At 45.0% G+C, this 288,358-nt stretch overlaps 1 protein-coding gene and 1 pseudogene across 1 annotated transcript; both read left to right on the top strand.

The window, feature by feature from the left end:
* Nucleotides 1-58,401: 58,401 nt before the first annotated feature.
* Nucleotides 58,402-278,678, top strand: MAPKAPK2 (MAPK activated protein kinase 2). The gene is made up of 10 exons (XM_086923409.1): nucleotides 58,402-59,057; nucleotides 213,300-213,439; nucleotides 223,756-223,820; nucleotides 224,070-224,149; nucleotides 230,398-230,524; nucleotides 231,056-231,131; nucleotides 256,689-256,813; nucleotides 264,907-264,992; nucleotides 265,234-265,314; nucleotides 274,789-278,678. The coding sequence occupies exons 1-10, from the start codon at nucleotides 58,821-58,823 to the stop codon at nucleotides 274,930-274,932; spliced, it is 1,161 nt and encodes a 386-aa protein (XP_086779535.1). The 5' UTR covers nucleotides 58,402-58,820; the 3' UTR covers nucleotides 274,933-278,678.
* LOC147712752 (uncharacterized) lies at nucleotides 168,061-200,013 on the top strand (annotated as a pseudogene).
* Nucleotides 278,679-288,358: the final 9,680 nt, after the last annotated feature.

Raw genomic sequence — 288,358 nt, 5'->3', positions numbered from 1 at the left:
TCACAACACACAAGGAATTCTTTTTCTCAAATAACCAACATGTCCTTCCAAAGATCCATAAGGATGACATCAACCCCCCTGGTGTCATGAAATTCTAGTCATTGTCAGTATTTTAGTAAGCTTGCCTGTGTTTCTTTCTTTACATGAAACATAATTGGTTTAGGAAGTGCTTGTTGGTTGCTTGGTACTTTGGTTGGGACAATGCTTGTTGATTTCAGGATACTGTTGTTCCGTAACGCCGCTCCGTATGCAAATTCATGAGCACACGTTGGACAGGTGCGCTAAACTGTCATTATTCCACACGTGCCTAAAAGACTATAAAAGTCTTCCTAGCAGAAGGCAGAGCGCTTCGCTTCTTGGGCAGACCAAGCGTCACTCGAGAGTTCCAGCCTTCGATTCCAGCCCCGCCCGCCGACTTCTTCTCCCGCTCTGCTTTCGGATCGGAGTTGGTAAAGTCGCCGCGCCACTCACCTGATTCCTCCTTCGGACCCTGCAATCTTCGGCGGCCTTCTTCGGAGTCGCTCTTTCCTGGGCTCCGAGATTCTTCTTCAGTTCCGGTCTCCGGTCTTCACTGCTCGGCGGACTTCCGCTTCCTGAACTGCCTTGGTCCTCGGCTAAAGCAATCCTACTAGCAACAAGCAAGTAAGATTAACTCTTAAACGCCGATGCACAGAGAACACCGGGGTAAGAACAAGCCTTGCTAAAGGCAAGAGTAAACTAATGCAAAGACTTGAGACTTTAAACAAACCTTGCTAAAACCTAGGGGGAAACTCATTTAAGGACACTGTCGTGCTATTGTTTCCTTGTATGTAAATGCTCATGATAATTTAGGAGAGTTCAATGCATGTGAGTAACTAGCAGTGAAGTTAACTGCTTTACAAATTGAACTATCGCTCTTTTAACCGATTGTATTTCTGGAGGTTATTTGGTGGTTCTGTGTTCTGTTCTTTCGTTTTCTAAATTCACAGAACCAGTTACAATTACAGAGTTAGGTGCAGAGGTGTATAAGGTAAGACCGAGTTATTGCATGCTGCTGATTTGCTTGTGTGTACTAACCAGTTGGGGACAAGTTGGGACTTGGTGGTCAAAACTGAAGAAACGATCGCTTACAGAATATCTTATTGTTTCAAGGTGATAATACGATTGCATATAAGAAAAGACCTTGAATTGCACCACGAAGTTAGGATTGGGCTATCTCTCTCTATTGGTATGTATGCCCTGAATTGTAAAAGTTAGAACCTCAGGAGGTAAGAGGAAGAGTAAGTTAAAGATAATTGTTATTTTCTGCATTCTCTTTACTCAACAGTATCAGTGTATCTATAACTGTTCTGAGAAGCCCGGTAAACTTCAGGAGAGACGAACAGATTTCTCAAGAAGAGATCCTGTGTTGTTTTTCTCTCTCTCGCTTTCCCATCCCCATCCACCACCCCTTTCCGTCCCCTTTTCCCTTTCCCTTTAGGGGCCAACTGGTTGTGCCAAGTGTCTGTAATTCTTGCTACACTAGTTGGCTCTTGGAGGTTTTGGGATTGATCAGCTACAGGACGGAAACATCTGGACTCTTGCAGTGGCGCTCCTGACACCTGGACGCCCCATTGTGTCAGGGTGTGGCTCCATTTTGGAACCCATTGGCAAATATATTGATGCCATCCTCAAGGAGTTTGTACCCATTACCGATACCTTCATCAGGGACACTACAGACATAATCAACACCGTTGAAGACCGACCTTCCAAAATTGAGACCGACCTCATGGTCGGGTTGGACATCGAATCCCTGTACACGAACATTCCACACTCTGAAGGATTACAGGTGATCAAATCCCTTCTCCTTGCTAGACCCTTGCCAACCATGATCCCCACCGATTTCATCATGGATCTCCTACGAATTGCCCTCCAGAATAACTATTTTCTCTACCGAGAAACTTTTTATTTACAGATCAAAGGAGTATCTATGGGCGCCTGCTTTGCCCCAAATTTTGCGATTCTCTTTGTGCATCAGATGGAAAAACCACACATTTTGCATACCAACAACCCCTTCTCAAGCAACATCAATTAATGGCGTCGCTACATAGACGACATCCTTGTCCTTTGGAACGGAACAAGAGAGTCTTTAACCTCCTTTGTGGATTGGCTAAATCTTTCCCATCAACATCTACGCTTCACCAGTGATTGCAGAAACAATGACTTACCCTTTTTAGATGTAGGCATGAGCGGATTTTGCGGATTGGCAATCCGCGAATTTGCGGATTTGCGAACTCGCAATCCGCAAAATCCGCGAATTCCCGCGAATTTGCGGATTTTTTTTTTTTTGTGTTCGCCCGTGTTTCTGCCAGTTCGCGAGGGTTTTTACAATTTCGCAATTTGCGAACTTACCTGTCGGGTCGCAAGTTTTGCGAACTTGTTGTTTCTACGTGTCCAACCTGTTTGGGACACTCTTCTTCATCACTGCCACTCTCTGTCACCACTGCCACTCTCTGACTACTCATGCCACCCTCTGGCCCACCCATGCCACCCTCTGTTTCATCACCACACCCTCTGGTTGTCCAGTGTACATTATTTTCGGCAAAGCAAAGCACACCTTCCCTGCCTCAAGTGACCTGAATTAATTTGGGGCTGATTAATGTGTCACAGAATATTTTTTTAGCTGGCACCTGCTTCCTTAGTGCGCCCTGATTAGTGATCTTTTGCACTTGCTAAGTGCTTTCATTGTTGCAAAATTAGTTACAACACCTGCCCTGCCCCAACTGACAATAATGAATTAGGGGCTGATTAATGGATTTTAACTTCCAGCCTGGCTCCTGCTTGTCTCCCTTAGCTGTAATTCATGACCTTTGTGGCATATGTGTAACTATTCTGAGGTTCAGAGCAGGGTCACATAATAGTTTCAACTGGCAACTGAACTCTGGAGGGGCCCCTCAGGAAGCACTACAGGAAATGGCTACTAATGATGTGCCTGAACTTTTGAACCTGGTAAGTAGTTACTTTCAGTTTTGCTTAGATCGTATTTCTGCAATTTCGCACTTATTCGCGGGGCGCGAACTCACGCGAACAGTGCGAGCAGTGCGAGCAAAATCCGCTGCTCGCGGATTTGCGGATTTTGCAGGAAATTCGCAAATCTCGCGGATTGCGGATTTCCCGAAAATCCGCAAAATCCGCGAGCGGAACGGATTTTCCGCCCATGCCTATTTAGATGTTACAATACACGCTGGGGAAGGCAAATTGGGTACTTGCTTCTTCCGGAAACCGACTGAGAGGAACACTGACTACAAGAGGGTACCCCAAACGTCTCATATCAAGAGCCCGAAAAAGAGCCTGGTACTGCCACGGAGAACACCTTCTAACCACCCAAACAAAGAAACCCATGAAAAGAATTCCCTTCGTATCCAGATTTAGCCCAAGCAGCAACCAAGTGGCGAAAATCATAAGGAAGAACTGGTCGATACTTCGCCCCTTCGAACCATTCAAAGAGGAACCACTTTTTTCCTACCAACGTGGAGATAACTTAGCATCGCACCTCATGCACACCATCACCACTGCTGCATGGGGGCTCAATCAATCAATCAATCAGTGACACTTATAGAGCGCGCTACATACCCGTAGGGTCTCAAGGCGCTGGGGGGTGGGGGGGTGCCGCTACTGCTCGAACAGCCAGGTCTTCAGCTTCTTCCTGAAGGAGAGGTGGTCTTGGGTCAGGCGCAGGTCGGTCGGGAGGGAGTTCCAGGTCTTGGCGGCCAGGTAGGAGAAGGACCTTCCTCCTGTAGTCGCTCTTCGGATGCGGGGGACGGCGGCGAGGGCGTGGTTGGCTGATCGGAGGTGGCGTTTGGGAGCGTAGAAGTTGATCCGGCTGTTGAGGTAGCTCGGGCCTTGGTCGTGTAGGGCTTTGTGTGCGTGGGTGAGGAGGCGGAAGGTGATTCTTTTGTTGACGGGGAGCCAGTGAAGGTCTCTCAGATGTCCGGTGATGTGGCTGGTTCGTGGGATGTCGAGGATGAGTCTGGCTGAGGCGTTCTGGATCCGCTGGAGTCTCTTCTGGAGCTTGGCGGTGGTACCGGCGTAGAGGGCGTTGCCGTAGTCCAGTCGGCTGGTGACGAGGGCCTGGGTGACGGTCTTCCTGGTCTCGGTGGGGATCCACCGGAAGATCTTCCGTAGCATGCGTAGGATGTTGAAGCACGCCGAGGAGACGTTGTTGACTTGCCTGGTCATGGAGAGGGAGGAGTCCAGGATGAAGCCCAGGTTGCGTGCATGGTCTGTCGGTTTGGGTGCGGTGCCCAGGGCGGGAGGCCACCAGGAGTCGTCCCAGGCGGAGGGGGAAGAGCCCAGGATGAGGACCTCCGTCTTGTTAGAGTTCAGTTTCAGGCGGCTGGTCGTCATCCACTCGGCTACCTCTTTCATCCCTTCGTGCAGGTTGGCTCTGGCGGAGGCGGGGTCGTTGGTCAGGGAGAGGATCAGCTGGGTGTCGTCGGCGTAGGAGATTATGCTGAGGTTGTGTTTGCGTACGATGGCCGCGAGGGGGCTCATGTAGACGTTGAAGAGGGTGGGGCTCAGAGATGATCCTTGAGGGACGCCGCAGATGACTTCGGAGGCCTCTGACTTGTACGGTGGTAGGCGGACTCTCTGTGTTCTCCCGTCGAGGAAGGAGATGATCCATTCCAGCGCCTTGTCCTGGATTCCGATGTTGCTGAGGCGCTGTACTAGGGTGCGGTGGCAGACCGTGTCGAAAGCCGCGGAGAGGTCTAGGAGGATGAGGGCCGCTGTTTCTCCATTGTCCATCAGGGCTCGGATGTCATCGGTGGCGGCGATGAGGGCGGTCTCGGTGCTGTGATTGGCTCAGAAGCCGGACTGTGAGGGGTCGAGGGATCCGTTCGTCTCAAGGAAGGCGGCCATCTGCTTGTTGACGGGCTCCCACCATTCGAGTCGATTCGATTAGCTTTATTCGATTTCAATGTAAAATCATAAAAGCAACAGCGACACATATATATACATCAACACATCAAAGACATTTCATTTCGCAAGAGATTAACAAACATTTTAAAAAAGTGATTAAATCAATAAAAGAATTTAAAATGTAGCTAATCACTAGACAACAAAAGAAATGAACAAAAATTAAAAATAGGGGGAAATGGGGTCATTCAGTACAGGACCACTTCTAGCCGTCCGAAAGTTACTCTGAGTTACTTAACGGTGCGGCGGGACATATAAATATCTAGGGTAAAAATCGCTTAAACTCCAAGTAGATATTGGACCATCACCTATTTGCGGCTGCCAAGATTTGAGGTATGGGACGACATATTTATTGCTGAATTTTACAAGAACCAAATCGCCCACAGTATTTTTTACAAGGGGTCCTAGCCAGCCCACCCTTCTGACGCTTAGAATAGTGCCATCTATATTAGCGGGCAATGGTCTATTCTTAGTTAACCAGAACGCTACCTTGTTCCTTAGATCCTGCTGACTTTCATGTTTCCCCTTTGGGAGTTCTGGTATACCTGCGAGGACAGACACAATGGGGGCTGCCTCTGGTGGCAAATGAAGGTGATTAGTTTTACGTGGGATGGTGTTATGACTAGCCGCTATTCTATTTTGGGATGGCATTTCTTTATTTTGCCCAACCCTGAGGTAAGAACACTGTGGTGTCGTGGCTGCTTTCGAGTTTTTTAAAGTGTTCACGGGTGGGGCAGCTATTTGTTTACAGATGGATGTGTTTTGTATAATAGAAACAGGTGTATCTATGGGGGGTGGGCACTGTAGTGGTACTGGTCCTCCCAAGGTTTTTGTAGGTAGCGAGTTAGCCTTTATTGCTTCTTCAAGTCCCGTTAGTCTATCCCCTAGTCTAGTTATTTTTTCGAGCAATGGTGATATACTAGATTTCATGATATTTTCAAGCGCGGATAATAAGGAATCCTGTACAAGTACATTCAAATTTTTAGTGCTAAGGGTATTGTGTACTGGTCGCTGTCGGCCTAATTTTTGTTTCTTAACCTGACTGCCTGTTTGGTTAATTTTATCTCTCTTCCTTTTGGCCGAGGGCACCTGGGTAGAGACGATGGGTAGGAGTTTAGATGTTGGGTGAGTTGTGTCCTGTAAAATTTGGGTCGGTTGGGAAGAACGACTGGGACCAGGACTAGTCATAGCTATAGGGGAGATTGGAATGGGAGTTAGCACATTTTCTATATTCACAGGGATATACGAGGCTTTACACATTAGATTGAGTTCTTCCAATAATGATATAGGTGGCGCTATATCAGCAGTCTGTGAGAGAGAACCCTTAATAAGAGAACTGTCCATGGCAGGAGATCGTTCAAGTCTTTCCAATTCGCTAGCAATGGGCCCTAGAGCACTCTTGAAGTAATAGTCCATTCTTCCCCTGAGCAAGTCACCCTCCAAGGAGTGTTTTCTACAGACCCCCTTACAAGACATAGTGTAACAGCTTGTAACAATCAAAACAAAAACAATGTCGGGAGTCAAGCCACAGTGACCCTTGGCAAGAACCTGAGAATAACAAAAATATAATCAGTTGGTACCTTAAGTCAGTGTTCCTCATAGCACGTAATCAATCAATTCACATGCAAGGGGGGATGACCCGACCCGGCCTCCTCTGGCCTATGATGGCCTTAGATGGTCCCGCCCTTGTCCCGGCCTTCTCCCGACGCTACCCGCGCTCTACCCGCGACGCGGAGGGCAGTCCTTCTTTTAAAGCGCCTTCGGGCGCTCCCTGGTTGCTGGAGGCGGCGTCCTGCCGCTAAGGATGTTGGGGGATGTAGTCCCCTATCCCGGCTGCCGCGCTGCGGTGTCCTGGCAGCTGCGGCGATGGCGGGGACGAAGGAGTGCGAATGTCTGGGGCGCGAGTCTGTTGGTAAGGGACAGCAGCTTTGGCCCCACTGGAAATGCGCTAGAGCCCCCCGCTCCCATTAAGGCAGTCCTTCTTTTAAAGCGCCTTCGGGTGCTCCCTGGTTGCTGGAGGCGGCGTCCTGCCGCTAAGGATGTTGGGGGATGTAGTCCCCTATCCCGGCTGCCGCGCTGTGGTGTCCTGGCAGCTGCGGCGATGGCGGGGATGAAGGAGCGCAAATGTCTGGGGCACGAGTCTGTTGGTAAGGGACAGCAGCTTTGGCCCCACTGGAAATGCGCTAGAGCTCCCACCAGTAGTTGGACATTTTAAATGCCAGTTTCTCCGTTTGCGACCTGACAACCAACACCAAAGTTTTTTTCTACAAAAACAGAACCCATAAATTGAGAAATCACACAAACTATAGATCTCAAAATGTGGTTTACGCTATCCAATGCCCCTGTGCCTTGCTCTACGTCAGCCAGACTACCCAGACAATCAAAAACAGAATCATCCAACAGAAGAGTCGGATCAACTGCAAAGTAACCACTGGCCCCTTGATTTCTCACTACCTGGAGAAAAACCATCTAGACACCGAGATCACATAGCAGGTGATAGAACAGGTCACACTACCCCCGAGGGATGGAGACATTAAATTTCTCCTGAACAGATGTGAGTGCAAATGGATGACATTATGTGACTCTGTCAACAATGGACTTAACACGATAGATGAATGGAATAGTTACCATTGCCATCTAAACCGAGCCCTGCCACTCTCGCTCTATCCCTGATGCGATCTCTTGTATACCCCAACTTATACTGCACTTACTTTCCTATTGTTTCCCTTGTACTTCTAAACTTGTTTTTCCTCCTCTACCTCTCCTAAACGCTATTCTCTCTTCCTGCACTATTCACACTGTTTGTACTGCATACTGCCAGACTGTACCTCTGTTTACATACGTGTTAATATGTTGGTGCTAAATTGCCTGATCGCAACTGTCCCGTATTATGACTTACATACTGCACCGGCCCTAAACCTGTCCATATGCAGTGGTTATCACATTGTCCCCCTGTCTGATTATACACATATACCCATGTTGTTTGTCAACTTGACTCTAAATAGACATCTTGATCTGTCACCATGATAACCATTTTCCCCTTCGTGATTGATATACTTCCTTATATGTATACAGTTAGACTATACCTCCACTGCCACATGTTTTTATTTTTTTATTGTTAAAGTGTTCCGTTACAATTGTTTCCCATTCTAACTAACATGCATCAGTTCCAAATGTATTCTGCCACAATGCATGTTTGTGTTCATATGTAGTTTATTTTAATTTATTTTATTTTAAAGGTTTATATAGGGCTGGCTAGACCCGGAGGTATCAGAGCGCTTTACAGGAGTATCAGATCATAGTTACAGGTTACATCGTTACAAAGGTTAAAAAGTTATTAGAGTATGGCAACATAGTTACTTGTAAGGTTGAGATAAACAATAAGCACAAATACGTAAGGGGAAAAGCAAGCAAGGGGAGAGATTCAGGGGAGGGGGGTAGGAGCAGGGGAAGTAGGCAGATAATGAAGGCAGGAAAGAGGAGGGGAGAGTGAGAGACACAGCATGAAAAGAGATGGGTAAGGGCTACGGGGACACAAACCGGTAGACGAGTTAAAGCAACGTCCAAAGTCCAGTAAGCTGTGATCCCAGGGGAAGTGGTATCAATTCCCTATCTCTGTTGCGAGAGGCTCCCTTTACGCTGTGGACTCTCTCAGCGGGGTCTCTGAGACTCCAAGGCCTACAAACTGGATCCTTCCCCAAAAAGGGGAGAGGAAGTGCTTTGGCAAGGGATGCCATACCATACCTCAACTGTGAGTGGCTCCCTAGGCGCTATGGACTCTCTCAGCGGGTTCGCTGAGACTCCAGAGTATAAATATTGGATCTTTCCCCAACAAGGGGAGAAGATGTGCTTAATCAAAGGGCACAAAGGACAGGGGGCTAGGCAGAGTAGCAGGCAAGGGGAGAGATTCAGGGGAGGGAGGATAGGAGCTAGGGAAGTAGACAAAGAGAGAAAGAGTACTCAATGGTAACATGATTAATTAATGAGTTTTAAATAGCGCTGGCTAGACCCGAAGGAATCAGAGCGCTTTACATGAGGAACAATAATGTTGCAATTTACATTAGCTAAAAGTTACATAAGTATCAAGAAAAGCATTTAAAGAACATAGGGGACAAGGTGGATGGAGCAAGGAAGGGTAAGGGGCAGATTTGAAGGCATCGAGAAGAAGCGCTGATGTTGGCTTTAATGTTTTCACATAGCTCACTTATAGAGTCCCTAAATGTGGAGAGGAGATCATCGCGGGTCAGCCCCATATTCTCCTTTGGATGTTTATGCCCTAGTTCTTGTCCCGTGTTAGAGATTCCAAAGTAGCTTAAGACCTTGTTGGTTTGTGATTTTTTTGGGAGGCATATGGGCAATTCCCGGGGCCAAGCCGCACGTTGGTGCGATCGTGTTTTTCGCTGTGTTCTCCATGCGGCCGCGCTCCATCGAGACCACAACGTCAGGACCAATGCCCCCCGGGCTCCTTATAACTTGAAAAAGTTCCCCAAACTTTCCTTGTATGATGCTTTCATCGGCCCTTCGTTTTCGCAGCTAAAGGTCTCAATGGCAGCATTAAGGAGGATTCCCGTGCGGGAGCCGGACGAGATCACATCCGTGCATGATGGCTGGATGATTCATTGAACCACATACTCATTACTTACTTTCACCCTTCTCTCCATTCAATATTCCTTTCATCATTCCCTTTTCTATGTATCCATCTTTTGTTATTCCTTACTACTGCTTGTTCTTCTTTTGAGGCTTCATTCCTTAGGCCGGTGCCTCAAGATCACCATGTTAGGGTCAGGCATAACATGATCAGTGAAGGCGGTGATCGGATAGCCCCCTCCGCCGCCCAGAATAGGGCCACCTGGCTTATGCTGATGTTGGGCAGGCGCGCTGGGCCCCAATTTAAGAAATCCCAGGTCTGTGCAGTTTCCTGGGCGCGATAGTGCAGTTGCCTATCCGCTAGCGCTGCATGAAAAAGTAGCTCTCTCCATCAGGCTGACCAGGCAGGACACGCAGCACATCCGCCATGGTGGGTCTCCCCTCCCGCTTGCCTTGCGTGGGACCCAACTACACCCTATCCGGGGAGCCGTCTACATCTTTCTGAGATCACCACCAGTCCGCCATTTTGGAGTCAGGCAAGGCGGGAGAGCCGGCAGTTGGGATGCCCTCAGCGCTCAGGCATGAACTTCAGTGAGGTATGTCCAAGGAAGTGGTTTTTGGGTTTTGTGCTCTGCGAGTTTAAGTGACCACACTCTAGGCACGCACCTGGTAATGGTAGTGTAAGGATTAAAGCCAAAGCTGTGCCGTGGTACAAACAGACAGTGTGCCCATTACATAATACAGTCCTTGAAGTCTATAAAGTTTAGTGCAAACACAGTTGCATTTGTTGTGTGGCTGCACAGAGAGTGACTGAATGGTTACTCTGTTTCGACTCCGCCATCTTGTCTATGATCAAAAACGTGCACCATACCCACTGTGGGAAACCGGAAAACTGGGTAGACTGAGCAGCAGCAAAGGCTTTAAGCAATGGGACACAAAAGTAATCTTAAAGGTGGGTGACCTCTGGATCAAGAGAGAGGTCATCACATTTGCTCAGCTCCAAGACCAGTAGGATATGGCACCCACAGAAATGTTCCAATACCTGCAGATCAGACATGCACTCAAGGCCACCTTCCCACCAGATACTAGCCTCCCAGAGGCCTTACCATTAGAGGATAGACTCCTAACGGAATATATGGATAAAAAAGCCATATCCCTAACTTACTGCAAAAACATCAATAATCAACCAGACCCAACACAGAATCTCCGTAAAAAATGACAGGCCAATATTGGGGAATTAGATGAGACTGACTGGCAGGATGCACTAGAATCCCAGCAAGAAGTGGTGATACCCTCAAAATTACGCTTAATACAACTTAAAGTTCTCCACAGAACCTATTTCACTGGGGTAATCTTGCATTAAATGGGGTCCAGACTGAAAGCCAACTCGGCTTGCGAAATTGTGGTGCAGTGGGCATGTTTTACCACATGATATGGGAATGCCCATAGATATTGACATACTGGGAAACAATTATGCACACAATAACACAAGTTAGTTATTACGTTATGCCACATCTGTTTCCTGGTCCGATGACACATATCTATCCATGTTTAATTGATGCAGTACTGCTGTTGAAGCAGACCGTTCACTGTGCCTAATATGTGATTGCACCAGTAAGACCAATTGTCACACTTTATCTATTCCATAGGCACGGCCAGTTAGCTTTCTCTCTTTTTTACCCCCGGCCGCTGGTTAATCCATAACCACGCGCATCCACCCATAGCCTTACACATATGAGCCTTGCATTACTGACACTGGCCATGCCCCGATTCACGCCGCCCTATTACATGCATCCTCTCTTGTATCGACCACCCTCCATGTCAACACGTGACCCAGCCACTCCCCCGTCCAATCCGCCTTAGTCTTCCTGTTTCTTCAGCGGTCTCCAAGGAAACGCTCAATTTGCACGAAGACCGCTCTGCTAACTTCGAACGCCAGAGGTATGCTTTTCACCCTCGCTCGGGCTCCCAGTGCCAGACCTTCCCTCTGTATTTTTCCCATTAACCCCCGCTCCCCGCCCCCCGCCACCCCTCCCTCCCGATCACACCGTCCGATGCGATGGTGGCCTTTCGGTAATTGTGGTCCAATCATTGCTCTTTCAGATTAAATCTTCCCACAACGATCACTGTCAGATCGGCTGACGGATTCTTCCTACCTTTACTTCCAGATTCACCCGTGCCCCCAGGTGAGTCTCCGCTTCATTTGCGCCGCTACTATGCCCCCTGCCGCATTTAGTACTTATGCCTCCCTTTTTCTCCCACAGACCAAACGCGACTACAAAGGTTTAATGGATTCCGGACCTCAGCATGTCTGAAATCTCTGCCTCCTCCTACACCCGCGCTCCCAGCACACAGACCTTCCCCAGGACCCCTCCATCTATATTATCACATGCCCATAGCTTCCCGACCATGCACACATTGTCCACACCGAGATATCTGCCAGTATGGATGTAGCAGGCACTCCTGGCGCTGCCCTGCACTAGGCGCCTCTCACAACTGTCATTAATGGTACGCCCATCCAGACCTTGGAACCTTTCGCTCCAAGAGACCTGCAGTACTTTCCTTTCACCTCCTGAGTGAACATTAATTTATTCTTCCACAATGATCCACCAGACTTCTTTCCACCGTGTACCGGGCCATCAGCCAGTGTCCTCCATAAGTAATTCATGGATTCCCCTCTTTAGCTTGTCTATAGTCTCTGCCAGGGATTATTTCAGTCTCCCTCTATACCCGTGCTCCTAGCACACAAACCACTCTGCCTAGGTACCCTTCAGCGCCAATGCACCCCTGTTCACATGCTACCAGACGGCTTACATCACGCGCCGCCCCCCAAGTGTGCCACCAGCTAGTTTCCTTTATTAATCAGTGCAATTATCCCTTTGTAACTACTTAGTACTAGAACCTTGTTACCTTCCTTCCCAGTGACTTACGTGATTTCCACAGCACCCAGTCCTTAGGCCCCACTCACACCACCCAGCCTCCACTCACCCTACATCCCACCACCCTCCTCACCCTCTTTCTTTTACCCCCCATGTACACAGCAGTGTCGCCAACCCGACCCAGTCCTGATGAAGATCCCGAATAATGAGGATCGAAACGCCGTCGACCATTCAGCGCGATCATAGGCGCTACATACAAAGTGGTTCGCAAAAACTACAGCAAGCCCAAAGTAGAACAAAACTCCTCAATTCAGCTGGAACAACATTGTCTCGTCCATTCACTATATATATTTATGCACCAGTCACCATGCGCCGTTTACGCTGATCACATTGTCACTTGCGTCGCCACCGTGAATTTCACTAGCACATTCTGAGCACCAAGTACAATTAGGGTTGTTTTATTTGTTTATTGCAGTGCTGCTACAACTGCTATTTGCCCTTTCTTATTTCGATATATATATGATGCCATGATCACATGTAATAATCTAACAGAGTCTCCTTGTGTCCTTTCTGATAATGTTGTATACATATTCTCTCTAATTGCCTTTAAATAAGACCAGTTGGGATATCATATGTTTATATCGGAGTCTGAAGTGGTTACCAAACCAGGATTATCGGCACTGCGGCCATTAGTGATCGCCGCTTTATCCTGGTTCCGGGTTTGCGTGCGCTTCACGCCCTGCGTGACCCGCGAGTGTTGCTGGGAACTGTAGTTCCTGTTCCTGGATCGCTCCGATCACCGTCGCAAAGGCAGGCAGTGAATTACCGGCTGGGCAATCGTGACAGAACATCCCTCTCTTAGGGTTCACTGACTGCTAGAAGGTTTGTCCGGATGCAGACGATGGAACTTGGCAACCAGACGAGGGGCGGGTAGGGCAGCAACCGGCTCCCACGAGTCCTCCTCCGGACCATAGCCCTTCCAGGAGACCAAATACCACAGCCTACCACGCACCACCTTGACATCCAATATATTCCCTTCACCTCATACTCCTGATCCTGTTGAACCCAAATGGGCTTGGGAAGTTTCCTCACAGGGCGGACAGAGGGTTTGAGGAGAGAAACATGGAAAACAGGGTGTATCCGAAAGTGTCTGCAGGGAGCCATATTTTAACTGCTACAGGGTTTAAGTGTTTGATCACCCGATAGGCGCCTATGTACTTGGGATTAAACTCACTGTACTTCCGAAACCTGATGTGCTTGGTGGACAACCACACCCAATCCCCATGTTTGCAGATCAGCCCTGGCCTGCGGTGCTTGTCTGCTTGTGCCTTGTACCTCTCCTTGGCTTTTAACAAGTTATTTCTAGCCTCTAACAGAGTCTTATGCATAACCTGTATTCTAGTGCGCAACTCAGGTAACTTGGTGTTTGTGTCAGGTAAGATCATGGGGGTAAACCTTGGATGGAATCCATAGGTGCAGAAAAAAAGGAGAGTGTTTTGTTGATGTGTGTATGGCATAATTGTAGGCTACCTCAGCTGCCCATAACCAATCATCCCAAGCATCAGTAGTGGTATCAACATAGCATCTCAGATACTGCTTTAGAGTTTGGTTTAACCTCTCCGTCTGGCCATCGTTTTGAGGGTGGAAGCTCATGGAGAGGGAGGAGGTAATGTGTAACAGGGAACACCAAGTCTTCCAGAACCAAGCTGTAAACTGGGGTCCCCTGTCAGACACTATGAATTGGGGAAGACCATGGAGATGGACTATGTGGGTGAGCAACAACTGTGCCAGTTGGCTTGCTGTGGGGGCTTGTTAACATGCAATAAAATGGCCCATCTTGGACAGGTAGTCTATCACCACTATGATAGCGGTCATTCCCTGGTCTTTAGGTAGCCCTACCACAAAGTCTACAGAAAACCTTTCCCATGGCCTCCGAGGTGTGGGCATGATCTGAAGCAATCCCTGTGCCTGGCGGTGATCCGTCTTCATTTGTGCACAGGTACTGCAGTTGCGCACCCACGAAAGGACATCAGGTCAAATAGTAGGCCACCAGAATTGTCTCAACATCCTTTCCAGAGTCTTTTCTCCTCCCCCATGACCAGCGCATGGTAGGTCATGGCACCAAGCAAACGCAAGTTTTTGTAGGGTTACATTCGGAACAAGCACTAGTGTACCTTTCATCGGAATACCTTGACGCACCTGCCACTCGGGATGACGTTTGAGCCAGTTCCTCCACTCAAAGGTCTGTATTCCTCTTCTGGTTCTTTGTAGGAAATCATCGGTTTGTACCACACCTAGAACTCTGCCAGCCTCGATGATGGCTCTATCAGGGGATCCCTCTGGTTGAAGAGCGTGTTCTTGGCGTGTGGGAGCGTCGGCTTTCTTGTTATCGATGCCAGGGCGAAATGTGACAATGAACTGGAACTCAGCAAAAAATAACATCCACCTCAATTGTCATGGAGTTAGGTGATGAGCTGATCTCATGAACTGGAGATTACGGTGGTCTGTATACACCGTCACTTGATGAGACGCATCCCTGATAGCCAAAAGCTCTTTTTCGGCTATCGTGTAGTTTTGTTCGGTGGAGTTCAACTTCCGAGACATGAAAGCGATGGGATGGAGATATCCTGTTATCTCATGTCTTTGTGACAGAACTGCTCCTATAGCGACTTCGGAAGCGTCTGCCTCGACTATGAAGGGCAACCCAGGGTTAGCATGAGTGAGAACAGGAGCCGTAGTGAAGGCCTCTTTTAGTTGATCAAATGCCACTTGCTCCTTGGTTGTCCATACAAATGGTGTCTTCTTCCTAGTCAATCTGGTTAGAGGTGCTACCATACTCAAGAAATGTCCAATGAACCTCCGATAAAAGTTCGCAAAACCTAAAAGGCTTTGGATGTCTTTAACGCTCTGGGGACGTGGCCAATCCACTATGGCCTTGACCTTCCTCTCTGCCATAACCTGACCAGAGGGGGTGAGCATATCTCCCAAGAATTCTACGGTGGTCACATGAAACTCACATTTTGTGAGTTTACAAAACAAAAGATTTGTCTGTAGTGCCTGCAGGACTTGGTGCACATGAAAGATGTGCTTCTCTTCTGTTGTTGAGTAGATGAGGATGTCGGCGATGTAAACGACTACGAAAATATTCAGATATTCCCTCAGAACCTCTTTGAGGAAAAACTGAAACGCGGCAGGGCATTGCATAGCCCAAAGGGCATCACAAGGTATTCAAACAGACCATACCGCGTCTTAAAGGCTGTCTTCCATTCATCACCTTTGCGCATCCGCACAAGGTGGTATGCCCCTCTTAAATCCAGCTTTGTATAAACGCTTGCCGCTCGAACTTGCTCCAATAAGACGGGGATCAATGGGAGCGGATACTGATTTTTTATCGTAATGACATTCAATGCCCTGAAGTCAATGCAACACCGCAATTCCCCATTGGCTTTAGGAATAAAGAACAGGGGAGAGGCTGCCGGTGATCGTGAAGGATGAATGAATCCCAATTTCAGTAGTTTGTCCAGATAACTCCTTAGGTGTTGATTTTCAGGTTGGGTCAGAGCGTAAATCCGGCCGCAAGGTATCACTGCTCCAGGAACCTGGTCGATGCGACAGTCATAATCCCTATGAGGGGGAAACTCTTCAACCTTGACGTCACTGAATACCTCGATGTTGGCTCTATAGCAATCTGGAAGCACTACCTCTTTTTCAGCTGCGGTTGCGATATGATACAATGTGGCTAATACCGTTGAAGGTCGAGTAAACAACTTGTCGCAATACTCCTGGCAGTAGTTGGACTGTAATTGTAAGGTCTTTTTGGCCCAGTTAATGAGGGGCACATGTTTCCGTAGCCACGGAAGTCCCAGAATCACCCCATAATTGGGAGCTTGGATGATATTAAAGGAGATCGATTCTCGATGATAACCCTCATAGGTGAGCTCATATGCAGGGGTGCTATGACAAATCAGTCCTGATTCCAATTCTTGGCCATCCACCGCATAAACCAGTTCAGGTGTGTCTTTGTTGATGAGCAACACTACCAGTCGGGTGGCTTCGTCTTTGTCCATGAAACAGCCAGTAGCCCCTGAATCTATCATAGCTCTGATGGGCTTCCTTTCTTGATTTATTTCTATCTCCATAGCAATAAAAAAAAAATCAGAGTCATGAAAAACCTCACGGTTAACTGAAGGGATGGACTTTTTGCTTGAGAGGTTCCCTTCTGCTGAACTCAAGCGCTGTAGTTTTCCGCCCCTTTCTCCGCTGTGACTACAGCCAGTTGACCAGAGCGAAACCTATCAGATTTGGGCTTCACAGGACATTCCCTAAGGAAATGACCCTTCTTACCGCAATATAAGCATAAGCCCTGCTTGCATCGATGGTCCCTCTCGCTGAGCGTTAAAGATGCTCTTACTGTTCCAATTTCCATTGGTTCGGGCCTTGCTTCTGTCTTCTCCATGGGATACCCTCAGTCGCCTAAGGAGGCAGGCTTCTCCTTCTTTTTGTGATCCCCTTTTCTTTCTCGCAATCTGTAGTCCAAACGGAGTGTCAGCCCGCACAAGTACTGGGCTGTGGTTCTATCTGGGCAAGGACGTCCTTCAATTAATCTGTGAGGCCTTGGTAAAAGATAACCAATGGTTTGGCTTCTTGCCAGTTTGTTTCTGCTGTTAGCCTTCGGAAATGATTTAGATAGCTGACCAAATCCAAGGAGCCTTGTTTGAGTCAGCTGAAAATGTCTCTGCGCTTCGATCAAAAGTTTTCTCAAACTCGCTTCGAAAGCGGTCCCAATCATAAAGCAACAGGTCACCTCCCCTGACTATGGGGACCTCCCACTGAGCTGCCTCACCACCCAAATAGGAGATTAGGAATGCCACCCTAGCCTGATTCGTAAGAAACATCTTTGGTTTACACGTAAAATGCAGTAAGACCTGGGTCATAAACACCAGAACCTTTTTTCTATCCCCATGAAACCTTTCTGGCGGGGCCAATGGTACTTGGGACGGAATCTCCACCACCACTGATGTTGGATGAGGGGTACCCGCATTGAACGGGTTTCTCTGTAACAAGTCCACCCTTGTTTGTAAGACAGCTGTCTCTTGACGAGAAGCAGCGAATTCTGCCTGTACTAATACTAATGCTGCCATTACATCATCCAAGGTGGCCATCCTTGACTTCACCACAGCCGGGAGGAAATAAAATTTGTGGGCCGATAATTCTGTCATGGTCCTCCACATGAATTCTCAGGGCTGTGTTGATGCTCTAAAGGGGCCCACCTCTGGACAACCCCAAATCTGGCATTGGATAAAACACAGACTATTGGGGTAATCGGATGGGGGAAGAAGGAAAGGTTAGGGACTGCGGGGAAGGAGTTCTGAGGAGAATAGAAGAACACAGTATAACTATAGACATTATAGAATTCAGTCTGCAGAAACATTAAACAATAAGTAATGCAGCATAAAATCTTTCTCCTTACTCCCCTCACCTGAAAGAAAAAATAAGTGTAGCCTTATACATAGAAGAGAGCAGAGGGCAGCGGCAAGATCACCCCAATACCAAAATGTATGAAGTGAGAACGAACGCCTAGCCTAGATGGCAACACACCCTCTCCGAATCTCTCTCCTAGAATGAATTCAAGAGCCAAAAAAAAGCCAATAGCGAGTGAGGTTACAAAATCCAGTACTAAGAACAATGAACTTGTGTCTTTGTATTCTGGTCAAAAACGGTTTGTGCAAAGAAAGTACCAAGTCACAATAATAGCCACGTGAAGAAGTAGCCCACTGAATTAATCCAAGTAAATCACGTCTTTACCGGACTCTTTATGATAAAAAAATGCAAAAGTCTAATCACACAGCTTTGCTATTAGAAAGGTCAAAATTAACAGAGACTCCTCTGCACGAGACTTAGCGTAGCCAGTCTCATCCAACAGAGGAGTAACCAGAAAGGGGGAGAACACAATAAAGGACAACAAAGCTCCTCTGCACGAGACCCAAGGAAGATGGGGTCTCCTCCAACAGAGGAGCGTTGGGCTGAGATAGAACCATCAAGAAAGAAGCAGTGTTACCTCCGTGAAGGTCGGAGTGCGCGCTGCTCGCACAAAAGGGTAGGCGAGTCCAAGAAGCAGTGCAAGAGCACTCTTACCGCCTTTAACTGAAGCAAGAACGCAGGAACGCTGGAGTCTGAAGTGGGCACCAAACCAGGATTAATGGCACCGCGGCTATTAGCGATCGCCGCTATATCCTGGTTCTGGGTTTACGTGCGTGTCACGCGCTGATTGACCCGCAAGTGTTGCTGGGAACTGTAGTTCCTGTTCCCGGATCGCTCCGATCACCGTCGCAAAGTCAGGCAGTGAATTACCGGCTGGGCAATCGTGACAACCATAATGCTCTCCCTCCAAGATTTTGGTATTTTGCCAGTTTCAAAACAATATTGAAAGAGAGGGGTTAAAAATTTGCTCCAATCATCACCATTTGCATAGCTACAATACTCCAGAATGCCTTGTTATTTTTTACCTTTTACTGCAGTTTGCATATCAACACAGTTTTTGTCTATTTTATCTTGTTTTTCTTTCTCTTTTTTCTGTTGGAGTTTTTTCAACTTTCTTATTTCTCTTTGTCTTGTTGTACAGAAAGATTGCTATTGCATTCTGGTCAAGGTATTTAGGTGTAAAAACAGATGGTCTGTTCGCTTTCCATTTTGAAGGATTTTGCCTCTATCTTGCCTTGTTATATTTGCCAGAAGGGAAGCCACGACTGATTGTACTGTATCTTCGCAACTGGTTATGGGATCACCTTCTTCGCTTATAAGTACTGGCAAAAATCAAGAAACCACAGTATTCATTTTATTGATTGCTTTGGAATTCCAATGGATCCTGCATGATTTTTGGTTTACATTTGCCAGACCATTTAAAAGAATGTAAAGACCAAGGGGAAGTAAATTGTGTTGAAATTTCAAATCCCATAGTCAAAAATGCATGATTGCTTTTGTGTGTGTACTGAATGTTTCCTGACTGAACTTTCACATAAAGAGCTATACTACAAATTACGTAATCGAAAACAGAATAACTACAAATCCCTATTCTAGTAAATGCGGATGGGATATCTCCTTTTATACTTTCTTTTAGAATTATGCCATTAATTGCTGCAATATGAGAAAGAAGCAGTATCCTTCGTTTGTCTGCTCTTATCTTGACTCGTTTGTCTGCTCTTATCTTGAGTGGGAATATGGGGGTTGGAAGTGAACAAGCTGCTTCTTGTGCTGACTTCCCCTGTTGTTCAATAAGGCGTTCAAGATTTTTCGATTATAGTCCCCAGCTATTATTATCAGAGGAAACCCCCTAGATTCTTAAGTTTGATTGATATTCTCGAAGGATTTTTCCAATAGGGGATCGTTTGAAGAACTGGGTGGAATGTATATATTAAACAGTAGTTGATCTAGGGCAGGCTCTGTACTTTCTTTACGGCACTTGATGTTGACGCATTACATGTTCGGGAGAGAGAGCTCTATTTCGTCAGGGTCCCAGTCGATTTCTTCTTTTAGGAGAATTGCGAGGCCTCCTTGGCATGGCCCTTCTTGTGGCCTCTGCTGCAGTGGCAAACACAAAGTAATCTTTTTGGAAGAAAGGGGCCGGGGACCATGTTTCTTGAAGCAACACTATGGACGGGAAGTTTTCCAGAATAAAATGTAACTTTTCTGAGGTTTTTCCGGCTATGTTTAATTATACTATTTTTGAGTTCCTGCTAAAAAGGGAGTTTTAGATCTTTGCCTGATTTGTTGCTGTTTAAGGAGCCAGAAATCCACACCGAGGTATTTTCATCAGGTTGGGGCGTCTTTTTTATATCAGAACAGTCCCAACCTGGCGCACTCCGTCTTCAAGTGAAGTCATTAGTTCAGTATATTCCTAAATGTTTCGCAGCCCATGAGTTGCTGGCTATTATTATTGTGGAGAATATCATCCCCTACTATCTCTTTTGAATATTTGTATTGGACTTCGATGTCTTTAACTCGGATATGTCAAATCCATTTTTATGGAGAGGGTCTCCTTCTTTTATAACTATAGATGGAATTACATTAGACCAGAACTCGACAGTTGCCACCGAAAAGAGCAATTTATTTTGGAAAGTGACTAATTTTATTTGTGCAGTGGTGAGAGATTGAAATGAGTGAATTTTATGCAAGAGGTCTACTTTTCTACCATGATTTAGTGGAACATTGTCACTGGGGAATACATCTGTTAATTCCAAGATACTTGATACTGGTTTTTCCCCACTGTCCTGTGTGTTCTTATTGGCCAAATTCTTTACAGTATCAGGATTATTGTGCTTTACTAATTAGTGTCACAAAATTTGGTGCAAGAGGTTTTAAAAGGTTGTAATCTTCTTGGGTTTCAAATGGAGCGGGCTGCTGAACTGTAATTTGTACTGTAACTGTAATTTGAGTTACGTTTAGAGCTTTCGTGGCGCAACTAATTGCCTCGTTGATTTGGGGGTACTCTCTGGCGGGCGGTCCTCGAATAATTTATGGAGAGAATAGATTTTTTTCGCCGTTGGTATTGTTAGTTTTCTGTTTAATAGGAGAGCCCCCGCTCTGAGTCGCCCTCTGCTTTTTTTGAGTAAGAGAAACTAGGCGCTGGAGGAATATGAGAGCACATCTTCTCTTCCCTTATCGGTCTCTGAGTTTGTATGTAGGATTTGGGCATTTTAAATAGATTGTTGTTTCTTCTTTTTACCATGAGATGTTGCAATATTCTTGGTTGCACTTCGAATATCTGATCTGTATTTTCCATATTCTTTTCTAAAAGTGATAATATAGATTCCATGATTCTCTGCAGAGACAGGATGGTGCTTGAAATGTGGTCTTGTGTGTTCCATAATAATAGGGGGCTCCCTTCTGTTTAATGGTTGCACAATAGTGCAAGTGAGAGACCTTGGGCAGACAGCAAGCCGCACCTGGTCCTAGCCTGGTCGCCTCCGGAATCACCCAGGGGCTCGCTCTTAGCTTGCAGCTTTGGTGACAATTCTGTCAATTGCGAAAATGGTGAGCCGGGTAGACCTGAAATGACAATTCCTATAGGTTTACCGCTAAGTCGGGAGCTCTGTGCTCGAGCTCCGGGGTTGGGAATACTACATTCGGTTTAAATCTGCATGCAAACCCCGCCATCCACCCGTCTTGTCACCCGCCTGTCGTTAAGGAAATCTTGGTTTACCTAGAAGATCTTCAAGTGAGCCTTCCATCTCCAGCGCGACGCGTGGTGGGATACGGGCAGGAAGCTGCAGAGCAATAGGGATTGCCTGGTAGCCAGCTGACCCCCTCTTACAGCAAATTGGAGAGGACCATCCGTTCGATATAGGACAGTGAGGAGAACGTGGAGGACTTTCTGAGCCATGTCTAATCCCTGGACTTGATGCAGAAAATCATCTCGCTGGACCTGACGACGGTAAGCTCCCCTGCTGGAGCCAGGACCCATCTGCAGCGGAGCAATGTGGCAAATTGTGGGGGTCCCCTGCCAGTGGATGTGGTAACAGCGGGTTTCACGCTGGAGGCACATCTCTTCGACCTGGAGGCTTCACCCTCCTGTGGGGCCAATAGGGTCTGGCGATCTTGTACCGGCTGCAGGCAACGTAAGCAGCTCTCGCGCCTTCGTACTCATACTGGCCCTGCCACTGGTGAATGTGGTGTTTTTAACAGTTGATCGCGCTGCAGTTGACCTGCATGTTGGTGCGGGGCCATGTGGAGCCAGCCTTACCTGACTTTAAAATGGCAGCCGCAGCTGCCGTATGGAAGTTTTAAACACGAGGCAAGAGGCAATTGATGTCACAGGCAAACGGGCACCGCACAGAGGGTTGGCTGACTCCAAAATAGCGGCCGCAATGATCTTATTTATGTAACAAATTGAGGCAAGCTGAAGTAATTGTTTTTTCAGTAAACGTGCAGTGGGACATCCATCCAATGTACCTCTCTACTTATTTTTGCCCCGACCATCTTAGGAGTTCTCCACCTTAAAATTCTTAAACTTAACTCAACTTCCAAAATGGCATCATCATTAAAAGAGCAACTGAAAGAGGACTGGGCTCGGAAATAGAAAAGGTCCCCACAGCCTTGTGTGAGCCTGAGCAACTAAGACGGCAGCCATCTTGGAAGGGCTCAATGTAATGAGTTTCTATAGGGAATTTTAAGACCGAGGGAGCGAAAAGTGACCCTAAGCAACTAAGACAGCGTCCATCTTGGAAGGGCTCATTGTAATGATTTTATAAGGAAGTATAAGACCAAGGAAGAGAAGAGGAACCAACAATGACAAATAGTCCTGCAAGTAGCGAGAGACAGATTGTCTAACAAGACTAACCCCGGGCGTAGTGGGCGTAGTGGGCGTAGTGGGGTTCCGCGGAGCAACGCGAAATGGGCAAGAAGCTACGCCCACTCCCGCACTCCGCGTAGCCCCACTACGCACCTCCCTCCCGCTCTCCAATACATACGTTATTTAAGCAAAATACCCTAAATAAACAAGTTTAAAGCAGTTACCGTGTCCGGGGCTCGTCCGGGGCTCCCTATTGGAATAGCGTCCCGTCAAAGATACCAATGCGCATGCGCGGCCGCCCGCGCATGCGCATTTCTCCCGAGAAATGCGCATGCACGGGCGGCCGCGCATGCGCATTGATGTCTATGACGGGGCGCTATTCCAATAGGGAGCCCCGGAGGAGCCCCGGACACGGTAACTGCTTTAAACTTGTTTATTTAGGGTATTTTGCTTAAATAATGTATGTAGGGGAGGGCGGGAGGGAGGCGGGTGGCGGCCGACTCGGCTACGCACACGGAGTGGGCATAGTTTTGCCCGGCTATGCTGTCTACGCAAAATGCGTAGGAGGCAACACTACGCCTACTCCGCGGGCGTAGCCGATTCGGACGCCCAGGGCTAAACAAGACCCATTGAGCAAAGAAGATACAGCAACGACAAATACTCCGGCAAACAGGTACTGTAATTCAAGTGAGGTCAATTACTTTTTTTCACATTTTTTTAATATGGCGGGGACCAACTTAGAATCTACAGGCACAAACACCTTTGTCATAAACAACTCTACTAACCTATCTAAGAATGCTGCAAAAAAATTCAAACACAACCTTATTAGAAAACACCCAGACACGCTGATTTCTGACCCCTACTTCAACCTAAACAAAGGCATAATTATTAATGACTTGATATTTTTCACCAGAAAAACGGCTAAATGGCGCATCGCCATTACGAAGATGCTTAACGTGAAAAACACAAACAACATACCACATGGCACAACATTTGTGATTTTCCCATCACCAAAATTAGAGCGGATTTATGAATAACGATCTACAAGAACGGCATTGTACTTATACAAGCAGCTAACAATGATCTAGAAAAATACGACAACCTATTTTCAACGCTAAAAGAGTGGGTAGATAAACCTAATACCGCTAATCAGCAACGGACCATACAATAAGCCACCCTACTCACCTCCAACATGACCACTACATACGTCGCAACAATTAGAGACCATCTAGTTCCACAAAATACAATGACATCAGGAGGCACAACGATAACAAGAGGCTATTTTGGATGGAAATGAGTCTGAGACAGATGAAAACGCTACACCATATGCCAATACACCCCCGACGCCACCGCAGCGAGTAGCATCAACGCTTCCATCTCCTTCAGCTTCACAAAGTTCAACAAGGACTTCACGAAATTCATATCCTCAGAACGTAAGACCAAAAGACCAGGTCTCAGGAAAGGCACCTCAACCAACAAATAGTGGAGGCACTACCTCCCGAGCCATTGACAATATTATAAAAAATGAAGAATCCAAGGCTCTAAAACTTCAGGACACAAGCAAAACCCGAAACAGGCAGACACATACTCCCAAAATACCTTCACATCCGGTAAGAAATCGAAGATGTTCAAACAAAAGTGGATAAGCTATCACTAGACATTTCAAACGCATTACAAGCTTTAGAAACAATACTAGAAATCACGGTATGCACCCACGCCAAAGTCGAACACGTCCAAAAATTAGGGCATAGCTCTCAAGAAAAGAGTAGAAAGACAGTCATTCCAGTATCAAATAGACTTAACAGACCAGACAGAAATATTAAATACCTATCAGACGATGAAACCTTAACCATATTACGATCATATGAGCCAGAAACTTGCTGCAAAGAGGAGGTAATTAAGTCAGTCCCGATCGATGCCAATAGAAAACTCTGGCCAAGACTAGGAACCTCAACAACCTACAACAAGTCCAGCTAACCGCCAATACTCGAGAAATGTACTCTATTAGCGCAGAGAAACCTCTACTATGCCTACTGGTCAGCTGTCTGTCCGCAGCAAACACGCCTCGAACATCGCAGCCCTCATCCTTAGTCAAGAAATAGACTTAACAATCCTAACAGAAACATGGCTTACGGAATCTTCTTCCCCATACATGGATCTTCTAGTGCCCCCTAACTACAACTTTGTGAGATTAGACAGACAAAAAAAGACAGGCGGCGGTATAGCTTGAATACACCGGTCGGATATAGAGATCAAACAAATTCAGTCAGACCCTTTAGAATCATGTGAATACCTAAGCCTTAATGTAAGAACAGCAGGCAATCAAAGAAGCAACCTGCATGCGCTTTATCACCCACCAGGCAATAATGCTACTTTCATAGAACAATTAATGGAGATCATCACGGCTAAGTCTAACAGTAACACTAATAACATATTCCTGGGCGATTTCTATTTACACTGGGATGACAATAACGAAAAATGGATCAACGCATTTAAAGACTTTCTAACAGATTTAAACCTCACTCAAACTTGCCCACAACCAACCCACCTGAAAGGGGTTACCTTAGATTGGGTAATTTCTAGGAGTAAAGATGTTTCAATCCAAACAATTGTTCCTTGTGATTGGTCAGATCACCATGCCATAACTTTCCTGATACCCACAATAAAAAAGAGCAAAAGCACGCAGCCTGTCAAATTGAAAAAATGGACCAGGGACATCAAAGATCCTAATATAGATCTACTAGTAGCAAGATGCGAGAAGGAACTAAACCCGCCTAACAACTTGCTGAACACTAATGAACTCACTGAGCACTACACTAAATCAATGACAAATATGACAAATATAGTCAACTCCACCATGCCACTAAAACTAAAAAGAATATCTGAAAAGGATAAAAATCCATGGTTTAATGAGACACTGAATGAAGATACGCGTAAACTAAGACTTGCAGAAAAAAAATGGTGACAGCACCCATCATCCCCTCAGCTTAAAACAACTCAGAAAGACCAGAAACGAATACAACAAGAAAGTACTCAACTCCAAGAAAGAATTCTTTAGAACGGAACTAGACAGCGCCAAAAACAGACCATGGAAACTATTCGAGATATTAAAGCAACATTCAAATAAGCATACCAAATCCGCACAAGAAACTACTAAAACTCAACTGAGTTGTGAAGAATTCTCTGCATTCTTCACTGACAAGGCCAACAAGCTAGAAAGAGAGCTCAGGTTGGCAGCAGACAACCTTCTTAGTCAACTACCTAAAAAAAAAAAGGATAGCTCGACAATCGATCAAGATAGATTGAAAAACAATGTACAATGGGCAACCTTCAAGCTATATGACCAGAATACCATTAACAAAACGCTTTCGGAGATTAAACCTAACAACCACTACAATGACCCCCTTCCCTCTAAATGCTTAAAAATGACCAATCACATTGTCGTTCCAGTATGGACAAAAATAATAAATGCCTCACTTTCTCACGGGATCCTACCAGATTGCCTAAAAACAGGTCAAGTCCTCCCTATCATAAAAAACATACAGCGGACACGGCAGACCCAAATAACTTCTGCCCAGTAACTAATATTCCTATACTTGCCAAAATAATCGAGAAATGTGTACAAAATCAACTGAGCAACCACATCGCCAATTTCAATCTGCTGGGTGACTGTCAATCCGGATTCAGACCAAGCCACGGCACGGAATCAGCAATCTTACGCTTAGTGGATGACGCGCTGCAGGCCTTAGACCACATTCCAACATGCCTACTAGTACTTCTTGACCTGTCGTCTGCCTTTGACACAGTAAACCATGAAAAATTACTAGCCAGGCTTCAAGACAGGATTGGACTATCTGGAATTGTTCTGAAATGGTTTGAATACTTCCTTCAAAACAGAAAGCAAAGGTTCCTAGTCAACCAGATGCTCTCCCCTTCATGCCCAAATTCAATTGGAGTCCCTCAAGGATCAACACTATCCCCTTCACTATTCAACTTATATGTCGAACCCCTCACAGAAATTCTCTGAGACGCATGCATATCTTATCACATGCACACTGATGACACTCAGCTATACGTCAAGATAACATCACTGGAAGGCATAATGAAAATGAATGAGGCCTTAAAAATTTCATTAAACTGGCTAACTAGTAATCATCTGAAACTTAACGCACAAAAAACGGAATTCCTATTAATATCACTACCGAAGAAACCCACAGAAGTGAAAGAAAGGTCCAAAGTGATCACAGCACTAAACTGCACCCAGACACTAGTTGAATCCGCAAAATCATTGGGAATCACTATTGATAAGAACCTAGGGCTAGATGTAGGTAATTCTGATTTACCTACTCTTAAATACCGAATTTTACCGATTCGGTATTTAAGAGTAGGTAAATATGAAGGAGGCAGATGTAGGTAATTATTATTTTACAACTACCGAATCTGTAAGATTCGGTATTTACCGATTCGGTAAATACCGAATCGGTATTTCCCATTGAATCCTATAGGCCTTGAAGCCCATAGGAATCAATGGGAAATACCGATTCTGTATTTACCGAATCTGTAAATACCGAATCCTGCAGGGGGGAACGGGGTGTCACTTTGACACCCTGTAGCACCCCAATTCCAGGCTTGTGTGCCATGTGGCACATATACATGCCCTAAGGGCATGTCTGTGTGTCACATGGCACAGGTGTACATGCACAGATGTGCATCTACACCTGAATTCGTTATTTACCATGCAATAGTATTACATGGTAAATACCGAATTCTAAAGGGCATGTGGCACACTTAAAAGCTCCACCTACATCTGCATTTACAGATTCAGTATTTTTACCGAGTCTGTATTTACCGATTCAGTAATTTTACCGATTCGGTAAATACAGAATCGGTAAAAATACAGATTCTGTGAATGCATGCCCCCTACATAGGAAAAGGCATTTACCGGTCGGTAACAGCCGAATTCGGCCGTTACCGACCGGTAAATGCCTACCTACATCGGGCCCCTAGACATGAAAACACACTTCAAATCAATGACAAAAAGTGCCCAGTTCATCTGAATATTAGAAAAATGAAACCTCTCATCGCCACTGCAGACCTCAAACTAGAAGTCCAATCCTTAGTTATCTCAAGGATTGAATATGGATGTACAACTCTAGCAGGTCTCTCAAAAATTTCAACAGCCTCATTAAAAGCATGTCTAAATGCTGCAGCAAGACTCATTACGGGATCCAGAAAATACGACTATATCTCTCCTTACGTGAAAGCATTAAACTGGTTACCGTACGAAGCCAGAATGTAAAACTCACATGTACTACACACAAAGCGCTACACTACAAAACTCCAAGGTACCTAGCCCAGAAAAGCGAGATATCAGGGGGAAGCAGACCAGCTAGGAGAGCCAGAAAACTGCTTCTGAAACCACCCATCTTTCAGAAGAAGAAACATATGACAGAGCATTCTCTGGAGCAGTCCCCACAATCTTGAACTCACTTCCTCCAAACATTCAAAAAATTCCAAACATAGCAACATTCAAGAAGGAAGCGAAGAGCTACTTAATGAGCAAGTTCTTTCCATAAGGCTAGACGGTTATTTAGCATTAAGACTAATACCAAACGTCGATCACGAACCGGTCAATCAGTCAATCAATCAATCAATCAGAGTACTTGTAAATTGTACATACAGTAATGCTACTACTTTATGGAAACTGTTAAGAAAATCATGTACAGGAACTATATATAGCTATTTGCATTGTATCAAAATTGTATCACAAATGTTCCAAATGTACAGGTTAAGCGCTCTGATACCGAAGGGTCAAGTCTGCACTATATAAAACTCTTTAAATAAAAAATAAATAAAAAATAAATAAAGAATTTAGATTTTATTAAAGAGATGGAGGCTAGCAAAATGCATAACCTTTTATTAACTCCTTCTGAGCAGCAACACCACTTAAAAGCTCCCAGAATGGAACTTAGGAGCATCACAATTAAAAAGAATGTTCAACCATATAAATTCTCTGTGTCTTCCATCTTCTTCCTCTTTTGTTCATCTTTATTCAGTAAACTTATAAGAATCGTCCTTTTGTGGCAAGATAGGAGGCTAGCATTATGCATGCTCAAAGCTTTCATAAAACATATTATGAAACATGATCTACATCCTTTAAAATAGAACTTCCTAAAGGTCTCTGTAAAGGCCAATATGCTGCCTTCAAGATCTCTTCCATTCTACCCCCCAACATACATACCTTATTAGCCATCGTACCCCTTGCACTATGAGCAGTGAAGTTGGACAAATCCACACCTGCCTCTTTCATAGTCGCTGTAACCCACCTTGCAATAGTCGCATTTCTTACTGTTTTAAATGGCTTCACATAAGAAATCAACAGTTGATCCACACCATCACTCCTCTTATCCATCATTCGCAATTCATACTCTTTAATACAATGCACCACACAAAGTTTTGTATCATCAAATCTCTGATAAAAATTTCGACCTTGACATAGTCATGGTTTTCTTACAAATCTCAAAAACCACAGCATCCAGCTGACACAGACGTCTAGACACCTCCCCTCAAGGCTTTAACATCTGAACCCTTCTGTAAGAAATCAAACCTAGAAGTGTAGCCAACTTCCATGACAATTATCTTGCCTCAAGGTACTTATTATCTGGCCAATCCTGAAATAACTTCAATACTGAATCGATATCCCATAAAGTTTTGTATTTTGACAAGGGAGGTCTCATTAAACGTTTACCCTTCATGACCCTACATACTAGGGGACATTTCCCCACTGACAGTCCTTGTACTAAAGAATGCCCAGCTGCCACAGCTGATCTATAACAATTCACTGTTCTGTAAGACATTCCTTTTTCAAATAGATTAGCCAAGAAATGTGCCAACTCTACGTCATACGCCTCCACCGGAACCAAACCCCTTTCAATGCACCAAAGAAACTATACCCTCCAAGATCCTCTGAACCTTTTCTTGGTTTTTGGAGCCCAAGATTCATTGAGCAAGTTAGAAGCTGTTATCGAAAGTCCTGACATTCCTCTTGAATACCTGATATCCTCCATACTAGAGGGTTGAGAGAACCTAATTCCACTAGTGGATGGTCCACCCCATCTACTCCTATTAATAGGCCCTTTACCACATCTACCAGAAGGGGTTTCTCCACTGCTAACTCCATCACTGTCGGAAACCATGGTTGACACTTCCAAAAAGGAGTCACCAGTACCAAACGACATCCTTGTCTCCTGACTTGGACCAATTCCCTCTAAAATCGAGAACGGTGGAAAAGCAATCCTTTTATTTCCTTCCAATCCTGCAAAAAAGCATCTGTCGCTATGGCTCCTGGATCCTGCCTCCAACTCACGTACCTTGGCAACGGTAAGGTGAGTTGTGAAACAAACAGATCCACCTCCAAAGGGCCAAATACCTCCACAATATTCCTGAAAATCCTCCTGTTCAGCTTCCAGTCGCTGTAGTCTGCCACAGTGGTTCCCAAACTTATGACTCCTGAGGACCCCCATTGAGTCACCACTGGAAGCCGGGGACCCCCAAGCTATGTGTATGAGTTAAATTTCAAACATTAAAACAGTAATTCGAAAAAGATACACACGTGTGCACACAAAACAAATACTCAAAGTACTAAGGATTTTGGGGCCAGATGTACGACCATTTCATTTAGCGCCTCGCAATTGGCGACACATTGCGAGTTGCTAAATGAAATGTACAACAGTGTGTTTAACACTGTTTGGGATTCCCAATGGGGTTGCAAATTGCGAGGTTTATTAATATTAATGAGCTTCTCGCAATTTGCAAGCCCATTGGGAATGCCAGCCCTCCCAGCAATGGTGGCCTGCTGGGCTCTGCAGGCCACCATGTCTCGGACTGCTTTTAAATAAAGCAGTTTTAAAAAAAATGCAGCCTGTTTACCATGCATTTTAAAAGAAAAGCCAAATGAAACGTTTTCGTTTCATTTTCTAAGGGCAGGCAGAGGTCCCTGGGACCACTGCCTGCCCTTAAAAAATTATTTTGCATGAATTTGGAAAGGGAAAGGGGTCCCCTGGCGACCCCTTCCCATTTGCGAATGCATTACCATCTACTTGAAGTAGGTGGTAATTGTGACTGTTTTGAGACCGCAAAACATTTGTACATGGTTTTGAGACTCGCTATTTGGAAGGGAATGCCCCTTCCAAATAGCAAGTTGCAAAATCTATTTAGAGAGTCGCAAACAAATTGTGACTCGCGAAATAGGCTATGTACATGGCCCAATAGGTTTTTGCATGCGCAAACGGGTTCGCGAACACGTTCGCGCATATTAAAACTGATCGTACATCTGGCCCTTAGTATTTTATATTGAAGTAATAGCCCCTCTGTCACATGTATTTCATTTGTTTTAAAGCATCCCTAATACCATTGTAGGAAGTCAGAGCACTTTACATCACACACATATAAAGACATTGAATCATACATGTAAATCAGTGCGTATATAAAACCTTTAAAGAGTGCTTGGTCTGGAAAAGCACAAACTCAGGATTCAGAACATAACACAATGGCTAGCATTGACTTTAACATTAAAAATGTATTTCCACCCAAATATATATTTTTAGCAGCATCAGGATAATGAATAATTGGGACAAAATATAAGTTACTAACTGGTACCATGCAGTTTGCGAGCAGCTCTTTGATGAAAGTTTATAGGTCCCTCTGCTAGATTACGATTGTCACTTATGAAGTGCACAGTAACAAAAGAATCTCTGTGACAAAAGCAGTAACCACCTACCTAGGCACATAAAACACTGCTTTTTAAGATGCAGGTTACACGTTCTTTGCAGTTGGCACATTAACCCTCTGTGCTACATTAGTTAAATCAAAGCTGCCACTGAACAAAACTCTCCTCGCTTACCAGCAGGTACAATAATGACTGGCATTCTCTTGACACTTTTTTTGTTGCTGGAAAGCTGCTAATTATCCAAGAAACGTTTCTGTGTTTTTAAAACTGTTGCCTGCGGACCCCCTGGGAATGTGTCACAGACCCCTGGGGGTCCATGGACCACAGTTTGGGAAACACTGGTCTACCACATTCCTTGAATACCAATCAGCATCTACATTTAACTTCCCTGGCAAATATTCCGCTTTCAATTCTATTTTTTGTTCTATGCAAAATTGCCAAATTTCCTTCACCTGCTTCCTCCCAATTTGTTCACATACGTAACCGCTGTCACATTGTCCATATGCACAAGAACTGACCTTCCTTTCAGATCCCTCCAAAAACTTTGTAGTGCTAACAAACCTGCCTGTATCTTCAAACAATTTACATGTTCTAATCTCTCCTCCATTATCCAGGCATCACCTGTCTTCCTTGTTAAACAAGATGCCCCCCCAACCTAAGCTGTTCGCATCGCTCTCCAATACAAAATCCGGTTGATTCCCAAATATAGCCTTTCCGTTCCAAGCCTCCAAATTCTCCTTTCACCAAATCAATTCCTCCTTTGCACCCTTATTCAAAAGAACAATATCCCCATACCAGAAACCTTCCGCCAACCTCTGAGCCTTCAAACATTGATACGGCTTGTAATGAAGGGGAACTGGGAATACCGCCTGAATCGATGATGACTAAAGACCGAGTACTCTTGCCAATTCTCTTAACTTTACAGAGTCCCCCTTTGACATTGAAAAAACTTCCTGTTTGATTTTCTTTACCTTCTTTTCTGGCAAAACACAACTAACTTTCCCTTGTGTCCACCACAAACCTTAGAAACTCCAAACTCTGAAATGGTGACATTACAGACTTCTCTAGATTTATCACAAAACCCACATTCTTCAACAAATCTGTCATCACTTTAACTCCTGCAAAAGAATCTCCACATCCTGATTCATCAGTAAAATATTGTCCAGATAAACTATTAATCTCATTCCTCTCTCTCTTAGATAACCAACCACTGAGCGCATCACCTCGGTGAAACACTATGGCGCTGTTGACAATCCGAAATGTAGGCATGAAACTGAAATAACTGAGACTTCCATCTGAACTGAAGAAAACTTTGACTTACCTTTGCCACTGGAATGGTGAAATAGGCATCCTTTAAATTTTCCTACGGCTTCATTGACCTTTAAACCCACAAATATATGACCTGATCTGGGTGCCTGCGACCTGTACCCTTCTTCACTTCAGGGCAGCTGTCTGCTGTAAGTGAGCTGCATGGTGATGCAGCGCTATTCCGGAAATATTTTCTAAAACCTCGTCACCTTTCCCTGAAGTTTCAAATCACACATTTACTCATCAGTGGGGCCTATAACACTGTGAGTCACTCGTACACACTTTTCTCTACTTCATGGATTGGTGAGACTCAAAGGAGACCTACTGGATCATAGCGGAGTGTCTAAATCAAGCTAAATATTTATAATATATTTATATACACCTGCAGTTTAAATTGTTTTACCATGGTTTTATCAATGAGACGATTTATTCAGACACACCACCATTATTTGCCAATGGATCTGCTAGTAAAAATGAGGCTAAGGATGAACAAGACCTGCTTAATTCGCCATTTATCTAATTTTTTATTTTAAGAAAATCTTTTAGCATGACCTTTATTTATTCACATATACATTTGTTTAATGTAAATAGATTTAAGAGAAAGAAAGAATTTTAACTCATACATTTATATTTTATTTTAATGCAAAGTTCAGAATATAAGTACATTATTATTGATTTATAGGACATGAATATTAGCAAAAGACATAATAGTTCCCAAAGTTCATCTCTCTATTCTCCCTAGCTATTAAAATCATCTTAAGACTCCTTACTCATTCAAGTAAAGTTAAAGTTCCGAAAATGTCAAAGTTCTTACGTCTCAGGAAAATTCAGCATTCGGCAGCATGTCAGGATACACAGATGGAAATCGAAGAAGAGAGTTTTTCTTAAGTCCGACACACTCTTTTATACCCTTTTTCTCTACTTAATCTATCTATAAAAGTAACTATCAGTGTTTTTTAACAGTTCTGATTGGTCAATTCAAGGGGTCGATGAACATAACCTCATCATCTTATTGTTTAATTTCCGCAAGATCAGCTCAATGAATATGGTCTTTGTCCTTATTATATCTGCTTCGCTCATGTCCTTTAAATTGTAAGTTTTAGTTCTTTTCCCATGTTTCTCAGCACGTATGTCCATTTTGTTGGCACTCAGCTGGACTTTCAGGGCACGTTGTCCTTGACCCATTCTGCACAGGCACAAGCAGTTCATACTCATCTGCAGTTTACTTCACCATTCACATGCGTACTGCACTTGAATCTCGGAGTCACAGAAACATCCATTTTGTTCTAGGCCTCATAGGTTAGAATGGGAACTATTATAGAAACAAACACAATCAAACGTAAATTGTTGAATTATAACCTTTATGTTTACCTCCCCCCTTACTAAGGTATCCCTTTTAGTTATTACCTAACAAAATAAGCAACATATATGCGTGATTTATCTATTTATTTATTTATTACATTTGTATGGCGCAACAGCTACCCTGAGAGTTTCCCGGCGCCTTGGATCTGTTTAACTGAACAAAGAGTACTGTGGACGCTACTGATTAAAAAGCCAGGCTTGGACTCCCCTCCGGTATTGGAGGTAACTAGGTTACTCACCAGTCTTCATGTTTTTGCCACAAATAAACAAACAGAAAGCACATTCATGCCGCTTTTGGTTAGTATATAGCTGCTGCATTAATTTTGAATGTAACAACATCACTTAGTTAGTTGATTATAGCTTGCAACATGAGCAAATTAGTTTCCCACGTGTGCTTGTGTGTGCATTCTATTCTATGTTGATTATACTCTAGTATCTTCCATTTTTCTGCATTCTTGATCTGCATCTCTATATCACCCTTTTCACGTTCTCTTTCTTGTTTTTCTTGAATCACCTTCTTTATTGACTTTTTAACATTTCTTCTCTTTCTAATAATGCAACATAATCTTAATATCAGAATCACTACTATTATTATTGTTACTGGAATTAATACTTTATCTATAATAGAACTAACTATTTCATGCAACCAATGTTTAACTGCTGAAAAACTTCTACCAAGTCGTTCAAGGACACCATCAACCTCCAGTGGTTCAACTTCTTTGTGCAATTCTGTAAGATTTGTAATATATATTTCAATGTTTTGACTTTTATCTGGAATGTAAGTGCAACAGTGCTGTACTTTCAAAACTACACAAACTCGTCCTTCTTTTGATAAAAGTATATCAAGAGCAAGACGATTTTGCATTACCATAGCCGTCATAGCAATCATTGCAGTATTTACCAATAAAAATCCACCTGCAGTGTCTCTTGACAAGCGATCTACTATCGTTGACAATTTCCGAATTCCTTTTGCATTAAAAGATATCCCCACTGCGGATATCAGTGCTCCAAAAACATCACCTATTATTTCTACTACACTCTCTCTTTTTCTACGACTTAAAGGTTTTCCTATCTCATGTATCCCATTAGTACCTCTATCTACATGAAAAATTTTAGGAAAAACCAGGCCTACATAACAGGACCCATACCAATGATCAGGCAACTTATGATAAGATTTGTTCCCACAAATCAAATAGATCCAAGGAAAAACTGGGTCATTACCACCTTTAAATCCCCAACCCCCATTATACGATTAGTGTCTTTACATTGACTCACTCCCACAAAATAATTGTCATACACAGTATTGTCACTACGAATACATAATTTCGCTAATGATAGGGTATCTATGCTTATGTCCACATTTACATTTTGTCCATCAAATTTATCATCCTCAGGTTCCCAATATTTAGATTTAGCATGTTTCACTTTTTCATTTCTTTTATGTACACTCCTCCTTTCTTCAACCATATCTAAAAATGCTTTTTCTTCATTCCTCATTTTACAAGTCAAATGATGTCTAAAAGCATAATCATGAGTCAATTCTTGAGTTTCTAAGAATAATTCTCCCATAACTTTTGCAGGCTTAACTTTGTTCATTTCATTTATAACTTTCAATTTTGCAAAAACAACATCAGAATTTGAATAATAATACTCTAATGTTCCTGTTTTGTAAAATAAACTTGCTATTACACTACATGTAATTCCATATGTAAGTGGAAGATGATGATAGGTCACCCCTTCTGAAACTGAGGCTGGCAATTTTACACAAACGTGACAGTCACTAGCATCCATGGTTCTAACATACTCAGATAATAACCTTGAAAAAGTAATCTTTGAAAAGTCACTAATAGACTTATCCTTATGAATCGCTGGCTTATACACATGTACTTTATCAGTTTTGTAAATCATTATTTCGTCCATTCATAGTCCCATTTGCTTCCATCTTCTCAAAATTTTCTCTAAAGGGAATAATAATAGCTGAAATCAACCATACAAACATTAATAGTCCAATACATATTAACCACATTCTACACCATTTTCTAAAAATAGAACATTTCGTAGTTACATCATTAGTAGCCATTTTTTTTTTACAGTTCTGTCTGCTCTGATTTTTGTCTTTAATAGACTTTCACTTTACACTCATGGCGTTTTTTCTTATACCAATGTTTCACGTGTTTCAAGTCTTGCTTTTACTTTGCAATTTCAGATCAAATATTTATTTTTCTTTCTTTGAGTCTTTTTACTTACTTTCTTTCTCTTGACTTGTGAAATTCAAGTTCTCTTGGCTGCTGTTTACTGCCTCAATAGGAGGCAAAACATGCAAGTTCATTCAGGTGATTTATATTTCTGGTTTGGTCTCCTCACTCTTTTTGGCATTTGAACATCTCTATTCTCTTTCCCAACAACTCTTTCTGACTTGTTATTTCATTTACTTGATCTTCTGGTTTTCTTGCTTTGTTAACCAGTTTGAATTTCAGTCCATCATTTTCTCTAGGCCAATTATCTCCTTTACGAACCCTTTTTGTCTTTGGTTCTGTAGTGTTATGTTCCACTCTCCAAGCTCTTTTCCTTGAACTCTTTCTCAATTGAGTTTCATCTCCACTGTCATCAGTTTCACATTCAGTATTTTCAACAGTTTCATTTATGATGACCTTTATAATGTCTGTTTCTTTTTCAGAATCTGTTTTTTCTTTACCCAGCAGTTTCACTCTGTTAGGAATATCTCCATAACTGGTACTTGGAATCTCATCCTTGTCATGAGTTATTTCTTCTTTTCCAGTGTCATGATTTTGGTTCCTGCTTTCAGGGCTTTCTGACTGTTCTTCAGTATTTTCTTGATTGCCAGTTTTATCTCCACTTTGTTCAATATCCTTACTGGTATCAGTCCTTACCAAATCTCGACTTTCAGGTCGATGTTCAAAATTTGGTATTTCAACAGTTTTACCTTCTCCTTCAGATGCAGAACTAGCATCCGATACTTCCAGATGTCGACGTTCTTGTCAAGCTTCAATATCTGGGTTTCTCTTTGGTTCTCCTTCAGAATCACAATCAGTTGTGCTTTCCCCTTCCTCGTGTGGATTTTCAGGTTCAGGCACATGGATGGTGTGACTGGCATGCACCCATCTTTTTACTCCAGCACATTTAACTGCAGTCGTGCTGACCAAAATAACCTGTCTCGGTCTTTGCCAGCGAGGTACTAAGCAATTTCTTCTTCGGTGTACCTTTATTCGGACCCAATCTCCATGGACTAGATCATGAGCTGGATGTTTCTCTTTCGTGTTTGACTCAGTTCCCACCTGATGGAACCCAGAAGTTACCACGAAACACAGGTTTTTGCAGTAATCCAGTATGATGTCATCATTAATAGTTAACAGTTTATCAACTGGTATAAACCCTTGTCTCCTCACTCTGCCCATCAAAATCTCATGTGGATTCAGCCCTTGTCTTTCTGTCTGGTATACTCCTTAAGGTCATCAGAACAAGTGGCAATGCGTTTGGCAATTTCAGTCCTGTTGCCAAAAACATTTTTGCAATTCTGTTTTTTATTGTTCCATTCACTTGTTCAACTACCCCTAAAGCCTCGGTCTGTAAGCATAATGCAGTTTCTGACGAATGTCCAATGTTTCACAAATAATTTGTAATAGTTCATTCTGAAAATGGCTTCCACGATCTGTTTCAATTGTTACTGGAAAACCGTATTGTTGTATGATTTCACGCAAAAGCTGTTTTGCAACAGTTACTCCATCATTTCTCCGGGTGGGGAATGCTTCTACCCATCTAGAGAATAGGCAAATAATTACAAGCACGTATCTGAGTCTGTTACATGGTGGCAGTTCGATGAAATTCAACTGCATTCGTGTGAATGGACCTCCCTCCAGTCCTATGGTTCCCAAGCTCACAACTGTTTTTCTTCTTGGATTAAACTGTTGACACACTAGACACCTCTGACGCAAGCTCTCTGCGATCATTCTAAACTTAGGATTATACCATGTCTGTCTGAACATTCTGATCATGGCATCCCTCCCAACATTCGCTTGACCATGGCGCAATCGAGCCATATTTGAAATCATGCTATCAGGCATTACTGGTCTTTCATCTTTGTAAACCCAGATGTCATCTTGTTCCCTTTGTCTACACCCTGCTTTTAGCCAAATGTTTTTCTCCTCATCACTAGCTTCTTCCTGCATCTGTCTCACTTCCTGCCAAGTCTCAACTACTGTGGTTAGCATTAAAGGACTTGAAATATGTTCTTCTTTTCTGTCCCGATTTATGGATGCAAGATTTATGGCACAGTATTTTGCAATGGAATCGACATACCTATTTCCTTTAGTGATGTAGTCATCTCCCCTTTTGTGAACAGCACATTTTACCACTGCAATTTTATCAGGCAACTGAATAGCATCAATCAACATTTTTACAAATTCAGCATTCCTAATGGGGGATCCTGCAGAAGTTAAATAACCTCTTTGGGACCACAATTGTCCTTAATCATGGACAACCCCAAATCCGTACTGGCTGTCAGTCACATGGTGAATCTTATCTCCTTTCCTAGTTCACATGCTCGAATCAAAGCAATCAATTCCGCTATTTGAGCAGAACGAGTTTCTTTCAGACAAGATGATTCCAGGACATCTGCCACTGTACACACAGAATATGCAGCACTCAAAGCACCCTCCTCTGTTCTCAAGCTTGAACCATCAACAAACATCACATAATCAGATTCAGGCAATGGTTCATCCTTGATGTCAGATCTTGGTTTGGTACAGTATTCAAGAACATCTAAACATTTGTGACCAACCCCATTTCTTACTTCAGCTTCCATAGCATTAGGGAACAATGTAGATGGATTTATATTCACACATCATGAAATTGTCACATTATCTGCACCTAGAATTGTTTTCTCATATTTTGTCATTCTGTTATTTGTAAGGTATTGTGTTTTTGTCCTAGTGAGGAGAATCTCCACAGAATGAGGTACATATACCCTCACAGGAAAATCCCATCACTATGCCTTCACTCTGTTCCAAACTCACACCTGTACCTGCTACTGCTTTCAGACAACCTGGCAAGGCTTTTGCAACTGGATCCTAAACAGCCGAGAAATACGCAATTGGTTTCCTCAGTTTTCCATGTCTTTGAATTAATACTGACAATGCACATCCTTCCCGCTCACTGCAATACAGCTCAAACTCTTTGTCATAGTCAGGCATTCCTAAAGCTGGAGCTTCACATAAACGTGTTTTTAGCTGTTCAAATGCTTTCATTTCAGTCGTATTCAGTACAATTGGGTCTCTGATGTCTGCTTTAGTTAGTCTCGTAAGGGTTTAGCTATAAGTGAGAATCCACTAATCCACTGTCTATAGTAACCCACCATTCCTAAGAATGTTCTAACTTGTCTTTGTGTTTTTGGTGGTTGCATTCCTTGTATCATTTTGATTCTTTCTGCAGTGACTTGCCTAGTTCATTTAGCAATCTTATGACCTAAGTATTGCACTTCTTTCTGACAAAATTGTAATTTTGATGGAGACACTTTATGCCCCTCTCCTGCTAAATGGTTCAACAATGCAACAGTATCTGGTATGCATTCATCTTTTGTCTTTGATGCCACTAACAGTTCATCAATATATTTAACTAATACAGATTCTCCAGCAAGCTCAAACTTTCTAATGATTTCTTTAACAGTTGATTAAAAATAGATGAACTCTCAGTATACCCCTGAGGAATTCGGCACCTTGCCAAAATGCGATCTCCAAACCGGAACGCAAATATTGGCTGGCTTTCTGGGTGTAATGGAACCGTAAAGAATGCATTAAATGGATCAATCATGGTATACCATTCTGCATCATGTGGAATTTGATATAGAATTACTGCTGGATTTGGTACAATCGGACAACATGGGACCACAATCTTATCAATATTTCCAAGATCTTGTACAATCCTAAATGTTCAGTTAGGCTTTTTCAATCCCATTATCGGTGAGTTACAAGGACTGCTTTCTATCTCTCTTAAAATGCCTTGTTCAATCATCTTGTTTATTACTGGTGTTTTTCCGTCAATTACTTCTGCTGTCATTTTATATTGGGAAATGTTTGGATAACTTACTCCTTCCTTTACAGAAATTTTCACAGGATCTACATCTTTCATTAATCCAATATCTTCTCTTGTAAAATCCCATACTTTCTTTCAATTCAGCAGATATCTTTTCTCGATCAAACACAGGAAACAATTCATTCTTTTCTGATTCAATCATTGATATGATCATTTTATACAAGCTGTCTTCATCTGGGCTTTGGAGCTCTATGCCATCTGGTGAACAATATATGGCACAGTTCATTTTGCATAGAATGTCTCTGCCTAACAGGTTAACTGGAGTACAGTCACACACCACAAATCGGTGCATATTTTTGAAATTTCCAATTCCTACTTCAACTGGTTTTGTTAAGGAGGTTTTAATCTGTCTATTAGCTACACCTACAACTTGAATTTGTTCTCCCGAGAGAGGAAGGTTTTGAACTTCTACTGATATAACAGTAGAACAGGTAGCACCAGTGTCCACTAGAAAAATTCACCTTTTCATTCACAAACGGACCAGACTGATCTACCTCAAGAATGGCTCCAAGCACACACTCTTCTTCCTCTCTCAGGCACCGTCAGAAACTATCATCCGACTCACTCCCGCCATCCTCTTGTAACCAATACTGAGGACTCACATTTACTCTGGGAGATCGGTTTACCTGCTCGCCCCCACTGAATCCTGTCTCTTCACTGTATCTCTTCAGATTTACACTGTGTGGTAGTGGCGGTTGTGGCACCTAACTTTGCTGAGTAACTACCTGCTGCTGTTGCGATATTTGTTGAGTTACCTCATTCTGCACCTGTGGATTCAATTATGTTTTTTCAGGATTAACTCTTGGTGGACACTTACACTCTTTCTTCCAATGCCCTCTCCGGCTGCAATTATGGCAATATTTTTTCTTAAGCTCCTCTATGTTCCCTACTAATTTAGGTTTATTGAATTTTCCCTTCACTTTACCTTGTCTCCCGTCTGTATTTTTGTTTTCCATTTGTGCCACTTGATGTTCTGCTACCTTCACTTGTGCCCACATGGCTTTCTCTTTGAGCTTTCTCTGCTTAACTTCAATTTCATAACTACAGTATTTTGCATGTCTCAATACCTCGTCTACAGAACATGACTGCCATCCCATCAAATTATGCTTAATCATGTCTCCCATTTCTGGTCTTAATCCGAATACAAATCGATACACAAAATGACTCATATCTTTTTCATTTAGTTCCTCATATCCACTATATTGTTTAAACACTAACAACAGTCTCTCATAAAATGCATGTATAGATTCTTTCGGTTCTTGCAAAGTCCAGTCAATTTTTACCCAATCTGTCTCTTTCGGTGGAATTTCATTTTTAAAAAACACTATTACTTGTTCATGTTTTCTCATCACTTCAGGCGAAGGAGCACCTGTCACTTTGTCTCGAGGATACTCTGTTTTCGGCCAGTTCACTGTTATTTTACACTCAGACCATAGGTCTTCTGGTACTACTATGTCAAATAATCCATCTAAATCTTCCCATAGTACCTTTGAAACTTTTACAAATCGATCCACCTGTCAATACCATTCTACTGGTTTTTCTCTCAATCTGGGGAAATCATTAGTAAATGACAATATGTCCTGTCTAGTCCAAGGAACATGTACATATCCTCCTCCCGGTATTTCTCTAATAGGAAATTCATTCACTACTGTTTCCTTTTCTCTCACAGGGAACGCTAATGTAGATTTATCACTGGCTTCTTATTTTTTCTTTGCCCATTTTGCTTTCCATTTATTCACATCTCCCCATCTTCTTAGTAAAACAATTAGCTCTTTTATTTGGGTGAATCTTCCTGCAGTATTCATATTTTCAATATCCTTTTCTGTACAATCTACTCTGCAGGGTTTCTGTAATAGTTTATTATTCGCAAGATCTACATCAATTCACTAGCAAATCCTTCCAAATGGTCATGTATAGATTTTGCTTTCCAAGTAATACTTTTACACATGAACATCAGTTCATCGTCCTGATATGTTTTTAGTCTATCCATTCCGATAGTGCTAATAATTAATTCCTCCATGTCAACTTTTAGTCTAGCTACATCTAATACTTTAGGTTCATGTTCTTTTACTTTCAGAGTTTTAATCCAATCACTTAATTCTTGTTCTGTTGGTCCTACTGGGGTTTGTGTTAAATCTATTTTCTCTACATTTCTTTCGGGTGTCGCAGAATCAGATTCTGCTCCAGTTGGAAACTTATATGGTAGGCTCTGATTAAACGTCAAGTCAGGCGGTAATATGTTACTTGTTCACCTAATTTCAGACAAATCTAGATAAATCTTTTCACTTACTTTTTGCAAACTCTGGTTTAAAGGAATCGTCAAAGTTGGTTCTTTTATTTTCTGATTTTCGAACACTGGAATGACAGGATCTATTGTTACTGGGACTGTTACAGCTTCTATATTTTTAGTAAGTTCCTGTATCTTTTCGGTTAATTAATTTGTAGAACGTATATATTCAGAAGTACTTGGGTGTTCTTCAATTTGTCTCTCTACTCTTGCTACACTTTTCCTGATTTCATCATTTTGCTTAGGAGTACCGGTAAGACTAGTTTCTACCACTAGGGTGTTTGAATCATATCTCATTTCTACCCTTTCTGGAAGGTCTCTAAAATTTGAAAATCGTTTTGGGGTTTCAGCAAACCTATCCTCTACTGGTGGAGCATTTGGAGTGGTCCATACAGAACCCGGTTGATTTGGTGGTGGTCTCCTATTTAATATCTCCTCCAGCACCGTATGCTCTGATTCACCATCTCCATAATTTTTTCTTCCTGATTCCACATTATTCCTTTTCTCTGTGCATTTTCGCCCTTCTATTTCATCTGCCAATCTAACCAGATACATTCCATCACACATATCAGCATTTCTCCATCTTCGCATTCTACTCTCATGTGTTTCTACCCATAATCCACGTAATCTACCTCTTGGTCCTCGATGATTTTCCAACCTTTCTCGCTCTAACTCATGCACCTCATCTTCCCACTCAACTAGTGCCTCAAATTGAGTCTTCCCTAGCAAATATTCCGCTTTCAATTCTATTTTTTGTTCTATGCAAAATTGCCAAATTGCCTTCACCTGCTTCCTCCCAATTTGTTAACATACGTAACCGCTGTCACATTGTCCATACGCACAGGAACTGACCTTCCTTTCAGATCCCTCCGAAAACTTTGTAGTGCTAACAAACCAGCCTGCATCTCCAAACAATTTACATGTTCTAACCTCTCCTCCATTGTCCAGGCATCACCTGTCTTCCTTGTTAAACAAGATGCCCCCCAACCTAGGCTGCTCGCATCGCTCTCCAATATAAAATCCGGTTGATTCCCAAATATAGCCTTTCTGTTCCAAGCCTCCAAATTCTCCTTCCACCAAATCAATTCCTCCTTTGCACCCTTGTTCAAAAGAACAATATCCCCACACCAGAAACCTTCCGCGAACCTCTGAGCCTTCAAAAATTGATGCGACTGGTAATGAAGTGGAACTGGGAATACCACCTGAATCGATGATGACAAGAGACCGAGTACTCTTGCCAACTCTCTTAACTTTACAGAGTCCCCATTTGACATTGAAAGAACTTCCTGTTTGATTTTCTTTACCTTCTTTTCTGGCAAAACACAACTAACTTTCCCTTGTGTTCACCACAAACCTTAGAAATTCCATACTCTGAGATGGTGACATTACAGACTTCTCTAGATTTATCACAAAACCCACATTCTTCACCAAATCTGTCATCACCTTCAACTCCTCCAAAAGAATCTCCACATCCTGATTCATTAGTAAAATATTGTCCAGATAAACTGTCATTCTCATTCCTCTCTCTCTTAGATAACCAACTACTGGGCGCATCACCTTGGTGAAACACTATGGCGCTGTTGACAATCCGATCAGTAGGCATGAAACTGAAATAATTGAGACTTCCATCTGAACTGAAGAAAACTTTGCCTTACCTTTGCCATTGGAATGGAATGGTGAAATAGGCATCATTTAAATTTTCCCATGGCTTCATTGACCTTTGAACCCACAAATATATGACCTGATCTGGGTGCCTGCGACCTGTACTATTCTATGCTTCAGGGAGCTGTTTGTTTCACTTCAGGGCAGCTGTCTGCTGTAAGTGAGCTGCATGGTGATGCAGCGCTACTCCAGAAATATTTTCTAAAACCTCGTCACCTTTCCCTGAAGTTTCAAGTCACACATTTACTCATCAGTGGGGCCCATAACACTATGAGTCACTCGTACACACTTTTCTCTACTTCATGGATTGGTGAGACTCAAAGGAGAGCTGCTAGATCATAGCGGAGTGTCTAAATTAAGCTAAATATTTATCATGAATTTATATACACCTGCAGTTTAAATTGTTTTACCATGGTTTTATCAATGAGACAATTTATTCAGACACACCACCATTATTTGTCAATGGATATGCTAGTAAAAAGTAGGCTAAGGATGAACAAGACCTGCTTAATTCTCCATTTATCTAATTTTTATTTAAAGAAAATCCTTTAGCATGACCTTTACTTATTCACTTATAAATGTGTTTAATGTAAATAGATTTAAGAGAAAGAAAGAATTTTAACTCATACATAAATATTTCATTTTAATGCAAAGCTCAGAAATAAGTACATTATTATTGAATTATAGGACATGAATATTAGCAAAAGACATAATAGTTCCCAAAGTTCATGTCTCTATTCTCCCTAGCTATTAAAATCATCTAAAGACTCCTTACTCATTCAAGTAAAGTTAAAGTTCCGGAAATTTCAAAGTTCTTACGCCTCAGGAAAATTCAGCATTCCGGCAGCATGTCAGGATACACAGATGGAAATTGAAGAAGAGAGTTTTTTCTTAAGTCCGGACACACTCTTTTATACCCTTTTTCTCTACTTAATCTATCTATAAAAGTAACTATCAGTGCTCTTTAACAGTTCTGATTGGTCAATTCAAGGGGTGGATGAGCATAACCTCATCATCCTATTGTTTAATATCCGCAAGATCAGCTCAATGAAAATGGTCTTTGTCCTTATTATATCCGCTTCACTCGTGTCCTTTAAATGGTAAGTTACAGTTCTTTTCCCACGTTTCTCAGCATGGATGTCCATTTTGTTGGCACTCAGCTGGACTTTCAGGGCACGTTGTCCTTGACCCATTCTGCACAGGCACAAGCAGTTCATACTCATCTGCAGTTCATTTCACCATGTGCATGCGTACTGCACTTCAATCTTGGAGTCACAGAAACGTCCATTTTGTTCTAGGCCTCATAGGCCAGAACGGGAACTATTAAGGAAACAAACACAATCAAACGTAAATTGTTGAATTATAACCTTTCTGTTTACCTTCCCCCTTACTAAGGTATCCCTGTTAGTTATTACCTAGCAAAATAAGCAAAATATATGTGTGATTTACTCACCAGTCTTCTTGTTTTTGCCACAAATAAACAAAAGCACATTTGTGCCGCTTTTGGTTAGTATATAGCTGCTGCATTAATTTTGAACGTAACAACATCACTTATTTGATTATAGCTTACAACATGAGCCAATTCGTTTCCCACGTGTACTTGTGTGTGCATTCTATTCTATGTTGATTAATTTTCAAAACCACATGATTAATTCATGGTATTGTTATGAGTAAGGCACTTCACAAGGGTTATACAAAATTTTGTTTTTCCATCTCGCTCCATCAATGGCTAAACACTTATAAGGTTCAAAGGTGAGACCTATAGGCTATGCCAATGCTTGTTTTGTAGACATTTACCACCTGAGCCTCTATTTTCTGAATCATCATCAGAAATCAAAAAATATTCCTCTTCATCCAGGACCTATCAATCTCTGTACCCCAAAACTTACTTAAATGTCTCTTTAACCACCGCCTGAACTTCCTCACATACTGATTTCCTTAACCTATCCACCTTTAATTCCTCCATGTCCATATCCATATTTAAGCCAACTCAATGAATCTTGTGAAATCAAAATCTTTTAAAATTAACTCCCAATTTTCTCCTTTCTTTAAACCAAATATTTTAATCACTTAACTCTTCTCACCGATCGTCTAACGATCGTCTCAACTGACAAAGAGCATGTGTTGAGAAACGCTCCGTTGCCTGGATACCGATTACATCAACCGACCTTGAAAACAGTTCGTAATGTTCAAAACAACCTTGATTTCCCTCTGAAACATCTGCTGCACACACAACGATGCAGATCGAATATACGTGTGTGGACTATGCGACTCCATTTTGCCCACTGATACCTCGCTTTCTGCCCGCGCAAGCTCCTTCCCGTAATAATGTGAAGGTTAGTTAAGAGGCTTTCCAATACTCCTAGCTTACCTAAATGAATAGCAAATTACCACATTCTCAATGTACCACCATCGAACCACTCGTACAAGAAAAAAAAAACGTATTAAACATTTCCCTTTCTTGTACCCTTCTTGTACCTTATTAATCACTAAACATTTAAAACAATAACTTTATACAAACATTATTATCCAAAAGTCATCACTCAATCAAAAATACCCATAAATTGGGTAACATTCCTACAACTTAACAAAAATCATAACCATGTACTTAGCTTGCTCAGAAACAGCAACAAAAGAGGAAGAAGATGGAGGACACAGAGACTTTATATGGTTGAACATTCTTTTAAAGTATGATGTTTCTAAGTTCCATTCTGGGAGGCGTTTCAGCGGTGTTACAAGGAGGCGGATGTTACAAGGTGCTCAGAGGCATAGGCGCAGCTTGCGACTTACGAGACTGTGTTGGCTCTGAGGAAAAAATCTGCTGCAGAGTGATGCCCCCTGGCCGAACTTCTCTGCTTAATCTGGGAGGTAACGCCACATCACACACATAAGGACACTCCAAACGACTCTGCTAAACAACATATAACACAAAAGGAGACTGTCAATACTGCCCTAAAGTGACATCTTTTCTCTCTTTTTTTTGTTTTTTTGTTGTTAAAAAAACAGGACAAGAATAACATCTACAATGGACAACATAAAACACCCTTCACAACCTCTTTGAAGGCTAGGGTGGGTGGGTGGGCCAAAAACACGACGCCACCGCTCCTTCACTTGAGCTGAGTGACGTCGCACCTCCCGCTCCTTCCCCGCGCCTGAACAGCCCCTCCCAACACCCAAACAGCCAATCAGAGCGCATGGGGATATCCCATTGCGCGAAATATCCCAGGGGGACATCAGCTCTTGCCAAGTCCCCCTGGGACCCATTGCGCAAATAAGAACACTCCAAACGACTCTGCTAAATAGCATAAAAGGTCACTTTTATTATTAGGACAGCCAAAGACAGACTCCGCAACATTACCTTTATTCAACAAACCTTTGTAAAATGTCCTCAAAACCTTTTTCTCAATTGGTATACATCACCATTCCCAAATGCTTTATTATTTTCCAACAATCCATAACTTCAAGTTCAAGTTCAAGAATTTATATAGCGCACTACTCACCCAGAGGGTCTCAAGGCGCTTGGGGAGGGGGTTCATTATTTATCGAATAGCCAGGCTTTAAGTTCTTTTCTGAAGGAGATGTGGTTCTGTGTAAGGCGGAGGTGAGTGGGGAGTGAGTTCCAGGTCTTGGCCGCCAAGTAGGAGAAGGATCTACATCCCATGGTGGATCTTTGGATACAAGGAACTGCAGCTAGGCCTTGATTGGATGATCTTAGTTGGCGAGTGGGTGTGTAGAAGGACAGTCGAGTGTTGAGGCATTCGGGCCCTAGTTTGTAGAGGGCCGTGTGTGCATGGGTGAGAAGACGGAACGTTATTCTCTTGTTGACGGGAAGCCAGTGGAGGTCTTTCAGGTGGCCGGTGATGTGGTCTTGGCGAGGGATGTCTAAAATGAGTCTTGCTGATGCGTTTTGGATGCGTTTAAGTTTTTTCTGTAATTTGGCTGTAATTCCGGCGTAGAGGGTGTTTCCGTAGTCTAGCCGACTCGTAACCAGTGCATGGGTGACAGTCTTTCTTGTCTCGGCGGGGATCCAGCGGAAGATTTTTTTGAGCATAGGAAGTACGTTGAAGCAGGAGGACGAGACGGCATTGACTTGATTGGTCATCGAGAGTGAAGAGTCTAGGATGAAGCCAAGGTTACGTGCATGGTCCGTGGGTATGGGTGCTTGCCCCAGATCTGAAGGCCACCATGAGTCGTCCCAGGCAGAGGGGGATGATCCTAGGATGAGCACTTCCGTTTTGTCTGAGTTAAGTTTAAGGCGGCTGTCTTTCATCCATACGGCTACTTCTTTCATGCCTTCGTGAAGATTGGTTTTGGCGGTTTTGGGGTCTTTGGTGAGAGAAAGGATCAGTTGAGTGTCGTCAGCGTAGGAGATGATGTTTAGGTTGTGTTGACGTGCGATGGAGGCGAGTGGGCTCATGTATACGTTGAAGAGGGTGGGACTGAGTGATGATCCTTGTGGTACACCGCAGATGACTTCGGTGGCTTCTGATTTGAAGGGGGGAAGTCGGACTCTCTGAGTTCTCCCGGCTAGGAACGAGATGATCCAGTCCAAGGCTTTTCCTTTTATGCCGACGTTGTTGAGGCGTTGTATGAGGGTGCAGTGACAAACAGTGTTGAAGGCGGCGGAGAGGTCCAGTAGAATGAGGGTCACTGTTTCTCCGTTGTCCAGTAGAGTTCGGATGTCGTCTGTTGCTGCGATGAGGGCGGTTTCAGTGCTGTGTTTGGCTCGAAAGCCGGACTGTGAGGGATCGAGGGAGTTGTTGGATTCGAGGAAGGCGGCGAGTTGGCTATTGACGGCTTTCTCAATAACTTTGGCCGGGAATGGGAGGAGGGATATGGGGCGGTAGTTTTTAAGTTCGGAGGGGTCTGCTGTGGGTTTCTTCAGGAGGGCGCTGACTTCGGCATGTTTCCAGCTTTCGGGGAAGGTAGCAGAGATGAAGGAGCAATTGATGACATCGCGGAGAAGGGGAGCGATGATGGAGTCTGCTTTGTTGAAGATGTGGTGGGGACATGGGTCGGTTGGCGAGCCCGAGTGGATGGAATTCATGAGGCGGATGGTGTCTTCAGTGGTGATTGTGTTCCATGCGCTGAGGTTGTTAGAGGGCGGTTTAGGTTCTGAGGGGGGTGGAGAGGAATGTTTGTTGGAATTGTGTTCGAAGCTGTTATGTATGTCGGCAATTTTGTTGTAGAAGAAGGAGGATAACGAATCGCAGAGGTTTTGGGAGGGAGTGATGTCGTTTGAGGCAGCGGTGGGGTTGGTGAATTCTTTGACGATGTTGAATAGTTCCTTGCTGTTATGAGCGTTGTTGTTGAGTCGATTCTTGAGTGCTGATTTCTTGGTGGCTCGGATCAGCTGGTGGTGTTTACGGGTGGCTGCCTTGAAGGTGGACATGTTGTCGGTGGTCGGGTTTTTACTCCATGCTTTCTCGAGAGTGCGGCATAACTTTTTGGATTTCTTAAGATCGTCGTTGAACCAGGAGGCCTTTTTGTTGTCTTGTTTGGTGTGATGGTTTTTCAAGGGTGCTAATTTATCAGCGCTGTGAGTGATCCATTGTTTGAATTTGATGGCAGCTTGGTTTGGGTCCGCTGAGAGGGTGGGTGGGTTTTGGTTGAGCGAAGTGAGGAGTTGGTCGGTGGTGATTTTGTTCCATTTTCTTCGGGGGATAGGTTGTGGGGGGTTGTGGGTCGAGGTGGTTTTGTAGCTGAAGTGAACACATCTGTGGTCCGTCCAGTGGAGAGCTGTGGTGCGATCGAAGGAGATTTGTTTGCTGGAGGTGAAGATTGGGTTGAGCGTATGTCCGGCTACATGGGTGGGGGTGTCAACAAGTTGTTTGAGGTCGAGATTGGCCAAGTTGTCGAGAAGGGTGGTGGTGTTGCTGTCGTTTTTCTTGTCCAGGTGGAAGTTGAGGTCTCCTAATAGAATGTAGTTCTCGGATGCGAGGGCATGTGGACTGATGAAGTCAGTGATGTCTTCGCTGAATTGTTTACGGGTTCCTGGAGGCCTGTAGATGAGGGTGCCTCTAAGTGTGTTTCTAGGTTGGGTGTAGACCTGGAAGTGAAGGTGTTCGGCGGTTGTGAGGTTATCGTTGGAGCTGGTCGTGATTTTGATGGTGTTCTTATGGACGATGGCGATGCCTCCTCCTGTTTGGTTGGTGCGGTCTTTTCGGATAATTTTGTAGTTGTCCGGGATGGCTATGGCGATGTCGGGTGTTGATGATGCGTTCATCCATGTTTCAGTTAGGAAGGCGACGTCCGGTGATGTAGTGTAGAGTAGATCCCAGAGTTCGGTGGCGTGCCTGTGGACCGAGCGGGTGTTCAGCAGGATGCACTTCAGGTGGTTAGAGTCGGAGCTGTGTTCGGGGTTAGTGGGTGTGGTGTGGGTCTTGATGCTGGTAACTTTGCAGGAGTGGCAGGCGAAGGGTCCATGGGTGAGTCCTGGACCAGCTACGCAGCATAGAAGTGTGCGTCCGCGGTTAATGGCAAGGAGGCTGGTGGCGTCATATGTTCTGCTGGAGGAGTGCGCTTTGCGGGGGTCAGGGGGTCTGGCGCTGGGCTTGTTTATACCAAACCAATATTGTTTCCAACTTTTCCTTTTTCTTCCCACCTACCCTCTCAACCCCCACCCATAGAGAAAGGATGAATCCGCTCTAGATTATCCTATCCCCTAAGAACACGCCACCTAGGAAAACCCCAGAGTTTTCCTGCCCCACCCAACTTCTTAAAATAGCACAATTTGTTGTAGATGTGTATATTTTTTTAATATATTTCCTTCTGTGAACACCATAAATCCACACACCACAAGTTGGCCAATGCATCTCGTAGCTCCATAAGGTAGTACGCTTGCCCCATCTGTGACAGGTGCACACCATCACTTCTGAATAAATGAAGCATTTCGCTGGAAAAATGCTCATGAGCCAGAACAGTTATGCCCATAGCTGTGCAGAAAATTTGTAAAGCTCTGTTCAACTTGCAGCGAGCTTTTTCCACAGCCGCATGTACTCGGGCACCTCTCCATTGATGTCTATATACAAATTCAGCCCAAACCACCCTTGTTTCCACCCAATTGGATTTAATCACCGCCAGATCCAGTTTCATTTGTTTAATCAGGGCTAGCCCTGATAATTCCACCAAATCATTTTCACCAAGGTGTATTATTAGTAGGTCTGGAATTCCCCAAGCCGCAGCCAATTTAGAAAGCAAGGGAAATAAGTCATTCCATTTCATTCCCCCCACTCCTTTCCACAACACTTCATGTTCTTTGCCATACAAACCTCAACCCCTTCCACAGATTTGCTGTTCAGCAAAAATTGATGACCATTTAACTATGGAATGTCCCACAATCGAAGTCCTCTTTTTTGAGGGAAATCCAAAACTCGACCTGTGATACAAAAACCAACATTACTACCATACCACATACCACAATTGTATTTACAATCTCACATATCTGTAACAACAGTTAGATTTCCAACGTCCTATGCGTTGTAACTCTTCCTTCCCCCAACCCAATCTAGCGGCCTCCGTAGTCGCGCCTATTCTAAAGGAATGGGTTCCAAAACATTTTGGATTTTCCCCCACCAATGAAAGAGTTTTCCTCAAAACTGACAAAAATTGAAAACAAGTCAACTGGTCCCCTTTTTTATGACAAAAAATTGTTCCGGAACGGAAAACGTTGGACTGTAAAAATGATCCCCACTCTTCAAAGGGGCAACAACCCACCACCCCACTCCCTCCCAACTTTACCCAAGTCCCAATCCCTGTTTGGTCTGTCTTTGACTGTCTCAGCCTGATCTGTAACATTTTCCCCTCCAAAATGTGGATATCCGACGTCTGGTTCCCAGCTTGGTTCCTTAACCCAATTAGTTCCGAAATGCGGAACGCTCCAAAGAAAAGCCAAACCATACACAACCTAAACCTAACTAACTCCCATTTGTTGTAACAACAACCAGGCAGAACTCCTAAAATCCGTTGTAACAAGTCAAATGTGATAGGGTCCCTCAATGATTTAGCATGCACTTTGCTTTTCACAAACCCTTTCAGCATCTTCCTCAAAATGAACCCTATCTGTACCGTCTTTCCCAACAATAACTGGCTGTAAAATGAAATATCTGCAAGTTTGCCTGAAATCGTTGTATGAGACAAACCTTTGTCCATCAAATATAATACAAAATCCAACATAAACTGTTCACTCTCAACTGCTGTACCGTCCCACTCAAGATCCGCAGCATAAAGTAAAAAGTCAGACCACGCTTGCTGGTAACTCCTTCTCGTGGACTTAGCTATAGAATGCTCCACCAGCTCCGCAATCCTCACTCCCCCAGGTCCCAAATGGTCGAAGGGATCGCCGTCTTGTGTCTGTCTGCTCTTGGCGCCAACTCCCGGAACTTCTGCCAATTGCAACGAGATAGAGCGTTGGCTATTGAGTTGTTCACCCCAGGAATATGTTTAGCCTTGAAAACAATATTCAACTTAAGGATTTGCAACATGAATGCCTTTAACAAGTGTAGAACCCTCACATCTTTCGCTCGTTGCCCATTAACCAGACTTACCACCGCCATGTTGTCTATATGGAACAGTACACAGCGATCCTTGAACTCTTCTCCCCACACTTGCAATGCAACCAAAAGCGGGAAAAATTCCAGGAAGGCGATGCTACGGCCCTGTTCTAACCAATGAGCCGGCCAAAGCTCCGCGCACCAACGCCCTTCCCAGAATAACCCAAATCCTTGGGCTCCCGCAGCATCCGAGAAAATCTGGACCTGCCACAACGTGTCTTCATCCACAAAATTGACAGACACTCCATTAAACTCATCCAAAAACTTCAACCAAATGAGCAAATCCTCTTTAACTTTGTTCGTCAGTCTTATGTGATGATGCGGCAATGAAGCCCCCGCCATAGCAGAACCGAGGCGTCTGCAAAAGGTTCTGCCTGCCCTCACTACTCTGCAGGCAAAATTGAGACAACCCAGAAGCCTCTGGACCTGACGGAGTTGCAACTTCTTTTCACCGGTAATTTCCTGCAGAAAAGACTTTATCTCTTGCACCTTAGCCAAGGGCAAATGAGCTACCATTGCTGCGGTATCGATCTCTATACCTAAGAAGACTAACTTCGATGTCGGACCTTCCGTTTTGTCTGCAGGCAATGGTACTCCAAATTCACCTGCCATCTCTTGAAAACAAGCCAGAACCTTATTGCATTGATCACTTCCTGCCTGACCAACAAACAAAAAATCATCCAGGTAGTGGCAAACTGCTGCATGCCCAGACTTACGTATAATACACCATCCCAAAAACTTGCTAAAAGTCTCGAAAGGGGAACAGGAAATAGAACATCCCATTGGTAACACACGGTCCACATAATATGCGTTTTCAAAGTACATGCCCAATAATTCAAAATCCATGGGATGGATGGGTAACAACCGAAAAGCCGCCTAAATATCACATTTTGCAAGTTGCGCTCCCATACCAGCCCTGCGAACCATCTGTAAAGCATCGTCAACTGAAGCATATGACACCGCCGTGTCATCCGTCGAGATGAAGTCGTTTACTGATTGCCCTTCCGGACAAGACAAACGGTGAATAAGCCGGAACTCACCTTCGGCCTTCTTTGGAATAACTCCCATGGGTGAGACCATAAAGTTAGGCTGGGGACAATGTGAGAAAGGACCCACTATTCTACCCAATTCCAGTTCTTTCTGCAATTTAGCTCGTACCACATTAGGCAACTCCTTTGCTGACTTTAAGTTTTCAGCCCAGCGCGGAACGCGAGGACCTTGATACCCAATGCGAAAGCCTAACCTAAAACCCCAGATCAATTTAGCTGCAGCCTCATTATCCGGGTAGGCCTCCAGACACGGCAGCATCCCTTGAAGTCTAATTGGGGTAGGAGCCTTTTGGTATAAGCAGTGGAAGGGTACCCCATCCTCTCTGCCCCCTCCCATGGTCCCCTTGGAATTGATTGGGAAAGCATTGGAAAATAGCGTGTCTACCCCCACACTGCGGACATTCATGTTTGAATTTGCAATATTGATGCAGACAGGAGCCCCGATCGAAACCCCAACAAGCTCCCGTGGTAGGCAACTGTTCTCTCCCAAATCCACCCGCCCCCATTGTGGCGGGACGCTACAGAAAGGGCCGGTATGTTATTGGTAAACCACTGGCCGTATGTAACGTGTTTGATGACGGGTGCCCTGACAGCCATTGGAGCCACAACTCCTGGTCCCCCTCCCCCCACGGTTTATCGTTAAAGAGACTCACCCTAGCCCGAAACTCTTCGTCGTAATTCAACCAAGCATATCCTCCCGCCTGTAGATGTGCCCTCCTGGTGATATCTATGTATTTAAAAAGTGCTACCGCCCTCTCTGGATAACTCTCACAATAGACACTTGCATGTATAAGGAAAGCAGCCGGCCAGTTCTATATTGTTTTAGGCACCTTTGGGCAGCGGGACAATTCCAGCTCTTCCTCCTTAGAACCTTCTCTAGCCCGCAGATCTCTATGTAAAAGTCGAAAAATATCCACATAATCGTGGCTCCAAATTCTCTGTCTTGTCCTTTGCGATAAGTGAGTGCCCAAGGGCATGGCCACACCCATATAAGGTAATTTTGTACGACCACTCACCTGATTCTCACTCCACAAAGAACTACTTACCGATGACACAGGGCTTACCCCTCCCTCCCTTTCCTTCTGACCCCCAGACCAAAAAATTGCCTGTGGAGTATCCTATGGCACTGTACCCAATTCTTCTTGACCTTTTGCCCTCCTGTCAGTGCCACCCTCCCCAGGCCCCACACGTGGGCCGCTTGCCAAAGGCTGTGTCCATGCAGCCCACCAGTCTTCCTTACCTGATGGCAGCTGTGTAGCCCTTTGTTGAAATTCCTTAAGACCATCACGCTGATGATGTCCGCCATGCCTTGCACGATCCGAAGAGAGAACCGCTCCAGATCTCTGAAATACACTAGAAGAGGTGAGATGACCTTCCCCCTTCACCCCAAACTCCTGGCCGCCTAAACCAGAAGCCGCTTCATTAGACACCCAAGCCCTTGAATAAACCCTATTTTCTTTGTCAAATTCATCATATTCACCACCATCCACCTCCTGAAATTCAGTATTCTCAAAACTAGTGCTCGGCATAGCGCAATTTCCAGTGTCAACGTCATAATTTGGCACATCAGCCACGGGCCTCCGTGTAAAGCGCCCGGCCGATGACCCAAAATCCGCACCAGATTCGCTTTGGGTATCCCGCCCTGACCCCAAAGCCGCACTTTGCTTCGCTATAATAGGAATAGAACTCTGTACCACAGAACCGCGACCAGAGCCCTTTGCAAAGTTCCCACCGCTCCAGCGAGGAACCGCTCTTAACCTACCTTTTACCTGATCCATAGGAATTCCAGATAAGTGCTTCTTGCGAATATCAGCGTGGTTCACCCAAACCCACTGCCCCTGGTGTGGACCCATATCAGAATCAAACTCCACGCATGGGTGACGCGGGGAGGTCTGGACTCCGGAAAAAACTCAAACATCTCACTGTCCCTACTGCAAACCCCACTCCCACTCTGGCCCTCCGCCCAACAAGAACTTTCCCCACCTTGTGTTTCCCACAAACCCCCCCAACAGCTTGGAAGTCATATCTGTCACCAGAGGAATGTGGCTCCTCATAAAAGAAGTCTGTGTCAATCAAAGCCTGTGGAGGGCCTCTAGGCTGAGGTAACAAAACTTCTTGACAGTCTGAATACACTCGCTCCATGGTGTGCTCCATCAGCGCAGTCTCTCCGCTCACCGCACCTTCAAACTCAACAGCTTCCAACTGGCCAAAATCTTCCTCTTCGCTGTCACTGGAATAATCCACTGATGCATTCTTTTGTCCCCCAAAGCAAACCTCTGGCGCAATTTCAATTCTATTTCTAGCCTTGGCAACAGCATAGCTCGTTGGGGGTATTCCTCCTGAAAATGACGCTTCCTTTTGAAGAAAAGAAACTCCTGGCGCCTGTGCCACCTTGTCAACTCCTGCGTTGCTCTCACTGCATAGAGCCTCCTCACTTAACTGCACATTACGAACTCTAGTATCTAGCGCAAAGCTGGCTCTGCCTCCGCGCTTTCCTGCCCTCTTCCTAGCTTGTGGTTCAAAAGCCAGCTGACCTCCCCTCACAACACATGGGGCTGAGGCTGAACGCAAAGGGGGGGGGGGGGTTCCCTCGAGTACTCCTGCCTGAGGAGCGCGCTCTCCGTGGTCTCACAGCTGGCATTTTTTCCTCACACACAGACTCTGTGGAACTGCCTGCTACGGACCTATAAGCAGCGACACCGCAACTCACCCCCTCTGCTGCTAGACGCCGAGGACGCTTCACCTCGACAGAGCCTTCCATCACAGCACCTGGGCGCAATAAATCAGAGCGCCCGACCGCCACCAGTGCTCTTACAGCCTCTCTGGCAATATCCTCCGCCGACATTGCCGTGCTGCTCTTTACGCCGTCGAAGAAACCAGCAACCTGTCACTATTGAAAACAGCTGACAGGAATTCCACTCAGCTGCTCCAAAAACACGACGCCACCGCTCCTTCACTCGAGCTGAGTGACGTCGCACCTCCCGCTCCCTCCCCGCGCCTGAACAGCCCCTCCCAACACCCAAACAGCCAATCAGAGCGCATGGGGATATCCCATTGCGCGAAATACCCCAGGGGGACACCGGCTCTTGCCAAGTCCCCCTGGGACCCATTCGGCACTCTGTGGTTTAATTTAGCGAAAGCAGAAAAGTGCAGAGAAGAAAAGAAGTGAAAAAGACGAACTTGAACCACTTCAGGATTATTGGTGTCCCATCATTGCACATTCAAGTACCCAGTGTCATCCTCTGGGATTCCAAATAACAACAGTCTTACGTCCGCCCTTGATTTAATCGGGGGAACAATAAGATCATGTTGTATCCTCTCATGTAGAGGATACAACTTGATCAAGATCAAGTTGTATCCTCTTATGCACACTTTTCTGCTTTCACTAAATTAAACCATAGAGTGCCGAATGTGGCGTTACCTCCCAGATTAATTCTCTGAGGATCTGTGTTTTTAAGACCTAGGGATTCCTGTGTTGTATATGTACAAGTAATTGGGGGATTGAATCCTTTCAGGCCTTTATAAAATTTCCCTCTGACCCTCTGAATAGTGTTTTTTTTCGAATTTCTCTGCTCCCTGCAGTGCCTCCACCTTGCTCCACCTCACTCACTCGCTTGGCCCAGTGTTGTTGCTGCGTACTTCCTGTTCCTACGTACTTCTTTAATTCTTTTTCTTGTATTTACAAGAGTTTGAGCTATTGGCATTAAAAATTACAATGCCTTTTGTTTATGTGTTAATTTGCAAAACAGATAAATAAAAGGCATTGTCATTTGCAATGCCAATAGCTTAAACTTTCGCAAATGAGAGACCTATTGCATTGCAAATGCTTGGTTTAGTTATATGCACTTAGTTACAAGTAGGAGAAGTGGTTGACAGGTGATCGGAGGTGAGTACTGTCAAAATTAGTAATGTAATCAATCTAAGAAGTGGAGCCAATTTACTGTGCTTCCTGGTAGAACAACACTACATCACATCGAACCCACCAAACTCGGCAATATTCTATTTTGAAGATGGAAGGTTGTTTACAATAGCCAGATTCGCCACTGCATTGCCATATACATTAGACTGATTAACAATTTTGTATTTAATATTTTTTATTTTAACAATGACACTGGCTCATCATTCAGGCGAAGAGAATGCCTTTCCTGAAGAAATAACCTCTTTATCGGCCATGTCTGAGTGGAAATGTGTATCGTCATTTTAAAGACAACATGCAAGAAGCAAAATGTATTTTGTTATGTTAAATAATTAAGTAAATTACTTTATAGTATTTTGCGAAATATAATTCCGCTCAACGCATATCAATAACATTTAGATATTAGGATTTTGATGTTAAAATGATATACATTATAGTCTATAATTTTTCTATACTTTTCCGTCGATTCTAGACTGTGCCATTTCCATGACTGTTTCTTTAGCTACCCTGTACCTTGTAAGTGGTTTGTTTAGGGATATAGGTGGTCGTCTCGTTTACTCACCATTTTATACTATTAGTTGCCACGTGTAAATCTAAGCAAGATCCCTATCCAAAATGGTCACCAAATGTTTGAGTAAGGAGCATCTCGTTCTGGGCTTAGATGCGAGACCTCCCCATTTGAGTCCCTCTTCTGTGTCTATGGGATTTGCCGAAGCAGTCCTTTCTCTTCCTCATACCTCCTCTTTCTTTCCTTTTAAGAGCTGTGCGACCAGCCATTGGCCACCCGGCTAGGGTAGTGACGTCACGGTGAAACCGATTAAGGGGAAGCTAGGTTTAGAAAGAACGTTCAACCTTTTAACGTTCCGGCAGTTCCCGAAGGAGGAAACATATTTAAGAAATACCGAAATAAAGGTCGGGTTAAAAGAGCACATGTCGGATCCCTTTGCGATCGGTCTTAAAAGCGGGTGAAAAGGCTTTAAAAAAGACCTGATCACGAAAGAGAGAAAGGAAACACCGGGACTGCCAGGAAAAGGAGGGAGAAGAGACACCGTTCACCTTTTGTGTATGTTGGTGGGCCAAGCCAACCATTGCGCCCGGCTTCGAGGGTCTCGGGGCCCGAGAGGGTCAACATTGGACGGATTACTGGCACTGTTGAAACATGCTGTCCAACTCTCAAAACCAGAACCCCCAAGGGGCCCTGCCACCCATCCCCATGCAGCAGCAAGCCCCACAGCTCTCCCAATTCCCCCAGTTCAATGTCAAGTCGGCCTTTCAGATCAAGAAAAACGCAATCACTGACGACTACAAGGTCACCACGCAGGTCCTCGGGCTGGGCATCAACGGTAAAGTGCTGGAGATCTTTAGCAAGAGCACCGGAGAAAAGTACGCCCTCAAGGTAAGACGGCTGGGAAGGGGAGGTATGGCTAAACGTGTGGGGAATCCTACACATTAAAGACTGTTCGAAGTTGTTATCTCGGTGACTTCATTTGTTGTACTTGTAATCTCCCAGTAGTGAGTAAGCAATGAAGGCTACGCGTATCAGGATGTGATAGGATATGAGTTTAATAGACAGGAATAAGACGTCTGTAGTAAATCCATGTCACACCCCACAGATAACACTGGAATTGGCCCTCTTCGTCACATGGAATCCAAGTGTCCCTAGCCTTTTTGATGTCTTGACGTATCTTTACTAAATCTGCAGTCTTTGCTTTTCTTCCTGAAAAAGATTTGGGGAATACATTTATAGACGGCAGATTTCCTTGGCACTAGATGTCATTCTGTATCCTTATACGGAGCGTCGGGTATCACATGTCCCTTTTCTTTTCTAACCTCGAACGAATGCTGTTTATAGCAGTGCCCATAAAGTGTTTCTTGCTTACTCCTGCCGACTTTTTCTCTTTTATCGTTACACTTAATGAGAAGGAAATGCTGCCCACATTTAATGAGACTTTTTGTGTTGCTATTTACGTGTTTTTTTGTTACTAGAGGCCACTTGAAATGGGTGACATAACTTGTTTTTAATGATGCCACTAAATGGCACCCACAATCGTGGGTTTTCATTGCGGTGAACGTAACGTTTTTTTTATACCCCATCTTATTTGTTCATCTGTGTACACTGAATGATGAAAAGTCTGAGCCTGGGATTGCCCGTATTTCACAACGTGTTTATTTACAGATGGCGATGTGGAGTCAACACTAGACAACCCGCTGAGCACCTAGTAATATAGTCCAGCTCTAAAGAGTACTAGGGCTTTTTTTTAAAAATAGGAAACAGTTCGTATGATTAAATGTATGACAGTGTGACAACTCTCCAATTAGATTTAAATTATAATTATTTTTTACCTGGGGGTTTACCCAGTTAAGGCTGCCTACATAATCGAGCAGTGGAAACGAGCCTGTAGGCCTGTGTACTACTAGACCACTTTGATTGGTGCCAAACGCCTAGGTAAGGAGTTGGCATGCCAATCCACAAAAGTGATAATCCTATAGTAGACCCCAATAGATTCCTCCAGCGTGGTTCTGCAGGTGACATGCTGAGGTTTAAAAACATTTTTTACAGCTATATCTGATAAAATCCTCTCTGCAAGCCAATCCCTGATGTCTATTCTGTATTTATGGGAGTGGGTTCAGTGGTATTAGGCCCACAGTGTGTTGCTTGCATTCTATTGATTGAGGAAGTGAGTATCAACTTTATTTAGTTTTGGCGTTAACCAAGGCCTTTTGATTTCACTAAAATCAATATTTTATAATAGCTAGGGTGTTTTATCCACCCCATTCATCCATTTATCTGTTATTGTGTCATTCACATGTTGTTCCTCACCCTCTGCAATACTTTAGCGGCATCTACTTACGCTCTCCCACTTTCTGTTCGCGACCAATGTCCCCTGAAGAAGACCTGTGATACGGCTCGAAATGCATTGGGGTACTCTATGAACGGATTACATTTTGAGACCTGTGATTATATTGCCACCATTTGAATCGAATTCACAATTGGAATTTTGAATCATATGAAGTAATATGACTCATTGCAAAAACCAAATCTAATAGATTGGTATTAAAATATCAGAATATTCAATTTTCAACCGTTTGACAATTTATTTACAGTCACATCACAGCAATTAATTTTGCCTACAGGCGTGCTCAAGTCATTTTCCCTACATCTGTAAGGTTTCCTGCAGTTTATTTATTTGTACGCCTCTCCGGACAGGAGGCAATCTCCTTGAGCACCCTAACCACGTATAAATATTTACCTGAGTATCTACACAGCTTAATTCGGAGTGCAGCGGTTTCTTCGTTCATATACCTCACCCTACAGCAGAGTGTAGTATATCAGCCCACATTAGCCATTGGCTGAGACTGCATTCTGTCCTTTTTCATGGAGCACATCCACACGTCTAGCAATTCCCTTTGTTATCGAGAAGTTCAATTATGGCTATGTGTGCTGTTTGAGAAGGCAAACGTATTCTTTTTTGTCATTTTTGATTTACGTTGACATGGGCCTGGCAGCTTCCCCCCCCAATAATAAAGTTGCAAAAAATGTCTGTCAAATCAAAACAAACTCACACAGCCATCTCAGTGTATTTTGTGTGTGCTGTTTTTTTGGGAGGGGAGCTGTACTGGTGGGCAATGAATTGAAGGATTACAAGTTCATTCTTGTGTAATGGAAGTGTGTTTGCTTCGGTTTTTAGGAATATGTTCACTGTGTGCCGTTGTTGCGGAATAATGAACTTTCGAAGGGTGAAGAATGAATGCCTGTTGATGTACTAGGTTAGTGAGTTCACTGTGGATGTATTTGGAAGCTTGTTCATATTTGTAATCTTATCGTGCGAAATATTAGCACCTGCTGTTATCCTGCTAGTGAGTTGTTATGCGAGTACCCACAATTGTCTGGTTGAGATGTTCATGAGGCTGAAAGATGGCATGTGTCATTGGTATGTTTCCTAAGGATGAGAATAAACCTGGGTTTGTGTAAGAGTCCTAGTACTTTTCAGTGTTGCGTCATAGACTGTGTGTACTCTTGGGTGGTATATGACCGTAGATTCTCACGGTGTACTCCTGTTAGGAGCTTTTACACTGATAATGGAGCAGCACTTTGCTGTTGTATACTGTCGATGCGTCTTACCTTTTTTATTGTTAAGCTCCAAGGTGATGTACTTGCTATTTATTATTCGTGTGCTTTGGTTGATGTTTCTAGCGCTTTTTTTGTTACAAGGGATATGTCCCTATCTTTGTAGCTTCACTGTCACTATGCCCTTCTAATGTAGTGATTGTTCCATGCAAAAAGAACAATTGATGGCAAGAATGCTGAAAATTGTCAAAACGTTAACCCCAGTCCTGAGATCTGGTCCCAAATCCATTGTTTTTTGCTCTCCATGCCATTCCAGTTGAAACCCAGCCATATACAAATCAGTCTTGACCCTGCTAGCCATGGGAACAGTCCAGCCCGAATTGCCAGGCCCTCCCTGGACTGGAAACAAGCACTCCGGGACCGGTTTTGGGGTACTATCCTTTCATCAGCCCGGTTAGCTTGACTCCAGTGGCATGGAGGGCAAGATAACCAAATCTGGGCATATCCGTCACACTTGGGTGACAAATGCAAAAAGAACAATTGTATGACTATGCCAAACATTCACCTCAGTACAGAGATCCAGGCTTAAATCCATAATTTTATTGCTACCCATGACATTCCAGTTTTAACAGTCCATCCTTTGTGTCTTTTGTAGTGAAGGTTCAATGTATGTATGATGTTTTGCTTTGAGTGTTGTGTTCTGAATTGTGTGGAGCATTTGTTTTTTTGCACTATAATGAAGTTCACTCTTTCACTGATTATCAGCACATTGTATTCATGTAAATATATATATTTCATAACCTAAAGAAAGATAAAATGCTCAGAAGGGAACAATGGCAACTTAGGTGAGGACTCTGTAGGTGGGAGAAAGGAGGTAGCCTGGAATAGAAGTAGTAAGGCATAGGGAGAGCAAAAGGTAGAAAGGTATATGTAATTATAGTGGACTTAACAGCATAATAGGGCTAGTTGAAGGTTATTCGACGTAGAGCTTAAAATTTGAGTGATGATTCTTTGTAGTCCAAACCTATTGCGAGCAGACTCCAAAATTCTGCTCCTGCCCTAGAGTTTGATTTGCTGCCTTTTGGGTATATGTTTCCACGTTTAAAACACTTTGCAGATTTCTTAGGGTGGGGTATCATCTCACCATTTGCTTCTGATGTATCTTTTACATTCTCACTAACGCTGACAATAACTGGAATAAGCCTCATCTGCTGAAGCTACCAGTCTCCAAATCTGGGGTGTAACCTTTGGCTGCTACACCCCACATTAGAGGCTTCGCCAAGTGCTTTACATGTCTCTCGTTGCACTAAATCTCTTGAGACATCTGCTGGAAATACCGGAAATGTCTGGTACACCATGCCTTCCCACAACTGAGAACAATAGTGATCTTGATGCTTAGCTAGCCTTCATAGGTAGTCTTAGTGAGTGAGTGGTTGGAGGATAAAAAGAATGGAAAAATGTCATTTCTACTTTCTATCTCAAGGATCGGACCATCCAGGTCTCCTCAGCCATGGCCTGCTCTAATCCTCATACATCCCCCTTATGGTGTTCCACAGGCCTCCTGTTCGCAGAGGTGGTTGAAAAATGCAGTACTGTCTCTGGTTTCCTCTGCTGCCGACACATAGACTATCTTTACTCTCTCCTCGTCACAAGGACAGAAGCCCTCAGATCTTAACCTAGGACTAAGTAAAGTGGCCTCATGGATGCAAAATAACCTGCTCAAATTAAATGGCGACAAGACAGAAGTTACGATCCTAGGCAAAAGACATGACCTCCGGGGTCCTCAACATTGGCCCCCCCAAATTAGGTTCTCTTCCCACGCCATTGAACAGTGTTCAGAACCTGGGTTTCATTATTGATGAACATCTATTGATGAAACAGAAAGTGGCTAAGATATCTTCCACCTGCTTTGCTGTCTTGCGTTGGCTAAAGAATATCTTATGGCTGATTCCTCTCTGTCCAGAGAACTGTGGTCCATGCTCCTTGTTATTTCAAGACTGGACCACAGCAATGCCCTCCATCTTGGAGCAGATAAATCAACCATCGAGAGGCTGAAATTGGTACAAAACGCAGCTGAGAGACTACCTTTTCGACTGCCTGTTTTCTTCTGTGTCTGTGTCCTCATGAGTCACACTGGTTATCTGCGTTCAATCAGGTCAAATTTAAAGCAATGTGTTATATGTTTAAAATTAAAACAGGTTTGGCCCCAAAGAATCTGCAAGATTTTATGAAGCGGCCCAGCCCGCTTCTCCCCTTGTGTTCTGCTCAACAAATATGCTTCAATGTTCCGAAATTTAGACAGGCCCTTATGAGAGGCCGGTCATTAGCCTACCTGGCACTGACCTTATGGAATTCCTTACCAGCCGCTTTTTGAGCTGAAACCTCTCTGCTCTCCTTTCGATAGGGTCTGAAAACCTAGCTGTTCTTAAATTAGTTTTCTTCATAACCTCTTTTTACTGGCCTACCTTCCCGGCACCGGAGAACCCTTCGGGGTAGCTGTGCGCCATTCAAATTCTAAATAAATAAATTCTATTACTGTGTTGGCTTGTTTGAGGCAAGTGGTCCGTGGTATTGTTCATCAATCACTCCACAGTGTTCTTGTAAGGTGCCTTGTCCCCTTTTAGAATCATAGTGCTTTATGCATAGTACTAGAACAGGTTTTTTAAGTTGGAACTGACGGTGCCTGCTCTTGTGTAGTAAGCTCATACAGCAAATTGCTGCATTGTAAAGAGAGTCCGGGTTTTTGCTATTGTCCCCACCAAATCTGTCACAAGCACCCTTGGGACGTTGTTGAAATGGCATGTGTGTAGTTATCCATATGCCATGGCTGTGTGACTGCAGCACTGCTACCTTCAAGGCCAACAGGAGACATCCTTATAAGGCATTCGTAAAATTAACTAGCCTACCAGCCGCATAATCTCGTACACATGGTCCTAAATTTCTTCCTTCCTTGCAAGAATGTCTTCATTCATATCAGTCGGTCAAAAATCCTCATTCTGTTAATGCAAACTATAAAAGATACAAAAACTGCTTGAATTGCAATTAATGAAACACATCTCCTAAAATTAAAGATCTTGAAATTCACGTTATACATTTACGCAATAATAAAGTACACTGTGCTAATGTGGCTTACTACGGTCAAGCCAGGTGAGGACTTGCCCAAAAAGCAAAACCACAACCACCATAGATCTTATTGGTACTCTGACATTTCTTTTATAATTTGTCATCCTCTATAGTCCTCTGGCTCCGAATAAACCAGCGGCTCTTTCCATGATAATACTTCATGATGCTTTGGTTCTGAAGGCAGTAAACTACTTAAGACAAATGAATGTTCTAGTTTTCTTGTTGGTGATATACAATTGTTAAGAATACTAATTTTTTCCAAGCAGGTGGCCCCCATCAGGGCCCGGACCAAACCTTTAGAGAAGTTCTCTTCTCCAAACCACCAGTCCTGCGCAATCCATGATTGCCCACTGAGGATTACTGCTATCCCCATTCATTTCATCTCAGATTAATGAGGACTTTGTTCCGGGATGGAAAGTATATTTATTTTGCGTCAGTAGGTGAAGATGTGGTCTAGTGTCGGTAGTTTAGTCATTGGCTAGCTGGGTTTGGAAATTAGAGACATGGATTCTAGTCCTCGCTTCACCTCGTGACTAAAAATCATGTAATTCTTACCACTTGACTCCCTAATTTAAAATGTCCGCATGTAAGATGTGTGTGTATAATGGTAAATGAAAGCAGAACGTTTTCTTCTCCACTCTGATTCATAAATCGTTCTGACTCCGCACTAGATCAGCCCCCTCTCCCCGAACCAACACTGCATTCTTGCAGCACTTTGTGTTTGAAGTGTTGCTAGGTTTCATTTTTAAACTTTGTACTTGCCCTTCAGGTCGCTCACTTTTGGGGTTGGAGCTGAATTGGGAGCCTTAATGTAAATGTTTAAATACAATCACGCTTCACAGCAATCTGTCATTCTGGCACCTTACAAATCAAAAATAAGATGCTTAGTAAGGCCCTTCACTCCTTCTCACCATTCAAACGTACATTCACCTTATTGTGTCCTTGCCTAATCATTGGTGCCATCCAAACTTAAAGGGTTGTGTCCCTCGAAATAACACTGTTTCCTATAGAAGAGATGCAGGCAGATATTACTTTACACAGCCAGGTTACCCCCACGGGCAGTGGCTCCCCAGCGCAGCCATGATGTCCAGCACAGAACCAGACTGTGTCCTTTGCATGTTTCAGTGCCCATACATGACCACCCGCAATGTGTGAGGCAAAAACTATGGCGCTACGCAGTGTAAAAGCAGAGTAACCTGTTTTTTGAAATCCACTGCATTGTTTTTTATTTTTTTTATATTTTTTTATATATATATATATATATATATATATATATATATATATTTTGGCAACCTAATTTGGTTTAAAGCTGCAAAGTTTAATGGTAAATGCTGCTCTGGGACATTAAGAGAAACATTTAGTTTAATTGACTGCTTGGTGCGGTGTGCACCACATATTGAATTGTCATTTGTCGCTCAAAAAAGTTACTTTATGAATTACAGGTTCCTAAGTTCAACCTCCGATGGATTAGACTATGGGACTACATATTACACACCGATTTTAAAAGTAGACCGCTAACCCCAAGGAACTTGCACAGTTTTTTCCTGAATTCTGACAAATTAATGTAAGAAGCTTTCTTCTCGGATTGCTTTCTTCTCCGATTGCTTTCTGTTCACCCCCTATATTTCCTTTAGCTGTATGGTGGTGTCCAAAGATTGTAAATAATTTCTTCAGAGATGCGTGTGCCGTGCTTTCAGTTGTCTAACGATAATTAGCCTGGCTTTCAAGAATTGCACCAGCGCTCACAGTCTATAAATGCATATTGCTTACTTTTAAGTCAGACTTTCAAGTGCTTCATATGGTGGAGCATGAGGCAAATATTGCTTGATATATTGTAATTACAGAAGCTAAGTTAACAGAGCAGAATTTGAAGATGCGAGGGACCCGAGGCTGAATCAAAAGGGACCCTTTTGAATGCGGACAGCTGGCTGCAGGGGATTGAACAATAGCGTGGTTTTATTGCTGTTTTGTGAAAGCCCGGCTGAGGTGATCCGGCTATTTTCTGAAAAGGGGTAATGTCAAGCCAGAAAATGGTTGTGGGAGGAGGGTGGCTGTCTTCTTGGGGCAATATCGAATCCTTGATTTGTGGATACTCTACCATCTGTCTGATCCATGGAGATTTGCTGCCTCCCATTGCCAAGTACCTTTTCCGAAAAGAGACTGTTTACTAAGATACGCTTACCGGCTTGAAATAGCCATATGCATGTAGAACCTTTCTTTTGTTTCCTAGTACGTCGAATGGTAGCAGTAAATAACTGAATTCAGAATCTGGTACTTGCACACCAGGATCTCTGCTGACCAGATTCAACATCCGGAAGCAGTTACTTAAATGAAGCTGCTCGTGATGGTGTCTGGACAATGGTGGGACTGCTTCAGAACATGGAAAAATAACCAAGCGGAAACCGCTTGCCCTTTACGCACTGTTGCGATCGCAACCTAACTAGGTTGGAATATTTCTATACATTAATTTACTTGTTTGAAAAAATCATGAATCATTTTATATGATGAGTATTAAGTTTTACTAGCATTTCAAATTCAACAGAACATGAAATTCACTTGAATATCAGTGAGTATCACGATTCATAAGTTTATAAAGACTCATATACACAAATTGCTTTTCTTAATGCATCATGAACAATCAGAGATTTCTTGTCCAAACATATAGCCCTGCCCAATGCATTTCGGGCCTGTTGGGCCCTTCTTCAGGGGCGATACCTGTAATCAAAAAATATACAAAAACTGGGTCACATAAATGACATCTGGGTCTCCAGATACAAAGTACTTAGAATGTTCCTTGCTTAGCAAATCCCAATGGCAATTGATACTTCTTTTAATCGCTTGTGAACTAGTCGAGTATTTTGAAACAAATACCTGTCTTTGTAAAGGCTGCTTCATTTTTTTCTCCAACAAGGTTTCTCTGGATAGCTTGTCAGTTTTCTCTTTTGCTGTTTGAAGTACATCAACAGGATATTTTTTGGATAAAAATCTTTTTTGTATCATGTCTAGATTGGTTTGTAAGGTTTCCTCTTGGGAACAGATTCTTTTGGCCCTTAGCATAAGAGAATAAGGCAGATTATTTATCAAGTTTCTTGAATGAAAACTGTTGTACGACAGAGCTGTATTTTTATCAGTTGGCTTGTGATACACCTCTGTGTCAATGGTGTTATCTCCAATAAACGCGTTAATGTAAGTGAAATAGTGTAACATAGATGTTGTAGATGTCGGTTGTTCGTTGTATCATTGGGTCTAGAAATTACTCCTGATGGGGTGTTTATTTACACGCTCTTTCTAGGCTTCAAATAGTCACTGTCCTTAGACGCGAACGAGCACATGGGCACGCACGAACCTTGTGGACCTCGCCAGTCTTCCTAATTGTACCACGCCGTGTTTACCAGCAGTAAGTGCTATCTCAGGCTTTCAGTATGTGTCATTTCCCATTTTTTGATATCCACAACTCTCTAATGAGAGCGCTTGTTTTTTAGGTACAGCGGACCACACTCTTTCACTTTTCACCGTTTTCACGAAATCAAATCTTCTTTCCCACACGCCTTTCCATGAACACAAGTGAGTGTGTAATTTTAAGATGATGTTTGTGATCATATTACAATCGCTTAGGACTAAGTGACATTGAACAAAATTCATGCTTTATTATTTAAACAGTGACATTCTAAGTACTTTGTATCTGGAGACCCAGATGTCATTTATGTGACCCAGTTTTTGTATATTTTTTGATTACAGGTATCGCCCCTGAAGAAGGGCCCAACAGGCCCGAAATGCATTGGGCAGGGCTATATGTTTGGACAAGAAATCTCTGATTGTTCATGATGCATTAAGAAAAGCAATTTGTGTATATGAGTCTTTATAAACTTATGAATCGTGATACTCACTGATATTCAAGTGAATTTCATGTTCTGTTGAATTTGAAATGCTAGTAAAACTTAATACTCATCATATAAAATGATTCATGATTTTTTCAAACAAGTAAATTAATGTATAGAAATATTCCAACCTAGTTAGGTTGCGATCGCAACAGTGCGTAAAGGGCAAGCGGTTTCCGCTTGGTTATTTTTCCATGTTAATATATCAACACACATTGGACAGTGTGTCTCCCTTCTCAGCACGCGTATCTACTGATGTTTAATATCCACAAAGAAAGTGTTTATTGTTTAAATTGATAGGAGTGCCTCTCCCATTACTAATTACTGCTTCAGAACATGCCACACCATCTTAAATTCAGAAAAACACGTAATACAGAACATATAAAAGTATGAAGCACCCTGGCGCCAAATTGCACTAACAGCGCCCTGAGTACTTATCTACAAAAACCTTTATGCGGGTAGGTCAAACTCACTTGAGAATTTCGAGGAAAACCTACTCAAGGGAATTAAAGCTTTTGAAACTAGCCATGGGACTTCTCAGATTTTAAGTGCCAGTACGCCTCTAACTGAAACTAAACCCCAACCTTTTATCCATAGATATATTGAAAGCCTGCGATTCATTATTTTATTAGCATATCTCTTAGTTTGCACATATATTTTTATGCTCAAACCTTACGGTCACTAAAGCGATGAGCGAGAGGGGAGATCATGGTACCTGGGCAGTGGGAGTGAATACTGTGTGATGCACGTTCAAACAAATCCTGTGAAAGTTTTGCACACACATTTTCAAAGTTAAGTGTTCAGCTTTCAGTGTTCCTCTTAGTGTAGCAGATTTGCCAGTTTCAATGGGCTTTCTATATTGATGGATAAGGGATCTGAGGGAGATTGAAATGCTTTTTGTCCGAATCACACACTTTGGAAAATTGTGATTAGGATACAAATTATCTTGATGGCCCTCAGCCAGTAAAGATGTCTCTCTTTGAAAAGGTGAACATGTTCTCCCTTTTATGGTAATGCATAGTGTGCACTGTTCCACACGTGATATGATCTATAACTCAACAAATGCTTTATTTGAGGTTTGGAGGAAGGTGTTATGTTGTATGTACAGACTGATACATTCTTTCCAAATCTCCTTTTCCGTTGGGAAACCTCCATGCAGCTGCTTGTTCTGAGGAATGTGTTGTCGCGACGTCCCGGGAGAGCATCCCTTGCCAGTAAAAAGCGACGTGTGCGTAAGCCTTCCTACATGGTCTCTCTCCCTGCTGAGATCTCGTTGTAGCAGACTCCCCTGACACTGGCTTATTTTGCCTTTCAGCACTGAAGCCGGTCTTCTGGTGCCGGGTTCATCCTGTGATGTAATGTGTTCCGAGCTCTTCTGCAATTGCATAATTATTGGGCTAGGGAATTGTTCCTGGAAGCTGAATTCGATAAATACTGTTTGGCAGATAGTCCTAGTTATTAAGCCGCCAGACGCTGTAAGTATGCTATTTTGATGATGCTTGTGATCTCTAGTGGAATAAACACTAGTTGGTAGCTGGCATGATGTCTGACCTGGAAGGATGAGACCGGACACGTTTCTCTGGAGTTATTTTGACTGAGCACGAGTTTTAATTGCAGCCAGTGTAATTTTGTTGTGTGCTATGACTGTATACATGGGGTGAATTTATCGGTTGATGAGTTTCCTGAACAAAAAAACTAAACATAAAAGACTTCTATTTTCGTGGTTGTACGTGATGTAGACTGACTTTTGTTCCCTCCAGTGCTGTGTTTTGTACTGTAGATGGAATGCATTGGTCAATTTAGGCAGTTTTAGCTGGGTTAGATATCTGGAGGGTCATTTGGCCTTGCTTGAGGTTGGGATATAGTGGGTCCAAGTTAGTTTGTCTAATAGAACAAAGAGGGCGATAGTGTTATTGCGGCTGGTGAAGTAGAGGAGCCACCGAGGAACTGACTTGAATGCTACTCTGTTGCCCCATTGATGATAGAAGTTACGTAGTTGATGGCTTCTTTCAATTTAGCCGTTTTACAGAGGTCTCTGAAATGAACAATGAATTTTCCTTTCCCCCCCTCAATATAGAGGCCAGACAGACCCTATTCAGAGGGTCACTCTCCTGTGTTTTTGCTGCTTGTATGTGAGTTGGCTGGATGTCTGGAATATGCCTGTTTTGAGGGTTCAGGATAGTGTATTTCGTGCTGCTCGCAGAAGTAGGAGCAAGTATTGCTGCTGTGATGGGCTCTTCCTCCAGTAGTTCTTCTGCAAGTGCTAAGTGCTTTGGATGTATTTCTGAATTTAGGTAAATCAGTCTGTGCTCCTGATATTCCCCACCGCCTCCATGTTTAGAAGTAAAATAGCTCTAGTTTTTCAATTGCCATACCCTGTTCACAAGAACTCTTGTGAGGTTTTGTCTTGGTATGTCCCAATCGCATAAAAACTGCTTCCAGGTGAAGATGCTCATGACTAGATTTTTTGCTAGTATACAGTTATGGTCTGGGCTATCCGAAGCACAGCCTTGACTTTTTGGTGGCATTTTTTTATATGTATGTACCTATATGTGTGTGTGTGTATGTCTGTGCACAAAATTTAACTTTGTTCAATGTCCAACTTTTATCTTTATTGTATCACTCTATTTGCTCACATCCAGATGTAAGATTTCAACTTGTCCCCAGGTGTGGTGGGAGTTTTATCTGTTGGCAGTCAGATCACATGCTCTTTTGTCAAAGCTAATATAAGAGTCAGGATGAACTGTTTACTGAGTGGAAACCAAACAATGGGGTGTCTGGTTTGCCATGCTTTACACTATCCCTGAACTCTACAAATGTTCATGGAGGCGCCTGAATCAAAATAATAGATTTGGCAGCAATTCTGGCCTGAGATGCGGGTTAGAGGAAATTTCAGGTCTGATGGGTGGGCTACAAATTGTTGTAGCCCGGTGCAAACATGCATGTCTGTCTCTTACACAGCATTGAGTGTGGGATTCTGTGTCTGGATGGACACATAATTTAAGAACCCAAGGCCTTAGACACGGGACCTCCAGTATACAGGATTGCCAGTCTAGGTTGTAAAGGAGTTCTTTTCTACCCATTACCAGCAGTTGGAGTCTGAAGGGGAAATGACCAGTAAGTCGCTTGTGAATGTTATGCCTGGTATATGCCAGAAGTAACTTACCTTGGAAGGTGCTGCCGCGTTCTGCACAGTTCTGAGACCTCGAGTTTGACCTCAGAACACTCGGCTTACAAACATGCGGAGGTCCTTGCTCTGTCATTTGATATGTCCAGTTGCCTGTGGAGTTCTGTTACTCTTGGCCAGTCCCACTGTATTCTCATGTTAAGAAATCATCAACTTTTATGCTCAAATATTAGTCTCTAAAAAAACATTCATGTCTTGCTCTTTGTTCGTGGTGGAACGGAATCCTACTCTGTTACTACAGATAGCCCATATCGAAGCAAAACCTACCCGCCAAAGGCCCGTGTTTTCTGGTCCAACCTTCGAGACTGCATCTCGCCAGACTTGTTTTTCCACCAAATTCATAAATAATATACATACGTAGTGAGACTTTTAGTAAACGTTAAGTCCATTGGCCAGTTAAATTAACATTAACATTTTGCTTTCACCCGCCACAGATTACAGGATGAGGCAGTGGGTCAGCCCACCACGCCCATCAGCTCCTTTCACTTTGAGGGACTGACTGCATGATTTTCACAGCCGCCTAAAATTAGTTCGTTCCTCTTCGGTGAATAAGTAGATTCACGGGCCTGGTTTTTATTTTAGTTCTTATTTATAGTAACTTTAAATATCTAGCTTTTCCTTTTGCCTAGACTTTCCTGAATTATTTTCCTCCTTTTTGAAATGGTGTTGCGTTTTTTTTTAAGCTGCCTGCGATTTGAGCAGTTTGCTGGTGGTGTTTTATTTCTATGTCTTTGACAAATAATAAAAAGCATGGCACATCTGTGCTATGAACACATCACTTCTAGAGCGCCCCCAACATGGGTGTGTGTGTAATATATTTTTATTGTCTATTGCGGGCACATGCCACATAAATGTGAGATGTATATGTATTTCACATTTTTGTGGCATGTGTTTACATTTGACAATAAAAGGAAAAACAAATGCACCTGCTTGCCAAGGCTTTACCGGTTGCATCTGGCAATGCTTATTAAGCAGTGACTCACGCAGAGAGAAAGGAGTGTTAGACTCTGGTGACTTATGGAAAGCACTACCATGACTAAATGGCTTACTTGCCTCTCTGCCATGTGGAAGAGGGTTGTACTCCTTCATTGCCCCCCCCCCCCCCCTCATTTTTTTTTTAAGTCCGATGCCGTGCTGCGGTCAGTATGGGCGATTTGCACAGCATATTTCTGTTTTGGTTTCAAAAGGATAGGTGACACTGTTGAAGATTATCTTAAAATGTCGAATGGGGTTATTTCTATTGTACAGCGGGAATTTTCATTTAGGTGCAATTCTTTCAACAACGCACCGCAACCAGTCTTGAGATTTCTGCATGATTGCAATGTAACTTTTGACTTAGTGGGGGAGGGAGTTGACCCTGCAAAATATAGGTTTGAATGCCAGCGAGGTCAGGTCGGCTTTTCCTTCAGAAATGTGTAAACCGGGCAGGGTTATCTAATAAAAACCTGTTTTAAACCAGTCATTTTTTGGGCTGCAAAGTATTGCTGAATGAACCTGGCTGGGTTGTAGGACGAAATTTCATATTTCTATTTCACAATTTAAATGTTGCTACCCTCACAGTAAAAGCTTTTTTTCTTTTTGAAGATGTAGTTTCTGGTAATTCAGGTGGATCGTTTATCTTGAGGGCGCAACTTGATTGTATAGGGTTGCTGTTCGTTTATTTTTTCACTCTACTAGGTGTACTTCAGGAAATCACTTCAACTGTTTTCGTTGTGGAGATATTATGTTTGAAATTCAACGGGAGTCTGTCCTTTTCATACACCGTCTTAGCACTCAAAAGATATGTGTGACTATCCAGTAAAATACGAACCCATAACATTCAGGCAAAAAATAGAAGGCCGCATAGAGCACCTGATGCTGGAGCGCCTTCCTGCACAGACCACTGATTGCCTCCTTTTCACCCCAGCCTGATTCGTTACTGAGCTTCCGTCTCATTGAATGAGTGTCGCTTGGTGATTGCCTCTACGGCCATGGTCGCCCTATGTCCTGTAGCATCTAGTTACTTAACTGCTTCTTTCTGTATGCCCTATTTCCAAAGATCATTTAAAATAGTTCCATATGCAAAGGCTAAAGAGTGTAGGGGTTTCTACCTAGCACACAGGTTGTTTTTCAGGCCAAACGTTCCAGGCTTCCCTAGTGCCCAGCCTCTTCTTTGTGCTGCCCTCCTGCATGCTTGGGCTGTAAAGACAATGATCATGTGCTGAAGAATGTGGACCTTTAGTTCTTGCTGAGGGAATCTGAGTCTCCGCCTCTAGGACTGCCACTACAGGACTGCCCTGCCACGTCTCTTGAACCAGGCTCGGTTTAGGCCTGCAAATGGAATGGCTCCAGGACTAAGGGCCCATTCCCACTCATGACCTGCTGAATGGCTGCCTGATTACGAGACTCGCCCATGAGGTTGGTGGCCTGCGCACCTGTCCTGTTACTGCTCTGCGTCCAAGTGTGAGGGGTTCCATTTCGATAGGGCGGAGGGTCCAATTTCCTTCAGTGATGGTGCACCAGCCTGCTATTGGAAAAGTATCCAGAGGCACAGGCTGTTACCAGTGCCCTCTATTTTGGTACCCACTAGGGCTTGCTCTAGTCTGACCCCTTCAAGACATTGATATCCAGTGGATCCTCCGTACATGTGCCAATACCATCCTCCTGGAAGCTTCCTCTCTGCAACCTCTCGTGCAAGATGCTGCATCCTCACAGGACATTCTAATTTCTTTTGTAGTCTAGGGGCGTTCATCTGTCTACTGTGACAATCGCACCCTCCGAATTGTGGCCAGGAAAGCCCTCTACAGCATATTGAGTCAGGCTTCAGTATCCTGCCCCTTTTGAGGTCATATGTAACCATGCCACCCCCAGGAGTCAACGGGAGCTTGACTGTGGGCATCCATCCAATATATAATAGCACTTTATTGGCCTCACCATTGCATTCCCTGTGGAGGGAAGCTTCAGCATCCAGCCTTTGCACCGTGTCTCAAGTTTTGACCTCTTTCTCTGACTTTATTCCAACCAATAATTCCCCCCCCGTCACCCAACGTTTCGCTCTCCCACAGGGTTGCGAAGAACTTCGAAGTAGTAGAACGGTATGTTCGTACAAAAGTGTATTATTAACCGCTTCTGTTCCACGACCTTCCCACTTTTTACAAAATGCTGTTTGACATCCTAGACGAGCTCTTCTGTACCACTCGGTCGTCACAGAACATTGATACCACAATTGCTAACGTCTGAGTTTCCAGGCTACCTATCTCCACTCCACTCCACCCCCCACCCCTCCGCTGTATTAGTTTGCGTTGTGCGCACTGCTTTGCGCTTCTGTCTTTATGTGGATATGACCTGTTCTCTGTAGATGATAATGTTTACTCAAGCAGTCTGTTAGGCCATCTGTCCTGGGTTCGTAATGAGTATTCGCCCACGTTAAATATGAACACTTGCGTAAGCACACGGGCCTAATAAATGCCTATTTTTAGAGGCCTGGATGGAGTTTGGGTCGCGCGGCGTTTGAGATGCGGATATGACTGAGCTGGCTCAGAAGTACTTCGTGCTCGTGCACCCGCTGCTGGCGGCACTTGTATGCCGAAGTGCAAGGGGGCCTTCGGAATTCCGGTTGCATCATGAGACTGGTTTCTAAAGTAATTAATTCTGTTTTATTGCCGTCTGTGAGTGTTCGTTTTTCCCTTTCAGTTAACTCCTGTATTTTGGGCACTTTATTCTCCGGTGTCCAAAGCCATGGGTTTTGGAACTCTTCTACAGACCGCTTTATCGTTTGTGGTTGAAAAACCTTTTCCGCACAATACTTATAGTGGACTCTGGGTTTGCCTGTTGCTGACCATTGGTTGGCTTTCTTGTTGTACTCCTATGCTTGCTTCCTATTAAGTTGATTTCCTTCCTTTTCTTGTGTTGGCCCCTCCTCGAAGTATGGCTCCCATGCATTGTTTCTGATTGGAGGAGTGGTACCCTTACATTGAGCAACATACTTTTTTCCTTTTTTATTTTTTTTAAAAACAACTTTTATCAGTACATGGGAGTGAACTACTGGTATTACCCCCCACCCCCCAGTTTTGCTTTCCTTCCCACTTCCTTTGTTGCTCTTCTACCCCTTTCTCCGCTCTTCAGTTTGTTTTTGTTTCTCCTCTGTTCTGCCGCTTTTCTCCGCTCTAACATTGCTTTTAGTCTCTCCCTTACCAGTTCCACTGTTGGTCTCTAATCACTCTCTAGATTTGTGCTTCACACTGCAACTGTTTTCTTCTAGTGTCCATACATATTTGGCACATCTTTCTAATGCGTGTTTTCTAGTGAGGGTTCTTCAGTAGGCAATATGCAAATATTTCTCCTTAAGTTGGTCCATTTTCTCCCACACCCGTTCCCACTTCTTGGGACATCCTCTATGTATATATACTGCCTTCTCCGCCACCATTACGTTAAAGAAAGGGTCGATGTAGTCCCTATATAATTACATTAGCATTAACAGTTCACCACAATTGATTGAAAAATAAATGTGTGTTCCTGATGAACTCAATCAAGTATTCAATAAATGCTCTTGCAGTTCAGAGTATTCATATTGGTCCATGTGGTTTCAATACACTTTCATTATATACAATATATACAGTGCTCTCAGTGTAAAAAGAGAAAAAGGTTTTAAGGGGAACATGTGGGTGATTGGATAAGTGAGGGACAGGGTAAATGTGGTGTGACAGACACTATTCAATTATGTACAGGGAACCCTTACAGCCTAGTATAGGTCTATAGTTCCCTTTTATTCATCACACATAGGGCCAAACAGATTGATTTCCTTAATTCCTATGGTTTGCGTGTGTATGGTAGTCGTATGGTAGTCTACGTTTCGACCCCTGGTAGAGAAGGGTTGTTAGTTCCTCATTGTGGGGTCTTCGTCAGGGTTAGATGGTATATGGAACACTTAAGAAGCAGCTCAGAATGACCGATCCAGAGGGGCAGCAAAAACGCTCCTTGGTATTGGGAGCTGTGTCTTACTCGTTTCAAGGTTCAAAATGACAAGTTTTGTCATTGGGAACCTTGAAACGAGTAAGACACTGCTGTTGACTAATTAGCAAACAAAACAGGTGATGGACCGAATGTGGATCAATGTCACACATTCATCCCAGTCCAAAGATCTGGGCCCAAATCCATTGTTTTTTTGCACTCCACACCACCCTGGGTTAGACAATGGCGATATGCAAATCAGCTCTGACCCTGTGCCCCATGGGAACAGTCCAGTCCGAACTACAAAAGCCATGTCCTTCCCAGAACGGAATCAAGCATCCGAGGACCGGACTGGTTTCGAGGTAACACCTCTCATCAGCCCGGCTAGCTTGACTCCAGTGGTGTGGAGTGCCTGGGACCCACGTCTGAGCATCCCCAGCGCACTTATGGCGGAATTTGCAAACAAAACAGGTGATGGACCGAATGTGGATCAATGTCACACATTCATCCCAGTCCAAAGATCTGGGCCCAAATCCATCGTTTTTTGGGGCACAGGGTCAGAGCTGATTTGCATAAAGCCATTATCTAACCCAGGGTGGTGTGGAGTGCAAAAAACGATGGATTTAGGCCCAGATCCTTGTACTGGGGTGAATGTAAGACATTGATCTACATTCTGTCCATCAAATTGTTTTTTGTAATTTTCTCCCTGAGTGTCCTGGGGTAGCTCAGACGTGGGTCCCAGAGCCTCCACACCACTGGAGTCAAGCTAGCCGGGCTGATGAGAGGTGTTACCTCGAAACCGGTCCGGTCCTCGGATGCTTGATTCCGGTCTGGGAAAGATATGGCTGTGTAGTTCGGACTGGACTGTTCCCATGGGGTACAGGGTCAGAGCTGATTTGCATAAAGCCATTATCTAACCCAGGGTGGTGTGGAGTGCAAAAAACGATGGATTTAGGCCCAGATCCTTGTACTGGGGTGAATGTAAGACATTGATCTACATTCTGTCCATCAAATTGTTTTTTGTAGTTGACTAATTAGCAACACACTACGAAAGAGTTAAGAAAACGGATTGGTTCCTACTACAGACTATAAAAGATTATTCAAATACAACAATGGGAGAGTAATTATCCCATAGAGTGCACGTCCATTCCAATACCAAGGAGCGTTTTTGCTGCCCCTCGGGATCGGTCATTCTGAGCCGCTTCTAAGTGCTCCATATACCAGCTTGTCCTGACGAAGACCCCACGATGAGGAACTAACAACCCTTCTCTACCAGGGGTCGAAACGTAGACTACCATACGACTACCATACACACGCAAAAAATACGCCAAATATTGAATAACTTACTAAAAGTAACTATGGCACAAATATCTATGGACACTAGAAGAAAACAGTTGCAGTGTGAAGTACAAATCTAGAGAGTGATTAGAGACTACCCACTTTTCCGGTTTCCCACAGTGGGTATGGTGCACGTTTTTGATCATAGACAAGATGGCGGAGTCGTAACAGAGTAACCATTTAGTCACTCTCCGTGCAGCCACACAACAAATGCAACTGTGTTTGCACTAGACTTTATAGACTTCAAGGACTGAATTATGTAATGGGCACACTGTCTGTTTGTACCACGGCACAGCTTCGGCTTTAATCCTTACACTACCATTACCAGGTGCGTGCCTAGAGTGTGGTCACTTAAATTCGCAGAGCACAAAACCCAAAAACCCCTTCCATGGACATACCTGACTGAAGTTCATGCCTGAGCGCTGCGGGCATCCCGACTGCCGGCTCTCCCGCCTTGCCTGACTCCAAAATTGCCGACTGGCGGTGATCTCAGGCAGATGTAGACGGCTCCCCAGACAGGGTGTAGTTGGGTCCCACGCAAGGCAAGCATGAGCGGGAGGGGAGACCTACCATTGCGGACGTGCCACGTGTCCTGCCTGGTCCGCCTGATGGAGAGAGCTACTTTTTCATGCAGCGCTAGCGGATAGGCAACTGCACTATTGTGCCCAGGAAACTGCACAGATCTGGGATTTCTTAAATTGGGGCCCCGCACGCCTGCCCAACATCAGCATAAGCCAGGCACCCCTATTCTGGGCGGCGGAGGGGGCTATCCGATCACCGCCTTCACTGATCACGTTATGCCTGACCCTAGCATGGAGATCTTGAGGCACCGGGCCTAAGGAATGAAGCCTAAAAAGAACAAGCAGTAGCAAGGAATAACAAAAGATGGGTACATAGAAAAGGGAATGATGAAAGGAATATTGAATGGAGGGAAGGGTGAAAGTAAGTAAGTAAGGAAGGATGGATGAATGAGTAGGTGGTTCAATGAATCAGCCAGCCATCCTGCACGGATGTGATCCCGTCCGGCTCCTGCACCGGAATCCGCCTTAATGCTGCCATTGAGGCCTTTAGCCGTGAAAACGAAGGGCCGATGAAAGCAACATACACGGAAAGCTTGGGGAACTTTTTCAAGTTATAAAGAGCCCGGGGGCATTGGTCCTGATGTTGTGGTCTCGATGGAGCGCGGCAGCGAGGAGAACATAGCGAACACACAAGCGCACCAATGTGCGGCTTGGCCCCGGGAATCGCCCATATGCCTCCCCAAAAAATCACAAGCCAACAAGGTCTAAAGCTACTTTGGAATCTCTAACACGGGACAAGAACTAGGGCATAAACATCCAAAGGAGAATATGGGGCTGACCCGCGATGATCTGCTCTCCACATTTAGGGACTTTATAAGTGAGCTGCGTGAAAACATTAAAGCCGACATCAGCGCTTCTTCTCGATGCCTTCAAATCTGCCCCTTACCCTTCCCTGCTCCATCCACCTTGTCCCCTATGTTCTTTAAATGCTTTTCTTGATACTTATGTAACTTTTAACTAATGTAAATTGCAACATTATTGTTCCTCATGTAAAGCGCTCAGATTCCTTCGTGTCTAGCCAGCGCTATTTAAAACTCATTAATTAATCATGTTACCATTGAGTACTCTTTCTCTCTTTGTCTACTTCCCTAGCTCCTATCCTCCCTCCCCTGAATCTCTCCCCTTGCCTGCTACTCTGCCTTGCCCCCTGTCCTTTGTGCCCTTTGATTAAGCACACCTTCTCCCCTTGTTGGGGAAAGATCCACTATTTATACTCTGGAGACTCGGCGAACCCGCTGAGAGAGTCCATAGCGCCTAGGGAGACACTCACAGTTTAGGTATGGTATGGAATCCCTTGCCAAAGTTCTCCCTCTCCCCTTTTTGGGGAAGGATCCAGTTTGTAGGCCTTGGAGTCTGAGTCCCCTCTGAGAGAGTCCACAGCGTAAAGGGAGCCTCTCGCAACAGAGATCAAAGAGATAGGGAATTGATACCACTTCCCCTGGGATCACAGCTTAATGGACTTTAGATGTTGCTTTGACTTGTCTACCGGTTTGTGTCCCATTCGCCCTTCCCCATCTCTTTTCATGCTGTGTCTCTCACTCTCCCCTCCTCTTTCCCGCCTTCATTATCTGTCTACTTCCCCTGCTCCTACCCCCCCCCTGAATCTCTCCCCTTGCTTGCTTCTCCCCTTATGTATTTTTGCTTATTGTTTTTCTCTACCTTACAAGTAACTATGTTGCCATACTCTAATAACTGTTTAACCTTTGTAACAATGTAACCTGTAACTATGATCTGATACTCTTGTAAAGCGCTCTGATACCCCCGGGTCTAGCCAGCGCTATATAAAACCTTTAAAATAAATAAATAAATAAACTTTTGTCAAATTTCCTATAAACTACTCGACAAAGAGAATAACAATGCTTTATTGATGTTTTTGATATATACGACCACCATGCCTCATAATGGTCGAAGTGGGAAATTGGTATAAAAAGGGAACATCGAAGATGGACTATCTCTGTCCCGTGACCAAGACCTGTGTGGTTGAAATGTGTATGTGGTGGAGTAAGGTGGCTTGAAAAATGAAGAAAAGAGAACCCCTGGGAGAGTGCTGCATTATATTTTGAAATTGGTGGAAAATATATATTTTAAGGAGCAGTCCAGCCTTTCCTTCTCATATCTGTAAAAACCCACATTTGTAATCCTTTTGTATTGTGTCCTGTGAGAGCATCTTTACACAAGATAGAATGTGTGGGATTTTAGGCAGTTTCATGTTTTGGTCCTCTTGTTCGTTTATTGAGGAAAATTGTAAGGCACATATTAAATGCTTGTATGGAGTCGGGAAATGAAAAACTTATGATGTTTTGTTGCTTACTTTCTATAGAATTGTAAGGATATTGTTCTCCACTGTTGGTGTGCTGTTAAGTGTGAAAACTTTAAGCAGGCAATTTCAGAATATTTCTTTCAAAATACAAAACTTTGTTTTTTACTGTCCAGATAAATAAACTGTCAAATATTCTATTGAGTGGAATTCACATGTCAAATATAAGAAAGTTATAGCTGATTAAAGGATTTTTTTGACGTATAGAGATGGAGTACTTGTGTTGTAATTGTGCATTAGCATATTAATGCACAGTCACCCTTTATTATGATAATGCAGTGCCTAGCTGTCGCCCTGGGTATTACTTTTCAAACTTATCCATCACAAACAGGTGTCAAATTCACTTGGTGGGGTTGTGCGGCCATTATTAAAGAATTTTTGATGGGTAAGATCAACCGATTGTAGTAAATTGCTACATATTTCCTTGGTTGGCATGGGTGGCCATTCCCACCAGATTGTAAATGTGTGGTAAGAAGCTGACAATATGTGATGTTGGATATTTGGGCTGTGTTTAGTATATGTTAAGATAACTTTCAATGTGCACTGCTCCAAGATGAGGTGCGATAGATCTTGATTGCCAATGCTCTTGAAAATGTGTTGATTCCAATGTGCCATATCTATGCAGTACTGGATGTACATACAGCCACTGTTTTGACTAATGTGTCCTGTTAGATGTTGCACATGCAGTCATTTGATGTTCGATATTAGATTAGTGTTCTCCTATTTGCGTATCGATATCCAGTTATGTGGCCTATCGATGTTGCGTTGTTGGATGAATACACCGGTTTCTATTGTGTACGGTCTATTATCACAAGACTGGGGGAGGGCTGATAAAAGGGTGTTAAGATGCCATGGTGCGTTATTTTAGAGTCCTTGCCTTGAAACTAAGCCTGGAGGAAAAGGTAATTATGCTATAGTAATTGGAGTAATTTGTACACCAAATCACCATTAATTGCACATGTTCCGCATAATTGTGAGTGCTTTTAACTAAAAAAAATCCAGCTGCAGGAGCAACAAACTTAGCACGAGTGAGTAGCTGCTGCTGTTTGTTTTCTGTTGCATTTTGAATGATATTCTTTGCACAAAAAGGATCCTTGAGTCCATTTTGGAAGCAACGGTGCATTTTGCACCAAGAAAATGGCGCTCAGTGCTGGGTTACTTTCCTCGCTCAGACTCTCTACCTCCTACTTGAAAGCATGGTTTTTAACCCATGCTGTAGTATAAGTTTGGTTATTTGTTTTCTTCTTAGCAGCAGAAGGCCAATAAACTGTATTTATAGTACTGCAGTCCTTCGTCTGGAGAAGTTTCAATTGTATACACTGCAACGTGCACCTATTTTACTTTCATGTCTGTCCTTTAATCTCTTTAATTGCACGTGCCTCCTATCCGGCCATTTAGACATTATCTTGTTGGTTCAAATCCTAACATTTTTCATGTTTACGGTCCGTTTAATGAGTGACTGTTAAATTTGCTGCCAATGCTATGAAAGTGATGGAGGACCCAAAACCTTGCATACCGGCATTGTTCTGGGTTCCCCCTTCCCGGTGGAGGTGATCCCCTCTGCAGGGTGGCCTGGAGTAGGGAGCTTTATCGGCTGGGACAGCAGAGGTGCTAAATATAGAAGTGTTGGCTGCTGGGAAACATTTAAGACTGTAATCCCATCTCTCCCCGTTGCACAGTGTTCCAGCCTTGCGGTTTGATGTAATGGAAATCCTTTGGTGGAATTGCAACCTCACATTCTTCACGGCGCAGAGAATGTGCTGTCTGTCATGTTAAAGTAGCCGTCGGACAGCGACTGTGGTCGGATACATAATTTATACCGCGGATTACAGCACTATAGTTACTTTGAACGCAAAATATCATATTTTTCCTACAACTTTAACAATTTTAGCTACTGTCTACCAAATCACGAGTAGTCACTTAGAATCGCATGTGGAATGTGGCAAACCTTCGCTTTTTTTTCATTGGTTTTGACCCTTGGAAAAATCTCAAATGGAAAAAAACCGTTTGCAACACATGTGATATACATACATTTAGACGTGCTCTAAAAATGTGTACAAAGAAAAAAACATGTTGTTCTGGTTATTATTAAAGGAGTGTTCATCAAACGAGATGTGGGTTCATCTATTAGTAGCTGGTGTGGCTTGCCCACCCCTAATCGGCAAGCATCCAGTTGAGAAAATTACTCTGAAAACCGTTATAAATGCATGCTTCAATAAAATCAGACACCATAAAATGCTACGATAAAGGTAGTAGGCGTGACCCATTTATTGTGAAAATCATATGTATGTTAACCAAAAATCTAGTTAAAGGATGGTTGTCATGGATTTTGTTATGTGGTGTGTCACGGTTTAATATCGCAGACAAGGGTTTTGGTGTTGGTTACTCACTGTGGCTACAGAAGATATGCTATGCTTAACCAACTGTAATTTTGTATACCTTTTTGTATTTTTATGGAAGTCCCTCATGGTTGTCTTGTGGGAAAGCTTATGGTCAAAACAGATCGGAGTCAGTTACTGTGACAACTATAGGCCGATTGAGTGCACCAGGAAAAGTTATGGCTGAAGCCATTGGTCTGATCTGCTTAACATTGAAGGTTATGACAACGGCAGTAGGCGTAGCTTGTTAAAATAATTTGTTACAACTAACAAGTCTTGAACAATGGGTTGTTAAAATGTCCTGTTACATGTAATCTAACAGATTCCATAGAAGGCAAGGGATTTTGTGTTGACTAACCACTCTGACAAGCCCTGGGGTTTGTCACTGTGACAAATCTTGTTAGGCATTTGTTGAGAGGGCTTGTATATTCTGCAAACTGTATTTCCATACATATTTGTAATTTTATAATTGTATGCATGTTGTTTGCCAGTGTAACTGCACATCAGTAGGCCTATGGTGGTTCTGGTAATGGTAAAGGATCTATGTCATATTGGTTCATGGGGAAAAGCTTTGCCACGTTCCATAGGCTTTATCTGTTTTATTATGAACGGTTATGTCAAAGCCAGGAGGCCTAACTCAATCTGAAAAACATTTGTTAAAGGCTGGCAGCTTTTAAGGATGGATTGGTATTGTGCTGTATTAAAGCCTATAAAGCACACACAAGGAGATAATGGAAGGAGTGCTCCCCCCCCCCCGTCACAGATCTGGGTTGAATCCATTATCGCTCTTTACCTCACTTCACTCGTTCAGACCCAGCTATATGCAAATCAGTCTTGACCCTGTGCCTCATGGAAACAGTCCAGCCCAAACTGCCAGGCATGATCTTCCCTGGAGCTGAAACTAACATCTTGGGACCAGTTTTGCTGTAACACCCCTCATCAGTCAAGCTAGTTTGAATCCAGTGGCAAAGTGAGCGAGGGACCCACGTCTGGGCATACCCTGCCAACTTGGGGCGAACAAAGCAAACACAGGGAGAAAATGGATGGAGCGCTGAAACATTTTAGACACTCGCGTCCAGTGACAGATCTGGTATTAAAGCCAATAGGACATGGAACTCTCACATTTATGTGGTATGCACCGTTTTTTTTTGTGTTGCTTACCCCCCTCTGACATACCATGAGTATAGAATCCTTGTTGGACCCTCTTAGGGGAGATAGCATTTTGCTTTACGTACTGTAATGTATATTATGATTGTATGCCTGATGGTTACCTTGTGGGAAAGATTATACTAACTACAGTAGGCCTGAGTTGGTTATGGTGGCAAGCCAATGGAATGTTTACAGGGTGCTGAAGAATGTTGGAAGGTATTTTGTTACATGGAATATCTCCGATTACTGTAGTACGCAAGGGATTTGGTGTTAATGACATACCTGAACAAACCATGGGGATAGAGCTGTGTAAGGATTACCTTAGTGAAAATCTTCTATTAGGAGGGATTTTATATTGTTTTGCCAACTGCAATTTTGTACATGTGTTGTTTTAGTATGGTATACATGATGATTGTATTGTTGGAAAGCCCAGACGTGCCTAGGAGTCATTACCACCCATTAGCTTGTGTCATGCATAAATGTGGCACCTCCAGGCACCCATTTAGGAACACTCCTGGACCTAAGAAAAGTCTGAATAGGACTGAACCTGTTGTCTGTGACTGAGAAGAGACCCGCAGGACTGCACCTGCTGCCTTTTGTGCGCTGGACAAATGAGTGGACTCCAAGGGTCATAAGGCTGGCCTCATGTTAAAGCTATAGGGCTACAGGTGTCTACCCACCTGACCAGTGGCAACTGGGCCCTGCCGTATTGCCTCTGCCGGACACCCTGTGAGGGTCTAAGTGCCTCTAGAGGTCCGGAGGGAGCTTTAGAAGTGCACTTCTGTGATGGATTGGAACTTAAAGAACTAAAGTCAGAAGGCCAACTCTTTGACTAGGACAAACTTGGTTGGTGTATCTGACCTGTGCTCCATCGCGGTCATTGTCAAATTGCGTCTAGGTACTAGACTACCATGACCATTGACTATCATTAGCGCTTTGCGCATCTTGGTGCTATTCATGATTAACATTTTAAAACCACATGTCTCTGGTTCCCCCTTATCGGATTTTTGACGTTTTGGTGCAATTAGTTTATTACATTTTACTTCTATTTTTCGAATTTGGTTTGGGATTTATTTTGGGTTGCATTTTGACTTTATTACAAAATGTTATTTAAAAATGTATCCAGAGATCCCTGCAGACAATTTGTTACAAAGGTTTGCGTAAGGAATTGCTAGTGCACAAGCTGCTTTCTTTTTAGAAATGAACTGAAATCAAATATTGAGTCATATTAGGCAATTGTGGTGTTTACAATTATTCTGAAGTATGTTTTTTTTTTTCCTGATTGATGTATCTAACTGCATATTCCTCACCACGTGAATATTCCCCAGGCATCGGATTGTATCCGGAAACTTTTCAGCAGAACCTCTGTGCGTCAGTAGATGGCTCGGCACTGACTTTCCTTTCTTTCTCTTCTTTAGCCACAAATCCAAATTTTCTCTGTGGTGGTCTTTGAACAGACTTTTTTCTTCAAAATGTATCCAGTGTGCAAGAAAATTGTCACCCTAAAACCACATGGTTCAAACCATGCAAGGACTATTGCAAATAAATGTCTTTGACGCACCTGCAGTGTCTGTTTGTTATGCCTGGGGTAGAACCATGACTCAAAGACCTGTGGTGATTTGGCCCAGATGAACCATGAAAGGTATATGGGAATGCAAACCCAAACTTAATGTTGCAAACCGCAAGAAGACTCCTTGCCGTGATGTTGAAAGGTTGGTCCCATACCTGCTTCTGAAGTCGTTCTGTTAGCAGTTCCTTGCCCCAGTTGAAGTCTTTGTGTAAGACAAAGAAGAAGCATAAGTAACTCAGGAACAGATATGGCTCCTTCCCTCCACCCTTTAACCCCAGAGAGGGCACAAGGGCCTCCCAGTCTCCTTTACGATCTCAGTTGTACCGATTCCATCTCTGGTCTCTGCACCCTGGCTTTTCTGGTCTAGCGGCAATGTTGCAGCAAATAGAAGCCTTCAGGGAGGCTATGCTGCAGATTTTCAGCACTTTACTGGTTATCACTGGCACGCCTTCAGGCCCTAAGGAACAGCAGGGACTTCCAGTCAGACTTCTGCCACCATGTTTGCCCTCTGCACCTTCGGTGCCCATGGGTCCACATAGGCCCTAGCTCTGACTTTGGGGCTTACTTCGCTCTCTGGCACTACCCCTTGCACCTTTTCGGCTTGCATGAACACTGGATGATGATGATTTACAGCCTATAGTGCCTTCAAACTCTAAACTACATATGGCACACCCTCGGGCAAAGTTGCGCCCGGCACCAACTAGTGCACATCCTCTAAGCAATCCCTCTGACTCTGATACCTTGCATATACCAAACGGTAAGGCTAGGCTTCACATAACTTATTTGGCACAGATTCTGAAAAAGACCACTGTGATGCCCAGGGCGATTACATTCATATAATTATTTGTTCATATAATGATGACCACTGATCTGGATAGTTCCAAGATGGGCTTGTGTCAAAGTGCCTCTTTTGCTGTTGTAATACAGATGGCAGCTGAAGTATTTGACTAACAACTGGCAACAATGAAAGTGAAAACCACTGGTTTGACTAAAGTTGTGCACTTGGCCAGGCTCAGACTGAGTCACTCTTACCATTCAACAAGGTGCTTACTGACACCCCTTTTGGGTAACTGGGCCAAGCCCTATTCAGGGTCACCAGTCACCATTACCCTGCAGACCGTGACTTCCTAACACAACATCCCACACCGGACAGCCTGGTGGTTCAAGCATCCACGAGCTTGGTCAATACAGACAATTTCCCTACCTCTCTTGACCATACGTCCAAACAAATATGCTTTTGGAAAATGACTGTTCTCCTCCATGAGCTCTACAATTGGTCATTGCCAGTTGCTTCTTTGGCTCTTTCTTCTATGCCCTTTGTGATATGGTGGGACACATTTTACTGGCTGCTCCGGATTACCTTGGGGCATCTCTCATGCAGAATATTCATAATCTCTTCAATGCGGCAACATTTGTAATGCATTCAGTACTGGGCATAACTGATTACCTAAGAGAAGCCATGAGCACCAACTTGGCTATCCAGGGATGTCTAAGCATCTTTAATGGACATTACTTTTGACAGCCTTTTTTAAGGATAAAGTGAATATCGCCTTGGAGCTTTATAAAGAGAGCAGAGTCACAGCGTGTTCTTTGGACCTATCTGCCCCCACCAGGCAATTCCACCAGTAATTTAGATACCTTTTGTGAATATTATAGAGGTTTTCTGAAATGGTAGATTGCCCAGTCCGTCAGTGTGAGACACTTTCTCCAGCACATCAGGCTTTTTTGCCCTTTTGTGGCTGAGGCTGCAGTTTTGAGAGTCCTGGAGCACAGTAGGGACAAAGTGCAGCTCAGTTCCCCAGGCCCCTTCAGAAGCTGCAACCATAAACTCCCATAGTGTGTCCTTACCAACACACAGCAATGCTGTCAGAGGCAGGATCAGACAGTTGGGCCCAATAAATTGTTTGCGGGCTATGCCTCTTCCTTTGTTTCTACCTCGCAGCCACTTCCACTGCTTTCAGGGTGGCTGACGGAGCACCGTCTATTTCAGCTAAGGGTGCCATGGAGACTGTTCTGGCCTTGGAAATTGGACCCAGGTGCTACTCCTGCTACTTACTTATACTGAAGGATGGATGCCTTCATCCTGTTCTACATCATTGTCCTTTCAGCACATTCTTGTGGAAGGATAGATTCAAGATAATCGTGCTAGCCCAGGCCTTGTCTGTCCTGGAGACTGGCAGATGGTGTTTGCCCTGAAGGATTCTAGCACCCTTCGGCGTTCATGAAAGTGATGGAGGTGGTCGCAACACACCTACGGCGATCAGGGTACTGGAATTCCCTACCTAGGAGACTGGCTGCAGTAGCCAAGCTCGACATAAGCAGCCATCATCCACCTCCAGATGATGGCTGGCCTCAACATCATCGAGGTTTATGATCGAGTCCAAATCACACCTGATTGCTTCGCATATGCTCCTTTTCACATGAACCGTTATGGATATGGTATGGTTTTATGCCTTCTCCCAAATCTGAGAGTCCAAGACATTTGGGCTACGATCCCGATGTTTCAGCCTCTATCCTGGATCTCAGTGCAGATAAATCTGAGGCTACTGGGTTGTTGGTCTCCAGCATCATGCTGGTGTCTCATGCCAAATGGCACACGTAGGCACTGCAATAGGACCTGAAACTTCAGTGGGCACAACATAAAGGAAAATAGCGGGATTGTATCTAGATTTTGTAGGATACTGCAAAGTATCTGCAGTTGTGGCTACTGTACTGCATAGGATTAGTTTTGGCTACTGTACTGCAATGGATTAGTGGCAGACCCCTCTTCTTACTTCAGCCAGAGCTGACTATTTTCACGGATGCATCAATACTGGCTTGGGGGAAGTCAGATATCTAGATCAGAGGCCTCTGCTCTGCCAGAAGCTCATGTCTATGTCAATTTGATGGAGTTTAGAGTGGTTCACCTGGCGTCAAAAGCCTTCTTGACCATCATCAAAGGAAGGCTGGTACAGGTGCTAATGGACTAGTATACCATCATGTACTGCTGCAGTGAGCAGGGCAGCATGGGTTCCTGGATCCTGTGCCAAGAGGCCATGTGCTAATGGAAATGGCTGGACCGCCAAAAGATTTTCCTGCTGGTGAACCACTTTGCGGAAAACTTAAAATGCCTGGCTGATAAAACTAAGCTGCAGGCATCTGATGGATCATGAATGGCAGTTACACCCAGAATCTCTGAGCAGAGGGGGAACCTGGTTTCTTTTCAACACGCGGTGTCAGCACTTCTGCGCATTAGTGTTTTTAAAATCCGCGCTTGCTCAGAGACACCTTTACTCTAGAGTAGAGTTCAGAAATCTGATTTTCCTCCCCACCACTTCCTCTTCTGCCCCAGGTTCAGAAGATCAGGGGTGACAGGACCCCAGTCCTATTGGCACTAGATTGGACCAAGAGTGTGGTACTCCTGGGCATGAGCATCAGTCCTCCAATCGAGCTGCAGCTTTGGAAGTATCTTCTGTGGGTGTCTCACTCAGGCCTGCCCACTTTGCGTCTCCATGATTGGAAATCGAGTAGCGACAGTTGATGTCCTTCACTCTGCACCTTGAAGTCATTGATGTGTTCTTGGCAGTAAGGCATCCTTCTACTAAATGAGTGTAGACCAGCCGTTTGGAACAAAATGGCGATTGGTGCGGCACATGACAAATTGTCCTATTGCTGGCTATGTTCCTGCTTGTTTTATCTCTTGCCCTGCAAGGACTAACCTTTGGCACTGTCAATGGCTACTTATTGGCTTATTTGGCTTTCTACTTGTTGCTGGAGCAGCCTTTATTCTTTAAATCACCAGTTGTTGCAAGGTTTTTTAAAGGTCTGCAACGTTTGTTTTCATTAAAACCCTTTGTGATACCCCAGTGGACCTTTAACTTAGTCCTCACATTCTTGATGTGGATCCCCCTTGAGCCATTGCGCAATTGTCCACTGAGACTTCTGACCTTAGACACTTCCTCATCGCCACCATATCATCTAGATGTGAGCAAACCTCAGGGTCTTTGTGTATATCCACCTTACACTAACTTTGTTTCTTGATAAGTTAGTTTTGAGGACACAAGCTACTTTTCTTCCAGAAGTAGTCACTCCCTTTTCATATCAGAAAGGCTATCACCCTTCCAGCATTGTTTGCTCCATCTCATCCCTCCAAGGAGGAAGCGTACCTCATAATTTCTATCTGAGTGGACGATTAGCTATTTTGTAGATTTTTCTAGAGCAAAGAAGGGTAAAGCAGCGCAAAACAGACCTCTCCGGATGGATTATTATTTGCATAAAGATTTGCTACTCAGTAGTGAAAAATCAGCCCCCCCAGAACGCTTAAAGGCTCATTATACTGTGGTTAAAGCTGTTACTGCTGCTTTAGCATGCGAAGAGCTTAACTGGGTATCTAAACAAACATTCACAAAACACTACTGCTGCGACAGTTAGGCCCGATGGGCATTTTGCCTGCTTGCAGACTTTGTTGTCTGAACCATTTCACTGATCAGTCACCTTGGGTATCTTTTCACAAGTTGAGGAATCTGTGGTTAGATGTACCCATCAACAGAACAAGTTACTTACCTTCAGCAACAATCCTTCCTGGTGGATTCTTTATCTAACTGCAGATTCCTCACTGAAAGTCCCATGTATGAACTGGACTCTTTTCCATCTAAAAAGGCCACAATCTAGAGATCTGAACATTTTCTGTCTGAGGCCGCGGGTAGCCTAGAAAGCAACTGAAATGAGCACCCATTGGTGCCGCTTAAATGTGGCTCTGTACATTACTTCTGAGCTGAACAACCTTGATGCGCAGCCGTATGACTCCACCAACCAGCGCACACAGGTATTGTTGAAAATGTTCCAGATCAGATCTAGATGCCTGGGCAATAGTCACAAGGTGAGCAATCTGGGGTTAGAGTACCCAACAGAAATATAGTTACTGATGGTAACCTGTTCATCTGTGTTATGGTTCGTGTTTTTCTCAGACGTTTACATTTTTACACAGTAAAACAATTCTCCTCTCCTGGTTAGAAAATCATCATTTTAAGCAACAGATAGTTTTAATATCACTTAATTTTCTTGATGCTGAAATAGGATCCTTTTTTGGGGGAGGTGAGGGTGGGCATTTAGGCCGTTTCATTAAACGTTGCCAAAGAGGGGAAAATCAAACGGCCATCGTCGTCCTGAAAACAAACGAAGCTTATAGCATTAGAAGCGTAATTATAGACCTGTGCCTTGAATAAAATTAATGTTAAATGTATTTTTTATTGTATTAAAGTTTATTCTGACTGTGTGTATTTGGATCTAAAAATGCATGCAATTAATTTGTATGATTTATGTTAATTACGCAGTATTTATTTGCCATTTTGGATGAATAAAACCTAGCTTGATTTCACTTTTACAGCCTTTAGATATGGTTTACTATGTGGTCTGCCTTTCTGTTTAAGTTTATTTGGATGCAAAGAGTATCAAAGCACTGTGTCTGCCCTATGGAGGTAGGTTTCAGAGCCTGAGATATCTAAGTTATTTTAGCTTAGTTTTGCAGAACGATCCATTGGGTCTAGTGGAATCTACAGGGGGAGGAGACTGCCATAGCAAATATGAAGGGAATGTATTTTTTATACTTGGACCGGAAACATATGACTATCCTTCCTTTTTTCATTTTTGGAAGAGTTGACATTGAGAAAATTGCTTATAAAACGTAGCTTGAATAGTTTGAAGGGATCCTTGTGAAGTTGTAATTCTCTAGGTTTCTGTGAAACACAGGATATTTTTGCATTTCTCCTCTTTTAGTGCCAGGAAGCCATGTTTCTGATAAAGGTTTAGAGGAGACAATGCATAGTGTCCATTAATATATTGCTTAAGAGAGGAAGCCATGTGCCTATTGCAGTTTCTCTAATAAATCATGAGGACAGTCCTCAATGCACATCCCCATAACATTTCACTATCTTGTCCATCCAAAAGGGCAACCCACCGATAACGGTCTGCAGTCCAAAACAAGCAACATCCTGAAGTGGCCAAGGAATTGTTGAACAGTTGTGCTATACAAAGATGCATTGCAGAAGCCCCCCTTAGCACTATGTAAGTATGCATGTTAAATGCATTGCAGGATTGAGGTCCATCGAGGGTCCTGAAGGACATTTTATGATAACTGACTATGTAAATTCTGTTTAGATAACTTTTCTGGATTTTCTGCCAAACTGGCATGTTTTTTTTTCTCTCCCGTACGTGTGGGACACCCATCTAGTTTAATATTGCTTTTGTACTCTAAGGTACTTGCTATCTACTATACGGCACAGTTGATTATTGACAGCAAAGTATTTGAGAGAGCAATACGAGGCGAAGGATGGAATCGGTAGGTGTTTGTCTGGGAAAGAAGACTTGATGATTGCCTTTAAGAGTGTTGGGTGCTCAGCTGTCAAGTGAACGTCTGTGATTTGAGTGTAGGTTAGTGCTGGGGTATATGAATCATTGAGTTGATGAGCCACCATGGAAGTAATTTACTTGCTATTTTCGTAGTTTTGTTAGACCTGGCTTGGCAGCGCAGCTGTCTGTGTGACCTGTGGATTCTTTGAAATTGTACTTCGAGTGCTTTGCCCATAGAAGTGTTTCTTTCTCACCCCATGAGATTGGCTGTTTGGCTTCTCAGTCTTGTTTAGAATGTCTTCGTTGCAGTGCAGGAGGTTCTGACTATTTTACATCTCAAAAGTGGTCTAAACCATTCCACATTCAATTCTTTCTAAGTGATTCACTGCAGAAATCTTTTTTTTTTTTCTCGCTGATGGAGGCTTTTTACATTTTTTAAAAAGATTTTTGTTGTCACAAAAGGTAACCCCAACCCATTGGGTTTGCAAGTGTTTATTTTAATGGCAAGTGATCGATAGGAAGAGTTAGTGTTTTGATGAAAGTTTGTTACTGATAGAGTTGACGGGAAATGTAGGTAGTCAGTATATTTTTGGGTGAGCCAATGAATTTGTGAGCTAGTGAGACTCTTGTTGGACGAGAGAGACTGAATATCAAAGTAGGATTTTCCAAAGTTCCTTTTCCCGGTTCGGTCTCAAAAGTAAGCCTTGGGTTATCGGATCTCGATCAGGCACTAGGGATCTCCTAATTTTATTGCACCGTACTTTACTTTCAGAGATTTCAGAAATCTGATCGATTGGGGTTTAAATGAAAGTACAGCACTGCTCTTACTCCTTTTCAAAATGTACTACTGAGGAAGGAAAATGTCTTGCTTATTGGTCAAATGGGTCTTAAGTCTTAACAGTAACTCTGGGAACTCTTATCTGAAAGACCATTCAACCGTAACAGTGGCTGTAAAATATATACATGTTTACACTTTGCTAGATTGTGGTAGCCTTTACTTCAGAACATTGTACCAATTTTGCATAAACATGCTTTGTTTTGGAGTCCTTGCGAAACTGTGTGATTCTGGCTGAAACATGGGATTTTGGTTGGCGTGTGTGTTGTCACTGTTGCCCTACCATAGGTCTAGGTGAAAGTGAACATTACCATCCGCTTACATCAGACATTGACTTGGGTCACAAAACTGCTCAAATATTCTACTACATTCTCTTATACATGGAAAGCATTGTGGTACGATACGATGCGCGCTGCAGTTTTGACTGAAATTTGACATGGATTTAAAGCCCTGCAGCATTCAAGACCAGAGACTGGACAGATGCTTGTAGAGTCTTTCTGTACACAAAATCTCTATGCGCTAACATTCAGGCAGACTTACTGATGGTATTTGCCCATCACTGCCTGGAAAGGGCTGCTACTACTTGGCTTCCGTGGTCATCTGAATGTCGTAGTGAACTACCAAAGTTAAGCACTAATACCTGCTTTTCGAAATTGTCTGTTTCTTTTAAACTTTACCAAAGTAAATGTACATCCTCAAACCAGGTTTGTAACCCCATAACTCAGAAAACTCCCTGCCTTTCTAAGTTCTGGATAGACTTATGGGGCTGTCATCTACCCAAACGCTTGCTCACATTGCTATGATGTAAAAATCTAAATGTCATCCATTTTTAAGTGCTTTTGTGAAATGCAGCAGTAAAACGGTTTGTAAGTCATTTCAATTGAAAATGTGTTCTCTGTAATGCCAGTGTGTAACCACATTGTGCATACCATACTCCACTCCCTCCCCTCGACGTGCCGCTCCCCTCTGCCCCTCGACGTGCCGCTCCCCTCTGCCCCTCGACGTGCCGCTCCCCTCTGCCCCTCGACGTGGCGCTCCCCTCTGCCTCTCGACGTGGCGCTCCCCGACTCTGTCCATACCCCTTTACACCGCCCTTTCACTCCCCTCTGCCCCTCGACGTGCCGCTCCCCGACTCTGCCCATACACATTTCACTCCCCCTTTACGCCGCCCTTTCACTCCCCCTTTACGCCGCCCTTTCACTCCCCCTTTACGCCGCCTTTTCACTCCCCCCTCTACTTTACGCCACTCTACTCGACGACCCTAACTTTTAGCCATACTGAACAGCAGCCACACTTGTGTTCAACTTGGCTAAGTCAGTAGCTCTTGCATAGACAGAGCCTATTCGCTTTTCCAATGCTTGTTACATCTTGCTGCAGAGTGATACATAGGATGCAGGGTTAGTTCCCGCGAGTGACTGTGTGCTGTCAAAAACTGACACGGCCCTCCCATGCAGCCATGCTAGACCTTAGTGGCTCCAGAGTCTTACTATATATTGCTGCAGAATACCAGCAGATGCAAAGGTATGTAGTCATGAGGGCTCAGCGACCTTCAAGAGCAACGGCCCAGGCCTGTCTCCTCTTCGCCTAGGCTCTGCTCGTTTTAATATCAAACCCTTTAAGTCAGATTTTTTCTTGCTTTCCTTCTCTCGTTCTCCTTGGTCAGTGGTTCATTTATGAATTCCGAGGACGTATGATCAGGTTTGTGCGTCTAAACAGGCCTCTGTTCACCATGTGAGGTCTTGGTGTCTAGAGGGGGAGGTGACTCGAAGCAGGGAGTTACGTAAGCCTGGTGACGTGGCCCAGCCTGGAATGTGCTGTAAATTTCCAGGAGTTCCGCTTCTGTGGTGCAGCGATGAGGTCACTCAAGGAAATTAAAGGCAAGAGGTGCCTGCCGAGGCGCTCGGGGTACCAGTGATAGGAACTGCTTAGTAAAGTCGAATCCAGTGATAAGAATGTCAATTGAGGCCATGTGAGTTAGGCCATAATTTAAGCACTCTATCACACCAGAGTTTTAATCACAGAGCCAACTTAGAGCTGAAAGTACACCACCTCGCTTCGTTAACGCCTCTTAAACTCACAGGCTAGGTCCTTGACCTAAAGTTAAGAGGTTAGCTCACTAGATGTATGTGCAGGCTGTACTCTTTGGCAGCTATAGATTAATATAAAATGCCTGTGAAGGAGGTAAGGCACCTTTAAACCCTAAAGAGAGGGATAGAAGGAGCGCCACTGAATTAGGAAACGGTAAACTCTTGTGTTCTGTGAACCCAATTGTCCGCATGAAAGATCCATGTACTGTTTAGGAATTTTTTTTCATACTAAATGTATTACATTGTAAGTGCATATAAAATGTATCAAAAGTGTTTTCTTATGTGAGAAAATATGAACTCTTAAATGGCTTACCAATTTTACTGAGTTGAGTGATCCTGGGCAACTTATTTGTCCCCCAGTGCTTCAACCTCCTGACCTGTCCATGTTGGGAGCACGGGTTCTTGTGTGTGTGTGTATGTATATGTATGTATATATATATATATATATATATATATATATATATATATATATATATATATATATATATATATATATTCCTCACAAAGAACGTATTCCAGCACTCCGTTAGTTATCAAAGTTTGATTTATTCAGCGCAAAAAGTACAAGCCTACGCGTTTCGAACCCACTGGTTCCTTCTCACGGCGGCATAAACAATTGTCCTACTTCACTTTCCATATTTAAGTGATTGTAGTTACTTTGTGCATTGTGGGACATGTAGTTGGTTGTGGAAAAAGTTCCAACCAACACCACTTGAAATAATAACATTTACACTAGGTTCAGTGTTAATACAAATGAAGCATATGTATATAGCTTTTGAGTCACAATTATGGCTAAGTGCCTTAATTATTTGATTTATGTCCCAATATTAGCACATTTCTGGCAGCCTGGCAGTGTTCACATTTTGCAACTAATATGGATAAGCATTTTCCAATTTAAAGGGGAGAGTTGGTGGTTTCTAACATTCCCGTGTGCAAATTGTTTTGTTTCTAGGGCTGAGTGCCCTTGCCACCGCCAATGAATGGTTGCCAATAAACTAATTTTACAAAACATACCGATCAAAATATAAATGAACAAAAAAGGTGAAAGGAAGGTACAATTCTGAGAAATGTCATCCCCTTTCACTGAAATGTCTCTTAGTAGTGAACAAGTTCCTAGTTATACTTTATCATTTGCAGTACATAGGAAGTGTCAAATTATAATTACAGGTGGAAATAAAGTTCCTCATCTCCGTTCAGGCCTGTGGGGATTTTGGTCTTGAACAGCATAATTAATTTTGATTCCAATCTGCGTAGTTATAATTTTCTATTTCCGCCACGCTCATGTTGTGGAATCGTTGCTAGACCAAAGAATTGCGTGTCTTGCCATGTCTTGTTGGTGTGATTTCCTATATGTTTGGCCATTGCATATGTCAAGTCCCCATTTTGTATCGCACGGATGTGCTCTAGGATACGCTTTTTCAAAGGGCATGTTGTGCTGCCTATATATCTTTTTCCGCAGTAGCACTGAAGCATATATACTGCGAAGCTGGTTTCACAGGTTATGTGTTCCCGTATTGTAAATGCTTTGCCTGCTGGATCTGTAATGGTCTTTGTATTCTTTCCTATTTTGCAAGCCTTGCAAATGTTACATCTTACAAAACCTTTGTTTCTATCTGTCAGCCAATTGTTTTTTTTTTTGATGTTTTCAAAGTGACTATGCACCAGATGGTCGGAAAGATTGAGTGCTCTCCTATAGGTTATTATTGGTCTCTCTCCTATGTTTTTGCCTATATCAGGATCCTTCTGGATTAGATGCCAATATTTTTTTTTTTTAGTATTGTCTGTATCTTGTAGCTCTCTTTGCTATACGTGATGACCATCCTTGGTGGTTCTTTGTCATTGTCTTTATCCTGTTTGTTTAATTTTTCCTGCGAGGGCAGCAAAGTTTCAGCTCTTGTTTTGTTTCTGGCCTTCTCTTCACCTTTCTTGATATCTTGGTATTTGTATCCTCTTTGTGTGAATCTCACCGCGGTCTCATTGAAGTTCTTTTCCATTTCTGTGTCCTCCGAACAATTTCTCCGCATTCTTAGTAGTTCACCATACGGAATGCTTTGTTTCAATTTCTGAGGATGGAAGCTACGTCCGTGCAGTAGACTGTTGGTTGCCGTTTCCTTCCTGTGAGTTGTTGTTTGAATTTGGTTGTTATTGACATAAACTTTCGTGTCCAGGAATACCACTTCCTTATTGCTAATGGTGTGTGTGAACCTCAGGCCTACATTATTATTGTTGAGTTCATCAAAGAAGATTTGGAATTCAGAACTTGTTCCCTTCCATAATAGGAAGAGATCATCGATGAAACGCAGCCATAGCGCTACGTTGGCCATGTGATGGTCGTTTTCTTCTCTCCAAGCTATGCTCCTCTCCCACCACCCCATCATGAGGTTAGCATAGCTTGGAGAGAAGGAAACTCCCATCGCTGTCCCACATTTCTGTCTGTATACCTTCTTATTAAAAAGAAACACATTGTTGTAGAGGCATAGTCTGATCATTTCGATCAACATCTTAGAATGTTCTCGTTCTTTCACTGGGCATTGTTGTAAGAAGTACTGTACTGCTTTTACGCCTATCTCGTGCTCTATTGAGGTGTGTAACGAGATGACGTCTATTGTCACTAATAAGTAATTGGGCTGCCATTCAGTATTCATCAAAATACGCATGAAATCCCCGGTGTCTCTGATATAGGAACTCAAAGTAGGGACTATCGGGGCCAAAAAATGATCAACGAAGATGGACACATGCTCATACAGGCTGCCACAGCTGGAGATTATGGGTCTCCCAGGAGGTTTTGTCAGAGTCTTATGGACCTTTGGGAGGAAGTATATGGTGGGCGTGGTTGGATGTTCCACCATAAGGAATTTCCTTTCTTCCTCAGATATGAGTCCATTTTCCTTCCAGTCATTCAGTTTATTACCATGTTCTATTTTGTAATTCAGTGTAGGGTCCTTGGGCAAGCATTCATAATTTTTGATGTCTTTCAGCTGGCGCATGGCTTCTTCGATGTAATCTGTTTTCTCCATGATTACTATATTTCCGCCTTTGTCGGCTGGTTTTATCTCTATAGCTGGATTATTTTTCAAAGTTTGTATGGCCAGACGTTCCTGTTTGCTGAGATTTTCTTTGCTTTCTGTTGTAATTGGTTTCATTTTGTCCAATTCGCCTAATACCAATTCATAAAAGATATCAATCTTATTGCCAGGATTCATAATTGGGCAAAATTTGGACTTGTTTTTGAACCCAGCTAGCGTTGAATATATATATATATATATATATATAATTACCTACTGGGGGTCGCCAGTAGGTTTATATAGTTAGGATTTTTTCTCTATGGGATTTTTGAAAATTTTATGTCTAATAACTTTGGCGTTTGTGGACGGAATTGGCTGAAATTTTCAGGAAGATGGGACATTTTGTTTCTGAGCAGCCCCTGACAATTTGGGGGGGTTTCATCAAAGGGGGGGCCGAGAAAAAAGGGGGGTCCCAAAACACGTTTTTCCCATGTTAGTTTCCATAGGGCGGTTGGCCTCACTTTTAGCTCGAACGGCTGAATGGATTTGCACAAAACTTGGCAAAATTGTAGGGACTGTTAGCCCGATGTGCCTTTGCTAGGTCTCAATATATGTGCTCCAGTGGATTTTGAGTAATTTAGGTTCAAAAAAAGATATATATCTGGGCGTAGCCTAACCACACATCTGATCTGATTGGCTGTCAGCACTTCATCCAAGAAGTGTTGGCAGCCATCTTGGGACCAATATACATGATAGCACCTCATTAAAAAGCATTGTAGTTAATAGAGGGTTTTAGGACTTTAGTTACATTATAAATCATTTGTTGATGGTACCATACTCGTTTTAGGAATTGTGGTGGGTTCTAAGGTGATTTTACCATGTGAAAAAACCTTCTGCTGTGATATCATGAATATTGTTTGAAAGAAAACTAATATCTCATGATTTTCCCACAGTGGTTTGGAAGGGGATCTATAAGCTAAACTGAAAGCATATTTTCTGTAAATTCACATTATCTTTCTCAGTCATGTGAAAATGAAGTCTGACATTCTCAGTAAAACATGTACATCCAACAAGGACAGACACTGTCAGTTGATTCCTTTGTGTTCTACTGCAGCCTCCTAGAGTGTTCTAAAGAACAACTAGAGCACTAACAGTCCTACTTATTACAAAGGTATGGCACACCTGAAGCCATCTTGATTGGAATAAAGTGGTAACTCTTAAAACATTTAATTTAAAAAGAAACAACATGAGGGGGTATATTTTGCCATAGAAAGTATGATTAGTGCTGCAGAATGAAAAATTAGGGCACATTTTGAGTGACTTCTCAAATCCTTTTCTATTTCATTAAAACTTTCTGACATGCAGTCTCCCAAAATGGCCACCAGAGACAAAAGAGCCCAAATGTAGCCCAAATATCACCCAGATGTAGCCCAAGTATAGCCCAATGACAGAATGTCCCAGAGTGTTCTAAAGAACAACTAGAGCGCTAACAGTCCTACTTATTACAAAGGTATGGCACACCTGAAGCCATCTTGATTGGAATAAAGTGGTAACTCTTAAAACATTTAATTTAAAAAGAAACAACATGAGGGGGTATACTTTGCCATAGAAAGTATGATTAGTGCTGCAGAATGAAAAATTAGGGCACATTTTGAGTGACTTCTCAAATCCTTTTCTATTTCATTAAAACATTCTGACACGCAGTCTCCCAAAATGGCCACCAGAGACAAAAGAGCCCAAATGTAGCCCAAATATCACCCAGATGTAGCCCAAGTATAGCCCAATGACAGAATGTCCCAGAGTGTTCTAAAGAACAACTAGAGCGCTAACAGTCCTACTTATTACAAAGGTATAGCACACCTGGAGCCATCATGATGGGAATAAAGTGGTAACTCTTAAAACATTTAATTTAAAAAGGAACAAAATGAGGGGGTATATTATGCAATAGAAGGTATTAGTGCTGCAGAAAGAAAAATTAGGGCACATTTTGAGTGACTTTTCAAATCCTCTTCTATTTCATTAAAAAATTCTGACATGCAGTCTCCCAAAATGGCCACCAGAGACAAAAGAGCCCAAATCTACCCCAAATATCACCCAGATGTAGCCCAAGTATAGCCCTTGACAGAATGTCCCAGAGTGTTCTAAAGAACAACTAGAGCGCTAACAGTCCTACTTATTACAAAGGTATGGCACACCTGAAGCCATCTTGATTGGAATAAAGTGGTAACTCTTAAAACATTTAATTTAAAAAGGAACAAAATGAGGGGGTATATTTTGCCATATGAATTATGATTAGTGCTGCAGAAAGAAAAATTAGGGCACATTTTGAGTGACTTCTCAAACCCTCTTCAATTTCATTAAAAAATTCTGACATACAGTCTCCCAAGATGGCCACCAGAGACAAAAGAGCCTAAATGTAGCCCAAATATCACCCAGATGTAGCCCAAGTATAGCCCTTGACAGAATGTCCCAGAGTGTTCTAAAGAACAACTAGAGTGCTAACAGTCTTACTTATGACAAAAGTATGGCACACCAGAAGCCATCTTGATTGGAATGAAGTGGTAAGTCTGAAAACACTCAATTTAAAAAGGAACAACATGAGGGGGTTAAGTTTGCCATATAAAGTATGACTAGTGCTTCAGAAAGAAAAGTTAGGGATCATTTTGAGTGACTTCTCAAATCCTCTTCTATTTCATTAAAAAAATTCTGACATGCAGACTGAAACATGCACTTTGAATACCAGCAGCAGACGTCCCTGGTGAGCAGTAGCTTTACTACAGTGATCTAATGTGCAACTAGAGTGCTAACATTCAGAATTTATGGCAAATGTGTGACACATCTGAATGCCTTCTTGATGGAACCAAAGTAAACAAGCATTGAAAATGCAATAGATCTCGCCCTCGTTTAAGTTAAAGCCATTCTGTTTGTAATGAGGTGGCTTTTTAGCTTTGCTTTTATTAGTGTTTTTTCAACTTTCATGTAAATAACACGCATCTGTATGCATATAAGTATATGTATGCATGCATTTATGTTTGTATTTATATAGATATACAGATGATATATGTTTATATATGTATGTATATATATATATTCACTGAAAAAACCATAGGTTATAGACCATATATAGTTAGGAATTAGCATTTACAAAACCTTGAAAATTCACTGAAAAAACCATAGGTTATAGACCATATATAGTTAGGAATTCGCATTTACAAAACCTTATTTTACTCACACAAAACCATTGAAATTCCATATATAGTTAGTTGCACTAACTATATATCGCGCACCCGCAATCCACTGCTGATGATGTCACATATTACATCATTCATGACATGGTCAGTGACATCACTGATGACATCACTGATGTCATCAGTGATGCCATTTGAGATGTCATCACTGATGACCACATCCAGTGACTGTATGTTTCTGTAAAGTTAAAATATGTCTTACATATTGAAGAATGAGTGGATGTATAAGTGTCTGGATGAAGGATTTAGTAGGTGCATGACTGACTGTATGAGTGAGTGATTAAATGTGTCTCACTGAGTGCATGGGTTAGTGACTAAACTGTCTTAATTTGTGCATCATTATGTCTGTTGTTCTGTAAACTGTTGCATGTGTTGATAAGTAGCTATATGAGTAACTATATGGGTTATTGATTGGTTGCCCAAGTATTTGTATGGGAGACTGAGTGTGTGTATGGGTGGCTGGGAGGTGTATGACTCTGTGCATAGATGTGTGAGCAGTTGATTCACTAGATGTATGGTTTCAAAAGTGCATGTGGAAACAGCTGTATGGGCGGTTGACTGTGTGCATGAGTTTATTGGTGAGTGAATGGATATCTCAGTGCTACATGTCAAAGTAAGTACATATGTAAAACACAGTACATGTGAGAGTTGACATATATAAATAACTGTGCATAAGAGCCAGTGAATGTGTGAGTGGCTGTATGGATCATTGTGAACTTGTATCCGGGATTGTATAAGAGAGTAAATATGTGTTAGTATATGTTTGAATAAGTAAAGTTTGTATAACTGTATAGTTGAGGAAATGGAGGTGTGATTGATTCTTTGCATGACTGACTAGGTGTGTGAGTAACTCCATGGATGAGTGACAGTCTGTGAGTGTCTGTTTACACTGATTGTATCTAAGGTTATATTAGAGTCTGAAGAGGTTCATCGTATTATCACATGAATGATATCATCAGTGATGTGATCAGTAATGTCAAATGAGATGTCATCAGTGATGTCATCAGTGATGTCATTTGAGATGTCATCAGTGATGTCACTGACCATGTCATGAATGATGTAATATGTGACATCATCAGCAGTGGATTGCGGGTGCGCGATATATAGTTAGTGCAACTAACTATATATGGAATTTCAATGGTTTTGTGTGAGTAAAATAAGGTTTTGTAAATGCGAATTCCTAACTATATATGGTCTATAACCTATGGTTTTTTCAGTGAATATATATATATATATATATATATATATATATATATATATATATATATATATATATATATATATATATATATATATATATATATATATATATTCTCAACACACAGTTCCCATCCGTGGAGCTGCTACGCAAATGAGGACACTCCAGCCCAGTTTTTCGATCTCCGCTTATAAATTTATTTTCCTGCGCACACACACAGCTAACAAGCAAACGCGTTTCGGCGTTGCCGCCTTCGTCAGTGCTCGCCAACGGAATCATTTTTTAGTGTTTAAATAAAGTTAACATTCAAAAAACATCACGTGTTAAAAAATAGTAAACATAAAAGAGGCACACTAAATTCATTTGCATTCGGCAGCCATCTTTGAATGGTTAATTCACCATCCGCATTCTCATATGCTGCTAAGCATGTTTCCTCATTAACTAGAGTTGCGTTATTTTATATAGCATGTTAAGATTTATATACATTTTTATAATCTCATTAAGGAACACTTTATCCATATTGCTCTTATTGTATATCTGCGGTATGTTTCCTCGTGTTCCTTATGCCTAGTTGAGGATACAGTCTCATTGTTCCAGCCCTGGATGGGCATACTAACCCATTCTTAATGCAGAATGCGTTAGAGAACATTTTAAGGATTGTGCCTCAGGGTATCCTAGTGATTATGATGCCCTGGATGGGCTTTTAATAAACTCCATCTATCTTGGAGAGATACCCTCAAAAAAGGTGGTTGGGGCAGCGTGCAGTGTCATAATTTCTAGATGAATTTTACAAAGAGTATTCAGCACGGGGGGTTCTATACAATTAATGAAGTTGGGCCAATCCTATAGATGTGCCCACATCTCCTCTTCATTGTTCAGGCCTGTTGGGGTCTTAGTCTGCAGCATGATTATGTAGCGAGATTCCAACATTCTCAGCTTCCTAACCCAGTCTCCTCCTCTTTCTGTTCTCACCAGCTGATCCAGTATGAAAAAGGATAGCAAGTTGTTATTGCTTTGGTGTTCTTTTTCATAGTGGCGAGCCACTGGGTATGCCTGGTCTTTTAGGTTGATGGCCCTCATGTGCTCGAGGACCCTCAACTTGGTTTGCTTGATGGTACTGCCCACGTATTTCTTTCCACATGGGCATACCAAGCAATAAACCGTAAACTCAGAATTGCAGTTTAACAGTTTTGAAATTTTCTTCTTCTTTTGCCCCCTTCCCGGTACCTCATACTCTTTCACTTTCTGGGAATTTTTGCAGGCCTTGCACTTCATGCATGGGTAAAAACCCAGTGCAGGAGCTTTCTTCTTGCTCTCGAAGTGGCTACTCACTAGATGGTCCTTCAATGAGTGACTTCTACGGTAGGTAACCAGTGGGTAATCAGATAGTGACTTCCCCACTATATTGTCTGATTTCAATATGTTCCAATTCCTGCGTAGGATTTGGAATACCTCCGATGACTTATCATTGAAGTTGGTTATTAACCTCAACGATGTATCTCCTCTCTTAACTTTATCTACCAGGAGTTCCTGGTAAAATTGATGAAGATATTTAAATTACACCCTAGAGGGCCGACAGTGATAACCACCACAGAAGAGGCGAATACGGATTCTTTGGTGGGAACAGACATTGAAACACTGATCACGGCACAGGGACTACTCGAAGGAGCGGGATCTCAGGATGACCCAAGGGAAGCCTTGACACAATTCCTGGAGGAAGGAGGAATTACACAGAAAGGTTGCAAGAGCAGTATGAAGATCAAGTCAAGAATCAACCCGAGAGGAACACATGACTCAATAGACAGCAAGAAGAAGAAGAAAGCTCCTGCACTGGGTTTTTACCCATGCATGAAGTGCAAGGCCTGCAAAAATTCCCAGAAAGTGAAAGAGTATGAGGTACCGGGAAGGGGGCAAAAGAAGAAGAAAATTTCAAAACTGTTAAACTGCAATTCTGAGTTTACGGTTTATTGCTTGGTATGCCCATGTGGAAAGAAATACGTGGGCAGTACCATCAAGCAAACCAAGTTGAGGGTCCTCGAGCACATGAGGGCCATCAACCTAAAAGACCAGGCATACCCAGTGGCTCGCCACTATGAAAAAGAACACCAAAGCAATAACAACTTGCTATCCTTTTTCATACTGGATCAGCTGGTGAGAACAGAAAGAGGAGGAGACTGGGTTAGGAAGCTGAGAATGTTGGAATCTCGCTACATAATCATGCTGCAGACTAAGACCCCAACAGGCCTGAACAATGAAGAGGAGATGTGGGCACATCTATAGGATTGGCCCAACTTCATTAATTGTATAGAACCCCCCGTGCTGAATACTCTTTGTAAAATTCATCTAGAAATTATGACACTGCACGCTGCCCCAACCACCTTTTTTGAGGGTATCTCTCCAAGATAGATGGAGTTTATTAAAAGCCCATCCAGGGCATCATAATCACTAGGATACCCTGAGGCACAATCCTTAAAATGTTCTCTAACGCATTCTGCATTAAGAATGGGTTAGTATGCCCATCCAGGGCTGGAACAATGAGACTGTATCCTCAACTAGGCATAAGGAACACGAGGAAACATACCGCAGATATACAATAAGAGCAATATGGATAAAGTGTTCCTTAATGAGATTATAAAAATGTATATAAATCTTAACATGCTATATAAAATAACGCAACTCTAGTTAATGAGGAAACATGCTTAGCAGCATATGAGAATGCGGATGGTGAATTAACCATTCAAAGATGGCTGCCGAATGCAAATGAATTTAGTGTGCCTCTTTTATGTTTACTATTTTTTAACACGTGATGTTTTTTGAATGTTAACTTTATTTAAACACTAAAAAATGATTCCGTTGGCGAGCACTGACGAAGGCGGCAACGCCGAAACGCGTTTGCTTGTTAGCTGTGTGTGTGCGCAGGAAAATAAATTTATAAGCGGAGATCGAAAAACTGGGCTGGAGTGTCCTCATTTGCGTAGCAGCTCCACGGATGGGAACTGTGTGTTGAGAATATATTACGCGCCCCACCGCGCGTTGAGGAGGCACCCGGAGTAAAGTGGAGCGGTAGGAGGTGGTTGGAGTTATGGATATATATATATATATATATATATATATATATATATATATATATATATATATATATATATATATATATATATATATATATATATATATATATATATATATATATACATATATACACATTCAACACGGTTGATCATAACATCTTATTGAACTGTGTCGAACAAGCAGGTATACAAGGCGTTGCTTTCAACTGGATTACGTCCTTTCTTACAGGTAGAACTCAAGCAGTACAACTTGGCACATTCACGACCCCCAAAGTATCCATCTTGTGTGGGGTTCCACAGGGTTCCTCCCTGTCCCCTTTGTTGTTTAATCTCTACCTTAGGCCATTGATCCACTCACTAAAGGACAGGAAGGTCACCGTCTTTAATTACGACTACTATCTCCAGCTGATTTTTTTTCTCTGGATTCTCCTAACTCTGCCATGGAATTTAAAACCACGATGCTTTATATCCAACGTTGGATGGACCTTAACCATCTAAAGCTCAACCCTGGCAAGACTGAACTTATATTGCCTGGGAATTGTGATATCAGCTGGGGCCCACACTTCTGGCCAAGGGAATTTGGTCCTTCCCCTACCCCTTCGCCCTTTGTGAAAAGTCTAGGGGTCATTATAAACGCAGATCTCTCTCTTAGAGGCCAAGTGGGTTCGGTGGTATCCACTAGTCTCTTCCAACTGCGAAAAATCAGAAAGATCTCCTGTTAACCCACGCAGCCCTTGTGCAGGCGGTGCTTGCACTGGTCTTGTCCCGCCTTGATTTTTCAAGTGCTCTTTACATAGGCATGCCACTATGTTTGCTCAAATAGTCCAGAACCAAGCGGCAAGACTAATCTACAAACAGCCGAGATGGCAATCAGCTAGACCTTGTTTGCAAAAACTCCATTGGTTGCCGGTGGAGCAACGGGCTGCATTTAAAGCTAGCTGCCTTGCTTTCAAGACGTTGCATTGCAAGAGCCCTAAGTTCATCAATGACATTGTCCTAAAGCATGTCCCCAGACGTAACTTACGCTCCTCCCACCTACACCTACTGTCCACCCCAGCCATCAAACTCAAGAGACAGGGAGGTCGCAGGTTCTCCTACTTAGCCCCCAAATTCTGGAATTCACTTCCATTGTCAATCGGGAGCTGTGCTTCAGAGAGGCCTTGAAAACCTGGCTGTTTAAACAAGCTTACTAACAACCTGCACGCTACGCAATCATACAGCATTAGCTCCATGAGACCTTTGGTGACCGTGCGCTTTACAAGCTTCTGATAACATAACATATATATATATATATAGCGCTACCGTTGTGCACCTAGATGCCGAGGCACTCGCAGGCAGGTGCTTTTCCGTGGCGCCCCGCGTTTTATCAGCGCTTCCCAAACTTCATCGTCCCTTGGAACAAAGTATAGCAATCACGGGGGTGTCGTATGAACTTGTCTTTAATCAGCAAACAAACAAAACAGATGCGTTTCGGAAAATCCTTCGTCCATGTCTAATTCGATCACTGCGAGGAGCCATTTAAATTCATTTATGTCACTCATGCAACAACATAGAGGACAGTATATCTGGAACGTGCATTTACACTTTCCATGGCGGCCATCTTTAAACGATAAATTTCACATATTTCAAACCACCTTGATTAATTACATCTCGGAATTCATTCCCATTCTGATGCTTAGTTTGATTATGGAATTGTAGGATTATGTTATGTTATTAAAATTTCTATAGCGCACAGCTGCCCCAGCAAAGTGGCGTCCCGGCGCTTAATTATCTTAATACATGCAATGAGCGTACTGTGCTAGCATTATACAGTAGCGGAGTCACGCCACGTATCGGCGCAACCTGCACCAATAGTTTCATCACGTTGCAGTGCCTGATCACATGAATGCCATTGCAAAATACGGTGATTACAAAGACAAGACTTAATTCTCCATTTCAATAAAAAAAGAATCTGTTGAACTCTCACTCGGACATCTGGCCGTGTATCTGCCCTGTCTACCCAAATTGCTGACACCTATTGCCAACTAATACACCATCAAGACACTGCAATGTGGTGATGAACGCTGCTTAAAAGGCATAAAGCTGTGGATCGGCAGATTCAGAATCCTTACTGCTCTTTGTCATATAACCCTATCTAACTCATTATGTCCGAACTAGCAAAAAAAGAAAAATGCAAGTGACAATGACTATATATACAGTGTGCAGTGTAGGGTCTAGTATTCTCAACATGAGTCCGAATTCATTATACTGAAGTCATCTACCTAAATGGAATGCTAGCTCTTCTCCACTATTGAGCCCATGTGGCACCTAAGTCTGTAAATCAATGATGTAGCAGGATTCTAACCTCCGCAACCTTTGTAACCTGTCTCCGCCCCTTGGACTCATAGGTACATGGTCCACAACAAAGTATAGCAACAGCTCCCTTTTACTCTGGTGCTTTGAGGAGAAATGCCTAGCCACTGGGTAATTCACATCCTTGTTCGCGATAGTGCGTTGGTGTTCAAGGATGCAAATTTTGACATTATGAATAGTACTCCCTAAGCCCACAGGGACACGTCTGGCAGTATACAACATGTGTTGTCCTGCACGTGATAAATGTAACTATCACCCTTGGTTTCTTCACACCTGTGATATTGTAATTAGGACTCTTCTGCTGTTGACACAAGCCCTGCATTAACCGCAGGGGAAAAAGCCCTTCATGTCTTTTAGTGTCCCTGTTTTATGTACAGTGGGTGACAAGTGACTCTGGACCAATTTATCTTTGAGCGATCTTGATTTACGAAAGGTGATCAACGGTACTGGTGGAATGTCCTTACCTATTACTGAATCTGTCTGGAGGATATGCCAATTTCTTTTTAGCATCCCTCTCAAGGTATTGGCATCACCGGAATATGTAGTTATCATCTGGAATTTGCCAGCATCTTTGTCTTTGTCCCTTCCGCCTAGACTCGCATCCTTCACCGTCAAGAGTTATTTTCACTGAGTTCTCTGCACTTTCTCAAGTATGGTTGCCAGTAGATCTTGATCATATCCTCTGGCTATAAATCTGGCTATACAACTGTCTGCAGCTTCTCTGAAATTGGTATCTCTCGCAGTTACGCTTGAGCCGGAGAAGCTCACCGTATGGTATACTGTTGATGAGTTTAGGAGGGTGATTGCTGCCGGCATGCAAGATAGAATTGCCTGCAGTGGGTTTCCTGTACAATTCTGTCTCCAAAACTCCATCCTTTACATATACCCTGAGATCTAGGTAGTTCACTGCCACTGAACTTCTCATGTGTGAATTTAAGGTTGAGATTGTTGTATTTGAGCTGTTGGATTAATTCCTCTGCTTGTTCGATCGACCCCCTCCATACCAGGAAGAGGTTGTCGATAGATCTATGGCAGGCTACCACATACTTGGCCCAATTCTCCTTATCTCGGGCAAGGGCCACCTGCTCCTCCCACCAGCCAACAAATAAATGTGCATAGCTGAGGGCGAAGCAGGTGCCCATAGCAGCACCCGAGATTTGTCTATAGAGTTCTCCCTTGAATAAAAAGATGTTATGCAATAAATAAAATTCAATAAACTCAATCAACATATTGCTATGTTCCATACATTTCAGGGGCCTTTTGTTAAGAAATTTCTTAATCGCCTCAATTCTTTGAGTGTGGTCGATACATGTGTATAAGCTGGTGATATCTCTAGCAATTGATACATATGTAGATTCCCACTGGATGCTGCTAATCTGGATGATAAAGTCTTTGGTGTCTTTGACATAAGATGCTAGTTGTAATACCATCTGAAAAAGAAAAAGGTCTATGTAAGTAGACCTATTCTCAGTAAGCCCTCCTTTTGAGCAAACAATAGGCCTCCCTGGTGGATCAATTTGGTCTTTATGAATTTTCTGGAGTTGGTAAAAAATGGGTATGATCGGATCACTGTTTCTGAAAAATAAAAGTTCATTGGTGTCCAGCATCAATTTGTTACGCCACTTGTCAATAAGGCTGTGGCACGAGGTAATACTCTCATAGTATTGGTCTTTATTTGTCTTTTCATATTGTGTGTCATTGAGTTGGCGCAATGATTCCTGGCAATATTGTTCTCTGGTTAATAGCACAATATTTCCTCCTTTGTCTGAGGGTTTGCATATTATTCCATCATCCTTACTAAGATTCATGTGGATTGTTTCTTGTTCCAAATGCAGGTTCTTTTGCTTCATATGTCTGGGCTTGCCCTTTCCTCTAAATTTTTTGAGGTCATGCAGTACTGCGTCCGAAAAAGTCAATCGCATCGTATGGCGTTTGCGGATTAAATTGTGATGGAGGTTTGAAGGCAGTAACTGGTGCTTTCTGTTCAATGCCCACCAGCCGGGTTCTAGCCGCCACATCTCCACTCTGATTGTCCTCACTCTCTTGTTCTGAGCGCAACTCTTCCAACATTTCAAGCATGCTTAAATCCTATACTGCAAGGATATCAGTATCCCTCATTTGAGGTTTAAACTTAAGCCGCTGTGCCTCAGTTACTGATGGTTTCAACGTAAAAAGTTTGTGCAATTTAATTTTTTGTACAAATTTGAACAGATCAATCCTGGTCTGCGTGGATTCCAGGCAGTCATTCGGACAAAATGTTATTTCTAGTTTAAGGGCTGATTCTTCTGCTGCTGTCAATATCCGGGGTGTGAGATTGATGATGGTAAGGTTGTCTATTGCCTCTACCATCTGCTGCCCTTCTTGCTGCGTGTTACTCATGGTGTGGTTATATAGTCTGCTTTCTCATGTATGCACTAGCACTTTGCTGCGAACTGGAAAAAATACTCAAAAAAAAGAATACATCGTTACCTAGGAAATACGGATCCTGCTGTCTTTTGACCTGCTCGTGCGGTCTTCCTGCGCCCTTGGCAAACAGTTGGTGATGCAAAGGAGGGTGAATGTGTGATATCCGAATCCTTATATGTGTGTGTATGTATGTATGTATATATATGTATGTATGTATGTATGTATGTATATATATATTATAATATAATTTTAGGTTGTGTGCTGGGAAAAACAAGTTACAACTGCAATTTCTTCTGGTATATATGTCCAATAATTCAAACCGGCTGTACCCACACACTGATAGAGAGCCGTGAATGAAGGTGCTGCTGTCTCAGGTGGAAGATTTCACTTATGAAACAGATGATTTTGAAGCTGCTGACTATGTTAGTCTGGACCTGAAACCTGATTAAGTCACAAATTGTCTTTCAGGTCCTTTCAAACCTGGTGGAGTACCAAAAGGCGCACAGGTACTAGTGACTTTTAAACGTCAAAAATGGTTTGTTATACTTGTGGGCAATTGAAACCAAACTAAGGATACTGCAGAGAAGGGCAATACTGAACAACTTGAAAAAGCAAAGGATATTGCATTAGATATGGGCATCTGACAATAGAAAAAAGGAAAAGGATCATAGTTCTAGTTGAAAAGTGATGATGATGATAAAGTATAATAAATTCAAGTTATCTGAAAGAAAAAGTAAATGCGAAAATAATCTAATACCGATAGAAAAAGCAGGGTTTAGGAAGGGTCAAATAACAGGGTTTTTGCTTTTGAGAGCTAGCATAGAAGGATTGAGGGAAGTTTGATCTGCTGTTCTGTTGACGTATATGCTACTTTAGGTCTCGCAGTTACCCTTGTGGTTGAAAGAGTAGGTCATGTGAGTTTTATATAGGGTGGATGTCCTGTGTGTTTTTATGTTTGTTTTATTTCTCCATTGTTCTTTTTATTTATTGTTATTTTGTAAGGGGGGGATGTGTTATGTTGCTATCTTTTAGATTGTAAGTTACTTTAAGGCTCGTGGGAGCTCGAGCCTAGAATTGTAGGGTGTTCCACGAAGACGGGCAGTTATTGCCTGGCTGCAGACCCCTTCGGATGTGTTCCTGGCACTACCTGTCCTTTACTTATTTGCTTAATAAAGTTACTTAAGCAATCCAACTGTTTGCGTACTTAACACTTCCACAGTCGTGAATACTCAATTGGCGGCTTCCTTTTATGAATTTTAGAATTCTTTAATGTTATGTCACTACTGATGGGTTATTTAGGGCATCTGTAGTTTTTACACAGGGGACCCAGAGCTTCCAGTTTGAGGGCCTATGGCAACTCATTCAGACTCTCTGCTACACAGTCGAATTTCATGATGAGATATGTTTCTTTATTTTTCAGCAGAGCATCGATGTCACCACCCCTATGTTGAGTTTTTACAGCAGATAACACTGTCCAAACAAAGTCCTTTTTAACAAAGTGAGAGACCATAGGTGCTGTTAGAATTCTTTGTTTAATTCTTTATTTGTGCTGTCATTCTGAGGTGGACTTGCTGCGTGGTTTTGCCAATATATACTTTAGGGCAAGGGCATGTTATGGCGTATACCACGTTCCGAGTTTTGCAATTTGGGAATTCAGTGTGTTTCCGTTTAACATTATTGAACACAAACTCTGAGCCTTCCATGGTATTGCTACAGGAGGAACATGAGCCACACTTATGATGGCCGACTACTGGTGCTAAATTCCACAATTCTCGTAGGTCTGGCTGCACTCTATTTGTACATAGATTGGCACTTATAATTTGTTGGCCGACGCTTTTATTGCGTTTTAATGCAAAAAGAGGTTTTTCCAACGGACATGATAGATTTGTGAGTAAATGCCAATTGCTCAAAATTATTTTTAAATTTGTTGGTATGTGGGCCATAGGTTGACACAAATACAAGTTGTTCAGAGGGCTTCTTGATCTTTTTAGTCAGCAACTCCTCTTTGGGTGTGTACCAGGCCCGCTTTGTGGAATGTTTAAGCAGATTCTTTGGGTAGTCTCTCTTCTGAAGTTGTTCACATATGTCTGCTTGGATCACAAAGTCTTCCTTCCATGCACAATTGCGTCGTACTCTCAGCAGTTGGCTGTATGGTAATTTGTCTTTTAAACTCCGGGGGTGGTAGCTCGTATAATGTAAGATGGAATTTTTATCTGTTGCCTTACGATGTAAGGTGGTGATTAGTTTACTGTCTTGTACCAACAATTCCACATCCAAGAAGGTCAGTCACATTTTGTCTTTAGTCATTCTGAATGTTATATCCACATGTCGGTTGTTGAGCCTTTCATGAAATGCTTCTAGTTGTTCTTCAGTGCCTTCCCATTGGCACCAAACATCTCCAATATAGCGGTACCACGATAAAAGGTGACCGCTATATGGGTTTTTTCTGTAGATAAAACGTTCCTCAAACAGTGCCATAAAGAGCACTGCCATTTCTGGGGCATAAGGACACCCCATGGCAGTGCCATTTACCTGCATGAAGAACGTATCTTCAAACCTTAAATAGTTACGTTTTAGGGCAATCTTTGCCAAATCAAGGATGAAATCAGTCGGGACTCTTTGTGGTCTGGGTCTTGTATCCAGGAAATGTTCCATCGATTCCAAGCCTTCATCTTGGGGGATCTGGGTGTAAAGGGAATTCACATCAAAGGATACCATTTGTGTGTGTGTGTGTGTGTGTGGTGCTGTGTGTGTGTGTGTGTGGGGGGGTGCAAATGCAATAGGTCTCGCATTTGCGAGAGATTAAGCTATTGGCATTGTAAATGACAATGCCATTTATTTATCTGATTTTAAAAACCAACACATAAATAAAAAAGTTGTCTTTTACAATGCTAATAGCTCTAACTTTTGCAAAGGCGAGACCGTTGCATTGTAAATGCTTGTTCTCAAAGCTAGGCAGGGATCAGTTATTAATTCGCAATTTAATTTAGACTACATTACCCAGGATGCACTAGTATGTTAAACATCTCGGATATCACTTCTGGAGCCATGGGCACGTATAGCCATCCTTCATAGTGGGATCCTCTAGTTTCAAAAGTATAATTAGATTTCTGCTTCCGCTTCTGGCTGAGTATGATTTATAATGCCTCAAGCAAACCCAGCCTACATGAGCGTTGGATTGGGTTCTGGGAAGAGGATGGGAGCTCGGGACTGCAGGAATCCTTGGGCGGATACAAGCAACCTGTGGGAATCGAGCATGCTTTCTGGTGTTGGCGGTTCAGTGGATTGTAGGAGGCCCTGGGGTCGGTGTTGCAGCGAGGCATGCCGTTGTGTAAGAGTTCGACGCAGGTCACTTGTGCGTTGCCGTGCAGTCTGTTCCACCTTCTGCTCACGGCAGCCATGCTTGCTCTATCTACATTATTCATGTTTTTCAGAGGAAGCGTCAGACAGTGGCTGCCAAGAGTAGCTTGTCCTTTATTGGGTTTAAAGTTGCATTCTAGTGCTTCTTGTACCGAAATTCACAAGAAATGCAGATTTCTAGGTCACCAAATGTAAACCATGAACGAGCAGAAAGAGGAAAACCGCTTAAACATAGCGCCGGAGAGCTTTGAAAGTAGTGTTTTTTTTCAGGCTATTTAGTTTTAAACAGGAGCTTGGCCTTTAAAAAAATGTAGTACTTGAGTCACTTTTAGTAAAATAAAATCATTGCAGTGGGTTTGTCTAGCGTCAGATCTGTGGACTGTATTATTTCGCCCCTGGTTAACCAGGCGGATTTGTATCGCAATTCCGATGACGTGGACGATCCGAGGCCAGTGGTAGCCTCTGTAGCGTCGAAGGTGGTCGTGGATGTGACGTCATGTTTTGTAGAAATCATTACGGCCATTTAGCGTACATAGACACCAGGTTCCAAATTGCCACCTTCTGGATGGGAGTGTGACACTGTTGGCTAGAGGTATGTACGTCCGGTGTGGTGGGGAGCTTAGTGAGGTGAAGATGTTGCCATAGAGCAAAGGCACACCGTTTGGCAAGGGGTGCACATGGGGATCGTGGGGGAAGAGGGGTTCTGGGATAAGCACAGTATTAAGTGGGTTGAAAAAACTGGGGGGGGGGGTGTCTTAAAGGGACCGATGTCATTAAAGGCGTGCCTTAAAAGGACGTAAGCTGAAAATCTATGTTTAGCCTATTGTACCTCCCGACTGGTATTTTCCTACTTCTGTCATTAGATCCAGATATATAATGCTGCAAGTAACATTACACTTGCAACAAGCTCTGACTATTGCCTTTGTCACTGATTTGTAGTTGCATAACATAAATAAGCCACAGCCATAGCTTGTACTATAGCATGTTGAAAATGCTTCAGTTCTGAAATGGTGAGACTGAAAGAACTATAACGAGTCTCTTTGAAGTTAAATGAAAGGTGGTGAAGGGTGGTACTGCTGCAGAGTTAAGCTATATTATTTTTATCCAGAGGGTGAGGGCAAAAATGGAAAGCCCGATAAGGACCTTTCTCAGCACCTGCTTTTTAGAATTGGCGGTGCTGAACACCGGCAGGACCCGGCCCACTTAAAGCCCTGGGGATAAGCATAAGCCTTTACCAAACTAAAACAGATTAACATGTAATGGCCCTCCTTACGTCTGGAGCGGTGTCGGATAATGTTGGACGTAGAAGTTAGAAAACCTGGGTGAGGTGGGAAATCTTAGTAGAAAAGCAAAGACCGTGTTGGAGACTCAGCAGAGATTTAAGGTGTCTTGGACGTGTTCAGTAGGTGACAGCCTCCGCACCCTTTTGGAACACCAGTCTTTCGAGGGTGTGGCCGTAGTGACTGTCTTTAGTATATCCTCAAACGATTCAGAAACCCCACCGCTCTCTTCATGCACTCTCGGGACCAGGAACAAACAGGTCTTGCGTCAACAAACACCTACGGCCCATTTCTAACGATGGACCATTGCAGTGAGTAGAATTTGATGTCCGATGTTTGAGGTGTTCAACACACCTGGTTGTTCACATCCTTGAGTTCACGGTTTTGGCCAGGCTGGCCAAGGTCCCTTTGAAGTTAATTCCTTATTTTGACATCCCGCTTGGGCCTTTGCCTGCACTTAGTGAAGATTAAACGTGAGCAGCCCTCAACGTCTGCTTCTGTTTGTTCCTCGATGCTGGGATGACCCAATCCCACCCACTTCCCCACTGTTCGGCCTTTGTGAATGAAGAGGAAACTATTACAGGCTGCTGGGGATTTTTCACTGTGTCAACAGTCCCGTCCGTGAGGGCCGGATGTGACTCAGCTCTGCCCATGACACTTCTGAGAAGAAGGGGGTTTATCAAGCTGGCCTGTCTGAAGAACGGAGCAGCATCTTTGTTGTATTTGATATATATCATCTTCCCTCTTTCGGACTCTTCAGAGAAGAGGACTCTGGCAGCTAGCTGTGAGTGACGAAATGGGTAGGGATTCTGTTTCTTGGCCCGGTTGTTTCTTTCACTCTCACACTACCCCCAGATGCTGCCGTGTCTTGCATCATGGCGTGCGTGGAGGGCGCGGAGAGGGGCTGTGCTACCGGGCCTGTCCTTCAGTTCACTCTAACGCTGCCCCCAGATGCCGCTGTGTCTTGCATCATGGTGTGTGTGGGGGACTGAAGAGGGGTTGCGCTACTGGCCTGTCCTTCCCTTTACTCTCACGCTACCCCCAGATTGTGCGTGTCTTGCATCATGGCATGTGTGGAGGACTGATGAGGGGCTGTGGTACTGGGCCCTGTCCGTCCCTTCACTCCAGAGCTACCCCCAGATGGTGCGTGTCTTGCATCATGGCGTGCGTGGAGGGCCGGAGCGGTGTTGTGCTACTGGGCCTGTCCTTCAGTTTACTCTAACGCTGCCCCCAGATGCTGCCGTGTCTTGCATCATGGTGTGCTGCGGCTCCAGCCCTGTGCTCGGGCATCTCTCCAAGCTGGCACACCCGTCCGGCAGTGGTCAGTGAATAGTTATGCAGCTGCATATCCGACTTCCTCTGCCCGACTGGTGTCCTGTGTGTGGACGTAAGCAGGGTGATGGGGCTGGTCCGGGCGTCTGCTGCTTGTTGCTGTACGTGGGGGTAAAATACACAGATCAGACGCACAGTCTCTCTCTCACATTCTCTAACCCTCATACACACACTCGTACTCGCTCTCACAAACCTACTCTTCCCCAGGGCACAAGTCCTAATAAAAGAAGTGGGGGGACGCTGACTTCACAACAGAAAGTGACGTCGCGAAAGGTGGCTTGCACACAGTTGCAGTTTATAGTTATCGAGCTCCTGGTAAAATAAGTGGGGGGACGCCGTCCACCTGCGTGGTACCCCGACTCGAGCCCTGCTCTTCCCCCCACATCCTACTTGAGGCCGCTCTTACATGTCTACCCTGCCTATACTTCATCCCGTGTAACATAACTCCCGCCCCTCAGTGTAACTAGTTTTGTTTATTAACCAGTACATGTGCCGCCAGCTTGTGCTGTCCCGTGCATATGATTTAACGATATAAACTGTTTCTGTGGTTCTTATGGCCGTTTTTATTCAGTGCAACATTTGTCGAAAAAAAAATTAATCTGGAAGAATTATCAATCTGATTTCTTAATACAAGAATAACCGCTGATGGCACCCTCTTCAGGTGATGTCATCTTTGGAAATGTTCTCCTATAATCCGAAGGGCGATTTTATGTGCTCAGGACAATTCTTTAAACGCTACAATTACCTCCTCGTCCCTCTTGCTGATTTATTTTCATTACACAGTAAGGCCTCCGTGTAATGGAAATACGCGAGACTAGGACTGGGATAATGCAATTACTGTGTAGGTTTAAAATAGTTACCCACATTTTTAGCGCTCCTCTTAGTAATGTAGCTGTTTTTTAATTTATTTACACTTGACGTTGAACGTCACGAGGTTCAAGATATGTAATGTAGCTGTTTTTTAATTTATTTATACTTGACGTTGAACGTCACGAGGTTCAAGATATGTATAGCGTGCTCGACACTCATTTGAACAGCATAGCATGCAATTAATTTAATGTGTCATCGGGTCTTACACTTTCAGAAAGTCTGCATCCCGGGTAGATGGTTCCGGGGGCCAGTGTTTGACCAACGACCCCAGGCCTTTGTTCCTATGGTAGGTGTAGTTTAGAGGGTAGGCATTTTCTCCACAGTGGTGATTAGCAAGTGGGTGAGGACATACTTGCTAAATCTGGGTGGGGTTATATACACGTTCCTGCGGCGCCTCCCAGTCCTTCATTTACCAAACCATACACCTTAAACCATATCAGTTGTTTGTAGCGGAACGCTTTAAATGTTTGAGCGACCTGAGGTGTAGGGAGGATAGGAAGGAAGAGCAGGAAATAGAAGCTGTGGAGGGCGAATAGGGTAGAAGGTTGAAAGAAGGAGGGGCTGGGGTTGAAAGGAGGAGGGGCTGGGGCATAAGTGTCATGGAGGCACTTGTTTTATTTGGGCAGCACAGTCTTTTAGTGTTGGCCACTTCGCGTCCTGTATCCCTTACCAGCAAGCTGGTGTGGGTAAGTCCTGCCCCATCACTAACCTATGCTTGTTCGACTGCTCTTTACCCTGGCTCTAGCCCCATTCTTGCTCATGTAGTTGATGGCATAAGCACACTAAAGAGCTGTCCCGTCCTGCAGGAGGTTGTAGTTGCTTGAACCATGCTGGGTCTGTTTGGATGGAACCGAGGTGGAAAGATTGCCTGTCTCGGGCGGCGCTAGAGGCCTGGTACAGGCCTGTATTTTGGTGCGGTGAGGAGGGTCTGGCCTACTCGTTTTAAAGCCTCTTCAGTATTTATGATACAGTGAATACGGCACTTTAGCCGCATAGGCTTTGGTATCAGAAAGGTGACACATGGGTGGAGGGGGCTACAGGTGACTCGGTAAGCTTGTTGCTACTTCATAAGCAACTCCCATTTTTTTCTTTTCCATCTAGTCCCTTTCAGTTTTCTTTGCATGTCTGTTATGTTGGAGGTTAGGTATTTATTCTTAGTTTTTGTAAGGTATTACATACTGCGAGTAACCGAATCCATGGGCTGTGCAAACTGCTTTAAAATGTGATCTGCACTGGTATCTGACCATTATTCCCCCTGACCGATAGCTTTTGTAGTGTTTAGGGACTTTGTCTCCTGCTTGGGACTCCAGGATGAAGCGGTGCAGGAAAGGTGCGCTATACCCTAATGGTGGCAGGGTTAATGTCCGCCCTCTTCTCTGTTTGGGTAGTAAAATACAGCCTTATGTGAGGCGCATCGAACCTCTCACATCATGGTGCCACTGCACTAAGACTATTAATGCCCCTGAAAACATGCTCTAAACGAGCATTGGCAAAATCGATAGGTCTCGTCTTTGGGACTCTTTTGCGATGCCATTTTTTTGTCATGAAGTACAGCTCAGATTCTCTGCAGCATGGCTAAGGGAACTAAATAAGCAAAAAGGTGCTATGACGTGATAGTTTTGTTGTTTTGTGGGTGTGTAATTCATGCACGCTTGAGCCTGCAAAAGCACATGAGTGTTTTTCTATTGGAGCGCAAATGGGGGGGATGAGAGGCAAGTAACACTGAGGCCCGGGGTGGAGGGTAAGGAACATGGCAGCAGGCTTGAAAGCAAGGTGCGGAAGAAGCAGGGCATGTGTAGGGGGAAGCTCCATAGGGGGGTGGTAAGACGTTTGAGGGTGCCACTGGGCACAGAGAATCATGGAGCGGGCTGGGAAAAGAAACACATGGATGAGAAAGTAGTGTGGGGAGGAAGAAGTCATGCGATGGTGAGCACATCACAGAAGTGGATGGGGAGAAGCAGCACACCGAAAGTGTGCTCACTCGGCGTTGGGCAGAGTAAGAGAAGCACTGAAGAAAGACAGTTGGAAAATGCATGTACTCTTGTGCAGTGCTTAGCTCAAAATAAACAAGCATTGGCATAGCCAATAGGTCTCGCCTTTGGGACCATATAATTATTTAGTTATGCAGCACAATATCCTTGGTGCAACAACATTAACTGTTGCATGGTTAAACACTTATAAGGTCCCAAAGGCGAGACCTATTGGCTATGCCAATGCTTACTCACCCTTCGTCCATCCACGCACCCTTCCATTCATCCACCATTTGAGTACATCTTGCTTTCCCCAAAGCACATGTGGGAAATTGCCAATCCATGCAATTCCAATAAAAAGAGGGAATGCCAGCTCCATTGGCAGCTTCGTATGGCTTGCAGAAGGACTTTGATGTGTGTTTGTGATGGTGACCGGGTCACTCCTGTGTTTGTGGTGGTTACGGGTCACTCCTGTGTTTGTGGTGTTGAGCTGGTCACTCCTGTGTTTGTAATGGTGACCGGGTCACTCGTGTTTCAGGAGTGGAATGTCCTGGACTCAGCTGTTGTATTTCAGAAACAAATACATATTTATGTTTAAACTGAGAGTGGCATTCCATACACTGTGTGCCAGAGGCAGATTGTTTTTTCAGAGAAGTTTCATTTTCATATTGCCATGACATTGTTAATTTTATTTGCATCTGACTGTGCTTTCTGCATGTTTATTCTTAGATTGAATGAAAACAGAATAAGACAGATGGGTGGTTTGTGGGAGAAGCCGCGCTTCGAACATTCTGCTCAGTTCCACTGCATTCAGAGTTCATATTTTTCAAGGTCACTTCTCTGATATAAATGCTTCTTTTCACCTGTCACAAAGAAGCTTTACCCAAAGCAAACACTCTCTCCCTCCTCTCTGGAGTTGAGTTCTGTTGAACAGCGCGTTCGGCCGGGAAGGGGGGAGGAGAAGTCTGGTAAATAAATAATTGCATGATGTTCTCGCCCTGTGTGATTTGAAGACCGAGTTCTGGAAACTTCTGAACCTTCTGTACCCCAGAGACGGAAGTGAAACATCTGCCTGAGGTGATAAGGTGCAGAGAGGGTGCGCTTGGAGTGGGACGTCCTCGAAATGCTAAGGCGTCACCGACTCATAGGGGCAGTGAAGGGGCTCACACGAGCTGTGAAAAGTCTTAATTCATGTGTCTTAAGAGATGTGAGGTGCAGGGACCGGTGGGAAGGGTGAGAATGCGCATAACCCTGAGGGCGGGCACGAGCGGCGCAGCGGGAGGATGCACAATGGGTCTGCACTGCTTCCGGGTAGGAAAGCTGAGGTTTATCACCATTGGAAGGTCTAACAAGCATTGGCCGCTCCGCCTTGAAATTAAGGCGGCCATGAAAGTGAAAATGATCACGCTCGCACGCTGTAAGGGTGCCCAATGAGTGAATGAGCCATGCCGAGAGAGGTAATCCAGATTGCGCCTGTGCGTGTAACTATGCGCGTAAGCGCACGCTCTAGGCCACACAACAATCGTGTGGTGAGCTTTTTCGAAGCCCACTTACTAAAAGTCTCGCCAGGGCAACGCATGCGCTGACTCAGGCGAGACCTAAAAAGTAAACCCCTAAAATTGAGAGGAGAAAGGACACAAGTTAGGGGCAATGCTCCAGGGGAATGGCAGGCACAAAATGGACGAGGCTAGCCTTCGAATAAGAAGCAAGTGAATGAGTGACAATGGTCTCCAGTCGTCTGTATGTTCTTGGTAATTCCAAAATGTTTCACATGCACCATCTAGTAGGCCCGACCTAAAAAGTCAGGTAAAACCCGGTATTCTATAAGGGAACTGGATAAACGCAAGGATGATAATATTGCCCTGAAACTCATACAATGGTTTTTGGGAACGCCATATTACTGTGTGGTTGCTGGTGGAATTGGACCACTTGGCTCAGTTATTATTTTAAAGGCTGTATAGCAGTGTGCAGCCAATATTTTCCAAAGATTATCCATTTGTAGCCCAACCTTCCATGGAAATGACTATTCATGTGTGATTTATTGTCAACAATGCTGCTGGTAGACTGACTGTTGGTGACGGCGGAAGCACTTGATGAAGAATAAGTTAAGAACAACCCAGTATTTTTATTCAAGAACAACAAACCTTTTGTGGATAGTATAGAAATCCAGCATTTTTTTTAAAATCTGATGATTTCTTGAGATAATATACTCTGAAGTTGTTTTGACCTTCTGGTCATGCGATGGGGTCATCAAGATGAGATAGCGGTGCAAGTTATATGCATAAGTGACCCTTTCTATAGGAACATATGTCTAGGCATCATTGACCAGGCAGAAACTAATTTAGGTACAGCAACCTGTCAACCATATGCTAACAACACCCATCACGTACACAGCAAGGCAATGCTTAACTGCCACTTTCAGTGAAGGCTTCAGAAGGAATGCTCCGCAGAGGGCTCCACTCATTTGAATGTCTCATTTGTCATAATGCAAACCGTGCAAGAGATGTCCGCTTACTGCGATCAATGGCTCCTAAACCATTAAGTGTGTGTTTTGCTATATTTGGCTGCATTATGTGCTAAAACGCGACAGGCAGCAAAGTATGAGGGCATGTTTATAAGTTAAATGTGGAAATATGCCATTTTATGACTCCATATATTTGCAAAACACAAAATAAATATGGATAAATACCAACAAGATGGGCAAATAATAAATATGGATAAATACAGACGGAAATGTTGGGTCCCGGCTGTCGTAAGCAGCGCATGCGCTGCTCTCGGCATTCAAGAGCTTCTTGGAATCAATACAGATTCCGAAGCTCTCAGAGGCGGAGTTGAAGCCCCACCCATCTTTTTAATAGGCCAGCGTCATCTGCAATGCAAAACGCTGGCTTCTGATTGAAAAGGAGGCTTCTTTGTCCCTCCTTGTTACCGCCTTGTCTCCTTTTGATCTCGCCCACCGGGTGTTGATCTTTTACCAGTGGTGTGACACACTCTCCATCCTTAGGTGGTGCACACTTTTTTTTTTCACATTCGGCTTTAGCAGAGTCAGCGGTGTGTTTATTTTTCGCATCGCGCTTTCACTTCAAGTGAAAGCGCAATGCGAAAAATAAACATGCGGCAACCTTTGCAGTACCGCGCTTGTTTTTCATTGTAAATGGTAAACTTTAAACAGTGATAAAGGATCTTGTTGGTGTTTAGAGCCGCCCCCACATGAGCAGACCGGCGGCTGAGAGGAACAGAGATTTGTAACGTAGGTAAGGATGTGTACGTTGCTGAGGGTTGTAGACCAACAAACGGGGCTGAGATTACTTCATTAAGTGACACTTGATCTTCCGGAGCTAATCAAGCTGAGTGCGACTGCTGTATTTAATGGGGAGGCCCTATTGATCCTCTCTAGAGTTACGGGCTAAGATTTGCTTCCGTAGTTTTTCACCACCCACGCTCAGCTCCTTATGATGGTCGCCGTGAATAAAAAACTTGGCCTATCCCCTTCCAGCCGAGCCGTTCGCTTTTCTCTTTGCTACACCGCTTGTTTTACTTGTTACATACTGTCCTGTGGGAACGCTGCAGTGGCGGAACTTCCGGCTGGTGTGGTCATAAAGGATCCTGTTGGTGTTTATAGCCGACCCCATGTGAACAGACCGGCGGCCGAGAGGAACGGAGATATCTGACATGGATAAGGTGGTGTACGTTGCTGAGGGTTGTAGACCGACAAACTGGGCTGAGCGGGACTACCTCACAATCACAGTACGAGGTGGCTTGGAGAGTTGAACACTCGTTGCTGAAATCGGATGTTCTGGGCAGGCCATCCTTCTGAGGTCGGTCAGTTACCATAAATTTAGTAACAGTAACGTCTAATATTTACAGTGCTTTGAAGTGACAAGCGATGTTATCAAGTTTGTTGCTGTTAGTAGTGCTCTCCGTTACAGGCAGGAACACTCCCAGTAACCACGGCCCCTCCTGGTGGAACAGGATGTGCATTCAGTGGCTGGACTCTGGTTGGGGCACTCACAGCTGTGTGCATAGGACAGGACGAGGGAACTGGACTGCGGGTTGCCCTCTCCAGGGCGATGCATGTCTTTGCCAGGCCTAGTATTATTAATTAAACATCCCCAGAGCCAGGGGCAAAGCTTTTCCTGTGGCTTCACATACCGATGGGCGAAGGGGTCAAGACGGAGCGAGAACCCTGATCTGCACAGGATCACACGATGCCGGTAGGGATTTTGGAACACATGTGACTGGAGAGCTGGCCGCCCGTTTCTACTGGTGACGCTTGGGCAACTCGGCCACAATTTCTTCTCACGGATTTTAACACGAGGATCTCTTACACGTCCAAGATACACCTTCTTGATGTTACAGCCCGTTAGAACCATGCACACTTTTCGTATTGTTATGTGTATATTTACACATGCCTACGTCCTATATATATTTCTCAGAGTACACAAGTGGCTACAGAGATGCCAAAAAAGAAAGCCCCTAGCCACGCGGCCCTTTACATAAAACAAACTAACACATAATTCTGACAATTCCCAACGCGTTTTTTGGCATAAACTTACTGACCCCCTGCTACTTCCAAAATACAATGTATTCCCTGTGCAGCTACTGCCCTTTTAAGTGTGATAAACAATTTCACCTTGCCATGCATTTATTTTTCTCTGTTTTGGTTTCCACTGTGTAGGACGGCCCTTCCGGTATTCCTCCAACCTCAGGGCGCTGTATTCCTCCAACCTCAGGGCGCTGTATATCACTGTGCCTGTATAAGGGTGCGCGTTTGTCTTGGGAGCGCCCTTGATGGGGTGTTGCTTAAAGTCACCCTGACACACCCCCCCTCTCCGGCCGGTAGGGGTGAGAGTTTTCAGAAAACTACAAAAGGCGGCTATTCTGTTTGGAAAACAGAGCCACATGTGGAAAACTGTTAAATAAACCTCATTAAAGATTCTTGCCTCATTATTCCAGAGTCTCCCATATGCTGTTTAATGAAATGGGACATAGCTTCTAGTAGTGCAGCAGGTGCAGTGGCACCGGGGCTCTGGAATGTCAAGGGATGCAAAGCATCAACATTATTCTTACACTTCGCAACCACAATGGGAGAGCCAGTTCCTGTGCTTTGGCCCTCACATTCCGAAGACTTCCTCCTTTAGTGGCGAATAATGTTCCTTCAGAGGGCCCTCTGTGACCCCCATACACTGACCGTGTCTTCAGACTCTGAGACCCTTTGCGCCCGCCACCCAAATTTTGAACGCCACCCGACATTTTCGCTGATAAACTTGTAGAGGATCACAGTGGCACACTGTCAGCACTCCCTGAAAAATTTCACGAATGCGCAGGCTTAGTAGTACATTTTTACTCCTGAAAAATTTCACGAATGCGCAGGCTTAGTAGTACATTTTTACTCCTATTTGGTACGAATTTAGGAGGCTTCAGTGTTCCGATGGTGCAAAGTACACATTGGGATCCCCGCCCATCCCTCCTGCTTGATTAATTGTAACTAATGTACTCTTGTCAGCTTTCAACTTTTTTTTTTTCTACTTTCGGAATTTCTGCCTGACCTGTAGTTTACTCTTACGCGCAATCCCTGTTTGCAGCAGAAGGCTTCTTTCACTTGCTGCTACATTAATGAGTTCAGTCTTCTGTCGTTCTCCTTGTCCTTTTTAGGTCTTGGCCTGCGTAGGCTGCGCTTTTGCAGTCTCGCCGGCGAGATCGTATGTCTTAGTGTGGGGCTCGAACCCGCCCCTCTTCTCCATTGGCTGGCTTCCTAAACGGAGGCCAGTCATTGAAGAAGAGGGGCGTCTTTCAGTTTAAGCCCCGTCATTTTGTGATTCGGGGCGTGTTTTTCATATTCTTTCTCTCCTCTTCCCATTGGCTGGAATTTTACATTCCAGCCAATGGGAAGAGGAGAGAAAGAAAAACACACCCCCGAATCCGAAAATCACGGGTCGTTTCTCCGAGGCATTTCTGCTTCACCTCAGAGAAACATGGTGGTGTTCGACTGCCCTCCTGACGGCTTGTTGTTTAAAGAAATCCTTGAGTCTCCCGAATCGGGTCAGTTGGCATGCATGCACGCAAATGTATAATGGCTGGGTAATGTAGTTCGTATTATTATTAACAGCAGTGAGATTGAAGTAAAGAAAGTTCATTATCATTTTCGCCTCCGTGCCCTTAATAGAATGAAACATTTCCTTCACAATAGTTTTTCGTTTAGTATATATCCTTTGTCTATCTTTGAAAAAAAAATGCCTTCCCATTGAGTGTACTCCTTTGTAGTCCTTCTTTCACTTCTATGTACTGGAGGGCGAACGTTCGTAGCGCGACTACGTCACGGGACGCAGGACGTCCATTCGCCCTCTAGCACTACGTGCTGCCCTTTCTGTGTCTGTCATTGCAGCCGGCGTGAACGTCTGTACTTCCGGTTAGCGTGTGGTGCAACCACTGAGCAGGAACATGCGTGGGTCATCTTTGAGGCGCGTTCCTGTGTATCGTGAAGTCGAAGCCAGACACAATTTGCCTTCCGTCCGTACGCAGCCATGCTCGTAGTCTCGCTTGTCCGTTGCTGCGCTTTAAGCGGGGCAGTAGGTGGCCTGCTCTGGGGTCGCCAGATGGCTTTGTCTAACCCCAGCTGAGAGCCGGTGCTTCATATGGCCTTGAAAGAAGTGGCATTCAAGGGCAACCTGCGGCCTATCCCATGGAAGCGTGAATACCCACTAAGTATGATACAAGGACATGGGAAAGAATTGATGTCTCGCTGAAGCGGGATGAAATCTTTGGATTCTGGGAAGTAGATCAGTGGGTGTTAGTAGCCTGCTGAGGGATTGCAAGGTGCTCTGGACAAGCGTGGGATAACTGGGTTTTCACTTCAGGCATTAATGTTAGCCTGTTGGGTCGCTGTCGGGGTGTTCCTAGTCGCTGGGAAGCGGTGTTCCTGAATAAGAGTAGTCATTGGGGGAGTTGTTGGTAGTTGTCAATCTGTTCTTGGTGGTAGGTTTGCCAGGCGGGTTTGAAGGGGTCGCTGCACGTGATGGGTTAGCCACTGCTCTTAATTCGGGAAGGGTGCATGAGAGGCCTTTGTCTTCAGGTGCATCACCAAAGGTGCGTGGTAGTCAGAGAGGTGGTGCTGGTGGTAATTGTAGAAGGATTGGCGGAGTTTGGTCTTTGCAGGGGTCTACTCTTTATGGTGATACAAGAGGGCAGTGGGTATTCTCAGCTCAATGGTCAGCGAAGAAGGAGCGACTGTCTAGGTCTTTGTCACTGAGCAGTTTTACTGGGGTACTAGTATAGACTCGCTGCCCGAGTGTGGCTCAGCCGTAACTTGCTATAAAGTAGACGTACAGGTCTTGGGTGTAGGTCAGCGAGATCGCATAGCACCAGGTATGGTGTTATTGGGCTTCACTAGTGTGGATCGAAGGGGGTAGATATCACAGGCGGTTTTTGTGAGGGCGGAAGATGGACGAGAGGTTTTCGTTGCTCACTACAAGCCAAAACGAATCCTCTGCTAACAGAATATGCTCACTGGGAGGAGTGTGCACTGGACTGGACTAGATGTGTTGAATAGGTTGAAGGTACCGTGAGGGTTTTGAAATGTGCCGTGTATGCTCAGGATGCATGGATGCCATAACTTTAGGTTCACTGGAGTTTTCTGTCAGTGCACTCTGACACGTTGGAGTGTGTAGTTGAGGTCATAGGTGTCTAGGATCAAAGAAAAAGGGCCTGTGCGCTATGAAGGTGTCTAGCATTGTTATGGGCTCTAGCAAGATGTCATATGGTTCCTAATGTTGGGAGACGTGGTTAGAAAATTCCAAAAATGTTTTAAAATTGTGCTCAAGAGTACTCTTTTGGGTTACAATGTTATGAGTACAGAGGGCAGTATTTTAAACGCCCAAGGTTTGATGCAGCCAGGTACATTCATGAGTAGAATGCGGTGCCGATTGCAGAATGTATCAGCATACTTCATTCATGTGTTAATAAATGGTATACAGTTGTAATGTTTTTAAAACATTTTTTTTTATATGTAACCTAGGAATGGTTTAGATCAGCGTTTCCCAAACTGTGGTCCGCGGTCCCCCAGGGGTCTGTGACACATTCCCAGGGGATCCGCAGGACTTGAGTGCCTAACATAAGAGGTGTGAATGTACTTGGCGCCTAGGTGGCAAGACTGCAATACAATCTGACCCCCAGGCTCACAGCACATGAGGTGTGAATGTTGCTGGGGCCGGGGCGGCAAGACTGCAATGAAATCTGGCCAATCACCCTTCAGCTATAAGTGCAAGCTGAAGGATGATTGCCCTTATATTGTGTTATTCACTTCTGCCCATCACCCGATGCTGAGATTGAAGAGCATTGGAGGCTGGAGCACGTCTAATAGGCAGGAGGGCTCTTCTTCTGGAACTACATGTAAGTGTTTAATTTGTGTGTGCGTGTTTGTGTGTGTTTCCCTTGTTTTTTGTGCCCTTCTGTCCTTTGTGCCACTCGCTTTTCCCTCGTTTTTTGTGCCTTTCTGCCCCACTCGTTTTTTGTGCCTTTATGCCCTCTGTTCCACTCGTTTTCCCTAATTTTTTGTGACTTTCTGCCCTCTGTTCTACTCGTTTTTTTGTGCCCTTCTGCCTTCTGTACCACTCGTTTACCCCGCCACTGTGCCCCCCTGCGGCCCGCACCCTGACTGCCCATTTGCTGCCCCTTATCACGATAACTATAACTTATTATAGTTATCGTTGGATTGTAGTTGTTGCACTTTTGCATATTTTTCAATATAAAATAATAAAAGCTTTAGTAAAGCAAGTATTTGTTTGGTGTGTACTTTGTGTATTTTTTGCGAATTACTGCTTTAATTTTTTGAAACTGAAATTGTACAAATTGCTTGGGGGTTTCCAGTAGTGATTCAGTGGGGGTCCTCAGGAGTCAAAAGTTTGGGAACAACTGGTTTAGATAACTCAAGGGGGAAACCTGTGGATGTGCCTAGCTTGGTTTTTGCACTCTAACATTTGTTGTGGTAGTAAGACTAGATGGGATTAGTAAACGGCCAAAACCATTGGTAACTATATTACTTGATCTAATCACGTTGCCAAGTATGTTAGGTTACCATGCGTGCAGTAACCTCTGTCCGTGGTACTCTCTCTCCATGGTGTCCCACAATACTGGCGCTCTCGGGTGCGTAGCTGAGTGACTCACCTTTAGCATTTCATTTACTCATGCGTTCAGAGCAGTAGTAAGAGTGTCATTTATTAGTACCATTAGGCTGGTTCTGTCTGTGTACGTGTGTTTCTGTCTGTGTGCATGTGTTTCTGTCTGTGTGCATGTGTTTCTGTCTGTGTGCATGTGTTTCTGTCTGTGTGCGTGTGTTTCTGTCTGTGTGCGTGTGTTTCTGTGTGCGTGTGGTTCTGCCTGTGTGCATGTGGTTCTGTCTGTGTGCGTGTGGTTGTGGTTCTGTCTGTGTGCGTGTGGTTCTGTCTGTGTGGTTCTGTCTGTCTGTGTGTGTGTGTGGTTCTGTCTGTCTGTGTGTGTGTGGTTCTGTCTGTCTGTGTGTGTGTGTGTGGTTCTGTCTGTCTGTGTGTGTGTGTGGTTCTGTCTGTCTGTGTGTGTGTGTGGCTCTGTCTGTGTGTGGCTCTGTCTGTGTGTGGCTCTCTGTGTGTGGCTCTGTGTGTGTGTGTGTGGCTCTGTGTGTGTGTGTGTGGCTCTGTGTGTGTGTGTGTGGCTCTGTGTGTGTGTGTGTGGCTCTGTGTGTGTGTGTGTGGCTCTGTGTGTGTGTGGCTCTGTCTGTGTGTGTGTGTGTGTGGCTCTCTGTGTGGCTCTGTCTGTGTGTGGCGCTCTGTCTGTGTGGCGCTCTGTCTGTGTGGCGCTCTGTCTGTGTGGCGCTCTGTCTGTGTGGCGCTCTGTCTGTGTGGCGCTCTGTCTGTGTGGCGCTCTGTCTGTGTGGCGCTCTGTCTGTGTGGCGCTCTGTCTGTGTGGCGCTCTGTCTGTGTGGCGCTCTGTCTGTGTGGCGCTCTGTCTGTGTGGCGCTCTGTCTGTGTGGCGCTCTGTCTGTGTGGCGCTCTGTCTGTGTGGCGCTCTGTCTGTGTGGCGCTCTGTGTGTGTGTGTGTGTGGCGCTCTGTGTGTGTGTGTGTGTGTGTGTGTGTGTGGCGCTCTGTCTGTGTGTGTGTGTGTGTGTGGCGCTCTATCTGCCTGTGTGTGTGTGGCTCTATCTGCCTGTGTGTGTGTGGCTCTATCTGTCTGTGTGTGTGTGTGTAGCTCTGTCTGTGTGTGTGTGTAGCTCTGTCTGTGTGTGTGTGTAGCTCTGTCTGTGTGTGTGTGTGTGTGTAGCTCTGTCTGTGTGTGTGTGGCTCTGTGTGTGTGCCTGGCTCTGTCTGACTCTGTCTGTGTGTGTGTGTGCCTGACTCTGTCTGTGTGTGTGTGTGCCTGACTCTGTCTGTGTGTGTGTGCGTGTGTCTCTGTCTGTGCGTGGCTCTGTCTGTCTGTGTGTGTGCATGTGTCTCTGTCTGTGCGTGGCTCTGTCTGTCTGTGTGTGTGCGTGTCTCTGCGTGTAGCTATGTGTGTGGGGTGCGTGTGGCTGTGTGTGTGTGTGTGTGTGTGTGTGAAAATGCAATAGGTCTCGCATTTGCGAGAGATTAAGCTATTGGCATTGACAATGCCATTTATTTATATTTTAAAATCAAAAATGTCATGAGCAATGCCCAATAGCTCTAACTTTAACAAAGATGAGACCATTGCATTGTAAATGCTTGTTTTTAACTGCCTTTAGCTTTGGCTTTTGTCAGCTCCATTAGACTCTCAGGCCTTTGCAGCATGTCAAGATTTTTCTGTAGTGGCTTACTTCACTCGTGCAGCTTGTTTACATTTCTGCTCTGAATACTATGTTCCTGGGGATTCTTTTTTCGTTTTCTGTAGATGTCACGCTCAATGCTCCAAAACAATTGCATGTTTTTGGAAATGTGTTTTTAAAAAAAGGTGGCACGCCTCATTTATTTCACTGCTTGTAGGATGCCTCTCGAACATTACATTGGCAAAGCCAAAAGACGAGGTCTATAGACCGTGCCAATGCTTGTTGCTATTTGTTAGCTCTCGTAGTTCTTTGAGTCTATGCGCCTCTTACGGTTTTGGCTTTCTCGTTGACCGGAGTCCAGGTCATCAGTTGTCATTGTGCTTGGTTAGTGATAATCTATCAGCCCAAAGTGTTCTTTAGTATTAGTTTTTCTTGGGTAGTTGACCCAATATCATCAATTGCTTCATAATCCATTGTGTATGTGGATTTGTCTGCGCAGGACATAGGCACGTATTGAGCTCTACTGGCATGGCACGTTGTCATTTGCAATAATCAGTGGGTAACACTGTGTTCCTCCGAATCTGGGCCACTAACAGTACAAATCATACGTTTACTACTAGCCTTTTACCTTCTCCATAGGAGGTTATCCAATTCTCTCTTAAATACATTATAGTAAGAACGCCCAAGTCTTAAAGGCACTTGCAGAGTATATATATTGCTTTGTAGCAGTTCATGTAATGTCATCAACAATACAGTACAATTCAACTCGAGCAATGTGCTTCGTGGGCTGTGGGGAGAAGCAATGCTTGTCCCTAGGGCTGGCTGACCTTCTTTGAGGTTGGTAAAATGTTAGTGAACCTATTCCGACAGAACCGCTGGTGATTTATGCGGTTGTCAGTTGTTCAGCCTGAGAGTGCCGTTTCCTTCGAAGGCATCAGTAGACATTCACATGACGTTGATGCCGTGTTAAGCATGTACTTCTGGGTGTGGTGACCTTCAGTGTAATCTTTCCAGAATTATATTTATATTGAGTTTTTTGGACACCTGGATGTGCTGTTGAGATAGCGACGCCTAGTCAACTTTTGATTTAAAGTGCCATTTTGTGCGTATAGTGGCACCAGGTGATGTAGAAAAATTCTAAATATTTCTGGCTTCGATAGGTAGTTTGTCAGAGGATATTGATGCTCTTTTTGAGCTGCTAACTATGCTTCTGGTGCAGTGTTGTATACATGATGGCACCACAGTGTGTGTTAAGTTTTCTGAGCAATGACACACATTGTTTTAGGTCTCGACCTGCCAATGCGCTTGCGCATTGCAGCTCGAGACATATAGAGGTGCATCAGGAAAGCTTACCAAGAGGGCTTTGGCAGGCGGATTACGCACAGTGCATGTGCTCCATGCACGCGCTTCCCGTTTGCTTCCAGAGCCTCGGCATGTGCCTCGCATCAATGCATCAAACCCGCTACAGCAATGCCGAGAGCTTCAGATTTCAAAGGAATGCTCTCCCCCGCCCCCCTCTGCGCAATGCCAGAGCTTGTCACTTCACGCGCTCCGCAGAATCAGCCTTCCTCCGAATACTTGTTTACAGTGCTGCCAGCCTATCGCGTGCCCGCCGCATCAGACTTCAAAGAAAGGCTGCCGACCCCCCCCCCCCGCCACAGCAATGCCGAGAGCTTCTATGGCTCTTTACGATCCTCGGCAGGGTCTCTTTTAGTGTCCTCTTTCTGTGCTTTTTTTCCCTCAGTCTCTGTACCGTCCCTTGCCGTTTCCCCATTCTACTACCCACTCCCTATTCACCCCTCGTGCCCCCGTCTTCTTCGAACTCCTCTGTCCCAGTTGTAAGACCTTCATACTGCTTTCCCTTTACCGAGCCGCAGCGCTTCATTTTGGGTTTGTGCCTTTTCGATCTTCAGAGCGATTTTGCTTTACCAACACCAGGCATTGTATCAGGTCGCCTCATGCTACAGTTCTACCTAGTGTTCTACTGTGTGTGGCTTCTTCCATTTTCATGGCGCTTCCATTTATACACATCCCGGCCACAAAATATTTTGTAGCAGCCTCTTAGATCTTTTTGCCGCTTTCACTTTACCAAACCGCGGCGCTTCATTTTGGGTTTGCGGCTTGCTTTTTTAGGTCTCGACCTGCCAATGCGCTTGCGCATTGCAGCTCGAGACATATAGAGATGCATCAGGAAAGTTTACCAAGAGTGCTTTGGCAGGCGGATTACGCACCGTGCATATGCTCCGTGTACGCGCTTACCATTTGCTTCCCGAGCCTCGGCAGACCCGCCATAGCAATGCTGAGAGCTTAAGATTTCAAAGGAATGCTCTCCCCCGCCCCCTCTGTGCAATGCCAGAGCTTGCCACTTCACGCGCTCCGCAGAATCAGCCCTTCTCCGAAGACTTGTTTACAGTGCTGCCAGCCTATCGCGTGCCCGCCGCATCAGACTTCAAAGAAAGGCTGCCACTCCCCGCCCCACTCGGACCGAACATATTTCAGCACGGCGACCTATTGGCTCCTATTAAATACTTGTTTTTTGTGTGCTCGGACCAAAACAGAGGAAAGTGAACTGCCACTAAGCAGCCTCCCACCCTACCTTACCCTGACATCCCTCATTCAGTCTCACGTACATTCATAAACATCAAAGCCATTTGCCAGCATCCACTTCACGTGCTCCGCAGGTCATAAACAGGACCATCTGCTCGTGTCTAGCCCCCCCCCCTCCCAGCGCTGCCTTTTCTCTGCTCAGGCTTCAACTGGTACCCGACATCGCACCCCTGCTGCCCCGCGAGGCTTGTTCTCTTTCCTTTTCACTCCGTGTTCTCCTGTTTGTTCATCATTTTCCGTTCTCTCTTTCCATTCTTTGTCTGCGCCCACACCCCTTTGTCATGGTATTTCGTATTTATTTGTATTTATTTATGAAGTAAAGGGCATAGGTAAGTATAGGGGTTCCACTGCACACAAAAAATGCAAAACCGGCACGAACAGACAAACCTCGCCCCAGGGGGATGTCGTCGCTCTTGACCAGCGCAGCCAAAGAGTCGTGGTTTGTGTCTCTGCTTTTTCTCAACCGCAGGTGATTTTCCGCAGGTCTCTCTTGATTGAAGGGCACATTTAAGATAAAACTGGTGTTCGGGAATTATTTGGCGCATAGCTGCGTCATTTAACATGTTATGTTTTGATGCACGCTGAATGCTACGCTTTCGTTTCTGTATTGTGTGGTCCATGCTTATCCTTCAGCAAAGCTCGCCTCCATTCAATAAGGATATTTATACCCTACATAACACCGAAAATGTAATCTTTACTTCTCACCACAACAGTCTCTTTTCAATACTTGTGTCTGTAGAACATTCTGCTCCCCCCAATAACATTGACCATCATCCTTTTACTTCTGAGGAAATAATCCCTTCGCATCGTGAGTGAACACAATACAATGAGCAGCTCCAAACGTCAAAGAGCGCCAGTAATGGAACACACCCATGATTTGCACACAATCCCAGGATGCTTGAGCCAACGCCAGATTCGCACCTGGTTCCCAATCAATCAATCAATCAGTGACACTTATAAAGCGCGCTACATACCCGTAGGGTCTCAAGGCGCTGGGGGGGGGGGGGGGGGGGGGGGTGCCGCTACTGCTCGAACAGCCAGGTCTTCAGCTTCTTCCTGAAGGAGAGGTGGTCTTGGGTCAGGCGCAGGTCGGACGGGAGGGAGTTCCAGGTCTTGGCGGCCAGGTAGGAGAAGGACCTTCCTCCTGTAGTCGCTCTTCGGATGCGGGGGACGGCGGCGAGGGCGTGGTTGGCTGATCGGAGGTGGCGTTTGGGAGCGTAGAAGTTGACTCGGCTGTTGAGGTAGCTCGGGCCTTGGTCGTGTAGGGCTTTGTGTGCGTGGGTGAGGAGGCGGAAGGTGATTCTCTTGTTGACGGGGAGCCAGTGAAGGTCTCTCAGATGTCCGGAGATGTGGCTGGATCGTGGGATGTCGAGGATGAGTCTGGCTGAGGCGTTTTGGATCCGCTGGAGTCTCTTCTGGAGCTTGGCGGTGGTCCCGGCGTAGAGGGCGTTGCCGTAGTCCAGTCGGCTGGTGACGAGGGCCTGGGTGACGGTCTTCTTGGTCTCTGTGGGGATCCACCAGAAGATCTTCCGTAGCATGCGTAGGATGTTGAAGCACGCCGAGGAGACGCTGTTGACTTGCCTGGTCATGGAGAGGGAGGAGTCCAGGATGAAGCCCAGGTTTCGTGCATGGTCTGTCGGTTTGGGTGCGGTGCCCAGGGCGGGAGGCCACCAGGAGTCGTCCCAGGCAGAGGGTGAGGAGCCCAGGATGAGGACCTCCGTCTTGTCCGAGTTCAGTTTCAGGCGGCTGGTCGTCATCCACTCGGCTACCTCTTTCATCCCTTCGTGCAGGTTGGCTCTGGCGGCGGCGGGGTCGTTGGTCAGGGAGAGGATCAGCTGGGTGTCGTCGGCGTAGGAGATTATGCTGAGGTGGTGTTTGCGTACGATGGCCGCGAGGGGGCTCATGTAGACGTTGAAGAGGGTGGGGCTCAGGGATGATCCTTGGGGGACGCCGCAGATGACTTCGGAGGCCTCTGACTTGTACGGTGGTAGGCGGACTCTCTGTGTTCTTCCGTCGAGGAAGGAGATGATCCATTCCAGCGCCTTGTCCTGGATTCCGATGTTGCTGAGGCGCCGTACTAGGGTGCGGTGGCAGACCGTGTCGAATGCCGCGGAGAGGTCTAGGAGGATGAGGGCCGCTGTTTCTCCATTGTCCATCAGGGCTCGGATGTCATCGGTGGCGGCGATGAGGGCGGTCTCGGTGCTGTGTTTGGCTCAGAAGCCGGACTGTGAGGGGTCGAGGGATCCGTTCGTCTCGAGGAAGGCGGCCATCTGCTTGTTGACGGTCTTCTCGATGACTTTGGCTGGAAACGGGAGAAGCGAGATGGGGCGGTAATTCTTGAGGTCGGTGGGGTCCGCTGTTGGTTTCTTGAGTAAAGCGCTGAGTTCGGCGTGTTTCCAGCTTTCAGGGAAGATGGCGGTGTCGAAGGAGGTGTTGATGATGTCTCGCAGGTGGGGTGCGATGACAGCGTCGGCCTTGTTGAAGACGTGGTGAGGGCAGGGGTCGGTCGGTGATCCGGAGTGGATGGAGTTCATCGTGCGGATGGTGTCTTCGGTGCTGATCGGGGACCAGGCGTGGAGGGTGGTGGTGGGGGGGGGTGGCTGGTCGGTCGTGGTGTGCGTTGGTTGGTTGTTGAAACTGCTGTGTATGTCCGTGATCTTGTTGTGGAAGTATGAGGCGAGGGAGTTGCAGAGGTCTTGCGATGGGGTGATGTCGTTGTTTCCTGCGCTGGGGTTGGAAAGCTCTTTCACGATGTTGAAGAGTTCCTTGCAGTTGTGTGCGTTGTTGTCCAACCGGTCCTTGAATGCTGTTTTCTTGGCGGCGCGGATCAGCTGGTGGTGTTTCCGGGTGGCAAGTTTGTAGGAGGTCCTGTTGTCCGGTGTCGGTTCCCTTTTCCAGACTTTCTCGAGGGCTCGGCAGTTCTTCTTGGAGCTCTTGAGTTCGTCGGTGAACCATGGGGCCTTCTTGCTGCCGGGTCTGCTAGGCGGGGTCCTCAGCGGGGCGAGTTCGTCCGCGCAGTTGCTGATCCACTTCGTGAGGTTGTCGGCGGCCTGGCTGGGGTTCGCTGAGCTGGCAGGAGGGTGTTGGCTCAGGGAGGTGGCGAGCTGGTCTGCTGTGATCTTGTTCCAGCTTCTGCGGGCGGTCTGTTGCTGGTGTTGGTGGGTCGTCGTTCTCTTGAAGGTGAAGTGGACGCAGCTGTGGTCCGTCCATTGAAGCTCTGTGGCGTGGCTGAAGTCGATGTCTGTGCTGGATGAGAAGACGGCGTCGAGTGTGTGTCCGGCGAGGTGGGTGGGGGTGGACACCAGTTGCTTGAGTCCCAGGTTGGCGAGGTTGTCGAGCAGGGTGCTGGTGTTGTGGTCGTTGTTTTTCTCCAGATGGAAGTTGAGGTCTCCCAGGAGGATGTAGTCAGCGGAGGGGAGGGCATGCGGGCTGATGAAGTCGGCGATGTCCTCGCTGAATTGCGTGCGTGGTCCAGGGGGTCGGTAGATCAGGGTGCCTCTGAGGGTGGTGTTCGGGTTGGTGTGGATCTGGAAATGCAGGTGTTCGGCGCTGGTCAGGGTGTTGTCGGTGCTGGTCGTGAGACGGATGGTGTTCCTGTGGATGATGGCGATGCCTCCTCCCATCTGGTTGGCGTTTCGGTCCCTCCGGACGATCTTGAAGCCCTCTGGGATAGCGATGGCGATGTCGGGAGCTGAAGAGGCGTTCATCCAGGTCTCCGTGAGGAAGGCAACGTCAGGGGCTGTGGCGTCTAGGAGGTTCCAGAGTTCGATGGCGTGTCTGTGGACGGAGCGGGTGTTGAGCAGGATGCACTTGAGGTGGGTGCTGCTGGAGTTCGACTTGGCGGGTGCTGGTGCGGGGCTGGTCCGGATGCAGGAGAACTTGCAGGCGTGGCAGCTGAAAGGTCGGTGGGTGCGTCTTGGAGTGGCTTGGTGGCATTCTGGGAGTCGGCCGGTGTTGAGAGCGATGAGGGTGGCGGCTGAGTACGTCAGGCGGGTAGGTCGAGGTCTTCGAGGTCCAGGGGTCCTGGCGCTGGTCGCGATCCGGTCGCGGACGGGCGCAGACGGGCTTACCTTTGGCGCGCCTTCGGCGCACAATCGGCGCTCCCGCTGCGCGTGACCGCTGCGCGTTCGCACGGTCGCCATTTAAGGCGAAGTGCGCGGGTGGGCGGAGCAGCTGGGAGGCGGGAGCGGGGAGGGTTACAGAAGACAAAAAAGGGGCGGGGACAAGCGGCGGTGGCGGGAAGGGAGGGCGGGGGGCGGCGAGGTAGGCGGACAACAAGGAAGGAGAGCAAACACGGGGAAAATGCGAATACAATGAAACAGGCACAAATAAACGCAAAAACAGGGGAAAAAAAGAGTTAACCAAGCAAGCACAAAAAACCGTCAAAACAAGGGCAAAAACACTCGCAGCGGCGGCAGCCGGCAAACGAGGCAGCAGCGAGGCAGAGGGCAGGCAAGGGGCACACGCAGCAGCTTCCCTAGCTTCAAGGTCGGACGCTTTGGCTGTTACGCCACATCTGGTCGCTGCTCCCTCCTCTCCTGTTCCTCCCTCCTCTCCTGTTCCTACTCCTTATGTAGTCACTCAATCTAGGCACACCTACCTCATCATTTGCCAATGCTTGTTATGTATGCTTTTTATGTGCATATTTGCGTGCTCATTTAAATAGTAAGCATAGTTTGTTGCATACTTTTCAATAGTATTATATTGCTTTACAGGAAAACACATATATTATGTCCGTGCACTTAACTTTTCAACTGCTTCTGTCATAATGCACCACGTGCTTCTTAGCTAAAGTTCTGTTAATTCTGTCGTCAAAATACAGTACTGCAGCGTATTATGTATGTATTTGCTGTATGTGTTTACCTATCATCCCTAAGGGGTGTAACATGCTTCTGGAATCGATCCTTCACCAAGGCCTTGTCCTTGATTAACATTTTTGTGGGGTTATTAAAAATGTCTGCAAATCCCATGTCTGTTAGTCTCCTTAACGTACTTAAGCCATGGGATATTCAGCTCCCGGTCACAGGCAAGGCAATCTTTTATAATCTGCTTACTAAGTGAGGCCTCTGGGTTTGTCCAAATTTTGACACAACAGGTTAGGGGTTTGACTTCCAACCTGTGTCTGACATAACTGACCCCAAGTTCTTCATGAATAATGTGGGACAATGTACTCTGGGGCTCTTTAAGTAATCGCCAAAGACACTTATTTTCTTCGGTTTGTAAGTGATTTGTGTCAATAAAACCCCATACCTCACTTCCATAGAGGATTTTAGCACAGCACATAGAACTATCAAGTCTCAGAATATGCTCCGGGGACCAATAACCCAGCCTTCGTGCAAAATTCATGATCGACCCGGAGCAACTAACTAATGTGCTGCACTTTTCTTCTAATAAAGCTTTAAAAGTGAGCCGTGTATCAAATAAAATCCCCAGATATGAGAATGAATGCACCTTTTCTAAGTGATGAGAACCAATCAAATAGTCATATTTCTTACTTGTTTTTTTCTCCCACTTCCATCATGTACGACTTGGATAGGTTGGGGGACAGGTCTAGGTTCTCCATAAAGGAGACAAAACCGTCTATCAAGCCCTGTTGGGGTACGTGCGATGAGAAACGCGTCATCCACGTAAAGCAGGACGGGGATCCCTCTTGAGCCAATCCGAGTACTTGATCCAGGCCATTTATATACAGAGTAAACCAGAAGGGGTCCAGGATACAGCCCTGTCTCACCCCACTTGAGCACGGAAAAGGGTCGGTGGCGCTTCCCTCCTGGTTGTATCTGACTGTAGCAGTAGTGTTCTGATGTAGGACTCTTAGAATATTAATCAATCCAGGATCAATGCCAAAACCACCCATAATTGCTCACAACTTCCTGCGATTAACTCGGTTAAAAGCCGCCGTCAAGTCCATGAAAGCCAAGTACACAGTTTCATGGCTGGCAATGGTGTACTTGGCGACCAATAAATATAGATTGAGACATTGATCGATGGTTGACTTCCCTGGCCTAAAGCCATATTGAGCGTCAGTGAATATATGATGATCCTCAGCCCAGTCCATTTACCGGCTAAGGATAGCCCTTCCTAATACTTTCGCTGACACATCGATTAAGGAAATAGGACGATAACAGAGTGGGCTTTCCTTGTTTCCCTTTTTAAAAATGGGAACAATTGTGGCTGTGGACCAGGATGGTGGCATGCCTATGTCTACTGCCGCATTAATTACTCTGGTCAGGATTGGTGCCCAAAGATCTACCTGGCTCAAGAAAAGGTCGGAAGGGATCCCATCAGGACCCGGGGCCTTATTGCGTGTCAGGCCCTCAATACCTGCCTTAATCTCACCCAATAAGGTCTGGACAATAGGCTCCCCCCTCCCCTCAACTTCCAACTGGGCGTCAGTCGGGCAGTGATTATAAAGGCTACGGAAGTGCTCGTACCATGACTCCGACAAAATATGGCATGTGTACTTAGTAACTTGCCTAACTTGTATGCTCCATATGCGGGACCTCTTCCAGGGTGCACCATGACCAGTCCCCCCCCCATTTTCTTTCAAATGTGGGCACAAATGGCTTTTGAAATCGCCAAGTAACACCAACTGGGGCATCAACGCCCCTTGCTTATGTATCCCTGCCAACCTACTCTCCAACTCGTCCATTCTTATGGTGCTCTGACCTGGTAAAATAGCATTATAAAAATATATAAAATTTCGCTTGTGGCCCTTATTATGAAATCTGATCCCCTGCATAAAATCTGAGTTCCAACCCAGATCAGTCCATCTGCCCTGTAACTTGACATCCACATATGTAATCAGTCCTCCCCTTGCTCTCCCGGATACGACCTTACGTGCTGGTACAAAATACATTTTTATAGCCTTCTAAATGAAACGCGCTACTTTCCACCTCCCACGTTTCCTGTAAACAAATAAATTAAAATGTCTTGATATAGGCTAGCCAATCCTCATTTTTAAATTCGGCAGACAAGCCTGCTATATTCCAGGAGATTATCTCAAAATCACCCTGACTAAGTCCATCTAAGCTATCTGATATAGGGCAAGATTGTGAATACATGGGGGGAGGAGCTTCACGGGCGACCAAGATGGCCGCGTAAGCTCGGAGCTCCGTGGACCGTCCGATCCACCGCAATCATCCTGCTTGAAATCCTGACCCACGTTGGTGGAACTGTAATGCTGGTGGCCTACTGAGGCGGGGACTGCAATCGGCTTCCAAATCGGTTGCTCCTGAGCAAAGTTACGTCGAGCTGAACTCCGCTCCGTGACGGTGCCATGGTCCCTCCGGACTTCGTCACTTCGCCACTTCGCCACTTCGCATGATCGGACTGCGTGGTGCCCGCCTGCCGCCTCCTTGGTGAAGACACTGCGTTCCTGTCTTGCCCTCGTCGACCTGGTCGAGACTTCTTGATCCGTCTGTCTCACGGCTGTGGACCCAGACCTGCTGCCGCTCTGCCTTTGTTCTCCCTTACCCATCATGGCGGGCAGAGGCGATCCGGACAGAGCATCGAATAAAGGTGGTCGGGGCAAATCGCAAACACAGAACAATCGCATGGAGCGATATGTAAGCCTCAAGTCACCACCTACATCTGGGGCCGTCTCTAAAGGGACGCCATCGACTAGCCCGCCGGATGGCTCGGATCCTACCCTCATGGACATCATGGGTGCCATTACTAGCCTCCGTGCCGACGTGCAGCAGCAGCACGAGACTCTGTCCCATAAAGTGGACTCCATGGCTATTGACGTTACCCTTATCAGGGCCGACTTGGGCAAGACCAACGAGCGTGTGAAAACTCTTGATATTAAGACCGCCAGTCTGACCACGGATGTCTCCGAACTGCAGATTGAGGTTCGCAATCTGCGGTCGACTACTGATCTGTTCTCAAAGCGGCTGGAGGACTTTGAGGGGCGAGCCAGGCGGCAGAACGTCCGCATAGTAGGGGTACCGGAAGGGTCCGAGAATGGCGCAGCGGACCTGTTTGTGGAGGACTTGGTCAAGACTCACTTGGCGCCCTCTGGACTGAGTAATTTCTTTTCAGTGGAACGGGCTCACCGTGTACCAGGGGGCCCACCTAAAACGGGAGCGTCACCGCGACCGATCGTGGCGCGCCTCCTCAATTTCAGAGACCGGGATGCGATCCTCCAAGCATCTAGATCGCATGGGCCGCTCCACTACCAAAATGCGGAGGTGCACTTCTACCCGGACTTTACCAGGTTGGTACAGCGTCAGCGGTTGAGCTACGCGGGGGTGAAACGACGCCTCAGAGACATGGGTCTCAAGTACTCCATGCAGTTTCCTGCGAAGCTCCGCGTTGAATACAAGGGACGTGCCTTGTTTTTTGACTATCCTGAGAACGTCAGCGAGTGGCTGGACACTGTTTCGCCTGCGCGTGATGAGCAAGAAGATGATGTTGGGGGCGCCTCGGGCGGAGCGGAGCGGCAAGAATGAACTGGGAGCTGATGCTACCCCTGCCTCGAATGACCGCCGGACTGGTGCTATTGTTGCTTATTATTCTCTCCTTTATTTTCATGGTGGGTGGCGGGACGATTTCACGGGGATTCCTCACTCCTCTGGGTCTTTTGTAGAGTAGTTAATGGGGCGACAGGCACACTGCTGGTTGGGGGGGCTTTTTAGTCTAATGCAGGGGTGCAGGGTGGGGGGTTTGTTGGGCACGTTTAATGTTTGGGTTGTTTTCCTTTCTCTTTCTCTGGTGTGGCACTGGGACAATGTTGCTTCTGAACTGTTTCTGATGCGGGTGTCTCTGGGTTTTGGGTGGGGCGGGCAGTGGAGGGATGAGGGGTAGGATGTTAAGAATTCTCAGTTGGAATGTTAACGGGTTGGGGAATCGGATCAAGAGAGGGGTGGTGATACAACTGATTAAACGGCATATGCCAGATATTGTCCTTCTTCAGGAGACACACTTGGTGGGCAACGCTTGCAAAGCTCTGAATCGTAAAGGTTATAAAATGGTGGCACATTCGGGGTTCTCTTCCGGCTCCCGGGGGGCGGGCATACTTGTGCGCGCGTCCCTTCCCCTAGTGATAGATACCACCTTGATTGACGACAGGGGGCGGTACGCCGCCGTAGCTGGTAGATGGGAAGGGCGTTCCCTCACGTTGTTTTCTGTGTACGTCCCCCCTGGGCTCCAGTCTAGTACTTTTCATGACCTTGGTGGTGCCATCTTGTCTATGCCGGCTGGTCGTTTGATAGTGGGAGGTGACTTTAATTCCGTTTGCTCCGGTTTACTTGATCGCCAACCGCCTCGCGACCTACGTGGCCCGCAGCTGTGGCTGCCGTCCTTCCTTGAGTCTATTGGGCTGGTGGACGGGTGGCGACTTTTACATCCCACGCTCCGCCAATTTTCCTTCCTGTCGGGTGCACACGGGAGCCTTTCGCGCATAGACTATGTTCTCACGTTAGCTTCGGACGCACTTGCCGTTTCCGAAGCCCGCTTCCTGGCGCGGGGCATATCCGATCACTCCCCTTTGTGGGTCTCCTTTGATTTTGGAGTGACTCTGTCGGAACGACCGGCAGTGATCAACCCATGGTATTTCCGGGATTTCAAGACCCGCTCCCTCCTGGCCAAAGCCATTGATCTTTACTTCTCCGAGAACGTGGGCTCGGTGAGGTCGGCCGTTACACTCTGGGAGGCCTTTAAGACGGTGCTCCGTGGCGAGGCCCAGGCGCTCATCGCTGAGACCCGTCGAACTAGAGACTCTGACATGCTGACCATCGAGCAGGAAGTACTGCGCCTCGAGGCCCAATTGGGACCCGAGCCTGACCCCTCGGTCCTCCATGCTCTCTCGTTGAAACAGGCGGAGTACCACGCCCTGACTACTGATGCCGCTCTCATCCTGGCCAAGGAACAGCGAGGCCGTATTTACGATGTGGGCGATAAGGCTGGGAAGTTGTTGGCTTGGCTCGACAGGAGGGAAATGGCCAGTCGTGTGGTGCCCGAGCTCGTTGGAGACGACGGTGTGGTCCTCACGGACCCTAGCGCTATTGTTGACTCGTTCGCTGGCTACTTTCAGGGGGTCTATGAGTCTGCCTCTGACTTTTCGGAGGCGGACTCGTCGGCCTTCCTCTCCGATATTGACCTGCCCAGTCTTTCCGAGGAGGAGAGAGAGGACTTGGATAGGGACATCTCTGCTGAAGAGATTGACCTTGCGATCCGCTCCTTAAGGACCGGGAAGGCCTCCGGGCCTAACGGTATACCGGTGGAATTGTACAAAATCCGTTCGGACGCGGTCTCCCCTCACCTTCGTAAAATGTTCTTGGAGTCCTTTGAGAAAGGCTCTCTCCCCCTGGATCAACGACTAGCTACCATCGTGGTCATCCACAAGGAGGGTAAGCCGCGGGACGTTTGTCGCTCGTACCGTCCCATTTCTCTCCTTAACGTGGAACCCAAGGTCCTCGCCAAGTTGCTGGCTAATCGCTTGGTTGGAGTTATCAGCGATCTCGTGCACCCCGACCAATCTGGATTCATCCCCCACCGAAACACTGCCCTTAACTTGCGACGCCTCCATGGTGTCATGGCCAGGGCCCATACTCTCGAGGAGCCGGCTGTCCTGGCGTCCCTAGATGCCACTATGGCCTTCGACTCGCTCGAATGGCCGTACCTGTGGGCAGTGCTGACCAAACTTGGGTTTGGACCTGTTTTTGTGAGCTGGGTGAAGCTCTTGTATGCGGACCCGATGGCCAATGTCACGGTCAACGGTCGCCTTTCGGCGCCATTCCCCCTGCGTCGAGGTACCAGACAGGGCTGCCCCCTGTCCCCCCTCTTGTTTGCCTTGGCCCTTGAACCACTTGCGGCACTATTGCGTGCGCATCCTGACTTGCGAGGCATTACATGGGCCCCTGGCTTTGAAGACAGGGTCTCCCTTTATGCCGACGATATACTGCTTTACCTGACTTCCCCCTGCAGATCCCTCATTGTGGCCTGTGATGTCATCAGACTTTTTGGGCGCTACTCTGGCCTGATTATCAACTGGGCCAAGTCCTCCCTTTATGTCCTCAAGGGGGATACTCCGCGTCTCCCCAGAGGCTGCGGTATCCAGATTGCCACGCGCGGTTTCAAATACCTGGGCATTTACATCTCTGGTAATCCCAAGTTGAGACACGACAACAACCTGATTCCTCCTCTGCAGCGGTTGCGGCGTGACGTGGACAGTTGGCGTAAACTGCCACTTTCCCTACTTGGCCGCGCCGCTCTTTTCAAGATGATGGCCCTGCCCAGATTCCTGTACGCACTCCAAAACGCCCAAGACCCTGTCCCGGCCCGTTATTTTCGTGACCTCGAAGGCCTTCTCCGTACTCTCCTCTGGGAGGGTCGCCCCCGCGTTGCCTTCCACAAACTCACACTCCCCTGGTATGATGGGGGCATCGCCCTCCCAGACGTGCGCCGTTACTATTGGTCCTCGCAGTTAGCTGCCCTGAACCATGGTTTCTATGGCCCAGTGGCGAGTCCCGGTTATGCCATGGATAGGTGGCTGATGGGCGATGGCAATTATTATCGGGCCCTATACTCGAAGTCCTTCGACCGACGGTTGACGGGCCCCACCCGCACGGCGGTCCGCACCTGGCGAGCGATTACTAAGGCACAAGGATGGCAGGGCAGACTCACGAAGTTCACTCCCCTCTTTGATTCCGACATCCTGGGTAGACTGTGGCACACCAAGGGATTTGATAGGTGGGACCTTATCGGCATTAGTAGGGTTGATGATATGCTCTCTAAGGGCTCGATTAAGACCTTCCCCCAGTTGCAAGCTGAGTACCAGCTGGGCGCGACGGAGTTTTTCCGCTACACTCAGCTGCGTCATGCGCTGCTTTCGGCCTATCCGCCGGACGGCGTCATTCCCGAAAGTTCCCCCTTGGAAGACAGGATCCTAGATGGGCACATGCCGGACAGTGCAATCTCACTCTCCTATAAAAAATTAATCAATGCACGCACGGACCTCCTCCTTAGTTTGAGAGACCAGTGGGTAGCAGATGGCCTTGAGTTGGACGATGAGGATTGGCAGAGTGCGGTTTCCTCTCCTAAGGAGGTTGCCGTTTCTTCCCGTCTTCGCCTCGTACAATTTAAGGTCTTGCACCGGGTTTATATGACAGGGCCCCGATTGATGCGCATGGGTTTCTCGCCTGACGGTCTCTGTCGCAGGGGCTGTGGGGCTCCTGCCACTTTTTTACACATCCTCTGGGACTGTCCGGTGATCGCCTCCTACTGGAGAAGGGTACACCGCGTTATGGAGGAGGTGACTGGCGTGGCTGCCCAGGCGGAGGCCCGTCGATGCCTCTTGAACATATGGGAGCCTTCTGACCATAACGTTGCACAGACTAGGTGGGTTACCCTTGGGAACATGGTAGCTAAGAGGGACATAGCCCAGAGATGGGGTGTGGCCGAGGCCCCCCTGCTGGTTCAGTGGAAGGCCAACATGGACTGGTGCATGTTCAGGGAGAAGACAGTCTATGTGGCTAGAGGGAGACCTCGAACTTGGACTAAAATCTGGGGAGCATGGAATGACTACAGGGGGGATGTGTGCTTACCGCCTGAACCAATCAGTCAAAATGACAATGTTTCTCCCTAACCTGTGACGCCAACTGAGCTCTACTGTAATATATTCTCCTGATACCTTCCCCCTCCCTCCTCTTTCCCCATCCTGCTACCTATCCTCGACACGTGTTTCCCTGCCTCATACCCTACCCATCCCTGACACCCAGCATCGCATTACTCACGCTGCCACTTTCGCGCCCGCGGGCGCTTGTTGTTGTGTTTATATCATGTAAAATTAACCTTCGATGATTATGTCTCAATTGTTTGACACTATTTTTCTCCTTCCGTATTGCTGCCTTTTCTCCGGGATGTCAGGCTGAATAGCTGTGTGTTCTGATTTCAATAAAGGTTTTCAAAAATTTAAAAAAAAAAAAAAAAGATTGTGAATACATGACTATACTCCTGTATGCCGGGCCCCCAAGGCTCTAGATGTAATGGATTTGTTGTGTCCTCGTGTGGATTTTCCTGACTGTCCCTCCCATGTCTGCATTGATGGGGACACTCCTCAAACTATGAGCACCCCTAGTTATCATCATCCAGTCCAGTCAGTCCATGTCATTTAGAACCATTGCATTGTTGAGAGGGGCACACCAGTTTATTACCGGAGCTGTTAGTTCCCCCACCTCCCCCGTGCGCTCCCACTGGTTGACCCTTTTAATCATCACAGTCATTTAGGGACATAATATGCCTGTAAAAGAAACCCAGGGGGAGCAATTTATTACTGGAGTCACCTTCAACATAGTGAGACCCCTTGCTCTGGAGGAGTAGGTTATGTACAAGCTCAGAGTACCTTAGGTTTACAATCACACTATCCCCTGGGAAACATTTCCTGCTACTTCCAATCCAGGACACCCTTCTCTGGCTATTAAAATATGCCTGTGATTGGAAATATTAAGTCCTACATTTCTGTTCATTCAATGGGCCGCTTTGTTAATCAACATTAGTGGGGTTTCCTCTCCATCTCTTGTACAGGCCGGGACCCCTGTCAAGACCACTGTGTGTGGGCACGATGCGGGGGGGGTAAATCTTAAACCGGTAAATCTCGGGTACCCCAAACAGAATGGGCTAACATGTGCTCCGTGTCTTGGGTTATGTGCGATCTTCCCGGTGTGTTAGTGGAGGCTACATTTTGGTTGGTGTTATGAACTAAAATCCCTCCCCTCCTGAAAGAGTATAGCTGTTTAACAGGCCAGATATGGGCCGTCCATGTGGACTTGTTAATCCGGTGCAGTCCATGTCTAGTTGCAATTTGTCAAGTTGTATCACAGTATGTATTATATTGTGTAATTCTAAAGCACGCTCATTCCACTGGTGCATCTAACAGATTCTCTGTCTGATACCAGGGGCCGGTCTTGTTATATACATTGAGCCCAGTTGGAGTAAAGGGCATGTGAGCCACGTTTGTGCTCCCCTATGGCACACTGGTATTACAAAAGAGGCAGCATAGTTTGCGCATCTCTTTCTGTAATACTAATAGCGCTGGTGCACATGCAGCGCCAACGGTATCATGAGGATGTCCCCTTATTTGTATGGGAGTGTGGCCCCCTACAAATGAGGTAACCTCTGCACCCCTGCTGTATTCTACCTGGGGGTGCAGGGCAAAGCGGTCCATAGGAAGAATACTCACAGTACCCCACAATAAGGTGGCACACTATCAGTGTGCCCCCTGAGGTCAGCTTTCTGGAGTGGTGTTTTGTGTAAAGGTGTCCCATGGATCCCCAAACATCCCCCTTGCGGGCAGGTGCAGTCATGGATCTCTCTCTCTCTCTCTCTCCCCGCCTTCAAAGTGCAGGCGGACTGCACTGTGAAACTCAAAGCATCTGCTCTGATTTCACTGACGCTGCTCTGGGGGCAGCACATTTATTGTAATAGGGCACACTGTCCCTGTTTGCACCCTGTATAAAGGTGCGCTGTGGCGCAAACTGGCAATGCCCCATTCCATAATACAAGTCCAGGTGGGTTATGTGTAGCCGAAATGACAAAGGTTTATAATATAACCTATTGAGCATGTATTTGGTGTAGCGTGTAAAGGTGTTGCTCCAATTGTATTGCAGAGGACTCTGTGTTCTGCAACACAACAAAGCATGACTGCGATATCTTTTTGTGGTGTATGTGGGAAGGTTTTCATGTTTTGAGCAATAGCCAGAGAGGTGCTTCAGTCCTGTTGCATATGGCTTGGTGCTGGGCTGGGGCATATCAGTGATGCAGCCGAATATGAGGAAGATGAGTTGCGCAATATTATGCTGTTTGATTTTTACAGTGTGTATGGTGTGTCTTTTGTGAGAAGGGTTTGGTGGGAAGCATGGGGTCTGGAGGTGTGTACATAACTTGTCAATAGTTAACATCACAAACGGGTATGGTGGGTGCATTTTGGTTTGCCTTAATGGTGGAGCTTATGCTGTTTAGTGATCGAGGTTGGGTGGTCAGGTTATTCAGATGAGTTTCACCAGAAGTGAATAGGGAGGTTTCTGAGTCTTGCTTGGAGAGAATCCTAGAGTTAGGCTGTCTGTTAAGCAAAGAAGGCCCCATTGATGTGGGGCTTCTCAAACATGGGTGTTTGCTTAAAGATGGCGTGCTGGGAAAATTTCTATCTCCATCCCTGTCTGTGCAATGTGGGGTCCCTCAAGGGTCGGCGCTTAGTCCCACCCTTTTTAACATCTATGTGACCCCCCTTGCCAGACTTATCAGATCTTTTGGGATGGAGGTAGTTTCCTATGCGGACGACACTCAGATCCTCGTGTCTCTCTCCCAGTCAATTGAGCTGACCGCCTCCAGATTTAGATCCTGTATGGAGGCCGTCGGCCAGTGGATGATTTACAATTCACTCAAATTGAATGGGGAGAAGACCGAGGTGATGGTGTTCGGCGGAAGGGAAGATATCTGGTCCATGGAGTGGTGGCCTGACTCGCTCGGTCTTTGCCCTAAACCTACTTCTTCGGCTAAAAATCTTGGGGTAATGATTGACCCTACCCTGGACATGCGCCAGCAAGTCAATAGGACGGTATCGACCTGTTGGGGCATAATTCATGTTCTTAGGAAAATTAGGAACTATCTTTCCCAGCCGGCAAGAAGGCAACTTGCTGTCGCCCTCTTGGGATCGCGTCTGGACTACTGTAATGCGCTGTATGCTGGACTGAATAAGAGTCAGATGCAGCGCTTGCAGGTAGTCCAGAATGCGGCAGCTAGATTTGTCCTCGATCTTCCCCGTCGCTCTTCGGCCACGCTGGCCAGGAAGCAGCTGCATTGGCTTCCGATAAAGGAGCGGATTGTTTTCAAATCCATGTGTATGGTCTATAAGGCCTTGGCTAAAAGCAGCCCCACAGGGATTAGAGCCATCTTGACCTATTACAACCCTGGCAGGAGCCTCCGCTCCTCCAATCACTCTTTCCTCCACATCCCTCGCATTCGGAAAGCCAGATGGGGTGGTAAGGCTTTTTCCCTCTTGGCCCCTAAATGGTGGAACGATCTTCCATTAGAACTTAGGTCCCTCCCTTCCCTCCAAACCTTCAGAGCTGCCCTTAAGACACGCCTCTTTGTTCAAGCGTACATGTAAGTGCATGAGTGCCCGCTTTCTGATCTTTTTTGTTAGGCGCCTTGACACCTTCGGGTTTTAGTTTGCGCGGTACAAGATGCAAAAATAAATAAAATAAATAAATGGCGTATGTGTTGAGTTATATTGGCGTTGGTCACAAATTAGTTACACAGACATCTAAGTGTTCCAGCTCTTGGGGCTTCTCGTATATAGGAAATGTTGATTTATGCTGGATTAGAGATCCAGAGCCGTACTGCACAGGAGGTCTTAGTGACTATGGTCTTTCTTAACCTGGGGACAGTCAGTAGCAGTTAGGGTCCTTGTTTATTTAGTGTATAGGTTTATCTAGCGCCACTCTACCAGAAAGGGCTCTAGCACCTAGTTTAAAAAAAAATAAAGCAGAGGGCGGTCTGAAAATTACAACTAACGGGCATTACACACAAACGTAGTGTCAAATCAAAATCTAAATCTAAAAAGGTGCCGCATTTAAATAATAAAGTCTAGGTGGCGAGGTTGTTTTTTTACAAATATCAGGTCGGTTCCATGGATAGATCGATGGGCATTGCGAAGGCCTGAAGGAAATAAACCTGCCCATTGGAAACTGTCTAATGAAGGGAGTGATGCGAACAGAATTACGAAGGTGTTGTGGTTGTCTAGCAGCAGCGTTCTGGATTCACTGTAGACTGCGAAGGAAGGAACGTTTGGTGTAATCCAGATTTGAGTGAACTATGGCTATGGTTGCGATGGTGACTTGGACTCCCTGGGATAACTCAGTATTTTGGAAGGTGCAACTTACTCTTCACAGCAGGGTAATTTGATTATTACCAGAGTTAGAGGAACCCAGTGTGTGTCCACACGCATCACAAGGGTTTCCACCTTGCAGTGTACAGCCAGGGTGGGGTGTCCTATTTCCTGGGGCACCTGAAAAGTAGGGGGTTGTGTCTATACTGGTTGACCTTGTAGGGCTCTCCGAGTCCTGCATTGATCCTTCTGTGAGGCGGGAGTCTAGTTCCGAAGGCCTTTCCAGTTTTAAGATGATCTAAGTATTTGCAAGCATTCCAGCAAATGTGCTCTTGGTAAATATTTCACAAGCTTTTAAAATGTAACTGCCACCATGTGCTTTTGCAACTGCAGCCTGTACGGGATTTTTTGTTATTCAGTAAACAAAGCAAGCTTTGGATGGAGCGCTGACCACATACCAAAAACTGACCTCTGTTGTGTGTGAAAAGAAGCTCTCCCTTCTCTTGTGCTATAACCAGTGGTCTTGGTGTTCAAGCGCTCCTGCCAGACATAAAAAAACAAGCATTTACAATGCAATGGTCTCGGCATTATTAAAGGTAGAGCTATTGGCATTGCTCATGACATTTTTTTTTTTTTAAAATCATGAATAAATAGCATTGTCATTTACATTGCCAATAGCTCAATCGTTAAATAAATGGCATTGTCATTTACAATGCCAATAGCTTAATCGCTCGCATATGCATGACCTATTGCATTTACACCCACACAGATATTTGGATATGTATATTTGGATTATGTATATTTCACATTGTATAATGAAAATTTAAAAAATATATAAAAAAAATAAAAATAAAGGGACAAAGCGGTGCGCCCAGGAGATAAAATGATTTGCCAAGAAACACACAGTTATATCCAGTGGAGGAGTGGCATTAGAATGCTGGTGTTCTGGTTCCACAGACAACAATTAATTGACTCCTCACATCTAATCTGAAATGTTTACAGCTGTATCAGAAACAGCAGTACAACCTTCGTAAATGGGCCCTCGTTAGCACAGTCTGGTCCGTTAACTACATACTGTGGCCTGAGGGGTGAGACATAGGGCAGATACTGCAGAAGAAAACACCATGCGCTTACCCGTGAATGAAAGCCTGGTGGAAAGCACCCTGGCTACTGCCAAATGTCAGAATAATTCCCCAAACCACCAAAGTGGATCCAAGGGTTGCATTACACTTGTAAGGCCAAGGTGCCAGCAAACCCACACAGCGGGACAATAATAATAAAGGGTCCTCACCAGGAAAAACTAACGTGTATGTGTAGAGGCACTTTTACATCTAACTAGTTTTAAAATGGATGTGCTGTTGGTGTACACCTGACTGTCAAGGCTGGGAAAGTTTTCAGTCCTAGACTTTCCATGAGACTGCCTACTGCATTTTGGGTATTGTAGTCCTGGTTTGTTTCAATTGAACTAATAGACCAATACACCTGAACGCCGTTATTTGAATGTGAGACATCCAGGACTGGAAATGGGTTGTGGCTGAACCACCACGCGTTCAACAACAACTCCAGCATTTTTAAAGAACATTGCTAATAGTGTATCTCGCCCACTCCATGCTTAGTATTGTTGCCCTTTAACAGGTTAGCAAAGAGACACAACTTCTTGAGATATTCCCCCGCTGGGGGTGCTCTTCTCTATCTCCCCCGAGTACCGCTCTTCCCCAGCCTGCAAGCAGCCAGCTCGGGCCCTGGTCGGACCGCTCTGTTTACCCCGCACGCCCGGGCCGTGGCACACACGACTCCCACCCCAGCAAGATGTGCGGCCTCGGCCGGCTCCGCGCAGAGTGTGAAGGTTATCGGGGGAGCCGGACCACCCACGTGGAGACGATGGGGCTGCTTAATAGGAACAGGCATGTACTTGTGCGCGCTCCCCGCATTTATATAGGTTCTAGCACACGTTACCCAGCCGCATGAAAACGAATACATGTATGTGTCTTCATGGCGAATTCTGTCGTGCAACGCGTTCAGCGAGGTCCGGGAGGGGATCCGTCCTTTTCAGACTGGGGGGCGTGTTTTTTAGGTTTGAGTGACTGAAGACGTCACAGATAGAAAGAACCTAAAAACACGCCCCGAATCCGAAAGACAGGGCTTAAAGGGAGTGACGCCCCTCTCCTCCAATGGCTGGCCAGCATTTATGTGGCCAGCCAATGGAGAAGAGGGGCAGGTTCAAGCCCCCTAACTAAAAATCATTAAATCTTCGGACCGAACTGCGCAAGCGCAACCTACGGTCCTCGACCTAAAAATAGGGGATTTGCTAGAAATTAATTTCTGGGAGTGGGATACAGAAGGGGAAAGGTAGACTAGAGGTGGGGTGGATTTGCAAGAGTAGGTAAAAAGGTGGGGAGCTGGGATATTTTTGGAGGGAAAGCGTTTGCTTGATCCTGTTATGGAACTTTTGCAAGCTTGATGAGAGTTTAGCTGTACGTGTTGAAATTCTGTGTAGCGATTTTACAAGGTTGGTGTAGTGGGGGCGAAAAATGTTAGCCGGTAACCTGATGACGTTTTATACTTTAAAGTTTACAAAGGATGCAAAACTCTACTAGAAGGAACCATTTTGCCCACTATCTCTTGAAGTAGTTAGGAGGAGCCTATTTTTTTCTCCAATTGACTGATTTTTAAGACGCTGGGTTAATTTGACACATTTCATAATACTCATTGGATAGCCTGATGAAAGGTCGAAACTACCCTCTGACAACTGGGGACTAGTGATCTGTGTAAGTGGTGGGTTGAAATACTTGCCGCGATTTCCAGAGAGTGAGTCCTACTTCTTATAGGAAGGTTGGAGGGTGCTCCCCACCTGAAGTACATTTTGAAAAAATTTGGTTAAAAGGTTAATTGTAAGGCATGGTCTTAACATTAATGTGCTCAACAGCCACAGGCTTTGAAATTGCACGAATTAAACATTCAGGAACAACCATTTTTTTACCAAGGCAATGAAGTCTAACCCTCTTCCGGAGTTGACAAAATGTGGACTGGATGCCATCATATAGGTCAGTAACTACTGCGATTATGCCAGGATCATGTGTGTCCCTTTTTATGCCAAGATTTACACACATATATGCCAATGGCAAAATTCTGGTATTGACTTAATCTGTAGATCATGTGTAACTTATTTCACAAAAGTGATATTTAGTTTGTCATGACCAGCGTTTTGTCATTGTGGCCTGCCCCCTCCCCATATGCCATGGGCTGTCCTTCCCAGCGCCAAGAAGTACTTCCAGTGTGTCGGGATCAGTGGCAAATTCGCAAGCGTAACACGTTCACTCGTGCTTACTGACACTCACACATTCTTACTCGCTTATTTTCACACATTCTTTTGTCTTCTCTCACACCTTCTTTCTGTCTTTGCACACACACACTTATCCTCACTTTCATACTCCTTCTCACTCACTTGCACTGTCTGCCACCTAATTTCATTCAATACCCATCGCTCCCTTTCACTCACAAGGCTCATGTGCTGTCAGACCCCGTTAGGCTGCTATGCCAAAACTGTGGTGGATGTTTTTTTTACCATTCGTATCTTAAGGTCGTTCCTACTATGGCTATGTACACTAGGCCAAGTACAATCCTTTCCTCACTTCACTCAGGGAAGCAAGAGTGAGCAGTCAAAGGATTCTTTCTGTGGTTATGTGTTCGACAGGATCTCAGAACAAAAATCAACTAACAGACAGTGTGTTGTCCAGCCCAATCCTTATCTTTTTTTTAGGTCTCGCAGACGTAAAAAGCGGGCGTAAGCCTGCTGTCTGCGAGACATCTGTTGCTGGCGTGTTAGAAGGAATCTGAGACGGAGCTCACGCACGAGCGTCGCAGTCTCAGATTCCTCTTCGGGGGCGCGCACGGCACCACACACGCATGCGCATACACAGACTCAATCACACACAGTCACGCATGCGCTCACACATTCCCACACGCACACACTCGCCCCCCTCCCCCCTCAGGCATACACACAGGCAGGCAGGCAGGCACGCACGCGCGCACACACACACACACACACACGCGCACCCCCCTCCCTCCCCCACCACCACCACCACTCCTCACGGGGCTCACACACACACGCACGCGCGCCACACACACATATACACATATCCCCCCTCCACTCACCGTGCTCGAGTCGCCTCGCTGAGCTCCTTTTCTCCACACGCGGGGCACTTCTGTGGATCTTCACGCTACCTCGGCGCTCTCCCTCCATGATGGGAGCCCGCATCAACGCGCAACACCGGCCTCTTCCGGCCGCGTCACAGGCCCCGCCCATGTCACGGGCAAGGATGCCTGACTTCCTGGTTTCGCCCCCGCCAGCAACTCTGCTTCCTGAAAGCGTGCAGCAACCTAGACCGGTAACTTGGGATTGCGGGCAAATTACTTGTTTTTCTTGTGTTTGTTGTTTCAAGAGTTATGTTTCAAAAGGAAAAATACTTAAATTCCTTTCTCAAGTTTTCTAATGACATGGACATAAATAAGCAGGCAAGGTTGATAAAATACTAGCCGGGTGGCAAGTGTACGGCTGGGCCGGGCTGCTTTCACCACAAGAAGGGCTCCCACGACCTAAATATGTACTCCTAGCCGCATTCTGTCTCGTTGACCTTGAGGGTGACTCACGCTGGTTTGGGACAGGGAGGGGTTTCGGGGTGGCTTGGGGCTGGTGTGAATGGAGGGCAAAATTGTCTCCAGAGCAGGTAGGGACCAAACTGCGGTCATGGCTGCGATGCATAGAGCCGCATTCCCTGCATTCCTACCCTGACCACAATAGAGGGGAAAGTTGCCCTGCTGCTGCCTGCCCTGACAAACAGCATTGTCTAACAATTAGGCAGAGAAGGCAGCATCTGACTTCTATTAGTCTCAGGTGAAAAAGATGAGGTAATTTGCTGCTTCGTTCGCGGTGGATCCACTTATTAAAACTCCCCCACCACCACGGAGAAACTGGAAAAAGGCAAATAAATAATAAAAGATCTAAAGTAAACATGCTTTTTTAATCGTATTTCGGTTCCTGTTGTTGTCTTTCTTTTGATGCTGCCAAGAAGCCTTTCTGACTTGGCTCCAAGAGCAAAAGGCTTGGAAACTTGAACTGTGCCGCTCTGTTGGCAGCCAGCACGAGAGCTGAACTTCGAGGCCGCCGAGGTGTCCTTCCCGCCAGTCACGGCACCGAGCCGTGAGAAGACTGGTGCCGCACATGCTGGGCCCCGAGGCGGCAGGAGGAAGAAGGCCTGGGAGGGAGCAAAATAAACAACTCCGCTGTTTGCTTGCTGCTGGGAGAAAAAAATATATATCATTTTGTGTTTGTTATCATAAAGGGAAAGGCTCCTGACAATCAGAAACTCGAGGCGGGAAAGCGTCCAGCAAGCGAGCGGCCTCAGCCATTGAAATGCAACCCCCCTCCTGCCTCTCGACGGGGCCCTAGGAACACAGCCAACCCTCAAAACTGCAGCGACCGACCGAAAACATTCTCTCCACATCCTCGTCAATAATACTAAACCAAAGCATCAATATAAAACTTTTCTGCGCCGCCGGGTCCGGCTGCCCTCTTGGGAGTTGCATTTCTGGTTTTGTAAAGGTCCTCAGTGTTTTTTTGATGTCTCCATAAATATGAACCACACTCGCGAATTGTGGAATAACTTCAGACTGCGGTGATGATGTTCTGGTTTTTATTAGCTTTGTGCAAGGCAGTGAGGCCAGTTGCCAACTCTATGCTCTGGTAAATAGTGTTACTGCTTCAAACACTACATCAAAAGGAGCTGACCAGATCCCTGGGTGGGATACAGTTGGACTGTTTATTTGCAGTCTCCACCAGCCCTCCAAAAAGTTGATCGACCATATTTTAAAATCACACATTCAGTTTGACCTACAATCTGAACAAAACAACCACAGCAACCCTGCCCTAGCAACAACAACCATCAGAATCTAAGATCCATTTGGAAGTACTCTGCACTGTGTACAAACTGTTTTAAGGTCTCGCCAGAGCCAATGTGCTTGCGCATTGCTCCGACGAGATTATAGTAAGCAGAAAAGAAAAGTCTAACAAAACGGCTGCGGACCGCATACAGTTCATGTGATCTATGCGCGTGCACACCATTGCCAGCCACATAACACACCACCATTTGTCTGTGCCTCGGCATCAGACTTCAAGGGCTGCTGCTCCCCCGCTCCCCGAGTGCACATCGCGCACCACCATTTGTCTGTGCCTCGGCATCAGACTTCAAAGGCTGCTGCGCCCCCGCATCAGACTTCAAAGGAATGCGCTCCCGCTCCCCCGCCCCCCTCCGCCACAGCAATGGCGAGAGCTTGTTTCTGGATGAAAGTGAAAGTTTAACGTGCTTGTTTACAGTAGCCTTGCTCCTCAAATGCTGTTGCTGGGTTGCCATCTCTCTAGGGACACTCAGCTTGATCGACTCGACTTGCTAGCTGCAATGCTACATCCGCTATGCTTTGCCTCTAGACATGTTGATCCCTCGCAGACTGTGCTGACTCTATCCCTCCTGATTCTGAAACTGACCAACGCAGTCACCACGCAGTCTCTTCCCTCTGTCTTATGATGTCTGCCATGTCACCATTTACTTCAGACCCTCACCCTCACACCTCCTCACCCTCACATACCCTCACACCCTCTCACCCTCACACACCCTCACACACCCTCACTCACCCTCACCCACCCTCACTCACCCTCACCCACCCTCACTCACCCTCACCCCCACCCCTCACAACCCTCTCACCCTCCACACCCCCACACCCTCACACACCCCCTCACCCTCGCACACCCTCACCCCCATTATGCTCAACCCTGTCACTCTCACCCTCCCTCACCCTCACCCACCCTCACACACCCTCACTAACCCTCACAACCTCAAACCCCTCACCCTCACAACCCTCTCACCCTCACTCACTTTCACCCCCACACACACCCTCACCCTCACACACCACATCACTCAGGAACACCACCACATCACTCAGGAACACCACCACATCACTCAGGAACACCACCACATCACTCAGGGACACCACCACATCACTCAGGGGACACCACTCAGGGGCACCACCACATCACTCAGGGGCACCACCACATCACTCAGGGGCACCACCACATCACTCAGGGGCACCACCACATCACTCAGGGGCACCACCACATCACTCAGGGGCACCACCACATCACTCGGGGACACCACCACATCACTCGGGGACACCACCACAGCACTCTGGGACACCACCACATCACTCTGGGACACCACCACATCACTCAGCCCAACCACATCATCACTCAGCAACACAACAGGACCGTCCTTGCTTGCTACCAACAAGCATTGCCATAGCCAATAGGACTCGTATTAGGAAAGTGTAAGCTATTGGATTTGTGAATAACAATGCTATTAATTAATATATTTTCAAAGCCAACACACATTAAAAAAGTGTGTCATTTACAATACCAATAGCTCACACTTTCCTAATGCGAGACCTATTGCATTGCAAATGCTTGTTTTTTTTTAAAGAAAGTGCTTGAATCACACAAGGTAACTCAATGTTACTGTGCGCCATTAGGGAACCCTGACAAAAGGACTATTCCTATTTACAGTTTTCCTTGACATGCTATGACTTTGTAACGCCCCCTCCCCCCCCCTCCTCCCCCCAACCCCCTGCTAACTGAGTTTCACTCCCAATCGTGCCATATTCTCGAATCATCCTCGGGTGTAGATGTGCCTAAAAGTTCAGTTCAAGGTCGCCTCTTGGTGCTTAATCACCTAAAGCTTCTGTGGAATGTGGCTCTGTCTCATTCTCTCACAGTTCTGAAGCCCCTCGGTTACCTCCATGTTGGTGTTGTAGCCCGCTGCAGTGCAGGTGGCTATCTTTCTCCTGCATTGTCTTGCTCCTGCATTGGAAGCTCTTGAGCTGTTGGGTCTGCGACTTCTCTTGGAAATTGACGACATGGTGGTCTAAGTGCAGTAGCTCCTGTAGCGGCTTATTCCTTATACAGTCTCGTCCTCCTGAGGCTGGCTGCAGATGTGTCACTGGTACGACAGCTGCTACCTTTTGGGCTGATCATGGGCCCCATTTTGGCTTTGGCATAGCTTTACGTCTGTATTGGCTATACCAGTCTCTCAGTCATGGCAGGCTGCCAATCTCAGATAATGCTTTGTATTTGCTGAGGTATACAAAAAAGTGATGGATGGAATGCTTGAATTAATCTCTGCCATTGGTAAATTCTCGGGGATCATCCCAATCCATTGTTATTTTGCACACTGTGCCATCTCATTTTGGACCCTACCATACGGAGATTAGTATTTACCCTGATTCAGTGGGAGCAGTCCAGCCTGAACTTCCATGTCTTAAATGAACCGGAGCACAAGTGACCCCAGACCGGTTTCACCCTTGTTGGGGTTCATCTGCCAGGTATAATGTGGTTCCAGTGATACCATGTACACGGGACCTACATCTGGGCATAACGGCCCCACTTTGGGTGACACACTAAAGTATACAAAAAAGTGATGAAAAGTGAAATACTTGGGGCTGCATTCATATCCATCATTTTGCGCACTATGCCACCTCAGCCATATGCAAATCAGTCTTGACCCTTCTCCAATGGAAACAGTCCAGCCCGAACTTCCAGGCCAGTTCCTGATTCCTGGACTGAATACAAGCATCTCGGGAGCAGACTGAGTGGCATATGACTGGGTCCAATCTAAGGTAACTAAAGTAGGTAAACGAACTGTGGGTTGGATTGAGTGATTGCCAGTGGTTAGACTCATTGCAAACATTGTCCCTTCACCATATGAATGTTTGTCATATTTGCTGAGGGCTTGATGTGACTCATTCTACACATGGGTTGTTTATATATTTGCTCCATTGCAGACTCTCTCCCTTGCTATTCCCCAAACTGGGAATTTGCTGGGCGAACTCATTTGTTATTAGTACTCCTCAAAATTGGGCTAGGCTTAAAGTTACTGGGTTGGGTGAAGCTGCGGTACTCTCTGCCTCTGGTGCACGCGAAGGTCCGAAATGGGTGTTAAATGTAGTAGGAAGGTGGCAAATAATATCTCTATATGCAGATGATGACCTGATCTATCTTCGAAGCAATGGTGACCGGTTATTCTTATTGATTAATTTACCAAGGAAATTTGGAGCAATTTCAGGTTGAAGTTTAATTGGAACAAATATCTGTTTCCGTTGGTTAGGTTATCCGAGGAATAAGGTAATTTTTTTGCCTGCTACAGGGCTACAATGGCAAATAAATGCAATGACATACTGCAGGGTGAATGTGTATCATTGAGTGTGCCTTCGTCGAGGGGAGCCTGGGGCAGACGTTGACGACAAGGCAGTCCAATCCATTCTGGGGCACACTCCCACTTTCCCCGATGAGCAGAACAGTTGGTTTTGCCCTGACTTCTGTCCTTTTTGCGGGCAACCCTGTGGTGCCTAAAAATAGTGCCTTTAGGGAACTGCAGCTACTACTTGTCTCATTGATATTGGGCACAGGAAGGTGCCGAGTGGCTATAACAAAGCTGTGTGCCTCTTTGGCGGAAGGTGGGCTGGGCGCCCCAACTACAAGATTAATCTGCAGAGGCCAGTGGCTGATGCATTGGGTATCTGGGGGACGATCTCCAGGACTAAAGGTTTTAACTACAGGAGTGCAGAATCTGACTTTGTTGGAATGGTTAATGAGGAAAAATGTGAACAACGAACACCGTAATATACCTATGAAAGCAACAAAGAGGTGCTGGAAATCGTACGTACAGAGTCAAAGCAAACTCCATATGCTCCCACACTTCCCCTCTGGTCCTTAACCAACAATGCTATACTGAAGACCTCGTACAATATGACCCTTGGATTGCAGTAAGTATGACGGCCTGTGATTACCTTTTTCATAATGGAACATTGGGACCATTTGAAAATGTGATGGAAATATAAGAATTGGGGCCCTCATCATTTTCTAATCTACAGGGTTCTAACACGCCCCATGTTCCACAAGATCCACTAGGCCCCTAAGGTCTCCCTCCCCTGGTTCTATTGGCACAAGGACATGACAGTAAGGCTGTTACCTGTTTGTAAGGTGCCTAACAAACCCACAAAGTACAAGGCTGTCTGGACTCAGGGAGTTGTGGGAGACCTGCCTAGGATTGGCCGACTAGTGGGTAAAGTGTCGAAATGGAGTGATATAGATTTCTATAAAGCTCAGATTAAAATGTACCCAATTAATTTTTCTCACCACACTTGACACCTAAAATGATTTGACCAAAGTACACTGGCGCTTCAGACATTTGTCCGAAATGTGCAATAGACAAAGCCGATTTTTAGGTCTCGCCTAGCTTAGCAGCGTGCATGCGCTGCTCGCTCTGCGATGCATATTGTAGATGGGTATGTTTTAGAAGTAGAGTGGAAGCCCCGCCCATCTTTTCCTTTGGCTGGCTTCTTAGTCCCTCCTTGTTACCGCCCATCCGGACTGGATCCATTAGTTGCGTTGTTACTGTCTCCTTCTATTTAGTCAGTAAGGGCTTTTTTCTTTTCATTCGCTCAATGGCAACAGCTTGTTTTTTTAATCCATATTGTACAGCAGCAAGGCTGAAAGTTTTTTTTATTTTTAAAGCGCTATGAGGCAGTCAACGACTGCGCGTCGCAGCTTAAATATAATGTAAAACAAAATATAAAGTTAGAAAAAAAACGGTATGCCAAGGATAGTGGTGTCTGTGTTACAGCGCTTTTTAAAATTCTGATCCGGGGGTGACCTACCAGTGCGCTCGTACTTCACACCCTTCCCATCAAGGCAGGCATGTCCACGGGCTGCAGTTATTAACGAGCACACACAAGGTCGCCAAGTAACACAGGGCCCCTCAGCGCGCTGGGCGATAAGAGCTACTTCTCGGGAAAGGCTGATGGACATTGAGGGTTGCGACTATTCTGTGCACCTGCTCTTTCTCTGCCTTCAATTGACTTCTTCCTGTTAGTGACTGAACACCGCTGCTCTGTGGCAATAATGACCCAGCTTTGTAACCGACTGATCTGCGATGAAATACCCATGGCTGTTGTGGGAGTGACAGGCGACTGTGTGACTGAGGTCATGCGAGTGCTCCGTGAGTGACTTTGTTTTGACTGACTGCAGATTGACTGCTAGCTAAGTGGCTGACTGCACACCGCTGCTTCTCCTGCGTGTTTGTGATTGGTTTGTGATTATCTGCACATGAATGCACTGTCACTGCGAAAATGCAACAGCTCTGACACGGCTTACACACAAATGCTCTGTCACGGTGTATGGGCGGGTTATGATGACCGCACACAACAGAGCTCAATTTGGAAACCTCACACAGTGAGCTTTGTAATATGTATCTTCCTGCACTCACGTACTCTCTAACAACTGCTCACAGCTACTGTGCAGGACTCTCCACAGCTCACTGTCATGAGGATTTCACTTTAAGCGACTAAGTACCTCTCTGTGCTTACCTGCACACCACTGGTTTGTGAATAAGGCTTGGATGCTGCCATGTGCCTTTGCTACAGCGTTTTGTGTATTGTTTTGCTGCGAGCAGTACTCTAATAGCAGCACCAGTGAGAGGGGCACAATCATCTCCATGAAAAAAAACTACAAGACATCGAGACACTTGATGCTAACGAAAGAGGTGACGCCGTGCCGAGGGATGCTTCTTTACCACATTTTAGGACAGAGTCTAGTTCTCTCGGATCTGTGGGTGCTAGGGGTGTGTACTCCCTCCCAACATTTGTAAGGGCAAAGTAAAACAAAAGAACATGCAGGGGCGATTAGTGAGTAATCTTAGCCTGAGAAAGGCAAATAGTAGGCTCTTCCTACACAGTTGCTGATTGTGTACAAACAAGACTATCTAACGGCTCCTCAGGATGTAACTATTAACAAATACTACTTTCTTTAATTCGGGTTGTTATTTTACTGACCAAACGTTATGGCTGCTCCCACAACACTGCTCTGGACTGCATACCACATTACTGTCTGCAAGTACACAATATTGCTCTTGCGCATACAAAGTGACTGCCCAGCAAGGACCAAGCTGTGAATGGCAGTTCTGTCACTTTGTGATATGTTGCCTCTGCAAAGCTATTTGAGGCCAACCTTGTAAGTAAGTGACTGGCAGGCCAAGCACGAAAGAGTGGGCATTGTTGGCCAGTTCAAGAGAGGCTGCTAGTGTACCAGATTTATCATAATATCAACAAAAGATACATTTACAAACGATAAGTCAAAACAGAACTAATTTACAAAGTAGTTTTCCTAGAAATCTGGCATGGATCTCAATCTCCGGCATCTGCGTTGGATAACACTTTGCCTTCCACTGCCCTCCCCTCCCAGTAGATGTTCTGAAGCTTATGTTCAGCTCCCTCAAAGTCCATGTCCAGTAGTTCAAAGAGGAAGGGGCAGGTCAGAAGCTGGGCCTGACTGTCCATTGCAGGCACCAGGCGTTCTCGGTGGTCCGGAAGGGTAGGGGCCAGTTTTGGACTGGCGGGCCGTTTTTAGTTCGAGCCTGGGCTGCGCACGCGCTGCTCTGCGAGGCATGCTGTATTGAGGTATGGCATAGGATCTCCATCCATTTACCACCCATCTTTTCAATTGGCACCTGTGACAGTCCTTTTAAAATCGGTGCTTTTCATTCGTGACTAGGCTTAGTAGTCCCTTCCTGGTACCGCCTTGTAGGCATTTGTAACATTCCATAACAGCTGGACTTTTTTACTTGTGTTGTTACACAGTCTGCTTTCTACTCGCTGGGCACTATTTACTTTAATAATCTTTTGTATTCCACCCATGACGTCGCAGCATGCCACCACATTTTATATTGTTACTAGTCATGTATTTTTAAACTTCGAACACGGTCTGCTTTAACTATAGAGTCCGCGCTCATTTAATTAATTTTCAGCGTGGTCTGCTTTCACTTTAGCAGCACACTTCTTTATTTATTTAATTTAGACTGCTCGCCACTTTCACTTTAGCTGCCGTGCTTATTTATTTAACATACATCGCAACTGCTATATCTTCAGCGGCCTCGCTACAAAAGCCTTATGTATTTATTTTTAAACTTTCTGTAAAAGTGCACCCTACGCGCTTTCACTTTAAGGTTGGCTGCACCCATTTAGATGCTGCTTACTGTAACCTAAATACGGCTAGCAGCGTCTAAAGAAAGGGGCACGGTCATCATTAAAGTGGTCTCGCATTTTGCAAGAGTTTAAGCTATTCGCATTAGAAATGACAATGCCTTTTATATAATATGTATATGTTGCTTTGAAAAACACATACTTAAAAGGCATTATCATTTACAATGTCAATAGCTTAAAATATCGCAACTGCGGGACCTATTGCGTCGAAAATTATTGTTATAAAATTATATGGCAATGACCAGTGATGTGCAGATACTGGGGGGAGGTTCTGGAGTGTGTGTGGACAGTCTGACCAGCAGACAAATACCGAGAGAGGTCCTACATTGTATACTGGGGTTATTGGGCCCTACGTAGAAAACAAAAATGGTACATTTATTGACCTTTCATTAGGTCGGCCAAATCCTGGATAGCAGTGTCTTGGAAATCCCTAGCGGCACTGCCCATAGGGACACGGTCTTCAGGCCTAAAGAAATGGGTGTATGCAGATATTAAATTGTTGTCTAGAACACAATATACGGGCTCAAGATGAAAAGAAAGGAGAAAATTATATAGAAATACTTGAAGCCAAAACAGATGACAAACGTCTATAAGGAAAATGTCATCAGATTGAATTATCCCTTCATTCAGAACCCTGAGGTAACTAAACACTCTCCTGTGTCCCAACAAATATAGCCGGGTGACAATGGGATGTATGTCTGTAGAGCATGCTATGGTAGTGTCTCGTTTACCTGCATGGTGGAAATTTTCGTTATACTATTTGCTTTTTTACTTTATTGAATCTTACAAACAAAAGTTGTAGAAAAACTGTATATTGTGGTCTTGATTACAAAAGCTTGAATATGTACTGTACACGTGTGTATGTGTATATAATATATTTATATAATATACACACACTGACCCTTGCTTCCAAAACGTTGAATGCTGCGTGTATTATTAACTAGATGTGATACTGTTTTTTCTGTCCTGTATTTTATGTATATGGCATTTCTATATCTAATGCTTTTTGTCAACAAAAACTGAGAAAATACAATAAAATACTGGGGGGAAACTAACACTGTAGGCCCATACTTGTCTACTATTTTAAAGGTTTACTGGGAGGCTTTTGGATTTTAGAGATTTAAAAACGAAGCCAGTCATCTTCGCCTCCAGTGAGGTTGTACAGATCTGAATTAGATATAAACTCCTGATTCTGGGAACGTTGCTCCTTGAGTTCAGACAACTATTCTCCTCCGCTCAAGCAGTGCAGGCCCAGACTTGTTTCGCTGTGACATTCAATTCGCCCCACCACAGTCCAAGCATCTGCTGCTACTACACATGTTCATTTGTTTGCTTCAGGGGAGGATTGGGTTTATTCTTTTTAGTCTTGTAGGTGATGCCGAAACATGGAAAGATATCACATAGCAAAAATACATTTGATTTTTAGTATTTTCCTATTTCTGCAAGTCAGATGGTTCAGTGAATCGATCGTTATAGCAGGTGTTTGTAATGTAATCTACAGATGAACATGCCAAGTCTTTTCATGGCCAAATCAGTCTGTCACCCTTCAAGGGTTGATGCATTCACTGGCATCAGATGAGACCATTTTTAGTTCTGGTTGCAAATTTAGGAAATAAAGCAGGAGAACGGATTGTTGAAAAAAGCTGATTCTTGTACTCTGCTTGAGTTTGAGTAAAAGAAAAACAGTAAGTCACTATCCCAGAGTACCTGTTTACTCTTGAAAAGTTCTGGTTGTGTCTCCCCTTATTGCACCCTTTCTGAGATATGCTGGCTCTCTTCTTTCCCACTTCAAAAATTGCATTTAGTAAGCATCTTGGTATGTCCCCTTTTAAAGAACTGGTTTTACTTAATTCTGATAGACACTTAAAGCCCCAGATTCTTTTTTCTTTGGACTATTCCACAGGTGTCAGACTGGATCTGGGTTCTTTTCACCTGTTTCTCTGTACCAGTAGGTGGCGCGTGCAGCTCCATATTAATGCTGTTCCGCTCCGGATTTGACTTGTGGAGCCTATATAGGCAGCACACTGACATCTGTCCTTTCCTTGATCGGGAGCTACCTCTCATCTGTTTAAGTCACTAACCTTGATCAAAATATTGCTTTAGTGTGCCAGGGGCTTTCTGGTCTGGGTCCATTCATACACCCACCACCATATAGTTACTGCTTTGGTATCTATTTAAAAGATGAGTAATCCACTGCTAGTAGTTTCTATCAGTAGAACAAGTTACTTACCTTGGAGAAAGCTGTTGTTGGCAGAGACTCTGGCAAGCTGCAGATTTCTCCCTTCCTGTGGTTGGCCTCTATCCTCAATAAGATCTCAAGTCAAGGGATCTGCACACTGGTCACACAAGTTTGCTTTTGGAGCTCTGTGTCTGGGGGATGCAGACACACTCAGAAGCAACTGACCGCACGCGGAGTGGGGCCTATATAGGCTCCGTACATCTTTTCTGGAGTGGAACGGCATCAGTGTGCAGCGCCATTACACCACCTACTGGCACGCAAAGGTGCTGCTGGAAAGTTGTCAGATCCAGTCTGATGCTTGGGGAGGATTCAAAAGGGTAGAAATCTGCAGGTGTAGATAGTCCCTACCAGAAAGAGTATTATCAAAGGTAAGCAACTTTTTCTATGAAATCTTGATGACTGCTTGACTTTGCTCCACTATAAGCCCCCCGTTAGTCACAGCTGTATCTCGAATTGCTGCTCAAGCCCCTTTGTCAGGACTTGCTCTACAGGTACAGTCATGATTCCCGATCCATATAACTATTCTCTTTCATGCTATTTGTAAAATGTTACGCTGCCGTACATTACCATTTCAAAGTCTGAGATCTACTAGCTTATTTATTGCCATGGTAGATGGATGTTTTTCCTGTGCTATGCATCTGTGCCGGTCTGGTGACATTTTTCTGATTTGTCAAGACCTGCCCTGTTTTGCTTCAAAATGCCAAGGCTTAGTTGCATGTGCCTTTATAGTTTGTTGTTAATTTACCTACAGTTCTTTTCATGCCCCAGATTGCCAGCTCATCTGTAAGTGATAGCTGCACAAAATATAATATACAGGTTTCAAAAGGATGTTTTTTTGCATTGTCAAAACAAAAAGAGAAAACTGAGGTCCTATTCGAGCTCACTAAGAGAATTCCAAAGTCAATGTAGTAGACACAGGTGAAGTTGTAGTCCATTTTTAATCCAAAACGATCAGTTTGGGTCACACGATATCCAATTATTTTACAGCCAGTGTTCAATACAAATTCTGTACATAAGTAGTCCGTTAATCCAATTCACGGGTTCAGCATACATTCCTTCAGTATTTTATACTTAATGAAGCCAACATGTGTTTCTTCGCTCGGTAATTCATAGCTCAACTTCTTCAGGGCTGTAAGTTATGAATATATAACATCAGAAACGATATCCCATCAATTTGAGATAGACCGTCACCCACCAAGGTGCAACACAGTCACAAAATTGAAGATAGATCTGGTCCCATTATAGTAAATCATGATGCCAAAAAGAGTCTAAGGAGAATAGGAGAAAGTAGAAGAAAGAAGAAACGTGTGGAACAATAAAAAAAAAAGTGCGCTGGAGAAAGAAACTTTGTAACCGCAGTCATAGTATGTGGTCAATGCTAGTCCACAAATTTGGGGAAGTTATCCAACACCAGAAAATAGCGAAGCAGTGAACAATACATGTAATGAACAAGACTTATGTGAGTAAGTAAATGAAAGAAACCTGGGTCCCTCAATACCACGCATGCCCTACGATGGCATAGAGGGGGAGGAAATTAGAAAGAGTACCACCTGTATAATAATGACCTGTTAAGGATAATGAAAGGCTTTATGGAGTATGTCTGTCTGTAAAAAGGTCTTGTGATACACACAACAAAGTAAAAATAGGTGGTTTCTGGTAAAATGAAGAGACAATATGTTCTAACAATGTGAATGTTAAAACTACATAAAAACGATCAAAACTTCTGAGAAATAACACCATAGTGACAAAACATCCTGTAACCTTAGTCTACATTGAATAGTGACACCCTTATGACAGGTAAAACATACCCTGTAAAGAATAGAGAGCCTTAAGGCGAAATACCAACATAATGTACCTGGTTAAAGCACCAGTACAGTTCTTTCCTCAGCCAACAGAAATAACATAGAGCGTGCTGTACATACATTCATCCGTACCTAGCAGTTGCGTATAGTAAGTATCAGTCAGTAATCTGTGGTAGAAAAACCGACAAATTAGTCAAATCAAAAAACTTAGCTGAGGAACGATTATAACAAGTCCCCAACACAAATGATTGTTCAACCTATAGCCTTTATTCTATGTGGCAAGGACGTTCCTCCCTACCTTGCACAAAAGATCTATCTTCACTTTTTTGACTGTTGCCCCTTGATGGGTGACGGTCCGTCTCAAATTAATGGGATATATTTGCTGATGTTATATATTCATAACTTACAGCTCTGAAGAAGTCGAGCTATGAATTACCGAGCGACAAAACACGTGTTGGCTGTACAAAATACTGAAGGAAAGTACGTGGATTGGATTAACGGAATACTTCTGTTCGAAGCATGTGGGCTGCTGAATTCATATCTTAGCATAGATCGCTGCCTAGTGTTGGGTCCGGATGTGTGCACTTTGTTGTCCTGGAAGAGTGTTCGAAGTATCACAAGATAGGTGACTCCTCCCCTGGACTACAGTGCGCATGGGCATCTTCTCCATCTTCAGATTGTTTTTTTCCGCCATTGGGTTCGGATGCTATTCCTCAACTCCAACTTAAGAACTGAAACTTTTCAACTTTCTAAGTCCAAAAGGCCTTTTACCCCGACAGTATTGTCTCGTTCGGTAAACCTTTACTCGATATCACTTTCCATCTCGATCCTGTCGTCGACACGGGCCGTTGGGCCTTTTCGACGCCACGTGGGCCTGCTGCCGATGGAAAGGACCCCATTTAAAAGGTGCTCACAATGTCACTCCCAAGTTCCCACATACTGATACACATACAGTATGCAACAAGTGCCTCTCTCCCGAGCACAACGAGGAAGATTGTCCAGCTTGTGCTCAGTTCCTGTCGAAGAAAGCTATCCGGAACCGACGGGCTGCTAGACAAGAAATGCAGCGGCAGGCACCGGAACCGGAGAACATTTTCGATGACTAACACTTCCTCCCAGAAGCGGGGCAGACTCCGACCTCGAATTTGTCACCGTAGAAGACCAGTCGGACACAGATGACCAGATCACACAGGGGAAAACCGAGAGTACCACGCCCCCTACCCCGCTTCCACCTCAAGACAAGGCTCCGGTCGAAGCAACGCCAAAAGGCCTTAGCCGAAATCGACAAACCCCTTCAGAGACCCCGCCTTCCGGCTTGGCTCCGAAGACCAAACCCAAGCCTTCTGAGACCCCGAGAATAAGCTACACTATTCCCAAAAAGGCCGCTGAACCGAAAAAGGTTGTTGAGCCGAAGAAAACCATCGAAACAAAAAAAGGTTGTCGATCCCAAGAGAATAGTCGACCCGAAAAAGGCCGTTGAGCCGAAAGAGTGTCAACCTCCCAAAAACAGGTCACACTAAAACTCCTGGTGACCCGAAGAAGGCAGCTGAGTCGACGAAAAAGCCGGTCGATCCGTAAAAGGTTATCAAACCTAAAAACACGGTTGATCCGAAAAAGGTCATCGAACCAAAGAAGGACGCCGAACCAAAAAAGTCGATCAAGGCAAAACCCGTCTAACAAAAGGGAGTCGCCAAGCCGAAAAAGGGCACCAACCCGAAAACAGCAGTCGAGCCGAAAGAAGCTCCACAGCCAAAGGCCCTCGCTCCAAAGACTCATAAACAAGTGACTAAGCCAAAATCATCGGCGCCAAGACCACGGACAGTTGAGGAAGAACTTTTCCACCCTGATCCAGTGGAGGAAGAACAACCTAAACTGTATATAGACCTTAAAACAGCACGGGTGACAGTTTACCACAGGAAGAAGAGACCTTTGGACACTGATACTTCTTCCCCTGTTCCTCCAAAGAAGAAAGACTTTGAAACATCTCCCTCAAGGCCTTTCACTCCTCCTCCTTTCTTTCCTGACATGCCTTATGTACCTTACTCTCCTTCACATTATGATGAGACAGAAAACATAGGGGACGATCCTGAAGATAACTTTGTAGACCCTGAGGATCAGGATGTACAGGATAACACATGGGATGGCCAAAATGATCCTTATGATACATACGACCCACAACCCATCCCGGACACCTCTACATATCCTACAAAACCGTCGCCTACTGACTACACCATTGTCTTTAACCAACTAGTGGATAGAGCAGCTAAATATCACAATGTAGACATGCACACTGACCCAATAGAAGAGGATTTCCTATTCAACACTTTTCCTACCTCAGAAAAAAGCGTACATACACTTCCTATGCTAAAAGGGATACTAAAATACGCGCCAGACATATTTAAAGATCCAGCCAGAGCACGTGTCCTCTCCTCAATCCCAGAATTGAGAAAAAGTATAAGGCAGCCCCAACAGACCCGTCTTATATTAAATCACAGTTGCCTTTAAACTCATTAGTGGTAGCAAACGCTCGAAAGCGAGCTAATTCACAGACAACAGGAGATGCTCCCCCTCCTGACAAGGAGTCCAAGATACTAGAATCCTCAGGCAAAAGAGTGGCATCCCAAGCAGCAAACACTTGGAGAATTGCGAACACACAAAATGACAGAGCACATTATGATAGAGCACATTATAACCAGTTGGAAGGTTTACTGCAACACCTCCCAGAAACATTCAAGTCTAAGGCTAATGACCTAATACAGGAAGGCAAATTTATAACCAATGCTTCCATTAAATGTGCACTTGATGCAGCTGACACAGCAGCTAGGTCTATTAACACTAGCGTATTACTACGCCGGCATGTGTGGCTACGCATTTCCGGATTTAAAAACAAAATGCAGTCAACCATCCTCAACCAGCCAGTTAACCAAGACTTTCTGTTTGGCCCTGCAGTAGATACAATCTTGGAAAAGATGAAAAAGGATACTGATACTGCTAAGTCCATGGGCGCACTTCGGTTCCAACAATCCAGAAGTTCCTTTCGTCGCCCCTCTTTTCGAGGCTCAGGTAGAGGCAACACATCACAGACTTCCTCTATGTTCAAAGGTAATACCCAGAGCACCTTTAATAAAGGCTCAAACAGAGGAGGTTATAGAGGCAATAATAAAAAGGGCAGAGGACGTGGTGGCAACAACACCAGAGCCTCCACCGCCACCTAACAGTGACTTGCTCACACTCTCTTCAGACTACTCAACACCGGTCGGAGGCAGACTAACACAATTCCTACCAGTCTGGAACACAATTACAACAGACAGGTGGGTGAGACAAATTATCCAGTATGGTTATTGCCTGGAACTCACTTCTACTCCACCCAGCATACCACCCAAACACCGTCCTATGTTCAAAGAACACGTCACGCTGTTACAACAAGAAGTAACATCCATGCTAGAAAAGGGAGCCATAGAGCCTGTCCCTTTTCAACACCAAGGGACAGGAGTATATTCTCTATACTTCCTTATTCCCAAAAAAGGACGGGTCCCTCAGACCAATATTGGACCTCAGACCTCTGAACCAATACATACTCTCAGAGCATTTCCATATGATCACTCTTCAACAAGTACTCCCGTTACTCCAACAAGGCGACTTCCTCACTACATTAGACCTTAAGGATGCATACTTTCACATACCTATACATCCAGCTCACAGAAAATACCTCAGGTTCACGATAGAAGGTCAACACTATCAATTCAAAGTTCTCCCCTTCGGGGTAACTACAGCACCAAGGGTTTTCACAAAATGCCTAGCAGTAGTAGCACAACACCTAAGAAGGCAACACATCCATGTGTTCCCATACCTGGAAGATTGGCTCATAAAAGCCAAATCATACGCACAGTGTGCAAATCACACATCCCAGACAATTCTGCAACCCTCCCACATACAATAATATCTGGGAGCAACAATTGACACCTCAGTTGCAAAAGCATATCCAAATCCAAACAGGATAGCCAACATGCAGTCTCTAATTCAAACATTTCACCCACAACTCTCCTTGCCAGCTCGAGTGTTTATGCAGCTCATAGGCATGATGGCCTCCTGCATATTTATTGTCCCTCATGCCCGACTTCAAATGCGTCCATTGCAGAAATGCCTAGCACGGCAGTGGAACCAAGCTCAAGGACAACTAAAAGACCTAGGGCCAGATGTAGGTGCCCAAATACCGGTCGGTATTTGGAGTTTTAGATGTAAGGGGCTTACATTTTACAGATTCGGTAAAATACAGAATCTGTAAATTTACCGATTCTGTAAATCTAGATGTAGGTGCCACTGAAAACCGTGCCACAGGCCCTTAAGAATTTGTTATTTACCACAAAATAATATTTTGTGGTAAATAACGAATTCCAGTGTACATGCACATCTGGGCATTTACACCTGTGCCATGTGGCACACATACATGCCCTAAGGGCATGTATGTGTGTCACATGTCACAGGTGACACACACCATGTGGTACAGGTGACACACACCATGTGGCACACATACATGCCCTAAGGGCATGTATGTGTGTCACATGGCACACAAGCCAGTATTGGGGGTGCAGCAGGGTGTCAAAGTGACACCCTGTCCCCCTTGACAATTCGGTAATTTTACTGAATCGGTATTTACTGATTCGGTATTTGCCATTGATTCCTATGGGCCTCAAGGCCCATAGGAATCAATGGCAATTACCGAATTGGTAAAAACCGATTCAGTAAAAATTACCGAATTATTTCCTACATCTCATTGACCGAATCTAGAATACCGATTTGGTAAAATTCGGTATTCTAGAGTCGGTAAATGAGATTTACCTACATCGGGCCCTAAGTGTTGGTAGCCAGTCGCGCTTACAACTCTCTGCAGTGGTGGAACCCACAAAACCTTTCCAAAGGGCGACTGTTCCAAGAGCCGGTTCCACAAGTAGTGCTAACAGCGGACGCATCACTGACGGGTTGGGGAGCCCACCTACTTCAATACACAGTCCAAGGGCTCTGAACAGTCAAGCAGAAGACACTGCATATAAACCACTTAGACTTGCTAGCAGTATTTCTAGCAATGAAAGCCTTCCAGAAATACTTGTACAACAAGGCTGTGTTGATCCGGACGGACAACATGACAGCCATGTACTACATACAGAAACAGAGAGGGACACACTCTCCGCAGCTGTCTCACCTAGCACAGAGCATATGGAGGTGGGCTATTCCAAAACACATCTTTCTCCTGGCAGAACACCTCCCAGGAATAGACAATCAGATCGCAGATCTACTAAGCAGACACAGCCAACAGATACACAAATGGGAGATTCACCCTCAAGTCCTCCAACTGTTCTTCAAAAAGTGGGGGCATCCAGAGATAGATATGTTTGTCACAAAAGAAAACTCAAAATGCCAGTCCTTTGCCGCCAGGTTCTCACACCCGTTGTCACACGGCAATGCGATATGGATGAACTGGTCAGGCAGATTTGTGTACGCTTTTCCGCCAACCCCACTGTTTCCGTTAGTGGCACGCAAACTAAAGCAACAGTCCCTCACAATGATCCTAGTTGCTCCCTGTCGTGTACCATGGGCGAGACAGCCATGGTACACGACACTCCTAGAACTCTCAGTAGTCCCACACCAAAGGCTGCGCCTATCGCCACAGCTGTTAACGCAGAACCATGGAGAAATCGGGCACCCAGATCCCAATGAGATTAACCTAGCGATCTATCTCCTGAAGTCTTAGAGTTCGGATATCTTAACTTGCCTCCAGACTGTATGAACATTATCAAGGAAGCAAGAGGCCCAACTACTAGAGCATGCTACGCAGCTAAATGGAAAAGATTTGTAATTTACTGTAATAATAACCAAATCAATCCATTAGATGCCTCCATCCAAAACATATGTTATTTATTACATCTTCAAAGATGCAGTCTAGCATACTCTTCCATACGGCTACACCTTGCTGCTATAGCAGCATATCTCCAGAACAGACAACACCTGTCCCTGTTAAGAATGCCACCTATCAAAGCTTTTATGGAAGGACTTAAAAGAATAATCCCTCCAAGACATCCACCTATGCCAGTCTGGAACTTAAACGTAGTACTTACCAGACTTGTGGGGCCACCTTTTGAACCACTCCATTCGTGCTGATTACAATTCCTAATATGGAAAAGTGGCATTTTTAGTGGCCATTACCTCCCTCAGGCGAGTGAGCGAGCTACAGGCACTGTAGCTCGCAAGAACCTTTCATGCGAATACATCATAATAAGGTAGTGCTCCGTACTAACCCTAAGTTCATGCCAAAAGTTATATCAACATTTCATCTCAATCAGTCAATAGATTTGCCAGTTTTCTTCTAAAACCCGCAATCGGTGGCTGAAAGGGCTCTACACACACTAGATGTAAAAAGAGCTCTATTCTATTACGTTGACAGAACTAAAGCTTTCAGAAAGACAAAACAACTATTTGTTGCTTTTGCTCCACAGCATAAGGGTAAGCTATTTCAAAATCAGGAATAGCCAGATGGATAGTTAAGTGCATTCAAATATGCTATCAAAAAGCCAAACGCACTTTAACAGTACCCCCAAAAGCCCACTCAACGCGCGAAATGGGGGCATCTATGGCTTTCCTAGGAAATATTCCACTAGAAGACATATGTAGAGCAGCTACATGGTCTACCATACACACTTTCACTAAACACTACTGTGTAGACGTGCAAGCAAAGCAGCAAGCTGCTGTAGACCAGGCTGTCCTAAAAACTCTTTCAAACTGCTGCAGCTGGTACAGGTGACCACCGCTGGAGGAGATACTGCTATACAGTCTATGCTAAGATATGAATTCAGCATCCCACATCCCTCGAACAGAAAATGCTACTTACCAGTATGCATCTGTTCATGGCAGGTAGGGCTGCTGACATTCATATCGCCCACCCTCCTCCCCGGTGCTAGTCACAGCTGCAGTAATTCTTTCTACATAAATTTACATGGTCATCTCTTACTTTTCTATACCCCATCTTTGCCACAATGGTGAAAAACAATCTGAAGATGGAGAGGATGCCCATGCGCACTGTAGTTCAGGGGAGGATTCCCCTATCTCGTGATACTTCTAAGACTCTTCCAGGACAACTCAGTGCAAACATTCGGACCCAACACTAGGCGGCGATCTATGCTAAGATATGAATGTCAGCAGCCCTACATGCCAAGAACAGATGCATACTGCTAAGTAGCATTTTCCATATAGCATTTGTATTGAACATTGGCTGTAAAAGAATTGGATATCGTGTGACCCAAACTGATCATTTTGGTTTGAAAGTGGACTACGAATCCACTTGTGTCTACTACATTATTGACTTTGGACTTCTTAGTGTGCTCGGATTAGAGCTCTGTTTTCGTCTTTGTACCCTTCTTTCAAGGGCTTAACGGGGGTTGTATGGGTAACAGACCTCTCCTCTTCTAGTAGCACCAATAATATTTTGTTCTGTCAACTTTCCTCCAAAATGCTGTGCTGAGCGCCCTGTTCTGTTCCTATTCCTGGTTACCAAGAGTGCAATTAATTCAAAAGATTAGGCACCATTTTCAACTTCAAAAGATCAAATGCTCGCTGAAGTGCTGCCTCTTGATGACCGCTTGGGGAGGTTATTTGTGTAAACTGACTCTACCAGTAAGTCTAACAACTCTTGTCCAAGTCCACTAATCTGAGCTGGGAGATTGGAACATTTCATGATGTAAGGGTTTAAGTGACACTCACAAGTCCATAAGGGTGTATAATCGTCACTTGCTCACATACCAACCCACACAGAAAAACCTGACTGTTTAGCTCAGCAGATCTTCACCTTTTGACTTCTGCTCAAGGGGCATGTTACAAGGCCCTGTAGTGCAGGTCAGGTCTCCAACTCTTCAGGAGGCCTCCATTTAGAACAAGTCTAATGAATATCTGTGAGATGGAGGTGACTAAGGGGGGTCCCCTCATCACATTCTGCAGTGGCAGTTATGCAACTGCTTCTAAGGAACCCCACAGAAACCCTACTGGAAGCTGGGGTCCCCAGTCTACTCCATTGCCACGATTTGAACCTCAAAATAACATTCAGAAACAAGTAAACATCAAGCAAATAAGCATATTAGTAAATATTTTGTTTAATTTGCACACAAAAAAACACAAAAATCGAAATTGTACGTTTGAATGAAAGTTGGAGCTGTTAGAAATGTTTTATTTCTAAAAGACGATGCAGAATGCTAGAAACTAGCATATCACTTTGCCTTTTATGCTCTTATTGCATAATCTTTGTGCATACCAATGCTTCAATTGAGGCCACCAACCGCCCATACCAGATTCTGTTTTTAGGTCTCGCCTAGGTAGCGCTTGCGCTGTCTCTTCGAGACATGCTGCATTCAGTTATGGACTTGAAGCTACACCCATTTTCCACCCATCTTTTATTTTTGCTCCTGTTGCTGTCCTTTGTAAATGGTGGCTTGTGATTCGTGAATAGGCTTAGTAGTACCTCCTTTTCTCCTGTTGTAACCTCCCATGAGGACTGCCCCTGTTACATGCGTTGTTATTCGGGATGTTTTAATTGCATTCTGTGGGCACTATTTTCTTACAAGACTTTCTCCTGCTTGCCATTGTGGGACATTCTTTTTTACTTTGCTTGAGCAGCTTCATTTGCCTGCTCACATAATATCCCTGTGCAGTCAGACCTCCGTCTTCACAACACTGTCCCTACTCTCCCCTTCGACATTGCTGCTTATTTTATTTTAAACATTTTTTATTATATTTTAGCACAATCAGGGGGAAGAATAATTAATTTGGCTTTATTCTTAGAATGTTCAGCCAGTACCAAGGCTCGAACACAGATTTCCTCAGCTCCCGAGCTCCTTGGCAGCTCTGACTGCTGCGCCACATCCTGTCACTCTTGAGATCCATGTTGGAATCTCCTTTTGTTCGCCTCAAAGGTGCTGCTGTTACATTAGGCGGCTTGTTTTTAATGCACTGTTTGTCTTTTATTTATATTCCTTAAGATGAGTTATGAGTGGCTTGATGCATTCCATTTAGCAACATTTGGCCTCTAAAGATGCTGGTTGTTGTTGCCCACTCTTATTGTGGCATTTGTCATTGACGGATGACACACCCAGCATCTCATGCTCTTGCCGTCCTTTGCTCGGAGATCACGTTCCCTGATGCGATATTACCATCTTATGGCTACTTTCCTTGCTTTTCATGGGCCTGCCCCCCCTCCCTATCACAGACCCTGCTCAGCTGGTGGGGCCTGCCTTCCCCTCCTCCCCCCCCACCCCCCCCCCCCCCCCCCCACCCCACCCCCCATCTTCTGTCCGGTAGCAACAAAAGTGCAGCCAATTGGCTATTTAAATTAATGCACAGACTGGAGGATACAAACACTTTAATAGCATGAAGGCCTGGGAAGTCACATTTTTAAAGTCGTAGGGGTTGTGTGTGTGTGGCGGGGAGGCGGGGGGGGGGGGAAGGCTCCAGTCTCTTTTGAGGTAGTGGATGCAGATGGGAAGAACGCATTTTGATAGTCCCACAACCAAAGAGATAACCTGAAGCAGCAACATGGGGAAAGCATTCTGTGATCAACTGCTGGGCTCTACCACGGCTTCAAATTAAGTGCTTCCTGCATCTGCCACCAAATTTTTATGTCCATCCCCGTAAATTGGCCTGGCACCAGCAATCAGCCATCTCCTTTATCTGACTGTTCGCACAGTAGGGGACTCTGCAGCAAAACTGTGGTTGCTTTCACTGCACATGTTCATTCAAAGCATGTAGGTCTTAAAGAAACACACACAGCTATATGCCTTAGCACTGACCATGGAGGCAAAAATTAGACTTGATTCTCGGATGGCCACTGTGACTTTTCACATGACACTTGGGGAAAAAAACATGATTTACTGACATATAGTGCCAAAAGGAGGGAAAGAAACTGCTGTCACTGCACAGTGCCTGGAGAGAGAAATCACAGTGACCCTCTGAAAACAAATTGTGGTCTCCAAGGTTAGCAATCCACTGGGGAATGCATGTGCAGCTTATGACCTAGATGGCTCTGCATGGGGTCGCAAGGAAAGGGGCAGTGGTAGCTAAGGCATACCAGGGATCGCGGCTGTGACCCTTTGCAGCCCCTAAGAGGCGTCCATCCTTGACCCAGGGTGATGCAACCTTTGTTTCTATAGAGTTCATCATGAACTTGTTTTGTAATAAACATAGTTAAATAACAAGCATTTACAATGCAATAGGTCTCGCATTAGTAAAACTGCAAATTCTATTTTTTTTTACTTTTTGGTTAAAAAAAAAATATCTCAGCAGTAGCATAAGTAATAAAAGATAGTCCATGAAGCAAGGAAAGGGTGCACTACCTTATGTGGCTAATAGAAGTCCCTTTACAACTCCACAGGGACACCTAGGTTATCCTTGCATTGCTTCCACAAATCAAGCTAAGGATCATTAATTACGATACTTAATTCAGGATACAGATAAAAGTATCCAAACTTAATTTTTAGCCTTCCATTTTAAATTCATTCTATTCAGTGATTTTAAAAAGTTCAGTTGTACATTTTATGTATATATATTTTATTAATCTGCTCACTTTTTTTAATTTCCGGAACTGTTGCGGACCCCCTGGTCGTGGACTCCAGGTTAAGAACAACTGGTCTAGATCATTACACAATTGTGGCATGTGGGGCTTTAAAACCTAGGCAGGCCTGATCTTTGAACTACCCTAGTAGTGGACCTTTGCCTACTGCCATAATGTTCAGATGGTTGATGATTGGACGAGAAGGGAATAGTGGACTGTTCTTGTTGACGTAGGTCATTTGGTTGACTGGAAAATATTTCTGATAGACAAGTCGTGCTTTCTGTAGACTTTGAAGTTTGGCTGAGCACCATCTGCCGGTGGCATCATCTCAACAGTGCAGCTGCTTTTTAGGTCGAGCCTAGGGCAGCGCGCATGCGCGGCTCTAGGAAAACGACCTCTTAGAATTGATCAGTACTTTCACACGCTCGTGCGTGTGTTTTTTTTGGGGGGGGGTTTATTGGCCTTTGTATCCGAAGGTAGCACGCAATTGGGCAAAGGCGGGTGCATGTCTCACTTTTGCCAGGAATTGTAGCCGCCCAGGGCTTGCGGTTAAGTGCAGCGTGCCTACTGTTTTCCGCATACACCACTCCCGAGCTTGTTGTTACTGTGTTGCCCCAGACACCCTACAGCCGCAACTCTGCACCCCTCAATTAATACGAGCCTTCCCTGTCATTAGTGCCGACACGTTATACACTTGTGTCTCTTGCCTATGGGAAATGCACATGAACCGCATTTGTTGTTTATTTAGTGTTTTTCCCGCCGCTCCTCACTCGGCCTGGCAGAGGGACCCTGCTTCGCCACGAGTGAAGCCATCTTACTGTATGATAAAGGAGGAGTTCTAATGACACTCAAGGGGGAGGGGGGGGGGGGAGAGCTTGACGTTACTCCGCCTGCAGTGAAGCCCTGATCTCTAAGGAGAGTGAGGCAGCGGTCTCATGGCTTGTGATCAAGATGCACTCAAGCAGAGTCTGTGATCTTCATGAACGCAAACCATCACACGGAACTCGGAAGGATGTAAGAATGTTGTATTCGCGTGCCCCTACGACCCCTCTGTTAAACATGCACACATACATATACATACACACACACACACACGCACACATACATGCACGCTCACACTGTCTCTCCCTCGGTATTAGGTTTATTCCACCCACAAATGAAAACTAACTAATTTAATTTTTGCTGGTGGACCCCACAATGTTTTACGGTACTGTGATGTCATATTACCACATGTGCAGTCTTACTCTAAAGCCCAAATTGTGAGCGGCCCAATAATTCTGTTGAGACTGTTAACAGCAGTTACTGGTCCCAGTGGAATTATAAATGTGGGGCAACACTTAAGTTTCGCAGTGTTTCACCTAGAAATTTGACCTCCTGCAAGCGTGCAGGGTCTCAGTGCAGCCCCTGGGCAAAATCGTAAAATCGGCTCTGTAAGTCAGATTTCCTTCTGTTCCCCCAAACCTCAGAATTGCTGTTACTACCCTCTCCCCTAATAACCAGGACCCCAGGCAGGTAATGGCAATTCTGATGCGGGCAAAAGAGGAAATGATCACCGGTCATTAGGGCCTAAATCTACAGTGACTGTAAAATGTGTGATGAGGACAGTGCCACACATTTATAGCTCTGCAAGGACAGTGTACACGAGGGCCAAAGTGGAGAAGGGTTCATGTTGTTGCACAACCTGAATCTCCCTCTGTGGTTACAAGGCCACCAATAGTTTAATAAATACCGTAAAACTTTCCTTTTGCAAATAATCATTTGCCTACTAATGATACAATAATTAGACACCCTTCTGCGCGCGCTTTGCTTCTGCTTTCTCACTAGCAAAGCCTCGGCACTTTTCAAACTGTGCCTGATCTGCTACCAAAGTCAGACCATCCGCTTTGTCAAATACTATGATGGTACCAAATGCACTAAGGTACGATGGGTTTCTACTTATTTGCCCCGCAACGGGGGCTCGACGGCTGTCCCTTATCGCACCACGGAGGACAGGGACCTGATGCAACAGCAAGACATGTTTGTTTATATAGTTCTCCAAAGCTGCGGCTTTATAATACTAGAGACACCGTAGTCTCTGAATTAACAGCTTGTAGGAAAGTTATCTATAACAAAAACAAAGCGTGGATTTTAGAGAAAAGGAAGAGTAAAAACAATGCATAATATCCCTCAAAAAAGAACACCCTGCCTTCAGGTACCTTGGCACAATTTCCTTATTTCTGAAAGTGCGATGCATTGACTTTTTTGGGAATATCAAGTGTGCACCTTTTTGTGGGTGGCCCCACCCCCATGTTTATACATTTCACTGTGGGGCTTTGCTGATGCTTTGCACGTATCCTTTGGGCTCCGGGCCCTGTTCTGTTATGCAGCCAGCGTTTCCCCTCGTGCCCCCGCTCAGGGAGGGGTCCGGTGGCCAGGGCCTCTCACACAGTCAAAGTACATGTTTATCTCATTCTGATAACCACCGGATCAGGGAGATTAGCTGGTGTGAATGCTTTGTACACTCCCATTGTCTTCACAAAATGTGCACTGTGCATGTATTGCATTTAAGCACAGGGCTTGTGCATTTTTTTTACTTGGGGAAGGGCTCACATATGAGTAATTGGTGAGTATGAGAATGCAGGCCGTTTTGGGTTTCTGATGGCCGGCCATTGTCTCTGCAGCTGGAACTTCCAGTTTCTGATGGGGCGGAGCCCAGGATGGGCAGTTCTTTCAGCTCTATGCAATGACCCCTTCACATGCAAAGCGCTCTGAATCTGCATCCTAGGAAACCCTGGCATGTGGGACAAAACACGTATAAGGTCCCAAAGGCGAGACCTATTGGCTATGCCAATGCTTGTTTTTTTGCTGTGAAGTTTTGAGTTATTATAACTTGCTTGTGTTTCTGGCTGATTAACACATCTGAGGGCCCCTATACTTCTGAAAATGTGTTCTTTTGCATTTTCATTATTAGAGCACTTTTTGAAATATAAATATATTTTTTATTTGGTGTGAAGCAGCTTATTTGGCTGGCTCTCCTTTCTTGAAGGATTACCTTTTTAAATATTTTATTCTGCCTATTTGTAAATTAATTTAGTTTTATCCTAGACCTTGGATTCAATACTATTTTTAAGGAATAGCCATACAAAACTATTGCCCTAATACAATTTCACAAATCCCAACCATATACACTTCCCGATCGTTGAAGGTCATGCTTAAATCGCTCTTGTTGCACATTTGTATGCATCTTTGGTCTGGTTGTAGTTTTTTAGGTCGAACCGAGCGCAGCGCGCCTGCGCTGCTCTAGGAAAATGACCTCTTGGAATCGCTCTGACGCTCGTGCTTGTAAAAAGGCCTACCGCTTGCGGTTACGGCAAGTGGCGCGCAGTGTGCCATTGTGTCAGATTTCACACAAACGTGCACCACTCACGGGACGATGCAGCTGCTTTCACTTTTGCCGCCACTTGGCCGCTCTTGTCTTATTAGCTTTCACTTTCGTGAAAGTTTGCAGCTTGGATTGTTTGCAGCCAGGGAGCCCTGTCGTCCAGCCGCGCAGCCATCAAGAGAAGTACGTTTTTTCACTTTACTCCTATCTGTGGTTTAATGCCGAGCTCTCTCTCAGGGGACCAGATATTCTCGTCCTGCGTTGACTGATTGTGTACGAACTGCTGAGCGGTCATTCTCTAAGTTTACCTGGACCACAATCTAACTTTATTACGTTCTCACCGTAATCCAGGCTGTTGAGACCAGCACGCAAGTTTGTTGCAGAAATTGGTGTAGATTGTGGTAATGATAATCTGAAAGTACGGGAGAACGCGGAAGCCAGGCAACCAGTCATATGCACCGCAAAGAAGTCTTGCCCTCTGTTTTTCATATCCCGTGGTGCATTCGGCTGCCGCTTCCGAGCCATACCCCGCGCCCTTCAGTGACGCCGCTTTCAGTATTACATTGGGGATCCAATGTAAGCAGCTCAGTCTCCGATTACTCCTCGCTTGTTTGTTTTTCCTCTCGCTCGTGTTTTAAGAATGTGGTGTTTCTGTGTTTGCTGAGCGAAACACAAACAGATTCTGGTGGCAGCATTATGAATGTAGGTGAGCGGGGTGAGGTGGCAAAGTTTGTTGGTACTCCGCACAGAACACCTCAGGGTTATTTCTGTGGGGCAAAAAGATTGTTTTTGCCTGCTCCCTCTTCAATCCTTACTGGTGTCCTCCCTCCTGCCATGCTTGTAGTCACCCTCTTAGTTTCTTTATCTAACTCTGTCACGCTGTCTGTCTCTTTTCTTCTGTCTTGATTTTGTGGCCTCCCTCCGTACCACTGTGTCTGTCACGCGGTTTGCTCTTGTCTGTCTCCCTGTCTTCATTTCCGTACCACCTTGTTTGTCTCTCTTTATGCCTCTTGTATTTCTCTATTCCCCTGACCTCTCTATGTGCCCCTCTGCACCCACTCTAGCTGCCCGCAGAATGTATGCCTTTTCCCCCTTATCACCAGTCGAACCTAAAAGAACAATCAAAAATATGATTGTTTTCATAATTGCAACAACACTAATGATGTGCACCGGATTTATATACAACAAGACCTTGTTCCATATAATTCCGGTGCACATCATTGGTGGTGTAATTTTGAAAACAATCCTATTTTTAATGGATCATTAATGTGGACTTAAAAAATGTTTTGTATTGTGTAAGAAATATTTTTGCTGCACATTGTGTAATAATTTTTGATTAAATTGTATTTTAATTCATGAAGTTGACTAACTCTTTCTTGTATTAATTTTTAACTGGTTACATTTATTTGATGAATAAACCATTCATATACTTGACTTTTGGCTACTGATATAGTTCCTGTGTGAATAGGTGTTTGAGTGAGAAGTGATTGGTTAAGTATGCTATTGTGGTTTCCCAAAGGGAATTCTTTTTAGACATAGTCAATTGGTATCCTGTCCCTTTGGCAAGTAGGACCACTCTCTATTTTTCTGGAGCAACCTAAAACAACTACAAATCCCACAATCCTCTCCCCTTGAAGCAGCAGTGCACCCTGGAGTAACTTTACACTCTGGAGCAGGAGCGACCTTGAAGCACCCCAGCAGCCGAGGAAACTGGAGCATCCTTGCATCTGGTGCACGCCCCACCCTGGAGCTCCCACAACCTCCCATGTAAAGCCATACTTTCAGTGACCAAGAGTTCAGACTGTTTGTAGAATCGCAGATCGGAGCCAGTTGCACTCACTTCTAGAGCCAGAACTCAGCAGTCTCATTGATACCCATTATTAGCTGAATTGTACAAAATTAAACCAGAAAAACTGGGCACATTGTGTCTTCTTCGCTACCTGGACACATTGTCTTCCACACTTAAATTGTGTTAACAAGCAAATTATTTATTTCACTAAGAATATCTTTTTTCTTCATTATCTGATATGAAAGCACTTCCAGATCTGTGTGTTCAGACTACCAGTTGTACAAAAATAACACTTTAAGCACTTCTCAATTCAGTGATATAATGTACCTATTACTGTCAGAGCTTCCAAATTAAAGAACAGTAGATGTTGTAGCACTCCGGATAATATGCTGCATGGCTAAATACTTATAAGGTCCAAAAGGCGAGACCTATTGGCAATGCCAATGCTTGTTTGTTTTTGGGAGCATGCTAATATTTTTGCCACTTTTGATATAATCATGGTCGAAACTGGAGTTTTTTTAGCTAGATTATTTTTTAGGTTTACATTTTGTCTGGATACTATGTGGACTGAGCGATATCTTACGGAGTGAAGTTTTGGAATGTGACCTACCGCCGCTAGTGAAGGAAGGAAGCAACAACTGACGGGGATCAACTGGCCCAAGAGCTCTGCATTTCCTATCTATAGCCGGAGGAGCCATGTTATCATAGGGTAAGGTGCTTCCAGGGGCTAATTCTGGCTGCGCTTGGCAACTGTTGTCATCAAAATATAGACACAGGCCCCAGTCTCCTTTGTCACCTCCATTAGTGCTGTGGAATATCTTGAAATCGTATGTGTTTAATAAGATTTTTATAAGCCTTTATTTAATCTAGAGAACACTGGACCGTAAAAAGTTCGAATTTGAATGTTTTATTTTTTATTTTAAGTAACTTGAGATCGATTATTGGTAACAAATGAAAGATGATCACAACAATAATAGTAGCTCCATTCCTCCACCTATTCACTTGCCTTTTTTATCATCAAACTTTTATTAAGTCTTTCTAAGTGGTATCTTCATCTTCTAGATACTCAACTTGCTCTTATGTGTAGGTTTAAAAACTTGGAGACTATCACTTTTGTCATTTAAAGAGTTTCTAATGGGGTTCAATGAAACCTTTCGAATCTCAAGGAACAAAGAGGCCATTTCTCTTGGTTTGTTTTGCATAAACGATACAGAATTCCTTTGGCGAGGAGCCTTTTTAGTTCCTCTTAAGACACTTAAACCCAAGTGGCGGACGAGGAGCCACATTTAGCTCTGGCTAACCAATTCCTTTTTATCCTTGGATTCAGTTACACTAGCACAGCAAAAATAGACCAAGTTCATTACATACTTATCTGCCCAGTGTTTTTTTAACCCAATACCTTAAAACACATCTAACCTTGCTGCGACTGTGCTGTTCGAAAACGATATTACGGTATTCATGTGAGTTACCCCCAGAAGAATAAACTGCTGTTTGACCTGTAGGTTGTACAGATAGCCGTGGCAGTAGCATGACTCCACTGAGCTGTTGCACAGAACACCCAGGTGGACACGACTGACTAGCAGTGCTGCAAAGTACAGGCGCAGAATTTTGTTTTGAAAATGCAATCTGATATTGTCTTTTGCTTACCGGCCTGATTCCCAACTTCAGTTGCATGCAAAAGCTAGACTTGGTGCATAGAAACCCCATCTGGGGACCTAACGCACTCATTTTTGACTGGTCTGATGCAGTATCAAAGAAAATCTGCACGTGCATCCTTTGTTTTTCCTCCGCTTTAAGTTTCTGTGGTAGGGGTAGGATCATGAATGCTCGCTGCACAGGCTGTGGCTACTGGTAAAGCAATTATATTAGCTGTTAGTGTTGTACAGCTGCCAGGTAGAACCATGTCATATGCCATCTAGCATTTACTTAGCTGTGACTGCTGCTAGTGAGACTTTGGAGCACTCACATGGTCTACTACTGCAATTACAGGTGGAGCATATATGTTGGGTGTTGTGCTGTGGGACCTATGTCGGAAGAACTGGATGTGATGGTCACCACGCCACAACCAGATTGCGTCATCGTGTTGCGCTTGTTATGCATACCATTTTTGTAGAGTTGTGCGAAAAAAAATAGGGCTCGATTCATGTTTCTTTTATTCTTTGTACCTGATAATTGAATTATGGGATGGTGGGTTTACTGCTGAATTGCTTTGAACAGTAGTTTTGATGTGGAGCGCTGGGATAGTTTAGTTGCGTTTAGGAGGAATACTTCAGGCCAGGGGTGGCTCCTCGGTGACGCGTAGGAGCGTCACCCCACTGCTTTCTCGCAGTGCGAGAAGCAGAAACATAAAATTGTAAAACTACCATTTTATGTTTCTACTTCTCGCACTTCGGCAAAGCAGAAGTGTTTGGTTGCGGGTGGGCGGGGCTGCTCTACGAGAAGGGCTGGGCAGGGGAGGAGTGATGTACCCACACCCGAGGGAGCGTAACTGGTTTGGTTGGCCCTCTGGGGACGCCCAAACCAGTCATCCACACTCTGCCCTTTCTCCATGCAGACTCCAATACAGCCTACATGGAGAAAATGGCCTTCCCATATGCGCCTGGCTGGGTGGCATCCCACCAATAGCAACGCTGCCATTGCAGCTTTTTAATTGCCTATGGGGAGGGAGGCTGCCTGCTTCCTGTGCCTGCCAAAGGCAGGATAGGATAGGAGAGGAGGAGCCAGAGCTGTAAAGAAAATGCAAGACCCAGCCGGCGGACAGGTACGCTTTTGTTTTTATTATTAAATTTACACCTACGCCTGTGCGTGCGTGCGTGTGTGTGTGTGTGTGTGTGTGCTCGTGTGTGTGTGTGTGTGTGTGTGTGTGTGTGCTCGTGTGGGTGTGTGCTCGTGTGTGTGTGGGTGTGTGTGTGTGTGTGCGCTCGTGTGTGTGCTCGTGTGTGTGTGTGCGCTCGTGTGTTCGTGTGTTCCAAACTATGGCACATCAGTGGTTTCTGACTATGGCTGCAAGTGGGGCCATGTAGCAGCTGAAGAGGGTGGGGCACAGGGATGATCCCTGGGGCACTCCGCAGCTGATCTCTGTGGGTTCTAAGAGAAATTGTGGTAGTCTGACTCGCTGGGTTCGACCGGTGAAGGAGCAGATCCAGTCCTGTGCTTTGCCACGGATTCTGGCGTTGTGGAGTCTGGTAGTTGGGGTACGGTGGGAGACGTGTCTAAGGCGGCTGAGTGTTCAAGGAGTCATGGGTCATTTGATCTGAACATGCTGCTCACTGTTGTCACCTGTGTTCTTTCCTTGATTTGTGATTAAAATGTTAAAGCTCTATAAGTGTGTATGATACAGATGTGATTCACCCTCACTCATCCCTGCTGGTCTTGTACTAGTCATCTGGGCTTGTGACAGAGTATTCTTCACCTTCTGCCATCGTGCCATTGATAGTGCAGGCATGTGACGGACTCTGCTCCATGTCTTGTTCCCTTTCAGAGAAGATTCTGACAGATGACTGCACAGCTGCCAATTTGTTCGATTTCTTCAGCCAATCATGAGTTGATCAGCGGAAGCACTTAGCCTTATGTGACTTGTTTTGCTTGTTTTCCATTGTGTGTTTGGACTTGATTCTTAGCATGTGAAGTGCATGTTGCTAATGAATCAGAATTGGCTGCAGGGTTAGCACTTGCAGTGTGGCCACTTAACCAGTGCAGTGTGTGAAGTACTTCTTCAAAGCCCCACCAACTTCAAAGGCCGTTATGCAAGTTGTAAAAAAACAACCTATTATTTGCACAAGTCAAAGTATTGTATAAATAAATACAAGGGCTACTCTAATAAAAACGACAACTTTGAGCAGCATTGCTAAACCTTAGAACCATTCACCCATAGATTCATCAAGCATCCATTTTGCGATTCCTTATTAGCGAAAAATAAGGATTCGCTAATAAGGAATAGCAAAAGGCTATGTATGAAGAACTCGCTAAAAAATTAGCGATTTCTTAAAATTCCTTAATTGCGACTCGCTAATTGCGAGTCGCAATTAAGGAATTCATTCCTATGGGCCTAGAGGCCCATCGGCCCATAGGAATGAATGGGAAGACCTTCTCAAGTTGCGATTCTCAATTAGAGAATCGCAAATTGAGATTGCAATTTCAAGGGTGCCAGGGTGTCAAAAGGACACCCTGTTGCACCCCTGAAATTTGCATATGGGTACATCTTGCACACACAAATGCCCTAAGGGCCTGTTTGTATGTAAATTTTTCAAAGTTTTTGCAAATTACCATGAAGTTCAACTTCATGTTAATTTGCTCCCCCTATTAGCGAAATCGCTATTTTTTTTACTTTAATGCATTGCATTTAAGGAATCTTAATTTGAGATTCCTTACATGCAATAGCAATTTAAGTAATCACAATTTTACGATTTCTTAAATTGCATTTTTTGCAGCATCCCAAATGCAAAAATACCGGTCGCAAAGGGGCAGATTGTGAGAATCTGCCCCTTTGCAAGCGTTTTTTAGCTTGATGCATCTGGGCCTAAGTGATTTGATTGCTTTCCAGCACATTGAATAGCAATCCCTTGGGAGGTTAGAACCAGGTCGTTCGAAGTTCTTTCAAAAGGTTAAGGTTAGCAAGCTACTGCTAATTTCAAGAGAGAGCAGAGGTTCCCACCATTAACAGCGGGCGAGAAGATAAATCGGGGCCATCTGGTGTTGGATCAATTTAGCAGAACCAATTGAACTACCTCACAGAGAACCTTGATTTGTGAAAGGAAGGGACGGCACTAGAGTATGTGTAAAGAAAGCCAACCAGATCCTGATTCCCTTATTGACGTGCTATGACCCTGCCCTTGCATCCACCTTTTAATGGCATCTTTCATTTTTTTTTAATCCTTGGTGAATTGGCCCTGCTGCTATAAAGCCACTCTCCAACCGCCCTTAAACTTGTGGTAGTTGTTGAGTGGCCCCCTCCTCGCCAAGCGGTGCAGTGGCTAGGCTAGTATTAGCGGTCTACATCAGCCAGCTCCTCTATGCTGCGGCAACCGATATTTTGTGAGCACGTCTTACCTATGCATAGGTATTCAACTGTTTACTGTTCGGCTGTGCTCCTTGTCATATGTGGTCGTGGCACATACCTCGCAAGGCTTTCATCTGACTGTGCTCGGGCAATGTACACGATACTGACCACGCCTCCTCACATTGGTGCAATGCTTGGCTTGTCAGCGTTTTTTAATTTTTCTGTTGACTTTTTGGTTTTGTTTATTCACTGAAATGTAAGTATTGACACAAAAGATCTCCACCTCCTGACTCTTCCTTTCGCACGTAACAGCCAGCCCGAGACATCACACCACCCGTTCACCCTACCGGTACCCTCCTACCAAGGCCGGCACTTGCGCTCTCCTTCCTTTGAAGCTGGCATGAAGGTCTCCTTTCCAAGGCATCCTGGACCCCTCGAAGGCTGCTGGATTATTTATAGTGCGCTGTTTTCCCTCGTCGACCAGTCTGAGGCAGTGGTACCTTATGGCAACCCTCCGTGTCCTTTCCATGGACTTCGGTAGAATGCATGCTCTTGGGTGCGGCTGATTCCGCCATTGACGGGGCTGGGTGTGGCTCCGAGAACCGGTGGTAACGCTGGACTCGGTGAAGACCAGTCTTGTCCGATCCCCCTCGATTTTTCAAGAGGGCCATTGACTATTTGCATGTTTAATTTAGATGAATTGTTTTCAAGTATCGTATCCAGCTATCTCCTGGACCTACGCCAGGCACCCCCACCCTGGGGGCTTTTAGAAGCTGCTATTAATATGCATTTTGTTTCAAATGTAGGCGAGGGTTAGTCTTCCCTTGTACAGGGGAGGTTTACCACACGTGAGCAGCTGCATTGCTTGCTTCACAGCGATACTGGTAATGGCTGCCTTCTCTTTCAGGCGCGTCCTGCCGTCGCAGGATACGGGAGGGCAGCAGGAATGAGACATTGTGGCATGAACAGCCTTTTCCCTCACCCCGCTGTCCCCGAGGCGCGGAACTGAGGCAGACCTCGCATTGTTTTTCTTGTGTTCTTTGAAGGGGTGCGGTGCAGCGACGGTCATATGTTCCACTTGCTTATAGTGACATGTTGTTCCCTCTCTACTGCCCCATTTACGTTTTATGTGGAATGTTTTTATCTCTTGGTCGTCTTTGGGATGGCTCCTGTTCCGCTGTATCTTGTTTCTTCTCTGTGCTATCCATTTTCACTTCCTGTTCTCTGCACGATGTTCAAGGGCAAAGACGCAATTAAATCATTTAGATAATTATAGCTTTACGGACCTTCATTGGACACGTGTGGTTAATGCAATACACTGCTTTTAAAGCTGTAAATATTATGTTTTGGGTAAAGACCAACCACCCATCAATCGTGATTTAACCCTTTGAGTGCACTGGTGGGGCAGGTTGAAAAGGCAGAAAATGGCTTCTGATGTACTGGTACTGCAGAAGTACTTGACATTGGCGGGGATCGAAATTACCCCACACTAACCCTGCTTTTAGCACCCAGGAGATAAGTGGTGGCAGATGGAAGAAGGCCAAATGGCTTTATGTAGGTGAACAGTTTGGTGGCCAGCCCCTCCACTTCATTCCCCCATCCCCTCCCCTTCATTCCCCCATCCCCTCCCCTTCATTCCCCCATCCCCTCCCCTTCATTCCCCCGTCCCCTCCCCTTCATTCCCCCGTCCTCTCCCCTTCATTCCCCCGTCCTCTCCCCTTCATTCCCCCATCCCTACAAGAACTAGAAAGATGGAAGGTGAGTCAGGACGGGTGCCCAGAGCAGGTACCCTGCAGCTCCCCTCTCACTAGACACCAGGGTGCTTGGGAGTCCAGTGGTCGAAACTGCTGAGGTCCTAGCCCTTGGACGCTTTTTACACATTGGTGTCCCTGCACTAAGGACACCGGTGGAAGCAGAGGCTCTGGGGGTGGAGTGCCATTATGGGGGGGTGGGGGAAGAACAAACTCCTACCGCGTTTTTTTTAAGGATGTGGAATGGATTATTTTAAGAACTGTTTAATAAATAATAGCTTTGTCTGTGTCCTACCTCTGGCCTAAAGACGTGTGCATTGCACAGGTGAGCTCGCACATCTTTTGGATTCTACACCTGCAAGGGTCTGTGTAGATGTTTGATAAACAAACCATGCCAACTCCAAATGTTCCGTGGGTGGTCTGTCGGCCCTAGCAAGTTTTTTTTCCTTTGGAAAACAACCCCAAGAATTAGGAAAATATGGGAAATATGTATGTTATTCTTTGGAAGCCATTAGCATTAATACTGGATTTGATATTAATCAATCTATTCACTGCTATTATTTCACAAATGAAAACACATTAGTTGTATTTCACTTGTGATGCCATGTGGGAAGAGACTCTACTCTGTGCTGATGCGTCTCATTTAGCACCGCTGTTGGCACAAATTTCCACTCCCTGATGTGGCATGGCGTGCCTTCGACACGGCCTTTGGAGGGGAAGGTAGGGCTCGGAAGGTTGTGTAGAAGGGGGACATTGATTTCTAAATGTTAGGGCAGGGTGGGTTAATATCTCCAAGTGTTTGCGAGGAGGGGGGGGGGGTTGCAGGATAGTAGATATTTATGGTTTAAATATTGGAATGGGGTGGGTGGAGGTGTTGATGTTGTGGAAGGGTAGCAAGTCTTAATGTTGTGTTTTCAGGGTGTTGGTGGTGGGCAGCAAGCCATTGGATACACATTGCTTTTAAAGTACAGCTGAGGGGTAAAGGGTTGAGGGAAATGATGCTATTTTAGACATGACTACCACATGGGGATCAGGTGAAGGTAGGATGGAATTTTGGGGAGGCACAAAAACAAAATGCATAGAATCATACATATAACTGTCAGTGTGGCTCCTTCCACCATGTGGTTCCAAGTGACATTATGGACATTTTAAATCAAATGTGCTATATACGATGTCACATGAAGACCTTCAATGGAGAATGTTATTTATAACTACCCATCTATAATTTCATATATTTTCAGATTCTGCCCTAGTACTTTTGCTTCTGATTGGTTGGCTTGTCGTGCACAGCAAAGTCAACTTTGTGTTTACACTAAACCTTGGTAGAGTCAGCTGTTCTGTGCAGTCTCTCTCCTGTAGGAACTAGAGTGAAAGCTTACACAGATATTCATTCCTTTGGGTATGTTCATTGTAGAGATGCATGATGCACATAGTTGTGCACAGAGGTTATTCACTATGATACCTTCTTATAGCCCCATCTTTTGATGCTACACATCTTAAGGACTAACAGTGGGCTGTGCACCTTACTTGTAATCATTTTCTGTTTGAAAAATACAGAAAATGAGTTTCCATGCTTCTATAAAATATTTTTGGGGAAATGGCATTTCCCTTCAACCTCCTAAGAGTGTCCAAGATGAGTCTGTCTATATATTCCCCAGGTGTCTGAGTGTGTTGCTTAAACATTGCTCCTTGTCTGCCTTTTCCACTCCTCCCTAAAAAAAAAAAAGCTTTTTGACACCGAAAAAGCTTTAGCTTGAGTTTCTGTGAATAAGAACCCTTTGCCAAGTCTGCATTTGGTCAAACCATTTATTTTCCATTCAGAAATTTGTTGACGTAAAAACAGATTGAATGAGAGGATGAAACAAAAAAATTCAATGTGCTAATAAGATTTAGGATCAAAGTTGCTACTAAGGTGTTTGCACACCCCCTGTGGCAGACTTTAACTGTAACATTCTCAGTGTTAGTCAATTTTAAAACATGTCACTTCCAGATCATTCCAAATTTTGTGACCTTTGGTCGAAAACTGCTGAAGATGTAGGGGAACGTTTTTCAATTTTGCCTCGGTATAAACTTCAATCCATGGTCGGCCCTGGGGTGTCGCGGTTCTGGAGGAATGTTCACATGTCCTTCCTCCTCCGGGGTCCTTGAGGCTCAGATAAGACGAGTCCTTCGAAGGTTAGTGTGGCTCACGCCATGACAGGCAGGCGGGGCTCCTGATGGCCGCCCTCGCTTGGACAGGCTGCCACCTGCCTTGCGCCATCACCCTGCTCAGCGGCCTAGCATAAGATGATGCACCCACCCCAGAAGATGGAGGGACCCTGAGTCTGTCTCCCATATGTCGCAGATATTCGTTGGCCTTGGGTGGAATGGGGCCTCTCTAAAGAGTCTGCGGACCCCTGAAAGATGCCCCCCCTCCCCGCGCCGCACGGGCTTGCGTTACCCCCTGTCGCAAGCAGCGGGCCCCAGCACTTGCCGGCCTTCGAACGAGAGCACGGCTCCTTCTCTTTGAGGGGCGGGCCTGCTCTCCACGGTCTGGCTACCTTCACTGTGCCTGTGAGGAGAGCACCTGACGAAAGACGTCAGACTCGGGGAAACTGTTGAGTAACTTTGTTTTTTGCTCTTTCCATTCTATCCAATAGTCTTGCTGTAGTGCCCCACCCCCTCTTTTTTCAAAGCATTCGGTTTAGAACCAAGAAATCCCAATCTTTGCGTTCTGCCGATCGAACCTGTACCCGGTCAGTATTGTGTGCCCGCAGCCGTCTGTACACCCACTGGGACCTGCACCCGCAGACCTGCACCGATTCGTGTCCGCAGCCTGCGAGGCCTCCTCTGTCCTGGGCCTGGCTTTTACAGGCAGTAGAACCACGGTTCCTAGCCAGCCCCAGCCCCAGCCCCAGCCCCGACAGTTTTGCCTCCTGCTCGTGGGTTCTGAGTGAGGCTCCTCTGCGGTACTGTAGGGTGGAGGCTGGAGTCAGTCGCGGGGTTGTAGTTTTGCCCAAATGATCAGAGGGCGGGAGCTAGTGGGGAATGGGCGTTATACCCTTTTTTGCTGAATTTACGTTATGTCATAATTCCACAATGATTAAAGCTACGAAACGGTACTTCTGTTGTGGAGCAATTTGAAAGCAAACGCACTCGGTTTGGAAGGATGAACCATCTCGATTAATGTACGTGTCTTGGACGTTTGGGTTCTCTTCAATTCACAGAAACAGTGGGAAAAATGTCAGCCTGCACGCCCCCCACCGTCCCCATGCTCGTCGATAAGCGCAGCATTGGTTGTGGTTGTTGGTTAGATGCAATAAGAAGAGCAGTGCCATCATTCGAATGTCACAAGCCAGGGTGGGATGCTGCACATTCTGTTCAAGTGAGATCAGTTTACTCCCTCCTGAGAAGGGGCCCACGTATAATAGGGTCTTCAAACGGGAGCCCTTGCTGTGTGCAGCTGTGCCTGCATGGAATCTCCACTGGTGACCTCTGTTCCTGCTTGAGACACTACTTCTTGTAGGCACTAAAACAATATGATGGCATTGCTAGAATGCAGACATAGCATTATGCCAGTCTTGTTGTGCTTAGATTCTCCAGTGCGGCCTGGCCTGGCAGTTGTCAGTTCTCGGCCTCCCGCTGCCTCCCTATCACTGCATGAAATGGGAAGATGGGCTCTGAATAGCTGTTCTTTCCTGCCCCTCTACCCTAGTAACCAATCGAGACCTGTTGCACCGCCCTCCCCCGTGAATGCAGACCATATCTGAATTACTCAGCCTTGACACGTTGAGGCGCCCCTTCCTTAAACTCCACTTTCTAGCTTATGTTCTCACTTCTTTTCAGTTGTACAGGGCTAAATGGTTCTTAGGATAAACCATTTTTTGTTTTGAGTGAACTTTGATGCATGCGGTTACATATGGTAGTGCTACGGTATGTTTTTCAAGAAGTTGATTGAGGTTCGCAAAAAGTACCCACCGTAACTTACTGTTTGTGGAAAGCAGGACGGTGGAGGTGGCCTTGGTGTCCACCACAAGGCCTCGTCTGTGCTTTTGTAATATTTCGTGGGGGGGGAGGGGAGCAGGCTGGTAGGATTATCAGCATTACAAGGATAGGGTGGTGGAAAATCTGCCGGCCGGATCCTAACTAACAGGAGATTGCAACATCCCCTTCATTTATGGGGCCAAAAGAAGCGATCACATCACACCGATGTTATCCACCCTCCGCTGGCTTCCCTTCGAGGCTAGAGCTAACTACAAGACCGCTTGTATCACCCGCAAAGCCTTGCACTCCTCCTCTCCTCGCTACCTGGCGAATAAACAAACTCTCTGGAGGCTCTAGACCTTCACGCAATGCGGAGAACCTACTGCTTGAACCTCCCACTTTCAAGAAGGAAAGAACGATGGCCCAATCCTTCTCAGGCAACGCAGTGAGAATCTGGAACTCCTTACCGCCTCAGCTCCGGACCACGGCCTCCTCTCAGGCCTTCAAAAGGGACCTCAAAGTTTTCCTCCTCCAGAGACACCTCCAAAAGTAATTCACGTCCTCTGTTATTTGAAGGAAGACCTCCCACTACTGAAAACTCTACTCTCCATGACCATGGAAGTGCTTTCCCAGTGTGTTCTTGTGGTTGGAACGCCTGCCTTTTTTTATGCAGTATTTTCCATATACCTGTGTTTGGTACCCTTTTGTAACATGCACACACCACTTGGCCCTTGTAATACACGGTTTGCTACCTCTCACATGTTTCTGCCTTTGATACTTGCACAAGGGCCACCTTTGCCTATGTAACGCTTGTTCGTGTGCCTGAGTATCTAGCTCATATTGCAGTATTATACCTCTAACTATACCTTGTTTTCTCTTATATCCTGCACACTTGTCACTTTTTCCTCTTGTGCACTCTTTACTACCTCATGTATTTTTGGTTGCTCACAATTTTTACTACCTCATGTGTTTTATTTTTTCACAATTGTCACTTTTACCTTATGCAATGTAACGTCTACTTTTGTAATCGGTTCCTGTGTAATGTTTCTCATCATGTTTCATTTGTGTTCGTATTGTGAAGCGCTCTGACGCCTTCCGGTAAAGTCCGCGCTATATAAAAATGCATAAATAAATAAATAAAATAAAAAGCTCATGAAGTCTCCTTGTAGCACACGCTGTCTTTTCTGACACGTCACCACCTCGTGGGCTCTCTAATGCAGCACACTGCTCGTTATCCGAGAGTGTGTGGAACGGATGTGTATATATCTATCTATCTATATATATCTGAATGTTTTTGGAAACTTGGATCAAACATGCATTCTACTATAGATGTGAGAAATGTTGTCTAATACGAAACACGTATTGCCATTTCCCCGTCTTTCTGAAGTCTTAAACGACTTTCGTATTTATCTTAATTGCACAATTTCTTGTCTTACTAAAACTATGAGAATAATTTATCTACCGAGACCATACATCTTTTCCCGAAGATTCAAACTCCTTATTGAATACTTGGTGCATGGTCTAACTTCTGGATTTTTTTTTCTGCAGATCGTACTGTAGTTTTACTATAATATTTATTTTCATAGCGATTGCTCTGTGCTGATAATTACTGCCTAACCTAAGCGGGACAAGGTAATGTTTACTTGATTTGAGCCCCCTCTTGTGGAACAGTTTTGTCAATGCATCGGAGCTAAAGTTACCATTTTTTCGGTGCACTCTGCATGTGGGTGGGGATCTGGATAAGGGTGTTTTTGCTAGCAAAGCTGGATTATGGCGCACTGCCGCTACCTGTTGACATACATAAGGAAATTGTAAAAGTAACTCTTACTACAAATATTAAAAAGTAAAAAGTTTTTGCCGCATATTTTTGTCATTGCTATTTTGTTCAGTAATCCTTTTTTCGTGAGTTTTTTTTAACTTTTCTTTATAATTGGTTTCCGCACGTGCCTTTTAAGCAATATAAAGGCTGAAACAAAATTTATCAACATGGTAATTTATTACAGGTTCGAAAAAAAGGCACAGGGAATTTTAAGGGGTGTAGAAAGGCTAGATTAGGATGAATCGTTACATGAAGAGAAGAGATTAGAGAACGCGCCAGGATTTGTGAAAATATTAGATCCATGCTGGTAGAATCTATTTCGATAAAACTGCGTGCCAACACTATAAAGCCAAGCTCCATGTTTGTTTTGTTACCATAAGGAGAGGGTCTGAGAAATAATCGGGAAGTTGAGGGTCACAGTTGTACAGGCAGAGGCTTTCCACCCCAAGGTCATGCGTCCTAAGAGACTAACAGCATGATCTCGTTACAGCCAATAGGAATGCGACAATGTTTTCAAACCATTTGGGAATGTATTTTTTGTTTATAATCATCTTGAATTTCAGTAGCAAACGAGGACCTAAGCGACACCATCTTGTAGCTTTCTCTAGTTTACTTTCCTCTGGCCTTGGGCACTTATGTGAATGTAATGTTCCATTGATCTTGGCTTACTGTCAGCTCCACTACTGGTGTCTCCCTTCTGTTTTTTAAAGTGTTTTGTGTGAGTGATTCGTTAAAGAGCTACGGTTCCCTCGCTTCTGGACGCTTCAGTTTTATATTTTCACATGAATTGTGCCAGGCTGGGTTGGTACACTGCGTTGCCCTTCATATCATTGCGGATGCCCATACTGATGATTCCATCTTCACGGTGTTTACTGTGACTGACGATCACTGGGGGTGGAGGGTGGATTCCTTTTGAAGATTGATTCTCCAGGACCTTTTCCTGTTCTCAGTGATGTGAACTGAGTCCCACCGTCTGCTCTCAGCTGCTGGCTCTCATTGATGCCTGGCCTAGGCCAGTGCTTGCATTAGTTAGGTCCCTATTTTCTTTTTAGAGCTCTTTCTCCAATCTTAACTCTTCCTGAAGTCCAATATCGATAGGTAAGTGTAAGAGTGGCCCTCTGGTGAGTGAGTGTCACGCTATGAACTCCCTTTTCTGCGGTTGCCTCCTGCGCCCTGACTTTTTACCACCTGTGAAAAGTGTGTAGTGGTAAAGTCCGCTCCTTCACAAGCTGTGCGAACAGGCGCTTCTGTTCCCCAGCTCAATAGCTCTTCCTATGTCTGTGTTATAAGCTTGGTTCACACTACTGAGGCCAGGCAAGCAATACGTGATCTGTTACCAAAGTGTGAGCTTGGCTCCTAGGCTTCGTACCACGACCAGAGGTGACCCCAGCTGCCCGACGTGCTCTTTGTGATTGGTTCTGTTGGATTTGACAGCACGGCTTCACGTGACATGTGCCACCCTGAACGTTATTGCCCTTGGGTGAAGTCTATATTTGACTGTCTTGATTGCCAGGCCTCTTGGTGTGTTCCACTGTCAGGTTATTGTGCGAGGGGCCTTTGATCACTGTGGCAATGTTCTTCTAGAGGTGGCCTTCCTCGCTGTCGTTTTGTGTGGCTGCGGGTTATAGTTGGGTCAGTGCGGATGGACCATGGTACCTTTTGCCCCTCCCAATTTCCTATACACATGCTTCCCTGAGCCTGGACTGCGGTGACCGGAGCAATGTAGGAACCGTTGGCTCGTTTCCATACTCCGCAGCTTGGGCCCCCTGCACAGTGATGTAATCTCATCCCTGGCAGCACCAGCGTGCTCTTCTTGTGTGGCAAAAGCTGCCACGTGTTCATATTTTCCACATTGTGCGGGATCACCCTTTCCCCCTCCTTGCTACTCTGCCTGCTGCATCGGGCACTGGCGGGCCCCTCTTTGACGGAGGAAGCTGTGTGGTGCCTCTTCCCGCCCTATTAGAGTCCTAAAGAGCAGCACGCACTGCAGTCTCCTGTCGCGGGAGTGTGTGTCTTTAGTGCCCTTTGTTCTCTCCCCCCCCCCCCCCCCTCTCCTGTAGCAGGGGCAGCTGAACAAGTTTATTTTTCTCTTTTTGCCAGGGTTGCCCGGTAGACCCCTCACTGTCCCCAGACCTCTGTTGTACTTGTAGGCCACAATACCACGACCTCAAATTGTCAATCTAATAGGCCCATTTTTTTTCCTCGTCATTATTGACCTTTGAGAGGGTTTTTGCCCTGCTCCCAGGGGGAGCCCACCTGCCTGGGACTAGTTCGGCAATATATCAGTGCATCACACCTTGTGTTAGGCGGGTGAAGGTTTGTATTTTCTCTATGCTCGTTCAATATTGCAAGCGGTATATGCAGTGAATTTGCTCCCACCGTTGGTGTCGACTTTATGCTGTTTGTTGGTTCGTGGTCAAACAGTGCCGCACTTTCTACGTTTCTCAATGACCCCTCTTTTCTGCATCACAAAGGTAGTGGACAGACTTTGAAAAGTCTCCACCGCTCCAGTCACCCAGGCCGTATTCCAGTGACTGCCTGACAGATACTGTTGCCATATGTGCCCTACTGTTTCCTTCCACCTAGGCACAGATTCAAATCCTGACCTTTTACTATAGCTTGCCATAACACTGAGGTGAAGTTCCTGTTACCCACTCCAAGTTACTTTACTTCCGGAGCATGTCCAGTACAATACACTGCCGAGGAAAAAGCAGGCTGAGGACTTTCTCATTGTTGAATGTCACGGAGAGATGCCACAGCAGTCCTAGTGAACTTTTCAGCTTGACATGATCATGAGCTTTTGTGTGGAGTGTTGAAGATGCCGACTGAAAGGTCCGCATCTCCCAGTGGATAATCTGTTCCCACAGCTATTGCTCTGTTCTGTGGCGTGGTCTCTTAGAAAAGGTGTTTGTCCCTCAGGTGACCTTGAGGAATCTTCTTTAGTAGTCCGCTTTTCTTCTCACCTGGTTTTGAAGCACAGAGTTTGCTGTAGTTTTGGAACTGTGAGAGATATTCATTCCTGAAGCGAACGGTCCCTCGCATTGCAGCGCCACTCAGTTCCCACAATGAAACAGGATGTTCTAAGAGTGGGAGCTGGACCTTGGATTTAGAGATAGGCAGTGCTGATGTACTCCTGCCCATTGGCACTTAGCCACGTTCAGAGCTCTCACGCAGGACAGCTCAGTGGGTTGCTGAATGTCCTCTGAGGACAGGCACCATCTAGGCTCTGACTCATGAAAAAGATTGCTTGGCTGTCTTAGACAGAATAATATGTTCCTCCAACGTTGCTCTTACCGGCACTAATCGAGCACATTTGCTTGTGCTGACTGCATGATCACTTTCCCTCTTGACTCTAGAATCAGATAATGTAGTTTTACAAACCGGGCATCGCTATATCCACACATTACATAAAACGACAGGACCTTTTATAAAGTTAACTGCAGAAGATGTAATTGATTTGCCTTGAAAGCCCTAGCTAGGTGCTACATGGTGGATGGATGAAACCCGTGAAGGTTGAGCCATAACAATGCTACAAATACTTCAGAGCTATAAAGAAGAATTAAAAAATATTTCTGTTATATAATCCAACTTGTTTTTCCCCTTACAATATATGAGAAAATGTTGCATGGAAATGCATTTTATGCACTTATATAAGGTACTACATACTTCCCTAATATTCGGCATGTAGGCCCTGTGCTTGTATTCCGTCCGGTCCACCTTGAGCTTGCACCCTGCTTGTGGAGGTGAAGAAGTTCAGGCTTATTTAGGGTTGCTTTGTGAAAGCAAGATCCATCTAAAATAAAATCCAACTCAACTATGCCTTGGTGTTCAAATCTGTATATTTTGCAGTTTTTTATAGCACAAGGTACCTCAAAGGTCCAATCTCTGAGGTCCATGGCCCACAAGGGAGGATCTCCGTTTTGGGAGGTTTAATTTTGAGACAGTTCTGTCGTTTCCTGTTGTCTGCTGCCATCAGGCGTTCACCCAGGCCGCAGGTGCCAGGGCGTCAGAGTTTTTCTAGGTGTTGAGATGATCTGGGTATCGTCAGCGTGCTTGTAACTGGAAAGTTGAAAAGAATGGAGACCTAGAAGTGGTGTTAGATGTATGTTGTGGCTTGCCATTTGCTGGGGTCGTGATGGGGGGGCGGCTCGGCTCCACAGAGCCAGAGGAAGTCCTACAAAATATTGAGGAGCTAGGGCACCATTGAAAAAACAACTGTCCTGCCTGGAGATACTAATAAACCCTTCGACAAGGAACTTCATTACTGTTGGTTGATTATGAAAGGGTTAATCTGAACTTAAAACATGTCGACGAAGATGGCTCATGGGCAATGGCAAGCCACACATATACCAACTACTGAGTTGTGATCAGGCAGGTTGTTGAAATTGGATTGTGTAGCTGCAACCACAGATGCATGTTGATTACTCAAGATATTTTAAACCTCCACATGGTTGACAGTGATTACTTTTGTATTGGTAATGTAATTCTTGATCCTCCTTTAATGTAATAATCTCTGCAGTAAAAATCACTGACTCCTGTATGAGTGGCACGTATGGCATTTTTGACACATGGGATCTCTGGAGGAGTTTTTGTTTTTACCGTTTTTATTATCCGATTCAGCTGCGACCTTCATTGAATTCCTGACGGAGAAAATTCATCCTTGCTGCTGCTTAGATTTTGAAGTGTGTTTTATTGAAGCTTGTACTTGAGGTCCATTTCTGACTAATGAGGGTCTATCCAATTCATTTATGTTTTTGCTTCTTTCTAAATTTATACAGTTATCTTGATCAGTCAAACTCCAAAACTCATCTCCGACTTTACTACAAGTTTTCAGAAGAGTAATTTACAACTGATTTAGCACCTGAACCGATGCACTGTTTCTTTGCCATCTTTGATATTTACACGATGGCAGCAGCTAGCATGTTCCAGCCTCCCAAATTCCTTTCAGAGGCTGGTAAGTCTTTACCTCTGTATAAATGTTGGAAAAACGGATTTTTACCTTATTTCTTCTGCCAGAAAACAAGGGGTTCTTCTACATAATTTGGACATTGAAGGGCACAATATTCATGAAAGTTTGGATGAGATGCCCATTGATCTGAGAGGGGCTGAGCCACTGGATGCATCTTATTATTGGCCTGTGCTTCAGACAGGGCTGTCTTTAGCGCTGGTGGCACCCGGTGTGACAGTGTTTTTCGGCACCTCCCCCAATGATCACCTCCGCCACGGATTCCCTCACTACCACCATTTAACAGTGCCTCAAGTCTCCATAACCACTCTCTCAGATGCATTTAATTCGTTTTATAGCATCGCTCATAAAAGTCAAGGATGTAAGAGCACTTTACATCACGCGCACGTTACACAGAGACCATCATACTTGTGTAAATCGTTGTATAGAAAACCTTACATAAGATAGAGGCCTGCAAGGGGTAGGATTCACATGTCATCCATATTATTACTCTATGGTTTAAGGAGGCTTGGTCTGGAGAAGCACAAACTCTGAATTTAAAATGTAACGCCATGCTTGGGGTTTCTCTGTAATAACTGATTTCTACCCAAATGAATGAAAAAGTGGGGAAAATCATAACGTTCTAAACTATACCTTTTTAGTTTGAATGCAGTTCTTTGATGACCGTTAATAGCTCACGGTTCTACATTAGAATTTTAACTTAGAAAATGCAAGTTACAAAAGGAAGTTTCTGACAAAAGCAGTAACCCACTGACCTATTTACATTATCTTCACTTTGTGATCTGCATGGTACATGTCCTTAGCAGCAGGCACATTAACCCTCTGCGCTACGCGATGAATTCAAACTTCCACTAGACAATTCTCAGCTTTCTTTCTAGGAAGAACATTAATCACCGGAATGATCTTGACATTATTGTTGCCTGAAAATTGCTGCAGGCCATGAATGCAGGAGCACGTGCATTTAAAGCCATAATATGCTTGCAAACAGATGCCCCCACCCGAAGTTAGCACCAGGTGCAGTGGCATCGGTCACACCACCCTAGAGTTGGTCCTGGCTTAAGGAAATTAGTACACAGGGAGTGAGTGACCGGAGAGTGAAAGAACATAACGGAAAAAAAGAAAGCTAATTGTGGTAATTATAATAATCTGAGAGATGAGAGGTAAGGGTGAAGTAGATGTTTTGTGTGTCAGACTCTTGCATACAATGAAAAGCTGTGCATGCTATGCAAATAAGCATTCTTACAGCAAGTGTAGTAAGCACAGACATAACGCGAGAGTTTGTAGCTCCAGGAATTAATTCACTGAGCATCATCTGGATGAATTGCAAGCTGAAATGAGAAATGTTTTTGCAAGTTTCCAGTATGTAGAGAGTGACTGACCAGTGTGATGCTAGGACCATTACCACGCCCAAGTGTAGGCTTGGTGGAAAAACCGTGACAGTCTTAGCAGATTCTGCCTCTCTTTACACACGTATTGATGATAAAAATTGGCAAGGCATTTTTAGTGGGCCTGTTTGAACCCAACATCAATCCTAGTGGATATGGAGGAGTTGAAATTAATTTGCTAGGAATGCTTTCCCATGAAGGTTATCTTCAAGATACATTAGACTATTGGTAAATCCTATTTGGTTGAGATGGGAGAAAGTCTTTTAGATTGGAATCCTCAATGTGACGGTTGTATAAGATTAAACCCAAACTCCCCTCCGCATGTGATGGTAATGTGGATGGGAGAAGATAGATAGTTCAGAGATTATCCAAAATTTTTGAGGATTGCTTATGCTCTTTACTAATTTTAACCATAAGATTATACTGACGAAAGGGGCAAATCCTTGTACACAAGTTGAGTCTCCGAATTTGATGACCCAACCATCAAAATTTGAGCTGGAGAGGTTGGAAAAATACATTGGGTCTTGTAGAATAAATTGAAGCATCTGAATGTTTTGAGCCATTGGTTTTGGACCCAAACGATGGATTCAATTATACTAAAATATGTTTTACCTCTGAGACCTTAATAAAAAACTTCTTGATGAATCTGCAACTGTTGCCAAATATTGCTGACGCCATAACCATTTTGGGTAATGTACAGTTGTTCAATGTGATGAATTTGTATTTGGCTTATCAGGAATAATCCAGATCATTAACCTCTTTCATTACGCCTCTAGGGGTATTTTGATTCATTAAAAAACTATTTGGGGTACCTTTTGCAGCTGCTTGTTTTCAGAGGGTGATGTAAGTGTTATGGGTTATTTGGAGTAATTTTTTTCAGGATGTAATCCTGGTGTATGGCATGAGCAGGGGGGACAGACTGTCATGGTGCAAGTACTGCAGAAACGTGAGAGGACATGACTGATTGTAAAACATGAAAGTGTCAGTTTAGAGTGGGTATGGCGAAATATCTGGGGTATATTATTTCGGGTGAAGGTGTAAGTCCCAAATTAGATCATGTGGAGTCGACTGTCAGGTTACCTGCCCTCCCATCAGGGATCCGTTATGTAACCTTTTAGGACTAGCGGAGTATTATTCCAAGTTTCTCAGGATCTTGACTATTTTATTTCACTCTCTTAGAGCTTTATCAAAAGAGGGTGTAGAATTCAAATGGACCCCGGATTGACAACACGCTTTGCTTTCAGTGACAAAAATAAGTGTGTCAAGCAGGCTCTTGTCTCCAGCTGAGATTCCAGTCCAACCACTGCTGAAGGTGACTGTGGCTATTGTAGCAGCCTTCAGATATATTTGTATATTGCAAGTGAACTACACCACACAATGGATTTCTGAGAGGCTTTTAAGCAATTTAACTTCTGGCAATTTCCTCGGTTCCTGAAAGATGTATTTGTGGATGATGGAGCACCAAAGACCTTGGTTACAGACAACCACGTCTAGTTTATTTCCAGATAAATGGAATAATTTTTAAATGACTTTTGATCGCACATTTTAAGACCGGTTTGTATGCACCCTAAGTCAGTAGCCTGGCTGTGAGGATGATGGTGGTCAAAGATTGTGTAGAAAGAGTTCTAAATTCTTGTTGGTCTTTGACAGTGGTTTTGAAAGAAACGTTATGGTTATGTTGTAGCTGGCCCAATTTGTATAAACCATGTCACACCTTTTGTGGCTTTGAAAGGGCATGTACCGGGCACAAAGTTATGTCCAGCATGCTTGCTGGACGCATCATGGAGGAGAGTGGTTGACCGGGCTGACTTGACGAGTGAAGTACGAATCATATATGTAATTGCAAGCTGTGGTTTGACACAAAATGAGTCAAGAGCACGGTTTGGAAAGTGAGTGAGTGTGTGTGGGCTAAAAAATAAGCGTAAAAAAAGGATCTTTCTGGTTATCTGGAACCTTTTGTTGTCAAGAAAGTTTTTTAAAACGTGGTGGAGGTTGATACTGTAGATGCATGGAGTACGTCTAGCCTTGCCAGAGAAGCCATGATTTGTACTTTGCACCTATCCCAGCTTCAGTACAGAACTCCCATTTAGAGGAAAAGTGCAGTTGGGGGTGGCACGTTCTTGGAAAATCCCTGTCTGGAAAAGATGACTTGCAACCATTGGATTTTGCTACCGTTTGTATTTTCGAAATGACTGTGCATTTTTCTTTTAGGATTTTTTTTCTGTTCTTACTGTATTTTATATCGCCTTTTCCTCTTCCTTTTTGTTTTAACATGTTACATTCGGTGCGTTGGGCGGAGGGGCCTGTTTGTTGTGGATTGTAATTTACTCTGTCACACAACTGTATGGATCTTGGTGTAGGCATGGAAATACCAATAAACGCCTCCACAGTAATCTTCATTACAGTTGCATCATTTTGAAAGGGGTCATCTAAAATTAAGATTGTACTTCGAGGAGAAAAGGAGTGATTGTCCAAAGGTGGAAAATTCATGATCATAATTGGGAAATAAGATAGTTTTTATTTTTACATGAGGCAAGCCTTTAAACCGTTATGGTTCGTAACCCGGATAGCTGTATTGCTTTCTTAGGACCATTAGTTAATGGCCAACAGTGACTGATGCTAAAGAGAGGTCAAGTAGCAGTAGGGCAATGACTCCGTTAGAACCTTGGGGTCTACCCAGTGGGGGATCAGTGCTGGTTTGGTGCTTTCTGGTGTGGATCTCATTTGTCTGTAAGAAAGCGGTCTTCTCAATGAGTTAACCAAGGATTGTCCGTTGGATATTGTTCTCTAGTTTGACAGGCCGGACTTTTAAAGTCCTTGATCCTGGGTGATTGGCTTGATGTTGGATGCCTTCAGGTTGCTGGGAATTTTTTAAGATGACGAGTAAGGATAAATGTTCACTCTGGCCGTTCTAGGAGAAAACCTTTGATTAGGTCTGTGGGGGATGCAAGGACGTGTGGGGGTGGGAGGACAGTGTTACTCAAACTGTTGATAGCTTTTATGGTAAAGTGATATTCTCTTTGTATAGCTACTAGAGCACAACTTTAGTCATCAGTCCTTTATTTGTTATGGAGCATATAGCAAAAGTCCTTAATTGTAAGTGCAAGCGCCTACTACTTAAACATGAAGGGCAAAATAAGTGTACCTTCGAGTATCCGTGTTGGGAAGAAGTGGTAGGATGAAGTACAGTAAGATTAAAGCCAGGACTTTGACTCTTTTTTTCATTTTTTTGCTGCTAAAGGAGGCATGGAGAGCTCAACACCCAAGAAACAAGCATTTGCAATGCAATAGGTCTCGCATTAGGAAAGTTTGAGCTATTGGTATTGTAAATGAAATTTTTTTATGTGTTGGTTTTGAAAATAGCAAAATTAATAGCTTTGTCATTTACAATGCCAATAGTTTTAACATTAGCAAACGTGACACCTATAGCATTTGTAATGCGATATGTGTTGTATTTACGTGACTTAGATGTATAACAATGGCTCTTAATTTTTTTAAATAATTAATACTTAAATAAAAGCTAATTTATAATGGCAATAGCTTCAACTTTTGTAAATAACGTTTTTGAAGAATATGTTCAGTTATTTTATTGTGACGAAAATCCAAGAACAGAAGTGAAATATTAACATCTTTTTGTGACATTTGTAATAAAGCTTGACATTTTGAGAGAACATATTTGAACCAGTTGTTGTTGAATGGTTGCACAGATTGATGCTGTGGTGACGACAAGTGATGCTGTGGTGACGACAAGTGATGCTGTGGTGACGACAAGTGATGCTGTGGTGACGACAAGTGATGCTGTGGTGACGACAAGTGATGCTGTGGTGACGACGAGTGATGCTGTGGTGACGACGAGTGATTCTGTGGTGGCGATGAGTGATGCTGTGGTGGTAGCGCATAGTGATGCTATGGTGACCCCTAGTGATGTTGTGGTGCCCCCGAGTGTCAATCAGTCAGTGTCAAAGCCAATAGGTCTCTCTTTTGGCATCTTATAAGTGTTTAGCCATGCAACAGTTGATGTTGTTGCACCAAGGATATTATGCTGCATAACTAAATGCTTATACGGTCCAAAAGCGAGACCTATTGGCTATGCCAATGCTTGTTGTGTTTGGCAACCAGTTTGAGACTGGTTACCTTCTCACAAAGCTTCATACATCTGGCACCTAGTCTCTAAAGGCTCCCTAACACCGAGAGGTGGTGCTCCATTGTACACAGCTGCTTCACAGTGCCACGGCAGGTGGGCACAAGGAAGGCCCTGATTGCACCTAAAAGTTTAAAAATGGCCTTGTTCCTAAGCGAAAGGGAGTGCCAAAATAGCAAAATACAATTTATCTGAGTTTCTGAAAACACTTCTACCAGATCTATAAACACCATGGGGCTTATTTACAAGCCCTTGAGCTACGTTTGCGTCACTTTTAACATGGGAAAAGTGATGGAAAAGTGGCGCAAGGGGCTTGTAAATCTTCCCCCATGTTGTTCTGTCTAGCGCACCTTAGGTTTGTTATGTTCATGCAGTAAGATTATTCTCTGACAGGCTCTCTGCTGCCTCCTGAGGCAGGTATGTACTAATTCAAATACCTAAAAGTAAAAAGAATTAATTGACCTCATATGCAGTAGTGAGCCCAGAAGTTGCATGTGTCTCACAGATTGCCTAACTTATGCCTGAGATACCGAGGGGGGAAGTTAGACTGACTGATTATTTGCTTTTTTTCTAATAGAATGTATGATGTTTTCTCCTCAAAAAGGGTTTCACAGTTCCCCTTCCAAACGCAGAAGCAGGTCGGAGCGTCATTTTTTAAAGAACATGAGCAAAGCGTAGCCCACAAGCAGGGATCCCCGAAACTGGCTGCCAAGCATGTAGAGCGTGTAAACTCTGTTTTCAGTGGGTAGGGAGAACTGAAAGTGCAGCTTTCTATTTCCTACGGATCCATGACAGAAAATACAAGCCAGGATGCCGTTCACAAGTGGAGCGTGTACTTCTGCTAGTGGTGCCAGAAAAACCACTAAAGGGCTTCCGTGCCTGGATCTGAGTAAGGTGTAGTTTAAAATAGTGCAGAAAGCTATTTCTGTGCCCGAGGACTCCTGCCGATAATGATCTATCACCAGCAGGGGGTGCCGTTTCACCCTCAGTTCCGTGCCTTGATCTTGTTTGAATGGTTCTATATGTTTGCTCTTTCAAGTGCTTGCTTGCAAGGCTAACGCCCTTTTAAATATTCACGCAAACAGTATTAATCGCTGGCTGATGCAAAGATCTGTAGACAGTCTGAAGGAAGAAAACCGGTTCAGATTGCGGTTGGGCCTACTTGGGATTTCATCATTCTAAAACAGATGAAATCTGGAGCAGTCTTTTTCTATACTAGACGTTCTCTTACAGCTTTTGAAAAGTAGGTGACACTGACTGACCTTAGGGTTTCCATTTTCAGCATACTGACTGCTCAAGCGAACTTGAGAGGGCTCATTCATTATTGGAAGGATGCTCGTGCAGCAGAGAGTGCACAGTTGGTGTGAGGAGGGTGCAAACTCTTCCTGAAGAGTGTACTCACTCTCGGAGGATGCACGCGCTCTGTGGAGACTGAGCATACATACATTTACTGGAGCCAGCCGGCTGTCTCGGAAGGTTGGCAGTGCGCGCAGTCTGGGCCGAGCGCACATGGTTGGTACTGGTTAGTTATGTGCTGTAGTGAAGATGAATGGATGTTGAAATACTGAACGTCCTTCCCCCTGTCTCTGAACCCAATAAAATAACACAAGGGCGTTTTCCCCCCTCCGCTTGAACCACAGAGCACGCAAGCTCAGATTAGTGCTGCTTATGTTATGTGGCTACATGAAAGTCGGGAGCAGTCGGCACCCTGGAAAAAGTTTAGGTGGTGAGACCCATACTAGGGGATGGCGAATGCGTTTGCGCCCTCTTTAAGCATCATGTGCAGTGTGCTGCGATGGTCACATATTTTAGGAAACAGTTATATTTGTGAACAAGCATTGGAAACTCAATCGGTCTGGTCCTGCCCGCCATGCATGCAAGCTCCAAGGCTGGGGAAGGGGTGGGGGGGGTGGGAGGGGGGAGGTTTGTGCTGAAGTGAGGAGAGGCACCCAGAGTGGGCATTACGAGTGAGTAAGCCACAGAAAACAAGCCAAACACCCGGCACGCAGTATCACAACATCCCCATTCAGCAGAGTGCGAGGGAGCAACAGGCAGTGCGGGGGCCGCCACGGAAGAAGCATGAGGCCAAACAAACTTCTCGAGGGCGGGCTGTGGCCACTTGAAATGCAGCGTGTTGCCTAGCATTGACTGGCGCAGGAAGGAAGAAGGGAAAGTGGGGTTTTGTATACAAAAACAGTAGTGCTGACTTCCCCTCCTCTTCCCCCCCCCCCCTTCCCCCCAAACGAGAGCTGCCCACGCATGCGCAGTACATGCAGCTTGCGCGTGCTCTGCGGCTCGTGCCCTTTGGCGGCGTGTGTGGACGGTGCAGACAGCGCCTGTCCCCTTCCGGGGCTCTCGTGGTGAAGATCGAGCCCCAGCACCAGAAAAGAAGTGTGGGAGCTGAAGTCCCGGGTCCCAGGAGGGGGCCCGGGTGAAGAGCAGCAGATGGCAGTGCGGGGCTCCCGTGACTGAGGAGAGAGCCCCGCGTCGTGCTGCCAGAACTATAGAGGAGCAGGAGTGCTCCGAAATCACAGCCAGCCGCCATTCAGGAGGAATCCCCCCGCAGACCGGTTAAGTGGGGGATTCTTCATTTGACCAGTGGTTGTGCCAATGAAGGCATGTTTAAGTAAAAGTGCATGCTGGCTACAGGACGCAATGGCGAGTTGGTTAAAGAACTTTTGCCTAGTTTCAAGAATGGAAAATGTGGTGTAGTTTGAAGCGATTTACGGGACTGAGAGAGAAGACTAAGGAGGCATATTTTAAGAGACAAATGTGGGTGTGTGTTTGTGACAAAAGGAGGCCGCCAAAGCACAATTGCCGATTGCCGGAATATTAACATGTAATGTAAATGCGAGTTTGTAAAGGCAATTGACACCAGTAAGACGGCCGCCAAAGCACAATTGCCGATTGCCGGAAAAAAGTGATTAACATGAAGTGTAAAGCGCGTCCACAACAAAGTAGCTATTCTCCTCTAGTAGAGCGGCAGTGCCCAGCAGAAGCTGTACAAGTGATGCAAGCCCGCCTGCAGAAGCGCGTACACCTACTGAAATCGCCGAGGGCTCTGCGCGTGCCCATCTCCTGTTCCACTTCCAGAGCACGTCGTTAACAATAGAGCTCGCTGGAGACTGCAGCGCTTCGCGCTGCTTACGCCAGCTCGACCTAAAAAGAAGCGGGGCACTTTTGTGTCGGAAAAGAAAAAAATGATATAAGCCATCTTGAATAATACTGAAATAAAACTTGAAAATTTCAAGTGTGCAAATTATCTTTATACTTGCACCAGTAGTTAAATGTATTTACTCTTTAAAATTCCCCGTTTAATTCTCTGCAAGGTGTTACCATTTGACTGATTTTGAAGAGCATATGACATTTCCCGGATGCTGCGCAGAAGAATCACTGTATTTTGTGACGCAGAGCATAGGCCCTAGTTGTTTCTTGCTTCTGTTTCCTTGCAACTGCCTCCAAGGCTAGTGCCACTCGCCTCTTGCTTGACCCACATGACAAAAAGGGTATTTGTGCCACTAGTTCTGTAAAAAGGGCTTGCAGTAACATACAGGGCTCGTACGGCGAAAGTAACATGCGCCAAATATGGTCATTACGTTTGTATGCACTCCTTCCACATCGCCATTTCTTTTTGTGCCTGTATTTTCGAGTTAATTTGTGACTTTGAACTGGTTTGGGTGTTTCTTCCAATTTCCAATCGTTGATTGTGTCAGATAGCCGCTTGGTGGCAGTACAACACCATACATCAGGATTTCAAGGCAAGGTTTGCACTTCTCTTTTGCACAATCTCTGTCTGTGGATCCTACTGTACACTCACTAACAACCCGCGTTCGCTCACACGCTCTCTAGGAACTCCTTCTTCCGTGTACCTCTTGCTCTTATTTTCTGGTCACCTATGTTGGAACTCCCAACCCGATTTGTTTGCTCCGCACTTCATATTTTCCAGACATATATTGGCAGACATAACAAAAATATTTCATTTGTGCTGTTGGCATCTCCCCTCGAACTGAGTACAGACTTTGGAGAGAGGGGTGCTGCACATATAACTGACCACTTTATTTTGTGAAAAAGGGTGCTTATTTGAAACTGGTGCACCTTGCAAACTTTAACTGATAAAGCGCCTTACAAAATGAAAACCTGGCTCTACATCAAATTGAACTAACCAATGTCCCCTTGCCCACCCCTACCCCCCCACATGCCTACCCTGCAGCTACTTTTTCAATTTTATATTTCCCCTTCAGCCCGTGACTGCATGTATGAACCTCTAAGCAACCAAATTTCCTATAATGAACCTTGAACTACCTGCCTACCCTCCCTTTGCGGGTGGTTCACCAAATTGCAATGCCAGCCAAACTTCTGAGAAGCGCTGGAAAACTTTCCAGTACCCGTTAAGCACCTGTTCCAAACGACAACGTACACATCATGAACCCTTGCCCATTTTTTCCAACAACTGAGCCTGAAGGAAAAAAATTGACAATGACCTCAGGGAACCTCTAGCTAAAGGGACGGGCAGGTGCGGAAAAACGCCTAAACTCTTACTGTCACCAGTCACCAGGTCACCTGAACCTAAAATGGTGGCAGGGATCCCAACTTAACCCTTTATATACCTTGGGCTATGCATGTGGCCCAAGTCAAAATGGTAGTTCTTGGACAGATTGAGAGTGTGGCACAGTTGGAGGGGGCAGACCTCCCTGTGGTCAGCTGCCTCGCAAATCCCCCATGTTAGTCTTGCTTTATGACCTGGCTATTCTGATGTCCATGTCGGTAGGCCACTAACCAGCTAACATAACTTGTAACACGGGTGATGGCAGAGTTAACCATGCTGGTGTCCTTGAAGAAATAAACTGTTGCTGGATACCTTTCCTACTCACAAGCTGCGTAGAGCGTTTTATCGCGAGTAGCTCAAACCTCTTTAATAAGGTCTTTCTCTAGTACTCTTCTTCATTGCTGCCTGGTACCTGGTGTAGATGTGTTTTGACTAAGCGCCATTGGAGCACGTTGCAGGACCTGGGGCCTCATGCTTCCACCTATAGCTCGAATACTTCTAGGTCAGCTGGAAGTGGCTTTAAGCTTCTGAACTCTAGCAGAGGGACTAGAGGTGACATTTTAGGACAACATCCACATTGCCGTATGTTAACTATGAGCCCGTTCAAGTCTGTCAAGATGAGTCTTAAACGTGGTCCGCCGTTAATCCCCTTTTCAGACAAAAAAAGTTTGCTTGCTTAATTGTCTAGTCCTGCTTGCATTGAGAGTAGCCCTTTGCTAGTGATGCTTTCAAGTTTTATGAGATTGGAAAAAGTCGCTGCCGAGAGTGGTTGCAGGCAGGATCATTGTTCTACCTTTACTTGTGAAAGGTGTTATAGAACTTTCTTTTCTGTGAGCCAAAATCCACGCAGCCTCTCCTGATTGGCAAGCCCTGAACATGCTTAGTCAAACTGCTTTGGTAAGGTGACAAATAGCCTGCATAGAGACATAGGCTATCTGATGAGGGGAGCTGTGCACTTGCAGAGAATAGGCCAGGAAGGGGGTTGCGTAAACAAACAAACTGGGCATCACAGAGAGCAGTACAGTATGGAATGTCAGCCATGCCTACTACCTCTTCCTGTCCCCCCCCCCCCCCACCCCCTGCCAGATTGGAGCCCCAGGAAGGGAATGTGCAGGAGGTCTGGACAGGGAATGTTCAGGAAAATGAGCCACTACAGTAAGTTGACTTAGCCAGATCTTACTCCCACGAAGAGCCATTCTCCATCTTAAATGTTAAAGTACTGTGCCTTGTGGGCTAAGAATGTGCCACACTTTGGAAGAAGCTGTCATGATTTTGGGTGGCACCACAGTGGACAGGGGTGCCCTCCTACTTGTCGCCCCAGCACATTGAATAAATATGTGAGACCTGCATAGCACCTCATATCTACTGCCTGCAACTACAAGAAGGACTGCCCTGCTAGAACCCTGGCCTGCAACAAGAGTACTGCTCTCTGAAAGATTGTGCCTGCAGCACAGTAAGTAACTACAGCCCTAAGGACTCTCCCTTGCTTCAAAAAGAGAAGGAATGGACTTCCGAAAACAACTGGTTAACAGAGCTTCACCTGCATAATCTCTAGCAAGAAGAACCCAGCTAACCACCTTCAGCTGGAATTTAAAGGATTTGACAAGGTGCATTGTGGTAACTGAAGTCCCAACTTCCAAGGAGCAACTCAGATTCTGGAACCTTGACTTTTGTTTGTGGACACTTTGAACCCCCAAAAATAACTTCAGAAAGCATCTCCTGAAGTTTGGAGAATTTTAAGAATAAGGTGACAGACCCGACCTCAAGTGTCACCCCGAATACGTCGAACCACAACACGGCCTTGATTTTAGGTTCGTCCAGCTGAGCTTTGGAGCTCAAGACTTCCAGGAGTTGTCCTGTGGCTTCCGCGGAACTAAGCTTACGACGCTGCTGCGAATCCGGCCTGCTGGAGAGGGTCGATGAAAGTTGAGAGAAAATCCTCCAGAAAAGTTTCTAAGTGCTAAGGTAACATTTTGACCGAGGCATCACGCTTTGTGCATCCGACCAGGGCTCCATCATAGTCCGCCTCAAACTTTGACTTTATCTCGATAAAGCCTGACCAGTTGTCCCAATTTGGCAATATTGTTTTTTAAGCACTAGGAAGTGTATATTCTTTAAGAACTCATATCACCAGTTCCGTACATTGGATTTTTGTTGTTTTGTTATCATTTTAAAGATAAACAGATTTCTTATTTTTATAAATTGGTGTTAGACTTTAATTGTGTGATGTCTCTTGCTTATTTGTATTGGTGATTTTTTTAAATGCTTTACACACCTGTCTTCTAAGTTAAGCGTGCCTGCTGATTGCCAGCTACCAAGGGTTGAGCAAATTAATAATTTGAGACCTTGTCTGGACCTGGACCTTATGTTGTGTTGGTGGCCTTTTTGCTAGTGGTAAATACATACTTAACCTATGAATAAGCCACCTTCCAACAATGGGCATATTATTTATGCATTTTAAGGCATTTGCCACGATTTCCTTGCAAAAGTGTTTTGGTAGTGAGTGCTCTTGTGAGCATGCTGATGACTTCTGTATGTCCTGTCTTCCTTTTTGGCTGTATTTTCTCTTATGTTTGTGTGCAGTGTTTAAAAAACACAGTCGAATATGATGTTTGCGCGTTGACAAACAACTCTATGGCAGATCTTTGGTATGTTGGATGTGTGTGCAGTGTTTTTGTGTAATGTATTCTGCAAGATGTTAGGTAGCCACTAGGTGGGATTGGGAGAAAGTGCTTTGCTGGCTATTTAACAACGTATATGCTCTGTGAGATGGAAAAAACAAATCTTTATACGGTTTTGTGAACGAAAAGTTTCTAGTGCAATAAAATGTGTTTACAATAGGCTGAGTTTAACTCTTGCTGATCATTTGCGTCACCTCATGTTTATGGGTGCTTGGAAAAGCAGTGATGGGTACATTTAGGAAAACACTAATGGTACAGAAGGAAAATGTCCTTTGTGTGTGGTCAATTCTATACATCTTTTTCTTGATCTTGATAAATTGAATTGCATTGAAAATAAATTGCCTCTGGAGTTTGCGGACCTGTTGATGCTGGCTACGGCCATTGTGGCAGTTTCTTGAGACTGACTCTGTTATTTCTCTCTTCAGATGCTGCAGGACTGCCCTAAAGCGCGCAGGGAGGTTGAGCTGCACTGGAGGGCATCACAGTGTGGGCACATCGTGAAAATCCACGACGTCTACGAAAACCTCTACCAGGGCCGCAAGTGCCTTCTGATCATCATGGAATGGTAAGCTTACTCAGAGCTGGGTAATGGAGTGTGGGCACGAGCAGGTATCTAGGTGTCTATTGGGATGTGCTGCTCTGGGAGAACAGGAAGAGGTCTTGCAGCACAAGGCTGGTAAGAGTAATGTTAGAGCATGTACATGAACATGCACATATAATTGAAAGGGAAAGAAGACTGCACTCCAGGTAGGGATGAGCAGTTTAAACTTTGTTCTTTAGAGCAGACCACGTTTTATAGCTGGCTCTGTATAGTCCACAGGCTAGTAACAGCATGCATTTGTATTTTGCCACTTTTCTAGGTCGAGCCTGGGCAGCACATGTGCTGCTCTGCGACGCATGCTGTATTAGAGTATAGACTTGAAGCCCCACCCCCTCTCCTCCCATATTTGTCATTGCATTGTGCCAATATCCCTTATAAATGCTGGCTTCTGATTAATTAATAGGCATGTGTGTAAATGTAAAGACCCGCCTTAATACCGCCTTGTCTTCCTTTGTAACCTCCCATGAGGATTGGCCCTTTTACTTCTGTTGTTACACACTAGTTCTTATTTAGTCTGTTTTATTATGAGTTTCTCCTTCTGCAGGAACGACATGCTTTCCTGCAAGAGTCGGAGCACCATGCGCGCTTTCACTTTCCAAGCAGCACGGGACAATGGCAGTTGCTTATTTAAAATTAAATAGGTCTTCCACTTACAAGAGTTTTAGCTATTGGCATTGTAAATTACAATGCCTTTTATTTATGTGTTAATTATCAAAACAGATAAATAAAAGTCATGTCATTTACTATGCCATTAGCTTAAACTCTCGCCAATGCCTACCTATTGCTCTGCAAATGCTTGTTTTATTGTACTGTTGGTTCTAGGTATAGTCATTGACTTTTGAGATCCACATCTGTCACTCTATCGACTGCACCCCAAGTTATACTTTGGCGTGTGTAAGTAATATTACAGGTTTGGGCGCTTTATTGCCCAAAATGCAGGGTTATAAACCCATATTTCAGAGGCAATTCTGAAATCGGGAAAATATTTGTTTACCCTACAGACTACTTAATCATAACAGCCCCCAAGCTGCCATGCAGAAATTTAAAGTTGTCATGGTTACTAGGATTATGCAACAAGGAGGGCCACATTTTGTGACCAGGTTATTTAAAAGTTCAACCAAAAAAATGCAGGTTCTCTCGGTCTTTTATAAATGGAGCTAGAAACTAATTTGTGACATCTGCAAATTTGTCAGTTTATGTGGCCAATGTGGAGAATCCTTAATATGCATTAAAAGCTGCAGATAAAGATTTCCATATATATATATCCACTGCCCCTTGATGTGGTCCTTTGTTTTATCAACCATTTATTTATGAAAGGTAAACTGAACCAAAATATTACAATTAAAGTTGGTGCCCATTGTTTATTTATTTTATTTATTTTTATTTGTTTAGTTTGTATAGCGCAAACAGCTACCCAACAAAGGGTTTCCCGGCGCTTGTGATTCAGTGAAGGGAGTTGGACAGCTGACTTAGATGTTGAACAGCCAGGTTTTTATGGCTTTTCTGAATCTGATATAGTTAACCTCTGAGCGCAAAGCTTGTGGCATGGAGTTCCATAGGGAGGGACCAAGGTAAGCAAAGGATCTGCCTCCCATGCGTGATAGTCTTATTTTGGGCACAGCAAATTTGTTCGCTGTTGCAGATCTCAGCGTCCTGGATGGACAGTAGCGTTGTACCAGACTTCGCAGATATTTAGGAGCTTTGTTTGCTGAGATTTTATGCATAAAGCATAGTGATTTGAATTTGATTTTGTTCTCAATTTTTAACCAGTGCAATGAGTTTGGTAGTGGGTGCATGGATAGGAATTTTACCTAACAGTCTAGCAGCAGCATTCTGCACAGTTTGTAGTTTGCGGACTGTGGCTTTGTTGGACCCTAAGTATAGTACATTGGCGTAGTCCAATCTGGATGTTATTAGGGCGTTAATGACAGTTCTTTTAGTATGATCTGGTAGCATCCAGCAGATTTTCTTTAGCCACTTCAAGATGACGAAGCAGGTGGCTGATGTTTTGATGGCCTGCTGGTGCATACTGAGTGTGTCATCAACCACAAAGCCAAGGTTTCGGGCCTGGTTAGTTGGAATAGGAAGAGAGCCCATTTCCGGGGGCCAGTGTTGGGGTCCCCAGAGTTCTTTATTTTTTCCTAGGATTATAAGTTCGGTTTTTTCACCGTTCAGTTTTAAGAAATTATTTTTCATCCATCCAGCAATTTTTGTAAGCCTTGTTCTCAAGATAGAAGGATCATTATTGCCTGTTGGTGGAAGGGAAAAGAGAAGCTGAGAGTCATCAGCATAGGAGAACATTATCAGCCCAGTATCCTTAGCTATTTTAGCAAGAGGGCTCATATATAAATTAAAAAGTAGTGGGCTTAAAATTGAGCCTTGAGGGACTCCATGTTTAAAGGTATAGGTATCAGAGTACGCAGAATTTGAGAAGATTTGAAAAGTTCTATTTTCAAGTAAGGATGTGATCCAATTTAAAGCAAGGCCACAGATGCCCATTGAACGAAGAGTTTTTATTAGTACCGCATGTGAAACAGTGTCAAATGCGGCACTGAGGTCTAAAAGCACCAGTGCCACTGTTTCACCCTTGTCTATCATTAGACGAATATTTTCTGTTACACCTAGGAGAGTGGTTTCTGTTGAAAAACCTGCTCGAAAGCCAGATTGATGGGGAGGTAACAGGTCATGTGTCGTTATATAATTTGAAAGACAGCGGTGGACATGCTTTTCTAGAATTTTTGCCAAAATAGGTAGGAGAGATATTGGTCGGAAGTTTGCGGGTACCTTCGGGTCAGCATTAGCATTTTTTTAGAAGGGGATGGATCATGGCATGCTTCCACTCCTGTGGAACACATTCTTCTTGCAAGGATTTATTTAGAAGGTCTGTGATTTTAGTTTTAGTTTTAGTTTTAGTGATGTTAGTTGCATTTGAAGATTACTGGGTATTTACTGTGAAAAAGCGAACATAAACATGTAGTAAAAAAATGCATAACCGGTAGCATGTGTAATAGGGACCTATATTGCCGTTTTTGTGTTCTGGGGACATTTATGATCCATTATGCATTGTTTTTTGTCATTTTAAGAGTTTTCTTTAGCAAGCACAAGATTGAAGTTACGTACATCTGTACAAAAATTATCAAATATTCTTTTCCATAAAAATGTATAGCGGAGTTTAAACAGTTAAAATCCACAAAGGTTTGCAGTGGTTAGAGACGCGTGTGCAAAAACCTATCTGATTCATGCCTCAAGTGCAACTTATGACGCGGAATTTCGATTTACGTTTGGCTTTTTGTGCATCTGATCCAGAGTTGAAATTTCTAATTATTTTTTAACTGCAAGGGACACACAGGAATGTGGAAAGTCTACTGTACCAGTGCATTTTCCTTTGTGTGCTATCGATTAAACTGTATAAAGCGAGACTTGCAGGTGGGAATGGAGAGTGTCTATATCAAATGAAGCACACAAGGACAGCAGCGTTCATTGGTGCGGTGGCACAAAAGGGTGGGAGGGCTCAGTGCACCCTAATTATGGCTGTATTACCTTCCCGAGTAGGGGCAAGGATGGCCTCTTTATCTGCTTGATATATGGCCATTAGTGCAGCATGTTTCTGGGTATTGAACCCCCCCAAAGATCGTGTAACTTCTCGTGTCAGGAGTAAGTGCCTTTCCAACAGTAGTAACTTTCAGGAATGAGCCTGCCTCCTCGTCTATGGTGGGTATTACAAGGTAGCTGTAATTGTTACAGAAGTCATCACACCCCTGGAGCCAATGCAACCGCACCTGTTGCATAACTGCTTTCCAGGGTGAGAAATGGAAGTAACCACCACTATTTTTCCTCAGAGCGTTTTAGTGAAAACGTTTTGCCACAGAAAACAGTAGTTTTTTAATGGAGCAAAACCGATATGCAAATCAAAATGCGGCCTTGATTTTTTTTATTGGGGTTTCCTCCTAATGGAAAACTTGCATGAGTCTATTTGCAAGTAGGAAAGTGGCAAATCTGATTGTGTCTAGATTTCAGAAATTATCCTGTGATTCTTTGAGACTCCCCAAAAATATTGAACTTTCAGATGTTTGCGATAAACTAAGTTTTTTAAACATGGTGTATGCCCCAGGACTGATTCAGAATCATTTACAGTCAGTCTTTAAGCTTTGGTGGTCATCAGATGTTTCGTAGGAACGGTGCTACAGGTTTCTTTTTTCCCCCGTTAAAAAGCTCTAAAACAAAGTGCTTACAATAGAGATAAAGCGGTGTAGTTCATGGCACCTCGGTTAAAGACACTTGCTATGAGGTGAGATTAGTGTTGTAGTAGGAAATTTTAAATAAGCTTAAGTCTGCTTCAGAAAATTCAGGCATGAAAAAGATTAGAAATGTAGTTCGATGCGGTCCTAATTTCCCCATCAGTCTGTGTTCAGACATCTGTGCCATTCGCCCGATGTATGGAGCTTTATCCTGCTAATGAAAAGCGGGTCTGATTTTCCTGTATATCTTGTTCTTTGAGCAAAAGCAACTTGTTCTAAAGATCTCCAACAACACAGTACTGGATGACGCAGCTCTGGAAAAAGCAGACTTTTGTTGCGTAGCCCAGTTTTAGGTCTCGGCTCTAGACAGCGCATATGTTGTCTTGAAAGATACATGTTGTATGTACTTTGTGGGCTTCAGCCTGCCCTTAGGCTTCCCATTTGCTGGCTCCATCGTCACTCTCCTAATCTTTCTCCTCATATGTCCATGGCATTCATGTGTCATGCCTCTACCTATGTTTAGCCCTTCACAAAAGCATGGGCAAATTACTACTATCCATCTACTCCTCCCATTTAATGACCATTTTAGGAGCTTATCTGTATTTGTTTTAGAGCCCGTCTCAGGAGGGGTCATATTTTCACTCTCTGAGCGCCACTATGTAAACAAACCTGTAAATCATGTTTTTACCTAATTTTCTGTCCCGTTCCCCCCCCCACCCCCCCAAATTACCCTCCTCCCGCTGTCGCTTTCTCCATCCCACTTCCCCAGTGTCTGTTTGCCCTGTGCTTACTCGACTGTCGTAAAATGTCTGTCCCCCTCTCTGCATTTTATTTGTCCCACCCCCAAACACCCTCCTCCCGCTTGCTCCCTCCCGCACCGCCATGCCTGCATGCCCTGTGCTTCTTGGTCCGTAAAGGAACTGGCTTTTAAATCATGTTCTTGCTGTGTTTTTCAAGCCACAGCACGTTTTTCAGTTACCACAAGAGCATTCGCTGGGAGCGAGAAAGAAAGTGACCCCTTTGTTTCAGCTGCCTTTTACTCACTCATCCTCACCATCCTCCACACCACTGAGGTCTTAACTGGCTCGCTGGTTACTAATAAAACAGGCTGCAGGAAGCGCTAGTTTCAGTTCACTGGATTGTCATAGTACGTCACCACCAAATACACACCTTGGTATTGGAGTGCATCTGTATAGTAAGCGTTTTATATTTTAGAATTCAGTGCACAATATATCGACAATCCCCTCCGTGGTCTCCATTGTCTTACAAGGTCACATGACTGTTTTGTTTCAGCTGCCCTTCACTCACTCACTCCCACCCCCACTTCCACCACTGAGATAGTTACAAACAACAGAAACACATCATAACAGGCTTGCTGGTTACTAATAAAATAGGCTGAGGGAAGGACTTGATTCAATTCACTGGATGGTCCTTATAAAGCGCCACATGCCACCCACTGCACTCCTAGGCGCTGGAGTGCATCTGTATAGTAAGTGTTTCGTAGTTTAGAATACAGCACATGGTATAAGCAAGCACATAGTTTATTATGTTTCAGAATTACAGGTTAAAAGCAAATGTTCAGTAAAAGGCTTATTGTAATATAAAATAAAGGTATTTTCAACAGACGCACCCTGCCTTTTAGATGTTGGTTTGGTAATTGTTGATGCCAGCACACAAGTAAATTCACATTGCTCAGATTTTCAAACTGCAACGTATCAAGAGTCACCAAAGAGGCACTTTGCAAATGCACGTTCTCTAAACCCAGTATAAACCATAAAAACAGCTGTAAAAATAATACAATAGTATTACTTAATGGCTGACATTTCTAAGTACTGCAAGAATGTGTTAATGTTACACAAATTAGCAGTATTAATTGTATTACAGCGAGTTATCCCTGCCAGAATCCGGCCACATGACCCAGTGATAACAGTATAGTGGCCTAATGAGCTGGCTTATCCCTTTCATGTAATGGCCTTGACATCTAGGTGGTTGCTGTAAATCCAATTTACTGACAGGAAGGGAGGTATATCCAGACTATACCATGTTTATGTCTAGACTCAACAGTGACCCACGAAATACCATGAAGTAGCAAGAAGGAATAGATTTAATCAAGGATTCCTGAATTTGAATCCTTACATGCAATGATGTCTGCATTCTGATGATTGATGGCATGATGCTTCTAGCCAGTCGGGTAGCTCATTGGGTTGAATGCCTGCAGCAGGAATGTGTCTGTGTGTGTGTGTAACATGCAAGTCACAAGTATGAATTGCACTAAGGCAGACACACTACCTTCTGTTCTTTGGAGGTGAACAAAATAAGTATCCTGATCTTACTAGGTAATTTTGGCAGCACTCGTTTGAGACATTTCTTATTGTCTTTTGCTCTCTATCGAATGGTAAGTTTAATTTGGGCTGGCTTGTTCGTGTATGCCTGTGGTTACACAAAGGAGTAATGGTAGATCAGTTTTGGGCGCTTGGGTGCTGCTTCTGCCCGGGTAACACTTACCATCTGGCCTTGCAATGCTGAAGCACATTGACACTGACCAAGACCATTTGGTTTTGCCATGGTTTTATTTGCCATATGCTACAAGAGGGTGGTAATGGTCCCTCCTGTTTGATTAGTCCCACTGGATCCTTTAACTAGATCACTTTTCAATCACATTGCTCGTATCACTCAATCCATACCCTCCTGTTTTCCAACACACACAGATCTGTAACTAACCCACCAATGAAAGCAAAGCTTAGAGAGGCAATCCAGTTGATAGCCACACATTTAAAAACCGTTCTCCTTTATTTATCTCAAGCTCCCCATCCTAACTACAGTTCTTGGAATCTCATTTTCCGAATTGTAACAGTACAACATAGAGATGGACAAGCCACTGAAGGCTAGAGCCAGGCTCGAACCAAATGCTGGGCTCAGCTCAAGGCCCTCTTGGACCTTCAAGCCCAAAAAGAGGTGGGTTTTCATGTGACTTCTACCTGCCACATGCGCTCTACCCTTGTGTTGCAAGAATTAAAAACTAAGCCTAAACCTTTTTTTTTTAAACCACAATTTTATTAATATACATAAGTTAACTTGCATGAATATCATAGAGGGTGAGAATTTTAGCGTTACAGAGCGGTTGGTTTTGTTGTGCCTCTTTTGTTGGTATATGTACATATATAGCGTTTAACAAATACCTTTGATGACATTATTGTTTTTTAACCGTAACTTGAACAAGGAACCCTTCCCTCACCCCATATGTGGTAAGGGATAACCATTTATAAACAGTGGCGTCTAACCTCATACAAGAGTGGCTAAGAGTATAGGGCCTGCATCTCAGAGATAAATCTTTGTTGTTTAAAATGCTAGTAAGAAGTAGCCATCTTTAAATGGCATAGCCTGAAACCGGAAAACCTAGCATCAATCTAGACTTCCCCTGCTTGTCCAAAGTATATGAACGTAGGCAACCTAGGATCAGTCCTGACTTCCCTAAATGACCAAATTGTGTGATTCTAGGCAAATACTTTAGTTCACGAAGCCTCCTTTTCCTTCGTTAACACTTATGACGGCACCTTTAAATATGTGCAGTATATAACATTTTCTTGTCTTTGAATTAATGTACTATAATGTTGCTCTATTTATAAAAAGAAACCAGCACACATATGGAGAACGGATAACCATGTACTAGGCTCTTAGTTCACTAAGGACATTGTCATCTAGGCTGGGAGTAGGAATGTTTCTAATTTCATGTTTAAAAATGTGCACTTTGAATAAATAACTCCAGAATTTGTACAGCACATGAGGGTCTCAAGGCGCTGAATTATAGACACGGGTAGGTTAAGTTATTTGCCCAAAATCACAAGATGTTGATGCGGACGCCGAGACTCCAACCTGGTTCCCACCAGATCCGAAGTCTGCTGCCCAGGCTGTTAAGCCACATCCTCTCTCTAACAAGCTTATGTGCTAATCTCGATGACCAGACAAGTCAACGCCGTCTCATCCTCCTGCTTCAACGTACTTAGTATGCTCAAGAAAATCTTTCGTTGGATCCCCACCGAAACAAGAAAGACCGTCACCCACGCACTGGTCACTAGCCGACTGGACTATGGAAACACCCTCTACGCCGGAACCACAGCCAAATTACAGAAAAAAACTCCAGCGCATCCAAAACGCATCAGCCAGACTCATATTGGACATCCCTCGCCAAGCTCACATTACCGGTCACCTGAAAGACCTCCACTGGCTTCCCGTCAACAAGAGAATAACGTTCCGTCTCCTCGCCCACGCACACAAGGCCCTTTACAAACTAGGACCCGAATGCCTCAACACACGACTGTCCTTCTATACACCCACCCGCCAACTAAGATCCTCCAATCAAGCCCTCGCCACAGTTCCGCGCATCCACAGATCCACCATGGGAGGAAGATCCTTCTCCTACTTGGCGGCCAAGACCTGCAATTCTCTCCCCACTCACCTCCGCCTTACACAGAACCACATTTCCTTCAGAAAGGAACTTAAAACCTGGCTATTCGATAAATAATGCACCCTCTCCCCCAAGCGCCTTGATACCCTCTGGGTGAGTAGTGCGCTATACAAATTCCTGAACTTGAACTTGTGTGTTAAAAAGTACACTTTTATGAATTTTGAAGCGCATTTATGTACGTTTACACAATAGTTACACTCAAGATAACAGGAAGGTAAATTTAGCACAAGTTGAACACTCCAAGTGCTCTCTAAGGGGATGGTTACCCTACCATTCAACAATAATGTAATTTTAACGACAAAAATGTATGACACCCATTATGGTACAGCAGCAACTTCCAAACTAAAGATTTTTTTTTTATTTAATACTGTAGACAAACTATAAAATAAACACTTTCCATTTAAGTTCATACTGTCTCATGGTTAAGTTATAGATATTTCATGCTGCTTGAATTTCATACATAGATTATTCATTATATAAGTGAAAATATAAACACAGTAATTGTTTATCAAACCAATGAGGAGATATAGAAAAATGAAATTTGTATAACTTGATGAAAATATTGAATTGTGGTACAGCCAACTGATGTTTCGCAACCCCTGTCGCTTTTTCAAGGCTCAAAACCTGGATGAGTTAATACTTTGTCTAGCATTATTATCTATTTTTTTTACCAATACATTTGATTCTCTGTAAAAACTATAATAAAATATGTACTCAAGGAAACGTGTATTGAATTAAAATCCGTGCTAACTCGTATTGGCCAAGCCAGTATGTCTGGCTTGTTTCAGGTGAAGGTTTAGTGTGATGTGTAGATACACTACTAGAGCAACGCACACAGTGGTACCCAAATAGTGGTCAGATGGCACACTGCCAAGGAGAGGATTCTATTTCACTCGTTATAGGCCACAACTGTTCTGAGGGATTCCAACTTCTACTGCTTTGGCAACACCCCATGTAGACACCGCCCCATAGCTTTTCATTCCACTTATATATGCTGTTCTCTGTGTGAAATGCAGTAAGTTTAGAAATGAAGTGGCGTTGTTGGTTGGTCCGTATAACATTGTTGTCTTTTCATGAGATTTTCTACTCCTATGATCTTAAGGAAGAAGTCTTGTGTGATTTTCCACTTCCATCTCTCCCCTTCCCTCTCTGTCTCCACTCCCCATTGTTGGGGCAGCGTTAAGCAGCCAGTGACATTTCAATTATTTTCTCAACCAATAATACCATGTTGTGCCTGCAGGAGGCGCGCTGTGATTACACATACCATCCAAGATAGAACACAGTTTCTAACTAAACATGGCTGGCACTTTGGTTGTACCCTTTTCCTCAAGTAGTAGTCGGGTGCTTGAAGGGATGGAAGAGGGATAGGGGGGGGGGGGCAGGGGGGTGGCTTCTGTGTGCGAGCTGCATCACAAACCTAAATCTTTCAGAGAGCAGTACAATGAGTGCTTTCAAACTGGTTAATAAAATACCCTTTTATATGAGAAATTGCAAACTGTGTTGATTTAGTGCCAGCCTAACGTGCTGTAAAGTGATTCATCTTTCTGCTCTACTCCCTTGTTTTTCCTTTAAACTAGTTTGGATGGCGGGGAGCTTTTCAGTCGGATCCAAGACCGAGGTGACCAGGCCTTCACAGAAAGAGGTAACGTGCGCATTGCCTTAAGATTCTGCCCAATACTTCTCGCTTTTCTAACGTGGAAGTTCCTCAAACTGTGATTTGTTTTGTACCGAAAGAGGTTTATAATCTTTTGGGTTGTGCTGTAAGGTTTGCTGGTCTGGTGGACTTAAGGTCGCTTACGCCAGCCGTCTACAAGGAAGATTCAGGCGGAAGGGCTGTCTTTTCAGTCGTGGTGTAACCTATATCTCACAAGCTCTCCTGTCTCCCCTACAGAGGCATCTGACATCATGAAGAGCATCGGCGAAGCGATACAGTATTTGCACTCCATCAACATCGCACACAGAGATGTCAAGGTAGGCCCTAGAGGCGGGTAGTTTCCTGGGTAGGCTTATTTTAGGGGGTGGTGGACAGTAGTGTGCGAATCCATCTTTCCTCTATCATTCTTGGGCCATCATGGATGGATGGATAAAATGCGTCTGTGAGCTAGCTTCCTTCCAGTGTTACCAAGGCTAGGATGCGAAATGGCTAAGTTTTCGACTCGCTCTCGAGTCTTTGGTGGAAGAGTCATTCCCTTGAGAACTGTATTGGCACTTTGCAGGCCCCATTGATAGCTTTATGATGGAAGAGGTAAAATACTTCATCTCGTCCCTTGAATGACATCACACTTCTGGGATAGTTTCCGGAATATCCAGAAGCAAATACTGCAGAGTTTTCTGGCGGTATACTCCAGGTACACTCACGCACTGCAGTTCCCAGGCTGTACTGAGAGGAGTGTTCTCTGGTCAAATGGTCAGTTTGAACTGTCTCCTTCTAGGATTTTCAGCTATCTGTTGCATCTTTCGTTTGACTAAACTCTCTCTCTCTCTCTCTCTCTCTCTCTCTCTCCAGTCCTCAGCATGGTTGCTGAGGCACTCTCCTCCCGCTACACCCACCCCCATTCACAGTAACTTTTTCAAGTAATGACCCACTTAGTGGGGCTTTCTTCTGGTGTCTGACCTCTTTTGGTAATGTGGTGAATGGGGTGTCTGAGATCTAGTCATTCGCCACTTCCTGTCCCGTTTAGTGGCAGATGACTGGTTTTTACGTGTGCTGGAGTGCTGACCTGTGCAGAAGAAAATGTCAAGTTCTCCGCATAACCCCAAGATGATGTGCTTGCAACATGAGGTGAGTTGCGTTAGTTGCTAGTATGCCTCGGTCCATGGGTGTCGCCAGCTTTCTTGTAATTTAAGGCGATATGCAATTTTAGCTTTGTGGAGCGGAGGGGGTCGTCTATTCTCGAGGAAGCTCATTCCAAGTCTTTGCAGCCAGGAAGGAAAAGGCTGTGCCGCCCCTTTCAAACCTGCTTAAAGCTTGGGGTAACCAAAAGTGAAGCAGAAGCAAACTGCAATGCTCCAGAGGGAATATACAAAGTGAATCTCTCTGCGAAGTAGCTAAGGCTGGAAAGGAACACTGCCCTGTGAACCATAGCTAAGGCTTCGCACAAAGTCTGTTTCTTAATGGGTAGCCTTGAATGTAGCTGCAGTCTAAGAGCATCTAGGCAGACAAACAAGTAGCCTGACTGTCCCATTTTGAACCGCCTGCAGGTGCTTCACATGAGCTTCTGCAGCTCTTAAATACAAGACATTCATGTAATCCAGACGCAAAGTGATCAGGGCATAGATCAGTACTTTTCTTGCCTCCAAATGCAGGACGGGGAGACATTTCTCGATAGTACGGAGCAGCGCAAGGCATTTGCCTACCACCGCAGAGATCTGTGCGTTCTTAGAGACCGTATTCAACTTCACCCCTACGTTTTTAACCACTAGGGAAGTAGATGAGGGGAGCTGTGACATAGACCGGCAGACCCTCGAAGGCAAAGAGCTGCTGTGCGTCATCGGCGAATGAAATGATTTTACACCTCAATGGCTTGACTACAGAAGCCAAGGAAACAATGAAGACATTAAAAAGGGTTGGACTAAGAGAAGATCCCTGCGGGACCCCTTGGTTAACTGCCTCGACCTCAGTGTAAAAAGGATTGCGTCAAACCGATTGGCCTATGGCAAGTCAGGAATGACTTGCACCAATCCCATACAGAACCCCCCACACCCTGAACAGAAAGACTGTGCAGGAGGATAGAGTGTGGGATGTGTTGAAAGCAGTAGAACGCTCGAGAAGGATCTAGGCTGTGGTTTTCCTGGAGCCCAACATCTATTTAATGTGGTCAGATATTTCCAAGACTGCCGATTCTGGGCTTTGATGGGGACGAAAGCCAGATTGACTGGGTTGTAACAATGTACCGTCCTCCAGATATTCACAGCGCTGAACAATGACTAGCTTTTCCAGCAGTTTTGTGAAGGCTTGCAGAAGAGAAATGGGCCTATAGTGGCAAAAAATGCAACGGTCCAATGCAGGCTAGTTAAGCAGAGGGAACCCTTTGGAGAGTTCCTAGGCGGCAGGCACAACCACCGAAGAAAGGAAGAGACTGAAAATGGAGTTAATCACAGGGTTGATAATGTCCACTGCCCTCTGCAAGCTGCATCCCTTGGCAGGCATCAATGGGGGACCGAAATTTACACTTAAGAATAGCATCCCTGGACTGTTCTAAGGATATAGGCCTAAACTCATTATGCTTCTAGCTCCGCCAGTCTAGATCAGAATGACAGACAAGAGGGGAAGGTTCCACCACGGACGGCAATGTTTTCTGAATTTCAGAAATTTTTGTTTCGAAGTATGATGCCAGCCAATTACAAAGCTCTTGAGATGGGACAATAGCTCTTTAACAGGACTGTGGAGAAATTAAGGACTTCACGAGCTTGAAAAAAAAGCGGGAACTCTTCTGTGCAAAATTGATTTTCTTGGTGAAAAACCAGCTCGGGCAGAGTGGCAAAAATAAAGCTCAACTCAAACTCGTTCTGGGAATCCTCGGTCTAGGGAAAAAATTGCAGGACAAAAAATATAATTGTTGTTCTAGTATAACATGTTGAAGCGTGTTTGAGGCACACCCGTCTGGCCTGTTTGTTGGGCTAGGTGCTCATTTTCCTTTTAATGCAGCCCAACTTCGTCCTTATCTGGGCACGAGCTTGCCCCTTAAGTCCAGAGACAGCTACATGAAGTTTCACTCAGGCATTTGACCATTTCTGAAGCTTATTGGTTCCTGGTCGGATAGGGATAGAATTGCAGGGCTCGGTCTTTGTGGGTGAAATGGATCTGGTTCTTATGGTCACAGCATATGACCTATGGTTATGTGAACCTGCTGTTGACCCGTATGATCCCAAATACACTTTCCCACTGTGATGAAATACATTTGGTGTATTGTATTGTATTGGAGCAGTGGTGTGGTGATGTATATAGCTGTTGGCATAGTTTAAACAAACTGTTGCCAATCTTAAAATGAACATTGTCAAACGCAAAAAGCTTGGGCAGTGCGGATGGGTTATTTAACACCACTTCCCCTTTTGCTGTTGCAATTATGAGGGCTGCACTCATTTTCGCCTCCAGCACCGTCAGTCCAGAACTTCAACCAGTTTTGCAGAAAGGGAGGAGCGAATAAGCTCTTGTAAAACAGCAGAAAGTAAATCATCTTTCTTGTGCGCAGCTCAATTTATGTATGGCACACTTGTAGTCTTTAGCTTTGGATATATATATATATATATATATATATATATATATATATAACATATATATATATATATATATATACATAATACTTAAAGGAGCTTTCATTCAGTGTTCATCCATTGGTCTGTTGTGTTCATTTTTATTACACTCACCAAACCATAAAGCATTAGACAGTCGGTCAGCACACTTCAGCCATTTGCTTACCTCCCGGTGAGTGACAGCATTCTGCTCTTGGCCAGTGTTCACATGTGCACAAAAAGTAGTCTCTTCAGTGCCAGATACTGCTGGCCCAGTGTGTGCTTTTGCATGAAAATAATTACTTTGCCATTTAATTTATTTTTTGAGGAGGGCCCAGCTCTCCCAACACTTCTACCATGCCACATGAACAGCTAATATGCAATCACATTCATAGTTCATTTCCCCCCAGAAACACTATATAAAAAACAAATCTCTGCTCACAAATGCATTTTCATCTTGTATGAATGGTTTTTACGTTTCTAAAAAAAAGTTCAAAGGCTGCACAGGTGTGCATATGCATGAGCACACACATACATGCCCATCTATGTTTTAACAAAAAGAAACCGCTCTCTAAGATGACCCCCTATGCATAACTGCAGATACCTGTGCATACATGGGCAGCCATCTTTAGGTGGTTTTTGTAATGGTTTGAAAAACACTCACAAACCCAGCTAGTATTTTCAAAGGTAAAACATTGGTGCCAACACTACATTTAGTGACTTTATCAATGCTTGTTTAAATGTGCAAAGCATAACTGACTGATGGATTGATGTACCAGTTAGACCTGACTCCCCTGAGTGGTAATTCATTAAACATATTGCCTTCACACTTCGCTTTAGGGCTCTGTGCACTTTGCCACTGCCAACGAGTGCTTAAATACTTGTGCCCACCTAGCCACCCCAACTAAAACATGGTAACATTGTCTGAATCCTAAATGGCACATTTAATTTACTTTTAAGTCCGTAGCAAATGATACACTGTGTACTCAAGACCTGTAAATTACTTGCTACTAGTGGGACCGCAACACACTTTGTACCACAAACCAAGTCATCCCTGTGGTATGCCCTAAAAGCACCTGGGGTAGGATTCATGGTATTTAAAAAGTAGTGCATGTCAATTTCAGTTTAACATGCCCTGGTAGTGAAAACTATTTTTCACAATGTTAAGGCCTACCCCTTCCACAGACTTGCATTGGGTTGCCTTATTACATTTAATTATTGCTCACTTTCAATTGGGAGCAGGTAGGAAAATACTTCTTGGTCTCTTTTGATTTATAATTTTGAATACACTGACTGGCCTTCTGTGTGAGCTATAGGAACACAACAAGCTCCAGAGACACTGCAACCTGCCTGCCTGCTGCTGGTCCCTGCTGGAGTAAGTCTCTGCCCCCAAGTGGTGCCTACTAGGTCCTTGACCTTTGGTGTGTCTCTAGAGTGACCTCCTCCTACAAAAATCACAAATCCTCTGGGGAAAATAAATGTCACCAAAAAATGCTCTGAGAACTGTCAGAGGACCGGTGCCTATCGGTAAGCCAATCCAACAAGGTGCATAGTGGATGGGATTGACTGTGCCATAGCTCCTGCTACGTTCTTTTCCACAGCAGCACATCCTCTTCAGTGGGGCTTCTCGACGACTGTAGGCATTCTTGTGGAGCCTTCTTCGGCTACAGCCATATCCTGTTGGAAGAATTTGAGCTTCATAAAAACTGCAAAGTCCAAAGGTAGAGATCATCTCTGGGCTCGACGATGACCAGTACCCCATTGATGACGACTACCTCATCAGCCTGAAAATCCAGCTTTCCCCCCTCTCTGAGTGTTTCCAGCCATTGTCCTGTAAAACTTAATTTATCGCCTCCCTGTTGTCTGTTCCTAAACTACAGCCTGCTGTTGCCGCACCGAGGACTGCCTTCTCCAGGAAATCTTCAATTTTTCTTTTAAGTCTGATGGTAGACCTTGACGGGGGGAACCTGGTATGTGTGTCTGACCCGCACTTAATTAAGGTCGGCTTTAACTTTGTACTAGGTCCTGGTCTCGCATGAGCAGATAGCCATGGTTGGTACTTTGTTCTTTTTGTTGCTATTTTTCTATAAACAATCATAACTCCAGCACAGCTGATTTGGAAGTATTTCATTTTGGTGTCATTTTATTTGTTTAAAATTAACATAATTTCTTGAATTGCTGTGAGATTTTGTGTTTCCACGTATCACAGTTTTTTTGCTGCATAATACTTAGCACATTGCCTGTAATTTAAACCTTATTGCTTTTGTGCCCAGCTGCCATAGGGATAAGTACAGGTTCATTTAGTGACTGCTGCGCCCTGACAAGGATTGCTTTTATTATTTAAGTCGTGCTTCCACCCTTCTCAACTTCTAACCCCATTTCTTACAGTAGCCAATTAAGAACATGGTGTAATTGTCAACCTCCTTTGAGGATAGCAATCCTCTCGCATGGAATATGTAATTAATTCTTTAGCCATCAATAGATTGGGAAGAAAAAATCTGACTTCTGCTTCAAAGTGAAGTTGGTATATCTGTTTTGAAAATCGACACAGTAGAGCTTCTGGAAGCAGTGAGTGACCATCTGCACGTTACCCTATTTGGGAAACAGCTGGGTGGGGTATTGGCCTAAATGTACAGAGAAAAACGAAGTGGTGTGCTTTTCTTTAGCTATGGCTCTGTTGAAGAATATGATCCCAGCTGCTACCTGCTTGAAAAGTATACAGTGTTAACTGTAAATTAGATTACCTGACTGGAAACTGATCAGTTGGAGTTATAAAGCCTTATTGAAGGCACATGTTTGTGTGCTGCTTTGCAGCATTGACGTATCATAGGTTCACATGTTGGCATGTATGTTTAGTAACTGCTCCTGCTTGAGATGTTGTGAGGCAAGTGTGTAAGTGTGTGAATGCAGGAGCATCGAGCTCCCTGCTCAGGACAATTGTGAAAGTATATTCTTTGGCACACCTGACACTACCTCTTCTTCCACAGCCAGAGAACCTACTGTACACGTCGAAGAGGTCCAAGTCTGTGCTGAAGCTCACCGACTTTGGCTTTGCCAAAGAAACCACAACACACAACTCCTTGGCAACACCCTGCTACACGCCATATTATGTGGGTGAGTCTGTTTTTCATTTTAGGGCATGCAGCAGTTGTATGAAGGGGACTTGAGCTAGGGCTTGTGATGGGCACTGCAGAAGTCTCTCCTTTTCCTATGCAGGAATTCAAATTCCAAGTTGCAACCAAACCGAACTGGCTGAACATCTTGCGGCCAACAGAGAACTGCTGCGGACAGTGGCACAGGATTCAGAAAGCCATATATTTAGTTCTCCACAGAATGTGTTTATTAGGCAATACTGGTGCAAGCTCCTCTCTAACAGACCGGTACCGTACAGCCAGCAGCACTGCAAGTATCCCTTGCACAGAACGAGCACAGACATCCGTGCAACTCTCGCGCCACACACGTATACTTGCTGCATTCGACCTGATCGGGTAGTTGAGAAGAGATGTTATTAGAGCTAATGTTCATTTAACACCTGGTGCTTTGCTGAAATAGTAAACTGTGCTACCATGGTGAGTTTGTCTTCTGTGACTTAATACAGCGTGTCTGTAACACCCTTCATTTCTACCTTCTCTTTCTGTCTCACAGCCCCTGAAGTGCTGGGCCCGGAGAAGTATGACAAGTCCTGTGACATGTGGTCCCTCGGCGTCATCATGTATATTCTGTGAGTACCAGGATTGTGCCTTTGTGGGGCAGGCGAAAGATTAGTTACTGCTGTGCTGTTCACCACTTGTCTCTTTGAAGGAGGGTAGGTAGCAAGTGAACCTTTGGGTCTCTTGAACATTAAGATTTAATTTCCTCACATTGTGTTACGGATGATTGGTTGGAACCCAATAACTAAGAGCTCTGATGTAGTAAGGAATAGCTACCCCTACTGGTCTTTAAAGGTGGCTGGGATACGATTGCTGGTTCAGTTTGCAGCTTTGCTTGTGGGCAGTGTGAATCTATATTTATATTTTGCATTCTAAGGAGGTTTAATCTGGATTGTTCTGGGGAGGGACTGCCTTCAGTGTGGTTGAATAGCACCTTGCATTTCCTGCTTTGCCCTCTTCATTGCAGGTATGGTGGCTGGCATGGACATTTGGTAGATATGTCAATGTCCGATAGCATTGTGTGAGGATGGCCAGATTTTTAAGTTAGTATGTCCGTATTTCCCATGGGTAAGACTGCTTGTCCGCAGGACTGGCTTCGAAACATTGCCCCATGGGGGGGGGGGGGGGGGAGGGGGGGGGGAGGGTGAGAGTGAGGCAGAAACATGCACTGATAGTCTTGGCAAAGCTTACTGCTCATGACCCCTCTTCATGCACTCAACCTTCCTCTGTTCGTGAACTCACTTGTGCCCGCCTAATTTATAGCATTTATTTGTTATTGGATCTTATTTCAAGCGCAACAGTTCTATACGTACACAAGTGCTCTAATCCATACCTCCAAGTACAAACCCACCACAGTTTAGTTAATGCCGTCCGCCATTACAACATCCCTAAGCTTTCATTAGTAGGACCCATACAAAGCTGTATTCATACAGGTCAGTGCTGACTGCCAGCTCTGCTGGTGTTAGAGTGATATTGTATTCTGGTTACTTGTGCTCAGTTTCTCCAAAACACTGGTCCCATTTTATATAGTGCTAAATCACCTTATACCTCTCTGATGGGTCACATAGGTTCATGCAAGGGGTTTGAGAGGCAACATGTAAATACAGGGTATAGTGTTAAAAAAATTGAGTCCAGCCTTTGTGTGTCTTTATTACGCAAGTGCTGGATTTTCATAAGTGGACAGCCAACGCATTTCGCCCAAACATGGGCTTCTTCAGGGCGATTGCTGGATGTTGTACTACCGCCAAGGTCATATGATGAGATTCGCAATTCTTTCCAGTCCATGTCAGGATGTAGTAATTGAAAGAGTAAGTTCCCTTGAGTTAAGGGTAACCAAAGATAGACTCTACCTCGCCAGGCGGAATACTGACGCCACCGGACACGGATCGTGGACTCATCGTTACTTTGAACCACCTCCTTGCCTGTGACACGGACTAAACGCAGCAGAGGCAGAGCACCCTGGTCAATGACCCTCATCGGACCATTGGTGACCCTTAACTCAAGCCAACTTACTCTTTCAATGTTCCTCTCCCTACTGCCAAGTTGGAAAACCAACACATCCACGACTGTTTTGTGTGTAATTTTATCACATTGTGCGAGATGCATGATCTTTCATAGATTCACTTTTTAAAATTATTTCCTGTCAATAATTCCATCTGATTAGGAATTATTTAAACCCACGAGGCTGTGAAGAAAGAGCTGCAGAACAAAATGTCCCCTAGCAGTGCATCTTTAATATATTTACATATTTTCATCATTCCCTTTTGTCTGACTGAGAAAGGCTGGTAAATTAAACTAGCAGTAAACTGTGTTTAAGTGACAATCGCAGTCAACAACAGGATTTCTACTGCACATCATTTGTGAGGGAGTCTACAAAAAGAGCTCTGCTCTAACCTATTTATTTTTTTTAAACACATTGTATTTTGTCACGGCTCATAGAAGCTGCATAGCTGCGTAACCCGGAGCCTGCTGCACACATTAATTATACAACAAAAATGACGATGACTTTTATACATGGCAAAACTGTAACAGAATAATCCCTTCCCCCCACCCCCGATTGCGCTCATGCCACCCAAGAACAAGAAGTACGCCCCTGGGACCATACATCAAGCCCAGCAACAATCTCCCAGATCCCTGCCTACACACTCCCATCAGTCCGGCAAGCGAATATCTCCCTCCGGCGGCGGATCCAGGTCCAATCCCTGATAGTCTGCCCACCTCTTCCAAATCCTTTAATGCTTACGGGGGCACTCCCAGGCAATGAAGACCGGCTTTTCAAGCCCCATGCAAAAATCTATCCCGTTCCTCCATGCAGCCAATGACTGAGCCTGGGGCGCCTTCCAAGCCCTGGCAATATCCCTCTTCGCCAGCGTGAAGCCCAGCACCAAGAGGTGTCGCTTATAACTATTACCTCAAACTCCTTCCATGACATGTAGCCGGGCCAAGCGCGGTGTATAGGGAAGCTGCCAGGACCTCCAAGAGGCAGGAGAACACCCCCCTCCAAAATCGATGCAGCGAGAGGACGCCCCAGACTGTATGCAAAAAATCACCCTCCTTTGACCTACACCGAAGACACTCTGGGGAGACAATCATGCCTGCCCTCCACAAGCGTACTCTAGTGAAATATACTCAATGTAAGTATTTGAATTGTATCAGTCGCAGGCGCGTGGCTATAGCTGCCTCCCTCGGGCTTGCTAGTGCCTCCCCCCAGTCGTCTTCTTCCATATCGCCCACATCCTCCTCCCATGCTGTCTTGAGCCGCTGCAGTGTTGTGGAATAATGAATAACCAACGTTTGTGCGGGAGATCTTCCGGTCAGGCAATTCCCCCATAAAGACCTTTGCTTTAATGGGACTGAAATCGGGAAGAGATTCCAGGCCCTCCAGACTCGGCGCCAGCGAGTGTCTAAACTGCAGATATCTAAAAAACTTGTTATCGTGGCATCCCATATTTGTCACGTATCTCTAGGAAGGATTTAAGCGTCAGATCAGTCATTAAGTCCACTAGGACCGAGATTCCACTGGAGTCCCATCCCTGAAAGCCCTGCAAGGCTGCCAACTGAGGCAAACGCCTGTTTCCCCAGGGAGGAGTCTCCCGGGTCAGGACATTCCACCACCCCATCCTCTTCTGGGCCCGCCTCCAGACATGAAACACCACCTGCGTGCCCGGGGGCAGGAGTCTATGAAGCGGTGCGGAGTATAACAGCGTGTGCAGGGCCACTCAACTGCATAGGCCGGGACCCCCCTATCTCCGTACCACCAGTCGTTAAGAACCAGCAGTTGTCCGCCCTGGTAGAAAGAGAGAACATCCGAGGTAGCAAGACCACCAGTGAACCCGGACAGGAAACGGGTGTGTATGGCCACTCTAACTGCGCCTCCTTCCTTCCAGCGCCGAATTAACCTGCTGAAACCAGCAGGGTGGAATCTGGTAGGGATGATTTTGCAATTGATATAGGAGACTGGGAAGCGCAACCATCTTGAAGATGGCCGACCTGCCATATAGCGTCAGGGGCATGCGAGACCACACCTTAAACTCCGTCCACTCAGGATCCCCCACAGACCCATGTCCTCACCACATCTTCAACAAAGCAGACTCCATCATTGCACCACACCTCCGAGACGTCATCAACTGCTCCCTCAACTCCTCCACCTTCCCGGAAATCTGGAAACACGCCGAACTCAGCGCCCTTCTGAAAAAACCCACAGCTGACCCCACCGAACTCAAAAACTACCGCCCCATCTCGCTCCTTCCTTTCCCGGCCAAAGTCATCGAGAAAGCTGTCGACAACCAGCTCTCCGCCTTTCTCGAAACCAACAAATCCCTCGACTCCTCACAGTCCGGATTCCGAGCAAAACACAGCACTGAGACCGCACTCATCGCAGCTACAGACGACATTCGTACTCTACTGGACAATGGAGACACAGTCGCCCTCATCCTCCTTGACCTTTCCGCAGCCTTTGACACAGTCTGTCATAGCACCCTGCTACAACGCCTCAGAAACATCGGAATCCAAGGAAAAGCACTGGAATGGATCACCTCGTTCCTTACCAGAAGAACTCAGAGAGTCCGCCTTCCACCATTCAAAGCAGAAGCCACTGAAGTCATTTGCGGCGTGCCACAAGGATCTTCACTCAGCCCCACCCTCTTCAACGTATACATGAGCCCCCCTCGCGACCATCGCACGCCAACACAACCTCAACATCATCTCCTACGCTGATGACACTCAACTGATCCTCTCACTCACCAAAGACCCGAACACCGCCAAAACCAACCTACATGAAGGAATGAAAGAAGTAGCCGAGTGGATGAAGCACAGCCGTCTGAAACTGAACTCAGACAAAACAGAAGTCCTTATCTTAGGTACCTCCCCATCCGCCTGGGATGACTCTTGGTGGCCAGAGGCCCTCGGAAAAGCACCCATCCCGACAGACCACGCACGGAACCTGGGCATCATCCTGGACTCCTCACTCTCGATGAACAAACAAGTCAACGCCGTCTCATCATCTTGCTTCAACATTCTTCGCATGCTCAAAAAAACATTTCGCTGGATTCCCACCAAAACCAGAAAAACGGTCACCCACGCACTAGTCACGAGCCGCCTGGACTACGGAAACACCCTTTACGCCGGTACCACCGCAAAAATCCAGAAAAAACTCCCAACGCATCCAGAACGCATCAGCCAGACTCATACTAGACATCCCGCGTAAAGACCACATTTCTAGTCACCTGAAAAACCTTCACTGGCTCCCCGTTAATAAAAGGATAACATTCCGCCTCCTAACTCACGCTCACAAAGCACTTTACGAACTTGGACCCGAATGCCTCAACACACGACTTTCCTTCTACACCCCCTCCCGCCAGCTACGCTCCTCCAACCAAGCCCTTGCTGTTGTACCTCGCATCAACAAAACCACCATGGGAGAAAGATCCTTCTCCTACCTGGCAGCTAAAACCTGGAACTCACTTCCCACTCACCTCCGCCTCACTCAAAACCACTCAGCATTCAGAAAGCAACTTAAAACCTGGATATTCGACCAATAATCCCCCACCCTTCTTCAAGCGCCTTGAGACCCTCTGGGTATGTAGCGCGCTATATAAATTATCTGACTTGACTTGACTTAAGGTCTTCCCGGGTTCGATCCCACACTGGGGCCAGATTACGGTCCCTGGATACTGCCGGGACATCAGATAAAAAGACCCACAAGTATTTCATACCGTTCAATGCCAATTGAAAAGCTGAGGCCCAGTCACCTACCCTCGATCTACCCCCTAGTACCCACAACATGGACTTGCACTTGTTCATATATAGTCAAGAGGTCTCGCCGAAAATCTGAAGGATGCACATCAACCGCGGCCCGACCTATCTAAGTCAGTAAGGAAAACCAGGACATCGTCCGCGTATAGTGCTATTTTATCCGTTAGACCCGGCGCCCATCTAAAACCCCGAAGCTGGGCATCTATACGCACCCAGGCCGCCAGCGGCTCCATGGCAAGCACAAATAAATAAGGGGAAAGGGGACAGCCCTGGGGCGTGCCCCGCCGAATCGAGAAGGAGCGAGATATCGCCCCCCACACGCACCGATGCGGTGAGATCAGTATATAGAAGCTGCAGGTAAGCCAGGAAGCGCAGACCAAGGTTGAGCCTCCGCAGCGAGCAAACAAATACACCCAGCTCAAGGAATCAAAACCTCTATCCATGTCCGCCAGCAGTAACGCCGCCGGCTCCCCAAGCCTCCTACTAGCCGACACTGCAACATGCGCACGTCTAATGTTATGGCGAGTCGCCTTCTGCCTCCCGGCGCACCAGGTCCTCCTGCCGCTTCCATTGCGCAGCCACACACCAGGAAATCTGTACTCCCCGCAAAGTAGGTTTCAGTGCCTCCCAGAGCACCGCTGGAGACTCAACCAATCCCACATTAGTCTCCAGGTAATTATCTATCTCTTTGGCCAAGTGTTCCCTATATTCCTCTTTCTGTAGTTGCCACCCCGACATACGCCACCTGAGCGGCTGCCGTCCCGGACCAATCCGAAACGTGAGTACAACGGGTGAATGATCCGACAAAGCCCTAGGCATAATGATCGCTGACAATACCCTTTGTGTAAGCACCCTGGGAACAAATATGTAATCCATCCTCAAGAAGGAGTCCTGTGATGTGGAAAAGGTGTATTCCCAGCAAGGGCCATGCAGGTGTCTCCAGACATCCGTCCAGTCTAACCCGGTTGCCAGGAAGTGCAATTTAGTAGGAGATAACCCCCCCAACAGCATCACTGCTCCTCCACCTATCTCGATCCAGCTCCATCACATCATTCCAGTCGCCTCCAATAATATAGAATGTGTCCAGCATATCACACCACAATGTCATGAGCCGTTCCACCAAGGACCACTGCCGCGGTGGTGGGGCGTACACACTACCCAGCATCAAGACATCCCCCCCCAATCTTGAAAATATATACCTTCTCTGTGTATCTAACCAAAGCTTCTCATGCACATAGGGGACCCTGCGATGGATCGATATCGCTACCCCCCTGGAGCCCTGTGTGAACCCTGAATAAAATACTTGGTGATATCCATACTGCTGCAGGCAAAGAGCTTTAGTGCCCAGCAAGTGCGTTTCTTGGAGCAGGAGCACGTCAGCCCCAGCTCTCTTAGCATAGTGGAGAATGGCCCCTCGTTTGACCTTATCCAGTGCCCCACGAACATTCCAACTAATGACATGTAGGGACCCCGGGTTACCCTCCCTCCCACCTCTGTGCTAGACATGTCAAAGAACTTACATCCTCACGGCCTGTGCATGTGTTACCCAAAGCGTACAAACTATTGCGAGAAATCAGCATGTGTGCAATCAAGCAAAGAACAAACCCCCCCCACCCCTCACCCCCCGAAACAGTCCCCAAACGCCCACCCCTCCCCACCCCATACCTCGCAAACATGAAAGTATCTGTCTCAGTCGAATAGGAGCCATGTCCCCAACAGGGGGATAGGAACCATATCTTCTAATGGATTCCCAACTGGTCACCCAGAACACTTGGGCCTTACCCCTCTCCACTGCGTGACCGGGATACCAGCCCCGTATATGCACCTAGCTGGACATCAAAACACAGACGAGTCCCAGTCTCTGTTGGGCCCACAAATCAGTCCGCTGAGGCCTGCTTCTCCAGAGACAAGCCCGTCTGCCGAAGAGGCGAGCCAGACAGTGACCGCCGCCTAGACCTCCATCTCCTACCGCCACCTCGTTGGCCCCGGGAGCCCCCCTGGGCTGCCTCGCTTGACGATGAATCTTAATCTCTGCCAGTCGGTGTGTGCACTCACACTCTAACAGTCTCATCGGTCCATTTAAACACTTCCTCAAGAGAATCGAAGAAGAGTGTGTGAGATCGGTAGACCACTCTCAGGCGGGCTGGATATAGTAGCGCATACTGGAGCGTCAGGTCACGGAGGGGGGCCTTGACCGCCATGAAGGACTATCGCTGTTGCTGCACTAGGCGCGTGGAATCCAGAAAAATAAGGATATTGGTGTTGTCATAGGTGAGGGATTTCTTGGCTCTGGCCTGCCGCAGGATGATATCGCGGTCCATATAATTAAAAAATGTGGCTATGATCGGCCTCGGGCGTGCCCCTTGGGAAGGTTTGTGCATGAGGGCCCTATGAGCCCCCTCCACCACAAAGCAGCGGGAAAGAGTATCAGGGGGGAGCCAGCCCTCCAGGAAACGCTCCACTCTCTCCCCCTCGCAGCCCTCCGGGAACCCCACAAATCGAAGGTTGTTTCGCCGAGCCCGCCCTTCGGCATCCTCCACCCGCAACGCCAGACCTTTCTGTATTTTTTCCATAGCCGCCACTTTCTTCTTCAAGGTCGTGACGTCCTCCTCCACCTCAGAGATGCGGGTCTCTGTCCCTGTGATGTGCTCAACTGCATTGCGTAAGTCCTGCCTCAGCAGCATGACGTCATAGCCAACGGCCCAATCTTAGAGTTCAGCATGTCCTTGGACTGGGTAATGGCTGCCATGAGCGCCGCATTGTCCGGAATCTGGCCTTGCGATGCCGAAGCACCTGCCGCAGCCCCGGCTCCTGTAAACTTTTCAATGTTACCCTGCTTGGAGTTACCTTTGCCGCCCTTATCGCGCGTCATCGCCTATCTCTAGGGACCAAAGGGCGACTTCTCAGGTGGCCAAGCGAGAAACCAGGCCCAGACGTGGGAGGCAAAATCCCAGATCAATCATCTCCTCTTCCGGGCCCCTCCGCTGATTCCTTCTGCCTCGAGGGCCCGCAATATGGCCGCCAGTCAACTCTCACCTCTATCCCAGTGGGCCGCGCTGCGCGTTGACTATGGCCCGAACCGGCCACCGATCAGCGCCAATATCCGATGGGGTCGCGAAGGATACTGTGTCAGTCGTGCCCAAAAGTACCTGTGCCCCCACTGCTCCAGAGATCCGCCGGGGGGCAGAACAAGAAGTGTCCGATATTTAGCGCGCACCACCACCTCCAGTCTGGCTCAGGGCTCCTAGCGACGCGGCATGTACTGCTGGACCATCGGTGGTCCCAGGTGCACCACTCCTTCTCCTTCACCGCAGCCCGACTCGGCCGCCGAACACCTAGGCGCCACTGGCGCAGGCAAGGATGTTATGGGGGGGGGGGAGGGGGGACTCGCAGATCAGTCCCCCCAGCGCCACCACTCACACCCCCAGTTGGGCCAACCACTCACCGGAGCGCCACCGCGCAGCCGCTACTCCACTATGGCCTCCTCTCCAAGGGCTCCGGCACCACAGCCCGGGGCCTCCACCAGCGCACACCTCCTCTCTCCGCTGGCCGCCTCAATCCAGGTTCCCCCCGGTGTCACTGTCCCATGGGGGGTGGGGTGGGATGGGGGAATCCGGCGCTGGCACTGTGCTCCGGTCGTCCACCTAACCGGCGGCACCCCCAGTCAACGCGCTGTCTCTCTGGCCACTGTCGCATGCCAGGCAAGTCACTCGAGGCCCCGGCTTCACTCGGGCCGACTCCCGCCAGGCCGCTCCACTCCGCAGATCGGCAATCACCACCGCAGCACCGCTTCTAGGTCTCCCGCGAACGGCAGGGAGCCAGTTGATCGTCACAGATATCGTCCCCTCCTCGGGCACACCACCACTGATGTCCAGAGGCAAGATATTGAAGGCTGGTCGGAGCGGGGTTAATCTGCTACCGCCATCTTCGCTGGCCAAGCTACACCCCCCGCTCTAACCTTTTTTTTGCCCTGATAATTGTCCCTCTGCCATGGAGGTTTTCCAGTTTGAACTTTCGGTGTACAGCAAGTTGTTTTGTTAGCTGTTTTAAAAAAAATAAAGCAAAATGTGCACTTTTTGGGCTAGTGCGGCCTTTTTTCTTGTCATCAACTGCTATCCTGAGTGATGAGCAAAAGAGATCCCATTTAAAACTTGTTCTTACTGTGAACAGAAAAAAATGTATACAGACCCTCCAAATCTGTGTATTTATTACCTTTATCCAACGAACAAGGAATCTTTTTGCAATATTATAAACGGTTTCCTTCCAGCACTCTGAAGGTCAGAGAAAGGAGGTTGGGACTTTACATGCTAGAGGAAAAGAAAATTCACCCTTTCAAATGTGATGCCCCCTCTTCTAGGGAGAAGCGCTCCACGAAGCACTTTGATAAAGGTGGTGCAGAAACAGAACTAGACTTTTCACCTAAAGTGCCTGTAGTCACTTCTTCAAAAGATAGAACAAGTGTTTTCTAAGAAAAACTCAGCAAAAACGTAAAAGATCAACTTCTTTGAAAAATGTTTAAATATTTAGCTCCTCTGAAACCTTGTCCAGCTTGCCATCATTAACAAAGATTTCATTTTCGTCTTCAACCACCGCTCCTCATTTGAAGCCTACAGTGCAGGCCTCCACAATGATGCGTACGATGGTACAATCAGCTACTACGCCATCGATGACAGTCTACTACTGCTCCATGGCTGTCTATTAACCCATTGCTGATGAGCATTTTGATGTCTGACCTTCCCACCCTCAATGGCGCAAAAAGCTACTACCTCTTTGATGTGTAGACTATCACCTTGTCAATTAAGCTCATGCTGCTTCCCTTCAAACTGATCCATAGGGTGCACCTTAAATTCATCTACTGAAGACAGTGCTTTTACTTGTCCTTTCATCAACAAGGAGAGTAGGAGAGTTTGTAGGCACACCCAACTCTACCTAAAAATCTCCTCCCTGGATAACATCACCTCACTCAACACTACCCTACTGACTCATAACTGGTTAACTGTGAACCACCTCCTGCTCAACACCTCCTGCTCAACACCTCCAAAACAGAATTCTTTCTCATCTCTCCTCCGAATCACACTCTTATGCCAGATCTCTGGATGAATCCCCTCACTGCGTTCAACTGCTCCCCCCTCATTATCGACTCTGCTAAATCCCTCGGAATCACTCTGGACAAGCGCTTGAACACTACTCATATTAGCAATGTGTGCAAGGGAACTAACCACCTGTTGAGGATACTCTGAAATCCCAAACCTTTCCTCCCACAAGCAGACTTCAAACATGTGGTCCAAGCGCTTGTTTTGCCAAGACAAGGCTATGGCAGTGCTACGCTCTGCGGTCTCCCCAAATATACCTTGGCCCGCTTAAGGGCCTCATTAAATGCGGCCAGACTGGTACCAAAAGAAATGCGCACATCTATCCAGTCTTAAAATCCCTTAATTGGCTGCACACGAAGCAACAATACAGCTAAAGATTGCTTGCCTATCACACAAAGCCATCCATTTCAAAATCCCCAATTATCTAGCGCATAAGCTAGAACTATCCGGAGGGGGTAGACCTTCTAGGAGTGCCAACTCTCTCCTCCTGAAACCTTAGATCTTTAGCAAAAAAAGAACATGCCACCGATCTTTCTCCGGCTCAGCTCAGAAGATCTGGAACTCTTTCCCACCTGAAATACGTAGAATCTCCTCCAAGGTTACCTTTAAATTAGAAGTAAAAAGATTCCTTTTGAACAAGTTCTTACCTTAATAGGTTGTTGGACTTACACCATAAAACCCTGCGCTGGATACTATTCCATCGCGATATGAACCAATTATTTTCTTATTATTTTGCTGAACCAGTGTACTTGTAATCGTTCTCTTCCTGTGAGTTCTATTTTGATGTGTTTCTATCTGTATTCCTATTTGACGCTTGTTCTGCAACTGTTACCTTCCTTTCCCCACAATTGTTAAGCGCTCCGATTTCCCTTGGGATCATGTTTGCACTATATAAAACTTTATAAATAAATACAATTTACCATAGAAGATACTTCGGTTTCATTTACAAAAGACTAGGTAATCCTACAAAGAAACCCGAATTTTATGTCCAATGTCCCGACCAACTTTCGTTTGATTGAACCCATTCTTTTTAATTATTTTTCCCTAATCTGACGTAAGCAGAAAAATCTTTGCCCTTGGTCGGCAGATTCATTAGATTGTACATGGACAAGACAAAATACTTAAATCAGACCATATGTTTGAGTCTTTCAGCCATCCTGGAGGAGGTTGCCACTGTCCAAGTTGGACATAGCATGCTGCTAACCTGCATCTCCTTATGCAAAGCATTCACTCCTGTGTAGTGAGGTCTCATTCCACCAGAACCATTATGACAACTGCTGCACTATATGATGGCATGCCACTACAAGATACTTGCTGAGCAGCCACATGGATAAGGAAGCACATGTTCAACAAGCACTATGCCTGGGTATGAATGCAGCTTCCATTTTCAGCAGTGAGGCAGTCACTTTCTCTACTAACGTTTTCAATAAAAGTGAGCCTGCTTTATTCAAATGTTATGATTGAAGCACATGAGTGAATGAAAGCTCCAATGCCAGAGAAGTAAATATTGACTTAAATGTAAATCCAATTCTCCAGGGTTGGTATTGTTCATATATTACTATACCACAGTATGATATCCCAACTATCAATTAGTCCACTATATGGGGATTCCTATCATGTCCTACAGAAATATCTATTTGATATTCGAGGATACACCTCATCTGACAAAAGGCGGTGTGCTTCATCATGGGTGCCTCATCACACCACCCGGCTGAGATCACCCAAATCTGAGGAGATTTTTTCAGGAGCTAGTAATAAAGAATTTTTCCTGGAACTTTTTCCAGGGTCACAGTTAAACGACTATAAATAATCTGGATATTTTAGTGAAACATAATGGTTTCTGCATCCATCAGTGAATTAGACTGCATGTTTCAGCCAAAATCTTACTTCCCATATGGGTCACTAGGCTTCCTTTATGGCTATAAAACTCCCTGCCTATAAACCCCTCACCCTGAAGGAGTCTAGAAGTTAAGGGGGCATAAGGCCCTCCTACCTGTTCTCTGTAGTTGTACGTGGAATCCACATGTAGAAATACATCAATTTGTTTGTCTTTTTTTATTTAGAAAAAAGGTACATTTAGTAATTCACCAGTTTTTTGTTTTGTTTTTTGTGTTCACTGCAATGCTGCAATTTCTAATACTAATAAGTGTCATCCTTCACCAAGTGCATGTGTGCATACTTGCCTCTTATTCATTGAGTATACTCCGCACATGCATACTGATCGCAATCCCCTAGCATGTATAGCAAAGAAGGATAGTGCATACTTTCTTGTATCTGTCCCTGTGTCGTGTACCCGGGAAGGGAGGTTTATATTCTGAGGATATTCTGCCCTTAATGAAGGATAACCGATGCCCGGTTTGTCGTGTGGTTTGTCTTTATTGTCAAAAGAATAAAATTTCTTTCCTGTGGACATGGATTCTGTCCTCTGGTTGCTCGTGTAAGGGCTGACTGGTGTTCTTGGAGCTCCGCTCTCCTCCATGACGGGGAAGAATGTGTTGTCCACTCCTCAAAGCTTTACCCATTCCTCCCAGTGATTTATAGAGCCCCTGTAGTCTACGATGTACCTGCTCCAGCCATGCTCCTCCTGGTGATTGGCGGGGCGACGGGTGGGGTCGTTGGCCTCCTGGCATAGGTCTGCTCCCTGGATCCTCCGGTTCCTCTTCAGGACCTCTGGCTCCTCAACGTTAACTCTAGCTTCCTCCTCTCTTCTTCGGCTTCCCTACTGGCTCCTCCGGCTTTCGTGCGCCTGTGTCCGGGTTTTTCCTCTTTCTCGACGGCGTCCTCTCCTGATTGGAAGGCAGAGGCTGACTTCGCTCCTCCTTGTGCACTTTCCAGGAAGAATTAAAGGATCCCTTCCCGTCCTGTACATGGAGTGGCAAAATATCAGTTAACTGGTCCTGCTCCCCAGGAGTTTCCCGACCCACTCTCCCCCTTGGATTTCCCCGATCTGAGGAAAGTGGATATTGTGACCGAAAATCTGCGTTACCCTGCTCCGTGCCTTTACGGTGACGAACCTCAAACTGAAAGCGCTGGTGGGCCAAGAACCAACGGAGTACCCGGTCGTTGCAGCCCCTGTTCCGTTGGAGCCAGGTCAGAGGGGGAAAGAACAGTATATAAGACAAAGGGCATACCCTCAAAATTGTACTGCAGCTTTTCGATCCCCCACTTCACAGCCAGGCACCCTTTTTCAATCGTGGGATAGACCATTTCCCTAGGAAAAAGTGTTTCAGGCATATGAGCTGCAGGTTACATACTGTCCATAGATATCCACCTAGTGTTGGCCCCGGATGTTTTCAGTTTGTTGTTGTCCTGAAAAGTTCTTTGGAAGGCACGAGATAGGGAACTCCTCCTTTAGAACACATTGCGCATGGGCATCGGCTCCTTCCTCAGATTTTTTCTGCCATCGGGCTCTGCTGTGTTTCCTGCGCTCCAGTTTGGAACCGAATTTCCTTCGGCGCGCAATTCTCACCCAGTTCAACGGTATTGTTTGCTCCACATCGACGCAATTTCACCACTTCGAAGTCTTCGATTCCGGTCGCCGACGAAGGCCTTCGGGCCTACCTAGGCCTTACTCTCAGGCTCATGGAAAGGACGCCATTCAAGAAGTGCCTTCAATGTGGGTCGGAGTTTACCCACACAGATCTACATGAGATATGCAACCTCTCACCGGAGCACGAGGCCAAAGACTGTTCCGCTTGTGCCTCTTTCCGCTCCTAAAAGACGATTCGGGACCGACGAGCTGGAAGAACAATGGCTCACTCGTCAGCGTCTATTCCCGACGACATCTTTGAAGAGGGCGTCGACGTGCCAGAACACCAGCGGGCCGAAGAAATTGTCGGCTCCTCTGATGCCGAAGACTCAGACGTCGAGGACATCACTCCAGCTCAACGGGTCGTAAGTAAGACTGTCGACCCCCAACCCTTCCTCGACACCCTCAAAAAAGGCTTCGGTCACACCCTCACCTTCGGGCCTGGGTGCACACCGAGAGACTGCTTCCCACGCCCTGCCTTCCGGCTCGGCAAAGAAGCCTATTAAGCCTACGGGGGCTCGAGCTCGAGTTAGCCTTTTCCTGGTGCCGATCCCATACCAACACCGAAAAAGAGGCCATCTTCCTCAACCATGCCGACCGCTGCTCCAACACCTAAGCACTCCGCGCTGAAGACTGGCACCAGCTCATCCATCCCAAAACCGCACTCGGAGCAAAGTAAAAAACCGCCTTAAGGTCCTGACTCACACGCATCGGAGCCGAAAAAGCACCGGGAACCGAAAAAACACGTTCTGGTAAGACATTTCAAAAGGTCATACTTCTAAGCCAAAAGACCCTAGACCAGCTACCGAGTCTGTGCCGAAAACCTCTGGAACCGAAAAATTCGATACCGAAGGATCTGCCCTACACAGAAGAGCTTTTTACACCAGATCCTACTCAAAAGACTCTTATAAAGGATCCTAAGACTGGCCAACTGACTCTTAGCTCCAAGAAGAGACAACTAGAGGCGTCTGCACCTCCTCCTCCTCCAAAGAAGAGACATTGCAACCTCTCCATTAAGGGTCCCTTCTCCACCACCTCCCCATACTACTGTTCCTCCTCCTACACTTCCTCCACCACAACATTTGCCTACACCATCCACTAATCCAGATGATGATGTAGATACAGACTCTGATGACACAGGTGGGGGTGCACAGACCCAGTAGGGACCAATAGCCCCCCTCAGTCACCTAACCCATGGGATGATTATAACCCCCCTGAAGTGCCTTACGTCCCCCAAGACGATGTATATCCTTCCAGGCCTTCCCCACCAGAGGACACTATAGGTTTTAACCTACTAGTCCAGAGAGCTGCCCAGTACCATGGGGTTGACTTGCACACCGATACTGTGGAGGAAGATTTCCTTTTGGACACTTTTGATAATACACAAAGGTCCACTGCCATTTTGCCAATGCTTAAAGGGGTCATTCAGCACACAACAGAGGTATTTAAAGATCCTGTCAGGGCTCGGGTCCACAACCCTCTCATTGAGAAAAAATACAAAGCTGCCCCTACAGATCCAGTTTACATTAGAGGTCCAGCACCATTAGATTCTTTAGTAGTATCCACTGCACGTAAATGTGCTAATTCACAGACATCAGGTGCGGCGTCCCCACCAGATAAGGAATCTAAACTCCTTGACGTCTCTGGTAAGCGCTCGGCCTCACATGCAGCTAACATATGGCGCATTGCCAATACTCAAGCGTTATTGGCAAGATATGACAGGGCACATTATGATCAACTGGAGTCCATAATGCAGCATCTACCAGACAAGTATAAAAATAGGGACAATGAATTTATACAAGAAGGTAAAAATATTACTAATACTTCCATTTGTTGTGCCCTAGATGCTGCAGATACTGCCTCAAGGGCAATCAATACCAGTACCCTTTTGCGGAGACATGCATGGCTACTTATTTCAGGTTTTAAACCTGAGGTACAAAATTCCATCCTCAATCAGCCATTTGATGAGACACATTTATTTGGCCCTAATGTCGATGTGTCTTTAGAGAAAATGAAAAAAGACAGACACAGCAAAATCTAGGGGAGCCTTACAGCTGCCCCGCCCCCCCCCCCCCCCCCCCCAACATACCACCCAAACAGCGTCCAGTGTCACAAGAACATCTATCACTATTAAAGCAAGAAGTAATATCTTTGCTAGGAAAAAGTGCAATAGAGCCAGTTCCTCTGCACCAACAAAACAAGGGGGTTTACTCCCTATACTTTCTTATCCCAAAGAAGGATGGCTTTCTAAGGCCTATTCTAGACCTCAGACCGCTGAACATATACATACAGTCAGACGATTTTCACATGGTCACACTCCAACAAGTCCTTCCTCTCCTGCTACAAAACAACTTCCTTGCTACTCTAGATCTCAAGGATGCATACTTCCACATTCCCATTCACAAAGCTCACAGGAAATATCTCAGATTTGTAATAGACGGGCAGCACTATCAATTCAAAGTACTCCCATTCCGAGTCACAACAGCACCAAGAGTATTCACCAAGTGCCTAGCAGTAGTGGCAGCACATTTACTAAGACAGCACATCCACGTCTTCCCGCACCTCGACGACTGGCTCCTAAAAGCCAGCTCATACAACCAGTGTGTGGAACACACTCATACAGCGATCCAACTGCTCCACAACTTGGGGTTCACAAAAAACCACACCAAGTCTCATCTGCAACCATCCAAAGTACAACAGTACCTCGGTGCCACAATAAACACCTCAACAGCGCTAGCTTATCCCACTCCATCAAGGATAGCCAGCATGCAAACTCTTCTCACAAAGTTTCAGCCAAAACACTCCCTTCCAGCACGAGTGTTCATGCAACTCATAGGGATGATGACCTCATGCATTTTCATAGTCCCCATGCAAGACTTCAAATGCGTCCTCTACAAGAGTACCTATCACGTCAATGGAACCAGGCTCAAGGTCAATTAACAGACCTAGTGTTGGTAGGCGGTCGGACTCCTCGCTCTCTACAGTGGTGGAACACCAAAAACCTTTCCAAGGGGCGACCGTTCCTAGAGCCAGTTCCTCAGATAATCTTAACGGACGCATCGCTCTCCGGCTGGGGAGCCCACCTACTACAACACACCATGCAAGGCAGGTGGACACTGCAACAAAAGTTACTCCACATCAATCATCTGGAGTTACTAGCTATATTCCTAGCACTGAAAGCTTTCCAACAGCAAGTATCAAACAAAGCTGTGTTAGTCCGCATGACAGCCATGTATTAAATACAGAAACAGGGCAGAACACACTCCCTGCAACTCTCTCATCTAGCACAAAACATATGGCCGTGGGCTATACCTCAAAACACATTCCTCTTAGCCCAGCATGTCCCAGGGGTACAAAATACCATAGCAGATCTGTTAAGTCAGCAGACACAACAGATCCACGAGTGGGAACTTCATCCACAAGTTCTTCAACCATTCTTTCAGATGTGGGGACAACCTCAGATAGACCTCTTTGCCACCCACGAAAACGCCAAATGCCGAAGCTTCGCTGCCAGATATCCACACCCACTGTCCAAAGGCAATGCAATATGGATGAACTGGTCAAACAAATTTGCTTACGCTTTTCCACCTCTACCACTCATGCCTCTAGTAGTACGCAAACTACAGGAGCATCCTCTGAACCTCATCCTAGTTGCTCCAACGTGGGCCAGACAACCGTGGTACACCACACTGCTACAACAGTCTGTAGTACCGCACCAAAAACTATACCCGTCTCCACGCCTTTTAACACAGAACCGTGGAGAGATCAGGCACCCGGACCCAGCTCAGCTCAACCTTGCGATCTGGCTCCTGAAATCCTGGAATTTGGATATCTTAACCTTCCTCCAGACTTCATGACTGTCATAAAAGAAGCTAAACGTCCAACCACTAGAGCAGGTTATGCAGCTAAGTGGAAACGCTTTGTAATATGTTGTCACAACAGCAATATTAATCCCCTAGACGTGTCTATTCAGCACATCATAGGATACTTACTGCACCTCCAAAGATGTAACTTAGCCTATACGTCTATTAGACTGTTTCTTGCTGCAATAGCAGCATATCTGCAAAGCAGACAGCATCTATCTCTGTTCAGAGTGCCTGCTATTAAAGCTTTTATGGAAGGCCTTAAGAGAATAATTCCTCCCAGAGTTCCACCTTCACTTGTGTGAAATTTAAACATTGTTCTCACACTGCTAATGGGACCTCCCTTCGAACCCTACATAAATGTGAACTACAATTTTTAACATGGAAGGTTGCGTTCCTAGTAGCTATTACTTCTCTGTGGAGAGTTAGTGATCTACAAGCACTAACCATTCAAGAACCCTTCTTGCAAATGCATCATAATAAGGTCGTTCTCCGTACTAATCCAAAATTCCTGCCCAAAGTCCTTTCTCCCTTCCACCTCAATCAATCTGTGGAACTGTCCATTTTCTTCTCGCAGCCACACACAGTAGCAGAAAGATCTTCATACCCTAGATGCATTGCTATACTACATCGAGAGAACACAACCCTTTCGTAAGACCAAACAACTTGTTGTGTCTTTCTCACCACCACATAAGGGTAATCCCATTTCAAAATCTGGGATAGCTAGATGGATTGTCAAATGCATACAGATTTGTTACCACAAAGCTAAACTTACTTTATCTGTTCCCCTTAAAGCCCACTCTACAAGGAAAATAGGGGCCTCAATGGCATTTTTAGGGAACATTCCCCTAGATGACATCTGCAGAGCACCTACATGGTCTACACCGCACACATTCACAAAACACTATTGTGTAGATGTGCAAACCAAACAACAAGCTAGTGTGGGCCAGGCTGTTCTCAAAATATTATTTCAAACTACTGCAACAGATAGGGGTGGTCGCCGCTAAGAGTGGGTACTGCTATACAATCTATGCACAGTGTGTAATCTGCAGCTCATATGCCTCAAACGGAAAATGCTACTTACCAGTATGCATCTGTTCTTGGCATGTAGAGCTGCAGAGTTGCACACGCCCACCCGCCTCCCCGGCTACCCTTGTCTGTTCCAGTATTATCTTAATTAGATACAACTTACATGGACATCCTTCCTTTTCTTGCAAAGCTACATCATTTCCCTAAAGGCGAAAAACAATCTGAGGATGTAGCCGATGCCCATGCGCAATGTGGTCCAAAGGAGGAGTCACCTACCTCGTGACTTCCAAAGAACTTTTCAGGACAACAGCAATCCGCAAACATCCGGGCCCAACACTAGATGGCGATTTATGCACACTGTGTAACTCTGCAGCTCTACATGCCAAGAACAGATGCTTACTGGTAAGTAGCATTTTCCTTTCTACTGATGTAGAGGACTGGTCTTTCAGAGCCCTTGTTGTCCTCCTGGGACAGTACCGCTCCTATGCCCACCCCGGATTCGTCTGTCTGGAGGATAAATGGCTTTTGAATATCGGGTGTCACCAACACAGGGGAAGTGGTTAGGGCGGTCTTTAGTTTCTGGAAGGCCATGCTCTTCTGGACCGAGGGGGAGCGGAGATGTGAAGAGGAGTTTGTCTTCTTCAGAAGATCTGTGAGGGGAGCGGCAGTGTCTTAAAACTTTGGAATGAAGCGCCTGTAATAACCCACTAAACCTAAAAAGGCTCTCAGCTTACGTTTACTGGTGGGGAATGGTGTACCCTGTATAGCTTTCACTTTTACTGTCTGAGGTTCTATCATTCCCTCTCCCAAGAAGTATCCCAGGTATTTTACTTTTTGGAAGGTGAATCTGGACTTTTTTGCGTTAATGTGCAATCAACTGCTCTGAGCTCAGAAAAGATAGCACTAAGATGTGTTAGGTGCTCTTCCCATGTTTTACTATACACAACGATCCCGTCTAAGTAGGCTGAGGCATAGGGCATGTGGGGTGCTAGCAGTGTATCCATCAGTCTCTGAAAACTAGCTGTGGCCCTGTGTAACCGAAAGGAAGGACTGTGAAGTGGAATAGGCCATCAGGGGTGGCAAAGGTGCTTTTCTCTTGATCATAGGGATTCAAGGGGATTTGCCAGTAGCCTTTAGTGAGGTCGATCATAGAGATGTAATGGGCCTCACCTAGGTGTTCTATCAGTTCATCAACCCTGGAAAGAGGATAACTGCCCTGTTTTGATATCCCGGTTTAAAGCCGATACAGAACCGGATGCTGCCATCCGGTTTTGGTACCAGCACCGCAGGAGAACACCAGTTGCTATGGGAGCGTACTATAACTCCTGACTTTAGCATCTGAGAAACCTCGTTCTGAAGGGCGCGATACGACGTGCCTCAGGGACCCTGTAGGGTTTGTGCTATGACTCCTTGGGTTGGGATTGAATGCACAGCCAAATGTGTCCATCCGGGCTGATCTGAAAATATATCCTGAAAGGAAAGACGGAGGGCGTGGACTTGCTCTTCCTCATTGTCCGTCAAATCAGTGTTCGTGACAGTGGCATCGAGAGTATGGGACAGGTTTTCTACAGTGGAGACCCTGTGGGATTTTTTTGGTGGAGGGCGTAGCCACTGCTTCAAAAGATTTATATGGTACATCTGGGTCTTACTTGAGGAAACACCCAGAATATGTGGTTTTTCCCATCTTCCTCAGAACTTGAAAAGGACCTTTCCACTCCTTCTTCAACTTGTATATAGAGAAGTAAAACTAATGCCTAATCTCCTACACTCGGTCCTCTCCACCATTTCCCCTTGTCGTAGAAGTATTTTTGTTTCCCTTGGGCTCTCCCTAAGGACTCATGGGCCAGGGTTCACAGTTTATGGAGACGTGCCTTTATTTGATTGGCGTAGTCTAACAAGGATTCGGCTTCATGTGCCCCATCTTTTTCCCAGCTTTCCTTGGTTATCTACAGAAGCCTATGGGGTTTACGCCCAAAGAAGCTCGAAAGGGGAAACCCCAAGGATGCATTGTACCTGGCTTCTGAGTACGAATAGGGCCATAGGTAATAGTTGGTCCCAGTTCCTCCCATCCCCAGTTAACATTTTCTTGAGGGTGAGCTTGAGACTGCCATTGTAGCGTTCTACAAGGCCTTCCGTCTGGGGGTGGTACACCAATGTTTTTATATGTCTTATATTTAATTGTCTACAGACCTGCTTCATTAATCTGGACGCAAAGGGAGTCCCTTGATCTGTAATGATGTCCCGCAGGAACCCCATCCTCGAGAAGACTTCTGTTAGTCGCTGTGCAATAGTGGTGGAAGTAGCCGAGCGCAAGGGAAAGGTTTCGGGATACCTGGTAGAGTAGTCCACTATTACAAGAACATACTGGTAACCCCTGGTGGACTTTGGGAGGGGACCTATGAAGTCACTTCCGATTCGGTCAAAACGCTTGCCAATAATGGGAAGGGGGTTTGATGGAACATTTGGAGGGGTAAAGGGGTTTCTCTTTTGACAAATCGGGCACTCTTGACATTATTTCTTTATCTGGCATGGACCCCTGGCCAGAAGAAGCTCTGCAATATGGACTGTGCTGTTTTCTCTGCTCCACAATGTCCCGCAAAAAGATGGGCATGGGCAAAAAAAAAAAAAGGATCTGGTCTCGGAACCCGGTTGGCACCAACAACTGGGGTTCCTCACCTTCCTTGGCCACTCGATACAAAAGGCCGTTTTGTTCTATGAAGCAAGGATATGTTAGTCTTGGGGACTTAAGTGACTCTCTGGCACTCTGCCAGGTGTTGCTAAGGCGACAGTCATTCAATTGAGCAGTCCTAAAATGTGTGTCTATGGCCCAAGGTTCGGAGGTTATTAAGTCATTATGGGGATTTCCAGCTCCGGGATTGTTCTTTAGGTTCCCCAGCATAAGGTTAGAAAAACAGGGGTTACCTATTCCTATTATATTTGGCTCAGAAAGGTAAGGCAGCACCCCTACGTCTGTTAGGGTTTCTATGCCTTGCTCGGTTCGGAGACTGACTCTGGCTACCGGATAGCCCTTATGTCACCATGTACACACCGAATGCTAACAGACCTCCCAGGAAGTAGGTAAGACTGAGGAATGAGTTCCCCCCCCCCTTACTACTGAATGCCTACAACCTGAATCTAAGAGGACGGTTACAGGATGGCCTTTCATGCTCAAACTCACATAAAAAACTGGACCAGTTTCTTGGGCGTACAAAACGGACCGGGGCAGATAGCTCACATCCATCGGCTCTTCTTCTGTTTTCTCCTTTCTCCGTCTACAGACTGTGGCGATGTGCCCGCACTCAAAACACTGGGGCCCAGAGGAAGTGAGGGTATCTGGTCTCCCGTATTGCAGTTTATGGGGCTCAAATGGAGGCTTAGATGATTTATTTTCTGCTTTCCCGGGTTGGGGTGTTCTTAGGCTCTTCTTGGGTTCTTTTAACATGCTTCGGCTCTGTGCCCTGACGTAATATGTGGCCATCTCTTTAGCATGTTGCACAGTCAAACCTGCATGTTGGCGCAACCATCTTTGGGTCCCATAAGGCAGTGCCTTGAGGTATTGCTCGAGATAGATCTTATCCATTATCTCTTCACAAGTAGACTCCAAGGGCTTGAGCCAACGATCAGCTGCATCCTTTAATTTATAAAAGAGTGTTTTTGGGGTGTCACCTGGTGCACCTCGTTCTTGTCTGAACTTAAGGCGGTGTGCCTCGTCTACCCCCAAATGGTGCAGTATAAACTGTTTTACATGGCCATAGGCAGCAGTACTGTCTCGGTTGACCATTTGGCATGCTGCTTGAGCCTCACCAGTGAGCAGGGCTGCCAGATAGAATGGCCAACGGTCTACTGGCCAAGTGCTGGTCCTTGCGGCACGTTCAAAATTCAGAAAGGAGGAGACTGGGTCGTCTCTCTGGACGTACTTTTGCCGGGGGACCACTGTTCCTGGTAAAGCAGCCCCCCCCCCTCCCTTGACCCAGAGCTAACAATAGTTGGGACTGTCCTTCAGCCCATTTAGTCAGGTTGTCCGCCTGTGTCTGATTCGCGGAGGTGAACACAGCCTGGTCCATCTCAGCTTGGTTGGCGTTCTTCTCAACAGCCCATTCTAATTTACTTAGTCCCTCTCTCATTTGGGTGATCAGGTTTTCCATCTTCTATCAGACGGAGGTTGCCTGCATTCTCCACCAAAATCTGCTCCGCGGCTTTTCTAGCTTCCTCCTCTCTTCTTCGGCTTCTCTACCAGCTCCTCCGGCTTACCCGTGCCTGTGTCCGGGTTCTTCCTGTTTCTCGTCGGCATCCTCTCCTGATTGGAAGGCAGAGTCTGACGTCACTCCTCCTGGCTCCTCCTCCCGCACTTTCCAGGAAGAATTAAAGGAGCCCTTTTCTGGGCTGTACATGGAGTGGCAACACGTCAGTTTCGGGACAGGTTAATGGCTCCTGCTTCTCACAACACACAACACCCTGACTTACCTTATGTTATGTTAAACAGCACTTGTATCACGCACAGCTACTCCAGTGGAGTGTCCCGGCAATTGCCCTGCAGGAGGTTAAATAAGAAGCAGAAGCGAACTAAAAAGAAGTGTCTTCAGTCTTTCTGAAAATCTTTGTATCATGGAGAGCACGCAACTCCACGTATAGTTGGTTCCAGGCTGCAGAAACAATCCATGAGAGGGAGCTGCCACTGACCCTCTGCTTGTGAAACCTAGGAACACATGTCATAAGCTTGGTGGTAGAACGCAACTGCCTAGCCAGAGCATAGAACCTAAATCTTGTTCTCAGATAATCCGGGCCATGCCCATTGAGAACGGCATGAGCAATTACCAGAGATTTAAATTTCAACTTCTTTCACCTGCAACCAATGCAGGTTACGCAGGTGTTGCCTAACGCTAACCCTCTTAGGGAGGTTCAGAAGTAGTCTGGCTGCAGCATTTTGAACAACCTGAAGTTTATTTAAAAGGTAACCAAGCAGACCAACATACCGTGCATTAGCATAGTCCCTGTCGGATGTGATCAGAGCTAGGGTGACCGTTTTTCTTGCTGTAGCGGGGGGTACCGGTAAGACTTTTTTCAGTGCCTTCAGAATACCAAAGCATATTCCCAATAGTTTTTTAATCTGAGGGCTAAAGCACAATTTTTCATTGAATCAGATACCCAAGTTCTTAGTAGCCACCCCCGTGGGGCAACAGCACGGGGACTCATCCAGCCAAAAAGAGCGCCCAAACTGCGGGGTAAGTTACCAAAGGGCAGGATCTCTGTTTTGTCATTGTTGCACTTTAGTTGGGCTAAAGTTAGCCACAGAAAGACTGCAGTCAGGCAAGTTTTTGCACAGGAAGGACTAGACTCCTTATTGTTCCAGGAGGAAGAGGATCGGAGTATCATCACCATACAAGATGACTTTGGCTCCCAAATTCTCTTATAGCTTAATAAGGGGGGGCATGTATATATTAAACAGCAGAGGGCTCAGTACAGAGCCTTGAGGAACCCCCATAGTCCGCTTCTGGGGGGCAGTCGCCAAAGGCAGAATCCAGATTTGCTGAGTTCTATCCTCCAAATAAGATTTAAGCCAGTATTGAGCTGACCCCACCACATCGATATCCCAAAGGCGGGTCGGGAGCAGGGCATGCGGGACGGTAGCAAACGCAGCCAACAAGTCCAGAAGCATCAGGGCAGCACTGCCCCAGCATCTAAGGTTTCACCAATGGCCTCGGATATTTCAACCAGCGCTGATTCCTTGCAGTGAGAAGATCTGAAACCAGATTGGGCCGGGTGAAGGATATCATTCTGTTCCACTAAGTCAGATAGTTGTTAATGTTTTTCAAGAACCTTAGCCACATTTGGGAGAAGGGAAATAGGGCGATAGCTAGGGGGAGGGGCTGGATCCAGTGTAGGTTTCTTAAGCAGGAGAACAATCATAGCCTATTTCCTATGCAGTTCCTGTTCACATTTCATTGGTCCATAGAATAAGGGCATTTCCCCGTAGTCACACACTTTATATAAAAATAATGATAATGTTTCAGAATCCTTCAGTTATTTTATATGTATCATTTGTTAAATCTGATTAAGTGTTTTTTTAGACGATCCATCCGTGATGGGTGAGAGAAGTTACCCATCATGTAGTATGCCACCATACGACGGGTAAGGTATCTCCTCTAATATCAAATAGATATTCCTGCAGGACATGGTAGGAATGCCCATATAATGGACCGATTGATAATTGGGCTAGCGTACTCTGTGTGGTATAGTTTGATAGGGAGAACCCATAAAAAAAAAGTTCTCTCATTCTCTTTGTGTGTGAAGACATTGTTCATATATTCATGTGTGATCCCATCTCCTCGCAGTTCAGAGACTCACGTTTAGCATATGTACTACTCAGCACTTCCACTTCATTGGCTGCAGTATGGTTTTGAGGTGAATGTGATACTATACAAACACTTGTTGAAGCCTATTGCCATTTTAACAGTGTTTACTGCTATTTTAAAGTTACCTGGGATTCTCTACCTGACTAGTGGGAATGAATCAAGCATATAGATGCATGAAATATATATTCGGTTGAAAACTGGAGTTACAGGTAAGCAACTAATGTACTTGCCTGCCAGAACCATGTGTTGGTAGGAGAGCTTATGCAATCATTTAGAAACATGCTAATATAGCATAACTTAAAACTATAGCTTTCTTAACAACTTGAGGAAAATACTTGTAGGAAGTATTTAGTGCAGACAATTTTGAAGCATTAGTCACTCCGTACTTGCCAACTTTAACTTGAAATAGCACTACTATCGAGGTGGAAAGGGCTGTGCCACCAGAGCCTCTAAATAAAGCTCCATTTTCCACCCAAAGAATTGGTATATTTTTTTTTCCTTGTTGCAGGCTCTGTGGATACCCACCATTCTACTCCAACCACGGCCTGGCCATCTCTCCGGGCATGAAGAAGCGGATCCGGATGGGTCAGTACGAGTTTCCTAACCCAGAATGGTCTGAGGTATCAGAGGAAGGTAGGAAAGCTGAAATACTGCCCTGGGCAATCCTATTGCATCTCCAGTCGGCATTTGATCACTGATTTGTTTCCTGTACGATTGAGGTGTGTGTTATGGGACAGAGTAGGATGTATGGACCGACACCAACCCAAGTAATTCCAGGAGCTTGCTGAAATATAGTAGGTGTTTTTAGAGCTATTGGAAGGATCTCTATTCCTGGTATTGTTTCTTAAAGCTGTCACTGGATTCTTGAAAGATGCTGATATGCACCATGAGCCAAAATTAAAACTGTAGCAAAGTTAGCTTGAACTTGGATGCTAGTTTTTTTTATAGTCCACGCTTTGCGGTGGCAACTTTGTTTTTTAGCTAAAATATTTTTTCATTTTTGTTCCAACCTATTTAGCGAGCTGCAAATATCTCCTCCGAGGTATTATTGGGTGCTTACTTACTACTTGAGTTTTAATCTCTGGTTGAGAAACATGATCATGGTCCGTCATGGAAGTTGGGTTCAGAAAGCATCTTAGATTTCCTAACTGAGTCAATGCACCATTTTTTGGAAATGTTGCCTAATTCAATAGTCTTATTAAATTCACCCTATGTAATTAAAGCAAGTATTGGAAAAGCAGTCCGGTCTGGCATTTGTCCACCTTTGTTTTATCCTTGACGCATAGCTTTACCATTTGCAGGCAGTGGGTTGTTCCTCATTGATTTCATGCTAGGTGTCCTAAACTGAAAATCTCATACTGAGGCAGCATTTTAGGCTACAACGTTATGAACCCGGGGAAAGGAATGCATTAGCAGAGTTGGTCTCTCCCCTAAAAGAAGAGGGTTCAGAAAAGGAAGTCAAAGATATATCTTGCATTGTAAGTGGTAAACTTAAAGGCACAGACAACAATTTACTGCGTAGTAGACATGTTAAACAAAGGGCCAATATTTAAGTTTCACCTTTAAGAAAACGTGTGCATTCGTCTTGTGAGCGAAAAAAGTTGTAAATCCAACAAGTTACCATAGTAAAATTAAACAAATGTTCATGAGTGGCTGGATACTTTAGCGTCTCTTAAAGACACAGTTCTCTTCACTAAAGAGGCCTTCCTTCCTAAACACAAAAGCCATTCATTGGCAATTCAGATGTTTGCTTGTCTGAAAGTAAATATTGTGAAGCATTCACTCTAGCTACTCATCACCACGCACAGCAAAGCTCTTTGGGGCAGTTACCTGGCAAGCGCACGAGTCCCGGTCAGCGCACACAGCGAGTCCTCCCGCCGCCGCTTTCACCACCATAGCGGCCGCCGAGCGGAGGACTCGCTTACCCAGCATACATGCGGCGGCGCATCTTGACGCCGTCATTGCAGCGCAAGGAGGCGCTGTGAAAAGAGAGCCAGCCCCCGCGCCGCTGGAGCGCGCGGGAGCGCCCGGGGCAAAGCCCGGGCAAAGGGCGGGCCCTCTGTGGCCCTCCGGGGACCGAGGAGCCGGGCCGGGGCCACACCCTTTTCGTCCATCAATGCTCACTGCTCGTCTGAGTAGCTTCTAAATACGTGAGTGAGATCCTATTTCCTACACAATTACATCTTGTATTAATTGAGCTTGGAACTATCAGCCACTATGACCACTAAAGTGGTTACTATGGACACTTTCCTTATAAAAAAGGTAGCGCTAATCAACAGCAACAGAAGGGCTTCCTTGGGATTGGAACATTCGCCTGCTATTACTATCACACCTGAGCCCCCAGTTACTGTTCCTGATATCTCTGTGGTAAAGGAACACCCGGTCCCTGCAGGCAAAGTAACTATTGTAACAGCTATGGTCCATGCGGGCCAGCATGATGAAGTCCCTCATGTTCAAGCCCCCACAGGGTTGGGCATATCCTCTACAGGAATAAATGATCCTGCAACTAAAGAATCCCCTAGAAGATTCAAGAAAGCCCGAGTGAGACGAAGGGGGAAGCAAAGTAAGGCAAGCCATAAAACTACACAAGGAGGGGGGAGTGTGCTTGGAACTGTACCTCTATTCTCTGAGTTGAGGTCTCCCAACTTGGGAGGAATGGGGGATGCAACTTCACTGAGTCGTCTTACAGACTCTGTGATGCTTATTGATTTCTCACAACCAGGGATTATAGACAATATTGATAATCTTCCTCTTGATCCCATTACAATGAGCAAACATCTTTTGTCTAGCACACCAATTAGCTCATCATTACTGGACTCACCTACAGGGAATGATAATGGTAGGTTATCAGGTTCCCCAAAAATTCTTATTGAGTCATCTTCTAGGTCTTCTATTTCTCCCCTTGCTATAAGAACCAGTAAAAAAGGGGGGGTGAGCCACTGTGTAATCGAGCACAGAAGATAAGGAAAGGGGCAGCTCATTCCCCACAGTTACAAACTGGTCAAACCTTATTAGGTGAAGAGGCCATGATGGCCAAAATTGTAGAACTTATCAGGGGTGTGATGCAACCGATTCTGGATAAGACCAACATGATGTGTACACACTTAGACATTATAGAGAAAAAGGTTGAACAGAATTCCCTCCTTTTACATGACCTAATAAAGGGCCCGGGAAAAGCTAAGACGAATCCTATAGCAAAGACTAACCTACCTGCAAAATCTAAAGTAATAGCTCCCCCCATAACATCAGCTCCCATAACACCAGCAACTAAAGCACCAGCATCTGTGCTAAAAAAGAAACCAGTGCAAGAGAGGGTAAGATCGGGTAGCCCCACGATCACGCTATTAACTCCCACACCACAATTGCCTATAACTCAGCCGGCGGCCCCAGTAATTAAAGATCAAACCCTTAAACCTGGGGAACCTCAAAAGCAGGGTGGTAGTAAGGATATATTAACAACGAAATCGAGAAATGGGAATCCACCAACTATTGCCTTAGAAAAGACGAGCCGTACTATAGATTTACCCCCAGACTCTGCCCCTTTCGTTATTGTAATGGCAGGGGTTCCAGAACTGCCTCCAGGTAAATGGGAAGATCACGCAGCCTTACGGAACAAGGTTACCTTTTGGCTTCGAGACAACAGACCGTTGCCTGCATCCATCAATGGTGAAATTCTAAGTGTAAGGCGTGCCAATTGGGTGGGAGTTAGACCGAAGGATAGAAGGGGTGATGTTATAATCATTAATTTTAAGGATTATAGGGCCGTGAGGCACATTGGAGATTGGTTCGATGCCAGTAGCAGCGATGCCATCTCCACACATCTTTTATCCTATTTCTATCCCTATGCACCATCAAAAGACCATAATAAATGGGGCTGGAATAGGCAGCTATTTAAGAACCCAACCCATCAACAACGGGGGTCTAGAAATGTGAGACCATGGGATAGGCCCGGTCCAAGGGGGCCACCTCCTTTGTTGGGCAGTCCTGTTTATGTAAATGCTCAGGACCCCCATACTTACATACAAAGGCCGGAGGTGTTTTATCCCAGATATCAGTTGCAAGATCATCAATACCCCCCTTTAAATAATCAATACCCACCATATCTGGAGCCTAACCCCCCTTAAGGTAGACCATGGAATAACAGAGAATTCTTCCCATACATGTATAATCTACCTATCCAAAATCGCTTCCAGATTTTCTCTGGTCTGGATGGGGTTGATTGACAGCAAGCTCATATATCCCAAGAAAATCTGGCCGGGAAAAAAAATTTTCCTCCAGTTTTTCACCCTCTTATTAAGGGTATGGTTCCCCCTAAAAGTACCGAGGCTTTGAGCGAGTTACCCCAAGAATTGCCCACTTTACAAAAGGTCCTTACTTCTGATAGATTGACACCATGCGACAGTGATACTCTGGAGCAGATGCAATCTATCATAGATGATAAAAATGGGAGTGGGGAACAGATAGGAGATGGCCCGATCCAGATAAAGAATGATCCATGTGCACTGCTGTTTTGGAATATAGCAGGGTTTAGGCATAAAATTACTAACCCAGCCTGGGAGTCTGTAATAAATGGCCAGGATATAGTGGCCTTGCAAGAAACATGGACTCAGGAATCAATCCATGTAAATGGTTACAGAACCTTCTTTACACCAGCTGTTGGAGGTCATTTTGGTAGAGCAAAGTGTGGATTGACCACGCTTGTTTCAAATCAACTTAAAATTAAACAAGCTCATTGCCATTTATATTCCAGTTATTTTCAGCTTATAACCCTAAGGAATTTTAAAGGAGCCGGGGTGTTAATTATTAATTTTTACAATAATGTCCCGAGAGATGAAATTCTGGTTGTAATGAAGCAGCTTAAGGAGGAAGTTCAGTTAGAGGTAGATAAAAATGATAGGGAGTTGATAATTTTATGGGGGGGGGATTTTAATTGTTCATTATGTACTAAAGGGAATCATGGCCTATGTGGCCTAATGACAGAGAGAGATATGCATTTGACACATTTTGATCATACTCTGATGGGGGACCTGCTTAATGAATTATTATTCATGTTTGATTTAGGGTTTGCTAATGAATCTGCCCTAGAACCCACACCCTTTGCACCGACCTTTGTTGGTAGAGGCTTAGCGACAACCATTGATTTTATTATTGCCTCCAGTAATCTTAATCACAGACTGTTGGGGGTTACGAATATCCAATTACCCATAAGTGACCACCTTCCACAATGTCTTAAGGTAGTAGATTTGTTCCCAGACCCATCGACTGCCGCGCCTCTAGTTGAGACAGCGGTTGATGTTGTCCTTGGGAGACAAAATAGGTACACACTTAAATGGAGCAAAGTAATCCCCACAACCTTTTTTAAGGAACTCTGGGAGGTGTGCTCAAATAGTTTTAGGATTTGCCTGAGTGACAACTCCACTAATGATCAAATTATCGAGCACTTTGGAATAATAGCTACAAACATAAAGAGTAGCCTAAGGGTGGAGGCAAAACTTAGAGGTAAGGGACCCAAGAGTTGGTTCAATAACGCATGCACCAGGGCATTGAAAAATCTAAAACAGGCAGTACACAGATGCCCCAGGGATATAGGCGAAATAAGAGAGTGCAGGTCCACATACAATCAGGCCCTGAAAGTAAGGAAAACTGCGCTAAATAAGGAGGCAATAGATTCCCTCTGCGAGGCCTCGCAATCTAAAGATTCCGCTGCATTCTGGAAAGTAATTAACACCCCTTTCCCATATGAAACCCATACGGCGCGAATCGAGATTGCAATAGACGAGGATAAATGGGTAGATCATTTCTCAAATCTTTATAAGGCACAGGAAGATATCCATAGTGGGGGTCCTAACTTTAGTTTGGATTCACAACAGAGTTATAACCTGGTTGTAACACTTGATGAAGTACTTCTAGCCTTGAGATCTACCAAAGGCGGTAAGGCTGCCGGACCTGATGGGATTCCGGCAGACCTATTTAAAGCTAATACTGAAATCTGGGGACCTATGTTGGTACAACTTTTTAATGCAGCTCTCTCAATGGGCCTGAAAGAATCCTGGTTTACCTCTGTCATTGTCCCGATTTACAAGAAGGGGGATAGGAACAGATGTGCCTGTTACAGACCAATCTCCCTTCTTGACTCATCAGTAAAAATTTTGGGACGTATTGTGTTGGCAAGACTCCAAAGCTGGGCAGAGGAAAATGATATCAGTGATTTGCAATTTGGTTTTCAAAAAGGGATTGGCACAATTGAGCAAGGTTTAAACCTAATGCTTTTGCAGCACAAATATATAAGGATAAAATCGGAACGTTTGTATTTTACTTTTGTGGACCTTTCATCAGCGTTCGATTGTGTATCACACTCTAAATTGTGGGGAATAATGAAAGGTTTGGGAGTGGACAATAACATCATTTGCTTCTTGAGGGAACTCTACAGTGGAGCCACAGCTTCTGTTCGCTACGGCAGGGGGGGAGAATGCTCCAGACAATTTAGTGTAGGCCGCGGAGTGCGGCAAGGTTGCGTATTGGCACCTTTTTTATTTCTTCTTTATATTAATGGGCTCGAGCGTCACCTGCTGCATGAGTGCAGGGATATGCCCAGGGTGGGGAGGAGGGCAATCCCTGCGCTCATGTATGCGGATGACGCAGTACTCATGGCACGCACTCCTCGTGCTCTGCAAAAACTAGTAGTTAGTTTTGAGAAATTCATGTTGAACCTAGACCTACTAGTAAACTGTAGTAAGACTTTTACAGGGAACTGTGGCCCAAAACCAGGTAAATTGATGAAGCGTATGTTTTTAAACAATGTGCCATTGGATAATACCCCAACCTTTTCTTATTTGGGCATTTTATTCCATGAGTCAGGTTCCTGGACAAGTGCAATTAAGGCTAGAACTCTTTTATTTATGAAAACGATCATGGCCCTACAGAATTTTATCAGAAAATTGGGCAGGAAGCCGATAAAAGAAATGTTAACCATATATAAAGCTACATGCTTGTCTGTGGCTATGTATGGCTCAGGTTTGTGGGGATACGCAAATGTAGATCAAATCCAGCTGGTAGAGAATACATTTTTGAGGGGAGTCCTAGCAGTTCCACAGTGCGCTGCCACATTCAACTGTCACGCTGAACTTGGCCAACCTTACATAACGGACATTATCAAAATTCAACCTATCCTATTGTGGCATAGGGTATGGACTACCAATGAATGCGTTATGAACCGGGCCCTGTTACGGGACACCCTCACATTGGACCATGTGGACAGAATGGAATGGCTGGGATATGTAAAGCATTTCCTAACCGAGATTGGATGCTATTCATATTATTTGGATCCATCCTCAATGGATACCATTTCCAGGAGTACACTAAAAACCATCTGCCTGGACCATCTTGTGGATAAGAGGAAGAGAGTGGAAATTTTGAAACCCTCAGTACACTCTCACCTTCCTACTCTCTGTGAGACTACCACTGTACAGCCATATTTATCCCTGCCCATGACAAACTATGATCGTTTTCTTTTAACCCGTTTTAGATTTTGTATATTTTTTAGATTAGTGTCTTTTCCATGCATGAACTCATGGAATCACATTTTGCCCACTTGTTTGTGTGATGGTACGTCACAACAATCTGATATTCATATCCTTTTTTTCTGCAGATTTTATAGTGCCTTCCGTAGAAAAATTATTGTCCCTTTTTTAAAAGACATGAATTTAACCAGATGTCGCCCAGCTTTTTTAGAAGTACAGAAAATGGATACGGTTTTAACTGTTACTGTGGTTTTAAATTATTTAAAAAGTGTTTATAAATTTAGGAAACAAATGCTAACTGAAATGGCCTAGACCTCCTACTGATCTACCTCACTGTACTGATAATCATGAGATATAATGATTGAAATCATTGTAATCATTGTAATTTGTTTTATGTCTGCTACTTTTATGGTTATTTGTTTTTAACCGAATAAAGTTTATTGAACTGAACACTCTAGCTACCAATTACAAACTACACATGGGAACACAGGTGGGACATTATAATCGTACATGAAATGCCTTGGCTTATCCAAGCATCTGCAAACCATAGCTAACATACGAAAGCCTGTGGCTGACATGACTGACCCAAAGTTCTCTCTATACTTGCTGTGCTATTTTGGAAAACTGATGACATGAGTTCTTTCATACAACTAATGCTGTCTAGCTTAAACAAAACATTGTCAGAATGCTTATAACAATTCTGATTAAAAATGTAATAAATATTGACTGCGTATGTAAAAAACTTTAAAATTAATATCCTTAAAATTGTGGGTTCTTATCGTGCTTTTGAACTTCAGAAAGAACTGCAGAAAGGGCCGAATGATAGTTATGATTGTATGATGTCATACTGCACAATGACCAGCATCATAGATTACAAATAGCGAAACACTTAGCTTAGAGCTCTTAATTTCTTTCAAGTCTTTCCATAGTGAATTACACCGCTATTGTTGTGGGTATATAGCCATTTGGTTCTCTGGTAATTGTCTACTGCCACTTTTATGTTTATAAAAATAAAGGTCTGTTCTGGGCTAGTGCTTCATTCGTTTAAACTGGTTTAACTGAGGATTGTGAGGTCCTACCATTGGGGCACTCTAATTTCTGAAAGCAGTCCTGGGTTAGTTCCCTGTCCATATCTAGCTTGTAGTTAGCTTGGCATAGGCCTGCTCTCCCTCTTTGCCATTAACCCTTATGCTATTTTTATTTCAGTGAAACAGCTGATCCGGAACCTGTTGAAGACTGAGCCGACACAACGGATGACCATTACAGAGTTTATGAACCACCCATGGATAATGGTTAGTACAGTTGTCTGCCCACCCTTTGTGTTGTGAAATGCAAAAATGATTTTTAAATTACACATGGAAAGTCGGTCGCTGCTCCAGCCTGTTTTACATGCTCTGCCAAAGCTGGAGAGGGACGTTTTATTTTTATTTTTTACTCTTGCTGATATGATGGTCAGAATCTGGCCATTCGAATTTACATACCTTTTATAAGGAGGTCTAATAATGCTTTCCAACCCCATTTTGTTTCCTACAGCAATCCATGCAAGTTCCTCAAACTCCCCTGCATACCAGCAGAGTCCTAAAGGAGGAGAAAGACCTCTGGGAAGACGTCAAGGTGAACTCCCCTGCTGCCCTTTAGTCAATATAATGGGGGCAAGCAGCTAATTCAATGTGGTTGGGAAGATGTACTTTTGTGAGGTGCACAGTTTTTATTGGTGTAGGACAAGGAGGAGTGTTTAATTTCAAATATAGAGGGTAAACAAGTTGACTGACCATTTCGGTGTGTTCATTTAGAATTGGTGTTGGTGTCATTTCCCTAACTCCTAATCCCCACGAGAGGACTATGAAGCCCCTCTCTGTTCACATCCCACACTCCTCCAGTAATCTGCATCTTTCTTCTACTAAATGTGTTAGTAGCATGTGTGGCTGTAGATGCACATGCTTTGCATACTCTTGCCATCTAGTTTTGGGCTGGAACGTTTGCAACTTGTTTTTCTTCAATGTAGTCTTTTGATTCACGCGATATGGTGTGACTCCGCCTTTAATTATCAATGTGCATGGGCACTCGTTTCGTTGTTAGAACCCACCACCTGATTCAGATGTGCATTGACAGTGTTCTCAGCATGATACGTTTGATTCTGTATGTTCGTTGCTCTGAAGCCCATTTCTTTCCATTCCTATCGCCAAGAAGATTTCTGCTTCAGTAGTCGTCCCTTTCCTCTTCTCTCTTGATGTACTTCGGACACCACCACTGAAGACAACCCTATAGGCGCCCTTCCAAACATGCCGTGCCACTTTCCTTACCTACTCCAGAAAATGTAGAGGCGTAGAAGGTGATGGACTCTACCCACTTTAGGAAAAGCTGTCCGCGCCACCCCAAATATCCATGTGCCGGCCACCCCTGCGTCTGACACCTGTTGCGCCTTCTGTTTGGCCTTCATGTGCAAGAAGGCTCACACCCAGCTGCACTGACTGATGCAATGGCAGACCTGTTTAGCGAAATTGGCTCACTTGGGACCAATGAGGAGGAAGAGGTCTTCAGCTGTTCCAGGCCATCAGCCCAGCCCAGAGGTCACTGGCTTAGACTCTTCCACACTGGAGGGGGAAACAAATGTGTACAAAGGTGCTCTGTGTACCCCAGAGGACACCAGCCCTTGTACCAAGTCCTCACCGAGAGTTGGGAGTACAGTCGAAACCCATGTTCACTTAAGTCCATATGCCGAAGCAGAGCACAACCCCCCAGGGGGTCGGGTATCAAGCCCCATGCCTAAACCTCTGCCACCTCCCATATACTCTAGTCAGTACAGACTGGATCCAGCCAAGCGCCTCAATGTCCATTAGTCTTAGAGTCCGAAGAGACGTCTCGGTGCTGAGATGCCAAAGCATACTTCGAAGCTGAAGGCTCCACATACAATACATAGGAGGATTATGATGTAGAACTACAAGGAGACCCAGACCTCGAGCATCCATTCAAAGCCGACCAGATGACTTCACAGCATACCAGAGGTTTATTCACCGTGTAGCGGCATACCATAAGATAGATATGCATGTTAAGCCTGAGGATGATGACTTCCTGGTGGAGACACTATCCAGGACCGAGTTTCCTCCAGTTTCTCCCAAAGGCACAACTAAAATCACCACAGGAACCTTTGGAGAGCTAGTAAAATCCCAGGTAGTAACACCCAGCAGAGAGAAGAAATGTAAACCATCTCCCTCTCACCACTTGTACATCAGAGGGCATGACCCTATGGACTCACTGATGGTCTTCACCTCTCATAAGCGAGCTGCAGGCTAAGCTACAGGCAACGCTTCCCTTCTGACAAGGAAAGGAAGTGCATTGATTCTGTGCTGCTAACCATGGGTGTATTGCCAGTTCTGTGGGCCTCTTGTCATGGTATGGGACCCAATGGGAGGAGAAGAAAGTCGTACTGTATCATCTCTAAGAGTACAGAAAGAGAGAGGAGGAAATCTTAAACGAGGGAAAGCTGGTTTAACGTCCCCATATGGTGTGTGTTGGATTCAGATGACAAATGCACCAAAGGGTTAAACACCTCTATTATCCTTAATCACCACTCATTGCTGTGAATCTCCGGCTTCAAGTCAGAAATCAAACATGTCATCACCCTGCCTATTGACTGGGTATGCCTCTTTGGCCCGCAGGTTGATGAGATGTTGGAAATCCAGGACCATGAATGCCCTTTAGATCCCGGCGGCCCTAAGAAGGCTGGTGGTCCAAAACGTTCTGGGCTGGCCAAACTGTCATAATAGCCGCAGCAATAGGCCTACCACCAGGGTACGTTCCGGGGAAACAACTCCAAGGGACAAATCAGAAGTACTCCTTCCAAAGGAGCCTCTACCTCCAAACATTGACCCATACCGTAATCACATCTATCGGGGGAAGGCTTCAGAAATATATCACCTGGTGGGAGGAAATCCCCTCAGATCTGTGGGTTCAATTGATCATTGAACACAGCTGCTGCCTCAAGTCACCTCTACCCCACAAATATCCCATCTCATGCTCACAATCTCAGCCCAGAGCACCTGTTCCTACTACAAGAGTAGGTTTTGGTGCTCATCCTCAAAAGGGCACAGAACAAGTTCCCTTGCAACACCAAGACACGGGGGGGGTCTACTTCCTTATTCCCAAGAAGGATAGTACCCTAAGGCCATACTAGACCATAGGCCTCTTAACAGGTAAATCTTTTCAGAACACTTCCACATGAAGGATGTTATCCCGCTGCTGCATTAAGGCGACTTCATAAACGCACCAGCTCTGCTCCTGGATACCTCTTGGGCTATAAGTGCTCTCTACAGCATCTGCTTTGCAAAATTATCTAACAATAGAGCCAGCGCCGATGTGCATTGCTATCTAAGGGATGAATCACACCATACCTTATGACACAAAAGACTTCTTTGAAGAAAAATATTTTGCACACCTCCAAGCTCAACACTAGATGGCTGGAATATGCAGAGGATGTGAATCTACAGCACTACACGCTACGAACTGACTCTTACAAGGGAAGTACTCCTTTATGTGGCATTATGTGAAGCATAAAGGAAATAGGTTAATGTCTGTGCTCTTACTTTTCCTACCACGGGAGTCATTGTTCAGGGGATAATTTTGGTTCTGGGTTTTTTCCCCACTTGGAATTATCCTTTGCCTTTTTCAGTGTAGTCTCTTCTGGTGCCTTTAGCTGTCCGAACCAATGATAAAACATCCAAAAGATTTGCACTTCTCTTTTTACTCCTCTTCTCTCCTGATGTCTTAACAACTTCCTACTTTCCATCTCTCCTCTACTAAATCTGATTTTAATTCCTTAATCATCTTCTCTTTAGGCTACCTCTCTCTGATGAATCATCATCCTTTATTGCTTCTTTCAGACTGCTTCCCTTTCACTCATATTTCTTAATACTTTTTCCTCTGTATTGTTCTTAAATGTTGGTGGTCTTGCCACCCTCAACCCTATTCCCTTACCTGTCTTAAACCCTCTCATAGTTCATGTTGTGCCTCTGAGCTAGTCTAACCAGGCCTTCTTCGCAGGGTGACCCATCTTATTTATGTTCTTTCTCATCACTTGCCTCCAAGCACTAGAATATGTCCTCATGCCTGCCGCCCTGAAACTCTTCTGAATTATGCAAAGTCTGCCTGATCTTCCTCTCGATGACACACTTTCAGCCCAATCCTCCTTTCATGACACACCTGCCTGATCCTCAGGATGACACACCTTGTGCCTTATCCTCAACTCAGACGCAACTTTGCTCTAAGGACAGCTGGGGTCGTATTTGAATTTTCATTTGTGACTTGTGTTGCTGCTTTAGTTTGCTCATTTGATTGTACCATTGTTAAAACTCATTATCTGATAGACATCTAGCTCAAGATTCCTTACCTTTGAATTTCCCAGGCTTCCGACTGGATCCGACGTTTTTTCTGACTTTTTCGGTGTTTAGGATGGCCAAGAAGATTTGTCTGGCCTGTCACTGCCTCATGTCGTTAAAGGATCCACATCTGGGTTGTCTGGTGCCTGGACCGTGACCACAACTCGGCCAGGCCATGGCTCTGAAAGCTTTGAGGGAGTGGTCCCTAAAGCTACTTGCGGGCCGGTGCTCGGTAGTGCGTCATTCAGCCTGGAGGTCTCATTCTTTGTCCCAGTCCAGAAGAAGGTCCAGTCACCACTCCGGGAGCCCTAATTCTTCGACCTCCCACTTGAAGTTTTCAAGTCTGTCAGGTAAGAAGCATAAACAAAATACAAGCAGTCTAAGCATGCTTCAACTTCTCCCCATCGGTTGGTTTACACGACGGAGGATTAACTGCGTTCTAGGCCTCGTTTTGCTGATCGTACACCTGGGTCTGCTCTGCATTTCCTCACCTTCCTGGGAGCTGGAGTGACCCCGCCTAGCTCAAAGCATTCTGTGACATCATAGGCCTCACTTTTGGTTGCCCTAAACCTATAGGCATGGCTTGGGCCCCGGAGGCTTAGAGGGGGGCTCCATCTGGTTCTGCCTCAATGGCCCCGGTGCTGATGGCCCCCATGGATCCAGTAAGGGATCCGGATTGACTCAGCCGTTGCACTGGGACCTTCACTGGTGTCAGCCTCCATGCCAAGACTCCTTGCGCCCACCAGCTGCGCCAACCCTACTGTTATCCCGACAAACTGGAGCCAGAGCGGTGCCTACTGATGCAGACGGAACCCATTGGTCCTAGCTCGGTTCTTCAGCCTTATTCTGAAGGGTTATAACTGAAGAAAGATAGGGAAGGGTCGCTGGACCGTTTACAAGACCAGTCAGAGCAAGAAATGGACTGATATGAGGAATTAGATGAGGCCAGTGGACTGGACAACTCTCCATATTCTGGCCTGCTTCCCCCCTACCGTGGCTATGGAGGAGGGATCTTCATATACTATGGTGGTGCGAAGGGCTGCTGAGGACCTTCAGCTCCCTTCTGTGGCAGTCTAGACTAACATCTTGGCGGAGGTCCTGCAGACGGGGTTCTCCTCCGCAGAACCTCTCCTGCCTTTCATTAAGCCCTTGACTGATGTCCTACTGGGAACCTGCTCCATGCCCAGCACAGAGGCTCCTGTGAAAAGGACAGTCGCCTGCCGCCATCGCCCTGCACCGGGTGATCCATATTTCCTCACCACTCACTCTACCCTAGAGCTTGGTGGTCCAAGCCTCAACATTACAGGGCGTGCTTCCTTCCGCACTCCAGGATAGGGAATCCAAAAGGCTGGATACTTGGGGCAAGAATTTATTTTCTTCTGCTAGCTTAGCTTTGCGGTCGGTGAACCCAGCATGCCCATTGGGTCATTACTCCCACTCTTTGTGGGAAACGGTTGAGCAAGTGCTGCCACAGGTCCCGGAGGGTGCCTGGGCGATCCTTTCCCAAGCAGTATCAGACTGGAGAGATGCAGCAAAGTTCTACATTCGTTGTGGGCTTGACTCACTGAGCAGAGTGATTTCCTTGATGGTGGCTGATGCCATGCCTGGCTGAGACCTCCTGGCTTTTCTGGAGATGTTCAGGCTTCCCTCCTGGACATGCCTTTTGTTTGTCCCTTTAGGAGACCAGGCAGACATGGCCCTGAAGCGCTTTGCAGGACTTAAAGGCTACGGCCAAGTCCTTGGGCTTCTCAGTGGCTACATGTCCCCTGTCTGCCTTTCGTGGCTAAGGAAGAGGCTTTCAGCCATACCTCAGCCACCAGAAAGTGCATGTTCAGCAACCTCTACATGGACACTCCTCATTCTGACACCGTGGGTCCGGCAGCAAGAGGTCTGGTCAGTCCACCACGCCCCATGCAACCTCCGCTTCCAAACCTTTCTAGTGGGCAGCCAGTTGATGGCAGGATCGGTCATCACTTTCACCACTGGCAAAACCTCACGTCTGACAGGTGGGTTCTTCAGATAGTCTGAAGGGGCTACTCCCTCCCTTGCAAGACTCCTGCTCTCTCCATGCCTCCATCTTACGACTGGCTGACGGAGGATCGCCTGACTTTGCTTCATGAGGAAGTCATGACTCTCGTGGCCAAGTGAGCCAAAGAGCGGGTTCTGGCATCAGAAGTAAGCTGTAGTTGTTATCCAGCTTCTTTCTGGTCCTGAAAAAGGACAAGGGCCTTTGCCCTATCCTGGATCTACCAGCCTTCAACTACTTCCTCAGAAAGGAAACGTTCAAGATGCTCACTCTCGCTCAGGTCTTGTCTGTCCTGGACCCAGGAGACTCGATGGTAGCATTGGACTTGCAGAACACTTATTTTCACTTTCCTGTTCTGCATGCCCATCCATGCTATCTGCGGTTTACGGTAGGCTATGAGCACTTCAGTTCACTGTGCTCCCCTTTGGCCTTACTAATGCCCCTCACGTGTTCAACAAGGTAATGGAGGTGGTTGCAACCTATCGCTGCAGATCATGGGTGCCAGTCTTCCCCATAATCGATGACTGGCTGTTGAAGGCGGGCTCGCCCCAGGCTGTTATTTCCCACCTCCAGACTATGATGACACTCCTACATTCACTGGGGTCATTATTAACGTGCCAAAGTCACACCTGACTCCCTCTCTGACGCTCCCTTTCATTGGAGCTGTTCTGGACACAGTGCAGTTATGGGTTTATCCTCCCAAATGAGAGTCCAGAATATTCAGGCTATGGTATTGACATTTCAGCCTCTATCCTCGATTTCGGTGAGAATGACTGAGGCTGCTGGGCATCATGGCATCCTGCATCCTGCTTGTGACACATGCCAGATGACAACAGTGGGCTCTGCAGTGGAACCTGAAGTTCCTGTGGGGCAGGATCAGGGGAATCTCTTCGACATGGTCCAGATCTCGGAGGGAACTGCACAGGATCTGCAGTGGTTGCTGACCAACCGCGATTGGGTCAGAGACAGACCCCTCTTCCTTCCCCACCCAGATCACACAATAGCGACCGATGGATCACTCCTGGGATGGGGCGGCCATCTGGGAGAGGTGGAGATCAGAGGACTGTGGTCTCCGGCGGATTCCGGACTCCACATCAACTGGCTGAAGCTCTGAGCGTGTCGCTTGCCATTCAAAAAGCCTTTTTTCGTTCAAACCAGAGAAAGCTGTTTAAATTGTTCATGGACAACCCCACTGCCATGTGGTACTGCAGCAAACAGGGCGGGGTGGGGGTCGTTGACCCTTTATCATAAGGCTCTGCATCTCTGGACATGGCTGGAACAGCAGGGCATATTCATAGGGGTTCAACACCTGTCATGTTTTCTGAAAACCAGGGCGGATGAACTTAGCTGTCGATGCCTAGCGAATCACAAACGGTGTCTCCATCCGGAGGTGGCGCACGGTCCCTTCCTGCAGTGGGACGAGCTTTGCTTAGATCTGTTTGCCTTTGCAGAGAGCGTGCAATGTCAGCTGTTTTGTGCATTGAAGTTTCCAAGCCAGTGGCGCTCAAGCCTTCTACATGCCTTTCTGCCCATACCCCTCCTGCCTGCACTGCTGGTAGATCAGGAGCGACCGGACCCAAGTCCTTCTTGTGGCTCCAGACTGGGTATGGAGAGTCTGGTATTGTAAACTTCTCCAATTAAGCATTGATCCTTCGCTCAGGCTGCCCCTTTGGGAGAATCTTCTGTAGCAGCAGCAGGGGAAGGCCCTCCACCTGCACCTGTCAACTCTATGCCTTCTTGGGTGGCAATTAAGCAGCCGAAGTTGATAGCATTTGACCATCCTCCCAAGTCTGTAATGTTATTGCAGCCAGGCATCCCTCTACCAAGACCGTGTACCCCTGCTGGTGGCAAAAATGTGTAAAATACTGTACAGAAAGATATATTGATCCCCTTAATGCTTCCCTCTCTCAAGTCTTACTTTTTATTTTGACCCTTGCCCAGCAGGGCTCTGCCCTGAACACTCTTTAAGGGTACCTTTCGGCCCTGTATGGCTTTTTGAGGCTGCCAGACCAGCCCTCTTTATTTAAATCCCCCATTGCCAATAGATTTCTCAAGGGGCTTGTACATATCTTCCCCCCCCTGCCCCTTTTCTTATGCCTTAGTGGAACCTTAATTTGGGTCTCAACTTCCTGAAGTGTGCTCTGTTCGAACCTTTGCACAACTGCTCCCTCTGGCTGCTTACCATCAAAACAGTTTTTAGTGGCAATCACATCTGCCAGGAGGGTGAGCAAATTGCAGGCTCTGTCATCCAAGCCTCCCTACCTGATCATCTTCCCTGATAAGTTGGTGCTTCGCACTAGGGCCTCTTTCTTACCAAAAGTGATAACACCGTTCCACACCGGGCAATCTGTCACCCTGCCCACTTTCTATGCTCCTCTGCATCCCTCTAAAGAAGAGGAGCAACTCCATGTCTGGACCCAAAAAGAGCATTGTCGTTCTACCCTGACACTCAAAAAAGTTGCGGGTGGACAATCAACTTTGTGGGGTACGTGGGAGTGAATATGGGTCGTGCAGTGCAGAAAAGGACAAAAAGCACCCCCTGAAGGCTTATGGGCTTATTCTGCCAGAGCGAAGGCAGCTTCTATGGCGTTGCAACATGGAGTCTCAGTCCTCAACATTTGTCAGGCAGCAACGTCCACATCACTGCACATGTTTACTAAGCACTACTGCCTAGACAGTCAACTCTGCATGGACGGCCTTTTTGGCCGCTCAGTCTTGCAGGACTTCCTGGTCTAAACTTGTGCGCAGTCCCTCCTCTGGGGATGGTATTAATTGGGTGTCTAGTCAAAGGTAAGGAATGTGTGGCTAGATGTCTCTATCAGATGGACAAGTTACTTAAATTCAGTAACGCCTTATCTGGTAGAGACGTGTTCTAGCCGCAGATTCCTTAGCGACCCACCCATCCTCTCTGCACTGAGGTCAGATTTTGAGGGTCAGGACTGCTCCCTTTCAGGGTCCTAGTTGTTCAGAGACATACCAATGTCAGTGCACTTAATGCCTCTGCGCTTCTGGCGTGAAAAGTAACCAGCGTCGGTGCACCGAGTTGGGGCCTATTTAGGTGACGCGGACGTCACAACGGTGAAGACTACGTCCTGCGGAACCGACACATGCAACCTACCGGCATGCAAGGGTATTGCTTAAAGAAAAATCTTCTGGATCCAGACTGAGGCCAGGGAAATTCAAAGGTAAGGAATTTGCGGATTGATCATGTTTCTACCAGATAAGGCGTTCTCGAAGGTAAGTAACTTGACCTTCGGTGCTTTGGAGGAAGCTAGATACATTTTTCTAAATGACCATAGCAGCCAGTTAGTCTTGTCGTTGAGGTTGTCAAATCAGTTTGTTTTGCCTGGGTAATATTAAGTACCACTGCTGTTGGGTTTCAGCTGGGATGCAGCCAATTACAATGGTTTGGACTTCTTGCTCGTGGGCAATAGATTTTACATGAAGATGCGTGAGTGGTATTCATTTGTATATGGCTGCCAACAATCTCGATAATTCTAGCACCTCCAACGCAGCATTACCTACACTTCCTCTTGATATCCCCCCACATACCTTCTTACATATGCAGATTCAGACCAGTTTCTCACCTCGTTAACCACGACATACGTTGCTTACAATAATCATTTTCAAAACAGTAACCATCCCTTTTTTTCGTTTTTGACACTAATCTCTTCCTTTAACTTGCAGGAGGAAATGACCAGTGCGTTGGCTACAATGCGAGTGGACTACGAGCAGGTCAAGATTAAAGAGATTGAGAACTCCACCAACCCACTCTTACAGAAAAGGCGGAAAAAGCTCAACCCATTGGACCCAGCCACTGACAATCATTGAGCAGCACCGCCATGACCACAGCCAACACCCAAGCAACCAAATCCGCCCACTAGCTCCAGGAAAGCAATAACCGCACATTACCGTATTCTCTCTTCAGAATTACTGTGGCAGAATCGATGCATGGAGGAGCCAGATTTTAGAACCAAATAGGCCCGATTTTAAGTTCTTTTATCACTGATCGACGAGTGGGCAGGGGGGTGCATGTGTGTGCTTGTGTGTGCGTGTGAAAGGGCGGAGTCTAGGAAACCTTTCTGTAGATGACTTCTGGCCACTTTATAAACTGAGTTTTATTTTTGTAAGTCCTCAGAAAAGGGTTCCTTCAGGTTTTAAGAATGAAATGCTTCCTGGAAAAAGGAGGTTTTAGTGGAGGATGCGGGTGGGTTTGCCTGTGGCAATCCCTACACTTCACACATACCCTAGCCAATGCCTTGCAGAGTTATTTTTTCACTGTACTATTAACTTTGGAGAGTCAAGACGCCTGTAGCATAAACTTCGTTTACAGGCTGCTGGTTAATAAACCGATGGTACTTCTGTATGTTGTACGCATAGGTACAAGCATAGGTCACTATGCACTGTTGCGCCGGGTAACTCATCACTTATTTCTGTTGGATGTCCAGTGCGATGGGGGGTGACCTTGCTATTCATGCTTGGGGCACACTATCAACATCATTAAAGCTACTCCCTCCTTTCATTTTGCATAGAGGTGGGCAAGTGTGCTCTGTATAGTGCTCTCCTCCTGTTGTGGCAGGCCCATCTCATTTCAGCAGTGTGTTCCTGGTGGGAGAAGCCTGTTCTTTGCTCAAGAACTTGTGTAGGGGTTTGCTTGCCAGTTTCCAGGTCATTAGCCGTGAAACGGTGGTGGAGAACAGTTGTTGTGCCTCTATCAGTATATATCAAACGCCCACGCAATAGTTTGTTTTACCACTATGTTGTGGTAAAAAGAGGAGTGAGCTTCAGAGTATGACCTTCGCCCAAGCTTTGGGCTTCTCATAGTATTTTTTTTAAATGCCAATTTTTTAAAATCTTATGTTTAGAATCCGAGTTATTGGGGAAGGAGATTTGTTCTCCCACGGCTTTTACTGAAGTCCCATATGTCCGGCACCTACTCTCCCCTGACTTCCCCCACCCACCTCAATCAGTCTCTTTGCTCCAAATTCAAACAGAAAAGAACATTTTTCCGATAACCAGTTTGCTTATAAACTGTGAACAACTGACAAAGCACTGATATTTTCAACTTTTTTGTCACTTTTCCAACCCAAAGATTTTGCGATTGTTTGATAGTGGCTGGCACTGTGTAGGCTACGTCGGCCTCTACATGTTGCTGTTTTGTTGAAGTTTGGGTGTGCGGTGCAACGCTCCTTCCCCTCTTACTCTCACAGGATAGATTCAGGGAGAGGCTTCATTCCCACGAGTCACTCCTCTCTGTTCACTTTTATTCTCTTTTCAAATAGGAGGTTTTCTATGTTCACTTTTAAGTGATGCTGTTATGTACTCTGTGAAAGAATATTTCTTTATCAACAGTTGGTATTTCAGTTTGTAGGAGTTTGCTGCTGTTTTAGTTGCCCAATCAACGAGGACTTTTGTGACCTCTGCCTTATCCCCCTTTAACCAGGGGGTTCAAGTACATAATTTTTTTTAGTGTTTTGTTTTTCTCAACCAAAGAAGAGTTTAATATCCACCTTGAGTCTGTTCGATTTGGATGAGGACGTATCAGAAAGGAAAGATGGTTCTCCCTCCTCCCTGTTTGCCTCCGGTTTCTGCATTGTCTCAAGTAGACCTTTTCCTAGCCCTCTGTGGGCCTAGGGAGTAAGACTAGCCCTGCTAGATACCTGCTTTGCCTGTTCACTTGCTCTGCCTTCTTCGATCTGCCCCTCTCTGAGCCTTTGCTGGTTAGTACCCTGAAGCACCTTGCCTTGATCAGTTGTACATCAAGCACCCACAAGTGATTTATAAAACTTGTAAAAATATCCTCACAAGAGTCTCCCATGATATGCTGTTTTTTTTTCTCGCTGTAAATATCTATTTACCCTTTATTTTTACCTTTTTTCCCGCCCCTTGCACACCCCACCCCATATTCCGTGGCCACAGAGTATAAGAAACTTGGCACTATTTTTCATGCACATAAATATTTTTTTACTTAATTTCATTGTAGCAAACAACGGCAAGAGACATTGGTGTGTTTTTTCTTTTTTGGTTCCCCCCTCGTCCTCCCCATAGGCCAGTTTGGATTCCTAAGTGAAACGTTAAATCCACCTGAACCCTATTCGCGTGAGAGACTGAAAAGTATTCCAAATTCTTTGGGGGTCAAAATGCTGCTTTTTTTTTTACCTATGGTTACCTGTTTCAATGGTACCAGAAAATGTTTTCTAATGAACAGTCCTGGAATCTAAGGCCTTGTTCCATATTTTGCAGCTTCTTGGATAAACGTTTGAGAAGCCTGTGCTTTAACTTTGTACCTTCATACTGTGTTCCTGTACCATACTATAAGGCCATGCCTTGTTTCCTGGTGCCTTCAATGTTTCTTTGGGGTTGGAATTTATTCCTCCAAGAATGGCACATAATTGTGCGGTATGCAGTTGCACGCTGTTTTCCCTGAAGTATTCCTGAGTGGGCGTAGAGATTGGCGACCACTTAATTTCCTGTACACCTGGAATGAATGATTAAGATACTTACCATAAAGGACAATGGCTGAAACCTGGATTTCTTCAGTGTCACACCTGACAAGCTGATGGTAACGGAAAGTAAATATTACTCCTGGTCAGAGAATTCAAGTCTTTACCAGTGCTGCTGCTCTTCCATGGCCTAGCTCATCCTTTGGCTAAGTATTTCCTCGAAATAAGGAGGTGGGTCATACAAGTGGTCTATGACAAAGCTGGGCAAGAGGACGCAAGGTCTTCATTTCCTATCTCAGCCTGACACTTTTTTTAAATGACTATTAATCAAAGTGGCTGTTTTTGTTGTAGAAGCACACTGTTGGACAACGTTTTGCGATGGGTACAGGCGAGTAACTTACTTTTAACTCAAGTCTATCATTGTTGAGAAATTTGTAGAACCATATCGTAGGAAAGCCTGGTGACTAGAGACATGAATTTCAGACGGAGGGCACTCTCTAGCTTCCTGATCCATTCAATCTTCATGTTCTAAAGTGTACCCAACTTGAATAAGATTCATCCAAAGGGGATGGCTATAACGGATACTGCTTGTGTCTGCTGGCTGGAGTCCGATAACAGCAGAGGATTGGAGAGGATGGTGACTGGAAATCAGCCTGCTCATGGCATTTGAAGTGGTAATTTACTGCTTTCAGAGTGCATGTTTTAATGTCTAATACTCCATAGCTTCTCTTCACTACAGAATTGTTGTCCCATGTCTATCGCACGAAGAATGGGCCTGAAAGGGTGGTGGATAAAGAGCTTGGTTTGACTAGTCATTTGCTGCTCAGGACTCTTACCACTGTCTATAACCCATGTCTTTTTTTGATGTGGTATCACTGGGGGTGCTGGAGGCCTCAAAGTTTTTTTAATTCGTCCCCTTGCTTATCCTTGTACCATTTCCCCCCTCCTCCCCCTCCCGTCCCCTTCTGCTTCCCCCCCTTCACCTCAGTATGCTCCTTTTATCTGTCACGTTGCTTGAACCTATAAGCATTGTGATTTTTACCCAAGAATGCATTTTTTTTGGCAATCAGATTGTTGTAAAATTATAATTTTGTATGATCAAATTGTTTTACTAAACAAGTTTTAATATTTAAACACGGCAGACTCCTAGTGTTTATTCTTTTGATGTGCATTGGCTGTTAAGTGATTTGTATACAGAGCATGTGTGAAGTTCTTCGCAAGGGGGAGTTTGTTAATATGTCTAAAGTGGCTGTGGATGATGCTGTCGGGGGGGGGAGGGGTTATTCACTTGGAGCAGCTTGTGTAGGGTGGGGATTCTTGCAACTGTCCAAACACAGTAGAATGTGATATTTGTCAGTGTTTATCTGTGATGTGATTTTTAGGGTGGGTTCAGACTTCACATTCCTCCACCTAATCGGAACCGGCTATGGTGGTGTCTTTCAAAGTTTACAGTCCTAGAACCTCTTCTAGTGTGAGATGATAGATATCATTCCAGACAAGCGGTGGATGTTGGGATAGGTTTAGTGCAGTGTTTTAGATCATAACATGTTATTGCCTGGAGCTTTTTGTTCCAAAATTAGGATCCTATGGGCTCAGGCTATGCAAATAACTTTTTCCTAACTCCCTTGTACATGTGTTGAAATGCCCTCCTCATACCTCCTTTTAGTAAAGCCTAGCCCAGTGTCCTGGTGCTTTTGGGTCAGTGGAGTGTATGTATATCGCCCTAAAAGTAACGTTATCCCTGGGTCCAGTGTTTACCTGTAAAAGTGTAACCCATATTTGCATCTCCCAATTCCAGACTTTAGCATGCCACGATTACATGGTATCATAACTATATTTGTATAGTGTTTAAAGGCCCTGGCTATTTTAAAGCAGACTTTCTCTCCTATAGGAACATGGAAATGGCAGAGAATTGGTTCAGTTTGCAGGCCTGGTTTGCAGCCTCTAGTGTTGGGTGCAGAATATTGTGACTGATTTGTTTTTGGACGCTTTTGGTCGTGGTTTCAGGTGTGTCAAATGATTGATGATCACATTCCCTGAAACCAACATTGCACAGGGACACAGATTCCTCAGGTTCAAATTGTGGGCCATTGGATTCAAAGGTGTACACAAGTTAGAACTTTATACTGACAACATGATGCACCTACAGGGCAGATTACTTGTGGTATCAACAGCTATGATTATTTCAATGCTTGTTCCACCTTGCACCTCACCAGGCCGCATTAGAATGGCTCTCTGGATTGTGACTTGGAGGTATGAAAAATACCCCTTTAATACCAGTTATGCCTAGAAAAGCCATCACAAGGTATGTACTTTTTGCTTTCCAAGAGGCCAAGAGAAGTGTGCACCTTTCCTGTGTAAAATAACAATATTCTTCTATAGGGCACTTTAAGCGACAATGTATGACCTGGACTCTGTTGCATTAAGAAGCTTTCAAAGAACAATTTGTTGAAGACATTAACAGGGCGAGAGAGGCCGAGCCATCCATGGTGATTAATGTGAGTTAATAGATAAAAGTTAATTAACTTTGAAGACCCTCGAGGGAGCCTCTAATTCTCTAGAATTTCTAGCTCTGAAAATAGCACAACAACTGCATGTGTCTGGAGCAGACTATGGCTCCTTTAAATGCAAATTCAAGTGCATATGATTTATGGTTATCTACATAGCCCTAAAGTGGACCTTAACTCATGAGAACAGCTGATTGCTGTGCACCAGACAAGGAGAGGGAGAGATGGGTGCAACCATCAATTGGTAGACTACCAACTCACACGTTTGTATGGGGTTAGTGGGAAGAAAAAGAGGATATACTCAAATGTTCTTAAACGCTCAACATACACAAGAACTCATTGAAGAAGGAAGAATTTTTTTCCAGTGCCAAGATGTTTTGTGCTAAGGTTCCAGCAGACACTGAAGCCAAATAACTACAATTCTGCAGCTTGGGAAACCTGCATGGCTTTGAGTTGTACAACTCAGACCAGACGTTGATCATCATCGTCTCAAATGCATCTCATAGGGTGGTTCTCTTTGGTGCCAAAAATGATCAAATCTGCAAAATATTAGGACACCAAACTGCAAAGTCTGTTGGTTTATTGAAACACCATTGCTGTTCATACAAACAGTCATGTCGCCCTGCAACAGACCGCAATACCTTTAACACCAAACCTAGCAGCAGCAGTCACCACAGCATTCAAAGTCCACTGGTGGAACTTTTCAAGGCAGTGCAAAGCCAAACGTCATACATTATCAGTTCAAGAGTCTCCCCTTTGGAAATAAGTCTTCTTAAGAAGGGTGTGATACTACATCTGTGTTACCAGTTTTTCATGTTTGCCTTTATTAGAACTAATGAGTATGTTAAGGGAAGTACAATCAGTAATGCCAAAAGCAAACCCAATAGATAACTTGATTGCTTCTCAATCTTAGTCACACCTGAAACAACTGCAAATTGTGTCCCCCTCTTCCCCGGCCAACCCTAAATTTAGTTTAGCTAAAACTCTGCTTAAGTAGAGTCAGTCTTTTCTGAAATAGATTCACCTTTTCTTGATGTCCATGTCAGACTACGAGAAAAGTGATGGAGCTATTGATAATGATGGTGTCATGTGTGACTGTAATTACTAATGCAAGGGTGCATATAAAATACACTCAACTATGTCTAATAGAGTAAATGGTTTCAAGCAACAGCAGCCGGGGAGGTCTAGTATTGATGTGGATGATAATACAGCTTGGACTTATTTGGTGGAAGAAACAGTCTGTTCGAGGCATATGAGCTGCAGATTGTACACTATGCATAGATCGCCATCTGATGTTGGGCTCCGATGTTTGCATGTTGTTTTTCTCTTCAAAGAAGTCTTGTAGTCTCGAGGTTGGTGACTCCTCCTTCGGTCGAAAGTGCGCAAGGGCTTCGGCTCCATCGTTGGATTGGTTTTTTCGCCATCGGGTTCGGATGTGACTCCGGATCAGTGTCGTTATCGAACCCCCTTCGACGCGCAATCAAACTTAACAGACGGTGTTGTCTCGATCGCGGGCCTTTGACGCACACCGTCGACAACTTTCGAATAGACTTCGACGCCTGCGGACCTCAACGCGGGCCCCTGGCCTACCTGCGCCGGTTAAGACCGACTTCTATGGAACGGACTCCATTCAAGAAATGTCCCCAGTGTGGTGCTAAGTTTCCACACTCTGACCTCCATCCTGTTTGCAATCTGTGCCTCTCTCCAGAACATCGAGAGGATGATTGTGAGGCTTGTCTCTCCTTCAAGTCCAAAAAGACCATCTGGGATCGTCTAGCTCGACGATGTGACATGCAGCAAGGCACAGATTCCCCTCCAGACATTTTCCATCCAGGTCCCGATAACCTTCTGGAGCCAGAACAGGAAGAACAGGTACCGGACTCCGAAGCAGACGTCTCCGACGCCGAAAATGGCATCACCCCACCTCAAAGGGATGGGAGTACTGAGACCCCCGCCACACCCAAGCCCATACCAATAGCTCTGGTAACACCTTTGCCTTTGGGCTCAGGTCCACACCGTACGAGAACTTCGAGTGCCCCGCCTCCGGGCCCGGCACCGAAGGACAAAGCAAAGCCATCCGCTTGAGCCAGCCACCAGGTCCCGAAAGACCATCTTCGGCACTGAAAGCTCAGTCGTCCAAGGAAAAACATTTGGTACCGAAATCGACAAAACATCCCTCAGCAGCCCGGTGAGGCATCTGCACCAAAACAGCTGGATAAAACCTCGACCCGAAGCTCACAGACACAACTTCGACACCGAAGCACACAGAAAAGACTTCGGCACCGAAAACTTCAGAGCCAAGACCATTAAAGGACCAAGCACCAAAGGCTTCGAAACCAGGGAAGGATTTTGTACCGGACAATGTCCCAAAACAACCAAAAACAGTTTCCAAGGAGAAATCCTCAACACCGAACAAACCTATTGATCCCGAAGAGCTTTTCTTTGCCGATCCAAAACAGGCTACCATCTTTATTCACCCAAAGACTGGTCACATAGTCACCAAACTACCTACAAAGAGGAAACCAGAATATTTGCCACATACTCCAGTTCCTCCAAAAAAGATACACATAGCTAATAATACTTCACCTCCACCACCAGTTAACCCTAATCTAATAATTTTGCCACCACACTCTCCACAATCGGAGGACAGTGACAATTCACATGGGGATGGGCAACTGGATGAAGACGTAGTACCATTAGATCCTGATGATTCACCACAGGTACAAGATCCATGGCATGACTATAATACTGATCCTGATCTAACCAATGATCCGGATTTCTACCCCTCAAAACCATCCCTGCCAGAAGACCAAGTGGGTTTTGCCCAGCTAATCAATAGGGCCGCCACATACCATAAGGTCAAACTTCATTCAGATCCTGTATAGAGAATTTTCTACTGGAGACTTTTGCCCAACCAGAAAAATCTACTCATGTATTACCCATGTTACAAGACTTACTTAGACATGCTCCTGAGGTGTTCAAAGACCCAGTTAGAGCTAGGGTTCTTAACCACAGAGTAGACACAAAATACAAAGCAGCTCCCACTGACCCTATATACATCAAGGGCCAACTTCCCTTAGATTCACTAGTTGTAGCCAATGCACGCAAAAGGGCAAACTCCCAGGGGTCAGGTGACACACCACCTCCTGACAAAGAGTCTAAATTATTAGAGGCGTCAGGTAAATGTTTGGCGTCTCAAGCTGCAAATTCATGGTGAATAGCAAGCACACAAGCCCTTCTAGCAAGATACGATTGGGCCCACTATGATGAGCTGGAAAAGCTTGTTCAACATCTACCTCAAGAATATAAGGACAAAGCCAATGACCTTATACAGGAAGGCAAACTAATAACCAATATATCAATCAAATGCAAGCTAGACGCAGCAGACACCGTGTCCTGCGCAATAAGTACCAGTGTTTTGCTACGCAGACAAGCCTGTCTCAGGGTATCTGGATTTAAACAAGAGGTGCAAAATACCATTCTAAATCAACCTTTTCATCAAGAGCACTTCTTTGGCCCTGCTGTTGACGCATATTTAGAAAAGATTAAAAAAAAACACTGAGACCCCAAAATCAACGGGCGCTTTACAGTCACCATCTACCAGAGGCTACTTTTGTATCTTTTTCTATAGAGCAGGTTTCAAAAGAAATACATCTGGACACCCGTCCTCATCCTATAAAAGTCCTAACCAGCACTCATTTTCTATAGTATATAACAGAGGAGCTTATGCTCCTCATAAGCTGCCCTAGTGTACAACAATTTTGGGGTCTGGTAATAAAAAGTATGGAAGATATATATTTGGGTTTGATATTCAGGTGAGCATTTCCTTAATAATATTTGGCATTTTTCTGAATTATAATTTATCATTTGATATTAATAAGTTATGTTTTTATCTCCTCCTATTAGCGCGTGGAGAAATCTGTAAATGTTCGATCAAATGTACCCCCCCCCCCCCCCCACTTATCTAGATAGGCTTAACTCTGTAAAATATGTAATGAAATTGGATATAGCCACATGTAAAGAAAATAATAGGAAGAGAGTTTTTTGGACACCATGTATAGAATGGATGGATAATCTTTTAATTTGGGGTATCTTTGGGTATGTAGGGGTATGTTGTTCCAATGATTATGCCTCTACATGGAATTACTTCACCACTAGGGTCAGTTCTGGGGTTCACAGATAGAAGAAAACAGACAAATTACGAGTGGTTCTGTGTGAAGTGCAAACCATTCAAATGAGAGCTCTCGCGCTGGTTCCATCTGACTGGAGGGACGGCTGAGGCAATCAAGTTGCTCTGGCAAGATTTGATGGCATATGAAGACTAATTAAAAAAAAATAGAGGAGGCTACAGGGGAACAACAACAAGGGTAGATACAGGGGGTAACAACACCTGCAACTCCCCTAATAACCAACAGTGACTTCCCTACGCTTCCCCGATCATCCCACTTCTGTCGGGGGACGTCTCTCATAGTTCCTACCTGTCTGGAATTCCATCACAACAGACAAGTGGGTACGACAGATTATCAAGTATGGTTATTGCCTGGAACTCACTTCTACACCTCCCAACATTCCTCCAAGACTGCATCCAATGTCGTTAGAACACCTGACGCTACTCAAGCAGGAAGTCTTAGCAATGTTATAAAAAAATGCAATAGAACCAGTTCCTTTGCCTTATCAGGACACAGGAGTCTAGTCCCTTTATTTTCTAATCCCAAAAAAAGGACGGCTCTCTTAGACCAATACTAGACCTCAGATCGCTCAACTTTTACATTCAATCAGACCACTTCCACAGCGTCACTTTACAACAAGTGCTTCCACTACTACAGCAAGGCTGCTTTCTCTCCATTCTAGATTTAAAGGACTCCTACTTCACATTTCCATACATCCCGCTCACAGGAAATCTCTTGGGTTTGTGGAAGATGGTCAACACTACCATTTCAAAGTGCTCTCATTCGGAGTCACTACAGCACCTAGGGTTATCACCAAATGCCTTGCAGTGGTTGCAGCCCATCTGAGAAGACAACAAATTCATGTCTTCCCTTATCTGGATGATTGGCTCATAAAAGCAAACTCCCACAACAGCTGTGATCAACACACACTACGTACAATACAGTTGCTTCACAGTCTGGGATTCACAATAAATCTAAGCAAATCCCATCTCCAACTGTCCACAATGCAACAATATCTAGAAGCTACAGTGAATACTCACACAGCCCTAGCATAGCCCAAACCGGTCAGGATAAGTGCTATACAAATGCTAGTTTAAAGATTTGAACCGCAACTCTTACTACCAGCAAGAGTGTTCATGCAGCTAATAGGAATGATGGCCTCTTGCATTTTTCTTGTTCCTCGTGCAAGACTGCTAATGCGCCCATTACAAGAGTGTCTGGCACGTCAGTGGAACTAGGCTTGAGGTCAGCTAACAAATCTGGTGTTGGTGGACGACCCCACCCATCGCTCTCCGCAGTGGTGGACCACAAAAAACCTATCCAAAGGGCGATAGTTCCTCGGGCCAGTCCCACATATATTGCCAACAACAGATGCATTGCTCACCGGCTAGGGAGCACATCTCCAAAACCATACAGTTCCAAGGTTTATGGACCTCCCAACAAAAACAATTTCACATCAACTCTCTGGAATTGTTAGCAATCTTAGCTTTAGGGTCTTTTCAACCGCAACTGCTAGAGAAAGCTGTCCTAATCCGTACAGACAACATGACCCAGTGCATTACATACAAAAGCAGGGGTGAGGGGGACACTCTCTCCAGTTATCTCGCGTAACACAGAGCATCTGGAGATGGGCCATTCCACGGAAGATATACCTCCTGGCAGAACACCTACCCCGAGTACACAATCAAAAAGCGGATCTACTCAGCCGTCAAACACAACAGACCCACGAATGGGAGCTTCATCCTCAAGTTTTTCTTCCATTCTTTCACATGTGGGCACCCTCAGACATAGATCTGTTTGCCACACACCAAAAAGCAAAATGCCCAAGCTTCGCATCCAGGTATCCACACCCACTGTCGAAAAGAAATGCGCTATGGATGAATTGGTCAGGCAAATTTGCTTACGCTTTTCTGCCTCTCCCACTCTTTCCATTACTAGTGAGGAAACTCCAACAGCATTCCCTCACAATGATCCTAGTTGCTCCAACATGGGCAAGGCAACCATGGTTCACAACTCTGTTGGAACTATCAGTGGTGCCAAATCAAAAGCTGCACCTCTCGCCCAAGCTTCTCACTCAGAACCATGGAGAGATAAGCTACCCAGATCCCAATCAGGTCAACCTTTCGATCTGACTCCTCAAATCCTAGAGTTCGGCTACCATAATCTTCCGCCAGACTGTATTAACATTATCAAAGAAGCTAGACGCCCTACCACAAGGGCATGCTATGCGGAAAAATGGAAGAGGTTTGTCATGTATTCCTCACATAACAAAATCAACCCACAAGATGCTTCCATTCAAAACATCATCTGTTACCTCTTGCATCTACAACAATGTAACCTAACCTATACATCTATAAGTTTACATTTAGCTGCCATAGCGGCCTACCTACAAAACAGACAACATTTGCCTTTGTTTAGGGTTCCCGCTATCAAAGCTTTTATGGAAGGACTTAAAAGAATAATTCCACCAAGAGCCCCACCATCTCCAGTGTGAAATCTCAATGTAGTCCTTACCATACTAATGGGTCCTCCCTTTCAACCTCTACACAAATGTGAACTACAGTTCCTTACTTGGGAAGTAGTATTTTTAGTTGCCACCACATCTCTCAGAAGAGTGAGCGAACTCCAGGCTTTAACCATACAAGAACCATTTTTACAAATCCATCATAACAAAGTGGTTCTTAGAGCAAACCCACAATTTTCACCCAAAGTAGTATCTGCCTTCCATCTAAACCAGTCTGTTGAACTACCAGTATTCTTCCGTCAACCAGACTCCGTGGCAGAAAGATCTCTATTCACCTTAGATGTTAAAAGAACAATACTTTACTACATTTAAAGAATGAAATCCTTTAGGAAAACCAAACAACTTTTTGTAGCTTTCTCCCCGCCTCATAAGGGCAATCCTATTTGCAAAACAGGAATTGCAAGGTGGATTGTAAAATGCATACAAATATGCTACCTTAAAGCCAAACTAACGTTAACCATTCCCCTTAGAGCTTATTCTACACGCAAACTAGGGGACTCTGACATTCTTAGGGAACATTCCCCTAGATGACATGTAAGGCAGTAACTTGGGCCACACCACACACCTTCACAAAACACTATTGTGTAGATGTGCAAGCAAAAGAACAAGCTTGTGTGGGCCAGGCTGTATTAAAACACTTATTCCCAAACTACTGTAACAGATACAGGTAGCCACAGCTAATGAGTATACTGCTGTATAGTCTATGCATAGTGTACAATATGCAGCTCATATGCCTCGAACGGAAAATGCTACTTCTCATGCAGCTGTTCTTGGCATGTAGAACTGCACAGTTGTACACGCCCACCCGCCTCCCTGGATACCTCTCTGTTCCAATCTTATCCTACTTAGATACATCATGCATGGACATCTTTCTATTTCTCACTACTCCATCTAACCCTAGTGGCAAAAACAATCCAACAATGGAGCTAAAGCCCATGCGCACTGTCGACCTAAGGAGGAATCCCCAACCTCATGGCTACAAGACTTCTTCGAAGACAAAAACGATATGCAAACATCTGAGCCCAACACCAGATGGCGATCTATGCATAGTGTACCACTCTGCAGCTCTACATACCTAGAACAGATGCATACTGGTAAGTAGCATTTTCCTTTACTGGGCAAACCTTCTGCATACCCTTGGCTCCACATGCCCATTACAACAGGTACATTCCAAACCTGGTGGGGCACCCACCTTCAAATAGACAAGTGGTTATTGAGGAAGGCCAGGAGCATGTCAACTTGCTTGGACTCATGGCAGTTGCATTAGCTCTGAAAGTCTTTGAGGTCACTCCACCAGAGTTGTATGGATACAGACAACCTTGTCTTAACATATATAAATGGGAAGCATGCATTCGCTTCAGCTTTCCTAACTGATAGCAGTTCATCAGTTCTCCACTATTACTTGTATATAATGAGAGCTCCAAATACTGATCTGCATCCAGATTCTCACAGTTTTTGGGTATAGATTGGTCAGGGATATTTGCTTATGCTTTTTACACATTGCCAAACAGTTTCCCTCACTGAGGTCTTCTTTGCTACAACATTTATTGTCAGTGCTTATGTCAGATTGTTTCTTCCTGTCAGCAGATTGCTCAAATTCCTCAGCCCAGGGAT

Source organism: Lissotriton vulgaris, chromosome 5 (assembly GCF_964263255.1).
Source record: "Lissotriton vulgaris chromosome 5, aLisVul1.2, whole genome shotgun sequence".
NCBI classification, from domain to species: domain Eukaryota; kingdom Metazoa; phylum Chordata; class Amphibia; order Caudata; family Salamandridae; genus Lissotriton; species Lissotriton vulgaris.
The sequence above is the reverse complement of the archived record's forward strand: the minus strand, read 5'-3'. Positions and strand labels throughout refer to the sequence as shown.

Excerpts from the sequence above, each read along its gene's own strand:
- MAPKAPK2 (XM_086923409.1), top strand. The coding sequence starts at position 58,821 with ATGCTGTCCAACTCTCAAAACCAGAACCCCCAAGGGGCCCTGCCACCC. Across the intron at positions 59,058-213,299 it reads GAGAAAAGTACGCCCTCAAG|ATGCTGCAGGACTGCCCTAA; the intron begins GTAAGACGGCTG and ends TTCTCTCTTCAG. Across the intron at positions 265,315-274,788 it reads ACCTCTGGGAAGACGTCAAG|GAGGAAATGACCAGTGCGTT; the intron begins GTGAACTCCCCT and ends TTTAACTTGCAG.